The following is a 253991-nucleotide window of genomic DNA, read 5'->3' on the forward strand; positions in this document are numbered from 1 at the left end:
ACTGTTAGCGATGGGACTGTTTTGACACATCAAATTTGTTTCAGAGGGCCTGTTGCTGGCCCGAAATAATCTCTGCATTTTTCCACTCTCACTCAGATGATAACTTTATATATAGAGTGTGTGTCCGCCCAGCCAAAGCTATGGTCATATATACATATCTACACGCACACACAGATTGTGGGCATGGAAAGTATTCAGACCCACTTAATTTTTTTTACTCCTTATAATTGCAGCCATTTGTTAAAATCATTGAAGTTCATTTTGTTCCTCATTAATGAACACACAGCACCTCATATTGACAAAAAAAGGGGAGAGGTTGAAATTATTGCAGATTTATTTCAAAAGAAAAACTGAAATATCACACAAACATAAGTACAAGTATTCAGAGCCACTGTGACACTCATGTTTTGTCAGGTGCTGTCCATTTTTTTCTGATCATCCTTCAGATGTTCTACACCTCTATTGAACTCCAGCTGTTTGATTATACTGATTGGATTTAATTTGGAAAACCACATCTGTCTATATAAGACCTTACAGCTTAGAGTGCATGTCAGAGCAAATGAGCAACATGAGGTCAAAGGAACTGCCCGATGAGCTGAGGGACAGAATTGTGGCAAGGCACAGATCTTACCCCAAAAATTTGATGCACTTATGGTTTATAAGAGCACAGTGGCCTCCATAATCCTTAAATGGAAGATGTTTGGGATGACCAGAATCCTTCCAATAGCTGGCCATCCGGACCAAGTGAGCAATTGGGAGAAAAGAGCCTTTGTGAGAGAGGTCAACAAGAACGTGAAGATGGTGAGAAATAATATTCTCTAGTCTAATGAGACGAAGATAGAACTTCTTGTCTTTAATTTTAAGCGATATATGTCGAGCAAACCAGACACTGCTCATCACCAGTCCCAACAATGAAGCATTGCGGCAGCATCATGTTGTGGGGGTGTTTTTCAACTACAGGGACAGTCTGACAGATTGCAATGGGAGGAAAGATGAATGTGACCAGGTACAAGGATATCCTGGATAAAAACCTCTCCACAGTGCTCAGAACCTTAAACTGGGCCGAAGGACCAATTTCTAAAAAGACAGTGACCCAAAGCACACAGGCAAAATAACAAAGGAGTGGCTTCAGAACAACTCAGTGAAGGTTTTTGAATGGCAAATGCAATTGAGCATCTCTTGAGAGACTTGAAAATGGCTGTCCACCAACGTTCACTATCCAAGCTTGTTACATGAATCCCAAAAAGAGGCTAGCTGTATTAACTCAAAAGGTGCTTCTCCTAAATACTGAGCAAAGGCTTTGAATACTTATGGTTGTCTGATATTTTAGCAAATTGTGCAAGAATTCTACAATTCCATTTATTTCTGTAAATACGGGGTGCTGTTTATAGTTTGAAGGAAAAAATAACATGATTTCTACAAATGGCTGCAATCATCATCTATTCCTTTCAGCTTGTCCCGTTTGGGGTGGCCACAGCGTGTCATCTTTTTACATCTAAGCCCATCTCGTGCATCTTCCTCCCTAACACTCAACTGTCCTCATGTCCTCTCTCACAACATCCATCAACCTGTTCTTTGGTTTTCCTCTTGCTCTTTTTCCTGGCAGCTCCATCCTCAGCACCCTTCTACCAATATACTCACTCTCTCGCCTCTGAACATGTCCAAACCATCTAAATCTGCTCTTTCTCACCTTGTCTCCAAAACATCTAACTTCGGCTGTCCCTCTAATGAGCTAATTTCTAATCCTATGCAACCTGTTCACTCCTAGCGAGAACCTCAACATCTTAATTTCTGCCACCTCAAGTTCTGCTTCTCTTTGTTTCTTCAGTGCCACTGTCTCTACCCCGTACATCATGGTCGGCCTCATCACCGTTTTATAAACTTTGCCCTTCATCCTAGCAGAGACTCTTCTGTCACATAACACACCTGATACCTTCTGTTAGCTGTTCCAACCTGTTTGGACCCTTTTCTTCATTTCTTTACCACACTCACCTTTGCTCTGGATTGTTGGCCCCAACAATTAACACACCCCTATACCATCACAGATGCTCACTTTGTAACTTTGCACTAATAACTCACATGCTCCTTTTTCTTCTTTGGACTGGAGGACCTTACATCCATGATTTAAAAAAAAAAAAAAAAAAAAAAAAAACTGTTTGAAATGGGGACTCTTCAGACCACTGCACACATTTCCACTTTGCGCCAGTCCAGCTCTGATGAACTTGGGACCAGATAAACCGGCAGCATTTCTGGATGTTGTTGATATACGGCTTTGTGTTTGTAGGGTAGTTTTAAGTTGTATTTTTAGCAATACTGATAAACATTATTAACTGGTTAACTTATGAAATGGGTGTCTGATCTGTTCCTGATCCTATGTCGCAATATTCTTTACACAGTGATGCTGGTTTTCCATTGCAGTGACACTTGAGGGATCAAAGTTTACAACCATTCAGTGTTGGTTGTAGGTCTTGACCCTTCAAAGAGAGATTTCTCTAGATTCTCTGAATCTTTGGTTGATGTTATGGACCGTAGATAATGAAATCCCTAAATTCCTTTTCCGAAACATTCTTCTTAATTTGCTGGTCTATTTGCTCATGCAGTTGTTCACAAAGTGGTGAGTCTCATCCCACCCTTTCTTTCAGGGATTCTCCTTTTAGACAGTGTCTCAAATTCATTGGATTTGGGGTTTGCAAGACTGATTAGTAATACCTTCTAAAATTGTTATCATCATTACTACTATATTTTGCTTGTCTAAGAATAGATCACGCATGATCAAAAATCACTAAAGAGGTAGATGGGATCCATATAAGGAAAAAAAATTGCTCTGATTGTGAAGATGAAGACATCAGATGTATGCTTTACATCACAGACCTTGGGTGCTATGAAACATCTCTGAAGACAGCCTAGCCTTTATTGCAGTTTGAAATCACTTAAAATAAACCTCAGGCCTGCTGAAGTCACACAATATTTTTAACGTCTACTACACAAGTGTACTGTGTTGGGGAAAAAGAAAAAAAAAGACAGCATCTATATGTTGATGCTTAGCCTTTCTCCTGACCTTTGCATCTGTAAGAATCAAATCTGGGTTGTTTACAATTGGTGGCTGACCCGATAAATCAGGAGTGGTGTTATTCAAGCGGACAGTCTGGGATGAGCGGTGAGGAAAGAATGCGCTCCCATAGGGCTCAAAGAGCACTGGCATCTGTCGGGATGAGAAATTGAATGGGATTGTAACTGCAAGAGAGATTAGATAGGCCTCTAGTGTTGTGCAAGCACAAGGCGGGCCAACGTACTGCTTTCCCTCAGTGGGAGGAGATCAAACTTACAGAGTACAGCGGAGCAGGCACACAGTGACACGTGTGCACACAAGGCGGCCTTTGGGGCTGAAGTTAAGACTTCATGCTTTATTGTTTACTTACAGAGAACACTAAGCGATAACCTTCTCAGAAAAAAAAAAGATGGAATGTTTATTTTACAGTATTGTACAGAGGTCATCATGTCACACATGTGATCCCCATTGAGGCACAATTCATGTCCAAGAAATGGTTAATAAAAAAAGATGTTATAAGGAAGGTTTCATTCAAGGGTCTGTGAAATGACACAACATAGTCCTCTGAGAAATTTTTGCCCAATATTAATTTTTCCATACTCTAGGAATTGAGAGTTTGCTTTTGACACATGCATTCAGTGTGCTTGTGTGATATTAAAGTATTATGTGGATGTTGATGTCTTTAGTTTTGAGGATGAGGTTTGTGTTATTTGTTTGGTAGCAGGTATAGTATGTCTAAAATATTTTCTTTATTTTTGAGTTTGGTCATTTAAATTCATTCACTATTCTGATAATTTTTTTTTTGCCAACTGGAGAACTAGTTTACTGCTACAGGTGTATATATTTTTTTGTCAAGTACTTTTATTTTAATCGGTAGATATAGAAGAGGGCTTCGCCCAGCTTGTTTGTGATTTATTTTTTTATGGAATACTGTATGGATCAATAATGGTTGGGAAACCGTAGTACTGTATAGCATTGCATTTTGTTGCACTTACTGGATCTAATCTCTCCCTCCTTTATCAGCATGGTGCTTGATCCTTTTCCACCAACCTTTTTTTTCCAACCAAACTACCTCTTGGATACTGATGAATGCAAAGGGGTTGGACACACATTACTGAAATAAATGTGCACAAATTATGTTTTTATTAATAGTTAAGGATATCTCATTGAAGACAAACACTGATCAATTTAATGACATCTCACAATTGTCAGCAATGATTTTACAAGGTGGAGGCGTGAATGAGTTTAGCACATCTGCCTCACAGCTTAGTTTTTTTAATGGAGTTTACACAAAACAAAACCTCCGTGTTAAGTTCACTGAAGACTTTCTATTGCGCATAAGAGTGAATAATTGTCTGTCATGTTCCCTGTGATTGGCTGGCGGCCAGTTCGGGGTGTATGTCACCTCTCGCCCACAGTCATTTTATGACACTAATGAGAATGAGCAGTGCAGACATTGACTGGATTAATGGATTTAACAGCAGTAGGAAACGTATAAATATCCATATGGAGCACTTTATCTACATTTTCAAATGATCATTTTATAAAATTCTAGCAAGTCAAAATGTACCATGACTGGTGAGCTATTTTCAGATCACATCTGTTGTCCTTGGGGATGACCTGGTGCCCACAGACCTAATGTTGGTGACCCCTGATTTGCACAGTTTATTGCAATACAGTATTTTACTCGGGAATGATAAAATCGAACTGTGAGGACATGAAATATTGTGTACAAGTAAGTATTTTCTCGTATTGTTGTTGATCCTTTTGGAAAAAAGTTTATTGAAAAAGAACAAAAGCTAAGTAAAGAGCAAAAGGCACAATTGCCCTTAATCCTGGGGTATTATGTAATATGTGATGGTAGTTTTTATGATTTATGGGGCAATTTTGGTAAAATTCTCAATTGCACAATTTAACTTTAAAATATTTCATGGTATAGATCATTTCAAAATGGGCACTTTTTCATCGATCTGTTGTGTTGATAATGGTACCATTTGACCCCAAAGAAAGAACAAAATGATTTGTGAATGATTTGTGGACATAATGGAAAACATTTACTACTTGGGGGAGGCCTAGGAAACCCTTGTCCATCCATCATTCCTGTCACTGTCCCAACCGCTGAGCAGTGGATGTAATGAAAGTAATTTAGCATACATCTATAATTAACATGGTAGTGTATCTTTAGGCAGTGTGACTGGGCCGAGCTCGGTGATGGAGTGTGTTTATTATGTGCGTGTGTGGGGTCTGCCATGAACGGGTATCGGACCACTGACGTGGTAATGCACTGAGAATCACTCCCGCTGTGTGGAGGTCAGATTTCTGCAGCAATCTGGGGCACCACAAGGCTTGACGCTCCCACAGGTGCAGTACCATATTATTTCCCCTCTACTTCCTCTCCAAGTGTCCTGATTGTAAGATGAGACACTGGCTCAGTCTGTATGACGCCTCAGGCCCGTTCATTCCTTGCACCGAATAAGTCTACACTCCATTGTCTTTTTTTGTACGCCGTTATTTCTCTCTTTGTTTTCTGCACCTTCCAGATCACCACTAACTCTCATTGGCTTGCCTGCTCTCCTCCCAATAGAGAGCACAAATGGAATAAAATTTCAGAAAGTTAGAGAGAGATCTCATAATACACGTGCAAAAGCAAATTCTGGGAGTATAGAAATATTTCAGAGAGCATTTTTTCATTTACATTTACTGTAGTCTATTGCAGCGTGTTGTTAAAGAAATAAGTTATGTGTATTTAGTTGGTAAAGCGTTAGCCTCACAGTTCTGAGCTCCCGGGTTAGATACCGGACCCATCTGTGTGGAGTTTGCATGTTCTCCCTGTGCCTGCGTGGGTTTCCTCCGTGCCCTCCGGTTTTCCCCCACATTCCAAAAATATGCAACATTAATTGGACACTCGGAAATTGCCCCTAGGTGTGATTGTGAGTGTGGCTGTTTGTCTCGATGTGCCCTGCTCCAGCACTCTCCGTGACCCTTGTGAGGATAAGCGGCCAAGAAAATGGATGGATGGATATTTAGTGTTTTGTTTCCTTGTTGTCATTGTTAAATCTAATCCATGTAAAAATATTTGGCACAACAGTAATAAGGCCGTGAGCCTCACAGTCGCAGGGTGAAGTAGAGGAGGTTGCTTGATGCGCACTCTTTGGCGGCCACAGAAGTGCGTTGTCGTGCTGAATTTCAAAGGAGGGAAAATGCTGGCGTAGAGGTTGATTCTCTGCAGCCTGTGAGAGCAGTTGTTGGGAATTCTCCTCTCCCTCGAGCAATCGCCAATCCTCAGGCATTCATTTACATGCCTGCAGTGTCTGCAAACTGAAATAATTATTGACCATATTGAAGCCTGCTTTCACATACTTAGTGATTAAAGAAAAAATAATAATCGAAACAAACTGAAAGCAGTATATCGATAACATCCAAAAATGGTGCGGCCTTCTGTGGTCCCTACTAATTGTACAATTTATGAACAAGATTCTTTTCTGTGCTATGTCAGAAATGTGCAAGTCATTTGTTTTGGTCTTCTATGGTTCTACTTTTTTGTGTTTTTAGAACCAAACAGACCAAAATATCTTGTAGATTTGAAGATGGGTTTTTTTCCCCATCTGTTTGGTTATAGTTTAATATATTTGGAAATACAACCAAATAGAACCCCCACGCCCCAAAAATTTAAATAAAAAAACTAATTACATTAAAAAAAAAAAAAAGACATCCAGAAAAGTCTGCCCCCATGACCTGACCTGAGCTAAGATGAAGAAGAAGATGGATGGATGTCATGAAATTCTGCCCTTTGTCAGCTGACTCATCTCCAGCCAACCAGTTGTGGCAAATGGAAACCCGAGAGTGAGTTTCAGTAATATTTCCTTTGAGGGAGCTTTGTTCCCTGCATCCAACCCTACCGTGTGCCCTCAAATTGGCTTGAGCTGGTTTACCTTTATGTGTGAGAAATGTAGTACTGCACTTGCTTAAGGACTGTGTTTTGGGACCAGTCAGACTTTTGCCTGAATCTGCAAGTATTCATTCCACAGCTTCATGTTGTTTCTATGATAAACGGTATAGAAAATGGATTTAAAGAAACAAAGTTTGAGGCTGCAAGTTACCATCACAAGGCAGACATTGTTATTATTAATTTTCAGTTTTCTTTACTCGAAACAAGTTTTGGGTAACTATTGTAATCATGATTGATGTTGCATCTTGTGGCATCCAAACCAAATTTTTGATGAATTTTGAAAGTTCCACAGGGATTTCACATTTGCATCTTTAACACGATTGCCTTTTAGACATAGCTGATGTTTTTGAACTGAAAGGCTCGTCTGAAGAGAAAATAAAGCTGTCACATATCAGTCAAAGACTCAATTGGTGCAATCCAACCCAGATTAAATTCATATTCTGTCAGTGAGTATTTGTCTCATTTTCCTGTTAGTGACACGAACACTCCACAATGATAAATATCAGAAATAAAGTCAGCTTTCACCCGTAAGACGTCATTTTCCACCTTGTTGATCAAAATTGTACTCAGAATGTCTTTGTACACAAGCTAAAGCACATAATCTCCTCTTTGAAATGTCATGGGATCAATGATAATTTTAAAAAGAATAACAGCAAGTCACAGAAGATGTACTGTACTGTAAACATATTTCATTTCTAGTATTATGTCTTGTGAGTGGTACTGAATTTTATGATGGGACAAAATACATGTATTGTGGCAATTGCCAGTTCAACCATTAACCATTTGACTGGGCGAGAGGGGGTGAGGGTGGGATTGTGAACTGGTTGCCAGCCAATCACAGGCCTCATATAAACAACCATTCACACTCACTTTCGCAGTTACAAGCAATTTAGAGTATTCACTTAATTTACCGTTAATGTTTTGGGACAAAACACACACACACACACACACACACACACACACCTGAACCCCAGAACGATAGCAAAAGACCTTGAAAAGATCTTGACGGAAGCTGGTAAGAGTTTGTCATTATCCACAGTGAAACAATTACTGTGTTGACATAAGGATGACAAAGTCAATGTTCTGGAGTGGCCATCACAGTCCGTCATAGTGAATATTTACGGACAAACTACAAACTTGGCTCTATTTCACCAGTTTTGTCAGGAGAAATGGGCCAAAATTAAAACCATTATGAAAAGCTTCTGGAAGCATTTCCAAAACCATTGACCCACCTAAATGCAATGTTGTCAAATGCTTGTATGTAAATTTCTTTGAAGAAAACAATGAAACATTGTCAAAAAATCATCCTTTCATTATTTTGACATTTAGCCAACAGAAATAATTGTAGCAATGCTAATTCACCCAAAACACCAAAGATTTTAGTCTGATTTTATTGGAGATGGAGAGTAAAAAAACAACAACACGTTTTTATAAAGTGTACATAAACATCTGTTTTTGACTGTGCTGTAGGTCATACACTATAACATTTTGTATTGTGGACTTTCTGCAGTTTTGCACCACAAAACTATCATTTTTCCAGCGATTGGATCCTGGCTAATGAATGAGTGGAAAGGTTCTCGGCTCCCTACTCTTTGTCATCCTTCCCCCTTCGACTATCCCCTGATGTTCCGTTCCACACTTTGCCTCTTTAAAGTTTTGCCAACAGATGTGCCGAGAAAGGGTCACCAGGTGTGCCAGATTGATGTCCATGTGTCTCATTTTAATGGCCTGCATATAGAGGTGGAGACAGATGAGAGGAACCAGTGTTAATTCGTCTGTCCTGTTTACATAAACCTACTAAACCTTCGTTTGCAAATGTTGTACCTATCAGAAAAAAGTACAATGTAAAAAACCTTTGCAGACATTATTTTGTGAAGAACTACTTTTTTGAAAGAACTATATTTTAGACTTAAAAACACAATTTTATTTACAGAGCTTCAAATTACTGGTGTGTTCCAGAATCATGGAAAATGATTAGCAATACTGTACTGTTATTTTGGGTGCCTACTGAAAGATTTACATTTGGCGGTGGTCAAATATATAGATAGTTTTTAAGTAGGTGATCTTTTCTGTGCCACTGTTTCTTCCTTTTTTGGGGGGATTAAAGAAAGCTATAAAAAGGATGTATTAGAGGCCCCGTAGCTCAGTGGTTTGGTAAACCAGGGGTTGTGGGTTCGTATCCCACTGGGGCCTCCACTCCCTGAGAAGGGTTGCGTCAGGAAGGGCATCCGGCGTAAAAATTGTGCCAAACATATATGTGCGTTCATCTGAGATGACACGCTGTGGCGACCCCGAAAGGGACAAGCCGAAAGTAACCTCCTATAAAAAGGATGTATTGCATGATTGTTACTCAATCAATTGATTTTATGGGCTTTAAAGGATTTCATGGGTCATAACATATGACACCCATTCACAACAGCCTCAACACTTTCTGTCATAGTTGTTTTTTTTTAAATTGTAGCTTCATTTAATCTGAATATCTCTAATCAATAATTTGCTGCTTGTGACATTGAGAAATGACCCACAACATCTCCTTACTTTTTAGATCAGATGATCAAGAGCATTTTGTTTTCTGGTTGTCATGGTAGCTGTTGAAGAAAACCCATGACGTGTTCTGCATTTCAATACATTCATCATGCATGACCACAATTTCATTGGGTTTTTGAAACAATGACCTTGCAACTTCTGTCCCTTTCCATGTTCTCCCATTTCTTTAGTGACTGTGATTTTGGGCAAAAAGATGGAGGAGTTGATTCAGGGCCCTGGTGGCTGACTCTCTGGCATCAAGGTTGCATGGGAGGTGTTTAATTAGATGGGCCACAGCCGTCCCTATGGAGGGGCTTTTTATTACCTCAATATGTCATAGAGTGCATCAGCTTGCATCATGCACACACACACAGACAAATGGTTCCCAGTGAGCGAGCAGACAGGTCAAAAGATGATTGACTCGGGAAGAGCAGAAAAGGGGCAATCACACTAAAATGTGACCATTATGCCGACACCCAACATGCTCTGTTCCCACCCAGCGGAGCCTCCATTTCAGCGCCTTGCTGGCTTGCTCTGATTTTGAGGTGCTTAGACAGCTGATGGCTGGGTGACTTTGGCCAACAGGAGTGAGTGGCATCTGTTCTGTCCGGTCTGCGTACACCATTAAGCCAGCTGCGTGTATCACTGCATCATGTGTGTGGGGCGACAGAGTCATTAACACATGCCAGCCCTGTGAATGACTGCACTGCCACATCGTGCATGCCGAGCCATCATTTAGCAGCAGCGGAGGATGATTGTGAGACATGAACACACAAGCACACACATGCAATACTGTCTGATAGCTGCTTGAATTTAGCGTTATTTTTTTGAATGCAGTCAGTACAATAAAGTGTGAGTCACCAAATTAAACTCCTAATCATTTTTGCTTTTTGGCCTAACCCTTGGTGTAAAACACTTGGCAAGACAAACCTACAGTATCTACAACACTGCAAGTATAGAAATGTATTTGGGAATAGGTGAATTTTGATAAATTTGATCAGGGTACATGTGGGGAGGTGGACACACGAGCTCCTCGGAGGTGTGATGAATGGCAGATTTATTTAAACAGCAGGCATCCAACCCTCCTAATCATTGTAGAAATCAATTCATCGACCACATAATAATAATAATTCATAGTACTTGTAGTAGTAGTAATAGTACTAGTAGGATCATTATTATAATATATAATCAGGGCAGGAAACAAACATTTGCTGGAGGGGGTGGAGATACATGAGTGCTCCTGACTCATTGAATTCGCCCACAGTTTTCACCAATACATTCCACCCGTCAATCACAGGTCGCTGCGCCCTCAATTGTGTTGCATTTAAAGGGAATGAAAGAAGCTGCTTTGATGGGATCGGGTTGAACTTGGTTGTGAGGACTCCCATGCGAGCGGAGACATCACACTTTTCGATGCACTGGGGGTGTGCCCATACCAAAAGCTGACCAAAACCAGCCCTCCTCCTTACACTATTTTGCCAAGCACAGCCCTGGAGTTATGCTAGTCATAAAAATAGACCCCCCTCCATCCATTTTCTTAGTTGCTTATCCTCACAAGGGTTTCAGGAATGCTGGGGCCTATCCCAGCTGTCAACGGGCCGGAGGCGGGTTACACTCTGAACTGGTTGGTAGCCAATCGCAAGGCACTTAGGGATATACATCAGTCGCACTCACAATCACACCTCGGGGCAATTTAGAGTGTCCAATTAATGTTGCAGGTTTTTGGGATGTAGGAGGAAACAGGAGTGCCCGGAGAAAACCTATGCAGGCACAGGGAGAACAAGCAAACTCCACACAGGTGGGCCGGGATTTAACCCTGGACCAGATTATTATTGGCAGTCAATGAGTGAAGGAAGAGATTAAGAATAAAACATGCAGTAGTTCAAAATTACTCAAATCTAAATATGACTTTATAGCTATTATTATCAGTTGAAATTCATTCAACAGAATATTTAATACTACTGCTATTATACTATCGACTACTACGACTACAACTATTATAAAAAAACTAAAACAATAATACTTCTATGATTGATAATAGCTTGGAAAAACTTGGAATCAAGCAATTGAAGGTGAATTTTGTGATGAAGCTCTTCTCTTTGTTGTCTCTCCTGCCCATCCTCTAAGCAAAAATCTCAAGGTCACATGTGTTTTTCCACAAAACACGTACAGCAAAGATGAGTTAGCCTTCACTGGCAGATTGGTAGCAGCTGCAATTCCTTGACAGGGACAACCACCTGAAGGTGGTTTCTGTCTCCAGTGGCTGTCTGCAGTTGTTTAGGATCCAGCCTGATTTCTTGCAAGAAACCGTTCGGTGGTGTTGGAGAGAAACTTTGAGAGCAGATGTCTGACTGGAGTTAGACTACCCGCCATCCTTTGACGGTCTTGGCATTTGGCATTTTTGAGCTGGTAGGAGATGGTTTGTCTACCTTTCCATGGCACAGTTCATTTAGCTATGATTCTGTTTTTTAACTTCTTAAAAGAAGGCCCAAGCCCAGGTGGAATACGGTTGCCATCACCCCCTGCAGAATTATTTGCTTGTTCTCCAGGTCTGCATGAGGCTCCCAATCCCAAGTTTGGGACATGACACTCTGATTAATATTGCAGTTGCGGAATAAGATTTGAGTGGAATGATTCACCATCTTACGTGCAGTGCCAAACTGAAAAAAAGTTCACTTGGAGAATGAAAGTTGCCACGTTGCCTTTTTTTTTTTTTATAGTTTTTGTGAGTTCTGAGTTTGCACCTTAGCTCCAGCCCTCCTGTGTGACTGCGGAGTGTGTACGTTGTCATTGTGCTTGCTCCCAGTCTCCTGTATCATGCCAACATTTTTGTTGTGCTCTGTGGATTGACTGGTCACCAATCCAGGGTGTCACCTGCCTCTTGCCCAAAATTATTTTGGATAAAGGCTTGCTCACCCGTAATCCTAATGAGGACAATTGCATAGAAAATGAATGCTTGGAAGGCAGAGAAAAAAAAAAAAAACATCTGCATGCAATGTAAATTCAATTCAGAGTCAATCCAAATGTTTCCATAGAGGTGTTTAGCTCCTTTTCAAAAAGATGTAGGGTTGGCCCAACATCTCGTTTAAACATTTATTAACATCAACTTCCATTTGCCCTCATGCTGCTTATTAGTGCAGCTGTTGCGAGCCAATTTTTTTTTTTGTTTTACTATAATTTGAATACGTTACTGAATACGGTACGACTAGAAATCTGTACAGTGTTATTTGCAATGAGTTTAGACGATCTCAGGTAGTGTGACCTCCTCTTTGTATTGGTTTCCCTAATTGAGAAGCTTGTATCATCATTTTCACTTCACGACTGTAAACCTCACCAATTTGCCACGAGTAATTTCTTCGCTCCTTGTGTTTGTAGGTAAACATTCACAATCTGACGTGATTCTGCCAGCAATGCATGTATGATTTTCAATAAAACGGTCATGCATAATACTCATGTCCACACTTTTGGGCAGCGTCCGCATTTGCATTTGTTGCCCCTGCTGCCCGCCAGGAGACGTGAGTCGGCCTGCTAGGATCCCTGCGGCACTGTTCGTACTGTGAGGTGGAATCCCTAGTGCCTATCTGAAAGCTTTGCGAGGAGAATGGAGTTCCACCAAGGGGGGTCCTGAAATGAAAGACGAATGCCTTTATGGATATGGATGAGCAAAACCCTGCTGTCATCGCTCTGTCTCTGCATTTGCAAGTTGTGCTCTGAAGCTACTTCATTAAGAACAGTGTGACCTCTTCTTTGGCTGACCTCACTCTATGGCTTCAGCAGCGGGGTGTTAAACCGTAGACGGCATTGTAGGTGGCCTATGCAGGAGCAAGTGATTGATGACGTTTGTACAAGCACAATGAAGAACCAGCGGTAGTAATTGGCACGGCGCTTTGTGTTGCTTTATTTTTCTCATTATTTCTGGTCCTCAGCGTGTTTGATTTATATTGCCCCTCACACACATGGCAAATGATTTAAGAAAGCCATTTTAAAGCCACTGGCTGAGTTCAACGTCTCGCGCCGGCTGAAGAGTGACGGAGGCTCGCCACAAGAGGTCAGTGTTGCTCCGTTGATGAAGTGCCGACCCGGTTCTCTTCCTGATGATCATCTCATCCGGTTTTCTCTCGCTTCATCGTCTTTCTCACGCTTCATCCTCTCCTCTGGATCACACTTCAGGTGTTGCATCTAAGTTCTACTTCTGTCCTGTGTTAAATCACAACAAAACATTAACATTCTCTCCCTCAAAGGCAGCAGATGCGTTTACTGAGCAGCCTTGTGTGCTAATTGGATTTCCCTCCACTTAATCTAATGGTTTGGCAAACAATCGAACACAAAAGATGTGCTTTAAATAAGGAAAGTGAATGTGCATATTAGAATAAATTAATAGAGTTGCTCTGGAGGGACACTTATAAGATATTGACACAGATTTGGACACACATGAGGGGATACAGATTAAAATTCCACCATCAAAGGATCCTATATTGATTAAGGAATGTGTTGTTGATTACTGCTGACACAGAAGCCCCAAACTGAAACACAAAGGCTGGTAATAGCTGCGCTGCCTCTTGCATATCAAATACTGCACCAATCTTACCCGAGTAATTAAAGCTTCTGTATGGTTATACAATTCCTGGCAGACACAGCCAATCAGATTTGCATGGCGCTAATTAGGATGAAGCATGAGAGGACAGTCGTACGTGAGTGGTTCAAGGTAATTTTCCCCAAAAGACATATTTGGTTCCACTGGTGGTTTTCTGGAAAAATCTGTGTAAGAAAAAGCAGTCAGTGTAGCTTGTAGGCATCAGCTGTCATCGGGTGTGGCGCAAATACGTTTTTGGTTCTGGTCAGCTCCACCACATGCTGCTATTTTCAGCCATTATGGTGATTTTGTGCAAGAACTTCACAGATAATAACAAGGCACTCTCACATTCAGTATGAGTGACAAAAAGTATCCTTCTGGATGAACGGAATAAAAGCACCGCAGACAAAATGCTGACATCTTGTCAAAAATCTTTCCTGAAGAGTGAAACGTTTTATGGGTGTGAATTTTCACCTTGTTGGAGTAGAAGCCATGTAACCAAACACCTTTGCCTGCAGTATATTGCGTACGTATGTATGTACATAGAAAATCAAGATTATCTATCTATTATTTCGGCACCAAAAGAAAATGTTAGATGGTCTTGGAATTTGTCCAACTTTCTCCAGGAATTGAAAGCGATGCCTGGATATAACCAAAGTTATCAAGTGGAGATCATGGGATGTAGATCTTTTCATTTAGACTGCTATGTCTGAAGATAGCTGCGAGAGGCTCCAGCACTCCCGCAACCCTTGTGAGGATAAACTGATCAGAAAATGGATGGATGGATGTTTTTGGAACTTTTGATATGATTGGTTTAAAAAAAAAAAGAGTCCTGACGCTAGTGTTATTTAATAGAAAGTAGAAGTCGGCTAAACCCCAAATAAGGACAATTGTTATTAAAAAAAAAAAATGAAGGATACATGTTACCAGAAAAAGAAAAATAAGAGAGCTACTTTTTTTAATAGGGTCCCCAAGATTGAAAGCTTATATTTCCAACAAAGTAATGGGTACGTTTCTACAATGACATCTCACACACACAAGCACAATGAAATTATTTATAGATAATTTAGCAAACCAATTTTCAATTAAACATACCTCAAACACCGAACTAATTATTGTAGATTGCGCAGATTAAAACTGAATGTTCAACATCTGGGGACGACACTCAGTTTATAATTGAACTAACAAAGTCAGTTGCAATGTAAAGTTAAATATAAAAGTAAGTAGTTATACAATATAGAGCATCGGATCATCGTAAAAGTGGAGTTACAAGGTTGTGACTGGACATTAGACTAAATGCAGCACACCACTAAAGAGTGAAGAGCGAAGATCCTAAAAGCTCACTCAGCCCATATTATCCCAGCATAATCGCTCTGGATCCATGCAGTATTTAAAAATCAGCCACTAAATGTTCTCTTCTTGCGAGGTGTTTTGAGCCCTACGGTGCGGTGGGCCATTGCGTCTTTGTCCTTCTTTTTTTTCTCCTGCAGATGAGATGAGTGATTCTGGGCTACGGGGGGCTCTTTCCTCACTCCGTGTCATTTCCAGGCCAGCGGGCCCCCCGGGGATCCTCCGTGACCACTCCCCCCCCCGCCCCCCACCCAGCAGCCCCTAGAGCCCCCCCAGGTCCCTGCCGCACATAACGCATTGGCTCTGTCACGACACTGCTTATTTTAGAGCGGCCTCCTCGGCTGCGGCGAGAACATTCACTTTTTATGTAAATCACATTAATGAATTTGCAGGAGTTTGGGAGGGGGTGAAGATGCGGGGAAGGATTTCAGTGCACATGCCAGAAGTGCCAGAAGGCGGCTGGGACAGTGACAGGAATTTGACAGATAAAGAAAAAGTAGGAGCGGGAAGAGACAAGGTGTGATGATTTTGCTTGCTGCTTCTGGAGATGAAGGGCAAATCAAGGTCAGAAAAATGATCTCTGTAACCGGCAGTTATCAAATGTCATAGCCAAACATTTTGCAGGTGAGATTCTGAAGGTAAAGACAGGGGGGGACACGATTTCTTCTTTCCCCCTCTTTTGTATTGTTTGTACTATTATTATTTATTTAGCAAAGATGCACACATTTACACATAAATGTAAATGAGTTATGATCAAATTAAAAACCAAGCATAACTTACACTTTATACTGAAATTGCAATTTTACCACATTGTCTTTTTTTACACTAACTATATAGTTACTGTGTGAATGTAAGTAGGTAAGTTAATTTATAATAAAGTATACATACACTGTGTATACATCCATAAATATACTGTATGAATCTACATGCGTCTGTACACAACTGTATTAATGTTATATCTCTCTGTATGCTTTGAAACACATTTTTTTATTGTTCAGTGTCCTTCAGCTCCACCTCTCTATTTGAGGTTTTTGTTGATGATGCAATCATTGTCAGTGCGTGACCGCTTTCCATGCAAGCGGCTGCAATGCAATGGTAGGAATCCTCAACGCTTTCGACCCCCAAGCACGAGTTCTGTCGTGTCAAGTTTGCCTGTTCATGTGACTTTTTGCCCAGCCTTCTGCTTCCGACCGTGAGTTCTGTTCTGCACGTGTTGGGGGCACTTTATTAAAAACACAACAGAGTGTGAGTTTGCCCGTCCGACTCTCGGTGAATTGGGAATTAAGAATAACCCTTGAAAATTCCTGGCCTACAATCTGAGGATTCCCGAGCATTACATGACTTTGGCCGAAGACAAATTTACAACCTTGAAGGCAAACCTTGCTTTTCTAATAATAAAATATTTTTCTCATGTAAACTATCATATTGTGTAAAATGTAATTTAAAGGGCCCATATTTGAACAAACCTAATATTTTGGAGGTTATGTTGACTCTACTGTGCCTGAGTAAACGTAAAATTAAAATCTTCCACACGTTCCCGAGTTTGACATATTTTTCTGAGGACTCAAATCAGGTCATTTGAATTTCTCAAGCTTATCTACATCAGTAGCGAACATCTACGCCTTCCCTTTCTGCCTCCTTAGCCAGCGCTGTCAACATAAACAGATTTGCACTCACAAGTAGCGCACATTGGGTCTTCTACATGGCCAAATATGGACAACGCGAATACAAAACTGTGTCAAACAGAAGTAGCTGTCAGTGGGGCCTTTTCCGGACATTTCTATGACAATATCAATGTCTTTTTGAAAAGAAATTAAACTCCAAGTTCATAGTGTCACTCTGTGGAGGTTTAAATACCATTCATAAACATTAATTTAAAATAAATGAATTTGCTACAGGCGGCACAGTGGAGCATCAATAGAGCATTGGCCTCACAGTTCTGAGGACCGGCCCCACTTGTGTGGAGTTTGCATGTTCTCCCCGTGCCTGTGTGGGTTTTCTCCGAGAACTGCGGTTTCCTCCCACATCCCATAAACATGCCTTAATTGACCCCTAACGGGACAAGCGAAAAGAAATACATACAATCGAAGACTCTAAATTGCCCCTAGGTGTGATTGTAAGTGCAACTGTTGTCTGTCTGTATGTGCCCCGGATTGGCTGGCAACGGGTTCAGCATGTATACCGGCCACTGCCTGATGATAGCTGGGAAAGGCTCCAACACTGCAGTGACCCTTGTGAGGATAAGTTGCTCAGAAAATGGATGGATGGATATTACTCATCACGGTGTCATGAAATGGGTGATAATGAGGCAGCTGTCTTTAATCACTTGGTCACACATACTGTTTTATAGGACTTAAAGGTAAAATAATTTTCCCATTTTAAATCATAAATACTTCTCTGAGTCTAATTAATAGATTAAACATGTGACCGAAACGTTTACTGCTTGGTAAAAAAAAAAAAAATGTCCATATCTTTCTTATGAGTTAAGATGAAAATGTGACGTTTAAATGGGCCACTTTTCAACGGTGATGTCCGCTCAAACCATCTCCTTCCTTTTCTGGTGTGTCCAGGTGTCCTCTTCGATCAAGCAGAATAGCACCTCCGCATCCCCTTTATGCCGGAACAGTTTTACTGTGTCACAGTGGAGTTTTAGAGCTTTCTCTTTGATTTCTTTGTATTGTAATCGAAGTTTCATTGAGGATAATCGGAGTCGAACAGAACAGAATTTCCAGAGAGGTGAGACAAAAAAAAAAGGACAAAGACAAAGCGCTAACTGTAAACAGAATAAGAAAACCAAACCATTCCATACCTACAACAAAGAAACATTAAATATGGATGTTCCGGGAGCCTGTAAGTGCTACACCCTGTGAAGGAAATAAACAGGACAAGATGGGACAGAGGACAGAAGAAGAAGCATGCACAACAAGGATCATGAACCCGGCTGTAGAACTGGAATGTAGTGGAACTGACTTATTGAATTCTATAGGATGAGAATATAACTGGGATGATACGTAAGCTCTTCATATATGCAAGAGTTATTTGTCAGAATAAGTGAGTAGTTCCACACCCAATAAAAGAATCCCGGGGATGTGTGCCTACGGACAACAGCAAGTGAATTCACACCATTGTGGAAAGTCAAAACTGTAACAGCCTTTTAAAAAAAATACTGTACGTTTAACGCCGTTGCGGTGCAGCAACTCGGCTCTTTTTGCGTCTTGACAAACGTCCCCTGGTAGGCTATATACACGTATAATTGACGCCGGCCCACTTGTGTGCTCTGCCGTTTTTAGAGAAATATCCTCAGTGCTTGTCTAACTTCTTGTGTACTAGTTATGATTGGACCCTTTTTACTCTGCCCGGCGACATGTGGCATAGAAACGTGGGATGTCAGTTGTAAAGTTTGATCATGCAGCATGTTTGAATTCAATTATGTCAGTAATTCCCAAACAGGGTGTCACGTCCCATCGGAACGAGAGTAGGACCCAAATGCAGGAACTCGGAAGACGCAAGGTAGTTCAAGAAGAGACACGTTTATTATATGCAGAGGTAGGGGATCGAGCAGGCAGTCCGGTGCAGCAGCGGTAGTTGGGACGTCGGGCGAAGAGAGCAGGTGAGCGGGCAGGCAGGAGTCGGTACACAGGAGAACAATCAAAGCAGGCAGAAGTAACGAAGGAGTCGGGCTTACAAGGTTGGTCGGAGAACGGACGAAGGTCGGTACACACAGGTTCAATCAGGGATACCGGAGCACACGAACGGGACATGAAGATCAACGAACTGGCGCCGGCCAGTTGTCATCGCGGTCATATAAATCCACAGCATCATCAGGCTGCATGAGGCGCAGGTGTGCACCTTCCAATCAGCGCACCTGGGCGAACACCCGCACAGCTCATGCTGAAGCGGCAGGATCATGACACAGGGCAGCATGAGAGATCATCGGGGATGCCATGGGAAACTATCTGGGTTTATTTAGTTTTTCTGGAAATGATTATTTATTAATTACAAATATATTGTTGTTCATTGGTCTATGCCAGCGACCTATAGTGACACACAAAAAAATTAATCAATGAATCACTTTTTTGAAATGGCAGAAGGTACAGCATTTTTTTGTAGGGTGAGGTGCTGTGCCTTGTGTTAATACAGGTTTGGAGCCCTTATGTGATTTATATATGATTTCTATTGTGCTAAAAAAAACTTTCCACTTCACTCTCACTTGTTAAGAGAATTAATGAATTCTCTTTAAACTATACAAAGCATTTGAAGTGTCCCCCACCTACTGATGGTGCAACATCAGGAGCAACTGGAGGTTCGGTATCTTGCTCCCGGACACTTTGACGTGGTTACAAGGGCTCAGGATCAAACCCAAAACGTTTGGATTGAAGGAGGACCACTTTACCAATTCTTGGAAGGTTGAACTAAATCAATGAGTCCCTTTAAAGATTTAAACACGTTTCTGTATTTTGCTCAGTTCTATGAAATCAAGTTCCGAGTTTCTGTAGTAGCCCATTGAAGCCTTCACTGCTGGTCTATGATCTTGTCCTCTTCACTGCATTCATCTGCTTTCAACTTCTTGTCATCACAATTCCCACTTATTTTTTTCCCCTTCCTATTATCTCATTCAATTCATATATTGAACTTTTGTTTAAAATGAAATCCATACAAACAGGATCTGAAAATCATGTCAGTACGTTGATGTGTGCAGTGAAATCTGCGGCAAGTTTAGTAGATAACAGGACAGCGGTGGGTCATTGATTGAGGAGGAGGCGAGACTTCTGCAATCGATGCAGTGCGCTGATTTGAGAATTTGCATAAGTCAATCAAAGCAAGCATCTTCCTCTCTGATGTGGGGCATCAAGGACTGCTCTAGTTGCTTAAAGCTACTTAAAGCTCATCTTTGACAGCCACTCGACGGCCATTTCCTCTGCATAATGTAAGATCATTAACTGCTTGCTGCTACTTTGGACTCTTGGCCCTCTCAACGACACTTTGCGTTCAAAAGAATTTCATATGAAGCACTATGAAAATTTTAATGCACACAATATTTATATATATGAAAACAGTGCAGCAAAAGACATGGAATCTTATTATGAGCATTATGTGTTTGCTTACCCAATATTGACACAAGAGCTGTGATTCCTTGCGGCCAGAGAGAAAAAGCTCACCTCATCCCGCAGCCCACGTGTTAGATTACAAGATGCAGGACATGTACATATGTCCCATGTCTAGCAAGCCCAACAAGATACAGGTTGCTGCTTTTGCTTTGCAAATCACTCCACCAGCACGTGCCCTCTCGGGACTCAAGCCAAACTCCATATTTCAGGACACCGTTGTCAACATAACAGCATAAACAGCCTGAGCAATATGATATCACAAGAGGAGGAGGACAAACACAGCAGCCGGCTTCCTGCCTTCATCTTCCTGCTACAGTATTGATTAATTGGAAACTGGCTCAATAGTTACTTAGTACGGTCCTCCCCAACTTTTGCTGAACCAAGGCACATCTTTGATAGGTATGGTTAGACAAATCTCACAGCACACTGTGAAAGAAAAGGGCAAAGGTACATACTAAGTGGCAGATGGCATCTAACCGAGTCATCACCTAAGGTTTGGAAAACCCACAGTTTAAAGCAGTGGTCTCAAACTGGCAGCCAGCGGGCCGCAAATGGCCTCCGAGATATTTTGTGGCCCCCACCTTAATATGAAAGTTTAATGTTAGTGCGGCCCTCGAGTTTTGCATGAATGGCACTTTTACAGTGTTGTGCACAAAGCCAAACAATCATAGTGGGGTGTATGGCTCTCTAGCACATGCAAGCAAACAAATATTTTTCTGAGTGAAAATTACAGCAGCGTTGCCATGTAGCATTTTACTAGTAGTTTTCTACGCAACTTGTTGACACAGATATCTTTTTTTAAATTTCTAATTGAAATTGGCCGCAAGCACACCTGCGTTGAAACTGTGGCCCAGCTTCAGCTGGATGCTGCCTCCAGCGGCCCCTGGTTGAGACCCCTGGTTTAAAGCAAATCAAAATAAAATTCAGTGCACCTTTGAAATGCATGCAAGGGCTCCGGGACAATTAATTGAATACACCTGCTGGCTGTGGAGAGTTACTGCAAGCCACGATAGTTACCAATAATTTTCGCTGACTTTAAAAGTCTGTTATTTTTACGAACTTTGCAAAAATACTTCAGTATAAATCCAATCAAAATCAGTATATGACGTCAATGTCACTCATGATGTCAAATGTTTGTCAGATGAATCAGATGAGATGTTTTTTAGATGTGACTGAACCAAAATTATGTGTTCTTAGCCACCATAAAAAGCTTAAACACTAGTTGCATGATGAATGATTTAATGTCTTATTCCCACAGCACCTAATAGTGACAGAAAAAAGTGAATTGTTGAAATATTTGTACATTTATTAAATAAGAAAAACTGAAATATCATAATAGCTTTGAGTATTTGGACCATTTGCTCAGTATTTAGTAGAAGCAGCCATTTGAGCTAATGCAAGAAAGAGTTTTAGGGAATGATGCAACAAGTTTTTCACATCACGATTTCTGAATCATCTCCCATTCCTTCTTGGAGATCCCCTGTAGTTCTGTCAGGTTGGATGGTGAATGTTACTGGATGCCCGTTTTCAGGTCTTTCCAACAATTCTTGATTGGATTTAAGTGGAGGCAGTCACAGAGTTGTTCTGAAGCCACTCCTTTGGTATTTTAGCTCTGTGCTTAGGGTCATTGTATTGCTTCAAGGTGAAGTTTTGGCCCAATCTGAGGTTGCCTTGAGGATGCTTGTGGAAAAGTACAGAGAAGGTCAGAAGGAGCTACATTGATCTAGAAAAAGCCTATGACAGAGGACTAAGAGAGGAACTGTGGTTCTGCATGCATAAGTCTGCTGTGGCAGAGAAATATGTTAGAATAGTACAGGACATGTATGAGGGCAGCAGAACAATGATGAGGTGTGCCATGGTGGTGACAGAAGAATTTAAGGTGGGCCTGCATCAGGGATCAGCTCTGAGCCCCTTCCTGTTTGCTTTGGTAATGGGATAGGCTGACATATGATGAAAGACTGGAATCCCCGTGGACTATGATGTTCCCAGATGATATTGTGATATGCAGTGAAAGCAGGGAGCAGGTGGAGGAACAATTAGATAGATGGAGGCATGCACTGGAAAGGAGAGGAATGAAGATTAGCTGAAGTAAACTGAATACATGTGTATGAATGAGGGGAGTGGAGGGGGATGGTGAGGCGCCATGGAGAAGACTAAATCCTCTTTTAGACAATGTGAGTACAGCATGCAGTTTCTGGAGTAAAAAATTGGCACAAAATTGAGTTATAATAATGATCACAGAGATTCACAATGCTTGCATTGTCAATATACACGCTCATTGGACCATCACATTATGAGATGAGTCATTCTGAACAGTTGCTCTGTCAATGACCAAAACTGTACTGGCTACTCATGTTCTTGAGAACTATCTGCACCATTTGCACAATTGTCACTCTACCAGATTATTGCTGCTTCAGTAATTTCAGACACCTCTAAATTGCTAGAGGACTCATCTTAATTTGCACAACTGCCCCCGGCCCCCCCAAAAAAGTACATCAATATCACTACATTACAAGGAACCCTCCATTGCTCAATGTTCTCTGTATATGTCTCAAAAATATTTTCGTCAAATGGGTCTGTTGTCACACTAAAGTGGCTCCAACTCGCGGTGCGAACGACTACCAGAGACACATTCCTGATTTGATTCTGAGTCTGATCCTGTAGACTGAAATATTGGTGAGCTCGTCTAAATTTAAACAGTGTCAAATCTGGGCTTGTTCAGTTGAACAGAAAACTGACATGGAAACAGGAATTGGAGAACTTTGTCAACTTTTGGGATTGCGAGAGGAAAGCGGAGTACCCTGCAGGCACAGGGAGAGCATGAAAATCCATGCACGAGAAGTCAGATTTGAACCTGGGTCAGATTTGAATTTGGGTCCTTAAAAATGTGAGGTAAATGTGCTAACCAGTCGTCCAGCATTCCATCAGAAAGTTCAGACAGAATGGTCGTTTTGGGTTGTGTTGTGTGTGTGTGACCTGCAGAAGCACTGAATTCTTCCATCAATCTGGAGCATTTGGAAAAGAATCTGCCAACCAAGCAAGACGTGTGTCTCTTGTGTCAGTGTGTGTGTGTGTGTGTGTGTGTGTGTGCGTGTGTGTTTGTGTGTGAGACTGATGCTCCAACATGTACTGTAGTACATATACAACATATTGCTGTAAAAGTTCTCGGTCTCAGTGGGCACAAAGTGCAGGAGTAAAGTCTTCGATCATATTCATTCTGTAAGCATAAAGACAAAATGCTGCCTGAGACCAAATAGAGTCACATAAGCACATGCACACACACACACACGCACACACACACGCACACACACACACACACACACACACACACACACACACACACACTGTATAATGGAGTGCTCTATACACTAAATCCACACACGGAAATACTGGCTGACTGGGCTGCCCTTGGCCTGATCTTCGGGCCTGGCCACTATTCCCTGTAATGGCAGAAACACACCCACCACATCCTCGCCCAACCCACACACATGCTCGCTAACCTTTGCCGTCTTACTGACCCCTCAGTAGTGGGCACCCGCTGTCCTGTCAAGGGGCTCGGTGTGTCACCCTGGATTTCCAGCTGGGAAGTGTAAAACGTGTGTGCTTGTGTGCAATTGTGGGTCTTCATTGATATTAATATAATGGGCAATTAATTTTCCAGCTATTCTGCCATTTTTATTTCAAGTCTGTACCATGTACACAATATCTCCATCAATATAAGTGGCATGGCATTGTGATTTGTTTGTTTGGATTGCCTAATATTGTCATGGTTCTGCCGGTCCAGCCCGAGCTGTGCGGGTTCCCGCACGGTCGTACTGATTGGCAGGTGCACACCTGCGCCTCATGGTGGCTGATTGGCCCGGGTGTCTATAGGACAATGGGGACGACTGGTCCGGCGCCAGATCGTTGCGGTTCATGCCCCGTTCCAGCACTCCCGTATCTCTGATTGTATTCCCGTGTGTACCGACCTCCGCCTGTTCTCCGACCGACCCCGTAAGCCTGACTCCTTTGATACTCCTGCCTGCTTTGATCGACCTCCCGTGTACCGACCGACTCCTGCCTGCCCGCTGACCTGCTCTCTACGCCCGACGTCCTGACTACCGCTGCTGCACCTGACTGCCTGCCCGAACCCCGACCTTGGAACATTAAACGTTTTTCACGAATTACCTCTGCGTTTCCCGACTCCTGCATTTGGGTCTTACCTTCGTTTCGATGGGTCGTGACAAATATATTTTGTGTTGAGGGAAGTTATGTGACCGGCACTTGACACAAGTGAAGATTTCAGTGTAGCAGTGAGAAAAGCTTTTGAGCTCACCCCCCAAAGTGCATGAATTTTTCTTTATCTCATCTACTTGTCCATATCATCTGTTCCACTGTGCTTACCTGTGCTGATCATGTCATTTGACATGTGGCCATCTACAATTAGTTATTGGTCAAGACATTTCGCCAACCGCACCATATAAATACGCAACCACGATCAATAAACCACAATCACATGCTACCTTTAAGACTTAAATAAGGTTATCGCAGCATGTACGTTTAAGGAGGAATCATGCCGCCCTGTAGTACATCAATGAAATAAAAATAAAAAAAACATCCATTTAACTTTTCCGGTCAAGTTGCATCTGTGGAAATACTTTCTGTTAATATCAGGTTAAGACATTGTTATTGTGTTGAATGAACAGAAAACAAATGTGTAGAAGCTGCTAAGAAGAGCATGAATTAAAGTCAGCATTTCATTTCTTGAGTGCTGTTTCCTAATAAGAGCAGAAATATGGTTATATAACGCCACATTTCTTATAATAGCACTTTTGTTTTTATTCATCTTAATCTCGACAGTTGTGTATCTATGTTGGCATCACAGCACAGAGCAGCTGCAATGCACAGATATGAGCGGAGGCCTTGGGAAATACCTCCTGAAGGATTTTTGAGAGCTTTTTTTTTTTTTTTTCATTTTTATTTATTTATTTTTTAACACAACTCAGTCGAAGTAAGACTAAATGGACAGAAGGTACAGATTTCATTGTGCAAATGCTCGTAAAAGGTAAAAAGAGGTATTGCTATATTACTTCGTGTCCTCATTCATCTTTTAAATTTCTCACGGAGTCTCAGATCATTTTTGTTTTAGTTAATTGGGTTCACTAATAGTGTAGTGGTGCACACTGTCGTGTGGGCAGCGTGAGATCAATTCCTACTCAGTGAAGGTATCGATATCTCCCCTATGAAATACTGGTGACCAGTTCAGGGTGTAGTCTGCCCTTTGCTCAAAGTTAGCTGGGATAGGCTTCAGCGCTCCCATGACCCCTGTGAGGATAAGCAGCTTGGATAATGGATGGATTGATGTGTTAGTTAATTGATTGATGTGGCTATTTAATGGATCCCAAATCAAATCTGGATATGATCCAGATTAAAACCTGCTTTGGGCTGTTTTCTACTGTAAAAGGGTTTTTTGGAATGTTTTATTCCGTTTTTACTTTATACATTGTCAATATTTCTCACCACATTTCAATCGTGACAACCTAACAACCGGCGTTGTTACATCCCAGTTGTCATGACCTAGCAAAGTGTCATGTTCAAGTGTGGGGTTGCCCCCTCCCCCCTCCCCAAAATATACTGTATATACATCCAGCCACTTATCCTCGGTGGCGCAGCTGTTGAGTATTGACCTCCCAGTTCTGAGGATCCAGGTTCAATCCCTGCCCCCGCCTATGTGGAGTGTGCGTGTTCTCCCCCTGCCCGTGTGGGTTTTCTCTGAGCACTCCAGTTTTCCCCCACATCCCAAAAACATGCGACATTAATTGGACACTCTAAATTGCCCCTAGGTGTGATTGTGAGTGTGATTGTTGTCTGTCTCCACGTGCTCTTCGATTGGCTGGCAACCAGTTCAGGATGTACCGTGCCTCCTCCCTGATGACAGCTGGAGTAGGCTCCAGCACTCCTGCGACCCTTGTGAGGATAAGTGGCTCACAAAATAGATGGATGGACAACCTAACAGCCTTGGATGCTAATCACTAAAGTATTTCCCAAACATCCGAGGGAAGACTGCACAAACTGGTGAACAAACCCACTCATTGGTGGAAGGTAATAAAATTTGAATTTGAAAACTAAATTTAATATTTCTCTGCTGTACGTACAGGGTCTGTGGGCTCATATTGCATCACGCTTTGCGTAGAACACCAGTCAGCTTCATTGTCATGAATTTTACACGTCACAGATGTTCCATAAATTTGTATGCTGCAGTAATGTATTTCACTAGCACACACTGGAACAGAGAGCAACTTGTAGCGCCCAAGGAGCGGTTTGAAGGTTTCCATGCCCACCAGAATGCCCGTGGTGGCAGACTGGAGCCAGTCAGTGTTCACCAACCACCAAGACACGGCTTCCCGGTCAAAGAGGAGCCTGTCTGCAGCCAAGGGAGGTGCACTATGCACTCTCCTCCTGTTGCTGCTTTGATTTCCAATATGTCCTCCCACCACCACAGATGGCCGGGGAGGAAACATTTCCTCGACCGACAGCGCTGCCACGGCCCCTGGGTCCTCAGGCTGATGGGGGCAGAAATTGGAGAATGATGTACAGTAATGGAATATTTGGATTGGCTGTGATAGGAAAAACGATTTGAAAAGTGGTACAGAGGACGATTTGCATGGCTGCATTTTTTCTCTCGCTCTTTCTGCCTCAATTTGGTCGAAATGCACTTTGTGATTTTGAAAACTTTCCATCATAGGAATAAACAGAAACAATCGATCCTCACACTTCATTTGTGAAAATAGCAACTACCATTGTAGAAATGAGCAATAAAAATAAAGAGGGGAAAAAAACAAAGACAATAAGGATGCAATAATACAGTGTTGTATTGTGAAAGGATGGCACAGGGAAATGTGCTGAGCTCAAATGAACGCAGGCCACCTGGGACGGGAGATGGATGGGTCATCATCTTCTCATTATGACGTAGAACAACAGCTTTGCTGTGTAGATTCAGTTTGAAGTGTCCCCAACCTTCCTAGTATATTGGGGTACCTCAAGATTACACACAGATTGGCGCAGTCTACAAGAGACAATGTATTATTATCTAAAATTTATACCGAGATCTACTTCAAAGTGAGCACCAACACTTGGAACATTGTTCAGTGTTCAGTGTACCAAATTTGTCAACACACGAGAACACTCATATCTAAAGTCCAGCTTAAGGGTCACTTTTAGCTGCTCAACATTTTTTATTGTCTTTTGTTATAGTCTAAGAAAAAAAAAACACAGCTTGTATCAAAAACTTTGCAAGAAAAAGTTAAAATGTTGAAAAGTCTAACACATTTTTTAAAAATAAAAAAAAATTGAAAAGAAGAAGTCACTGATGGGGTACTGCTATATATGCCTGACTTGAGAGTGGGATTCCCGCTCAGTGATGGTGTCGATATCGGCCCTGCGACTGACTGGCAACCAGTTCAGGGTGTAATCCGCCTTTCTCCCGAAGCTAGCGGGGTTAGCCTCTGGCTCTCCCATGACCCTTGTGAGGATAAGCGGCCTGGATAATGGCTGGCTAGAACAGATCACACACTTTATTAATTTAAATAATGTATTTTTTTAAACATCCATCCATCCATTTTCTGAGCTGCTTATCTTCACAAGGATGGTGGTAGCGGTCGAGCCTATCCCAGCTGTCAATGGGTAGGAAGCAAGGTACACCCTGAACTGGTTGCCAGTCAATCACAGGGCACAAGGAGACAGACAACCAATTGCACTGACAATCACACCTACGGGCAAATGAGAGTCTCCAATGAATGCATGTTTTAGGAATGTGGGAGGAAACTAGAGTGTCCGGAGAAATCTCATGCAGGCATGGGGAGAACATGCCAACTCCACGGCCGGGCGCGGCCGGGATTTGAACGCTGGTCCTCAGAACAGTAAGAGCAATGCTCAACAGCTGCGCTACCGAGGACAAGCGACTCAAGCAGATGGATAGATATACAATACATGGGGGAGGGGAGTGGGGGAAACCCCACACTTGAACACGACACTTTGCAAGGTCATGACAACTGGGATGTAACATTTTGCCATCCATCGGTCCTCTGGAGTCAAATCACAGTGGCGGTCTTGCACACATGCACACATATTCTCTCTTCCCCCCAACCTTCTATTCGCCCAACAGATAGCGTGAACATATGCAGCCAATCACATGCTCCCCATCCAAGCAGGAGTTTACTCCTTCCCCCAGGTGGTCGGGTAGGTCCAGATTTGCTCACCTGACGTGGCTACCAGACGCAGATCAAGTGGGAGATGTCGGCAAAGAGTGGAAAGCAATGAGGGAGCTTTTCATAGCTCCAGATGGTCCGTAGTGGTGCTGAGAGCATAACGGCGTAAACTTGATGACTCATCGGAGAGCGACAGGGCGACAATCCTAATTTCATTGTTAATTTACCATCATGCTTTTCCCCCTGCCTGAGTTTTGGGAAGCAAGGCATCACACTGGAAACAACCCACCACTGTTCAACCGCCTCAGCAGCATGAGGCCCTAAAGGAAGGACAATGGAGGAGTTTATCTTTCACACCTAAACTGAGGAGGAAATTGAACATGGGGAATTTTAGACAAGGTGTTAATTGAGGAGTTGATGCCCCACATCCAGGTGTGTCAATGTAAGCATCCTTTTAGACAGACGAACCCACGATGGAGGTTCTTTGCTTTTCTTGCTCCACAAATGGTGAGCGAGCCCAGACTCAAAGGGGCAATTGGTCTTGGTGTTGCTTGAATAATGAAAATAGTTTTTATTTCATGTCTGTGTGGGTGTAATAAAGCATTGCCTTCCATTGAAATACTTCTTCGGTTACACTCTCATTTTCCACCATTTTGACACGCACAACCTTTTATGGCCAGTGGAAGTGGAGCCAAATTCAGACATCCACTTTACGGTGGAAGGGCTGTCATGTAAGGCCGGTCCAGGGAAATCGTACCAAAGTTCACAACTATTGCTGCAGTCATCAATCACCTGGACCGATCCTCTTCGGCGCCCAGCCCCAGGATCCGTCAGAGGGGAAGGGGGCTGACATTGAGAAAAATGAGCTCCACCCTTCCATGCATCAGGCGCCCAATGTCACCGACTCCACGAAGCTGCGTGGTCCCACTCAGACAAGACAGAAGAGATAGACAATGTGTAACTGTATTGTATCCTCGTCTATTTTTACTGCCAGTCTGACAGTCTGGACTCACAGGACTGTGTCAAGTGTGGTGCCGTCTTTGTCTCTCATTCAAGCCCACCCAAAGCCTCCCTTGTGTCTCAGTGACACATTCACACTCATCAACCTGGAAATGATTAATGTCCCTTTTTGTCCAAGCTGGCATGTGGTGCACATGCGCCCCAACGGGACTCGGACAAATATGAGCCACACGTCAGGGATTAAGCTGCCCTTCACTCCCCCTCCTAAGGCTGCAGGGAAGAGAGCCTTCTCTGCGGTCAGATGACCTTTTTTAAAAGCCCCCCCAAGCTACAGTAGTTTGAGACCACCCTGGAATCCGGCACGGTGATATTCATGATGTGAAAATGACCTGTGATTTATTCAGCCGACAGAGGTATGAGACGAATGATTGTAGTCTTAGTTTCGTTGTGCAAGCAGGTAATATAGTAATTAATAATTTCTTTGTATTATTGGAGCACAGGGAAGATGGGTTGGAGACTGGTTTAACTCAGCCAAGAGGCTTATTTAATTTCTGTGTGCTTATTGCCATCAAGCAAAACATCGGAAGAGTGGTCAGGCCATCTGTCTCACAGTTCTGAGGTTCAAGGTTCGAATCTTAACTGTGGCCACGCTTGCGTGGATTTTCTCCAGGAACCTTCTCGCACATTCCCAAAACATACTTGCTCGGTTCAGTCAAAATTCTAAACTAGCCCCAGGCAACCAGTCCTTGATGTCCACCAGCCTCTCACTCAAAATCAGCTGGTATAGGCTTTGGCTTAATACTTAAAGGGTCACTGTCATGACATGCATGATTTTTAGTACGTTATTAATGAAAAAACGGCAGCCGACATGGACCCATGCGTTTTTTCGCCACAAAACATGATTTTGACGTATACAGCTTTTTGTAACTCCCGCCATGAAAATACTCTCGAGGGATTTGTTTTCGAGAAAAAGCAGGAAGGGATGTACATGGCAGGACCGCCCTCAAGTGGACTCGTTTGTCTCTATTAGCTTTACCTCCAGGAAGGTAGCTCGTTGTTCTTTCGTGTTAGGCAGAATGCCTCCCTGTTGCATTGCTGGACATTGCTTGAACACTCGGGAAGACGGATTTCCCTTCATAAGTTTGCAAGAGACCCGGACGAGAGGTTCATGGGTTCCAAATGACAGGTAGGTGTGTATACAGCAACTAAAAAAAAATAATAGTTTGGGGCGGACCACGTAATCCGTCTCTCATAATGTAACAAAAGATCCGCGTACGTATGACACGAAGTGCGTCGATGTGCGCATCGGACGGCTTCCACGTCGGGCTCGCCCGCGAAGGCTGCCGTGACGGCTCGCTGGCGAAGGTTGCCGCGTCGGGATCGCGGACGGCGGTGGCTATGAACAACAACTGCCACCAATGGCGCACTCAGCCGCGTGCTACGACAACGCCGTAAAGCAGCCCGGCTCGGCGCCGTGATAAGCCACCTCGGCGGCAAAAATGACCCACCCCGGTCGACAAGGCGGGCGGTAGGCTCGGCCTTGTCGGCAATGTTGGCCACAGAGGCTCGCCGCGGCGCCGTGCCGCGATGGCTCATCTCCGCCGTGGAAGTGGATCAGACGGGGAGGCAGTTTGGCCGTGATCGTATCTCATCTGCATATGGCTCGAAAAAATAGAGTAATATTGCCCCGGTAATTTCACTCAATTGTGAGATGTTCTCTTCTTCGAAAAGAGCTTCCGTGTCAGAAGGGGCGTGTACGTCTCCCACAGTAGGGTCCACCACGTGTTTTCAATGGTGAATGCCCGGGGTGATGTAACGGACAGGAGATACAGCCAATATGGCGACCACTTGGATGTCGAATGACACTTCTGCAACTTTGCGCATGGATGACGCGCTCTCTGCTCATATCTATTTTTGTCATGTAGACATTGAAGTGAATAATGTTATATGTATTTTTCATTTCACTATTTTAGAATGTGTATATGGATGACACTTGACCTTTAAAGAGCACATGCTCTCTAGAAAATGTGAATTTTTTCACATGTTATGGCACACGGGTGAGAAACAGAACTTGATAAATGATTTGACAGTGTTATTACGTCTAATGACCAGAGCAAATTTTTCCTTTGGGTGTGCTGCCATCTTACAGTCACTATAAAGGAAAGAGGAAAAAAGATCAACCATACACACTCTTTTTAGGCTTTGTCTTCATGACATGCCAAGCTATGAATAGACATAAAATAAACGGAAATTTAATGCAAAAGCCAAAGTCCACAGGATACTCGGGACACCGATAACACATCGATTCTCCTCATACCGCATCACAGGATTTGTGACCACTTTAAAGGATATTTTTCCAGCCTGACATAAAACACACACACACACACACACACACACGCACACACACACACACACACACACACACACACACACACACACACACAGACAAACTGAAGCCAATAGAAGAGAATAGCTGAAGGCAGGAGTGTGTGTATGACAGTGGATCAATACTTTGTGTTTGTGGCAGCGCTCCCACAGGACTGGAGCAGTATATGAAACGCTGCAGCTGATGGCTGAAGGTCCCCTCAGAACAGAGACCGTGTGTTTAGCCCCCAGCCAAGGTTAACCCCAGCACAAAGACGCTACGAAACCTCGGCCCCGTCTCTCCGGGGCTACATCGGCTCACGCAGGCAAGGACCCAACGGGGGCTTGCTTTTTGTGTGGTGCCATTAAACACAAATATGTTGCCTTTGGGAAGCAGTTGCTGAAGCCATTTTCATATTGTAATTGTCACCATTAATATGCACCATTTTAAGAAGTAGCTGCAATCATCTTCTATAGTTTAGGCAGTGAAAACTAAGCAAAAAAATATTGTAATTATGAGCCAACACAGAGAGGACCACTGTAATTTAGCCGGAATTAATCTCCATTTTAACAATTTGTTTCTTTTGCTAACTTTAAAAGGGAAAGGGAGGCAATAACTGTGGGGGCATAACACTATTAAATCATGCATTTAAAGCAGAACAATGCATATAACAAGGAGATTTCAATAGAACTATGGTGACAGAGAAATTAGTCCAATTAAAAAAACAACAACAACAACAAAAACCCACATTGCTCCTCCCAGGTTGGATTAAAAAAAAAAAAAGGCTCCAAATGCTCATTTTCCAACCAAATGGAAATGTAAATTTGGACTGACCTGCAGTCCTTTCCGCAGTGGCGATTGCATACATTAGCCCACACTCCTATGTTGCAGTCATCTTCTACATGTACAGGCCCTAACAAGATGATATGCACGCCATCATGGTCACTACAGAATGGTGGTATGCTAATTAGCGTGCCAGTGCTTTGAATTATTCATGCCTCTTGATTAGGGAGAAGAGTTCCCATTAGGCTTTTAAATGTGTCGGAATCATTTGGCGTCTATTTTGTATCAAGCTTGGTGTGACCGTGTAAACGGGTGCGTGCATACACATAAAAACTCGCGAACAAAATATTAAGAGGCAGCAGAACTTTTAAGAGGGCCACTCTTGAGCGCTAACTGAATGTCTGTTGCAGAGCTAAAAGATGGCAGCGAGAGAAAGTCACAATGAGCAAACACCACAACTACTCTCCATTCAGTTGCTTTGTTCAGAGGAAACAAACCATGTAAATACAGAAAAAAATAGCACGAAATGCTAACGCTTAGCTTTGTCTGATGGTAAGGAAATGTTTTGTTTTTTTGAAAAACCTCTCTCAACATCTTTATCAGGTTACCATATGAAACAAACATCACGGTAATGTATATGACAAAAATTATATTTAGAAGCTACTACAATACTATTTTATAAGTAGCAATTTAAAAACAAGCAAATTAGTGACTGACTCACTGAATGACTGAATTTGTCTCCTGAGATGAATTATTCTAATAAGTAATCAATGAATTTGTGATGCCGTTCTATTGGGGCAGCACAGCTCACACAATTTACAGATGCACACATGATGTTGTATTCCTCTTCTAAAATGATGAAGTGCAGAACACGCGTTTGCATTACTGTCATGTCCATCTGCTGCAGTTCAGCGGGGAAATTAGTTACCTAATGTAGCATACGTGTTTAAGTAATTGGGAAGTAATTAATAACTCGAACGATATAACACAATATCAGCAGCTCTTCTTCCACCCTCATGTGAAGTGAAGTGTCAACGTGTGCTGTGTTAAAATACAGTATATCAAAGAAAAAACATGACAAAATGCCAAAGAAGTGTGTGAGCGTGTGGAAACCAATGTGATCTGTTGCTATATAAATATATTGTTAAATATATTTTTAAAATGCACTTGTGTAAAAACCAAATGACCATGAATTTGGAGGATGATGATGCAGGTGGGTCCTCACCTCACTTCTTGTTGTTTTTGTGCGATCTACATAATTTGATTATTTTAGTCGCAAAGGAGAAGTGACACATGAAATATGTTGTCCAATTACACCCCGAGTATAATTTACAGGGACAAAAGATCTCGCAGGCGGAAGACACTTGAGAAATGATGCCTGACAAAGTGATTTATGAAGGGTGAAAGAAACTTTGAACGTATGTCCTAATGCTTTGCTATTTGACAAGAAAAAGATTAATGACGGTGAGAGAAAGAAATTAACTTTTCAACTGCTATGTAAAGTGCTCAAACATGTTTGTATTTCAATGAAACGTTAAAAGAAGGAAAACTGTCTCGAGGTGAGTCTGGCCACTTGCTGGGAGAACATTTAAAACATAGAAAAACTGTGGAAACAGAGTTAACAGTTTGTACGTTGTTATACATGCCAGCAATCCAACCCGAACAGCCTGGTACTTAGCATCATGATGGAAGGAGAAAGGGAAGGCTGGTGAAGAAGCAGTGAGCCGAAGCTCCACGCAAACTAGAATGTGAACTCTTCTGGTTTGCATAATTTAAGGTTAATGAGGAAAAACAGCAGATAAAATCGCTCTCATTTTATGCCGTCTGGCTTTGCTCTACTGGGGCGCATTTCATTAAAAAGGCATCAGAAGCAGCACTTTAATGAGGTGCGAATTCATCCCAGGTTCACCTCGTTTTAGTTTGTGACATCAAATGTGGATACAAGAGTAAATTCCCTTTTCAAGGAGATGCACAGGCGTATTTAACTGCAGTGGTGCGAGGCTGCAACTTGTCATTCCCCACTGCCTAAAATCTATGGAGTTAATGTTATGTAAATGGAGAACAATTAATCAAAGTATATTCAAAGGACAGCCAAAGGTGTCCTCGTCAAAACGTTTAAATACAATTTACATTGTGAATTACTTCAGAAGTTATCAGTGAGCAAACACAAGAGTTAACAAATCTGACCTTTCCATCCCCGAACGTCCCAAAGAGTATTTTAGATGCAAATGCAGCCTTTTGCCCTTTTCTCTCAGTAATCCTCACCGACGTAATTGGACACAGAGCCACACGCTGTAATCCACCTCCTCTGAAACATCCGCGAGTCTCGTGCGGCCCTACACCACCTCATCCCACCTCCATTTGCATGGAGGGCCCCGAGAATCAGCCTCAATAACGCAGCGCCGCCTTGAAAGATGAGTTTTTAATCTTGGCGAGAAAATGAGTTTCTGACCTGTACCTGTTTGTTTTGGGAGCTCCTTTTCTTTCCTGTCATATAAAAAGTGACCTGTTGGAACATTTGCAGAGGCAGAAAGGCGCGCGGCCCCCTAAGTACTGTCATTGTGGATTCATTAGTATTCCCTCATCTGACATGGCAGGGAAAATGGTTCTTGGCGAAAAAAAGTGCACTTGTCGAGGTGGGTGAGACTTGCTAACAGACAATCAGATGCGCTGACAGCAAGTGTCAACTTGTGTGTGTCTGCACGTGTGTGTGTGAGTGAAGCCAAAGGAAAAGTATTTATTCTTCTCCCATTGCCCTCTATTGACCCATGTAATAGAGAATTTTGCAAGGGGAAGTGTTTGAAATATCCTTTGGGTGTGGGTAATGTGTTCATCTAAGGAGACTGTGACCTGTAAACATCATACACTGTCCCCCACTTACACACACACACACACACACCACACACACACACACACACACACACACAACACACACACACACACACACACACACACACAAAAAGAAACATCAGGCATCCAGTTTTCAACAGTGGTAACAGCCCTTAAAGTCCTAGCGATAAATATATATTGTAATAACGCGCACAACACTTACGAGACAGAACATTGATAATACATGAGCTGCATGAAATATTCTGCCAGATAAGAATGCCTAGAATGCAAAATTCCCCAATCCAGTCCACCAGGAAAACTTCTGTTCTTGATGGACTGGGAGGGTTATGGTCTGGAGGAGCATGACTCGATATCCCGCAAGCTCATCTTTGATGACACTCTCATCAGGGATTTTCATGCATCCCACCATAGGAAACGATGGTCAGACACAAGGGGGGCGTCCTTCGAGGGTGGTTGTGGTTGGGGACTGTCAGTTCTGGTGCCCTGCAGTTCCTCTGCGAGGCTTTGCATCTCTTTGTCAGCACACCTGATTCCAATAAGCACTCATCACAGCCTGCACTCAAGCCTCCTGTCTGTTCCTGTGTTCCAGCGCCAAAGCATTCTCTCTCCAATGTGGTACACCGGCTGACGCACTGGTCTTGATTGCAAGAATAAATTCTCTGATACCCATGTTTGAAGTCTTTGCTGTTCCTTCTCGACTAGTGGTCTCCAGTGTCTCCTGCCACAACACTCGTTCTAGCATTGCCAAGTTCACTCACCAGCTCGTGCTCCAGTCCCCAACACATTCCCTGCTCCTGTGGCCCACCGTGATCCCTTGGAATTCCTGACGTCACGCTTCACCCTGATAAACCCCTTCCAACTGCTTCCTCTGTCTCACTCTGCATTTGGGTCCAGTCCAATACCATCTGGTACAAACCGTGACTAAAGCTCCTGTATAAATTATTTTGTACACATTAGATGAAAGAAATGGGAACCTCCACAGTATTTTTTGAGCACAAAAGCATAATGTATTCTTAATTGATAAAAAGGTAAAATCTGTTATTTTATTCTATTTAAGAATACCAGAACACCATCATTCTGATCACAACAATAAATAACAGATGAAGAACCACACCATCATTATGCTTGATGGTGACAGCCCCATCTTGATGAGTGTGTGCCACAGGTAAAACACACTTCAGCAAGTCAAGGAGCATGCGCCAAAGTTCACACGATTATTCATCGTGTTGCACTCAGTTCATAGACATTTCCACCACGCAACGTTCATGTATTCCTGCCATGCCTTCCCAGCAACTGTACCTCACTACAGACCCAAAATTACATCTCATCACATCCTTCCGTCGTGAATTAATGCAGGCATGGACAGAGATTTGTACATGAATGTCAATGTGGATTCTGCACTGTTTTTGGTTTATGTGTGTACATCTTATATCTTTGTGGTGCGAGTGTGAAATGAACTGTATTCCGCTTGTCACTAGCAAAATCACAAAATCACTTTTCTGATCAGTTCGTGCTGCTGGCCGAGTCATTGACTGCGATTGCACCCGACACGCACGCACGAGCTGCTTTAATATATGAGAATAATATGAGATGGTAAACGGAATGTTGCCGTTACTGCTATGAAGTGTCAAAGTCACCTTCAACATGAACACACAAACATTCACACACATTTCACATACAAAATTACATTCATGTTGAAACAAACGGAAAAAAAAATAAAAAATGTTTCTCCACTCATCACGCATGTGTTTTTATTCTTCTAGTCAATTAGTCTGTGACACTAGGGTGTCCAAGGAGCTACAGAGTGTTCCATGACAACAATTTGGGAGCCTAATGACCAAGAAATTTTAAACCGTATTCGGTCTTCTGTACCAGTGTTTTAATAAGGGATGTTTGCTTTTCAGAGGTCACATTAAATGAGCTTTGTAGTACCGCAGTATCCAGCACAGACCGCTCTCCTCCCTATGCCCAGGACAGAATCACTGTCAGCCTGGGCAAGAAAAAGAAAAACAAAAGTACAAATTGGAAGTGAAGCACAAGTGTTGTACAGTTCAGGTCACCAGAGCACACATAGCAACAGTATACCTGAATCTGGTGGGTATCTAAGCAAGATGGTGACTAAAATCTCACAGTCACACAGCCATAAGTATTCAAATCCTTTGCTCAGTATTTTGTACCAGCACCCTTTTGAGCTAAAATAGCCACGGGTGTTTTGGGGAATGATCCAGTACATTTTTTCACACCTGGAATTGGGGATCCTCTGCAATTACTTCTTGTAGATCTACTCCAGTTCTGTCACGTTGGATCATGTGCCTTGGTAGACAGAAATTTTCAGGTATCTCAAGAGACACCCAATTGGGTTTAAGTCAGGGCTCTGGGTGGGCCATTCAAGCCACGCCTTCATGATTTTAGTTTTGTGCTTCGGGTCATTGTCTTGTTTAAATGTGAACCTTTGGCCCCGTCTGAGGTCCTGAGCACTCTGGAGAGGATTTTTGTCCAGGGTATCACTGTACTTGACCAAATTCATCTTTCCTTCAATTGTACTTAGTCTTCTAGTCCTTACAGATGAAAAGTACATCCACAAAATGATACTGCCACCACCATGCTTCACTGTTGGGACTGTATTGGACAGTTGATGAGCAGTGCCCAAGTTTTTCCACACATGCCACTTAGAATTAAGGCCAGAAAATTCCAACTGTGTCTAATCAGACCAAAGAATCTTATTTGTCACCATCTTGGATTCTTCAGGTTATTTTTTTATTTTTTTTTTGCAAACAATAAGTGGGTTTTCATGTGTCTTGAACTGAGGACAGGCTTCTCTTGGGCCACTCTGACATAAAGCCTCGACTGATGGAGGGCTGCAGTGATGGTTGAGTTTCTACAACTTTCTTCCATCTCCTGACTGGATCTCTGGAGCTCATTCACCTGATCTTTAGGTTTGTCTATACCTCTCTCACCAAGCTGTTGTCCTCCAATTCCCCAGTTTGTCCAGACGGCCAGCTCTAGCAAGGGTTTTGGTTGTTCCTAATATCTTCCATTTAAGGATTGAGGAGGGGACTGTGCTCTTAGGAACCCAAAGTGTAGCAGATTTTTATTTTTTTTGTAACCTTGGCCAGATCTGTGCTTTGATACAATTCCTTTCATCTCATGATTTTCATTTGCTCTGACTTGCACTGTGAGGTGTAAGGTCTTATATAGACAGGTGTGTGCTTTTCATAATCAAGTCCAATCAGTATAATCAAACAGTGATGGACTTCAGTGAAGGTGCAGAATCATATCAAGGATGATCAGATAAACATGGACAGCACCTGAGTTAAATATATGTTACAGAAAAGGGTGTGCTATAACAGTTTTTGTTCTTTCATAAATCAGGAAAAATGTCATGAATTCAATTTTTTGTCAATAAGGAGTGCTGTGTATAGATTAGTGAGGGAAAAATGAACTTCAACATCATTATCAATTCAAAAAATGAATGCGACACACTAAATCCATCCATAAATTTGTCATCATCATCAACCTTTTTTTTATAGCAAGTTTCCTCTTTAGGTCACTGCTGTCCTGGTGCCTATCCCAATTGGGTTTGAGCAAGAGACAAGATACACCTGGGACTGGTTGCCAGTCAACTAGAGGGCATGGAGGAAAAAAACCAACCATTTACAGCTATTAACAATCCATGGATCCATGAGAATAATTAACAGCTCCCTTTTGACCAATCAGCGAACGTCATTTTCTGAACTCCGCCCATGCTATCCACATCCGGGATCTTGTACCCACAAACTCAGAGAGCGTGTGCTTACTTTAAGCCTCTGAATTGCACATGTATAGTCCTGCTTATATCCGATTCGAAAATATGGTGCGTCGATGTGGCTGAGGAACTTGTAATGGAGACGAGCGCTATCCAGAGATTAAATTTTGATCAATGCAAACGTTGGTTTAAGGCTTGTGGCCGACCTCAAGACCTGCTGAACGTATCGAAGATAAATCAGCACAAAGGCGTCTGTTCCAGGGTAAGTTATATAAGTTAGTTGGTGTAACAGCTATAAAGTACAATAATGATGAACATCTCCTGGAATGTGACAAGGGGCTTGCACTACAAACTGACAAAGACCATCCCATTATTTTCACTATTATTCATTATTTATTTCATTATTTTAACCTGCAGTTCATATCCGTCTGACAAAGAGTCGGTTTTCTTTTCCTCCTTTTTGTTGGTCGAGCTACAACTACTTCACTCATCCGCACTGGTTTGATTTTGGACCCTATGGGTTTATTCCACTGCTGTGGCAGAGACGTGCAGCTTTGCTCACATGGCAAGTGAGAAAAGTTATGGAGTTTGAGCCCTTGTAGAGTTTTAATCAAACCAATAATATGGGAGCACACAACACACACCAACCGGCCAACACGTTGCAAAAACTTTGACTGGCGTTCACATTTGGAAACTTTGACATTATGAATATATCCCTGTTCAAAGTAATTCACACCTTTCTGTACACTCTTTGTCGATATTTCTGATACCATGGGCACAAAAGAAACAGAAATACTATTGGGAATTTGCTCTAATGAATCGCTCATAACATGCGTCGGCCGCAATGCGTTCGCCATTTTGATCGGTAGCTTGGGGTGCCTGACAAGAGTATCTAAGACTGCATGGTTTAGGCGCCCTGCGTGGATCCATCTATGAAGATGCATAATTTAACATTTTAAAAACACATGTTGGGAAGTGAAACTCAGGACCTCTTGACAGTGAGGCTGACCTGCTGACCTGTAGAGTATAGTGTAACGAAAATAACTTTAAAAAAAAAAAAAAAGGTTTGTGCCCTGACTCTCTATTGACCAGTCTGTTATGAGTTGGAAATGTGGCTTCCAGCATTTACTTTCAGATTTGTGTTTGACCAAAGTTAATGTTCAATATCGAAAATGAATATTGACTTTGAATATACTGCTAGACCATGACAGCAGCGGGGACACAAGGTGAAAACAAGAGATTGTCACGGTAAAAATGAAGATTGTGGAGGTGCGATTATGATTATTACATTTTTAAACCTGTCTACACCTCACTCCTATTCTCTCAGCAGTCAAAGTAATTCAAATCGATTCCAAGTCCTTCGGTTACAGACATCTGCTGACAACAGGTTTGGAAAGGAGGAAATTGATTTTTCTCTTCATTTGCGAACCAAGGCCAGTGAAGCGCACACCCATGGTGCCACAGTATCAACCTTTCCTCACTTTGGGCCTTTAACCCTCCTGCACTGTGTGACTTTCCACTCCATAAAACCTGTAAACAGTCAGCTTTTAAGGACACACACTGAATATGCCCACCGACTGGTAGACAGCAGGGAAGGAAAAGGGAAACATTGAGCAAAGCCATGTCCCTGACAGAAATAGTAAACAAGAACCAAGGGTGTTTCATAGCACTATAGCTTTTATTTATTTGAAATGAACGTCCATGTTTGAGTTCTTTAAACACAAGTTGTTGCTTACGAGTCTGTAAATATCACATTCTTTATCGGGATAAACATCCTTGACACCGATGGCAGGAGTATGCCCACCAATAATGCAAATTAGTTTTAATTTCGATTCTTAAACATTCAACCATTTTTTACAACGCAAAATCAACAACTGCAAAGACAAAGTGAGCCACCAAAGATAATCAAACTTCCTCGGCATAATAAATACCTTAATTAGATGAGTAGCCCTTGCTCCAAGGGCCATTGAAAGCAATGCCCTCTCGACAAAGGTCCTGTATTTAGTGCACTTAAAAGGCTGCTTGACAGAAGTCTTCAGGCTGACCTCCAAAGCTTCTTTACCCTCATCTATATTTATATGATGGAGCGGCACTAATTTCGCCCAGTAAATCAGTGTGCACATTTCATTGCGACCTCCAGCTTGACACTGAATTAAACAATATCAGGGCCCGAGAAGGTTGCTTTAACAAGCCTTAAATTCCTCCGTCCAATCCATCAGCGGAGAGGTTTCTGACACACGCATCCAAGAGCATGAAATAAAGCAATTATTGAACCATTCAGTCTATTTCTGTGGCCTGGCTGGCAGGCATGAAGGAAGCTCACGGGTACCCCATAGACCCCAGTGTTTGCATCTTCAGAGGACTTTTCGAAAGGTGATGGAAATTAAAACATGACAAATAAATTAGGACTGTTCTCACGGAAGTGCTTTTGCTTCCCACAGTTCACTATGCATGCGCATAATGCGTCAGTAATGTGACTTCCCAAAACAGTTTGACTTGGGTATTGTTTTTTTTTTCTGTATGTTAAATGTTGGTGCAACACACCCAAATCTATAGAAACCAAAGAGAGGCTGCAAATAACCAGTGGAGCCTTCTGGAGCCCTCTTGATTTTTTTTCAGAGAACAAAAGTTGTCAAAAGTTCAGTCTGTGACCAAAAGTTCCTCTCTGGCGACAAGTTATTTTGTGTATCTCATGTGGACGGTAGTCAAACCGGTTTTGTGTGGACTTCTTCTCAAATTGAACTGACAGATAATCCATCACACAGTCAGTGCTTCTGTCAAGAGGAAGCCTCCGTGAACTCTCTATGAAGTCTGCCCTGGGACTTGTATTAGAACATTACAAGAGGGAGTTTCCAGGAGCTTGTGTGTGTCACTCACAAGCAGAAATAGGACCAGAAACTTTTCTTGAAAATATACAAATGTCAAATTATATGCACATAGCAAAAAGGCATTTATAACATGGTGACTGCATCCAAAATACTACACATTTTTGCTAATTTCACTAGGATTATTGCTTAAATCGTGACTTGAAAAACACCAAACTGTATATAAATGTCGAATCATGAGGTTTTGTGTACAATAAGTTGTTAAAATTAAAAAGGCTAACACAACAATTACTAAAACAGCCAACCACAAACTCAAAGTTAGCATTGAAAGCACCATTGAAGCCATGGAGATTTTTATTTTGACACACAGAGACCAAAAATTGAATGAAAAATTGAACTATAATCGTACTTTATAGCGTCCAAATGGACAAAGTATCACCATTGACAACAGTAAAAATGATTTCATTGAATGATATTAGGTATTATGTTCAAATTCAACTGATACATTTCAATTTTGGGGGGGTTTAATAACCTTATAACCTTTATGCCCCCCCCCCGCGCCCAATGTAATAGTTGATATTTATAAGCAAGGTTACTCCTCCTAAAACATTCTCAATTTACATAGATGGATATTATATATATATATATATATATATATATATATATATATATACATACATATATATATATACATACACGCACACACGCACGCACACGCACACACACACACAGAAAGAGAGAGAGAGGTTCTGTGTTTGCTCATTAAGTACACTTGAGTAAAGGTGAGCTAGAGAAAATTCACAAATCACAAAGGCACAGATTTACCATCTTGAATGCACAACAGTAAGTGAAGTACAATTCAAATAATATCATGATATAGAACATTCACAGTGGTTCATAGTTTAGTATATTTCACGTGAGAGACACAAATAAAGCACTGATGGAGAAAAAAATAATCCAGAATGATTTAGCATGGGCTGCTAACACTACTGTTGTATTTAAGTCAAGCAGTATTAAATTATCACAGTGATACTAGCTGCCTCTGACCTCAATCACAGGTAAGGGGATTTATTATTTCTTCGAAAAACACTTGACAATGCATCTTCATAAAAACAGCTTATCTAATCAAATGCCTCTAAAAATGTTACAGCTTGACAAAGGAGAGAGAAACAAATGTTTTTGAAAATGGAATGCTCAAAGTCTTAGTGCGCTTGTCTTATCTGTGCTTGAGATTTTCCCTAGGTTGACTTTTAAGACGTGAAATGAAAAGCGAGAAGTTTGAAGAGTGTTGAATGACAATCAATGTAGGGAACAGAGGGAAAGATGCTAACAGGAAAAATCTGCAGAAGGGAGGAGAAATTATTGGCTTGATGGTTCAGTAGCTCATAAACCAGCTGAGGGTCTGTAGTGGTAATGGTGGGTGTTGCATTAGTAAAAAAGATGTTTTTGGAGGTCCTGGGCTTGAGGTGAGCCCTGTGAATAGAATATAACACAGACGGATAGTAAGGCCACCCAGAGGTTGCTGAGGAAATAGATTGGACTTTTCTACTTCTTGATGGCAGCCACTGCTTTCTTGGCAGCATCGTCCAGGTTGTCTGCAGCCGTGATGGGCAGACCGCTTTCTCTCAGGATCCTCTTGGCCTCATGGACGTTGGTCCCTGAGGGGCACAGGAAGGAACCATTAGACACAGGCGCAGCCTGATTTTTGTGACTGCACGGCTCGCTGCGTGCTTGTCAATTTGGCAGACCGATCTGCGCCAAGCTGAGCATTTCAGTGCAGTGAGGGTGTGCCCTTTGAGATGCGCTTGGCCGACTGACAATTTGGTGGAAGAATGTCAGTCTAAACATACACTAGCTCAGACCACGTCAAAATCTTGGCACAGCTGGTTGCATGTGAATTTGATTATAGGCCATAAGCAGACAGATTCTGATCTTTGCAGACGTGTGTGGTGGATGTCAGAAAGAAATACAATCATAAATATGTGAACAGCGGACAGCAAACCCTCCGTCGTAAAACTCATTGCATTAAATGCATAATAATTATAATTATTACTGTCATTATTACCCATCCATCCATTTTCTTAGCTGCTTATCCTCACAAGGGTTGTGGGATTACTGGAGCCTATCCCAACTGTCAATGGGAAGGAGACAGGGTATACCCAGAACTGTTTGCCAGCCAACCACAGAGCACATGGAATCAGATAACAGTCGGTCAGTCAAAATTTCAAAAGTGTGCTTTGCTAAGTTGATTTGTGTTATAATGAATTTAAATGAAGGCAGGACGGTGGAGCAACTGGGTAGAGCAACTCGGTAGAGCGTTGGCCTCACAGTTCTGAGGACCGGGGTTCATCAATTCCTGGCCCCAACCTGTGGGGAGTTTGCGTGTTCTTCCTGTGCCTGCGTATGTTTTCTACGGGCACTCCGGTTTCCTCCCACACTCCAAAAAACATACATTAATTGGACACTCTAAATTATCCCCAAGTGCGACTGTTGTCTGTCTCCATGTGCCCTGTGATTGGCTGGCAAACAGTTCAGGGGGCACCCTGCCTCCTGCCTGTTTATAGCTGGGAGAATGAGCGGCTCAGAAAATGGATGTGCGGATGAATTCAAACGAGTTTAAAGCACGCGAGAGGGGCAAAAGTAGAAAAACTTCAAAAAAACATATCTTATATATATATATATATATATAATATATATATATATATATATATATATATATATATATATATATATATATGTATACACACACACACACACACACACACACACACACACACTGTATAACCTATCGACATATTTTTATTGCGTGTGTGCCTGGACTGTATTCTCATCCACTGTACAGAAAAATGGCTTCCGAGGCCACACTTGATCAGCCTTCAGCAAATAAACACAGCAGAAGAATCCACAGAAATGACAGATGGGCAAAGTTCAGCTGCAGTGTATGTAAACACTGCCACTGTTTGTCTATGTGTGCTCCACTGGCAGCAACATGAACAGAGGGTAGCAGATGCTGCCTGACATGGTGGCCCGGGACTGTTGTAGAGAAGCAGAAAGAGAGAAAGAGAGAGAGACGCAGAGACAGAGAAACAGAGAGATAGAGAGTGAGAGATCGAGAAAGAAATAAATAAAAAAAAAGTAAGAGAGAGAGTGAGAGTGAGAGAGAGACAGAGAGAGAGAAAGACAAGCCAGCGATTCTTGACCGGCTGCCTCTGAGTGCTGCTCTCTATGAAGGCAAACAAAAAGCTGACACGGCTGTCACAACATGGGCAGGGGGTGCTTCTGTGGACGGAAGGACACGGTGAGCCAGCGAGGGAGCCTGCAGAGCATCAGTGGATGCGATCGAGGCCAAAGAGCACAAAGGTTGAATCAAGCAAATAGCAGCCATGTTACTGTTATGCCGAGGCGTTCTTGGAGCACGATGACAAACAAATGTTTACTTGCATATACTGGAGCTGATCATAACAATTAATACATCTTTAGTGGTGAAATTAGGTTGGAGTGGAGCTGTATAAAACAATTTCAAATTTCACTCAATTCATTTAGAACATGAACAAAATGACACATTGAAAAATATGATCTGAGTAGGACCAGATCTAATGAACACATGACTATTTTATTTCAAGTTGCTAGAAAACTAAAAAACCACTTAGAGCTGAAAATTTGGATTTAAATCAACACCATATTTTACATTACATTAGATCAAAACCACCTTCGGCAAACAAATCAATTTTCTTTCAATTAATTATCCAAAGGGCAACAAAGTGTGAAAGCGGTTAGCACACATGCCTCACAGTTCTGAGGTTCCGTGTGCAAATCTCTGCAGAGTATGCATATTCTCACTGGGCATGTATGCGTTTTGTCCACATAGACTAATGCAGCTTCCTCCCACATTCCACAAACATGCAAGTTCAGTGAATTGAAGACTCAACATTGTTCATAGGTGTGAATGCGAGTGTGAATGACTTGTTTGTCTACACGTGCCTTGCAATTGGCTGGCGACCAATCCCCCGACTCTCACCCAAAGTCAGTTGGGGTTGGCTTCAGGTCACCTGCAACCTGAACGAGGACAATCTGACTAGCCACATCATTTTGTGGCCACGAAAGCAGATCATGTATGTCGACTTTATGTCATTGGAAATTATCTTCAGTTATCATAATATTGATATATTCCAAGCATATTTGTAACCAAAAACCCTTCTAAAGTATAAAAATCATAGTTTAAAACAGTTATTCTAGGCTTCTGATTTCAAAGCTATTTTTTTTTTAAACCAATTTGTTGTTATATGAGGTGATAATTCATGGGTTCACAGTCTCGTGGCCCTCCGAGCTAAGTCATAACTACATTGTGGGCTGTGACAAAAAGGAGTTTACCATCTTTGGTACAGGAAAAAAACAGATGGATGGACAACTGCAAATTTACACAGCAACAGAAGACAGTTCAATAGATGTCTGTTACGACGCACACATTGATACATCATCAATTGTGCATGCATTATTAAGGTAAAGGGTGTTCTGTCTAAATAGAAACATGTGGACAACAACTAGGAACATTGTGAAATATTGCCCATGTAAATAATACAGGTGTCATGATTTTTATGCTGGTTGAACAATGGAACAGATCATTTCTATTTTCAATATTTCAAATAGGAACATTTGTCGTCAGTGAGAAACCGTGGCGCTTTGACCATTACAAAGGTTTTTAGTCAAACTCTCACTCGAAGTGTAGTGTGTAAGTATATACCCTGCAAAGATCCTGTATCCTCGCCTGTGTCGTTGTCGAGTTCAAGTTCAAGAAACTTTATCCATATTGCTTAGGAATGAATGTGGTTGGATGTTTGGTGGTGGTTGGAGGGGCCGTAGGTGCAGAAAGGGAGCCAGGCTTCCATCAGCCAAAACTAGCTTACTACCACCAGGTGTGATTGTGCTTTTAATTGTAAAACATCTTTGAGTACCTTGAAAAGCACTACATAAATTGTATGCATTATTATTAACTTTTATCCATGCATTTCCCATGGATGTGTGAAGTGCCAAAAACATCCACTTCCTCTGTTTTGATGTTTACCAAACGTGGAGGTTTCATATGATGGAACCAATGCTGCGTGCGTGTGAATGGCTGCGAGGCCTCCCCAACCTGATCAATAAGGCTTTTGTCAGGAATTGTATTACAGTGCCACTTAACGCCTAATATTTCATCTCTTTTGTGCAGCCGGATAATAAGCACTGTAATCCCAAACACCGTGCACTGCAAACAATCAATTCTGCAGTGTAATTAATTAGTGTAAGAGCAGGAAGTGGCCTTGCTCAGGAAGACTGGGTGACAATGACTATTTTTGCTTCCGCATACAGTATGAAAGCAGTGGAAGTTTTCAAATTACTGAATTCTGAACTTCAAGGGGATTGATTGGCTTTGAATTACCAGATGGAATCTATCATGTCTGTCCTCATTAAAACCAATTTGGGACTCCAAAAAACAACACGAGACAAAACAAGTCAAGTATCTATGGCCAACACAAATCCATAATTCATTCCATTGTGTGTTTTATCATTGGCAAACACTGAACAGTAGTGACATAAAGTAAATAACACACGCTGTTTCTCCATCTCATAAATATTGATGAGGTGCATCTTATGTATGGTACTGTTCAGTTCATGCTGCATTGCCGTTCTCCAAGTGTGTGGACAGAACATGCGTTTACCTTCTATTTTGTGAGTGCACTTTTGAGAGTGTGAGCTGATGGCACTTCGCCTTTGAGCAGCCAGAAGTGCTGATAGCTCGCAGCAGCAAAGGCAAGGACAGAACTGAGCTGGATACATCTCATGTGAGTGCGTGTTTTGTGTAATGTTTCTGCGTGTGTGTGTGCGTGACTAAAATAGATGGGGGTGTGTATTCCCCTGCAGCCACTAGGTGCTGCTAGAGACCTGCTCTCATCTTGCATGGGGCCACACATTCATGCACTTAAGTGGTAAAGAAAACCAATGTGAAGGACTTTTACTTGCCCTTTTCTGATTTTCAGGATATACCTTACAATCACAGCATAATATTACACAAGCAATGTAAAGTACTGCTGTGATATGATGAAGTTACACAGCAATAGCAATGCTTGCCTAGCTTGAGGGTTATTTGTGTTTGTGTACGGACAAAACACGACGCGAATCTCAACTTCATGTCTAAGTCAAACCCACAAAGACACCAAGCTTCCATGACTTTTGAACTCTTTCCATGGTACTGAATGGTGCCTCTAGTCAGCATCCTTACAATCCCGCTTTGCTTAAGGACTTTAAATGCACCATCGAGCCACTACAACACAAGACTGCGTGGTTCACCTTGTGATATATTGCCACTTCACTACATACTTTCGTTGTGTATCCACTGTATTTACCAAGCTTACTTGACTATTGTGAGAAGATCTTTTTGTGGGAGTCAATTTCAGCCCACCATATTTCAATGGGATAATAAGGTTTGGGGCTGTGCCAAACATAGTGCTGAAGAATATTCTTGACGAGGAAGCTCCTAATTGTGTGTCACATTCTGCTTTAAGGAGCTGAAATTACAAAGGCTTAGAATTGATGAAAAGGAAACGAAACGTGTCTTACTTTCATACGATGCACTGGAGGGTGAGTGGTTATAGAACCGAACAGAAATGCAAAATCCTCATGCATTTTTCAGTTGATGTACAGTCAGTGTTTGAGTGGTTAGTGCGCCCACCTTAGAGTCCTGAAGGTGAGCATTTGTATCGGGACTCTGGCCTTCCTGTGTGTCATTAGCATGTTCTCACTCTGCTTGGATGTTCATTGAACACTAAACTGTCATTTGCTGTGAGTGTGAATGGTAGTTTGTCTCTATGTGACGCGATGGGCCTGCGATCAGTACAGGGAGTCCAGTTAGACTAGGCTGCAGATCCAAAATGTGGAAAAAAGTACATTTTTAGACAGTGTAATTGGCGAGTTGAAGTGCGGATTAACTCAAAGGGAAATTGTCCTCAGGTGGGTCATATCTTTAATGCTGTCTCATCACCACCTTCCATTTGGCATACACAATAAAAAGTCAAATTGCAGGCAGTTATGACTGGCTGTGAGCCAGAAGACCAATCAAATGCTGCAGTATTATGCATCAGAATTTGCTATTTTACTAATCAATAATTTGCCGTATTCATTGTTTATTTTCAGCAAAAACAGCAATGGGTTTACTGAAACTATGTTGTTATAAAAGTGCACTTTTTTTCCCCCTCAGCAAATGTTCAACACTATGCAACTTATTGGCATGCAGCAATCACAATTAATATCAAGCTTTTGGCCAATATATTTTCAGTGTTCCTAAACACTAAAACGTTACTAAAATGCCATGACTGGGCATTACTTAAATGGGGGGAGAAATCAAGGAAAGTTACTTCATTATGATTAACAATCTTGGAGCACTCCGGTTTCCTCCCACATCCCAAAAACATGCAACATTCATTGGATACTTTAAATTGTGCGTAGGTGTGATTGTGAGTGTGATTGGTTGGTTGTCCCTCTGTTCCCTGCGATTGGCTGGCAACCAGTTGAGGGTGTACCTCGCCTCCTACACAAAGAAACCTTTGATGGGGTCCAGCACTCCCACAACCCTTGTGAGCATAAGCGGCTCATATCATGGATGGATATTTAATTTCTTTGTCACGAGTGGAACAAGCACTTGGATGTTTATGATATGACTGGGCCCCTCAAGGTTGAACACAGTCGGTTCCGTGATTCTTGTTGACCTCCAGTTGTTTAAATTGCAAAATGAATTGTTTCGTAGGAAATAATAGACAGGAAATCTGTCCAACTATTATTATCATAGAACCATTGGCAATGTTTTTATTAACATTTTAAGCTTTCTTAAAAATATTTCAACAACTTATACTCGAATGTGAAAACAACAAAAGCGCTTTTAAATGATTAAAATGTAAAAAACACAAAAGCTCACTTTCAAGAGGCATGCCCAAGGCATAATCAGAAACCATCTGATTCACACTGGAGATGCTCTGCATAACATTTTCACGTCCTTACCAGGCAGTCAATAAACAGTAAAAAGACGTTAACTATTATGAAACACAAAAACAATAAAAAAATCTGTAACATTGACAATGGAAATGGTCCCACTAGACAAAAGTATCTTTAGACTGCTGGCTGGAGTTTTGCTACTTTGTGTATTACTCTGCTCACTTCACATACCTCGCAGTTTCTGTTCTTCTAAACTTCCCATGGTGAATTTGTTCTTTCTTTTTAAGTAACATAAAATAGTCACCAAAAGAACCAGCAAAATATGCAGAATCATATTGATACTTTTGAGGTATGCTGACATCTTGCTGATCTTTTGCATGGGGGGGGGTTCATCTTTTGGAATAAGTCCTTTACTTTGAAAAAGGCAAATTCTCCCTGAAAATGATTATTGAATATTGAATTGTATAACACCAAGAGCATACGACTTTAGAAATGACACTGCATCAGCTTGTATTGACGACTGTTACTAGTATTTGGTATATTCAGACACAGAACAGACAGTATTCAGGTTCAGTAGCCCTGTCAGCATTTAACATCAAAATACAGCTGACCCAATAAAGCTATATTATTATTGTAAACTACTTCTCAAAACATTTACTTTCATCACCCGATATCATCATGCTTGTAGAAACTGAGCATTAATCCTCATAATTATCAGTAGCAAGCAGCGTGGCTTTTCTCTTTGCATCCAAAATGTTTGAAATGTGCTCCTCCCATTACTATTCGTGAGTCAAACATCAAATGTGCTCATCAGAATGCACGCTAGAAACTCGTGAGCAACACTTTCTTTTGATGTGCTGAGAGTCATTAAACATTTTCTTATGTCCTGAATATCATTTTGACTGTTGTTAAAGGCATAACAGGAATAGCCATGTTTACAATTAAAATGTTATGCAGAAGGCAATGATGCCTTGCACCAATCTAAATGTTTATTCTTGTTCTTTGTTTTTATATGTAAAACAAAATGTGATTGCACTGCATTCTACAATGATACGAGCAAACATGAAGAAATTGATTCAAACTTAAAAAAAGGACCTCTCAGTTGTTTTTTTTAAGACAAATAAAGTGAAATCACTTTTCAAAGAGAAACCTATTTTGTTGTTCGCCCAACAGTCAAAGGAAAAACGCACAATTAGAAGTCAGGACCACATCTAAACAAAACCCTTTTCCCCTGTTCCTCTGCCCTCAGGGCTATGTAAGTCATTTTTCACGCATAGTCTGGAAATAGTCCATAGGAGGGCACTGTAGTTATTAATCTGGAAAATTAATGTTGCACATATCTATAGAATATTCATTTAACTAGTTCCATTTACACTAATGTTTATATTGTTTCATAGCTCTTAGTCAGCACAATTCCAATGCATGTCCTTGATTGGCAGCCCAGTTGGAATAATGGTTCCACCGCTCCCCGTTTTTCGCTTCCTTTCTCATCCTCTGTGGCACAATTCACATAGACCTAAGTTGGAGTGCAGCTGGACGAAGCTAACTGTGTGAGAATGATAGGGGTATATTTCTTTTCTTTTTTTCTGTAGTTCTGTCACTTTCACCTCTCTATAACAGAGGCTATTTTTTTTTTTTTTTTGCTTGTGCTTCAGTGACAACTTGTGAGGACCTATACCATTTTCTGTCTTTGCAAAGATTTCTTTTTTTGGTAATAAACCCTACAAAAAAAAGATTATCTAATTTCTTACTATGTCAGAAAAATATCTGCCAAAACAGTTTGAGTCAGAAGTAGGATTCCAGAAGAGAGATTGCCGATCCAGAGAAACTCCAGACAAGTGACTGGTCATCCAGGACAAACACACCAGTCCTGCCTCTATCCAAACATTAGGATGGGGACTGCCCCGCTGCCCTCCGAGATTGGCCATCACCTCGAGATTCCAAACGGACCACATGAAAGAGCTTTGGTAAAGAATTAAATCCTTTTTTTATTTTATATGGTGGTGTATTTTGGTTTTAGCAATCTCGTCTATGTATTAAGTGGTATTGGTAATTCCTGTACCCACATTCCATTGGTAAGGTTTGAGTCCTTAATGTCTCCAGGTTTCAGATTGAGGCTCCCCAAGTTTGGGTTAATAATCAGGAGGTTCAAGTCCAACGATCAGACGTTAGTGTCCCTATAAATTTAGATCATGTTTGAATATTGAAGAAAATAAAATAAAAAGTCAGAAGAGCAAAAAAGAATTACTAGTGTGTACGTCACCTGTTATGACCCACGTAATGGAAAAATATGGGGGCTGGGGGACTTATGTAGTGTGTTGAGAAGTGGATAATTGAATATGGTTTTCGGGGAATGGGAAGTTTAGCCGTTCGGCAGTGACAGCAACTGAAGAAAAGGTTGGAGGAAGAAACAAGTTGTTTGAGGAAGAACAACAAAAATTAAAGTTAATGATTTAGAAGAATTGAGAAAAATGTCAAATGTGTAGAATAATGGTTGGTAGCGGCTAATAAGGTCTAGAGGTTTTCCAAAGGACTCAGACAATAAATAAATAAAGGAAAAGAGTGCAAAGAAACTGATAACTGCGTAAGATGTTGGGACAACTTACACTTTTTGCTCTTTTTAAAAAGAGAAGAATAAAAAGCCACTAAGGTTGTTTCCTTACTTTAGTCTGTCAGAAAAAGATTTGCCAAAACTTTATCAAGTCACTGAAGCATACGTGTGGACATTTGTTAATGCTCAGATGTCTTTTGCCGTAAGTGCTCAAAGGAGTTTTAGTAAAACGCTTTCAACTCAACAAAAACACCTCATGCAACTCTTTTGATTTCCTCCTTCAACTCTGCCTACATCAAAACGATGTCCCTTCTTCTCCTCCGCAAATGAGAATACACAACTTTTGGACCAATGCAATCACGGCAAGCCATTTAAATGAGCTTTCCCAATTAAAAGTGTGCCAGTTAATCCATTCTGATCCCATTGAAGAGCATTGAGCTGTGCCAACTGCCCTGCAGCCAGCCGAGCAAGCTGAGCGGATTGATTCCCAACCAATCTTCTTCACAAGACTGAAGGCCAAGATGTAATGACCTGCCACTAAAACCTGAATAAGGCCCAGGCCAAACAAATATGGCTAGGCCAACCACCAGCAGGGACCTTCTGGAGTTGGTTAGTCATCTCGGGCAATAAGGCTTGGGAGTTGTATACTGAAGGGTCTACTTACTGTCTTTGACATTGGACATCTTGCAAATGCGTTCAAGATTCTTTGAGATTGGAGATCCCTGACTTAAGACTCTTGCAAATGCGTTCAAGATAAAAGAAGTACATGAAAAACGTAAAAATGCATCAGGGGAAAAGACATGTCAAAACATGAAGAAAGATGTATGAAATGTTATTCCTTTACAGAAAGTGGAAAAAAAAGTAAATTGCAGTCCCTTTTTCCTTTAAAGCAGAAGTGACAGTGAATCCATATAAATGTATAATTGATGATTGCCTCATATTATTATACAGACAAAAAGTATACATGCACTTTTGAAATCAGGTTAGAAAGTTGTTTGGATTCCTAACATTAAAAAAGTTCTTCAATTTGATACGTTGATGCACATGATTTGCTTTCACGGGCTACATGAAATGATGTTACTTTGGCTGGATCTGGGCCCTGGGCTGCGACGTGTGCTACAGTGCCATGAAAAATTATTTTCCCCCCTCCTGATTTTAATTTTTTTTTCACATCTATCACACACAAATGTTTCAAATCATCAAACCAACTTCAATATCACTGGGATTGGCTGGCAACCAGTTTAGGGTGTACGCCGCCGCCTGCCCGAAGTTGGGTGGGATGGGCTTCAGCTCTCCCACCACCCTGGTGAGGATGAGCAGCTCAGAAAATGAATGGATGGATGTTAATAGCAAACATTCTTAAAGGTCTAATCCAGACTAAATGTATTTGATTTGTCTATCATACAAATGTAGCAAAAATTTCATTAAAAATATTTTTAATATTCTCAACACAACAGAAATGAAATAAAGTAGCGTCAAAGTCATTAATTTCAATGCCTCATATGATTGTTGGTGTGATATGGTTTTCAAATCTATGTTAAAATACTATACCTACAGGATGAAAGAGTAAACCAGGACAGCACTATCCGCGTATGTATTAAGTAATGTAATTTCCATGTTTCAGGGTATGTTAGAAGAGCTCTGGACCCTCTATGTGGACGTGGACCTAACGACTTCCTCAGCTGACGCCCAACCATCACCACCTCTCAGCAGCCAGTACACAAAACCAAGCAAAGACTTGGCTATTCGGGATCATTTTTCAAGATTTTCAAATCAAAGCTATTGAAATTATATGTTCCGAAAATATAGTTAAATATAGATAAAGATATAAAAAAACTGAGTTCGGTTTGTTAAACTGAAATTAAATTCTATCCTGATGGAACTTCAGCGGCAGAAGTTTTATGTACCAAACGTCTGAAGCATGCTGATTAACCAGTCATATTGCAAAAAAATTATGCATTAGCCTGGTCTGTTCAATAGTCATTTTCTCAACTTGTGTGAAACTCTGTAAATATGACCTCCATGGTGAAAGCAAGGTGAGGTGGCATACTCTGGATTTAAACTCTCCAGCTTCTAATGACATTTTCTGGAATGAAACAATATCATATTTAGCATGTGCATATACAAACGTTTATTGAATGATGGTTTCACCTTCAGTGGTTTGTAAAAAAATAACTTGGTTTAGAAACTTTTTCAGTGCTGTGATACTTACAGATATCACAAATTCTTCAACCTTTTCGCTTATTCTAATTAGAGTCAACTTGAAAGGCAAATTTTGCACCAGAACAACAAAATATATTTTAGAGTTGAAACTGTTACATAATGCCAGCAATGTCCATCAATTATTAGTCAAGGATCAACACCCACACTTTAGTTTTCATGCCAAGAAAAGGGTACTGTTCATCGGCTGGGCATAAATATTGTGAACATATTTGTGTACACAGACACACACACACACACCACACACACACACACACACACACACACACATATATATATATATATATACACACACTGTATATATATATGTTTTTGTTTTTTTTATTCAGGATACATACATTTGAAAATGACTCATGCTCTACCATGCTGGGCACTGAGATCTACCTGTCAATCATGATAAACTTGTTGGTTACACTTGCTCTAATTAATTGAGTTCCTGTAACACATCTGGCCTTGTTACAGGTGCATATTGGATGAAAACACAACACTATAATGTGCATGATTTCACAGAGGAAGGGAAACACTATTTTAATAGTGATGGTTCACACTAGTCCTATTATCATTCCTTGTTGAGTAGCCATGTAAATTCTGCACTGCAGTACCTTAATGCACAGCTGGCTGGGAAAAACAATGTACATGCCTTGAACTAAAAATGTTATTAGCTTGTAAAGGTACATGTAATGCAGCGGGCGGAAACCACACTGACGTCACTTTGGCTATCTTGTGTGCAATTTGCCTTTATATACAAGCACAACCCACATGTACTGTTGTTAAAAGTGTCCTGCAGTTCTCCTCCAAAACGGTGGCGTCAATATGGAGGCTATAGGCTGGGATGCCACATAGCGGGGTTTCCTTTGTATTTTGTGTGCATTCTGGGAGCCGTTTTAGTAAGCGCGGGAGTATAAAGAGTTCTTAAGGTACGCGGTCAACAATGCCACATTGCATCACGTGACCTACGCCTTGCCCCGCACAGCCCCTTTGTGTAGCTTGCCACGAACACGTCAAAAAAAGTTCTTGCGCAGTGAGCCGTGGAACTCATCTCTTGTGATTTGTTCATCTTAGTCATGGTGTCATGATGTACTCATTGTTCCTCCCGCCTTCACATACCACCTACGCCACCGTTTTTTTTTTTTAATCAATTTTGCAGGATAATTAAACGTAGCACCTGATCCTTTTGGTCCATTTGTTCAAGCGGACACTGTTCAATTGTCGCAATTGTTGTTGCGTTGTTCCTTGTTATGGAAAGTAAAGTAAAAACGGCTACCAGAAATGACCAAAATGTGCTGTGGATACGTCAAGCTGTGTTGTCCTCGCTGATACAAGCTGTAGCGACACCTCTAACTTGGTGAAGAACCACAGCACATGCTCAAAACTGCACACGTGGGTTGCGGTGGAGTATAAAGGCAAACTATGCGCGACATAGCCACAGTGACGTGAGTGCAGTTGCCGCACACACGAGTATACAGGTGCCTTATCTCTTTCAATCACATTACCCACACACACACACACACACACACACACACACACACACACACACACACACAAAATAGTCTATAACCACACACACACACACACACCACACACACCACACACACACACACACACACACACACACACAACACACACACACACACACACACACACACGTGTGCGCACACAACTGTCCAGGCTACATTAGCATACACAGGTTGAAAGGTGAGCTTATTAGTGCTATCTTTACTGTTGTTCTTGCCACCCTTAATGACGAGTGCTGCAGAATGTGACACACATGAGAAATGCACTGCTGTTCGTACCAGGACAGGAGGCTGCAATGAAGATGAATAAGTTCATACAGCAGCGATTGTTTCAAAGGTAAAATAAGGGTGAAAAATAGGTGCTCTTAATGTTTTAGTTTTATGCTCTTGTTGGTAGAAATTGATGTTAGACCCAAAGGTGACTATTTTTAGGACAAACTCAGAAAGGTCTATTATCCTGCATTTATATTAAGGCAACCCTGTTTCAGCCACCTTGGATAAACCGGAATGGATTTAGTCAGCCAGGTTTTTAAAGTGTCATAACCTGACCGTACTGTAATAGAGTGTAAAAAAAAAAAAAAGTTTGGAGACATTCCGTAATAAGCTTTGTAACATGTTTTTTCCTATCATGTCATCACAGAATTCACAGAGTTCAGTTCGTATCTCAATTTTGCATGGTCAAGGTTTTTTGTTTTGGTTCCCTACATGTTGACGATTAAGAAAATAAATTAATATGAAGTCCGTCAGACTTCTCAATGTGAGAAGTGTGAGGGGCTGACTCAGAATATAAGGGGGCGAGAGGGAACATATTGGCAGGCAGTCCCAGTCTGGGAGTCGAACCATAGTGTGCCCTTGAGTCTCTAAGACTCAGCACCGCATTCCCCTATGCACCATGATAGACCATGAGAAGACTGAGCAGGGCTTGAATACAGAGGAAAATGGTCAGAATCTCACGTAACACTAAGTTTCTGGAAAACGTGTCATCTGAAAACACAATGTAACAGGTAATTTGAAATGTTTCCCGTATGCAACAGGTTGTGGGGCAAGCAGCTGAAGGACATACATCACAGCAACAACAAGACAATCGATAACACAATGGAGTCGAGAAAGATCATGGAAAAATGGTGACTTCCAAGTCATCTTCATCCTACGTGGTTATGAACCCACTTGCTTGAAAGAACCATTTTCTTACCTTCAAGCCTAACCACAAGAGGCACCTTTAGTTCCAACTCTCGACAGGCCTTGGTGATACCATTGGCAATAACAGCACAGTTGACAATCCCCCCAAAGATGTTGACGAGGATGGCCTCAACCTAAGATTTAAAAGATGGACAGTATTCAGAGGGAGACACATTTTGTGCCCTGTACTTTCTAACATCTGTTAGATGAACAAAATAACAAAATATCCGATAAAAAAAGGGACATATTACTGCATGCATATTTTCCTTCCAAACATTATTTTCATGTGAACACTTCAGTTCTTTTATATTGAAATCCATCCAGCCATCTTTTTTTTTTTTTTTTTTATTACTGTATACCTAGTTCAGGATGGCTTATCATTAAAATGCCACTGTCATGAAATGCATGAATTTTAGTACGTTATTAATGAAAAAACAGCAGCCGACATGGACCCATGCATTTTTTTCCACCACAAAACATGTTTTTGACGTTTACAGCTTTTTGTAACTCCCGCCATGAAAATCCTCTCGAGGGATTTTTTTTTCCGAGAAGAAGCAGGAAGTGACGTAAAGGACAGACCAGCCCTCAAGTGGACTCATTTGTTTCCATTAGTTTTACTTCCGGGAAGGTAGCTCGTTATTCCTTCGTGTTAGCCAAAATGCCGGCTCGTTGCATTGCTGGACATTGCTTGAACACTTGGGAGGATGGATTTACCCTTCATAAGTTTGCAAGAGACCCGCTTTGTCGTGAAAAATGGATTGCACGGATGCAGAGGACGAGAGCTTCGTGGGTTCCAAATGACAGGTAGGAGTGTATACAGCTACTAAAAAAAAGAATAGTTTAGGCGGACCACATAATCCGTCTCTCTCATAACGTAACAAAAGATCCGTGTATGTGTCGATGTGCGCTTCGGAGGGCTTCGTGCTGCTGTGTCGCTTCGCCAGCGAAGCGCGCGGGCTCCCGGATGGCGGCGGCTCTGAAGAACATTGCCAAAATGCAGCACTCAGCCGCGTGTGACGACGGTGTTGTTCATCGCGTACTGCGGCGTCTCTGAACAACCCCCTAAAGCAGCACGGGTCGGCTCTGCCTCACTCAGCCACGTTTGGCGACAACGGAGTAAAGCTTCCCGGCTTGACGGTGTTGTTCATCGCATACTGCGGTGGCTATGAACAACCCTCTAAAGCAGCACGGCTCGGCTCCGTGATAAGCCACCTCCGTCGAAAATGAGCCACACTGGCCAGCTGCGATGAGCCGCGATGGCTCATCCTCGCCGAGATAGTGGATCGGACGGGAGGCGGTTTGCCCGTGATCGCATATTATCTGAATATGGCTCGAAACAATAGTGTAATATTGCTCCGGGAACTTCACTCGGTTGTGTGTTGTTCTCCTTTTCTGAAAGAGCTTCCGTGTCAGAAGGGGCGTGTTCGTCTCCCATAGTTAGGGTGCACCGCGTGTTTTCATTGGCAAATGTCCGGGTGACGTCACGGACAGAGGATGCAGCCAATATGGCGACCACTTGGATGTCGTAGAATGACATTTCTGCAACTTTGCGCATGGATGACCCGCTCTCCGGTCACATTTACTTTTTCGTATAGACATTGAAGTGAATAATATCATAAGTATTTTTCATTACAATATCTATTTTACAATGTTTATAGGGATGACACTTGGCCTTTAAATTTTTCCCTACAAAAGCAAAAATAATTGTTGCTGGTCATAAGGATGGATAAACAAGTATTCATAAGGAAGTACAAATACAAGGTGTGTAAAATATCCAGCACTACTAGTGTCACAAAACACATTTCACATTCGATCTGCAAATTACAAGTTTTCGTGCTACACGTTGTCAAAATATGGCTGGTACTTTTTCCAGACTCTGTAGATGACGACACCACGTAAATAAATAAATAAAAACAAGGTAAATAGGGACAGATACAGTCATCTTAGATAGTGATTGTAAGATATTGCAGAACTATACGGTGGAAAATTGTTTGCTTCAAGAATAATTTTTTCACAATATTACAAACAATATGGCTTTTGATAACATAAAGTGGTAAATGTACTGTATTTTACCAACACTATCACAATGTGCACAGCGCTTTAAACAGCTTCATATTCATCCATTCACACACCAATGGTCAACAGCTTCAATGCAAGACACTATCAAGCTCACTGGAAGCAAATTAGGGCTCCATGTTTTGCCCAAGTACACTTCGTCATGGAGACAATTGGTGTTGGGATTCAAACCCGCTACCCTTTGGTCACTGGGTAAACCACTCTACCTATTGATCCACAGCCACCCAATCCTGAGTCAATGTTAGATAGCCCTTGATTTAAAAAAAATATATATATTTGTCACCCATACAATATAAAGTTGACAGGAATTAATACATATCAGAATCTATACTTATTTCATGGAAGCAAATCAGTCAAATCAGGACTTGCACCATTATATATTTGAACTTCCACTGAAGTACAGCGTCTGAGTACATTTTACCACCTCTGCTGGTTAAAGACTTCAGGGAATAGATGACTTTGAAGTCTTTTGCCACCCTGATGTCCACATTTCCTCAACAGCTATAAAGAGGACAAACATGTAATTTGAAGCACACTGCCTCTCACACTCTGCCGTTGTGAAGACATTCAAAGAGAAGAGGTCATTTGATTAGAAAATGAAAAACAGCAGCAAGTGATGTATTGAACAAACAAAGAAAGGAAGCTTAGGGCACGTGTTTGTATGTCTAAATGTGTGATTACACAACCGATGTTCTACTTGATAATTAGCCTGGCTATCTGAGTGGAAAAGTAGACAGAACACACAAGATTAATCCTCCATGCTTGTTTATAATCACTGCTAATCTGCTATTGATGATTTGGATGAACAGTTTGTGAGTGTTCCTCATATATGTGAGTGTGCACGTTTGCCAGCAACGAATGTGTATCCCTTTAGTGTGTGGTAATGATATTTACTGAGAGAAAATTCAAGGACTTGGCTCGCTAACAGAGTGACAGTCAAGGTACTGTCCTTTAGATGCTGTCCAAATGGGTATCACCTTGTAAACAGCACAAATCTGGACAGAACTCGGCACAAAGTAGTAGGGATGTAGAGAAAAATACAAACCCAATCCCAATTAAGTTGGGATCTTATGTAAAATGTAATTAAAATCTTTTTGACCAATATCCAATTGAGTACACTACATAAACATTGTGTAAATGTTATTGCCACAATGGTTCAGAAATACTTCAGAAAGCCATTGTTAGTTGAATTGTTTTTGGAAGTCATGGACATTGTGACCTCTGGGCCAAAAAAGGAAAAGGACCATCCGGATGGCTTGTGTCAACCGTCAAGACCTTCAAATTCTTGGGAATTACAGTCTCAGAGGACCTCTAAGTGGGAGAAGGACATCAACTCCAACCCCATAAAAGCCCAGCAAAGGATGTACTTCTTGCAGCTTCTGAGTACTGTCTGTCACAAGACCTGCTGAGACAGTTCTACACAGCAGCCATCTAATCAGTACTGTGTACCTCCATCACAGTTTGGTTTGGGGCCACCACAAAGAAGGACAAACTCCCACTGCAACTTATTCTTCTTCTTTTCCTTTTGGCTTGTCCCATTAGGGGTGGCCACAGCGTGTCATCTTTTTCCATCTAAGCCCATCTCGTGCATCTTCGTCTCTAACCCCCACTGTCATCATGTCCTCTGATGTGTCCTCACATCAACCTTTTCTTTGGTCTTTCTCTCACTCTTTTATCTGGCAGCTCCATCATTAGCACCCTTCTACCAATATACTCTCTCTCTCTCTCTCTCTCGCCTCTGAACATGTCCTAACCATCTAAGTCTGCTCTCTCTAACCTTGTCTCTAAAACAAAAAAACTCCCACTGCACTGGACAATCAAAACCATTGAACGGAGTGTCGGCACCACTCTACCCACTATTGAGGACTGGCACGCAATGTGAACTAGGTCCAGAGCATGCAAGATTCTTTCGGATCCTCCACATCCTGGCCACCAGCTCTTCCAGCTCCTTTTGTCGGGAAAGTGCTACAGATCAATGAAAGTCAAAACTAGCAGGCATTGCAACAGTTTTTCCCTCTAGCAATTAAGTCAGGAAATTCTTGATCAGCGAACCTACTATTTTTCTGCCTTGTGCCATTGTTAAGACACTCACATCCTGCAGGTCAAATCAGTATTGCTATATATATATTTTGTAGACTATCGCACGATTAGACACTTTAAACTGCTCCCTTTGCACAATTGTCATTGCACTGGTCTATAACGGGAACCGGGAACGGGTAAAGGCACTCTGTACAAGTTTAACACAGTGTGGGAGGTTAACACACTTATCTCTTACCTGTTCTAAATTAAGAAGATTTTACATTTTGCACGACTCTAATAAGGAATAGTTCCTATAAACAAAAATGTCTTTTGTCCTTTGCTGTTCTTTGCTCTGAATGTCGTACCAGGGCAGCACCGACTGCTGGAGAAAAATTCCATGTGTTTTTACACAGTTGGCCAATAAAGCTGATTCTGATTATCAGCACAAATATCAAAAGCCAGCATCTCTGATGGTATGTGGTGTGCTTGTGCCCATCACACGGGTAACTTGCACATCTGTGAAGGCAGCATTAATGCTGAAAGTTGCATTCAAGATTTGAAGCAACATAAGCTCCCATCCATGCAACATCTCTTTCAGGGATATCCACGTTTATTTAAGCAGGACAATGCCAAGCCACATTCTGCATGTGGTCCAACAGTGGGGCTTTGTAGTAAAAGAGTACGAGTACTGGACTGGCCTGTCAGCAGTCCAGACCTGTCTCTCATTAAAAATATGTGGCGCATTATAAAGTCCAAGGTATGACTATGGGGACCCCAGACTGTTGTGCAACTTCAGTTGCACAACATACAAAAATAGGAAAGAATTCCATCTCCAAAACTTCAACAATGTCTCAAAAAACCCTGTCCCTTGTTTTTTTGGGGAACATTTTGAAGCCATCAAATTCATAAATAATGCTAATAAAATATGTGCAAAAATAGTTTTAACATTAAATATCATTTTTAAAAATAATTTTCATGCATTCAGATTCAAAATGATTTGCAATTCATTGTATTTTGTTTTTATTTACCTTTGACACAACATCCCACCTTAATTGAAATTGGGATCTGCAGACATGTTGGCTCAACATAACTCTTTGATGGTGTTTTAGCACAGTGATTTGAAACATAAAGGGTGAGATGGGTTTAGTATAAGTGTGACTCCACTTGACTTTGGCCAGGGGTATTCTTGCACATAAAATAGGAGTGTGTCACTTCCGCCTAATTCTGTGCCACATCCAGCTCAGAAATCTCTGACATAATAAAAACTTATCTGATAAACTTTTTTTAACTGCAATTACATCAGTGGGTCATGTATCAGTCACAGACGTCTTTCCCACTGCAATTGCGTCAGAGGATTTTTTTGGGAAGTAAATATTGTTTCATTTGTCACCAAGCACGTTAAGTTGTAAAAAAACAGGTAAGTATTTTTCAAGATGACGTGGCTATGAGGAGTAATAAGAGCAAGTAAAATAGCAGTGATAATTAGGAGCAGTCAAAAATTCACGATAATGAGAGGCTGTCTATTGTCAGGTCTGAAAGTAGTAAGCCTTAAGAAAAGAAGTGAGTCATTGAAGAGGAAGGTTGAACAAAGGAAAATGTAGGGTAGGGTTCAGAAGCAGTTAATGCTAAATTGATGCTAAACCAACATCAGTTTCTTTCGGCTTGTCCCGTTCGGGGTTGCCACAGCGTGTCTTCTCAGATGAACGCACATATATGCTTGGCACAATTTTTATGCCGGTCTGAAAAACTCTATCTCAAAACAGAGATTGCAGCATTCACATGGTGCTTTTTTTGTGAGATAGCCATCCACAAACTACTGGCAAAATACATAGTTTTTTTTTTTGGTCCTGTTTCACTGTAAGGTCAAACAGAATGGAATATGTGTATCATTTTTATGTCAGAAGTTTTACTGCGTCACAGTGGCATGTTTAAGGTTTTGCTGTGGTTTCTTCATGTTACAATTGATGTTTATTGAGATTCAGAATCAATCAGTTGAACACAAAGTTTTTGTAAAGGGGGAGAGAAACGAAAACAAAAGACCAAGCATTATTTGTAAACAGGATGAGAAAAGTAAATCATCAAATATCGACAAGTCCCGACCGAGTACGACAATCACTACTTTAGTGTCCTCAAACATCCTTCCTTCAGTCTTGGTGTCTCGGTGCATGTCGAAGGCTTTTAGAACTGCTAGTCCGGTTTAGCTTAGCTCATTAGCCGCGAACAAAGGGACACGTTTGTGCAGTCAGATAATCGCAAAATATCGCTCAACACAGATCAAGTGTGTCAATCCTTCACACGTAGCTATGTTATGCAAGTGAAGAACTGCTAATTCATTTATATGAGACATGTATTGAAAATCAAACATAGGGCATACCTTCGTGCAAACACAGTCCGGTTTACTGTAGCCGGCAACAAAGCGACATGTTTGTGCAGTCAGATCATCGCAAAATATCGCTCAACACAGATCAAGTGTGTCAATCATTCACACGTAGCTATATTATGCAAACGAAGAACTGCTAGTTCATTTATATGAGACATGTATTGCAAATCAAATATAGGGCTTACCTTCGTGCAAACATATCTGTTCCGGTTGATGGATTCAGTTGATCATGCGGTCTTCCACAAAGTTTGATCCATCGAAGACATTTTTCGTACTCTGTCTTCTGTTCCGGTTGATTTTAGATAGATTCAGTTGATGATGCGGTCTTCCACAAAGTTTGATCCATCAAAGACATTTTTCGTACTCCACCAACTAGCCTTTCAGGATACGTGTCGTCACTATTATAAAGTCCGTGACTACACCTCTTAACCATATCTATTGTTAAATAACCCAAATACGTGATAAAACGCTAACAGAAGCTGTACTGGACCATGCAACGTTGTCTGAGGGAACTGCGGGTCCAAAAAGGGGCATGGTTTATGCAGATCTCTGGCCTCTGATTGGTCAGCGACGCGGATGACGCAATTTCTACAGAGGGGTCAATTAGTAACCTCCTTCAGATATCATTGTCTGCACAAAATATAATCCACCTGCGTGCTTCTACCTCTGGTCTTGTAGGTCACTATGATCCTGTCTCCTCTGGAAATAAGTGGTCACTGCTAATTCCAGCCTTTTTGCGAAGTTCACCACCACCTGACCCTCAAAGTTCTTTGCTGAATGCCGTAGTTACCCATCACTTCTTCATGGCCCCTGTTTCCTTCGCCAACATGTCCATTGAAATCTGCACCAATCACAACTGTCTCTCTCTGTGGGATGCTCAGGACTACTTTGTCTAGTTCCTTCCAGAATTTCTCATTCAACTCAAGGTCACATTCTACCTGTGGGGCATAGCCGCTAATCATATTATACACAATACCCTTTCAAATTTCAGCCTCATCACTCGATCTAATACTCTTTTCACTTCCTAGACATTCTTAGCCAGCTCTTCCTTTAAAATAACGCTACTCCATTTCTCTTTCCATCTACTCCATGGTAAAATAATTTAAACTCTCCTCCTAAGCTTCGAGCCTTACTCCCTTTCCACTTGCTGTCTTGGATGCACAATACATCAACCTTTCTCCTAATCATCATGTCAACTGACTTCTGAGCTTTTCCTGTCATAGTCCCAAGATTCAAAGTCCCCACACACAGTTGTAGGCTCTGTGCAGACCTCCTCTTCTTCTGCTGACTAAGCCGCTTTCCTTCTCTTTTTTGTCTTTGACCGACATTATCTGAATTTCTACCTACGGCTTGCAGATTAACTGTGCCAGGGGCGGGTTTCGTTAGCCCGGGCCACAACCTATTCATAATAGAATTCGTTTGATGAACACTCATATATGTTTGGCACAGTTTTACGCCGGATGCCCTTCCTTCCAACACTCTGCATTTATCCGGGCTTGGGACCGCCCGAGAGGATGCACAGGAATTGTACCTCTGTTCGGGCTGCAGATAGTCAAAACAAGCAATCAAATAAACACAGTCAGCACATAAGGTACACAAATAATATACTACCTGTGTGAAAATATACAGTAAAGGATATGTCGATTTAAAGGATATGTGGAAGGAAGTGATTCAAACCACAATGGCCCTCACTCTAGTAGATGAAAGTTGAGTCCAAGTTCAATGTTTGGTCCTCGTTGTATACTCTATGTAGGTAATGTTGTTAGCGTATCATAAGATACAATATGATACGAGAAATAGAAAATGCATAGAGAACATCCATCCATACTCTAAACTACTCGTCCTGTTCAGGGTTGCTGGGTGGGGGAGCACATCACAGCTATGCACCAGAGTCAGCCAAATGAATCACTGACCTTCAGTAACTTGTATAGAGAAAAATAATATAATTTAAAAAAAAAAAAACTCTACCATTCATCAACCATTAAACCAAATGGAAAAACTGCCTTGATGGGTGTCTGCTTGCTAAACACTCAACACACCGGATTTACATTTGACACCACATTGTAAGAGGACAAAAGTAAAAATACTAATTACCAGGTGTCTGCTGTTGTTGTACACTTGAAGATTGGAAGACAGTGTGGAAACAGCACAATTAATCCAGTGATTGCATGTGACATGATGAGGGGTAGCGCATTTATAATTCAGATGCTCTGAAAGTTCATTAGGTGTGTTTTGCAGTTGACTTTGTGAACATATTTATTGGTGTGTCTGGAATACACCACCCAAAATGGTACATGGGCTCTGTGCGCTTACTAACTGCACTGAGGCAAAACCTTACCGCAGGGGTGGAAGGTAAACACCATTGTTGTCGGCATAAAATTTGACATAGCCATTTTTTTAAATACAAGCCTGGATGTAGAGTACAACTCTAATAATGAGCACCAGTAGGAAAAAAAAATACAGATTTAGTGTACAATCAAAATAAGCTCCCTGAATCCCACTAGAGGGCAGCATATATCCAGAAGGATTTTTTTTTTCCAAGTCACTGGGCAACTTTCTGCTCTCTTAGTGTTTACAACCCATTTTTCAACCCTGTCTCTTTTGGGAAGAATCATATTTCTTCCATTCATGCGTCTCCTATTGACAACCATGTATGTAAATGAAACATGAAAGATTTATGTGACTTGGCACAGAGTTAAGTGCAGTTTATAACAATGTATTTGTGCTAAATATTCTTGCTAACATTGTATTTTCTTATTGTGGTATACATACAAGTACACAGCCTGTGGGAGATTTTTTTCTTGTTGTACAACATGACAGGCAAATGAAACATTTAAAGTAAAATATTAAGAGGCTCCTAAATAGAAGGAATGAGCATAACATTGATAATGGAAGTGTGACTGTGGATATAGGATGTATGAACAGAGCAAAGTATTTAAAGGAGAATGCCGAATTCCTTAAAATATAATACATATCCGCTTTCTGAGCCACTTATCTTCACAAGGGTAGTGGGAGTGCCGGAGCCTATCCCAACTCTCATGGGACAGAAGGCGGGCTGCACCCTGAACTAGTTGCCTGCCAATCGCAGGACACATAGAGAAAGACAACAGTCGCACTCACATTCACGTGTACGAGCATTTTAGTCTCCAATTAACTTGTGTTTTTGGGGTGTGGGAGGAAACCAGAGTGCCCGGAGAAAACCCACACAGGCACGGAACATGCAAACTTCACGCAGGTGGGGCCAGGATCTGAACCCCGGTCTTAAGAACTCTGAGGCCAACGCTCCAACCAGTTGCACCACAGTGCTCCCAGACCCGCCCATGTAGAGTTTGCATGTTCTCCCTGTGCCTGCATAAGTTTTCTCCAGGCACTTCGGTTTCCTCCCACATCCCAAAAACATGCAACGTTAATTGGACACTCTAAATTGCCCCTAGGTGTGATTGTGAGTGTGGCTGTTTGTCTCTATGTGCCCTGCGATTGACTGGCAACCAGTTGAGGGTGTACCTCCCCTCCTGCCCGTTGACAGCCGGGACAGACTCCAGCACTCCCCGCGACCCTCATCTAATACACTCACCAGAAAAAAACCTATTAGTGGTCATCAGAAAGATGTATATTAGACGTGACCCAAAGATTATTTTTATAATTTATAGACCTAAAAGATATAATGGAAAATGTATGGAATATTTTTCAGAACTGCTATCAATTATTTGTATTGACCACAACTATTTTTTTCATAACAGGAGATTTTTACATTCATGTTGACAGGAAAATGGAAATAAAATCCAAAGACCCCTTTGCTGTACTAGACACAATTGACCTCTCTCAACATAGTAAGAGTCCAATTCACACTCTAGGTCACACCTTAGACCTGGTCATCTCACCAAATTTTGAGATTCTATCAACTGACATTACAGGGTTCATACTCAGTCTGACCCAAAAAAGGGCTTTTTAGGGGCATTCTTAGGGGCTGACACGAAAAATTTAGGGCCGACACGGAAAAAATTTAGGGCTGACACGAAAATTTTAGGGCCATCATGGGAAATCAAGAGTAAGGAAAAAAGACTCACCCAATGGTGCCATCAACCATTCTTGGTTCATCAAATGTTCCAGTACCTCAGTACCTGTGACAATGATCACCTGTCGCCCCTTGTGGTAGTTCTCATTGATATGACCATTGTCAATGTCTTCACATAACAGTCTACAGAAAAACAGATTCTAACTACAATTGCAACTATATACACAAATGTCTTCTACTGATGTCTGTTTCAGCACCCCTACTCTAGCTCCTTGAGCCTACCCAGTGCTTCCTCTATTTGTTGCTGCAGTGGTGCCAAAGTGGCTCTCTTGTCCTTTGCTCTGCTTCTGAGTGCATTGGCCTCGGTGATAAACCTCAGATTCCTCTTTTCTTCTGCCTCCTCACACAGCCTGTCAGCCTTCTCAATAAGCGTAGATATGTCAGTCTCTATTCTGGCTTTTTTGGGTTTGAGGCAGTAGAGATGAAAAGTGGGCAGCGATTCCAAATGTAGCCAGGTACGAAGTCTTTCTTTCCCCACAGTGGTAGTTTTTAGCAATGTCACTGTCTGGGAACATGACTGCAAACCCTTTTGAATTATTTTCACAAGATTTGTAACTGGAATGGTTGCAGATCACTTTTAAAGTCCACGCGATCTCTGCCTTTAACGAGTCCGTCTTCGTGTATTGAACTACGTTCATAAAGCCTGACTTCCGGCTGGTTGAAGTCGATCACTGGACAACTGTAGGTGCGCATGCACTGCGAGTACCACTGCCTGAAGTTGATGCTTCACTATCTTGATATTTTAGAAACAGATTCATACCAACGGAGGATGAGAGAGTCTTCGCCAAATCAGCGTGTCTCCTGTTTTTCCGGTGCGACTCCAGTGCTTTGACGCCCATCTTTTCAAGCTGGTAACTCTGCTTGCACAGATGGCAGTAAAACATGTGCCGATCTTTTGGATCTCGACGAACCCAGCTCTCGAACTCCTTATTTTCAACCCAAGCATATTGAAAAATGCACTTCCCCATGATACAAGTTGGATCGATGAAAGTCATAACGAAGACGAAGTGAAATGCCTACTCACGGAAACAAACAATGGAATATCGACAAGATGGCGACAAGTTGTCAACACGGTGACTTCCGTTGACAATTTCCGGCTGTTTTGGACACCAGACGGATCGCTATTTTTTTAAAATATAAGATATTTTTTTAGGGAGAATTTTGGCGGTAGAAGTCCTCCCTTTGATTTTTTTTTAATTTAAGGCCTTTTTAGGGGCTTGACCGGTTTTCGTGGATTTTTAAGGACTTTCAGGAGCCCCTAAATGCACCTTCGAAAATTTAGGGTTTTTTAGCGACTTTTAGGGCCGCGTGCGAACCCTGCATTAAAAATATGGTTATTTATGACCATTTTTGTGTATTTTATGAACTACAGAATGTTCCAAATGTTCAGACAACCTCTTTGTCTATTAAAAAAAAAGGTAAAGACATGAGAGTAAAAGTAAGTTTCTTTCGGCTTGTCCTGTTAGGGGGTCGCCACAGCGTGACATCTCAGATGAACGCTCATATTTGTTTGGCACAGTTTTTACACCAGATGCCCTTCCTTTCACAAACCCTTTTGGGGAGTGGAGGCCCCAGTGAGATACAAACTCACAACCCCTGGTATACCAAACCAATGCTCTAACCACTGAGCTATAGCCATTAAATTTATGGTGACTGTATCCGTATCTGTATCTCTGCCACAAACTGTGAATACTGAGAATCGATGACCTTTTGGAAAATTTCACCTAGAAAAACTCAAATGCCAGGAATGCAGCCGCTCCTGTTAAAACTAAGACCATCTTGATGCGATGTAGAACATCGTGGAGGAGCATAATGATGGTCAAGAGCTCTAAATCAAAGCGTAGGGAAGCAGAATGCAAGTGGAGAATAATGAAAGACTAAACTGACTTTGACCTCTACAGTGTCTTTGTAATTTTAACCAAGAGTTAGTCAAGGCTTGACAGCAACACTTTTCTGAAATCATCAATAAGAACTTCAATAATCTGTTTTCTGTGGTTGACAAGCTGGAGCCTATCCCAGCTATCATCGGGCAGGAGGCGGGGGGGGACCCTGAACTAGCCAATCGCAGGGCTCAAGGAGACAGACAACAGGGGCACTCACAATCACACTGAGGGGCAATTTAGAGTCTCCAATTAATGTTGCATGTTTTTTTAGGATGTGGACGGAAACCTAATCTAGTCTCTATCAGGCCATTTATATCTTGTTTTTCTTCATTGAAAATAATGCCAATACTCTTCACAATCATTTGAGTTCCCAGAAATGCATGATGTGGTCTTTGTCTTATTTTATTCGGGAGAAAAAAAATGGTTGACTTTGAAGAAAAATGTTCGGCAACAAAATGAACCAGTGTTTGACCTTTTAAAATAAAACACTTTGTGAAAGTCATCACATTACATCTAAAGACTAAAAGAGGGTAAAAGTGCGTCTGTTTCTCCTCCTCAAGATACAACCCATGGAGGGAACATAAGCATTGTGTTCCTTCTCATTCTGCCAGACTCTTTTCAAAAGTTGTGCAAGCGTTGCTGAATTATCAGCCAGATACACATTTTCATATCCATACCCCTGTTAAGCACTCTTAATCTCCCTTGCAGGAAGGGAGGAAAAGGGAGAGCATCGTGTTTCCTTTGTTACGAGAAAGCAGATAGGGTTCGAAAAAGGCCTGGGCTGGAGATGGGTATGAGTCCCTCTGTGGCCTATTAAGGGCCATTGTTCTGTCTTATCTTCAGTAGACAGCCTGTACTGTCACCACATGCTTTGGCAGGCCTTGTTTATTTTATTTTCAATCACCACTCTGTGCCCTACAGCCACAGGTTAGGTTCACATGCACTATTTCCAAATTAAGGCAGGCCTGATGTCTGTAATCATACATCTTGGAATAACGGTTCTGTTGGTGTTATTGAGGAGTGATTAGTGTTGCAGTCCATTCTACAGTAAACCACATTTCTCACATTTTTTTGTTAATTCAATGATCTTTTGTTTTAAATTTCTAACTGTCCTGTTGAACAGAAACTGCCATGCGAAAGGCATTTTAACCATAATTTGATCAAAACGCAATTTAGTTAGTGTTCGTTATGCAGATCTGGTTTACTGAAGAAAGAAGAAATGTTGACAGAAAATATTTTCCTTCCTGCCCATTTCTCATTTAGATGTGCTACCAAGAGATGAGAGTACCAGGAAAAAATTGTTAACATTATAAAAGCTATTTTTATGGATGAAGAGGCCATTATTATTATTTTTAACAATTTTTGCCTTTTAGAATATTTAGTACTGTACAAATATTCCAATGACAGAATTTTAGCAGGCCATAATTTTGGCAAAAGTGTCATCTCATTTTCACACATACTGAAAAATCATGCAAAGCAGGTGAAGTGTACATAATGAGGCAAACAATTGTGAAAGTGATTTAAGCCACACAACACTAGTTTAGCAAGCAAAGAAAAAAGAAAAGCAATACTCTAATGGAGATGTCTTAACTTTCTATATTCACAACTTATAGCATGTTGATGTTGATTTTATCTGCTGTAGCCTACTCCTGGATTTCTTGGCCCAATGTGAATCAATTTAACTGAGATGACGCGTATTAAATTGCATGAATATCATTAATATAATTAAAAACATATATGAACACACATCACAAATATTAGGACACACATAACCTGTCCTTTGTGTGAGCAACATCCTGCTTTCTTAAAGGTTTCTGACTTCAGGCACCGGTAAAATGTCTTTGGGATCACAGCAGAATGATGGGATTGCTTTAATGAAAGCTACTGTAAATATTCATGCTTTTGCATAAATCAGGGAGATTAAAACGAATAATACAGACCATGTATGAAAGATATCACATTTTTTACGGAACCTGTTAAACAATGTTACAAAGCTAAAGCTAAATATTATGCCTGTGCAAATCTCTTATAGCCTTGATAAAGCAAAAGAGAGACTAAAGAGACCAACTCTGGCAGCATGAAAACAGCATCTTGAAATCTTGGAGTGAAGCGTATTGAAACCAATGGAAGAAGATAGATAGAGAAGCAAAGAAGAAAGAAAAGGCTGATGAGAAGTGGTGCAGTCCCTGACTTCTACTGAAGAATAAGACCGGCCCTGGCAAGGAAGGATAAGCGGGAAATAATTATCCAGCTTGCTGAAGCATGACAGGCTCTTCTCGGGTCTGGAGAGACAGACTGAGCATTATGTCAAAGATTGGCCATGTCACAAGCAGAGATACCTCTTGACAGACAGTGGCAGCTGAAGTTTTACTTGACCATGGGAAAGCTAATGCAATTGGTGACTGGTACTTGTCTTGAGCGAGGCACAGCCGAGATAGCTCTTAATGGGACTCCAAGAAGATATTTAAGGGTTTTTTTCATACATTAAATATATTTAAAATGCTAAACATGTGCAAAGACTAAATACAGTGCTGAATTGTTGAACTTTTCACCGTTTGATTTTTCCTGATCTTGTGGCCGCGGCTAGAATACAGCCCTGTGATGTCACAAGAGCTCGGCCATATACCTTTCCCCCGCTATATAAGTACGAAGTGATGTCATTTCGTTTGGCTATGCTGCTCAACGGTGAGTTAGCTGTGGTTAGCTTCCATTGCAAGGCAGCTCGCAGCAAGTTAATGATGGCTACAGCTTGAAAAATGCAACTTTGCTGGATGCCTCAGTCTACAGAACAGCTCAGTGATACTTTTTAATCAACCAAAAAAATAATATAAAAAGTGAGTGATTGACTGTTTAAAAACCTGGAGATGGTTTGCTGAACATCAACACCACCAGCTAATTCTGCAACATGCAATTTTTAACCGATAGTTTCACACATTTTCACCAGAGACAATATGGATTAGTGGGTACCTTGATACTAGTGAATCAAGCAGCGACAAATGTGTTAACTACCAGGTCTTCCTCCTACTTTGCTGCTATCATCAGGAGCTGTGTTCAGCTGTAACATTATGTCATCAACAATGAGGGTAAGCACACTTGTGTACTTATTTTCATAATTATAGTCCACAATAACCACTAACATTTTAAAACTGACTCTCCTAACATGATTTTACATCGTATAAGCTATCATCCCCTCGGTATGTTGGATTCCTTTTGGTGCATCCATTCAACACGCCTGCAGCATCTAAGAGCTGAGAGGTGCCCCTCATTATTCAAGTTTTGAAAATTGATTTTATATGTGGGCGGCACGGTGGATCAGTTGGAAAGCGTTGGCCTCACAGTTCTGAGGTCCCGGATTCAATACCGGACACGCCTGTGTGGAGTTTGCATGTTCTCCCCATGCATGGTTGGGTTTTCTGCGGGCATTCCAGTTTCCTCCCACATCCAAAAAAGATGCAGCATTAACTGACACTAAATTGCCCGCTAGGTGTGATTGTGAGTGCAGCTATTTGTCTCAATGTGCCCTGCGATTGGCTGGCAACCAGTTCACGGTGTACCCCACCTCCTGCCTGTTGACTTCGGCAGGCTCGTTAACATTTTTTTTTCTGTCACATTTACATGCATGTATGGGCTTGCTTCGTGCCAATAATAATTTCTTACTGTTAACAGTGTTAGCAAGGTCAATTATACTATTGTACCCGACACACACAGACATATGACTGCTACTACACAAAACAAGTGTAAACCCCTTATGCCCTCAAAATCTTTTCACATCATCATTTTCATATCCAGGTGATTTTGTAATCATTGCATGGTAATATAGTCTCCTTCAAATTTCCACCGACATCTCTATTAATACAGTACATTTTAAAATAGATATTGTTATGAAAATTTCATGTAATATTATTCACTTCAATGTTTATTAAAAAAAAAACTGAGCGGAGAGTTGTCATTCATGTGCAAAGTTGGGTCAGTCTCACTCGACATCCCAGTGGCAGTCATATTGCCTGCAACGTCATTTACAGACGACAGCCAAGGTAATCAGAGAGACAGGCAGGAGAGTACTTGGGGTGTCTTTTGGTAGGAAAGGGGAGAAGGACCACAAAATACAGGGAGTCATACAAGGAAAGAGATTAGCGAAGAAGAAGTGGGACACTGAGAGGACTGAGGAGAGGCGAAAGGAGTACATTGAGATGCGACGTCGGGCAAAGGTAGAGGTGGCAAAGGCTAAACAAGAGGCATATGAAGACATGTACACCAGGTTGGACACGAAAGAAGGAGAAAAGGATCTCTACAGGTTGGCCAGACAGAGGGATAGAGATGGGAAGGATGTGCAGCAGGTAAGGGTGATTAAGGATAGAGATGGAAATGTGTTGACTGGTGCCAGTAGTGTGCTAAATAGATGGAAAGAATACTTTGAGAAGTTGATGAATGAAGAAAATGAGATAGAAGGAAGAGTTGAAGAGGCAAGAGTGAAGGACCAGGAAGTGGAAATGATTACTAAGGGGGAAGTCAGAAAGGCACTACAAAGGATGAAAAATGGAAAGGCAGTTGGTCCTGATGACATACCGGTAGAGGTATGGAAGCAATTTGGAGAGATGGCTGTGGAGTTTTTGACCAACTTATTCAACAGAATACTAGTGGGCGAAAAGATGCCTGAAGAATGGAGGAAAAGTGTTCTAGTTCCCATATTTAAGAACAAAGATGATGTTCAGAGCTGTGGGAATTATAGAGGAATAAAGTTGATGAGCCACACAATGAAGTTATGGGAAAGAGTAGTGGAGGCTAGACTCAGGACAGAAGTAAGTATCTGCGAGCAACAGTATGGTTTCATGCCTAGAAAGAGTACCACAGATGCATTATTTGCCTTGAGGATGCTAGTGGAAAAGTACAGATAAGGTCAGAAGGGGCTACATTGTGTCCTTGTGGATCTAGAGAAAGCCTAGGACAGAGTACCAAGAGAGGAACTGTGGCACGGCATGCGTAAGTCTGGTGTGGCAGAGAAGTATGTTAAAATAGTACAGGATATGTATGATGACGGCAGAACAATGGTGAGGTGTGCCTTAGGTGTGACAGAAGAATTTAAGGTGGAGGTGGGACTGCATCAGGGATCAGCTCTGAGCCCCTTCCTGTTTGCAGTGGTAATGGATAGGCTGACAGATGAGGTTAGACTGGAATCCCCTTGGACCATGATGTTCGCAGATGATATTGTGACATGGAGTGAAAGCAGGGAGCATGCAGAGGAACAATTAGAAAGATGGAGACATGCACTGCAAAGGAGAGGAATGTAGATTAGCCGAAGTAAAACAGAATATATGTGCGTGAATGAGAGAGGTGGAGGGGCAAGAGTGAGGCTACAGGGAGAAGAGATAGCGAGGGTGGACGACTTCAAATATTTAGGGTCAACAATCCAGAGCAAAGGTGAGTGTGTAAAGGAAGTGAAGAAACGGGTCCAAGCAGGTTGGAACAGCTGGCGGAAGGTGTCTGGTGTGTTATGTGACAGAAAAGTCTCTGCTAGGACAAAGGGCAAAGTTTACAAAACAGTGGTGAGGCCGGCCATGATGTACAGATTAGAGACAGTGGCACTGAAAAAACAACAGGAAGCAGAACTGGAGGTAGCAGAAATGAAGATGTTGAGGATCTCGTTCGGAGTGAGCAGGTTGGATAGGATTAGAAATGAGGTCATTAGAGGGACAGCCAAAGTTGGATGTTTTGGAGATAAGATTCGAGAGAGCAGACTCCGATGGTTTGGACATGTTCAGAGGCGAGAGAGTGAGTATATTGGTGGAAGGGTGCTGAGGATGGAGCTGCCAGGCACAAGAGCGAGAGGAAGACCGAAGAGGTTTATGGATGTGGTGAGGGAAGACATGAGGGGAGTTGGGGTTAGAGAGGAAGATAGGCTAAGATGGAAAAAGATGACACGCTGTGGCGACCCCTAACAGGAAAAGCCAAAAGGAAAAGAAGAAGACACTGGGACAGTCGCCACTGAGAAGACGCTGTGCCACCTGCTGTGGGAGAGGAACAACAGAGATTTTCCTGATGCCCCTTCTGACATGGAAGCTCTTTTCGAAGAAGAGAAGATCTCACAATCAAGAAAAGTGACCGGGGCCATACTACCCTATCGTTTCGAGCCATATTTAGATAATATGTGGATCACTTCTAACTAACAACAGACTCCCCGACAGACGGACATGGAACCGGATGAAATATTCAAAATGAAAGGTCAATAATTGTTTGATTTTCTCACTCTTTTTCAAGTCTTGTGTATGTAGCGCACTCAGGAGGACCCATGCTATGCTAAATGTTATAGTCTATGCTTGTCTGAACTTTCAAGAACTAATTATATAATCAAAATGTACAATTACTGCTCTTCTCTGTGATTATAAGGATATAAGACAGACAGTATATGAGTATGTATGCCTGGAGTGCTTGAAGTGGACATACATTTGCGGCCTTACAAATGAATTGTCATTGAGCACAAACCAATGAGAGGGTGGTGGCTACTTATTTTCATCAATCACCATTTGATAATGTTCCTCTTGTGAGCTAACACACTACTGAGACCAATTGCTTGGGTCACACAAATACAACTGAGTGGCAAGAACAGAAATCTCATCCAATCAGTCTTAAAATCAGTTTATGAACTAATAGCATTGACAATGGTCATATTGTAATATTTGTGTACAAACACAATGGACTTCCAACCGTTATTATCTCTTACAATGTAATTGAGAGGTGGGAAGCTTCAGTAAGGAGAGAAAAACTGGTGTAGTCAACTGAAGCATTGCCATACTCTATGTGAGTGAGGGACTTAAATGCTGCTCCTCGCCTCGAGGTATAACCATGTCCCTGGCATGAACGCACATGTACATATGGAGTATACATGTACACTACTTCACTGTGAATGGGACAGAACAATTGGAGTCAGGGTAGGACATATATACTGTATTATTCATCTCCAGAGGGTGTCATATCACTGCTGACACACAGACAAATATTCGTCAACCCCTTCACTACGGGTTAATCGTTGTCCATCAGACAGTGATGAGATGTGGTGGGCACATGGGCCTGGTGTTGACACACACTCATTGAAATAGCAAGGTCACTTAGGGAGGTTGGACCAAATGGTAGGTGGTAGGTAGGTGTGAAAATAGCTTGAGAGACAAAATTGTAAGGTCGGTTTTGTGGCAAGTTCAATGCATCATTCAGAGCATGTATTAAACTAAAGCAACGTGTAGTAGCTGTGAAATGGCACACAATTACGTCAGAGGCTGGGCACAACAAACTGGCAGCTGAATATGAAAGAGCTAACATTATCCGCTTTGTTCCTAATGTTGCATGGCTGACCCAAATTAATTTATTGTAATGTATGCATACAGAAGGTCAATTAACCAAATAATTCCAGTTCAGATTGTACCATGATCTTGGGAGCCAATGAGCCACTGAAAGGGCAGATGGATGTACTTTGCAAGGCATATTATTAGCCCCACTTTTTTCTTTGACACTCCCACAGCATTTGCATCTTGATGTGCAGGCTCAAGTTTTACTAACTGGAACTAACGAACAATTAATATATTTTTTTAATTGTCATCCGCTATACGTTGGTTGTATGACACTGATAATCACCCAAATAAAGGTTATAGTAAAGCATGGAGGTGCCGGCTTTATGCTTTCTGGCTCTTTTTCCTCATCTAGAACTGCGAAGTAGTTAATGTGGAGGGAATTATGAACAGCTCCAGATACAAATCAGTGTTAGAACAAAACTTTTCATATTCTGCTAGAAATAAAATGTCAGAAAAGCTTACTATAGCATCTGAAGTTTATTTAGAGATAATCAGATGTTCTTTGAATGGTGGCATGTGTGCAGGTGTGTGTTTAATAATTGTGTTTGGTTATTTCTGGATGAAGCCACATTGCAAGACAGTGTTCACACTTGTGCAGTCACGTAATCCCAATAGCTCTTTTTTTCCATTTAACAACTTGAATATATATATTTTTAATCCAATCGTGTTATTCATGTTATAAATCCACTGTATATGGTCCTTCATGAAAAAGTAATTGTCCGCTGAACCTAATACTGTAACTGGATGGCATCCTATGCAGCAATACCTGATAAACTGTTTCTGATAACTGGTGGTGGGGACATCACATCATGATGGAGAAATTTTGACCCTCGCTTCGCAGATATATATTGACTCAGTCGTACTGGTGGGTTACAAGCATGAACAGCCCCTTTAAGGTCATTCCAAAGAATCTCAATCGATTTAAGTCCAACTTTGCTGCTCAAAGGCTTCTTTATACGTGTGCTTGTTAATTTTGTGCTTGAGAACATTGCTTTTTAGCTTAGCTCCTTTACCACAATGGGCCGATACAAAGTCCGCACTGCAGATGCGGCACTATTCTGCCTGTTGATTTTCCATTCCTGTCCATAAAAAATTTGAGCAGACTCTGTGACCAAAGGCAGACTCTGTGGAGCTGAACCCTCACTGGAAAACAGCTATCCAGACCAAACTCTACACTCGTCGTACAGGAATCTAACAGCCCATATCTGGGTTCAGTACCCAATAAGATCCTCGCACAGGACTCCCCAAAGGACACCGCAAAACAGATGCTCCAAGACCACAAAACAAAGTACAGATAAACAAAACACATGTCGACTGGTTGGGCAAACTCCCATGCATATTCTAGGACCCACCTGACCATGCAGAGCTGGTCCAATGTTCCACAGCCAGGACCAAAACCACCCTGTTCCTCCTGAAGCCGAGATTCAAATTCCCAATGGACCCTCCCCTCCAGAATCCCTGAATAGATGTCACCACGTGGACTGTGATGTCGCTGTAATTGGAAAACACCCTCTGGTCCCCCTTCTTAAATAAGGGGATCACCATCCCAGTCTGCTAATCCAGAAGCACTGTTCCCACTCTCCACATGACTTTGCAGAGGCACGTCAGCCATGACAGCTCCACAACATCCAGAGCTTTTCAGAACTCCGGGCAAATCTCTTCCGCACCCAGGTTCTTGCCAACAAAGAGATTTTTAACTGCCACTGTGACCTAAACCCCAAAGATAGAAGAGCCTGCTTTAGCAATCCCAGACTCTGCTTCGTCATGAAAAGGGGCCTCGGTGGACTCAAGATCTCTAAAGTATTGTCCCCATTACTCAAATGTTTTGGGTTGAGGTCACCAGCTCCCAATCCCCACTATACAGTGTTGATGGTGCACTCCTTCCCCCACCTGAGACAGCAGATGGTACACCATCATTTCCTCGAACCCGTCCGGAAGTCTTTCCCCATGGCCTCACTGAACTCTTCCCATGCCTGAGTTTTTGCCTCTGCAACCCCCAAAGGTCCATACTTCTTGGCCATCTGACATCCATCAGCTGCCGCATGAATCCCACAAGTCATGAACTGATAGGAGTCGTTTTTCATCTTGAAGGGCATCCCACACTACTGGGTTCCGTACGCACGCACCCGCACGCATAAACACATATACTCATGGAACTGAGTCAGGTTTGTCGGTTGCCTTGCTTGCACATGCCTTTTCAGATCTGCCCACAAATGGGATTCAGATCAGAGCCTTGAGGTGGACACTCAAAGACATTGACTTTGTTATCCTCAAGCCATTTTTTTTAAACCATTTTGGCAGCATGCTTAGGGTCATTGTCCATTTGGAAGACCCATTTACACCCACGTTTTAACTTCCTGGCTGATGTCTTGAGATATTCCCTTAATGCAGGGGTATCAAAAATTCGTTGTCGTGGGCCACGTAGTAGTTATGGTTTCCCTCAGAGGGCCGTGAAACCATAAAAACATTTAATCGCCTCTTTATATTACACAAAAAAATTATGAGCTAGTTTTGCAATCAGAAATCGAGGGCATTGTGTTCTCAACTATTCATGTCTGGGAGCACAAAAATGCTTGAACACACCTTTTTTAAATTGAGCTCACCTTTCCTAAATTTGTGGTTAGAGTGAGTTTTTGATTCAACACATTTTTCAAAGAAGGTCAGAAAGGTTTTAATTTTTTTGTGACTTAAAAAAGAGAATTTTCATTCGCTGGTTGTGTGTGTGGGTTGGAGTGAAATTCAAATTGTTTTGATGATTTGAAACTTGTAGGTCATACGCAAAGAAAAAAAAAAGAAATCAGGACGGGGGCGAATACTTTTTCATGGCACTATACATCATTAGTGAATACCTGTCTTCCATTTACACTCCCTTGCCAGCCCTCTCAACATAAACTTATTCTCTCACAAGTGGATCTTATACAAGGAGGCAACTAATCAGAGAAAAACAGGCGGGTTTCGCCAAATATAGACGGGATACAAAACTGGGTCAAACAGAAGTGGCTGTCAGAGGGGTCTTTTATGGAAAATTTTATTTCTATTCATCCATTTTCTTAGCTGCTTCTCCTCACGGAGGTTGCGGGAGTGCCAGAGCCTATACCAGCTATCATCGGGCAGAAGGCGGGGTACACCCTGAAGTGGTCGCCAGCCAATCTCAGGACACAGAGTCAACAGTCGCACTCACAATCACATAGAGACAGTCAACAGTCGCACTCACAATCACATAGAGACAGTCAACAGTCGCACTCACAATCACACCAAGGGTCAATTTAGAGTCTCCAATTATTGCTTGTTTTTGGAATGTGGGAGGAAATCGGAGTAGAAAACCAACACAGGCGGGACCGGGATTTGAATGCCAGTCCTCAGAACTGTGAGGTCAATGCTCTACAGCTGCCCCACCATACCGCCGAAAATTGTATTTTTTAAAAGAAATAATTGAATCAAATATTATACTAAGTACATTGAAGAGAGTCACTCGAAGGGGGTCTAAATCACCAAAATAAAAGTGATAAATACCCCTGCCGCCCCAAAACATAAAAAAATTAAAAAATAAGGACGCGGACAAATAGTTTTTCAAAGAACTATAAGCATTTTTTATAAGCCCCAAATGATTATTTTTTCAATCAATGAACAAATGACAACAGCATCTTAAAAACATCTGATCGTTTGTGACATCATTCTGCGACAAATAAATGTATAGTGTGAATTCTGGGTGAGTGGCTGCAAAACTGTCAGATATAGACAAATATGTCCAAACAGGGACGACTGGTGTTCGACTTTCCAAAAACAAATATGTGTGTGTTGATATCTTTGGCCCATTTGTGTAATTACAGAACAATTTTGGGAGGAAGCAGTAAGTTTTCCTATGTCCTTATGTCTTCACACATGGAGAAATAGTTTTCCCTCATATGTAAATAAGTGGAATTTTCCAATGTCTTTTCGGGAGAAACAAAACTGACATTTTGCCCTGCAGACATTTGATGGAGCTCTAGAGAACAGAACAGCATATCAATTAGCCATTAAGGTTTTGCTCAGGTATTAGTGGGATCAACGAGACTAATAAAAAACTAAGGAAAACGAGACAAGATTTTAAGTTAATTCATACTGGCATGTTTTGGATCTTTGGAATACGGTAAGAAATAATATCCTTTACATGCCACACCACCAACTATACCGTCCATTACCTACGTTTGTAAGATATTTAAGTTTTTAATCATTCTGTGCCTGACAATGGTGCGTGGAGTACCTAAAAATGAAGTGAGGTAAATGATCTACGTCAATAGACTTCATACGGTATGCTTTTTAATATTCTTACCTGTATTACAAATGTAAAAATATGCTAACTGCAGTATAGTAAAACATTGAGTAATGCAATAATGCTCAATTTAGGATGGCACAGAAGCTAATTTTCACTGGAAGCATTACCATTTATTTTGCAACTGATTACTATGCATTGTACATTGCACACTGTTTTTATTAATTACACCACCTTAATGTCACTTTAGCCAAAGACTGTATGAAACTGTGTATGTGTGTCATTTGTACAGGTTTTTTTTTTGGGTTAAGTTTACAGTATTGCAGTTAGATGTTGTCAAAGTCGCTCCAGCCTGTCCTGGGTCGTCCCCATCTCTTTCTGGTAGGATATGCAGCAGAATGATGGAGCCCAGCAGGAGCGTCTCCAGCACCCCCTCTAAGGCCTCCAAAAATGGTGGGTACTCTGAACTGATGCTTGGTACATGGGCACAAACAACAGTTAAGACCCATCCCCTCCCTGCCAGAGAGGTGACAGTTTACATCCCTAGAGCCAGCTTCGCAACCCGGGGATCACCAAGGTCTCTAACTTTGGCCATGTGGTGAGACCATGGGATGGGGGACACGTTACCCTTTCGGGCTATGCCTGACCGGCCTCCATGGGTGCAGGCCTAGTCACCAGGTGCTCGGCTCAAAGTCCCACCTTAAGGCTAGGCTCCAGACAAGTACCCCAGTGACCCACATCCAGGGAAGGGAAAATTTAACTATTTGTCATCAATCTATAATATAATCTATATTACAGTGAGGTGGCACAGTGGATCAGATGGTAAAGCATTGGCCTCACAGTTCTGAGGTCCCAGGTTCAATCCCGGACCCACCTGTGTGGAGTTTACATGTTCTCCCCGTGCATGTGTGGGTTTTCTCCGGGCACTCCGGTTTCCTCCCACATCCCAAAAACCTGCAAAATTAATTGTACACTCTAAATTGCCCCTTGGTGTGATTGTGAGTGTGACTGTTGTCTGTCTCCTTGTGCCCTGTGATTGACTGGCAACCAGTTCTGGGTGTACCCCGCCTCCTGCCCGTTAACAGGTGGGATAGGCTCCAGCACTCCCTGCGACCCACATGAAGATAAGCGGCAAAGAAAATGGATGGATGGATATTACAGTGACGAAAATAAGTATTTCAACACCCTGCAATTTTACAAACTCTCCCACTTCCCAAGGAGTGTTTCTATAAGAAGCATATCAAGGTCCTGGAGTGGCCTAGCCAGTCTCCGGACCTAAACCCAATAGAAAATCTTTAGAATGAGCTCAAACTCTGTGTTTCTCAGTGACAGGCCAGAAACCTGGCTGATTTAAAGAAAAGCTGTGTGGAAGAATGTGCCAAAATCCCTGCTGCAGCATGTGCAAACCCAAAGAAAAACTACAGGAAATTATTGCAAAGAAACGCTACCATACCAAATACTAAAATTCATTTCCACAGGTGTTCAAATACTTATTTGCAGCCGTAACATCCAAATAAGTAAAAGAAAATCATATATGGTAATTTCCAGATCTTTTTTCAGATTCTTTTTGTTTTATTTTAGTCTCTCACAGTGGATATGCACCTATGATGAAAATTCCAGACCACTCAATGATTTCAAAGTGGGAGAACTTACAAAATTGCTGGGTGCTCAGATACTTATTTCCTACACTGTATATACCTATCATTTGAACATCTTAGTATTGATACATGACATCTCTTCTTAGTCTTACTGTACATATTTATGTATAATGACAATGAAAAGGCATTCTAACACCTGTTTAATATAAAACATATATTACACATATACATAAGTACGAGGTCCCTGCTCCAGCTTTCCATCAGTTTGGGGTCCTTTGTGAGTCAATTTTTCAAGACCCTGTTGTAAAGTAAACGATTGGGAGAGAAAAATAAAATGCTCTCTCTTCTGAGTATAAGTTTGGCACTTGGGGGGAATCAAAGGAATCATCTTGGGTGACTTGTCCAGCTGCTCTGCACACTCGCGTCCGACAACCCACTAAAGAGGACCGAGTTGGAGTGCGTTGGAAATTCCTCTTTTTTTTCGAATGCTGTAGTTAAGGAAACAATCTTATAAATGTCAAAATAATTTGACGCAAATGAAGTGAATACAGTGCTACTGAAGATAATTAATCTTACAATTAATCAATGCGAGGGCCGTGAGATGGACCTTCACTTTGCGTCCAGTGTGAACGTAGCATGAGGACTGTCACACACCGAGCTAGCCATCCAAATACGGCTGATCTTGACAAATGCAAAAAAAATACTAACATATACCTGCACACGTGGTGAGTGACCCTTGCACACATACCAACTTGCTGCAGTGGAAAAACTCCCTTCCCTGGTGGTTTTATTGGAAAATGACTTCTTTAAAAATAAAAACAACATAGCATGCTTGTCAAGTAAGAAGGCAATTGCCCTGGCAGCTGTAGCTACATAAAAAATATTATAAAGAGAGGAAACAGGGAACAAATAAATGAGCGTGTAGACAGGCTGTTGGCAATGACTGCCCAATTCATTTCTTGCACTTGTGCATTTTGGGGAATCAGAATTTATAGACTTTAATCACAGCTCCTTCATTAATAATTCATCTGCAACTCAAATTTTACATTGTAGTAAAACTACTTGCTGATGTTTGGCCATTCATGATAACTAGCTGAAGAACCTCACACAATGCACAACAGTTGAGTCGCGTACAGTTGTGTCACCCCGGTAGGGTGGGATTTACTGGTAGCCCATGGCACCATGCTGATACAATTATCTCACTTCTTTTTTAATGCATGCACACTTGGAACACTTAAAATAGTAAAAGTTCCATTCAGTTTCATAGCCAAATAAGTTCTTCCATGGTCTCCACTGCTGCTTTCAGTAAGCCAGTGAAAAAGAGCCATATTTGCCGCCCAACCAGCCACCTCTGAAAATGGTCTCCTTTAGTTCCTCGATAATAAACAGGGACACTCCCATCTTACCACTCTATCAAACCACTGCCCCATATACGAGTCAACAACAGATGGCCTGGACTTGTGTTTGTATGTGTTGTGTGCATGTGTGTCAGTGTCAGCAAATGGAAGTCTTCTCCTGGAAGATGAGCTCCAGTGATTACAGGCTGAGACAGTTTTCTAATTATTCTGTCAAACATCAATCCTGTGGGCTGATGCAGGCCATCCTGTGCCCTGATGGACAACGTAATCACTGCGAGAACTCCTGACACCACTCCCACCTTTTTGGGCTCTTCTTTCCTCCAGTTTTCATGACTCCTGAACACACTGGCTATCTTCAATCTCCGTCTTTTTATCTGTAGTAAGATCTCATTTTGCGCGGATACACTGCAAGTCCAAGTGCCTAGTTCAAAGGCAATGCCTATATTAGATTTTTCTGGGTGTCTGTTTACAAGTACAGTGATACATTATGTGTCAACACCAGACAAATAAAAACTAAATAATAATGAATAAATATATATGTCCTTATGTCTTCACAATGGAGAAATAGTTTTCCCTCCTATGTTATATATATATATATATATATATATATATATTCAACGTCAGAGATGGCACGGTGACTCAGCTGGAAAGCGTTGGCCTCACAGTTCTGTGGTCCTGGGTTCGATCCCAGACCCGCCTGTGTAGATTTTGCAAGTTCTTCCCGTGCCTGTGTGGGTTTTCTCTGGCCACTCCGGTTTCCTCCAACATCCCAAAAACATGCAACATTAATTGGACACTCTAAATTGCCCCTAGGTGTGATTGTGAGTGCGGCTGTTTGTCTTAACGTGCCCAGCTATTGGCTTGCAACCAGTTCAGGGTGTAATCCGCCTCCTGCACTCCCTGCGACCCTTGTGAGGCAAAGCGGTGAAGAAAATGGATAGACGGAAGGAGGGATATATATTTTAATATAGCGACTTTTCTTTATGTTGGGCTACTTTCACATGTTGGAATTGTGTCATTTTAGTACCCAAAAATGAAAAAAAGTAAATCAGAATTCTGCCATCTGAACCATGCAGTGGAAATCCAGTTTTTTTTTGTTTTATGTCATAGGTCCCCTTGTTATTTCTATTGTTCATATTCCAATTGATGGAGTAAATTGTTAAAAAAAAAAAAAAAAAAAACAATCAAAATCAACAAATGGCAAGTGCGAGTGAAAAGAACAGAAAATGAAAATACTCGTGCTCACACACTGAGATACCCATAGATAAAATCTTGCTGCTTAAAGCTCAAGTGTCATAAAATGGATGATTTTGGGGATATTATTAATGAAAAACCCAAAGCCAATATGGTCCCATGTGTTTTTTTCCACCACAAAACATGATTTTGACATTTACAGCTTTTTGTAACTCCCGCCATGAAAATTTTCTCACGGATTTGTTGTCAAGAAGAAGCAGGAAGTGACGTAAAGAACAGTGGCGCCCCTTTGTGGACTCATTTGTTTTAATTAGTTTTACCTCCGGGAAGGTAGCTCGTTGTTCCTTCATGTTAGCCAAAATGCCGGCTCATTGCATTGCTGGACATTGCTTGAACACTCGGGAGAATGGAATTACCCTTCATAAGTTCATAAGAGTCCTAGTTCGTTGTGAAAAATGGATTGGACGGGTGCAGAGGACGAGAGCTTTGTGGGTTCCAAAAAACAGGTAGGTGTGTATACAGCTACTAAAAAAAAATAATAGTTTGGGGTAGACCACGTAATCGGTCTCTCTCATAACATAGCAAAATATCCGTGTATGAAATGTGTTGATGTGCGAATACAGCTACTAAAAAAAAATAATAGTTTGGGGCGGACCACGTAATTGGTCTCTCTCATAATGTAACATAAGATCCGCATATGAAATGTGTCGATGTGCGCGTCGCCCAGCCAACAATGTCTCACTCAGCCTGCAACATAGCTCGGCTCCACCCCCTCCTCATATAGCACGGTGGGCCGAAACTCAGCCACACCGGCTGAGGCGCTGCGTTCGGCGGTCACATCTTCCGCGTAGGCTTCGCGTCAGGCTTTGCGACAGGGGCGGCTCTGAACAACCCAGCCGAGAATGCGTTACTCAGTTGCGTGCGAGCATTAACCACGCCGGCTCGACTGTGAACACAAAGCAGAACCGCTCGGCTCTGTCACAAGCCACACCGGCCGGCTGCGATGAGCTGCGATGGCTCATCTCCGCTGCTGAAGTGGATTGGACAGGATGCGGTTTGCCCGTGATGGCATATCATCTGAATATGGCTCAAAACAATAGTGTAATATTGCTCTGAGGGCTCGAAAAAAATAGTGTAATATTGCCCTGGTAACTTCACTCGGTTGTGTGGTGTTGTCCTTCTCGAAAAGAGCTTCCATGTCAGAAGGAGCGTTGGAAAAATCAGAATATCTCTGTTGTCCAGCTTCCATAGTAGCAGGCACTGCGCGTTTTCAACGGCGGAAGTGACGGTGATGTCAAAGACAGAGGACTCGACTAAGATGGCGACCACTTGGATGTCAAGGGACACTCAATTGCCCAACTTTGTGCATGGCTCTCCGCTCACTTTTTTTTCTCGTGTAGACATTGAAGTGAATACTGTTGTATGTATTTTTCATTACAATATCTATTTTAGAATGTTTATAGGGATGTCGCCCCCACTTTAATGGAAACTAAAGGTAGTTACTGGTATGAGCTGCTTACGCATTCTGATTCAAGTCATCTTAAAATGTTCTTAATGTCTTTCTTCCCCTAAACCGTCTTGATTGAATACAGCTGAAGAGGTTTTGACTTAAATTAATACATTTTATCTATTTAAGTTTAAAATCTAGCATTCACAGCCATTTTCGTCTACACTGAGTTAAACCATTGTACAGATTCATCCATTTTTATTTGCATATAGAACACACCAATTGAGTGATCCACTCAAGAAAGACGACATTACAAGAAAAAAGCTTGCCAAACTATGGACACAGAGCAGTAGTTCAGTAAGTTAAATTTGCAATTTCTGTTTTAAATATAGGGTGTTGGGAAAAAAAAAAAAAGAGTACTGTACATCTTTTTACTTCTGTGATAAAAATCTCTTTTCTATCTGCGGTCTCATCTGGCAGTAGCAGATACTGACTGCGATAACAACCTCACTAAGGCAGTCTACATTGTCTCTCTTGCTTAGGGAACATGGCAGATTGCTCTTGCATCAGATTGTCATGTCAGTCCAGACAGCGAGCAAGGATCACAGAGCATGATACCAATTCTTTCTTTTGCCGTCATTTATGAGAATGCAGGAACAATAATATTTGGATGAAGGAACTGTAAAACCATACAAGGCTGTACATAGATGCCACAGTAGTGTTTCCTGAATTGAAGAATGTAAAATATCGAGATTTAAAATACAGTAAATGACAAACTTTGCAGAGAGCAATATTAGCTTAAGTGTTGTGGCTGTGCAATTAATGTATCCAGACCACGAACAGAAAAACAAAAAGGCAGTTTTTTTCTCCAGAAATCAGGCAGCCCAAGATACAAGTGAGACTCATCATCTGTCCATTACGCAAGATAATATAAACAGAAGAGAATCAGAGAAGAGGGGAGTATTGAATGAAGTTGGAAAAATTCAATTATGGTGACACTAATTCCTTGGTCTACTGTAGCTGTTATGTCTAAAAAAGCAACTAACACCCAAAACATGGATCAAGAGATAGTGAGGTGAGCATAACATGGACAACGATTTTAAGTAGACTTTACACCGATTTCATCAGCCTGATCTGAATTGGCTGAGAATTGGCATTTTTTTTTGGCTCATTGGCCGATTGGTTTTAATGTCATCATTTGCCAATCCGATCAATGACGTAATTTATTGGCTCCGCAAAAGACATTTACTCCGCGTCACCATCATGCACAGTATACCTGAATCCAAAAGCTGTTTTTTTTTTTGTTATATGGTAGTATTTATTTTTTAAAAATCTGTTTTCACATAGAACTGTAAATATGTGACGGCCAGTTATTTAAAAAAAAAAAAAAGAGTACTGTACATCTTTTTACTTCTGTGATAAAAATCTCTTTTCTATCTGCGGTCTCATCTGGCAGTAGCAGATACTGACTGCGATAACAACCTCACTAAGGCAGTCTACATTGTCTCTCTTGCTTAGGGAACATGGCAGATTGCTCTTGCATCAGATTGTCATGTCAGTCCAGACAGCGAGCAAGGATCACAGAGCATGATACCAATTCTTTCTTTTGCCTGTCATTTATGAGAATGCAGGAACAATAATATTTGGATGAAGGAACTGTAAAACCATACAAGGCTGTACATAGATGCCACAGTAGTGTTTCCTGAATTGAAGAATGTAAAATATCGAGATTTAAAATACAGTAAATGACAAACTTTGCAGAGAGCAATATTAGCTTAAGTGTTGTGGCTGTGCAATTAATGTATCCAGACCACGAACAGAAAAACAAAAAGGCAGTTTTTTTCTCCAGAAATCAGGCAGCCCAAGATACAAGTGAGACTCATCATCTGTCCATTACGCAAGATAATATAAACAGAAGAGAATCAGAGAAGAGGGGAGTATTGAATGAAGTTGACACTAATTCCTTGGTCTACTGTAGCTGTTATGTCTAAAAAAGCAACTAACACCCAAAACATGGATCAAGAGATAGTGAGGTGAGCATAACATGGACAACGATTTTAAGTAGACTTTACACCGATTTCATCAGCCTGATCTGAATTGGCTGAGAATTGGCATTTTTTTTGGCTCATTGGCCGATTGGTTTTAATGTCATCATTTGCCAATCCGATCAATGACGTAATTTATTGGCTCCGCAAAAGACATTTACTCTGCGTCACCATCATGCACAGTATACCTGAATCCAAAAGCTGCTTTTTTTTTTTTTATATGGTAGTATTTATTTTTTAAAAATCTGTTTTCACATAGAACTGTAAATATGTGACGGCCAGTTATTTAAAAAAAAAAAAAGTCGGTGCCATTGAAGAGAAGACTGCTGAGACAAGACGACATGCAATGTGCAGATCAGACTACAAGACAAATTTGCTCTTTAAAGATTCCACTACCTCAAAATACTTCAGTCAAAGTTTGTATTCAGATCCCAGTGCATTTAGTTTTTTATGATCACTGAGCGTCATCTTGTCAGCTCAAATGCAACCAGATACATTTGTTACCGTGGGTATGACAGCATGAGCAGATCGTGCGGACTATAAGAAGAAAATTTTGGGGGAGGGGAATCTGTATCGGTGGTCACGGGTACTCAGAACAAGAGAGGACATTCGTGTAAGGCATGCTCGAGGTATGTTTACGTACTTTTAATACGATACGTTTTGGAAGCACGCAGCAAAACATGCCGTAGCCTAGCAAGCTAATGCTAGCACTCGTGATTGTGTGTAAACATTGTGCTGTTCTGCTGAACATGATCTGAAGAGACTACATACTGGTAGTCTCCAACATAAAAATCTGACAACACACCAACAAAAAAAACCCCAAATGCATTAATTGCTGCATGTACTTACTTACTTACTTTACTGCACGTGATGTCACAGTTTGAATGGCGCCATATTGCTCATATTGCTTATTCATATATCTCAGCAGTGTGGGAGTCGTTGAATTGGAGCAGATTTTTCCCAATGCCAAGACCTATTGTGCTGTTGGTTGTAACAATAGAGGAGACAGTTCTTCAAAGACATCATTCTATAGAAAACCAGCTGAAAACACGAGAAAAGATCAATGGATTGCCGGTCAAACAAAGCTGCTCGTCAGTACGGGAGCCGTTGAACCGGAGCAGATTTTTCCCAATGCCCAAGAGCTGTTGTGCTGTTGGTTTTCACAATAGATGAGACAGTTCTTCAAAGATATAATTCTATAGAATACCAGCTGAAAAGACAATAAAAGATCAATGGATTTCGGCAATTTAATGGGATGGATGGTGCCCAATGAAATACACACGCCTGTGTAGCGATCATTTCATTTCAGGTAGGAACTATTCTCTTCAATCTCAAATTATCAAGAACTATTTATAATGCCAAGTTGACTCATTTGAGAACAATCCGTATTTAAAAAAAAACAAAACTGTCTGTCACAGAGAGAGAGAGAGAGAGAGAGAGAGAGAGAGAGAGAGAGAGGAGAGAGAGAGAGAGAGAGAGAGAGAGAGAGAGAGGAGAGAGAGAGAGAGAGAGAGAGAGAGAGAGAGAGAGAGAGAGAGAGAGAGAGAGAGAGAGAGAGAGAGAGAGAGAGAGAGAGAGAGAGAGAGAGAGAGAGAGGTTTCCGGAGGAAAGTGTATGGCAGCAATATGGCGCTTCTGTGTGCGGAGGAGACGACTCCCTGTCTTAATTTTTTTTCCCCAATGGTAGTTAATGAATGTGAGTTTATGTAAAACCTTTTTATATTGAAAAAATCTGAGTGGGTCCATCACTATGTGGGATTTATTCTTGATTGAGAACAGATCCACCAATGAAGTATTTGTATGCGTCCAGACTTATACACTTTCAAACTCTTGTAAATCTCGATGACTTATTCACCACATACATGTGTATAGCCAGTTGTACAAGAAAAGCGGGAGCGAATTATATATATATATATATATATATATATATATATATAAAACCAGTCACATTTCTTATTGGTAAGAACATGGACTTTGGGATTAAATATGGATTCTCTATGCAAAGTGTCTCTAATTTTTCCACGTACCTTTGTTTATTATCACCTTCTAAATGTTTAACATTATCAGACAAAATTCTAGGTGTTGTGCTATAAGACATACATTTATTTCGTCTCAACGGAATTAACTTGCGACAATGCTTTGTTTAACCGGAAATATGGCGACGTGAACAAAAATCATGTGATTTTATGGCCTAGATGCATGAGCTCTATAGAAGACCGTTCATTTGTTCTGTTTGTCAATATTGCTCACTGGCAAAAATAGATGAACAAAGATACGTTATTTATTGTAAATATATATCTTTGGAGCTATTAAGTACACAAGTATATACATAAATGAACAGGCCATTAAAAAAGACATCACTCCATCTTGTGATCGGATCGGTGATTGTTTTTTTATTTGCTAATTGGCCTCAAAAATCTTGATCATGAGGAGCCTAATTTTATGCATATCCATATGCCTTATGGTGACCAGCTATCTACATTAAGTATACCTGCAAAAAGATCCTTTTTGGTTACTATGAATAGCTACAGAAGAGAATGAACATACTCCAGAGACTCATGCTCTAATCAATAAACTTTAAAACTAAAAATACAACTTCTCTAAAAACATATTTGAAAACAAGTCATATTACCTCTACAAAGCCAAGTGGACAAAGACTCCCAAAGATCTCTTGGACAAGATGTACTGTACGCAAGAGCTCAGAGTGTTTCACTTTTGAAACAGTCACCTTGACTCTCTCTTAGTTAAGTCAATTTGAATAGTCCTTAATCACAAAAGAATCTCCCAGGGCTTCACAGGCCCACAGTTGGCAAAGATTGACGACATCCCCAATTCCTAACACCCCCAATCAGGCAAGGAAAAACTTAAAACTCAGTTTGGAGAAAAAAAAAAGAAACATTGAGAAGGGACTGCAATTGATGGGGGCACCCCTTCCAGGATGACTCAGGTGTTCTGGATGTCAGGTTGGAAACATTTATCACATAGTTTGGTACTGTATAATATTCATTACGATCGCAAGATGCAGTACAAGGTACAACTACAGTGAAAAAAATAAGTATTTGAACACCCTGCTATATTGCAAGTTCTCCCACTTAGAAATCATGGAGGGGTCTGAAATTTTCATTGTAGGTGCATGTCCACTGTGAGAGAAGATAATCCAAAATGAAAAATCCTGAAATCACAACGTACAATTTTTAATGATTTATTTGTGTGATACAGCTGCAAATAAGTATTTGAACACCTGAGAAAACCAATATTTGGAACTTTTTGTTTGCAATTACAGAGGTCAATCATTTATCATTAACCCTAACCTGTAGTTGTTCATCTGGTTTGCACACACTGCAGGAGGAATTTTGGCCCACTCCACCACACAGATCTTCTCTAGATCAGACAGGTTGTTGGGCTGTCGCTGAGAAACAGGGAGTTTCAGCTCCTTCCAAAGATTTTCTATTGGGTTTAAGTCTGGAGACTGGCTAGGCCACCCCAGAACCTTGACATGCTTCTTACGGAGCCACTCCTTGGTTTACCTGGCTGTGTACTTCGGGTCATTGTCATGATGAAAGACCAAGCCACAACCCATCTTCAATGCTCTGACTGAGGGAAAGAGGTTGTACCCCAAAATCTCACAATACATGGCCGCGGTCAGTCGTCATGTCCCATGTGCAGAAAAACACCCCCAAAGCATGATGGTACCACCCCCATGCTTCATAGTAGGGATGGCGCTCTTGGGATAGAACACATCATTCGTCTTCCTTCAAACGCGGTTAGTGGAATTATGACCAAAAATTTCCATTTTGGTCTCATCTGACCACAAAACCCATGACTCCTCTGTATCATCCAAATGGTCATGAGCAAACTTAAGACAGGTCTTGACATCTGCTGGTTCAAGCAGGGGAACCTTGCATGATTTCAAACCATGATGTCTTAATGTATCACCAACAGTCACCTTGGAAATGGTGGTCCCAGCTCTTTTTAGGTTATTGACCAAGTCCTGGGGTGATTCCTCACCTTTCTAAGGATCATTGCAACCCCATATCTAAATAGATATCTTGCATGGGGCTCCACTCCGATTGAGATTGACCGTCATGTTTCGGTTCTTCCATTTTCTAATGATTTCTCTCACAGTGGATCTTTTTTCACCAAGCTGGTTGACAATTTTTCTGTGGCCCTTTCCAGCCGTGTGGAGTTGTACAATTTTGTCTCTGGTGTCTTTGTGGAGCTCTTTGGTCTTGGCCATGTTACAAGTTTACAAGTCTTAATGATTGTATGGGGTGGACAGGTGTCTTTATGCAGCTAATGACCTCACTCAGATGCATCTGATTCAGGATAATACATGGAGTGGAGATAGACTTTTAAAGGCAGACTAACAGGTCTTTGAGGGTCAGAATTCCAGCTAATAGACAGGTGTTCAAATACTTATTTGCAGCTGTATCACACAAATCGTTAAAAAATCATACATTGTCATTTCTGGATCTTTTTTTTAGATTATCTCATTAGTGGACATGCACCTACGAAGAAAGTTTCTGACCCCTCCATGATTTCTAAGTGGGAGAACTTGCAAAATAGCAGGGTGTTCAAATACTTATTTTCTTCACTGTACATAGTGTGAGGAAAAGGTATTTGAACCATTTGGAATTCCTTAAATTTCTTCAAAAACTGGTAATCAAATGTAGTTTGGTGTTCACAAAAATAAACAATGTGCTTTTAAACAATACCACACAATTATATTTTTTTATTGAAAAAAAAAGTGACAACCTTTGGATTTCATAACTGGGTGAGCGCCTTTTGGCAATAATACCCTCAAACAATAGCCTCCTGGAGTTGCAGATCAGATGTGGACATGCACAACAATTCCTGGGATGTTTGGTGTCAATAGCTCTTTTTCGGTCATGCCTGAGCACTTCAATCAGGTTGAGGTCAGGAGATTGACTGGGCCTCTCCAGATCACGCATTTTTGTTATTCTTCCATGGTTTGAATTATTGTCCTTTTGCAACACCCATTCTTTTTTGATCTTCCACTATTGGACAGATTGTCTCAAGTTCTTCTGCAACATATCTTAATAAAGTAATGAATTCAACCATAGCACAATGCTCCCCCTACCATGCTTCACAGTTTGCGTACGGTGCAATTTTTCCTACAATGGTGTTCATTGTGTGTTCTTCTGCCCATAAAAATTAACTTTTTTTTATCTGTCCACATATTTTGCCAGTGGTCCTGTAGAACTTACGTGTTCTAACAGACGCTTAAAAAAATGCAGGAATATATATTATATAATGTTCCCTCTTCTAACACAAGGGTTCCATTCCAGAAATGACCCGTTAGGTCAAATCTGTGTAGTAGAATTTTTTGTATTTTTTGTTGACAGGAGGTTGTTTTTTTTTCCCCATTTCTTACTGGATCTCAGTGTGTGCCAAAGGTCCATAAACAAAGTAAGAAGAGGCCTAATTATTCTGTATATACAGTACATAGTGATGTAAATCTGGATGACATTCATCTTTTTAATCATGAAAAAAAATGTTTCATATTGTAATTATTGGGTGCTGTGTGTGAAATATGGAGGAAAAAAAAATCTTTTGGAGCAAGGCTTTAACATACGTTACAAAGCGCAAACGTGAAGTGCTGCTGTCAGTATCCTCTGGACAGACATGGTGCTCTGGTGTATAGATCAGACTACAATGGAATTGAACCTCTTTAAATATTGAACTATCTTCTACTGTTTGGCTTGTACTGTTATGAATTGTTGCGAAAAAGTAAACTATTGAGAGTGAATGAAACCTGCCCTGTACACTGTATTTTGTGAATTCAGTAACTCATACTGTGTGAAAAGTTGCACATTGTCCAACTTAAACCAAAAATGTAGACTTTTTTTCACCCAAGATTTTAGCAAGTGAGTTTGCAGAGTGCTCATATTTTACTTGCTAGTTGATTTGCAGCAGCAGTGAATTGCTCTCATGGCAATTTACTTGTGCTTCAATGAGGAAGACTTAAGATCAATAAATGGCTTTAAAATATAGTCAGCAGTAATATCTTAGTACAAACGAGAGTATAGTGTTTACTGTATTATTAGATGTGTCTGAAAATATGATCTCATCAAGCCAGTGTTCGAGTGGCTTCACATAATCTCAGTGAATGTAAACACAGAAGTGCTAGGGGGCATGAAATAAGGGAGATCTCCCAGCCACACTACTCCTGCAAAGATTTTCAGCACTAGACAGGAAGAAGTGGTCCACGATGGAATCACACCCTTAAGTCTTTGGAATGGTTCTGAAACCTCTCAATGAATTCCACCCATCCTCAGTTCTTGATGTTTTGTCCTTCATCTGGAATATATACCCTTTATGCATCTGGAAGATGGGTTAAATCCCCATAAACTCATTCCTAAACATTCTTGATAGCCTTCTCACAAGAGTTGAAGCTTTTATAGCTCCAAACGATGGATCGCATCATATTAAACTGTATGCATTTAGAATGGGATGTCACTTAAAGCCATATGTGAATCAAAGCAGGGGAGCAGATTTAATACTTTCGGCTTTTGGTATGGAAAGGGTTACAAAGAAAGTTATCAAGCTTTATGTCTCCAGCGACCCACAGTGAAAGCCACTATCCACAGAAAACACAAAACAGTGGTAAACCATCCGAGGAGTGTCCAGTCTACAAAAATGACCCCAAAAGCACAGGAACGTCTCATCCAGGAGGTCACCAGGACAGCATCTAAAGAACTGCAGTTCTTCCTTGTTTTAGTCAAGGTACAGTGTTTAAGACTCAATAATGAGGATGAGACTGAACAAAAATTGCATCCAAGACAAAGTTAAAAGATGAAAACCACTGCTGACCAAAATAACATAAAGGCTCATCTTACTTTTGCAAATATCTGATATGCAAGACCAGAGAGAAAATTCTATGGACAAACAAGACTAAACTTTTTGTGGGTCTCATTACATCTGGCATAAATATAACACTATTTCAGAAGAACATCACACAAACAAACAAGTTGGTGGTTGTGTGATGGTCAGGGGCTGTTTTGCTCTTTCAAGACCTGGACGACTTGATGTAATTTATGTGCCCATGAATTATGCTTTATACCAGAAAATACTGAAAAATAATAATCGACCATCAGCTAATCTCCACTTGGATTCTTCAGCAGAACAACGATCCAAAACACACCGCTTAGTCAATTTCTGAATGGCTTTGGAGTGGCCTAGTCAAAGTCGAGACTTGAATTTAATGGAAATGCTGTGGTATAACCTCAAAAGGGCTGTTCATGTTCAGAAGTCCTTCACTGTTGCTGAATTGAAACAATTCTACAAGGAAAAGTAGGCAAAATTTCTCATTGCCAGTGATGGAAAATGCTTTATTTCAGTTATAGTATAACTTGAAAATGTCATTTTACGTTTAAAATAAATATACATACACAGTGAAGAAAATAAGTGTTTAAAACACCCTCCTATGTTGCAAGTTCTCCCACTTAAAAATCATGGGGGGGTCTGAAATTTTCATTGCAGGTGCATGTCCACTGTGAGAGAGATAATCCAAAATGAAAAATCCTGAAATCACAATGTACAATTTTTTAATTATTTATTTGTGTGATACAACTGCAAATAAGTATTCGAACATCTGAGAAAACCAACGTTAATATTTGGTACAGTAGCCTTTGTTTGCAATTACAGAAGTTAAACGTTTCCTGTAGTTGTTCACCAGATTTGTGGACACTGCAGATTTTGGCCCACTCCTCCACACAGATCTTCTCTAGATCAAACAGGCTGTTGCTGAGAAACATGGAGTTTCAGCCCCCTCCAAAGATTTTCTATTGGGTCTGGAGACTGGCTAGGCCACGCCAGAACTTTGATATGCTTCTTACGGAGCCACTCCTTGGTTTTCCTGGCTGTGTGCTTCATGTCATTGTCATGTTGAAAGACCCAGCCACGACCTATCATGCTCTGACTGAGGGAAAGAGGTTGTTCCCCCAAATCTCACAAGACATGGCTGAGGTCATCCTGTCCTTAATACAGTGCAGTCGTGCTGTCCCATATGCAGAAAAACCCCGCCAAAGCATGATGCTACCACCCCCATGCTTCACAGTAGGGATGGTGTTCTTGGGATGGAACTCATCATTTGTCTTCCTTTAAACAGTTCGCGGAATTATGACCAAAAACTTCAATTTTGGTCTCATCTGACCACAAAACGTTCTCCCATGACTCCTCTGTATCATCCAAATGGTCATTGGCAAACTTAAGACGGGCCTTGACATGTGCTGGTTTAAGCAGGGGAATCTTGCATGCCATGCATGATTTCAAACCATGATGTCTTAGTGTATCACCAACAGTCACCTTGGAAACGGTGGTCCCAGCTCTTTTCAGGTTATTGACCAAGTCCTGGGGTGATTCCTCACCTTTCTGAGGATCATTGCAACCCCACGAGGTGATATCTTGCATGTGGCTCCACTCTGATTGAAATTGACTGTCATGTTTAGGTTCTTCCATTTTTTAATGATTGCTCTAACAGTGGATCTTTTTTCACCAAGCTGCTTGGCAATTTTTCTGTAGCCCTTTCCAGCCGTGTGGAGTTGTACAATTTTGTCTCTGGTGTTTGGACAGCTCTGTGGTCTTGGTAATGTTACAAGTTGGAGCCTTACTGATTGTATGGGGTGGACAGGTGTCTTGATGCCGCTAATGACCTCACACAGGTGCATCTGATTCAGGATAATACATGGAGTGGAGGTGGCCTTTTAAAGGCGGACTACCAGGTCTTTGAGTGTCAGAATTCTAGCTGATAGACAGGTTTTCAAATCCTTATTTGCAGCTGTATCGCACAAATAAATCGTTAAAAAAAATCATACATTGTCATTTCTGGATTTTTTTAACTTTAGATTATCTCTTTCCACAGTGGACATACACCTACGATGAAAATTTTAGCGTTTGCATGTTTTCCCTGTGCCTGCGTCGTTTTTTTCCGGACACTCCGGCTTTCCTCCCACATCACAAAAACATGCATTAATTGGAGACTTTAAACTGCCCATAAGTATGATTATGGGTCCAACTGTTTGCTTGTTTCTATGTGGCCTGTGATTGGCTGTCAACCAGTTGAGGGTGTACCTCGCCTCTTCCCCGATGATAGCTGGGATCCCGTGACCCTTGAGGATAAGTGGCTCAGAAAATGGCTGAATGGAGATATATGCAATGCTGTGTAAAGTATTTGGTCCATCTCAAATTGTTTTATTTTTAGCAACATCTCCCCACATCAAACAAATAGTAAAAGATAACCCAAGAAAAGATAAAATGCAGTTTTTAAATGGAGATTTCTGGACAACCATCTTTCTCCCCCAGTGGCATCTCAAGGCCTAATTTGATGACAGAGTGGTGCCCCTTGTCCAAACAGTGTGAAGCAGGTGCTGCAATGGCAAAACACTCCTGGCAGCAATAAGAGAACAGAGACCACAGAGCTCAATTAGCTGGTGCTGCAATCCCAGATTCCGTATTGATTTCCCACAGATAAGGAATGCTCCACCGGGGAATGTTCAATCAGATGTTGCCGTTTGGACCTGTCAGTTGGTGTGTGAGAACCCGCAGGGAAAAAGTGGACAAGGTAACTGCATGTAGAAAATGTATTAGCAGTCAAAGGTGTAGATGGTTATTTCATACTGTGGCTTGCTGATGATGCAGACAAACTGATTATGTTGAAACATACAAGGAACAGTACTAACCTATGAGCTCTGGTGAAGGATACAAAAGGTACAAAAGTTCTCTGAAGGGCATATCAAGATGAGAATTCTCTAGTCCCCTTTGCACATTTCTAAACAATCCCTTAACTTCTTTGGATTAACCTTCAAAAGACGAATGTGGGCGTGAATGTGTGCTGATGCAATTAGCCACTTTTCCAGCCTTCCAGAAAATTAAGGGTATCTTATTAATTATCAGTATTTTTAGGACATTTAGAGAAAAATTGTTAAAAGCATATATGTTTATTCCTTTATTTAAAAAAAATAAATTAAAGATACATGCGTGCAAATGTGCACTCACATTGACAACCTCAAATTTGCCTAACTACTGAACATGTTTTTTTGGAAGAGGAAGCGCCCATGCCCAGGTCCAAGAACATGCAAAAGAGAGGTTAGGGTTAAAGAGAGACTAAAGCAAGGACAGATTAAGAACCCAAGGCAACATAACATTTACAATGCTAACATACTATTGTTTAACGAACTAAAGCTGTCTGAAGTGTGTCACTTTTGAAGAACTAATATATGTTCTAACATTGCCATGGAATTTTAATGTTACGTGCACAGAAAAAAACATTTTTGCCACTCTTTGAAACGAGACAACAGGTGCTCAACATTAGAAGTTAGACAATCTGAAGATAATTACCTATGCCATCAATAAATAAAGTGATAGATTGATGGCATATATCATGTGCCTGGAGTATTGAAAGTTGGGATATTGTACATTTCAGCCATTGTACAAGACAAAGAATGGCATGATGACAGAGTTCCATTACATTATATTAATCCACATATTTACTAGAATGCGTTCCTTGCTATCATGGCAGTGAAATAATTAACTAGGCATCTGGCAGTCAATGTCCTGAAGCACCATAGTTTCTGCCAGGTCAAACATGTTAAGCTTTCAATTAGGTTGTCGGCTGTGCAGCAGGAGCAAGATCACAGACAGTTTCTATCCTTCAAGAATGGCAGAGGGAATCCAATGACTTTTTGATATCGTGTGAGTTATTGTTGAAAAGCTCTCCAATTTGCTATAGGGCAATTGTTCCACCATTATTAAAAAAACAAAAAAACAAAACAGTGAAACCACTCATCTATTTTTGGATATTCTGGGGAAATATCCAAATTTAGTCACTGAAAAACTCACCAACTGACAGGCCAAAACACTGAACATATTACTTTCTTGTGCCATCTTGGTGGCAAGGAACTATCTTTAAGCCTCTGACGAAGTCACATGGCCCAGTATAGCATTTGTTAGCGTTTTATCACATATTTGGGTTCCTTAACAATAGATATGGTTAAGAGGTGTAGTCACGAACTTTGTAATAGTGACGAGAGGTATCCTGATAGGCTAGTTGGTGGAGTTCAATTCGTACCCTTTCCAAAACCGAAGACCCAGTATGAAAAATGTCTTCGATGGATCAAACTTTGTGGAAGACCGCATGATCAACTGAATCCATCTAAAATCAACCGGAACAGAAGACAGAGTACGAAAAATGTCTTCGATGGCTCAAACTTTGTGGAAGATCGCATGATCAACTGAATCCATCTAAAATCAACTGGAACAGATATGTTTGCACGAAGGTAAGCCCTATATTTGATTTTCAATACATGTCTCATATAAATGAATTTGCAGTTCTTCTCTTGCATAACATAGGTATGTGTGAATGATTGACACACTTGATCTCTGTTGAGCGATACTTTGCGAGGACCTGACTGAACAAACGTGTCTCTTTGTTGGCGTTGAGCTAAGCTAAACTGGACTAGCGAGTCCTAAAAGCCTTCGACGTGCACCGAGACACCAAGACTGAAGGAAGGGTGTTTGAGGACACTAAAGTAGTGATTGTCGTACTCGGTCGGGACTTACGTAGGTCCGGAACTAATTCAAGAATAATTATTGAGGTGAGCGTGCGACGTTTCACAAAGAAAACGAGAGAAACAACTCGGAAATCAAGCCTCGCCTTCTTGTTTTCCTTCATATGGCGGTTCACAAACGGCTATACAGATACACATACAGATTCTGCACACAAGTGTGATAGGTAACACAAAAATAGGAAACTGTCAATGACGAATTCGTCTTTGGGTTATAATATATTATGTGGCTTCTCGGTCTTCCTCTGACTCCGGAAAGATCTCGCGCTAATATCGATGGTTTCTCCGTCGATATGCATGGAAATACCACTGAAATACCCCTCGCTGAAATACTTGAAGCCCTGCTGTCTGCTCTTCAACGATATTTCACTATTCGGTAAGAATGCGAATGAAAAATCAATTTCGCTCTCGTCTTTTCTTCCTGCGATGTCATTTTTGCTAATTGTTTGTCTGAGGTTAGCAAGCATGGGGTGACGTAACTTCAGGAGGCGTGGTTAAGTCCCCTGTACGGAGGGGTCAATTGAGGGGCATCCTCTAAGCAAAAGTAGTGTTTTGCTGTCATCATGTGGCATTTTTTTTGCCAAGTAACTATGTTGAAGTGAGTTTTATTTGGTGCGTAAACCTTTTTAGGGCAGATCTCTATTCGCAGATTTTGCTCATTTGCAGCTTGGTTTGTATCCCTCAAGAATAGCAGAGGAACACTATAGCAGTATAATCTTGATGACAGAATAGTGCTCCAGTACCCTAGTGCAGGGGTGTCCAAACTTTTTGCAAAGAGGGCCAGATTTGGTAAGGTGAAAATGTGTGGGGGCCGACTATTTAGCCTGACATTCTTTGAACCATTAACATTAAATACAAATTAACTTTTTGGGATTTTTTTTAATTTAATTACAAATGGCATACTTTTACTTTTACATTTTTTTTACATTTACGTTTTTACCGAAATCACAAACCACAAAAAATTAAGAAAACTATAAAGGATATCTAAGTTCATGTGAAACATTACATATTATTCACTATTATATGCTCACTGTAGGAAAAGTGCTGAAAACAAAACAATGATCACTGCATATTCAAACTGTGATTTTGACCATCACAAAAAATTAATTAACTGAGATTTAAGAATTTATTCAACTCAGAGGACTTAACAAAGGTCTTGCCTGCACTAATGTGAAGGGTGATACTGGGATCTTGACTGCAGTATATAGTCCATGTCTGGCTGAAGAGCAGTGGTTTTGATGCGCAAGACGTCACGCAGGTGAGAGTCACTCAGTCTCGTCCTCATGCGGCTCTTGTTAATGTTCATAACGGAGAATGTCTTCTCGCACATGTATGTGGAGCCAAACAAGCTCAGCATTTTCTTAGCAAATGTCCGAATTGCTTGGAACCTGCCTTCATCCAGCTGGCGGTAGAAGTTGACAAGAGGGAGCTGTTGGTGCCGACTGCGATGCTCGGCGTCACACTGCAGCTCAATGAGCTCCAGTTGCAGGTGGTCTGGAGCGTCATCAGGGTCCACGGAGAAAGGAGAGGAAAAAAGCGTGATCTCCTTTTCAATAGCTGCAAAGTCCCGAAAGCGCTGCTGAAACTCCTCAACCAGAGATGAGATGTCTGCTGCATACTTTGTCATTTGCGCACTGATATTGATCTGTGGGAAACTGGTCACAATTTCCTGCAGCGACGGGAAATGTGCGGTATTGGGCTGCGCCTGTGACAGGTGTCTTTGGAAAAGTATCAGCTTGGTCCGAAAGGCTTTGATGTGTGAATACAGTTGGCTTACCACTGCATTTTGCCCTTGAAGGCTTGTGTTCAGCGCATTCAGATGTCGCGTTATGTCAACTAAAAATCCCAAATCAGCCAGCCAAACAGGATCATTTAATTGTGGCATGGGTTGTCCCTTTTTAGTCAAGAATTGTCCAATTTCCTCCCTGAGAGAGAAGAAGCGCTGCAGCGCAGACCCCCGACTGAGCCACCTTACGTCGGTGCGATACAAAACATCTCCGTATTCAGTCTGGATGTCGAGAAGAAACTGTTGAAACTGGCGGTGGCACAGCGCTTTGGAGCGAATATAATTAATAGTCTTTATCACGGGTTTCATAACATTATCATATTTCATATATTTGGCACAGAGAACTTCTTGATGAATAATACAGTGGAGTTTAATAGCGTTGCCTCCTTCTTCGCTGACTTTGTTACAGACAAGGCTTGATAATCCACTCCGCTCGCCAGCCATGGCAGGTGCGCCGTCCGTAATAATCCCGGTGGAACAAACAGAAAAATAAATCCGTTCCTCTTGTTTGGCCCTTCAGACTCTGGAGGTCTAGAAGCTCTTCACTCACGTTCATGTCATTGTCCACTCCTCTTAAAAAGATCAGTAACTGAGCGGTGTCGGACGCATCCGTGCTTTCATCGCACGCTAACGAGAAAAAGTCAAACTCAGTTCCTTTTGCATCTAACTGTCTCTTAATATCTAATGAAACGTCTTCAATTCTCCGTACCACAGTATTACGAGCCAGGCAAATATTGGCAAACTCTTGCTTCTTCGTGGGACAAATTTTCTCAACCATTTTCATTACACAGTCTTTAATAAATTCACCCTCAGTGAAAGGTTTGCAGTGCTTTGCAATCAGCGTTGCCACTTCGTAGCTTGCCTTTGTGGCATTTTCATTTGACTCACGGACTCTTGTGAAAAAGCTTTGCTGTGCCGTTAAAACTGCTTCCAGTTGCTTCACTTTTTCACCGCGTTTGTTCCCAGTTAGCTTGTCGTAGCTAGCATGTTTCGTCTGGTAGTGCCCCTTGATGTTGAATTCCTTGAAAACAGCCACAGTCTCTTGGCAAATTAGGCAGACACAGTTGTTTTGTATTTCAGTGAAAAAATACTCAAATTTCCACTTGTCCTGGAAGCGGCGGCCCTCGCGGTCAACTTTCCTTTTTTTGTTTACAGACGCCATGTTAGAAATGGGCTGGGCTGAAACGATCACGCAAGGTCAAGGGTCACGGCGGCCAGAGTGCGGCCACAGGGCTACTGCCATCTTCTGGTGAAATGAAAAATATGAAAAATAGCTTTTTGTACACATGTATTTTATACTGTGGTCAACAGTGCTGGCGGGCCGCATATTATTGATTTCATGATAGAGGCCGCGGGCCGGTAAAAATTTGTCCACGGGCCGCAATTGGCTCGGGGGCCGGACTTTGGACATGTCTGCCCTAGTGTATGAGGATTTCAAAGGAGCATATGACCTCTTTCATATCAATAATAATTAATGAAAGCATCCTAAATAGTCTGGGATTACATAACCCTTTTGGCATTATTCTGCTGCACTGTGAATTGCATTTCTTTTTATACTGTTTCCATGTGTGGTTGATGAATGTAGAATCTTACAGCAGGGATCTCCAAACCTTTTAAAACTGAAAGCTATTTCTTGGGTACTAATTTGGGGATGGGCTACAGATTTGATACACATTTCTGATAAAATTCTTTTTGATTTTTCATTCATGTTTTGAGTCATCCCCATGAACATTATGGTCTGGTAACATGCTATGATACTGACCTCTGAGCTATAGATTTAAAAAAATATATTTCTTCCAAAAGTACACAAATGCAGCCAAAATGAGTGTCTCGCTGGTAAGTGGCTCTAAAGTGGCACGTTAAAAAAAAAAAAAAAAAAGAGACGTCACTGGTGAGATATTAAAGCAAGCGAAGCAATCAAATTTAAGAAGGTATTTCTTATTTCTCCAAACATTTGTCCCTTCTGGTTCCTCTGTTATCCCCTTCATAGATGTATACATTTATGGTTCTCCTCATCAATATACAGTGGAGCAGGAACCAAGAAAATTGAAACACAAAAAAAGAAATCTCACTTCCCACCATGGCGGCACCAATTACAAATTGTCTAAGCCAATTAGGCAGTGCTGCAAAACCGTCAAATTCACTTCCAGAACTATTTACCTGAATTTCCATATTTTCAAAATTCTTAAACATTATCGCAGGAAGCACTACAGCGGAGCATCTGTAGAGCATTTGTTTCACAGTTCTGAGGACCGAGGTTCAAATCCCAGCCCCGTCTGTGCGGGGTTAGCATGTTCCTTGTAATGGCTGATGCAGTTGTCGGCTGGATGATAGTGTATGAAATTTTATTGTACCATTGTCAAAAACCTCACTGTATGGAATAATTAGCTAATAATATTTTTCCAACCATTGTAAAATCAAAAAATAAAAGTCTATTATATGAGAATAATTATCTGAAAAGTCAGAATTCAAATTCACCACTCTATTTTGCAAAGAACAGATTGATGATTTCTGCAAGGACTTGTACTTAAACAAACATTTTTTCCATGCTATTTTGTTAGTTCATTTAAGCCACTACTGCTGCTGAAACAATGCAAATTTCTCCCAAATGGGAAAAAGAAACGTTATATTTTGCTAACGATGACATACTTTTAACCTTACAGGCCCCTTATCTCAGATGACATAGACAGTGACGTACTAATTAATTTCTGGTCTCAAAGAGTGTCCTGTGTCGCTGTGCATTATTTCTCTCAAGACATTTCCCGACGATAGTATTTTGCTCTTCAAAGTGAATTATGTTGATCTGTAACACAATTCAAAACCTAAATATATTGTATCACCTAATCATTTATGTAAGCAACTCATATTACGCTGGCTTAGCAATTAGCATGGCCTCTTTGTCTCTTATCATGATAATGCTGTCAAAGGTATAGCTTATTCGCTACTATGCAGGTGATTATTCGTTACTTAAAGGTCAGGTGTCATGAAATGGATGATTTTTAGTATGCTATTAATGAAAAAACGGCAGCCGATATGGACCCATCCGTTTTTTCACGACAAAACATGATTTTGATGTATATGGCTTTTTGTAATTCCCGCCATGAAAATCCGTTCGAGGGATTTGTTTTCGAGAAGAAGCAGGAAGTGACATACAGGGCAGGAGTGCCCTCCAGCGGACTCGTTTGTTTCTATTAGTTTTACCTGCGGTAGGTAGCTCGTTGTTCCTTCTTGTTAGCCAAAACGCCGGCTTGTTGCATTGCTGGATATTACTCGAACACTCGGGAGAATGGATTTACCCTTCATAAGTTCATAAGAGTCCTAGTTCGTTGTGAAAAATGGATTTCACAGGTGCAAAAGATGAGAGCTTTGTGGGTCCCAAACGACACGTAGGTGTGTATACAGCTACTAAAAAAAAATAATAGTTTGGGGCGGACCACGTAATCCGTCTCATAATGTAACAAAAGATCCGCATACATATGACAGGGGTGCTAAATGTGTCGATGTGCACGTCGGACAGCTGCATTTGTCGGCTCGTCGGAAAAGGCTGCTGCGACAGGTTAGTGGACAGCAGCGGCTATGAACAACGTTGCCGGCAATGGCACTTTTAGCCGTGTGCGACAACAGCCCGGCTCGATGCCAAAAATGAGCCACCCCGGCAAAGGTGCCGCGTCCGCCCGTCATGGCTTTGGCGAAGGCTAGTGTATCGGGCTCGTGAACAGCGGCTATGATAATGATGAAAATTACATATTATGATTCACTTCATTGTCTATACGAAAAAAAAATGAGCAAAGAGTTTAGCATTCATGCGCAAACTTGCGTAAGTCTCACTCGACATCCCAGTGGTAGTCTTATTGCCTGCTATGTCATTTACAGCTGTCACACTGGGACAGTCGTCATTGAGAAGACGCTGTGCCACCTGCTATGGGAGACGAACAAGAGAGATTTTTGGATTTTTTCAACGCCCTTTCTGACACAGAAGCTCTTTTCGAAGAAGAGAACATCTCAATAACGAGTGAAATGACCGGGGCAATGTTACCCTATTGTTTCGAGCCATATTTAGATGATATGCGGATCACTTCTAACTAACAACAGACTCCCCAACAGTATTTATGACAGTATGTAGCGTAATCAGGAGGAACCATGCCGGGCGAAGTAATTACTTCAGGGGTACCCGGTGGCTGGTGCGGGGGGAGAGCTCCTTTCTCCTCCCACACGCGGCCAAACCACTTCCCCGCCTGATCCACCTCCTCGGCGGTGGCGGCGATGAACAACGGTGGCTCACGTACATTGACACATTTCACACCCGACTTGCATACTTGCGTTATATATTATTATGACACGTATCTTTTGTTATATTCTGAGAGAAGGATTACGTCCCCCCCCCCCCGGTCTATTTTTTTTTTTTTGTAATAGCTCTATACACACCTACCTGTCATTTAGAACCCACAAAGCTCTCGTCATTTGCACCTGTGCAATGCATTTTTCACGACGAACCGGGTCTTTTGGAAAAGTGTGAAGATTGAATCCTCCTCCCGACTGTTTGAGGAATATCCAGCAATACAACGAGATGGCATTTGGCCGAAAACATAGGAAAAAAACAACTACTTTCCTGCCAGTAAAACTGGTATTAACACAAGAACCCGCCAGTTGTTGCTGTTGTTTTACAGACTCATTTCCAATGAAGTTGAAGCAATGTGTTAAAAAAATGAAAACAGAATACAATGATTTACAAATCATGTTAAATCTATATTTAATTTTACACACTCCAGAGACATATTTATATTTAATGTTCAAACTGAATAACTTTATTGATTTTAGCAAATCATGAATCAGAGTTTTATGTCCCCAAAATATATTAAAAAAAACTGGGACAGGTTCATGTTTACCACTGTATTGAATCTCCGTTCCTTTTAACAACATTCAGTAAACATTTGTGAAATGAAGCCACTAATTGTTGCTTTGCAGGTGGATTTCTTTCCCATTGTTGCCTGATGTACAACCTGAACTGTTCAACAGTCTTGGGTTTCCATTCTCATATTTTACGCATCATAATGCGCCACACATTTTCAATGAGAGATAGGTCTGGACTGCAGGTAGGCCAGTCTAGTGTACACGCTCTTTTACAATGAAGCCACACTGTTATAACACGTGCAGAATGTGGTTTGGCAAAGTCTTGCTGAAATGAGCAGGTGACTCCATGAAAAAGATGTTGCTTGAATGGCAGAACGTTTCCCCATAACCTGTATGTACCTTTCGGCATGAATGGTGCCTTTACAGATGAGTTAGTTACCCCTGCCACTGGAACTGTCACACAGTCTCATACCATCACAGATGCTGCCTTTTGAAATTTGCATCCATAACAGTCCGGTAGGTTTGTTTCCTTTTTGGCCCAGAGGAGACAATTTCCTCAATTTCCCCCAAAAATTTGAAATGAGGACTCGTCAGATGAAAGAACACTTTTCCACTTTGCATCAGTCCATCACAGATGAGCTCAGGCCAAGAGAAGCCAGTGGCGTTTCTGGGAGTTGTTGATGAATGGCTTTTGCTTTGCATAGTAGAGTTTTAACTTGCACTTATGGATGTAGCACAGAACTGAATTTAATGACATTGGTTTTCTGAAGTGTTGCTGAACCCATATCATTACATATTGAGGTCAGTTTTTGATGCAGTGCCGCCTGAGGGATTGAAGGTCACGACAGTTTTTCAGCCTTGCTGGTTCCATACAGTGATTTCTCTAGATTCTCTGTACCTTTTGATGATATTTTGGAGCGTAGATGATGAAATCCTTACATTTCTTACAAGCGTACATTAGGAACATTGTCCTTAAACTGTTTGACAAGTTTCTCACACAATTGTTCACAAAGAGATGAACCTTGCCCCATCTTTGCTTGTGAATGACCTAGCAAGTTCCTTTTACACCCAATCATGACACCAACCTTTTACCAATTAGCCTGTTTACCTCTGAGATGTTCCAAACAGGTGTTTGATGAGGATTCCTCAACTTTCGGTCTTTTTTTCCAACAGTCCCAGCTTTTTTGGAACGCATTGCAGCCATACAACCCTAAATTTGTGATTTGCTAAAATCAATAATGTTTATCAGTTAGAACATTAAATATATTGTCTAATATGTCTAGTGTATCGTCCCAACTTAATTGGAATTAGGTTTGTAAATGGTGATTTCATTTTATCATGAAAAAACTGTAAGCGCACTTGGATTCTGTAGCAGCGTAACGATCCAAAACACATAAGCAACTCAACTTCTGAATGATTCAAAAAAACAAAAAAATGAAGGTTGTGGAGTGGCCGAGTCAGAGTCCAGACTTCAATACCATTGAATTACAGTGGCATGACCTTAAAACGGCAGTTTATGCTAAAAAATTCTTAATTTATGATGAATTCAAACAATTCTCCAAGGAACATTGGATGGAAATGTGTCTATATATATATATATATATATATATATATATATATATGCGTGTGTGTGTATGTATATATGTATGTATAAAATAGAGAGAATTTGATTTTTGCTGTGACTGTGTGAAAATTTGAGTGACTCAGTATCAGGCTCCATGTTTCACTGTAATGATTCTATTCATTTCCAAAATAACACATTTTGTTGCAGTCACCTTTTTTTAAACCGTTCCTCTGTGTCACACACGTCTTCCCTCTTTACATCTCCCTGGCTCACCCCAGCTGTGTCATTGGCTTTGATGTTTCAAGCTCATCGTACTGAGAGGAGTGGAAATGATGTGAGTGCACTGTTGGCACTGAGTAGCAGACACTGGGCCTGAGATGACAAAGGCCTCTTACTGCAGAAATTCATCTGCCTGAAAAGCATTTATTGCCATAACCAGTCTTTTTTTTTTCCTGAAATAAAATGGTGTCAGAAAAACTGAGAAAACTGCCATGCTAAATAGGAAGACAAGCTGGGAAAAATTTTTGAGGGGGGGGGTGTAATTTGTTGCTGTATCATTCTGCAACAGGTTTGTGTAATTTGGGTCAGCAATAGTCCAATCAGCTATATATTTAGGCCTCTAGCATGTTTTAAGCACATAGATTTGTCCCATGCCCATGTCTGTCTTTGCCGCTTTTCCTCACAAGGGTCGCGGGAGTGTGGGAGCCTATCCCAGCTATCAATGGGCAGGAGGCCTGGTCCACCCTGAACTGGTTGCCAACCAGGGCACATGGAGGCAGAAAACAGTCACACTCACAATCACACCAAGGGGGCAATTTAGAGTCTCCAATTAATCCAAGTTTTTTGGGATGTGGGAGGAAACCGGAGTGTCTGGAGAAAATCCCCGCAGGCACGGGGAGAACATGCAAGCTCCTCAGAACTGTGAGGCCAACGCTTTACAGCTGCTCCACCGTGCCGCCACAGAGATTTGTCTTCCAGATAATGACAAATTCCTCAACTTTCTCCATACCCATATGAACAAATGTTTGTGCACCGAATTCCTGAATGTATTGAATTTTAACTATTGTCACTTGTAGGCACAAAATGCTGATGGGCAGAAAATACCAAATAGGCCTTTTATTGCCTTGTGCCAGTGCAGTAAAGAAAGTGACAGATGGATGTTTTGTCCAACTCAAGATCCATTTTATTCTCAGGGCTTAAGGCTGTATTCTGAAATGCTATAAGGTTGAGTAAATAATGACATACTGTATATGAAAGGCTGAAACAGAAGTAAACTGTTTGGAATGGCAAACATGGTCATACACTGAGTTGCAGTTAGTAAGAAACCTAGAACTAGAGCTTCCATGTGTAACCACTGATGAGGGCCAAATTTAGTGCAGGCAATTATAGTCTCATGTTTTTTCCTCATTTCAACATTTTTCCTCAAAATACCTTCAAACATTTATAGTTAATTTTATATATACATATAGTAAAGGTTTAAAATATTTCAGTGCAGCATTTGTATTGTGTTGTATTTGCATAGTTATGTATTTTAGAACGGTCATAAAATTAATTTTAAAGGCACAGTGTTAAAATACTTGGGTGTGCCACAATATTAAATACATCTTTATAGAACAAGTAACAGTATTAATACTACTACATATCACAATTCATTAGAAAAACAAACATTAAGAGAAAAGGGCACCACTAGGACTTATTGTACATAAATATTACAAACGATAGGAAGTCATGAGCGCACATAAAATATTGGAAGAAGGGTTTTCTAGATTTTTTTATGTCAAATTTGAGGGTGTGAATTATACTCAACTAGGTATAATACATGAGAAATCTTGGTCAGTCTCAATGCGCCACTGGCAGTTTAAAAAAAAAATTGTAGTAGTCCAATCACCACAGTGTAAGTCTTTTCCACGTTTCTACTGCATGTTACCTACTCGGTTCAACACATCAGCACTTGTTAATGACATTTTCTCATGGCAAAATCTGTCACTTTCTGGTAGTGAGATGTACTTCAGCCCTGGTAATCCAGGGTTCAAAGCATGCTGTACTAATACCATATTTGATACTTAAATCAATGATGTTTTCTCATTTATCAGCGGATTCATCAGCACTGCTACATTCTAACACCATCCACCATCCATCTTTTGCATCTTGACGAACCCAGCTTCCAAACTCCTTACTTTCAACCCAAGCATCTTGAAAAATGCACTTCCCCATGATACAAGTTGGATCGATGAAAGACGCAACAAAGACGAACTGAAATGCCGACTCACGGAAACGAACAATGGAATATCGACGACAAGTTGGTGACTCGTTGTCAACACGGTGACTTCCATTGACAATTTCCGGCTGTTTTAGACGCCAGACGGATCGCTATTTTTTTTAAAATAAAAGATAATTTTTTGGGGGAGAATTTTGGCGGTAGAGGTCCTCCCTTTGATTTTTTATAATTTAAGGCATTTTTAGGGGCTTGACCGGTTTTCGCGGATTTTAAGGACTTTTAGGAGCTCCTAAATGCACCTTTGAAAATTTAGGGGTTTTTAGGGACTTTTAGGGACACGTGCGAACCCTGATTTGACATAAAAGCATCAACAGGATGCAGCTGCTCACACCCTGCTGTTTCCAACGGTTTTTCAACAGCGAACCACACGGGCTTTCAAGATGTTTGCAGCATCACTGGGTTGCTGAACAGGAAGCCCGTCACAGTTGAATCACCACACAGGATGTTTGCAAGCGATTGATTTTAACTATTTTTTCATTAAACTTTTAGCAGAAAATATGATGCTTTGAAACGGCTTTGTGAAAAGAACATAACCTGTGGATGATTGTCTCTCTCAGACAAGGCAACACATGATGAGCAAGGAACTAAAACAAGCCTGAGAATGCATGAGAGAATTGTATTCACAAGAATGTTGATACATTTATGCTATTGCTCAAAAACTAGGGTGAAACTGAACGCAGGTTTGTGGTTACATTTTTAAAGTGTGGGTGACATCCCTATAACCATTCTAAAATAGATATTGTAATGACGAATACATATAACAGTATTCACTTCAATGTCTATACGAAAAAAAAGTGAGCGGAGAGCGCGTCATCCATGCACAAAGTTGCGCAATTGAGTGTCCCTCGACATCCAAGTGGTCACCATAATAGTCGCTTCATCTGTCGTTGACGTCATCGTCACTTCCGCCGTTGAAAACGCGCAGTGCCTGCTACTATGGAAGCCGAACAACAGAGATATTCGGATTTTTCCAACACCCCTTCTGACACGGAAGCTCTTTTCGAAAAGGACAACACCACACAACCGAGTGAAGTTACCGCGGCAATATTACACTATTGTTTCGAGCCCTCAGGGCAATATTACACTATTGTTTCGAGCCGTATCCAGATGATATGCCATCACGGCCAAACCGCATCCCGTCCGATCCACTTCCGCGGTGGCTCATCTCCGCCGCGGCTCATCGCAGCTGGACGGTATGGCTTATGACGGAGCCGAGCGGTGCTGCTTTATGTTCACAGTCGAGCCAGTGCCCTTCATGCTCGCAAGCGACTGAGTAACGCATTCTCGGCTGGGTTCTTCAGAGCCACTCCCGTCACAAAGCCCGACGCGCAGCCTTCGCGGAAGATGTAACCGCCGAACGCAGCGCGTCAGCCGGTGTGGCTGAGTTTCGGCCCGCCGTGCTATGTAAGGAGGGGGTGGAGCCGAGCTATGTTGCAAGCTGAGTGACTCATTGTTGGCTGGGCGACGCGCACATCGACACATTTCCTACATGGATCTTTTTTGCGTTATGAGAGAGACCGATTACGTGGTCCACCCCAAACTATATATATATTTTTTTTAGTAGCTGTATACACACCTACCTGATATTTGAAACCCACGAAGCTCTCGTCCTTTGAACCCGTGCAATCCATTTTTCACAACGAACAGGATCTCTTTCAAACTTATGAAGGGTAATTCCATTCTCCCGAGTGTTCAAGCAATGTCCAGCAATGCAATGAGCCGGCATTTTGGCTAACACGAAGGAACAACGAGCTACCTTCACGGAGGTAAAACTAATGGAAACAAACGAGTCCACAAGGGGGCGCCACTGTCCTTTACGTCACTTCCTGCTTCTTCTCGACAACAAATTCCTGAGAGGATTTTCATGGCGGGAGTTACAAAAAGCTGTAATCATGTTTTGTGGTGAAAAAAACACATGGGACCATATTGGCTGTGGGTTTTTCATTAATAATATACAAAAAATCATCCGTTTGACGACACTTGAGCTTTAAAGATGCACTTATTGATTAAAGGGAAAACGATTTTGCGGGCGCCTGGCCCAAAATTGAGTGAAGCTAAGAGGGGCGTGACAAGTCAACCCAGGGATGGCGAAAGGCGCCCAATAGGATAACAACGTGAGCCCTTCCCACTGGGTGTAGATTCAGCCAACATTTTCCAGAATGTTCCATCAAAAAGCTATAAAAACCTTGGATACAGAAGTCCGGGGCTTTTTTGTTCGTTTCTCGCTGACAAAGAGACAAGGTCCTTCTATAGGTGTAATAGTCGTGCAGCAAGCTGGAGGGGAGAAGTCTTCGAGCAACTTGGGATGCTTATTTTTTACTCTATTTAAGATTGGGCGCAAGTAAAACAACTACTATAATAAGGTAACGGCAGGATAATACCAGCGATATTACATGGTTACCTATGAAGGACAAGTTGTATTGACAATTTATCCTTAATCCGGAAAATCCCTATTACTAAATTGGGCTTCGAGCTGTGTAGGACTTGATCACCCCGAACAGGCTCACTCAAAAATGTCTATTTTCCCGAATTTCTGATGCTTTTGAATGCTTTGAATCTTACTTAATTTATATTATTTTTTACTATTTTTATCATTTATCTCATCCTACTAACCATCGGTATTATCATTTCAATCATTTTTCCTTTTATTGATTTATGTTCAATTAATATCGAATTTTGCCTTAACATCGCAACCGTACCCCGCATCTGGCGGGAATGACTGTCGAGTAATGAATGTTATCTGAACAATTTTGATCATTTTATTAAATACTTAAAACTTCCATCTTCATCCATCTTTGTCATTCTTATATTGAGTTGTCTTCATTATTACCATTCTACCTCATTAAAGATCGAGCGTCAACGACATTCACATAATTTAGTCGTAAAATTCTATTTAAATCAGTCACTCATTGATGATCTCCGGTTTAATATAAAAAAAATCTGTACGATCCTAACAAGGATGATTAAATTTACTAGGTGAATGACAAGTGCAATCGATTCATAAGAGATGAAGCCGCTGTAAAAGCGGAGGGATCACTTTGTCACCCCGTTACTCTGTAAGGTTACTCGACAAGGGCTGCTAAGTGAGGGCAGACCGGATTGGCTCTGCAAAACTAAAGGCAGTTAGTACACCTAGGCGAATTCATCTCGACACCGACTTAAGAAGATCCCGTCCTCTTGCACGCACGGCGTTAGTCGGCTGGGGTAAAGGAGTAGCTTAACCCTTTAACTGGAGAGTCGGTCAGGTCATTTCTCCCAATTAGTCCTGCGGATAAGCGGAATCTGATAACATACAGTACATGTATTATAATTTTGTTGATTTTTTGATTACTGAGATCAACTATCTCTTCAGAATAATTATTCGCTACGATGTTCAGTCCCACTACTTGCCCATGGTAATCAAAACGCCATGCAATGCAGTACCCTTATGTCAGTTCTATTCCTTAATCATTACACTAATCGTTGTCCTCATAAGTCACTGCTGTTTCTTCAACTTGTATGTTGTTCTTATGGCTTCTCTCAGTGGTGAAGTGACTCCCTTAAACCCAAGAGCTCTTATATCCCATCTCAAACTCCACAGGGTGCATTTTATGCTTACTGTCTTTCAAACCTATTTACCCTCCAAGATGGTTTATAAGTTGTTGTTTTTTTTAATCACTTACATAATGAATCATACCTAGAGAACGAGAAAGAGAGACGTCTCACTGCATCTTTCACAAACTACTTAAGTGTAATTTCCATTTCTCTCTCTCTCTCTGCTTGCTCTTTGTTGGGCCCTTTTTGTATCATTTTTTTCTTTTCACTGTAGCCTTTCATCTTGTTAAATCATGTTACTGTCAAAGAAAGAAGTCCTCTTTACTTCCATGCCTGCTAGCTAAATCCTAGAGCCTCTCCTTTTTCCTTTCCACTTACAGCTATCTAAGACCTTGTCTAATTTATTACTATGATGAGAAAGCTATAGCTGCACCCAGAACCAGGTGAATTTTAAAGATAATTTCACTCGGTTTCAGAGGAAAGGGGCCCAGTTCATATATGGCTTCATAACATTACAAAGGAACATTTGCAATGGAAACCACATGCATGCCTCAATCACATATGTATGCGCATGAATGTTTATATTGTCTATCAAACCCTCCACATACTACGCTCTTGGAACACGACAACTTGAAATCCCAAACTGGCTTTTTTAGGAGAAATTATCCTGTGCCTAAAGCTGGGGGCCTGTGGGAGGTGGCTGGTCCCCTGTGTTGTAAACAGAAGCAATGCGAGACAACAAGAAAAGGAGAAAAGGAATAAAACGACCCACCACAATAATTGAGTTCATTCCCAGTGTGCAGAATATTATACAAGAACTAAATGTGTCTGGCCATAGAGGGACAGGTACAGTATTTAGTTTGGCCAACAATCCACTATCATGACAGTTAGTGTGTGGGTTTGTGTGCTTAAGGGAGAATGAGCTGTCTGTGTGATTTATTTTCTTATTTTTCACCTATATTGTGACTAAGCCATTTTATTTTGTGAACCATTACAAGGGAATAGTTGTACTTTATCAAATATTTTACTGCATATTTGCTTACAGTGCATTAAAATCATACTCTTGTGACAGATCAGGTTTTTTGTGTGTGTGCGTGTGTCATGGGAAACATTTAGCCAGACTAGTTTTTGATTTCACAGCGGTAAAATAAACGATATGTTGGAGGTTAAACCCAGATGGTACAGACCTTGTATCCTTGAAATTATTTGAAAGGGTTCAGAATATGTAGACACATCACCATATACTCAACACATTGTGTTATGTCTGCATTAGAAAAAAAGATAATCGTTCAAGATGTAGTTGTTCAGCCATAGCAAAACCTAATAGGTGAAATGTAGCAGGGTGTGTGGACTTCAAATGCGGCCTTCATCAAGCAATAGTGGATGATTGGACACATTCTTTAAGATTATTAGCTCAACGCCACTTACAATTATAATGATCAAAATATGCAGGACATTTATAATCCCCAAAAAATAATTTTATCATACTAATTTTAAATTAGGGCGGCACAGTGTCACCTGTGTGCCCGGCGAGTGGCTCGCAAACAGTTCAGGGTGTAGCCTGCCTCCTGCCCGATGACAGCTGGGATTGGCTCCAGCACTCCCCCGACCCTCGTGATATATGATCCACAGGTTATGTAGCACACTACTAACTAAAAAAGGAGTAAGTCATCATTCAATTGTGTGTACTAATGCATCACTGGAAGAAATGCAAACACAGAACAGTATCTTCCTGTGTTTTGCACAATAACCTGGATCTTTGTTACTATTTCACTGTTGGTTTGGCTTATTTCTGTTTGCAGCAGTGTTATACTAAGTTTTTCTAAACTTTGTGTGGCATTTTTTTGGCAGCTCACAGTCTCATTTCTGTAATCAACAGCCACATGCCTAGAAGTACAATAAATACAGGAGAGCCTTGTTCTCCGATGTTGGCATGTTCACTCATACTTTTGAGATCGAAGTAGTCTCCTGCAACTACTTGGGTGTGATTCTATAGATTTACTCCATTACGTTTATTTGCGTAGCTTTTAGGAAAAATGTACATAGAGTAATTTTAACTTGTTCTTACTCATGCTCAATATTTTTATTAAGAGCCACTTTTCCTCTGTTAGAGCAAACTACATTCCACTCGCTACTTTTGAATCATGTCATTCTTGACTCTCAAAGTTTAGGAATAGGTTCATATGTTGCTCATGGAATCGTAGCAAGCAAGCAAAGACCTTGCCCTAAGGGGTAAACCAACTGGTTTGTCACTAACAAACAGTAACACTAACTTAGGGTGAACAAAATGATCCACAGCAATAATGTAAGTAAAAGAAGCACACAACTAGTGCATCATTACATTGTGGGGCAGGACATACAACAACGAACGTTAATGATAAAACACACACCTGTCAAATGTTACAGATAATCTGTATTTTGTTACAGAAATAACTGAACGCTAACTCGTCACGCCCGTGACACTGTTTCTATGGATATTTAAAAAAATCCTGCATCCAACATTAGCGTTGCTCCGCCTGGGGCCAGTACAGTATTGCATTGTGGCACCAAGACGCTTTCGATGCTGGCCGCTGGAAATTTCTTAAATGAATTTGATGACATAAACACGACTGTATTTTTCGGAATATAAGTCGCAGTTTTTTTATAGTTTGGCCAGGGGTGCGACTTATTCTCCAGAGCGACCTACATATAAAACTATTACCACATTATTACATCCATCCATTTTTTGAGTCGCTTATTGGATATTTTCACACTGACAACCATATATCTATCTATGTATCTGTACCTGCTACTTCTGAAAATTCAGCATTTCAATATTAGCTGTAACTATAACAACTGAGAAGGACTGAACAAAAATGCCATTGAAGAGAAAATCATATTCTGCAGATTATTTTAAATACCATTGTTATGATGTTGTTAACCAATGATGACAAAAGTACTTCTGCGACTTGTGGTGCTTCGTATGTTGTTAGATTAAGCTTCATGCAAGCGTTGAGACTTCCATCCATTTATTGTGAACGTAATTCAATTTGATTTGCGATCATGATGGTGCAATGGTGAACGGTTCTTGCCGAGGCATGTCTTTTATTCACTTATCTTGTTTTTATTCAAAGTTGGCAAAATGTTGATTGGCAACATCGAGGAGGGATGCTTTGGCATATTGCCAGTCTGTGAATGTAGACACACAGCAGAACCCTCCCTCTCCACAAACGCTGTCCATTCTTATTGAAAATTTCTGTACTCCTCATATTTTTTCTTTGAGGGACCTTTGTCAAAAGCCTTTCCATATTTACATAGTTGTTCCGACACGATCGGCGTTCGACCCGAAGCCTGTGGATTACGGCAACCTTACGAGGACAAACTGTCTCTGCATCATTGCGAGACCACAGCTTCCGGGTGAATCCACCATGCAACTTTCCGGGAAGTCATTGGAAGGCTTGACAACGTATGTAACCCTAACCCTAACCCTGTGACAACCAAAACCATCCCGTTGGGATTCAGAAAGCCTGGAATAGGCCAGTAGTAACAGCAACCGACGATGAGTCTGACATACTGTAAGTGATGTAGAAGAGGAAACGGCACGTCGTCAACCTCTGGAGTTGGCAGCTTAGAAGTGACACCGAGGATGAAGATTTCATTGGATTTTAGTTACCGGATATTTGGAGTGACACAGATCGTTTTGGTGAACGTCTTAGTATCTTATTTATGCTATAGTTATTGGAATAACTGTTAATATGTTAACATACAAGGCACGTTCTCAGTTGTGTCATGTAATGTCAGCATACCGTTCTGCCTGTTGTTGCCTCTATTTCATTTTTATTTTAAATTGTTCGTTATTTAAATTTTAAATGACATGTCTGTTCTTGATGTTACATTTTATCACGCACATTTCCTCCCAAAATTAGACTTATACTCAAGTGTGACTTATATATGTTTTTATCTTCGTTTTTAATGGATTTTATGGGTGGTGTGACTTGTACTCCGGAGCGACATATAGTCCGGAAAATACGGTATATTATTTAAAAAAAAATAAAACTGTCCACATTGAACAGTTGCCCAACCTCCCTGCTTTCCACTATTTGGACATGTAGTCTCTTCGGCCCCTTTACTTTCAGTGCAGAACAGTGGATCTCTGAAAGATCCAATGTTGACTGATGATGATAAATAGAATCCACCTGCGTGCAACCAAACCTCCCTATAAATGCACCTGCTCTGTGATAGTCTCAGGAGTGTGTTTAAAGTGCAGAGAGCATCATGAAGACCAAGGAACACACCAGGCAGGTCCGAAATACTGTTGTTGAGAAGTTTAAAGCCGGATTTGGATACAAAAAGTTTTTCCAAGCATTAAACATATCAAGGAGCCCTGTTCAAGCAATCATATTGAAATGGAAGGAGTATCAGACCACTGCAAATATACCAAGACCCGCCCGTCCCTCTAAACTTTGACCTCGAACAAGGAGAAGACTGATCAGAGATGCAGCCAAGAGGCCCATGATCACTCTGGATGAACTGCAGAGATTTTCAGCTGAGGTGGGAGAGTCTGTCCGTAGGACAACAATCAGTCGTACACTACACAAATCTGGGCTTTATGGAAGAGTGGCAAGAAGAAAGCCCTTCCTCAAAGATATCCATAAAAAGTCTCATTTAAAGTTTGCACAAGCCACCTGGGAGACACACCAAACATGTGGAAGAAGGTGCTCTGGTCAGATGAAACCAGAATTTTTAGCACCCTGAACACACCATCCCCACTCTCAAACGTGATGGCGGCAGCCTCATGGCTTGGGCTTGCTTTTCTTTAGTAGGGACAGGGAAGATGGTTAAAATTGATGGGAAGATGAATGAAGCCAAATACAGGACCATTCTGGAAGAAAACTTCTTGGAGTCTGCAAAAGACCTGAGACTGGGACGGAGATTTATCTTCCAACAGGACAATGATCCAAAACATAAAGCCAAATCTACAATGGAATGGTTCACAAATAAACTATCCAGGTATTAGAATAGCCAAGTTAAAGCCCACACCTGAATCCAATCGAGAATCTGTGGGCAGATCTGAAGACTGCTGTTCACAAACGCTCGCCAACCAAACTCACTGAGCTCGAGCTGTTTTGCAAGGAAGAATGAGCAAGAATTTCAGTCTCTGGATGTGCAAAACTGATAGAGACATACGTCGAGTGACTTGCAGCTGTCATTGCAGCAGAAGGTGGCGCTACAATATATTAATGCAAGGGGGCAGAATAATATTGAACGCCCCACTTTTCAGGTTTTTATGTTAAAAAAGTTGAAAATATCCAATAAATTTTGTTCCACTTCACGATTGTGTCCCACTTGTTTGACTAAAAAATGTAATTTTATATCTTTATGTTTGAAGCCTGAAATGTGGCGAAATATTGAAAAGTTCAAGGGGGCCAAATACTTTCACAAGGCACTGTACATTGCTTTTCTGTGTGTGTATATACAGTGTGTGTGTGTGTGTGTGTGTGTGTGTGTGTGTAAACACTCCCACAGACACTGGAAAACTGCAATGTGAAAACTGATAAATTTGTTATTGCCTATTTTATTGAAATGTCAGTTGTGAAACAACCCGAGAAGGTTTTACATTGCTGCAAACCACGCCACAAAAAGCATACAGGTGTGTGTATTTTTATTTTGTTTTGTTCCTACCTTTGGGTCAGCAGTAAGAAGCTTGAAGGCCTCATACACCTGCCTCTCTTTGACTCCTCCTCCAAGATCCAGGAAGTTAGCTGGCTTTCCCCCATGCAGGTCAATAATGTCACATGTAGCCATGGCCAATCCAGCTCCATTCACTACAAGTTTAAAAAAACAAACAAACAAAAAAACATTGCTATCATTACAATACCAGTCTAAAGCTTGAATTCATTTATGGATAACAACAAGAACCAGATGAATGCTGGTTGGTCAAACTTTACTTTTTCACTTATTAGATCTTTTTCCTTAACAGCGATTCATTGGTTGAGATGTCTACATTTACAAAAAAAAGAAAAAAATAGTGTCATATCAACAAAATGAAAATATTTCCCCAATGTTATTCAAAACATATGTGAAAAAGTAAAAAAAAATCCTTAAATAAAAAAGTAATAACTAATTTAGAGGAGATATTTAAGCCCTAAAAATTAAAGAAAATCTGGATAGAAACATCCTTTTTAAGCATAACCAAAATGGTTTTCAACTATAAAGTGAGCATGCTGTACATCCTCTCATCAGAAAAAATAATTGCTAGCCATAAAACATCCCAGGATCAATAATTATGATAATAATGACCCAATGCTAAAAATTTGAAATAAACAATTGACTTATTTTTTCTTTACAAGCAGTGCCTTCATTAACAAGACTAGTCAAGTGAGTAGCTGCCGAGTTGTACTCGAGCTCAAAAGGAAACTGTCCAACCTCATTTGATTTTGTAAGAATGAAATTGTGTCTAACCATGCTTGCTGAATTGTACCTCAGAACAACTGGAAATTCATTTATCCTGATGTCACCATGGTGGTCTTATCATAACCAGGCCGTATGAACTGTTCACACATATAATATGGCATATAAATGGATAGTAAATGTAAAAAAAGCAGTGTGTTTACAAGGCAATAGAGTGAGAAGACAGTGCACCTGTTGGTGCTAACACTGTAAAAGCTTTGATTTATGACAATAATGTAGACCTTTAATGAGAATGTTAACAATTGAGCTCACTAGAGACGTTCTTGGGTGGATTATCACTAATTAGAAGACATTGGTTATGGTGGCATACCTTCTGGAGTCCTCAGAAAACTGCCTGTGATTTAGATTACAGAAACCCAGAGTGTCTTTACTTCAGCAAAGATTTAACGGTGTCCCAAGGGACTTATAGATATACAGTGGGGAAAAAAAAGTTTGCACACTCCTGCTCGAATGTAGGATTTTTGTAATGTTAACAGAAATCAACATGCATGATTTCAAAGATTTTTTCCATTTTTAATGGGAGCAAAAGCGTGTGGAACTCAATTATAAAATAAACTGAAATACTTTAAAGGGAAGAAAACACATTGAAATGGGTAAAGGCAACATGGTTTTATAAATATGCACAACTTCAAACTAATTGTTGTACTACCGTTGGCTTTTTTTATAGCATTCAGTTTTGAGTGGAACATCTCAATGTTACTATGATTGCCAATTCTTCTTTGCAAAAATGCTCCCTATTTGTCAGTTTGTGAGGGCATATCCTTTCCAAAACCATTTTCAAATCACCCTACAGTTTTTTGATTGGATTCAGGTCTAGACTGTGGGTGGACAACCATATAACATTAAACCTCTTCTAGTAAATGAAATAGTTTGTTGATTTAAATGTGTGCTTTGGGTCAATAACTTGCTGACAGATGAAGTTCCTCTTTATCCTCAGCTTTCTAACAGAATCCGGATGTTTCTGTGCTCACATTAATTAGTATTTGGAACAGATAATAATTCTCTTGTGTAGAAGGCTCAAGTTTCAGCTACACAAAAACAGCAACAAATCATTATGCTGCCGTCGCCAGACTTGACTGCAAGTCGGGTGTTCTTTTGCCGATGAGTGGTACTGTGTTTTCACCAATATACCTTTGGGAATTACACCCAAGAAGTTCTGACTAATATTTTTTCCAATATAAAAAGACGGAGTCAAACGGAGCTCATCATGCACTAAACAGCCTGTGTGTGTGTGTGTGTTTCTTTCAGCTTGTCCCTTTCGGGGTCGCCACAGCGTGTCATCTCAGATGAACGCACATATATGTTTGGCACAATTTTTACGCCGGATGCCCTTCCTGACGCAATCCTTCTCAGGGAGTGAAGGCCCCATTGGGATACGAACCCACAACCCCTAGTTTACCAAACCAGTGATCTCAAGCCTGTACTTACTAGAAATTCATGAACATCATGACTTTATTTTGGATTAATCAGAGACACTTGAAATGTTGGCAGGTTTTTCCGTACTCCATTTTAATGTAATACGAGTTTTAATGTGAACACAGCCACATCACCAGTTATGAGTGTGCACACGCTTGTGAAAAGATTTTTGTGATGAAGATTTTTTTTTTTTTTTGATTGAGATACTGTATGGAGGTTATAGGTCACATCAATCATGGACAAAGTTGTTGAATGCTTCATCTTGATCTCATTTTTTTATTTAGCAAAAACTAGCATTTTAACAGGGGGGTGTGGACTTTTTTTTACATACTGAATATGCGCTGTATTTGTGTTATGGAACAATGCAAGATACAGTAAATGGCAAATGTGGATATCTGTTTGTGCATAAACCAGCACCTTCACTGCGTGTCGTTTACATACCAAAGCAGGCAATGTTTCCATCCAGACCAATATATTTGAGATCCCACTTGGCAGCTTCCATCTCTGTGGGATCACTCTCTGTCAAGTCATCCATTGCAAAGACATCCTTTTGACGGAACTCAGCGTTGTCGTCAAAGTTGATCTTAGCATCAAAGCAGACCACTAGTCATATAAGAAGAAGGAACAAAAATAAGTGCTGCTCATGAAGACAGCTGGAGAAAAACACATAAGCATGATCCAATGAGGGCAGTGGGCAAAATGAAGAAGGTCACACACAGAGAGTGAATTATAAATTTAACAAATTAAAAGGTTTCCCCGTGGTCTGCTGGTATAACTTATTTCTGAGGTGAGCACACGATCCCCGTCCGCCTCGCCGCTGGTCGTTCACGAGAGGCTGACTGCTTGAAAAGTACAATTTGGGGAAAAAAAAAAAACCTCTGCCCACGCTTGCTGTATAATCTCTACATCGAAACCAACTCCTCAGAAAAGCATCAAATCTCCGCGGTCCATATAATAGGACTGTTATTGTTCGTGGTTAGTGCCATGCCCCCTCTACAACACTCAAATGCTGAATGTGTGTATTCTGGCTCAAGCGTGCGCTTGAACATTGTACATCATGCTATTTTTGTTTTGTTTGTTTGTAATTATTTTTCTCAAAAATCGGCCACAAAATGCCAGATAGTGGACGTTCTCTATTCGGTGAAACGTATCCGCGAGCAATGGAGGGTCAGAACAGGAACCACTGCAGGCGTGGCAAACGCTGATTGGCTGTCAGTTTTCCACCCGCTAGCTCATTGGAATGTCTGAGATAATACTTTTCCAATTTAGAGATGTTTCTTGGTGAAATCTGTGGATAACTCTGGCATTAAAAGAAACACTGAACTTTTAATAATAACTATAACTAATAACTTTTAATGTGTGCTCCCATTCCTATTAGTTTCGACAAAGACTTCCTTTAAAGGCTGGTTAAAGGTTTCTTTTTGGGGATAGGAATGATTCTCGAGGATTTCATAAAGGTGGGGATGACTGCTTGTGCCAGTGAGAGGTTGAGGATCTTTCAGAAGATGTTGTACAGCTGGTAGGGCACATGCTCTGAGCACCTTGCTTGGGACTCTGTCCGGGCCAGCAGCCTTCTTGCAGTTCATGACCAGGATCACATGCCGCACATTGTCCACCTGTGCAGTGAGTGGGGAGTTACTAAAGCCTGGTGGGGGTGGAAGCAGTTCTGAAGTTCACTGAGTTCAGTCTCTGGCTAGGTTGTTTCAGGTTTTGTGGTGGTCTGGATATGTGTCTGAGTGGGGTGTATAAAGGGATGAGCAGCAGGGAGATGTTCTCTGACTCACCAATGTGGGGGAAGAGTGTGGTTCTGTAGCCGTGCATGGTCTAAAGTGTTTACACCTCTTTTTGGACATTTAACATGGTGGTGGATCTTCGTGAGTACAGTCTTCAGAATGGCCTTGTAAAAATCCCTGGCTATAATGTGAACACCTTCATGGTGGACTGTTCATTGATGATGTTCAGCAACAGAAAGAGCGCAGATGTCACGTTAGCATCCAGTTGGATGTAAAGAGGCATTATGGTAAAAGGGCCGGCATTTAATGGACATATACTCAATGTCAGTTGAACAGTGTCTTTGAATAACACACAAACACACAGAGCCCCCCACCACTGATTTTACCGGAGTCCTCAGTCAGATCCCTGCAGTGCAGAGTGGGCCCTGCTAGCTACACTAGTCTCTGGAAGGTTCGACTGAAGCTAGGTCTCTGTTAGAATGAGGACGTAGCAGTCATGAATATAGCAATTATTTTCACGTTGTAATTCCAGATCATTTTGTTGGTGATGGATTTGTCATTGGTGATGTACAGCCATGGAAGAGGTGGCCTGTGTGGGTTGTTCTTTTGCCTTAGCAGGAAGAAGGTCCAATTGCTCTGCTTTAGCTCCCTCTCCCTCCTCCAAATGCACCACTTCGCCGGCCTGACAACAATACATGGCAAGTCCGGCAGTCTCACTAGCTCATCTGGAATGTTACGTTTGTACTGAAAGTCATTTGAAACTTAGTTTGTGTCGGTATCCGAGATCTAAAAGTTCCTGGCGGGTGTAGGTTTATAGTGCCGAAGTATGCACATTCCAAATTCCTAGTTCTGAAATCAGTCCTCAGGCACATTATTGAAGGACAACAACATATGCTATATTGTATCGCTCGACAATCTTAGAGAAAGCATGTGAACAAAAAAATTGTTACAATAACATCAAAGCAGTTATTAATTCTTATGGTTTCCTATGAATCCGTAGTCTGTGTACATCACAGCTGCAGCAATATAATACAAAGTTAAGATGTATTATCATAAATCTTGTTTAAGGTTTGAAATGGAGGAGTAAATATTAAAAATTGCGCCAAAAACATTATAATTTCACAAATTTAAGCACATTTTGAATTGAGAACCCACCAAACCCTTTGATAAATGTTTGGAAAAAGCCGTTCCTTTTAAAAATGCATTTATCCAAATAATGATAGACAGCATTTTGTGGGGCAGAGTGGAGCAAATGGTTAGAGTGTTGGCCTCACAGTTCTGAGAACCGAGTTTCAAATGCCAGACCCGCCTTTTTTCCCACACCTGCATGGGTTTTCTCCGCGCACCCCAGTTTCCTCCTATATCCCCAAAACATGCATTAATTGAAGACTCCGAATTGCCTTTAAGTGTGATTGTGACTGTTGTCTGTTTGCATGTGCCCTGCGATTGGCTGGCAACCAGTTCAGGGTGTACCTCGCCGACTGGCCAATGAGAGTTGGGATAGGCTCCAGCACTCCCATTACCCTTGTGAGGATAAGTGGGTCATGAAATCGATGGAGACAGTACCTTGTCCTTCAGGAGTCTCTCCAAGAGGGTTGACTTCAACTTGAGTGGCGTCGACTTTTAGGAAAAGATCATAGAGTCTCTTAATCTGATCTGCTGCCTGCAAAGTCCATAGAGAAAAGTAATTACCTGATGGTTTGGATCTGAGCAGCAGGCTCAACCAAGACCAATCAATCAGCCTCCCAAACATGAGAACAAAACATGGCAGATCACCTTCACTGTCATACTGTCCGAGTTTATTTTGCATGATTGCCGGGTAATTGTATTAAATTAATTCAGCCAAAATAAAACAAATAGTTGATATAACAAGAGAATTTACTTTCATCTTAATGATTATTTTGTTGATCAATACAAGGAGGTTCCACATTGACTTAATATGTGTAAAAGTATATTTTTAGGTCATCACTTTATTTCCAACAAGGTGGATCTGTAAAATTAAATTTCCAATGTATGGAATCATACAACTCAACTTATGTTACTCTCACAGCCAGACAAACATTACAAGTGTTCTTGCCAATTTCTCTCTCTCTCTCTCTCTCTCTCTCTCTATGTGTATATATATATATATATATATATATATATATATATATATATATATATATATATATATATATATATATATATATATATACACATATACATACACACACACACACACACACACACACACACAACCAACCAACGGAAATACCACTTGAACATGGCTGTACAGAACTGCCAGATATGACAGTTGACCCTCCAGCAAGAATAAGTTGTGCATTTATACTTCAAAGCACACATTTTAAAAAATTCAATATCAATTTTGATCTCTGTATAAATAGTCACGCAACTGTCTTTTGGCACACAGAATATGTACAAAATGTCTTTCCAAAATATTAGTGTGGCTGCATCACACTTATGCTCTTTGACAAAACCTTAAGGTGCGCAATACCTGTCTCTGGAGAGATCCTTTGAAACCCAAATTAGCTGCCATGCGATCTGCCTGGTCGTCCTGTACACCATCATATATATCTATGACTTCCTGTGAAAGTTGATGTGAAAGGAAAAAAAGGGCAGATAACCATAAATGAAATGGGGTAAAGGGGTAACCACCCAAATATTAAGCTAAAATTCAAACATCTAGTCGTATAAAAGTATGGGTATTATAATCAAGGTGTGGCAAGGTGACAGAGAAATGAAAAATAAGAACTGAAAATAGAATAGCTGTCTGTATACTGTTCATTCACTCATTTTCCAAGTCTCATATCCTGACAAGGGTCGCGGAAGTGCTGGAGCCTATCCCAGCTATCTTGGCGTAGGAGGCAGGGCACATCGTCAACTGGTTGCCAGCAAATCGCAGGGCACATGGAAATGAACAACATTCACACTCACAATCACACTTAAAGGAAATCTAGAGTCTCCAATTAATGGATGTTTTTGGGACGTGGGAGGAAAACGGACAACCCAGAGAAAAGGCACACAAGCAAGAAAACAACATGCAAACTCCACACAGGAGGGGCCGTGATTTTAACCCCAGTCCTCAGAACTGTGAGGCCACTGCCCTTACCGGATGCGCCACCGTGTCGCCTATCTGATGGGAATTGAACAATATAATTTGGGTGTTTACAAGGCAGGTTTACTTTACACTAGAGTATGTATAAAACATAAGGAGCACCTATAAGTAGTGCATACTGTATGAAGTCAAACTACACATCTGGACAAAATAGCTGGAAACCCTGTGTTAATGAAAGAAAAATCCACAATTGTCTCTGAAATCACTTGGAGCTCACAAGTAATCAGTAAAAATGTACCGAAAACTAAATGAAAATCAGACCTTTTTAATTGTGTTTTAACAGACACAACATACCTAATTGTCATTATACGTTTTCCAAATTGAGTGTATCTCAGTCCACATGTAAAAAGAAAAAGGTGTGAAATAAATCTGCAAATATATAACTGGAGTCAAAAATCAAATCACCGGATTCACAAATGTAGCAAATAAATGTGAAAATGTGCAACTAGAATCACAAATACATAGCCAGGTTTACAAATGTGTGAAAGAAAATCTGCAAATGCGTAACCAGAGTAACAAATGTGCAAGCTAAATCTAGAAATGCACACATTGGCCTGTATACAAAAACAAGTATAGAAATGTACAATCAATAGGTAATATGTGAGCTATAATTATCGGACCTATAGATTGGATGTGGTCTTCCATGTGACTATTGCTACACTCTTGGCGCAGATGAACCACAATTCCATCCAGTGATTTGGAAATGTTTCAGCGGCCTTGTATGTGTGTCTCTTTAGCTATACATATTATACTTGGGTGTACAACCACCAACAATATTGGCCAATGTTGAATGGGTCTTGATGACATAAAAATAATAACTGTCACAAGATGGTGGAGACTTAGACATAATGGTGCAGAGTCTGTAGATGGTTATGCCGGCAGGATTAGATCTAATTAAAAGGCCTGATATGTAGAAATCATACTTTTACAAGTCGATTACTGCGTTTGCAAATTTAGTTTATACATTACACATTTGTAAACCTGGCTACACATTTGTGACTCTGGTTCTACATTTGAAGATGTATTTCACAGATCTGCAAATCTACTTACATTTTTTTCTTACAAATTTATATGGATTGAGATACGCATTTCCAAAAACAAATTTGTTGAAATAATGGCCCCCAAAAAAAAGAAGCTAGAATGAAAAATGCTTGGAAAAAAATTAATGGTACCCTTAAACTTAATACTTTGTGGCACAACCTTTTGAGGGTATCACTGCAATCAATTGATTACTGAAAACATCAATGAGACTTATGCACGTCGTGGGAAGATTTTTGCAGTCTTCACAGGTTTGAAGATTACCTTTCTTCAGATGGCCCTTTCCAGGTGTTTTCCCAGACATTTTATCCAACCATCAGTTTTATTTCACTTATCCAAGGTCGGGTTGCAGTGATAGTAGCTTTAGCAGGGACGCCAAGAATCCCCACTCGCCAGACACTTTATCCAGGTCTTCCGGCGGAATCGTGAGGCGTTCCGAGGCCAGCTCAAAGACATAGTCTCTCCAGCATGTCTGGGTTGTCCCCAGGGCCTCCCCCTAGTGAAACGTGCCTGGAAAACCTCACTAGGGAAGTGTCCGGGAGGCATCCTAATCAAATGCTCCAGCCACCTCATACGGCTCCTCTCAATGTAGAGGAGCAACGGCTCTACTCTGAGCTCCTCCTGCATGACCAAGCTTATAACACTAACTATAAGGGACTCTGTGGAGGAAACTCATATCTGCTGCTTGTATTCAGGATCTTGTTCTTGACCCCGAGCTCATCACCATAGATGAGGGTAGGAAAATAGATTGATGGGTAAATTGAGAGCGTCACCTTTTAGCTCTTTGTTCACCACAACAGACTGATATGAAGTCTGCATCACTGCGGACCCTGCACCAATCTGCCTGTCGATCTCTTTTTCTATTCTTCCCTGACTCGCGAACATGACACAAAAGATACTTGAACTCCTCCACCTAGAGCAGGATATTACCCCCATCATGGAGAGGGCACGCTACCCTTAGAGGTGCTTATTTTTATCCCAACGAACTGCTCCAGGGAGAGTTGGAGATCATGGCCTGATGATGGCCCTAATCATCTGCAAAAAGCAGAGATGCAAATGACCAAATTGGAACCCGTTCTATAAGTCCACAAAACATCTCTACTGGTTGGGCAAATTCCTATGCACCCACAAGGATAGTGCCAAGAGTCGAGAGCTGATCCACTGTTCCATGGCCAGGACGAAAACCACACTGTTCCTCCTGAATTTGAGATTCGACTTCCTGATGGACCCACTCTCTAGTACCCCTGAATAGACCTTACCATTGAGGTTGAGGAGTGTGATTAACTCTGTAGTTTGAACACACCCGACGGTCCCCTTTGTTAAATAGGGGGTCCACCACACCAGTTTCCCAATCCAGAGGCACTGTCCTAAATATCCATGCAATGTCGCAGAGACGAGAAAACCAGGAAAGTCCCACAACATTGGGAGACTTTAGGAACTCAAGGCGAATTTCATCCACCCTTGGGCCTTGCCACCAGGGACCTTTTTAACCACCTCAGTAACCTCAACCCCAGAGATTAGAGAGCCCACTTCAGAGAACCTCGACTCCGCTAACTCATGGGAAGGCATGTCGGTGGAATTGAGGAGGTCTTCCAAGTTATCTGCCCATCGACTCACAATGTCCCGAGTCAAGTTCAGTAAGTTCTCCTCATGCCTGTTTGGGTTTTCTCCAGGCACGCCAGTTTCCTCTCACATCCCAAAAACATGCATTAACTGGGCACTCTGAATTGTCCCAAGAATTAACTGTGAGTGCAACTCTTGTCTGCCTCCATGTGCCCTGCGATTGCCTCCAGGCCGTTGGTCGCTGGGATAGGCTCCAGCACTCCCGCGACCCTTGTGAGGATAAGTGGCTAAGAAAATGGATGGATGGATGGATGGATGGATTTACTATTCTTATGTATAATAAGCAGGATTGTCTTTCCAAGACTTTCGGGGGAAAAATCGGGAACTATACATGATAAATTACAGTAGCATGTGCTGAATAATATGTGAACTGTAGCTATAGGAACATCAAGGTTTTTACCTATAACATGCTTATCCACAGTGACGAAAATAAGTATTTGAACACCTTGCTATATTACAAGTTCCCCCACTTATAAATCAGAAAATAAGTATTTGAACACCTTGCTATATTACAAGTTCCCCCACTTAGAATTCAGAAAATAAATATTTGGACACCTTGCTATATTACAAGTTCCCCCAATTAGAAATCATGGAGGGGTCTGAAATTTTCATCGCTGGTGGATGTGAGAGAGAGAATCTAAAAAGAAAAACCCAGAAATCACAAAATGTGATTTTTTTTAATGATTTATTGGTGTGATAGAGCTGCAAATATGTATTTGAACACCTGTCCATCAGCTAGGATTCTGGCCCTCAAAGACCTGGTAGTCCGCCTTTAAAAGTCCACCTCCACTCCATGTATTATCCTCAATCAGATGCACCTGTGTGAGGTTGTTAGCTGCATAAAGACACCTGTCCACCCCATACAATCAGTAAGACTCAAACTTGTAACACGGCCAAGACCAAAGAGCTGTCCAAAGACACCAGAGACAAAATTGTACAACTCCACACAGCTGGAAAGGACTACGGAGAAATTGCGAACCACCTTGGGGAAAAAAAGTCCACTGTTGGGGCAATCAACATGACGGTCAATCTCAATCGGAGTGGAGCCCCATGCAAGATATCACATCGTGAGGTCTCAATGATCCTTAGAAACGTAAGGAATCAGCCCAGGACTACACGACAAGACTTGGTCAATGACCTGAAAAGAGCCGCGACCACCATTTCCAAGGTGACTGTTGGTAATACACTAAGACGTCATGGTTTGAAATCATGCATGGTACAGAAGGTTCCCTTGCTTAAACCAGCTAGTCAAGGCCCATCTTAAGTTTGTCAATGACCATTTGGATGATACACAGGAGTCATGGGAGAAAGGTTTGTGGTCAGATGAGACCAAAATGGAGCTTTTTGGTCATAATTCCACGAACCGTGTTTGGAGGAAGACGAATGATGAGTTTTATCCAAGAACACCATCCCGACTGTGAAACACGAGGGTGGTAGCATCATGGTTTGGGGGTGATTTTCTGCACATGGGACAGGACGACTGCACTGTATGAAAGAGAGGATGACCACAGCCATGTATTGTGAAATTTTGGGGAACAACCTCTTTCCCTCAGTCAGAGCATTGAAGATGAGTCATGGCTGTGTCTTTCAACATGACAATGACCCGAAGCACACAGCCAGGAAAACCAAGGAGTGGCTCCGTAAGAAGCAGATTAAGGTTCTGGCGTGAACGAGCCAGTCTCCAGACCTAAACCCAATAGAAAATCTTTGGAGGGAGCTGAAACTCCGTGTTTCTCAGCAACAGCCCAGAAACCTGTCTGATCCGGAGAAGATTTGTATGGAGGAGTGGGCCAAAATCCCTCCTGCAGTGTGTACAAACCTGGTGAAAAACTACAGGAAAAGTGTGACGTCTGTAATTGTAAACAAAGGCTACTGTACCAAATATTAACATTAGTTTTCTCAGGTGTTCAAATACTTATTTGCAGCTGTATCACACAAATAAATCATTAAATAATCATAAATTGTGATTTATAGGTTTTTTCTTTTTAAATTATCTCTCTCACAGGGGACATGCACCTACAATGAAAATTTCAGACCCCTTCATGATTTTAAAGTGGGAGAACTTGCAATAGAGCAGGGTCTTCAAATACCTATTTTCTTCACTGTATTGTCTTTACTTGGGCCAATAATGTATTATATTATAATAATTTATTTTTTAATCTCCTGAGACAACATTCTCCTCCGCTTTATGTTGTCCATGTTCAGTGTGGTACACACCATGCCATTAAAATGCACAGTGACTACTTAGTACCCTTTAAAACTTGCAGAATGATTAAGAGTTTGACGACATCTGTGTCGGTTTTTAAAAAAATAAACCTTAGTTTACTCTGTCCCTATGGTCAACTGTTTCTGGAGGAACCATCATTTTTGTCAACGTTTGTTCCATCCATCCAGTCATCTCCTTAACCGTTTATCCTCACTCGGGTTGCGGGATTGCCTATCCTAACTATCTTTGGGCAGAAGACAGAGGCTACACCCTGGCCTGGTTGTCACCTAATCGCAGGGAACATAAACAAATAACCATTTCAACTCACATTCAAATCTACAGGAAATTAAGAGTTTTCAATTAACCTACAACGGGACGTGGGAAGAAACGAGTGCTCGGAAAAAAACCACGGAGGCACGAGGAAAATACGCAAACTCCACACAGTCGGGATTTGAACCCCGGTCCTCAGAACTACGAGGCAGATGCTCTACCATGTCAGCAACGTTTCTTTCATTGATGTATTGTTTATTATTTGTGTTGAACCAAAGCTGAACAGCATTGTTTGATTTTTGCAGGTAAATTATTTGTTTACTAATTATTACTTTTGGCACCATGGTGGTGCAATTGTAGCATGTTCGTTTTTGGTTGTCTGAATGACTGTATTACATTGTTCTCCGGTGGCCAAGGCTGCCACAAAAGGAATTCAAGCATATCATGATAAACAAATGTTTAATCATAACATTACATAAACAATATTTAGGTGGCACAACTATTTGGACGTTGGCCTCACAGTTATGAGGACCGGGGTTCAAGTCCCGGCCACTTCCGTGTAGTGTTTGCATGTTTTCCTCGTGCCTGCATGGGTTTTTCCCGGGCACTCTGGTTTCCTCCCTAATGCCAAAAACCTGCATTAATTGGAGACTCTAAATTGTCCCTAGGTATGTTTGTGAGTGTGACTGTTATCTGGACCATGTGCCCTGCAACGTGTTGGCAACCAGTTTAGGGTGTACCCTGCCTCCTTCCCAATGACAGATGGGATAGGCTCCAGCACTCCTGTGACCCCCGGCAGGAAAAGCGGCTCAGAAAATGGATGGATGTATTATTACTTTTGACAGTTTGAGTTATTTCAGTGACCTTTATGAAATGCTCCTTCTTTAACAGAAGGGTGCCAACAATTGTGACCAGTATTAAGAGGAAATTAACGTAATGATGTGTGTAAACAGGTTGATGGCAGTTGGTCTGAGGGTCGTTTTGCAGTCTACATTTCTAAGATGACATTTAAATTTTAGATACATAAAGTTCACGATCACAAACAACTCTAGAATAAGGATGTGCAGAATTCTAACAATTCTGCATCTTGTGTCATCATTTTAATATTTTAGGCTTGAAAAAAATATCTTTCTACTCGTATGCAGAGTGTGAAGCATGAATGACTTACCTTAAAGATGAGCTCTGGTGTACTGGCTGCTACTTCCTCTATGTCCATACCTCCTTGGGGACTTCCAACCATAACGGGACCATTACAGGAGCGATCCATTAAAATGGCAAAGTAGGTCTCCCTGTTTATGTCCAAGGCTTCAGCAACCATGACCTGGACAATAGTGTAGAGGTGGCTGATTAATGAATTTGGTTGGCTACAATGACATTTCATGACTGTACTGATTATCAGATGTGTTCCAAATGAAAGATAATACGTCATTTGCTAAACTCACTTTGACCATGGTTAATACAGTATTTTGATGATGTACAGCAGGAGTGCTCAATGGGTCGATCACGATCAACAGTTTGGGTCGATCGCGAGGGACTGCCCTGCTTGAAAAGTTGATCTTGGGGTAAAAAAGTCTGGGCACCCCTGATGTACAGTATATGCAATAGGACATTTGAAAAGTAAAGACATGGAAACATTGGCAGAATCATTTATGCTTGGTGGTCTGAAGAAAGAAAGATATCACAGAGAAACATGAGTCTAATTTGGAAAACCAAAAAAGGGATTGGTATACTGCCTTGCTATAGACCTCTGCCCATTTTGTTTAGTGGAGACAAAGCAATCTTGATTCTGCTTTTTTCCTTAAACAGTATAGTCTCATTTCACACATCTCTTTTATCACTGCTGCTCATCCTTCAAGCAACATTGACAGGAGATCCATTTGGATGAGGGACAAATGCTTCCCAATGTATTGTATGCCTTTCTCTGCTCTGTGGTGCAGTAAAGCCTGAGAGTGGAATCAAGCTTCATTGGAGGGTTGACACTTAACCCCATTGCTGTCATATGATTGGCAAAGCCCAGACTAAAAGGACTACATTTACTAACCTTTAACACTTGCTTGATTCCGAAAAACAGTTTTCAATTAAACTTTAAAGTGGTCCAGTTTTGGAAAAGTCTCAAAATGAGGTCCATAGCATAATGTATCGAATGCAGTCCTTTTTTTTATTTTTACCACTAACTGTCAAATGAATTAAGAATAAAAATTATATTGTACAGTAATCAAACAATAAGTACTCTATTTACTCTTATAGTCTACTTTTTCATTTTCACATTCAAAGAGGACTATTAAACAATTTCTTGAACCAAATTCTTAATTGAAATTACAGTATATCCCAAGAACATCCTGTTTAGTGATTGGGTTCAACGCCAAAATGTGAAAAGGATTTTTGTTTTTTGGGGGGGGCTTTACGTTAATTTCAATGGGGGGGGTATTTAATTTTAGTTACGACTGTGGTCTTAGAATTAATTGAACTAGTATCTCAAAGCATCACTGTACATTCAAATAAAATAGGAGGGGAAAAAAATCTCTGTACAACAACTTACTGTTTTCACTTTCACTCCATCTTTAGGTGTCTGCTTTGTCGTCAGATTGAAACCCAGCATCTTATTGGCCAGCTCACCAACAACTGCAGGGCTATGGGTGAGGTATTAACACATTGCCACTTTAACAACATAAAGGACGAGAGAACAGTGAAACTTAAATTATGAGCATCAATGCAGCGTATTACGCGTGACTGTAACTGAATCTCATTTTTATAAGTATGCAAGGATTGCGTTTAAAGAGCATGCCTGATTTATAAATGAATTATGAAGAAACAATAGGGCTGCGCTCATCAAGAAAATCTCTGCCTACCAAATTCTCTGAGTGCAGATGCACTATAAATTTACCCCTTGCAAATAAATATATATATATATATATATATATATATATATATATATATATATATACACACATATATATACACATACACACATACAAACATACAAACATTTTTTGTGCATATCCATCACACACACAAATGTTTCAAATCATCAGACCAATTTTGACATCACTCAGACAACCCAGGGAAATACAAAATGCAGTTTTCAAATAATTCAATGTATTAAGGCACAGAAAAATACAAACATTTCTGATGCTCTGTGAAAAAGTAATTGCCCCTTGAACCTAATAACGGGTTGTGTCAGCCTTGGCAGAAATACCTGAAATCAAGAGTTTACGATAATTGGTGATGATCTTTCACATCACTCAGGAGGAATTTTATCCCAGTCTTCTTTGCAGAATTGTTTCAACTCTGCCACAGTGGAGGGTTTTCTAGCATGAACTGTCCGTTTAACGTCAAACCACAGCATCTCAATTGGATTTAAATTCGGAGTTTGACTTGGCCACTCCAAAACCTGAATTTATTTATTTTTTTGAGGCATTCAGAGGTGGACTTGCTGGTATGTTCCAGATCGTTGTCCTGCTTCATGATCCAAGACCGCTTGAGTTTGAGGGCACAAACTGATGGCGGGATGTTATCCTTTAGGATTTTTTTGGTACACTGCAGAATTCTTTGTTCCATCAGTCACAACAAGTTGCCCTGTTCCTGAGGCAGCCCCAGACCATCACAGTGCCACCACCATGCTACACTGTTGGCATATTTTTCTTTGTAATCAAATCCTGTCATTTGTATTCCAGATGTAATGTGCCGCACACCTTCCAAAATGTTGCATTTTTGACTCGTCAGTCCACAGAATGTTTCTCCAAAAGTCTTGAGTATCATCAAGTTTTTTTTTGGCAAATGTAACATGAGTTTTTGTATTCTTTGCTGACAGAGGGGATTTTGCCTGGGAACTATCCCATGGATGCCAATTTTCAGCAGTGTCTTTTGTATGGTAGAGCCATGAACACTGACCTGAACTGAGGCCAGCGAGGCCTGCAGGTCTTTTGATGTCTGAGGTTCTTTTATGACCTCATGGATGAGTTGTCATTGGACTCTGCAGCTGTGAGAAGGATATATATAAAAGAAAAAAAAAAATATATATATATATATATATATGTGGAGTGGAGGAAATATTTGATTTTGTATTTTTTTTGTATCTCCACCTGCTGACAAAAACAAAAGTGGGCTACAGTTTTAATGGTAGGTTTAAGTTAAAGGTGGGAGGCAGAGTATCAAAAAGAAAATTTAGAACATCACATTAGAAAGGAAAAAATGTTTTTACACTTCATTTAGTGTCTTACAGACTCATCCTCTCACATTAAGAAGGTACACCTAATCTAAACTTGTTCATTGGATGAACGGGGCTGTCCAAAGTTTGCCAATGAACACCTGAATGAATCTGAGAATAATTGAGAGGAGATGTGGTCAGATGAGACAAAAATTGAGCTGTTCGGAATCGATTTGACTCGCCGTGTTTGGAGGAAGGGGAATTCAGACTATGAATCCAAGAACACTATTTCCATCTTCATGAATGGAGGTGGAAGCATTAAGGCCTTTTTATACTGCACTTGGCAAAGTGTCTGATGACGTCGACTTTCTCATTCATTGTGTTGTGCGCTGAGGCGACGTCAGCATGTTTTGACATGACGCACTGTGTCACGTTACTGCAGAGGGCATCTGATGTTGCATTGCATCATTGAATAGAAAAATGCCAAAAAAGGTCCTCCAATGGGAGCATGGCTGGCAGAGTGATTTCTGATTACTTTTGGCAGACATGTACTGTAAATGGCAAAGGGTAATGGAGGAAGGCCTAATAATTGCATTGTGCTGATATCCAAAACTTTTGACCAATAGAATAATGATATACCGAGAGCTTTTCCACCCCCTTTCAAAGCTCCCTGCTCAGCCTAAGATACTTCAATCATTGAAGTGCTCCTCCTGGAACTAGAAAGTACACTAGCAAACTTAATCTGTGAGGCTGCCGTGAAGTTAGCATGTGATATTCCATTTTCCTTGTTTTTCTTTTTAGCTGCTGCATCACTTAGTTCTTCTTAAAATAAACAACAATAGGACTATCTTTTCCAACAATATGTGGTCCAATCAGCGGGCAAACCCTCCCAACCTCCTTCCAGGATGTTGCGTCACCACTGCCAAATATGGTAGCGTCACACCCCCATTGCTTTTGCTGCTACACTTTGACATGGGGACTTTTCACACTGAGCAAGTACAGTGTGGAAAAACCTCTTTTATTTGAGGGTATTCTTCTCCAAAGGGGCTGGGCTTCACCGCATCAAGGGAAAATATGGACAAAACCTTGCAGTGTAAATTCCTGGATGACTAACTCCTACTCCCAGCCAGAAAATGGGTCTTGCAGGATGGTAATCCAAAGTACACAAGCAAGGAAATGAAAGAGTGTCTAAAGAAGAACCACATTATTTTGATTTGAACCCAGGCCCCCAGAATTGTGAAGCAGCAGTGCAAACCAGTTGTGCAGCCCCTTTTCTTGTGAATGTATTTATTTTAGCTTTAGTGACCAGTACGTATATTAACAGGATTATTATGACTTTATTTTATTTTTATTTTAATTATTGTGTTATTGACCACAAATACATTTCCTGGTTTGAATGCACCCTATTTTTTCCATTTATCTATCTATGACAGAGACATACAGCGACAGAACAGTTCAATGCACTTCCATTGAATGACAAAAGGTACAATTAAGATGAGTACCACCTGTTGTCATTCATATAACAGAATAAATCATGGTTCCCTGGAAAAAATATCAGCTTTGTGTTCAATAAAATCCAAACGTGTTAAACAACAGTTCTTACTCAAGACAGAGCACCTTTGGATAAATGTCACCGACTTTTCAAGTGAGCAATAGTAATGAAACACATTAACTTAAAAGAGATAACATAATATTTGGTGGCATAACCCTTATTGCAATAATAACTGGATCCAGCTTGTGACCCATAGACTTCACCAGACTCTTGCATTCTTCATTAAAAATCTTTTTCCAAGCCTTTACTTTAGCCTCTTTCTTTTGCAATTGAATTTATTATTTTGAATCCAAAGTCCAATATATCTGAAAGGGAATGTAAGAATTTTTTTATCCATATGACAAATTCAATTTAAAATAAGCAACAACAGATATCTGGAAACTGTAAGAAATAGCAATTGATCGGTGGTCCCACAACATAGTTGTACAGCTGGGTCCATGACTGTTGTCCTGCACGCTTATTCCATCCTATCTTGTCCTGTCCTTCCCTCCTGTATTGCTACAGGAGTTAAAAACAAAGTTTATCAGTTCGAACATTAAAATAACTTGTCTTTGTGTTGTATTCAATAAAACATAGGTTGAACATGATTTGCAAAGCATTGTAGTCTGTTTCTAATCTATGGTTAACACAATGTCTCAACTTCATTGGAATTGGGTTTGTAAGAATAGATTTGGACTGATATCTGGTTCAGGAGTGCAAATACACAACAAACACACTCAATGCTTGGATTCATTCAGTTTTTATCGGACAAGGATTAGCACACAAAAGTTTACAGTATTTAGTACACAGTAATGGGATTTATAGTGGGAATTATAGGTGCCATAGAATGCAATAATAGTATATAGTCAATGTTTATCAGCTATTTCTAATAACTTGAAAATTGGGCCATAGGTTTTACGTTTATCGTTTGTAATTTTTTTTTTACAGTGTACTGTTTGCATCATTTTTTTTTTTTTTTTTGTAAGCGTATGAACGCGCATTGTGTTCTGCATCTTAGCTTATCTCATGGGAAAACCCACATTGTGTGCTGCAACCCAATTAGCTAAAGGACACCCACTCCTGCATCACACCCAGAGTGCACGGACAGCGAAGGAGGAAAGCGTGACACTTTAGTGCTGTACGTTTGCAAGTTTACTCCCTGGCAATCTCAAAATATCACCGAAACAAACAACAAAGACACCTGCAGTTGGACCCAAAAAGCAGAGGAAGATGTTAATCACTGCATTTGTTCATTGCAGTTCTCAAATAAAATCAAAGCTGAAATGTCCGTTTATAAGAATATTATTGCCCAGAAGAAAAAAAGCAGCACCAACAACTACCCATAACTATGTTCTTCACTAAGGGCTTCAGAGGAAAAAGATGCTAGAGCAGAGCCAGGACGAAGAGGCACCGCCAGAGGAACTATAGAACATGTGTGAGTCGCTATTATATTAATAATTATTTCTGATATGTCTAACCTCAAAGATAGATAATTACAATTAAATTTGCTATTTCTAAAAGCCATCATATTTTTCTTTTTATAGCAAAACATGTGTACCCGGTGTGACGGTTTGAGCGCTCCCCCATGCTGAAAAGTCCCCTTGTGATTAATGCACATAAGTTACTAACAGGGGAACTCTGGGTACGTAGTAGACTGTTACTGGGAACGGCTCTCATAGTTCCCCTTCTTCTACATAGACCGAGCTAACATACGTTATATCCTAACCGTAACACTAACCTAACGTCAAAATAAAAGTATACATATATCTGTACCTTGGCTGTGTTTGTCTTTCTGAGACGTCCATAGCGAACATGAACACTCGGTGACAAGTTGTCGAATGGCACACGTTGAAGCATGGATGCGGATGTTTCAGACTGCCCAGAAGTTTACAAAATATACGCACATGCGCATTCATCACAAGAAGACTTTTCAGCACCGGAAGAGCTCAAACCATCACATCCTGGTTATAGTGGATGGAGGGACATTTAGATTTTTAGTTTTCAAATAAATGTTTTGGCTTAAAAGAGGTTTTGAGCTTTGGTTAATTCTAGACTACAGTAGTGTACTTTTTTTTTTTTTTAAATCTATGAAGGTTTGAAATTTGAGTGTTTTTTTTTAAAAGAGAGAAATGTGATAAAATGCCTGAGAAAAATTTATAAAGTGGGAGGTTAGGGATTTTACACACTTAAAACATATAAGAAAAGCATACTTTGAATGAAAATAACATTCTGTAAATGAAAGAAAAGTAACCAATATGATGTGTTAATAAAAAAACTGTAAATAAAAAAGAAATCTTGTAAACGAAATAATATGTAATGAATGAAAAAACATTTAAAAACGAAGAAAAAATAACTTCTACACGGATTTCACTTAACGCCGGTGTTTTGGAACGTAACCCCCGCATTACATGAGGGAACACTGTACAACAAATACAAAGGAACTGACCATGTAATTCTATGACAACCCCTAAAGGCCTTTGCCTTAATAAAAGACAAAACCAAAAAAGAAAAAAGGAAAAAGAAATTGTAAAAAAAGAAAAAATAAATCTGTGATCTTTTCTTTTTGGTTGTTTGTGAGAGAGAGCAAGAGCAAGAGATTTCATATTGTCAAGGAAATTGTCACAACAACAATGGTCACATAAACACGTTTGTATTAAAAAATCTATTGAGTTAAAAATACAACATTGACAAGGGATGAAAACAAACTTAAATCTAAATAGGAGAAAAATCCACAAAATGTAAACCCTTAATTTAATATTTCATTCATAGCTCAATGGTTAGAGCATTGGTTTGGTAAACCAGGGGTCATGAGTTTGTATCTCACTGGGGCCTCTACTCCCCAAAAGGGGTTGCATCAGGAAGGGCATCCGGCGTAAAGAGTGTGCCAAACAAATATGAGCGTTCATCTGAGATGTCACGCTGTGGCGACCCCTAATGGAACAAGCTGAAAGAAACTTAATTTTTATTCAATAAATTTAGCATGCAAAATTTAATCTTTGTAAATGCACAAATCCTAACAGAAAAAAATAACTAGTAAGAAAATCTGGCAAGCATCAAAATCTAAATTTATAAGTACCATATAACTTGGGGCCACTAAATAAAACAAGAACAAAAAGAATCGGATTATTTTCAATAGTAATCCTGACTACTGTGTATATTTGTGACTTGGGAGAACTCTCTTGAGAAATAATACCTTTTTTTTTTTTTTTTTTTAAATCAAAAGGCCATACTCACTCCTTTGTTAGATGCACTCCACCTTGGAGCCCACTGTCAAACACACCCTTGCCTCTCCCACCAGCCAGAATCTGAGCTTTTAGCACGATCTCTTTGGCATCTGAAAAGCAAAGCAGGTGTATATGGACACATACACAAGGACAATGTGTAAAATTAAGGGGGTTATCCCCTTTAACCTTGACCTTTTCATCAGACTGAGGTAAGAAAAAAAATGGGAAAAATATCAGGTGTCCCACTGAATGTGATATGCTCAATCTAAGGTGAAAAATATTTACCGGTACATCAGGGCCAGGGAATGACTATTGATGATTTTTTCTGAAAACAAATCTCTTCCCATAAAAAGTAGAACATGCAATGTAAAAATAATTTGACCTTCTTCTCATATAAAATCACAGCTTCTCCTTTGCTGTCACTTTTACCGGACAACAGCTGAAAATTCACTATGCCACTGAGCTGTCTCTTCAGCATTCATCTTACAATAGCCTCATTTAAATGGAGTTGGTCCTCTTGAGGAAAGACCGTTCCAGGCAAGGTTATTATTATCAAAGTGGACGAGTTTGGTCATTGACAAGAGGCTCTCGTTCGGCTGGGAAATGTTTAGGGAAAAAAAAAAGTGGACGTCAAGACGTATACCCTAACCCTGGAGGCAAGAACCTCATCCTACAGTATGTCAATAAAAGAAGGCGAACATGAAGACAACCTTGGAAGTCATGGAGGCCTAAAAAACATCTTTCCACCAGCAACAGCTAGCGACCAGTACCACTTACCAGAAGATTAAAAAAAAAAAAAAAGTCTCTGACAGGTAGGCAGGGATAAAACTAGTACTGCAATACAGTAGTGAAACCCATTTCTCAGTCTGGAGTTCAGAAAAAAAGAAGAGGAAAAGGCATACTCATGCACAAAAGTGGTTTGAGAAGAGTCATAAATGATTGAATATACTCACAAAAATTGCCAGTTTGCGAAATTAAAGAATTGTAAGTAAGATGAAACAGTGTCTTGCTGGCATGAGCAGTTAGAGAGGGATGGCAGTAGAAAGAATTTCCTGGCAATCTTTAAAGGAGTGCAAATTAAATATTGTGTCCCATTGTTTGAAATGTGGTAGAAAGATATAGCAGAATTTTTAAAGATTGGCCAGATTGACGGTTTAACCTTTGAAAGAGATATTCAATTATTATTTTAATTATAAACTGAATTTTAATACTGATATTGAAAATGAAAAATAAAGCAAGTAGTCAGAAAATTATTGTGATTTAATGATATAGAACTTTCCGGTTTCATAATAATCGATACGAATCTACCGTAATTTCCAGCCTACAAGCCACAATTTTTTTTCCACACGCTTTCAAGCCTGCCCTGCGGTTTATGCGGTGATGATAAGACAAATTTCTGCTTTTTTTTCCCAGGGCTGCAAGGGGGCACTCAAGCTGAAAAGGTAAGAATGAGACCGGTGGAATATTTGTGACGAGGAAGTGACTTTTACCAGCCCTGTTAGCGCTGCGCTAGCGTTAGCACTGTGCTAGCATGTTGCTGCTGTGTTACTGGCTTGTCTTGGTGATATTTACCAGTAAGTTTTATTTTAACTGGCCCTGTTAGCGTTAGGACTAGGGTAATCAATAGCGTTAAACTCTTTCTGTGTACCATCTTTCTTTGTAAATATCTTGTGTTTCAATATGGGTTTTAATGTGGCCACTTGCAGCATTTACACAGCTGTGGTGTATGTATGTACCGAATGATATAGTATTTCCTTTACAAATGTACTCGGTGAGGCTTGTAACCAGGTGCGCTCTGTAGGCCGAGAATTACTGTAATGATTTGGCTATCTCAATTTTAAATGACAGTATTAATTGTGAATGGCACTTCAAGCGCTCATACCATCCTACACCACTTGAAACTATAATAAAAAACACTGAAATTAATACCACTCAGACCATTTCAATAAAGACTAAAGATGACCTGATGATAATGTTGTGGATGGTTGGCCTATGTAAAAACAATACAGTGAGCAAAACAAGTATTTGAACACCCTGCTATATTGCAAGTTCTCCCACTTAGAAATCAAGGAAGGGTCTGAAATGTTCATCGTAGGTCCATGTCCACTGTGAGAGAGATAATATAAAAAGAAAAATCCAAAAATCACAATGTATGATTTTATTTCGATTTATTTGTGTGATTCTTCTTCCGGCTTGTCCTGTTAGGGGTCGCCACCTAAAATTCTGACCCCCCCAAAGACCTGTTAGTCCGCCTTTTAAAGTCCACTTCCACTCCATGTATTATCCTGAATCAGATGCATCTGTGTGAGGTCGTTCGCTGCATAAAGACACCTGTCCACCCCATACAAATCAGTAAGACTCAAACTTGTAACATGGCCAAGACCAAAGAGCTGTCCAAAGACACCAGAGACGAAATTGTACAACCCCACATGGCTGGAAAGGGCTACGGAGAAATTGCCAAGCAGCTTGGTGAAAAAAAGTCCACTGTTGGAGGAATCATTAGAAAATGGAAGAAACTAAACATGACGCTCAATCTCAATCGGAGTGGAGCCCCATGCAATACATCACCTCGTGGGGTCTCAATGATACTTACAGAGGTGAGGAATCAGCCCAGGACTACACGACAGGACTTGGTCAATGGCCTGAAAAGAGCTGGGACCCCTGTTTCCAAGGTGTCTGTTGGTAATACACTAAGATGTCATGGTTTGAAATCATGGAAGGCACGGAAAGTTCCCCTGCTTAAACCAGCACATGTCATGGCCAGTCTAAAGTTTGCCAATGATCATTTGGATGATACAGAAGAGTCATGGGAGAAGGTTTTGTGGTCAGATGAGACCAAAAATGAAGTTTTTGGTCATAATTCCACTAACCATGTTTGGAGGAAGACGAATGATGAGTTCCAACACAAGAACATCATCCCTACTGTGAAGCATGGGGATGGTAGCATCATGCTTTGGGGGTCGTTTTCTACAAATGGGACCGGACGACTGCACTGTATTAAGGAGAGGATGACCGTGGCCATGCATTGTGAGATTTTGGGGAACAACCTCTTTCCCTCAGTCAACCGTGGAGTGGCTCCGTAAGAAGCCTATCAAGGTTCTGGGGTGGCCTAGCCAGTCTCCAGACCTAAACCCAATAGAAAATCTTTGGAGGGAACTGAAACTCCATGTTTGTCAGAAACAGCCCAGAAACCCGTCTAATCTAGGGAAGATCTGTGTGGAGGAGTGGGACAAAATCCCTCCTGCAGTGTGTGCAAACCTTGTGAATAACTACAGGAAACGTTTGACCTCTGTAATTGCAAACAAAGCACTATACCAAATAAGATTGGTTTTCTCTGGTGTGCAAATACTTATTTGCAGCTGTATCAAACAAATAAATAATATTAAAAAAAAAAAAAATCACAGTGGACATGAACCTACGATGAAAATCTCAGACCCCTCCATGATTTCGAAGTGGGAGAACTTGCAATATAGCAGGGTGTTCAAATAATTATTTTCTTCACTGTACATTAACAATTATATATTATTATGCAGGCTTGAAAAAATATTAGTCACAGACTAATCACCTATGTTTACAGATGGCATAATGGTGTTCATTGTAGAGAGAAGGACAACTATTTCAAACTTGTATTAATTGAAATTATTTTTACCAGTTTTTTTATTTAGTTTGATAAGTGTGGTTTTGGATCAGAGGCTGCATTTAGCCACCATGGCCCACCCCAAAGGAGGTTTAAGAATGTTTGATTCAACTTTCAGCTGATTTCTTATTTATTCAAACTGTCATTCATTTCAGTGTTTTATCCTATTTTACTACATTTCTTGCCGTTCTTCAGTTATTATGTCCTGTTCCCTTGTCTTCTAGTCTTTTTGACTTTTGAAGTTTAACGCCAGTGTCCAGTGTGGGATACTCCACATTGGGAAGTATGTTCGGTCTACCCGGATGGATATTATCTTGCAGTTTCCCCAAATCTGGGTGCTGCGGGGCTTTGCACAATGTGGAGAACCTATCCCGGCCTACCCAGGTCATGGTGGTCTCTGCGGCAGCATCTTCTGCTCACTCCAGATCAGGCCATTTTTTTCTCAAGCATGGCTCAGTGCCAAGAAGCAGTAGAAAAACTTAAGTCTCAATATATTTTATATATAGGGCAGACAAGCGAGTGAATTAACAATGCACAACATTTCCAATGACATCACACGCAATCACAGCAATCCTGTCATCATCCTCAGGTCTTACATAATTTCCAGTGTGTGTGAGAGAGACTCAGTTTTTCCTTGCTAGGTAATTAGTCCAAAGGAATAAGAGAGGATGCCCATAACAGGAGCTGGGGGGAAAGAAAAAGGTTCATTCTATGAGTACCTCCACGATCCTTCTTTTGCGCCAATATTTAAAACTGCAACCGCTCCAACTACCCCAACACTCACTTTATCATTGTCACATATAACCTAATGAAGTTTATCTGGTGTAGACACTCAATGAAAAGTCACACCTCTTCTTCCAGCCACCGCGCCTTCACTGGCCCTACAAAAGCTACATGAACTGGACTTCTTGATTATAAAATCTAAACCTTAAAACAAAAGAAACCGCTTAAGGCATGTAAATTATAGATCTTGAGAACATTTTCCCTAAGAACAAATGAGGACTCTCTGTGTATCATTGGCATGAAGACAAGAACCTGTCTGCATATTCTAACCCAACCAAAACTTTTTAACTCATGACTACCACCTTGTGTGCTGGAATCCTTATACACGCAAAGAATCGGCTGATCAACCGTGCACTGTGCTGTAGGAAGTGGTTCTGACAGTGGTTTGCTGGAGCCCCAAAACCTTGGAAATGGCTTTGTAACCTTCTCCAGAGAGATGGATTTTTTTCCTCATTTCTTCTTGAATTTTTTTGGATTGTGGTAAAATCCATTGAGTTCTTGAGAACTTGAATCAACTTCATTTTTTCCAAGAGATTCTAAAGTGTATTATTATTGTGTTTATTAATTCAACAAGTATGGTGATGGTAATCAGGTTTGGGTGTGGGAAACTGAACTCACCTTTCCCAAATTTGTGGTTAGTCACAGTGACTTTGTGATTTGACAAGGGGGCAATTGGGTTTTCACAGAGGGTCAGAGAGTTTTGGATTATTTTTTGGGCCTTGATAAATTGAATTATCATTTGAAAACTGCATTTTGTATTTCCTTGGATTGTCTAAGAGTGAATCATAAAATTCAATGAACCAATTATTTTAAATATGTGTGTGCGATAGGGCTATGCAAAAAAAAATAACTCAAAAATTAATCATATTTTAAAGAGTGGTTTTGTATTATTTTTTATCTATAATCTTATTTTGTATTAATCTTAAATCATGTTTGTATTTATGTTTTGATGTCTTTTTAAAGTACTTTGAATCACCTTTTTATTGAATTGAAACAAATAAACTTGCCTTGCCATAGTCAACTGATCTGTTTACCTCCTTACCCTAATAGCTTGCAGTTTTCCCTAAAATTTACCAGTTTTGTGCATCTGAGGAGGAGTCCATTGTATTGAAACGAACCCCCCCCCCCACACACACACACACAGCGTTTGATTTATTACATGTAAGACAGAACATGTACTTTGTGTGCAAGGCGTTTACTAACACACATACATGCCAAGGGCACATTTCAAACCATGCATTTAGGGTTGCAGATTTATTTCATTCCATGTCTCCCTGCAAATTTTTGTGTTCCAGATACAGGACGCACATCAAACCATATTCCTATATAGAGAGACAAGCAGCAATGTTAAACATACAGAAGTATGTTTTTAGAATTAATCAGTTTAGGATCATAACTATTGTGTCCATATTTCTCTCTAATGAGGCCATCTCTGTGCAGCGCCACAAACCTATGGTAAGACCTCTGTGATACTTTTCCATTAAACACTTGAATCATAGACACATTTCCATGAGAAACCATTTTTATCTCTCTTTTTAACTTTAAATGCTCCCTGACAACATCCATTTAAAAATGGCACAGTGATGACTGTCATAATTTTCTTTTTGTGGGCTCACCAGTGATAATTGATTGTGTCTAGGGATATACAGTACTTCCAGTACCACTTCCCCATTTTAATGACTTAAGTAGAAATCAAAATCAAATCATTTGTTATGTAGCTTGCATGCATGCAAGGTGTCATGGAAACAAGCAATAGCCTCCAGTTTACTTCTGCTGGCACATTAGTATCATGCAAATTCAATAGAGGAGGATGTGTTTCTAAAATAATTCCATGTCTCACCCTCAACGTGAATAGGTTAGGGTGCGTAATGAGGAGGTGGAAACACTAAGCTGCTTACGAAAATCATCTCTGTGAGAGACAGGCGGATTTACCCTGTAAAGCCTATTTACAACTGTTAGGACAATTTACAAATTCATAGCTTTTTCAAAACCAGAGACTTAAGAGCCATCTAATTTATTCTGTACCTTTAGTTACCAAGAGAGGCCACTGAACATTTTGTACATATATGTGTTCTCTAAGCTCTTGTATTATATGCCCAGTTGCATATTTTGTTAACCCTTAAATATGTGATTGAATTGTTTTTATCTGCTCCAGACAGATTCATTGTATATTCTCAGCCTACACAACCCTCTCTCTTAATCAGGTATTTGCCACCATTGATAGAGGTGTCGCACCATGTCTTACTTTGTCACAGGTAAATATTGTTAAGGAACAAGAGCTGTTCTGTCCATCCAGGGACTCAAGGGAATATGCTAGTGAAGGAGAGCACTCTGTCACTGCTCTAAGCCATTCACCCTATGGGGTTGAACTAGGGTACTGAGGTAAAGCTGCTGTATTGCTGTTTGTTTACTATTTTAATCAACGAAAGGTGAGGCAAAGTTTAATTTTATGTACTAAAATAGAAGTAACAAAACAAGAATGGCATTGAGAAACTTAAATGCAGTCAAAGTAAAACTAAAGGGATGCATGAAAAAATAAAATGAGAGAAAAGTAGAATTTGGGTCAAATCCCTCTGCTTATTTTTATTTTTTTAACCATTCTGTTTACTGAAAATGCAGCTGGGTTTTATGGACAGACAGCATGGACGAAGGGAACAGGAGTTTAAAAATGGTGAGGCTATCTGGATATTTCAGCACAAGTAATATTCCAACAATCCACTTGTATTCTTATTTGTGGATGGGGGTGGGGGGGATACCCGGTGACGACATCCAATAACTAAATAAATAACTAGAGAAAAAGAAGAGCGAGGACAGAGAAGAGCAGGACATTTATCAGTGGTTCCAGCACAATTAATTAATTAGCCTATTGAATGTCTTATCGGGCTTATTAGTGAAAGAGCATCACCCGGAAAGCCCCATGCACAACATAACCCCACTGAGCGCTGCACCGAGGCGAACAGTCAACAACCCCAACAAAGTCAAGACAAACTCCTACCTAACCCTGCCAGCCTGGGGTGAACTTTAATAAAACCTGTTTGGTCACAATGTACTATTGACAGGAGAATTTTTTGTAGACTGTTGGCTAAAGCCTTAAAAATTATTTTGATGTCCATATTAATCGACATCAGTGAGTACCGTAATTTCTCAAAACTAGTACGCAATTTTTTTCCCAAAATATTTTCAAAAAGTCAATAGAGCGCATTATATTTAGGTATGGATGAAAAATAAAATATAAAATCACATTGTATAGTCGTATACAGGTACATATAGTGGTAAAAAAAAAAAAAAAAAGGTATACATATACATTTGTACATGATATTCGATGTCTTATGTTACAGATTTATATATATTACGGTAATGTGCGCCACCAACCTGAACTCTGACCTCCTGGGTGGGGGTGGGGGAGCTTTGCATTTTCCGATCGTTAGAAACGACTGCCCCTGACTTTGTTTTAACTTAAACGAAGACAAAAAATGTCAACCACAAGGGTTAGTTGTGCTGCTGCTTTTAAAAGAAATGTTTCAGTCTGGTTGATGACGCGGCCAAACCGGAAGCAAAACAATATGAGCTGAAACTATGTGGTATGATTGTACGATCATTAATAAAAAAACAAAAAAAAAGGATAGTGCACAAAATTGAAATGCTCACTTTTTTTAAAAGTGCCCGTTACGCTCATTTCTACATAGATTGAGCTTTCGTTTTGATCGCGACCTGACACTCTGAAGAGCTACTAAAGATGTAGCCGAACAGGGGCAAGAGACTGGGCTATTAGCACAGTGGACCTTCCTCTCAAAGCGCTGACAATAATGACAAATAAAGGGAACCAAGACTTGGGATTCAAAAAATGTTTCCTCACAAACACCATGGATGGCACAAAGGATGACATGCTGTGGGAAAAAGATGGCATCAGTGTTCGTGATGCAATGCAGGAGGCACTGGAAGTGGACCAAGTTATGAATGAGGAGTTCGACAGCAATGTACCAAAAGTAGCTACTATGGATCTTTTTCAGATTGGAGTTAGAGTCAGATGCTTTTGAAGGCTTGGCCAAGGATGTGTAATATGGTGGAAAAACTGCGCTATCCACAAACATTTGGCATATTTGATTAAAGGTCAAACAACAAGGATGTCATGGGTTCAGTTAAAATTCATGTTTGCATTCTTTATGTTACAGAATGTAATACACACACATAACTTTCAGCAAGTTTTCAAATATATATTGCATTGCCCACCCCCTACTTCAAATAATGAAAGTCAAACTTTGGTTAAGGCGTGTAATTTTTCCCAGCCGTCCATTCAGCCATGTCAATTGACCACAACTGAATAGGCCAACTCTCAAATCAGGGGGAGCTTCTCATCATTTACTTGTGAAACCTAAAATGTTAGCAAAAATAGCATACCAAGAACTGTGGATCTGTATTCTCATCATAGCGGCCTCCATTTGGCTGTAATTAAAAACAAAGGCACAATAACACACCACGCAAAAAGCTCTAAGAGATTTGTCTGATCCCTCAGCACTTATAAAAAGGTATGAGAAAAAGAGGCTGTAGTTAAAGGAAGACTCTCCTCAAAATTCAGAAGTAATATTATTATTACATATATTTTGGACGTTAATTGAAACACTTTAAAATATTTTTTTTTAAACCAAAGCAAAATCTGGATATGTGCCAGGTTTGACAGTCAGACCCAGAAGAAGCTTCTTTGACGCCGCTCCTGACATCACCAGTGCTTAGCATTATAGACCATTCGTTCTGGCTAAGCCAAGATACCAACGTGTTCTCGGGTCAACAATGGGGTCACACAACAGCAAGCACTGCAGGCGTGGCAAACGCTGATTGGCTGTCAGTTTTCCAGCCGGGCTCACTGGAATGTCTGAGTAAGACAGCAATTTCAATAATACTTTTCCAATTTAGAGATGTTTCTTGGTGAAATCTGTGGATAATTTTGGCATTACAAGAAACCCTCATCTACTAACTTTTGTGTGCTCCCATTCCAATGATTTTGGGAAGAGTCTTCCTTGAAGCCAACTAATCAGCAGTAAATATCGCTGTCAGCAATTTTCACTAGACACTACTTCATTTTTTGAAAGGAAAAGATGGAAGTAATGTGGGAAAAGGTGCTTCAAGTGTTAAGGGGCACTAGGCGACTACAGTGGGGACAGTTGGAATTGACCCCTCCGGAGAAATTGCGTAGGCCGCGTCGCTGACCAATCAGAGCCCAGAGATGTGCCTAAAAAATGAATGAATCGAAAAATGTCTTCGATGGATCAAACTTTGTGGAAGACCGCATGATCAACTGAATCCATCTAACCGGAACAGATATGTTTGCACGAAGGTAAGCCCTATTTTTGGTTTTCAATACATGTCTCATATAAATGAATTAGCAGTTATTCGCTTGCTTGTTAATTTTTTTTTGTTTCCTCACTTTGTTGACAGCATTGTTTTTCAACAAGCCTTTACATTTTCAATGTATAGTATAAATGTGTACTAATGCATTTGTAATGTTAATGATAAAAACTGAAAATTAATAAATAAATCATTAAAAAAATAATATAATACATGAAAAATTCAATGAGAGAGTTAACTAGTTCAAAATGTTACAATATTTATACTTCAGGTGCATTTTAATAATAGTTCTGGGCAATTGACTTTTGATAATGTCATGGGCATGTCCTTCCTCAACCTCGTACGCACCTGCTCCAGTGAGCTGGTGCGCCCACCTGGTTCGCGTCCATGCTAATTACTGTTGATATATATTGCCACGCATGTAGTCTAGTCCTTCGTCAGAATGTTGAACTTAAATGTCCTGTTCCTGCATTACCTTGTCTTATGTTACTGGCTACTCGGATGATTGGCCCTGCTTCATGTTTGACCTTGCCTCTTTGCCTGCCGATTCTGTTACTGTTGCTCTTCTGCGCTACCTTCCTTTGCAAAGAACCTGAACTGAATACACTCACTGCTCAAAAAGTACCTGGTCTCCGAGTCTTGCTCCTTGGGTTCAGCCTCGAGTTCTGCCCATGGCAGACAGAAGACTAAGACTGTCTCCATTCTTTGTTTCCCCATGGGGCATCATTTTACAAAAGCTTTGAGTTGCTGACAGCTCCTTGCATGTGTCAGTGCACCAGTATGGGTGCCCAAAAATTAAAACAATGAGCCATTAGTGTTTGAGTGACCCATCTGCCAAAAAATGTTAATACATACCCGCCCTCCCAATGAACCTGTTGAACTGTCATTAAAGTCAGTGGGAGTCAATGAACCATGAAGTATTTTACTTTTTGACAGCAGTAATGGAAAATAATTTGGTGAGCTTTTTCAAAGTACAGTAAAGGCATTTTAGTTTTAACATGGACACTGGGGAGAAAAAAAAGTGTGTGAACACTAGAATTTCTTCAATGTTTGCAGAAATGAGTCATAATTGTGGTCTGATTCCACAAGAATATACAGTCTGCTTAAACTAATATCAGAATGTTTTAATATTCATTCATTCATTTTCCAAGCCACTTATCCTCACAAGGGTCACGGGAGTGCTGGAGCCTGTTCCAGCTATCTTCATCCAGGAGGCAGGGTACACCCTGAACTGGTTGCCAGCCAATCGGAGGCAACAAAGAAACGAAGAATCGCACTCACAATCACACCTAAGGGCAAGTTAGAGTCTCCAATTAATGCACGTTTTTGGGATGTGGGCAGAAACTGGAGTGGCAGGAAAAAACTTGTGCAGGAGAACATGCAAACTCCACACAGGCATGGGCGGAATTTGAACCCTAGTCCTCAGAACTGTGAGGCCAACACCCTAACGAGAAGCTCCACCGTGCCACCATGTTTTAATATATTTACTAAAAATACCGTATTAACAATCACATGATAGGAAAAATAAGTAAACCCTTGGGCTATGGATTCTCAACGAGCTAATCAGGTATGAGTCAAATTGTAGATCAATAAATGAGGCAATATTGGAATTGTGGCTTAAAGCTTCTCTGGCCACAAGAAAACACACCAGTTTCTCAAAAGAGCTCACAGAGCACCTAGACTGAAGATTTGTGGACTCTTGTGTTGAATTGGGGGTGTGGATTTTACTTGAAAGCACATTATACAAGAGAAAATACAGTAGAATTTTTAGTACAATTTTCATTTGGCAAACGAGGTTGACCAAAGGTTTTTTTTTTTGTTTTTTTTTTTGTCAGAGACTGATAATAGAAATCATCAGGGCTTGACACTAATTTTTGTACGAGAGGCGCAGGTGCTATCAGCAGTACATGATTTAATTATATCTTTTTTTTTTTGAGGAGGTACAGCAAGACCATGGCATACCATAGTTTCATATGACTTTTGAAATCAACTTGAGATATAATATTTTCAAAATATTTTAGTGTGAGCAAGAAGTTCAACTGCAACAAACAGTTGCGGACAAATTAGATCAATTAATAAAAAAAACATACATATCATTATCATTTGCTTAACAAGAGCCACCAGCAGCCAGGACTTATTTTTAAGAATCTCTCGGACATTTGCCAATCCATGCTTCCTTCAATAATGTGAAGTTTACCACTATTTGATGAAAAGTAACCTTACACCATCATGTTCCCACCTCCAAACTTCACTTTAACTGGTATGATGTTTTTGTGTGACGTGCCATCTCTCCTCCAAGCAAGGTGTGAGTTATGGCATCCAAACAGTTGGATTTTGCTCTCAACAGAGCATACAGCAGTATATTCGCCCAGCATTTAGCTGGCTTGTTCCAAAGTTACTCACTAACTTTAAATGAGCTTTGACATGCTCTTTTTTTCCACCAATGGGATTTTGCGTGGTGAGTATGTGTACAGGCCATGTCGGCAGAGTGCATTACTCACTGCTTTCCTTGTGACAACAGTACCTGCTAATTACAGGTCTATTTGAAGCTCTCCATAGGTGGTCCTTGGCTCTTGGACAACTCTTCTGATTATTCTTTGCACTCCTCTCTCACAAATCTTGCAAAGAGCACCTAATCGAAATCTATGGTGTTATAATTGGCTTTCCATTTTCCACGTGCATAATAGAGCCTGGACCACACTCATTGGAACATTCAGAAGCTAAGATATTTGCATATAACCAATGCTATTGTTATGTTTTGCAACAATGAATTTGCAATGGTCTTGAGACAACTCTTCGCTCTTACCTATCATTAGATGTGTCTTGACTCACACCTTGGCAATGAGATCTATTTGGAGGCCATCAATTAGGACTGAACCATGTCATTCATTTGCACTCTCAATGGGCTTGATTACTGTTTGATTATTGATAAGTGAGGTGTTGCCTTGGGTTTTCTGGCCATTGGACCTCCCTTTCTTCACATGTTCTATATTATTTTGTTATTATAATTACAATCTTTGTCAAATTGTCAGGAAAAATTGTAATCTTATTGCTACATTGCTAGTAGTCTTTTGTTGCTCAGTGACTGTTCTCACAATATCTTTATGTCTCTGAACTCTCTGCCTGTTAAACTGGGGCGGCTCTAAGTACAGAAGACAAATTCCTTGTGTGTTGTTGACAGATTTGGCAAAATAAAGATGATTCTGGTATTCTTCCATCCATCTTCTACCGGTTATCAGGGACTGGTCAAAGGGGCAGTAGATTTAGAAGGGACCCCCAGTCTTTCCCCAGTAACTTCATGCAGATCTTCTAGGGCAGGGGTTGGGAACCTATGGCTCGCGAGCCACACCTGGCTCTTTTGGTCGTTGCGTATGGTCATAACAACATAATGTATACAGCAGGGGTGCTCAATGTGTCCGATGACTCTGCGTGGCAAAAAAAAAAAAAAAAAAAAAATCAGCCTGATGTTTTTTTTATTTATTTAAACATTTTGGCACCACACAAAATTTTCGCTAACAACGACCTCCTACACAGCCTCCAATGACGGCCACACACTCTTCTTCCTAGTTTACCTTGCACCCCCCCCCTCCTCCGCTCTTAAAGGGGTACACTCATAATTACAAATGTTACAGTCCTTACGCAGCCTGTCAATGTGGTTTAGAATGACAGAGTGCCTATGCGATGCCCACCACCGGAAATCTTTTTCCATAAAGACATGCCTCTGTCGGCAAGCATTTTTAGTGAGCGCACATAAGTGGGGACAAATGAAAAAAAATTCAACCTGCAGACCAGCTGATTGTGAAAACTTGGAACGCACTTCCCGTCACATACGCAGTGCGGTGTGCTGTAGTGACAATGTTTGGTTCTACCTATGCATATGAAAAGTCTTTCTCACATTTAAAAAAAAAAACATTAAATCCAACCTACATTCATGAATAATGGTTGGAAGTGTCAAAGGCTGCATGAAGTTTAATTTAATGACATATGAAACAAACGACTAAGCCATCACCAAAGAAGTTGCATTAAATGGTAAGAAGTACTTTTGTCAGAATTTGGATAGCAACATCATTATGATTCTTTAAATGCATTTAGACTTATTGTACTCTTAAAGTGTTCGTCTCACATAAAATGCACAAATACACTTGTATTTAGTTTTAAAAATATTGTATGGCTCTTTTGGAATTACATTTTAAAATATTTGCCATTTATGGCTCTCTTAGCCTAAAAGGTTCCTGACCCCTGTTCTAGGGGGATCTCAAGGCGTTCCCAGGGCAGCCGAGACATGGGATCTATTTCCGATGGGATGTGCTGGAAACACCTCAGCAGTGAGGCGCTCAGGAGGTCACCCCAGTCACCTCATCTGGCTCCTCTCAATGCAGAGGAGCGGGAGCTCGACTCTCATTCCCTCCAGGATCACCGATCTTCTCACCCTATCTCAAAGAAATAGCCTGAACACTCCGTGGAGGAACCTGATTTGGTTGCTTGTATCTGAGATCTTGTTCTTTTGGTCATGACCCACAGCTTGTGACCATAGATGAGAGTAGGAACGTAGTTCAACCAGTAAATTGACCGTTTGACTCCTTCTTAACCACAACCGACTGATACAAAGCCCACATCACTACAGACGCTGGACCCTGTTGAGGGTGTAGAGCTGGTCCACTGCTCCACGGCCAGGACGAAAAACACACTGCTCCTCCAGAATCTGAGATTCGACTTCCCAAAAGACCTTCTTCCCCAGCACCCCTGAATAGACCATACCAGGAAGACTCAGGATTGTGATCCCCGTGTAGTTGGAAGAAACTCTCCAGTTCCCTTCTTAAAAAGGGGAACCACTACGCCAGTCTGCCAATCCAGAGGCACTGTCCCCGATGTCCACATGATGTTGCAGAGCTGTGTTCACCAGGACAGCCCCAAAACATCCAAACCCTTTATGAACTCTGGATGAATCTCATCCAACCCCAGGGCCTTTCCACCAAGAACCCTATTAAGAACCTCGGTGAGCACTATCCCAGAGATAGGAGAGCCTGCCTCAGAGAATCCAGACTCTGCTTCCTCATGGGAAGGCTTGTAAATGGAGTTGAGGATGTCTTCAAAGTATTTTCCCCACTGATTCACAACATCCCGAGTCAAAGTCAGCAGGGCCCTATTCTCACTATACACAGTACTCCCTCTAATGACCATAAGTGTGTGTACTCTGAACAGTTGTTTGGTGCATAAGCACACACAACAGTCAGGACACCCCCACCACAAAAAAAAAAAAAGGCGGAGGGTGGCTAACCTTTCGTCCACTAGGGTGAACCCCGACATACAGTTGCCAAGAGGAGGGGCAATTTGTACGGCGCCTCTCACAGAGTGGAAGAGAGTCCATCCCCCTTTAAAAGGACTGATACCAGAGCCCACTCCATGTGTGTAACCATGTTTGACTATATCCTAGTCAGAGGTTCTTAGCCTCACACACCAGCTCAGGCTCCTTCTCTGCCAGGGAAGTGACATTCCACATTCTTTAAGCCAGCTAGCGCTCTCTCTCTCTCTCTCTCTCGCTCTCTCTCTCTCTCTCTCTCTCGCTCTCGCTCTCTCTCCTCTCTCTCTCTCTCTCTCTCTCTCTCTCACAAAAAATAATCCAGAACTCCCACAACCCTTTCGAGAATATATGAGTCTTTTGTCTCTGAAGCCCAGCAATCTTTAGAATAGCACTATACCTTCTATGAACAGCCCTGGAGGGGGAGCAGGAAAGGGCATTAAATGTAATAAAAACAATCAAAAAGTACAAATTAAAAAGGTTGGTGATGCATGTACTCTGTAATTTGGTGAGTCGGTAAGAAAAAGAACAGGGAAGATGGGAGATGCAAAATATTTGTGAGTGCATACAAATGTGTTTTGGTGCCGTGCTATTTTAGTAACATGCATTTGTCAAACTATTTTAATAAAATCCCAAAACTGTTTACTCACTTTTCAGCATGAGATGGCATGAGCGTGCAGGGATAGTGGTCCAAAGTGCCACTGAAGGGTTCAAATAAATTATAAAGACGAAAGATCCAAACAAAAGCCTTGCGATGTGTGAAAAACTGAACATGAGAGGCTGTAAAAAAAATGAATTCGGTTGAGTGCCATGCTGGAAAAAAAAAAAGCACAATCATCATGCTAAAAAAAAACAGAAAAGGTTGTGATGCATTAGCAGGAAATTTCAAAGACACGATTAATGTTGATAATACTTCATCTCTGATTAATCACAACACTTCGCATGACTTGTAGCACAACCAAAGAGCCATGCAATGTTAACAGGACTGCTATTATGTTGTAGAGCTTCACTGAGTTTAGAAGTAAAATTTTTACATTATTTCCAGTCCTGTTATTGTTTTGAACTAATTTAAGGTAGAAATGCCATGAAAAAAATATTTTGAATTTACGTGTTACTTAAATATTACTTTCAGATAAATGTTTGAAATAAATGAATGTAATGCTTTGGCATTGGTTGGCAATTATTTGTGAGAGGGCAGCACAGTGAATCAGCTGGAAAGGGTTGGCCTTACAGTTCTGAGGTCCCGGGTTCGATCCCAGACCCGCCTGTGTGGAGTTTGCATGTTCTCCCCGTGCCTGCATGGTTTTTTTCCGGGCACTCCGGTTTCCTCCCACATCCCAAAGACATGCAACATTAATTGGACACTCTAAATTGTCTACATGTGCCCTGCGATTGGCTGACAACCAGTTGAGGGTGTACCCTGCCTCCTGCCCGTTGACAGCTGGGATAGGCTCCAGCACTCCTGCGACCCTCGTGAGGATAAGCAGCTAAGAAAATGAATGGATGGATGTTTGTGAGAGAATATTTTGGGGGTGAATGAAGATATTTTTTCTTTAACTTGTTGAAAAATGCAACTCGTAGAATGGAACTTGGAATACAGTTACTGCAGTGGAGTAAATCATTATAAACTTGCTCTTGCAAAAAAAAAAAAAAATGTCTATACATTTTGAGGTAAGCTTATATATAATATACTGTGTAAAAGAATTGACTGTTAATAAAAAATGTAAATGCAACTTAATACTACTAATGTCGTGCATATAATAATAATAATAATAATAATAATAGCAAGTTCATAATCTTAGTGAAGGTATAACCGATTTCCAGTCGTATACAATAAATTTGTGTTTTACCTGTGTGTTTATACTACTCACCGAGTTTCTTTGCAGCCTCTAAGGCCTCAGAGGCCGTGTCAGCTACAAAGAAGCGTTGGACAGTCACGCCACACTCTTGCATCAACTTTTTGCTTTGGTACTCTTGAAGATTTAGCCATCTTTTAGGACTCAACCAGTTGCAGTGAAGCTGATGGAAAGCAGGAAGTCAGGATGAGAAAGCGTGATTTCATCCCAATGCAGTTATATATATTATTTTATTATATATTATTATATATTAGATATAATAGATATAGTCCCAAATATACACAATCTATAAAAGGAACATTTACCCTCTGCTGGGTCAGAAAAGGTAAATCACAATATATGTTTTAATATTCCTGAGAATTGCAGAGACTCTATCTTTCCACTCCCTGACTCTGACTTATCAGCTTCCTCCGAGCATCTCTCATTCTCCTTTCATGGTAATGAGGTGACACCTCTTGAGCTATATGCACATTCAGCAGACACAGCCCCTGTCAGCTCTACCTACTGTTGCTCTTAAAAAGACAAATTTTAAATGTGATGAATTGACACAGACATGTTGGAGTTAAGAATGCTTATCGTGCTGCTGTGCGTGAATGGAAACAAGGAATGTAGGGTAAGTTGTGGCAAATATAAGCAACTGATTTTCCTCAACTGTGTAGTCCATTATCATTTGCAATAAAACTGACATGTGCACGTATCCATTTTTAAATCAACACTAAATTGACATAATAGGAACAAGGACTTTCTGTCAGGTCTGTTGTCTATCCTCTTTGAGCCCTGTCCCTTTTTCCTCTGTGTGTGTAATATGTATGTTTATGTGTGCACGCCCAGGTTGAAGACAGAGTTGGAAGCACAGACCACAGACATTCTTAAAAGACTACCGACATGTAAAGCATGGTTTTTAGCATGTTTTTAACTTAAAAAAAGGCAGTCGGAATGGACCCATCCTTTTTTCATCACACGCCATGATGTTGTCTTGTATGAATTTTTGCATCTCCCGCCATGAAAATTCTCTCGAGGCATTTGTGTTGGAGAAGAACCAGGAAGTGACGTTTTTTGCAGTAGCGGGATCAAGTGTGAATACTGATTTTATACCTATTGCACCGGCAAAAATTTTTTTTTTCCATCGTGTTAGCCAAAATACCGGCTCTTTGTATTGCTGGATTTTGCCCACACTCGGGAGGATGGATTCACTCGTCACACTTTTCCAAAACACCCGGTTCGTCACGAAAAATGTATTGCACTGCTGAAAAGGACGAGCGCTTTGTGGGTTCTAAATGACAGGTAGGTGTGTATAGAGCTATTAAAAATAGTAATAGTTGTGGGGGACTAATTTGTCTCACAGTTTAGAGCATATGTTATGTGTGAATTTAGAATAAATCCCCTTGGTCAAACCGGCAACATGCATCAAAGCACTTGTATTGCGTTTAAGACAATTTAATCACACATACAAGACAATACAACAGAAAACAATAAAATAGAAGTACAAAGAGAGTTTAGTAGTGTGTAACATGAGCTAAATAGCTAACTAGATGGATAGTCACCAAACTCGAACAACTTCTCCGAAAGCAGCAATAATAAAAAGCTCCGTCGGGGTCCGACGACATAATCCTTCTCTCAGAACGTGACATAAGATCCGCGTCGTATCGGTAGTGTCCGTTTACTTGTTCGTTAGCAGCAGGATAAATAAAAAAATCCGTCCGCATCCGACGACATACAAAAGATACCCGTCATATCGGCGGTTGCCGCAGTTAGCCACCGTTTCACCCAACGCAGAGGTAGGTCAGGAGGCTGACTGGGTACCCCATGTTGTCACACCGCTGGCGGGGAGGAGAAAGGAGCTCTCCCCCCCACACACCAGCGTGGTGTCTGGGCACCCCTGAAGTAAGTACTTCGCCAGGCATGGGTCCTTCAGAGTACGCTACATACACAAGTCATCTTGAATATTTGATCCGGTTCCTCGTCCTCCTCGTCAGTCTGTCCGGGAGTCAGTTGTCAGTTAGAAGTGATCCGCATATCGTCTAATATGGCTCAAAACGATAAGTTAATATGGTTCCTGTCACTTCACTTGCTGCTGAGATGTTCTCTTTTTCGAAAAAGAGCTTTAGTGTCAGAAGGGGCATCGGAAAAATCCGGAAATATCTCTAGTTCATCTGCCATGGTGGGTGGCACAACGTTTTCTCAATGGCGACTGTCCCAGTGTGACATCTGCAAATGATGTTGGAGGCAATATGGCTGCCACTGGGATGTTGAGTGAGACTTCCGCAACTTTGCGCATGAATGACATGCTTTTCACTCTTTTTTTTCATATAGACATTGAAGTGAATAATATGATATATAGTTTTTATAACAATATCTATTTTAAAATGTATATTGGGATAACATAGTCCTGAACTCCATCTGATTGTCAGATCCACGTAAGTGGTTAAGTTAGTCGCATCTGGCTGAGGTTAATGCTTTTGTTGCCTACATCCCAATGTGTTTTACTTTCCACTCAAAACTCCCATGCATAAATTCTCGACTTTACACCTATTTGATTTGCCTCATTACCTGCCTCCCAGAACCCGCACCAGTGGACCTCTTGCTACCACACCTGGATTCAACCATTCTGGTTTATTACAGAGCCATCCATAAACATTCTGCACCCTAACCTCCCTTTTACTCATGTCTGCTCTTGAGACCTCATCCCACGAGTACTAACACTTACTAATTAAATGACGCCAATCTGTCAGGTTAAACAACCCCAATTTCGCAACCTTCATACTGAACACTGGTGTTCCGCAGGGCTGTGTGCTGAGCCATCTACTTTAATCTCTCAGTCTACAACTTTGCGTCAATTAATAAAATTGTCAAGATTGCAAACGACATCACAGATTAGCCTCATCAGCAACAAAGAGTAAATAAATGTCTTGACAAAAATAGATCTGAAAAATAAAATTGAGCAGTTTGCTGATCCCAGCACATTCCCTTAATTGGGACATACAAAAATAAACAAACCTATATGCATCAAGCTTGTCTTTTCCCATGAGTTCTAATTACAATTTTGGGAGCCAACCACTGTCAAAAGATCTCCAATTTGAGTTTGTCCTCAGATGTGTAATTTTAATTTAACATCAATGTCCTAAACGGCAATTCAATATTATACACCTCAGCAGGCTTGCTGTTGGATATATAGATCAATTGTTTTGGTGTGCAATTCTTACAAATATTATTTTTTTTAATGTTTTATACAGTGTACTGTATGTTTGTAAGCACTGGTGGGGTAGTAGAACATGCTGCTGCCTTTCATCAATATGGCATGGGTTTGATTCCAAGACAAAGCCTCAATACACAAAAAAAAAAAACGTGCCAACAAATCATGAGTGTGCATCATCAGTGTTACTTTTTTTTTTTGCTTATCCCATTAAGTGTCGCAACAGCACATGGTAATTTTCCATCTACGTCTATCTGTATCCTACTGTCTAAAACCAACTGCCATTGTGTTATCCCTCACTACATCTATCAACCTTTTTAAGTCTTAATCTCCTACCTGACAGCTCCATCATCATTATCCTTCTACCAATACACTGTACTCATTATCTCTCCTGGATGTGTCCATACTAAGTCGGCTCTGTCTAATGTACCTCCAATACACCTAACCTTGTCTGTCCCTCTGACGAGCTCATTTCTAATCCAATCCAACCTAGTCACTCCAAAAGAGACCCTCAACATCTTAATTTTTGTTACCTCCAGCTCTGTTTCCTGTCATGTCTTCAGTGTTACCATCTTTAAGATGAACATCATGGGTGGACTAACGACTGGCTTATAAACATTCATCAGAGCCTAGACACATAACACACCTGACACTCCACCTGCTCAAAAACCTGCTTGGATCAATTTCCCCATCTCCTGACCACATTCACCATTGCCACGGCCTGTTGAGCCTGTCTATTTAGTCCTTCACCCTCACTATTTCTTCTCCCTGTTGCCTCAATCTTCCCTCTCTACCTCTCTCATTCATGCGTTTACATTCTTACTTTTGCTAATCTTCATTCCTCTACTTTTAGGCATATGCTTCCACATTTCTAAATGTTCCTCCACCTGCTCCCTTCTTTCATTGCAGATCATATCATTTCATTTTGATTTTGTCAAGAAAATTTGTGTCTAAACTTAAACAAACACGAGCAGAAAAACTAAACTGTAGTATTATTTTCTTGAAACATTTATACATTTTCTTCAAAGTCAGATGGCTACACACATTTCATTGGTAACTGGTAGGATTCCTTCCTTCCTTCCTTCGCATAATCATTGCCAGAAATATTGGCCCATTCTTCATAACAGAACTGATGGAACTGAAGGAAGTTGCCATTCAATGGAAGAGGTTTTCATTTCTGCAGACTTGCAGGCTTTAATTTGAGGGTAATCAAATCAGGTAAAAGGTGTGTAATATTCAGTCCATGTATATCTATACCAATATAAAACCTACTTCGTTTTATCGGGGCTGACTATCTACATGCTAGCATCACGTATGTGAGGACTGTTGAAGTAGGTCGGACGCTTATCAGGCCAGTCCAAATTAGAACTCACAAACATATATTCCATTAGAGGTTTGATTCAGCACTATTGGTTTTCTAGGAAATGTGCCAAAACTTGTTTTTCATACACTACAATCCTGCCCAGGAGCCAAAAAAAAAGGCAAAAAACAAACGACTTTGGATGAACTTAATGATGTTGGGAAATGTACTTTTCTGTCACACATTGACATCACCACAAATTGACGAGATGACCCACAATTCAATAGCGGCTCAAGAACATTGTAGGATGCGAAATATCCACCCAGCATGCTCTGCTACACTCCGTACTGTCCATAAACTCTTTTCTGAGAGTAACGTTGGGGGTGTCAGATTGGATTTCTGAACACGTTATACCCACTGCCGCAACCATAGGTGCCACTATCTTGGGTTGAATTAGCGCGGTTTGCACTACATTTCAATGCTTTGCAAGATTAGACAAAAATAAAAAAAGAAAGTGTGCCCATGCCTACAAGTCAAACAGGACATATTTTGACAACGAACAAGAGGGAGTCAGAGGGGTGATTGTGGTCGGTGGTGCAGTTGGGGGGTGTGGGTTGTCCAAGTTTCCTTTTCAAATCTGAAAAAAAAGTGTTCAAGTCATGGGTTCGTCATTTGTTGTTCTCAGCTTGGGGGTACGGTCAATTGTAATTAGTGAGCAGTTATAATCCATACCAGACAGAATCGTTTCCGATAACTGTTTCTATAACTTTACTGCTGAATTTCTCTGCATTCTCTTTAGCCTGGTGAAGTTGCTTAAGTTTGGCTGTGAACGACATATTGTTGCTACTGATGGTACAAAATGTTTGTGGGTACGCATTCTTATTCAGAGAAGGGGATATAGGCTGTCACAGTGTCTGTATATTCATTTCTGATGCCAGTTAAATTTTGAAAGACACTCCAGTCTCGGGTTGTCAAGGCTTCAAAAATTAAAGTTTTTGGTTATATTAAGTGAAGTTAGCAGTGATCAGCTGAGCCCTAAACTGCATTAGAGACTTCACGAGTTGTGTAGGATAGCAGTGGTCTGAAATGTTATTTTCGCTGGTAGGACAGTTGATCTGCTGCATGTAAAGGAGTTCACGGTTGAGTTTAGCTTTGTTAAAATCCCCAAGAATAATGAGGGGTGAGTCTTTGTGCTGTTTTTCAATTTTGTTTCCTTGTTCACCAAGGAGTAGCAGTGTGGCATACGTGTTAACTTGAGAAGGGATGTCCTGAGGCAAGGATGAAAGATGCAAACTCACAGAGCAAGTAGAATGATTCAGTTTAAAAAAAAAAAAAAAAAAGCAACTCTTAAGTCCAGGCTCTAGGGTTCCATGACGTGATCTCCGTGACATTGGTACACTTTTTTTTTTGCTGATATAAAAGCATATTCTGCCACCTTTTGTTTTCCTTCATAAGACCGTAACAAGATCTGCTCCATGAAGTTGGAAGCATTATGGTGGCATCGGGGATATGCTCACAAAGCGATGTCTCCGTAAAGCACAGAGCAGGGGATTGTCCGAAGTCTTTATTGATGTTTGTCAGAAGATGAAGCTTGTCCATTTTGTTGGGTAGGTTGGTTTTTCCATCTAAGCCTATCTTGTGCATCTTCCTCTCTAACACCCACTGTCCCCATGTCTTCCATCACAACATCCATCAACCTTTTCTTTAGTCTTCCTCTCGCTCGTTTGCCTGGGAGCTCCATCCTCAGCACCCTTCTACCAATATACTCACTCTCTCGCCTCTGGACATGTCCAAAAAATCAAAGTCTGCACTCTCGAATCTTGTCTTCAAAACATCCAATTTTGGCTGTCCCTCTAATGAGCTCATTTCTAATCCTATCAACCCTGCCCACCCCAAGTGAGAACCTCAACATCTTCATTTCTGCCACCTCCAGTTCTGCTTCATGTTGTCTCTTCAGTGCCACCGTCTCGAATCCGTACATCATGGCTGGCCTCACCACTGTTTTATAAACTTTGCCCTTCATCCTAGCAGAGACTCTTCTGTCACAAAAAACACCAGACACCTTCCACCAGCTGTTCCAGCCTGCTTGGACCAGATTCTTTACTTCCTTACCACACTCACCAGTGCTCTGGATTGTTGACCCCAAGTATTTGAAGTCGTCCACCCTCGCTACCTCTTCTCCCTGGAGCTTCACTTCTCCCCCTCCCTCCCTCTCATTCACCCACATATATTCTGTTTTACTTTGGCTAATCTTCAGTCCTCTCCTTTCCACTGCATGCCTCCATCTAAGGGAACTTTCCAACCTGTCAATCACTCGTACAATAAAAGCCAATCAGATAGCCGATTTGTCTTAACCCCTGGCTTGACACCCCTCTCTCGCCGTATTGTCCCACAAGCAATGCTGGTTGTCAGTAGCGTGCACTTGGAAAAGTTAATGTCACGAAGAAAATGGTCATCAGATGCGCTTAGAGAATGTACAATTCTGATGAAAGATATCTTGCTAGGCTACAAGGGGCCCGGTTGATTCATTTTCCAAAGCTTAAAACACAGTTGACAAAGTGTCTACAATGGATTAAGGCTCGCGGAAGAGCACATTGCATTTACCATAATTGTGGACGATATCGAGATATATATATATATATATATATATATATATATATATATAAAACGATATCAACAAACACAAGGCTGTATGTTCGAAGGTAAGTGAAGAAGTATCTTCTCTAAATTTGATTTAATTATTATCAGTGCTCTATACATAGCAGGAGAAAACTTTCACTTAGTTAGTGTATCACTGACCTGCTGAATGAAGTGTGTAATGTTTTATGCCAAAGAGTCAGGTAACTGATACTAAATGTGCGGTGTCATGCAAGAGAAATGTCTATTTGCCTATCATATCGGACTTTTAAGACAGGGCACTGGGTTCGATTACGAGCCAAGTCAAATAAATACACCCAACTCACTTATAAAAACTACAATATTACTCGTGATCTATCATGTAAAAAGTACTCACCCTGCGTTAGAGGCGCAGTACGATTCCATAATTTCATCCTGTTCGATTTCAATATGAAGTAGTGAGGCATCAAACTTTTTTGCATCGATCGCCAACGTTTCGCTGTAACTCTGACATTGTGTTGTGCTTCGTCCAAAATCTTAATTCCGTGTACATATCCTTGCGTGAAATAGTTGAGACCTCTCTGTAGAACTCTCTTGGATAAGTCAGACGCATTTGGCAAAAAAACATACCTAAACATTATCTGGAATACGCGATAGAGAATCGACTTCAAACATGTTCTGTTCAATCGCTATTTTGAAAGCTTGTGGGAGATAGCTAAGTGGGTGGAGCTTAAAGTCGCCGCCGAAAAGGTCCATTGTTCCTCGACGTGCTCCCTGCTTTCACTGCCTATCACCATTTTATCTGCGAACATCATGGTCCAAGGGGATTCCAGTCTCACCCTCATCTGTCAGCATATCCATTTTCGCAGCGAACAGGCTCGGAGCTGATCCCTAATGCAATCCCACCTTCACCTTAAATTCTTCTGTTATGCCTATGACACACCTCAACACTGTTCTGCTGCCCTCATACCTGTCCTGTACTATTGTAACATATTTCTCCGCCACACCAGACTTCCGCATGCAGTGCCACAGTTCCTCTCTTGGTACTCGATCATAGGCTTTCTCTAGATCCACAAAGACACAATGTAGCTCCTTCTGACCTTCTCTGTACTTTTCAAATAGCCTCCTCAAGGCAAATAATGCATCTGTGGTACTCTTTCTAGGCATGAAACGATACTGTTGCTCGCAGATACTGACTTCTGACCTGAGTCTACCCTCCACTACTCTTTTCCATAACTACATTGTGTGGCTCATCAAATGTATTCCTCTATAGTTGCCACAGCTCTGCAAGTCCCCTTCGTTCTTAAAAATGGGAACTAGCACAGTTTTCCTCCATTCTTCAGGCATCTTCTCACCCGCTAATATTCTGTTGAATAATTTGGTCAAAACTCCCCAGCCACCTCGCCAAATTGCTTCCATACCTCCACCGGTATGTCATCAGGACCAACTGCCTTTCCATTTTTCATCCTTTGTAATGCCTTTCAAACTTCCCCCTTGCTAATCATTGCCATTTCCTGGTCCTTCACACTTGCCTCTTCTACTCTTCCTTCTCTCTCATTTTCTTCATTCATCAATTTCTCAAAGTATTCTTTCCATCTATTCATCAACTACTGACACCATCAACACATTTCCATCTCTATCCTTAATCACCCTTACCTGCTGCACATCCTTCCAATCTTTATCTCTCTGTCTGGCCAACCTGTAGAGATCTTTAATTTTTTGGCAGGCGCACCATTTAAAATCCTCCGTTAAGGATCTCCACTTGGATCCTTGCACACATTCCCATTCGTCTCCATGCACTGTACACCGGAGCACCCACCAATGAATAACAGAAAAAAAACCTGATGGATTTGCAAAAGTTCGTGAAAAGGGGTCTGAGGTAGACAAATGTCTTATCTTGTGTGAGTTGCACAATATCTCCAAAGACAAACAAAAAACAAAAATATGGACAATACTAGAGAGCACGTGACCAACGAGACAATAAACTTGGGCCCAATCTTGTTGATTTATGGCACTATATATACACATTGGGCAAAAAGGTATATCGTCAACCACCAATTGGGCAACTTGTCCCACTTAAAAAGATGAGACAAGCCTGTAATTTTCATCATAGTTATACCTCAGCTCTGAGAGACAAAATGAAGTGAAAAAAATCCCCAAAATCACTATGATTTTTAAAGAATTTATTAGCAAATTTGGTGGAATCATAGGTATTTGGTCAATAACAAAAGTTAATATCAATACTTTGTTATATAACTTTTTTTTGGCAATGATGGGGGACAAACATTTTTTCTATGCCCTCACAAGGTTTTCACACACTTTTCCTGGTAATTCGGCACATTCCTCCATTCATATCTCTTCTAGACCATTGATTTTTGGGGGCTGTCACTGGGCAATACAGACATTCAAACCCCTCCAAAGATTGTCTATGGGTTGAGATGTGAAGACTGGACTGGTCACTACCTTGAATTTTTTTTTTAAAGTGTTTGGGATCATCATCATGCTGAATGACCAAGCCACGTTTAAATTTCAACGTCCCTGTTGATGAAGGGAGTTTTCACTCAAAATCTCACAATACATGGCCTCATTCATTCTTTCCTTTCAATGGATCAGTCGTTCAGGTCCCTTTGCAGGAAAACAGCCCCAAAGCATGATGTTGCATGTTGTTGACAAACGGCCCCAAAGTCTGATTACAAGTTGTGTTTTTACCAAAATGTTCTATTTGGGTTAAATCTGACCATATGACATTCTTCCAATCCTCTTCTGGATAACCCAGATGCTCTCTAACATATTGCAAACATGCCTGGACATGCACTGGTTTAGTCAATGGGACACATCTGTCACTGGAGGATTCAAGTCCCTGATAACATAGTGTGGTATTGAGAGCAGCCTTTGTTACTCTGGTCCCAAATCCATGCAGGTCATCCACTAAGTTCCCCGGTGTAGTGCTGGGATATTGGTTGAGATTCTGTGTTGAGACCTAGATGGGGGGAGGATTTTGTATGTCTTCAATTTTCTAATAATTGGTGTCACAGTTGATTCCTTCACACCAAACTACTTACCTACTTAGGATGCAGTCTTCCCACCCAGGTACAGGTCTACAATTTATTTTCTGTTGTCCTTTGGTTTCACCCATGGTGGGGTTTGGAGTGTGACTGTTTGAGGTTGTGGACAGGTGCGTTCAAAGAGGTGTCATTAATACAGGTAACGAGTGGAGGACAGAGGAGCCTCTTAAAGAAAAAGTTACAGATCCTATTGGTAAACAAGTACTTATTTTCCACCATATGTGTGAATAGATTTAAACTGTTCCTTGAAGTAGTGTTGAAGTATGATTTCAGCACTCAAAATGATGTACTCTGTTTCCATACGAGGTCAACTGGAAAACATTTCCACTATTTGTACATAAAATCCAAGGTCCAGGAAGTATCCATCAGTGAGATGATTTTTGCTGACAAAGCAGTGAGAGTAGCTCACTCAAAATTGGAACTATAATCAATACTCAATGGCATCAGCAAAGCCTGCATCGTCCAGCAGAAGACGAAGAAAAAAGTAATGTTCCAAGGTGTTTTGAACCCACCGACGATACAAATTGAAAACCGCGTGATGTGGGTCATGATTTTACATAGCTCAGACCAAAATATCAGACGGCCTCTCATTCGAAAATGAGCTCAGCAGAAGAATTGGTCTTGCTGCTGTGACTTTTGTAAAACTATCACAATTAGAATCATCTTTATTCGCAAAGTATGTTGGAAACATACAAGGAATTTGTCTGCGGTAGGTACTTGGAGTTGCTTGATTATGACATACATGATGACAACAGACAGTCAATTGAGACCATGCAATGTAAAGACCAGATAGACATTTGCCATTCAGGACCACACATGCAACACGATTATATACAGTCAGTGCAGTTCACGCGAATACACGAGAGCATGCAAATTTGTATTTTATTTGCAACCAAAACTTATACCGTGATAACAAATCAGCATTGAGATTGGTGAGTAAAGGGTAAGCCAAAGGGACAGAACATGCTGCGAACCACTGTTGCTGGTCTAAGCACTTTGTCAGTGGTCGTGAGAATCCTACGGTGGTGGTGCTGGAAGGGGAGTGATTTAAGGAAGAGTTAAAAAAAAAAAAAAAAAGGAAAAATGAAATAAAAAGACCCAGCTGGGAGTGACTCGTCCCGCTGGCCGTGGCCTCTCACAGCACACTCTCTTTGGATGTGAGTGCACCAACAGCTCCTTGAAGAAGACTCATGTGGGAGGAGCATTAAATCTAGTGCAGGTGAAGCGAATGCAGGTTCAGTATGTATGAAATACGTTCACAATCAAACTCATCAGAGGGAAGCGAGGAAAAAGTTTGTTTCACATCTGGTGTGAATTTAACGAAAACTTTGTGGTCAGTAGGGTTGGGTTAAAATATAGATTCATGTATGCATTACAATTCTTCTCCCCGCCTCTCGATATCATTTCAGCAAATCCTCTAAATCGGTTCAACCCCTGGTAAGTGTGAGCACTCTGTCTGTAATTCATGTTGTATTAACGGAAGCCACACTTGACCAACAACAAAACTGGCAACTAACGTAAGCAGCCATGCGGCAGCAGCAGTATGAAGCAAGCAACTCCTATTTTTCAATCAGATGTTTGGGCTCATTTTGGAATCCCCTCTACATCGACAGGAAATGGATAAAAGACGTGAACAGTGATACAGAAAGAGTCCTTATGTACAAAGCCATAAATTCTAACTTCATTTCTAAGGGGTGGAAATTACTGTCTAATATTCTACAGAGGAGAGACGTGCATAGAAGCAACAGAGGAAGCAATAGAGCAAACATTTTGAATGAGGGTAGAAATTAAAAGGGATTGAGGAAGAAAGCACCACCAATTGTGTGGTAAAAAAATGCCACAAACATGCTACTTAATTAGAGATTACTTAAAACTAGAAAGTTAAATAGCAATTGCAAACTTTTCACTTTTTATTACAATTTCTATGAGGCAGTAAATATTGATTACATAGAATTTACCTTTTCAGTGTTTATACATAACTTTTTTTTGACTAAGTGCACAAAAAGGCTGCGTGCATGCTTGTATTTTCAGATTATTTTTTATCAAAAATGATATTTTTACATGGGATCAATGATAATTCAATTCTTAATTCTTCATTATTTGTGTCTATGTTTACTGAATCGATTAATCAATTAAATCAATATTGAATAAAATTGTAACAATCCATCCATCTTCTTTGCCGCTTATTCTCACGAGGGTCATGGTGTGTGCTGGAGCCTATCCCAGCTGTCAACGGGCAAGAGGCGGGGCACACCCTGAACTGGTTGCCAGCCAATTGCAGGGCACATGGAGACAGACAACAGTCGCACTCACAATCACACCTAGGGGCAATATAGAGTGTCCAATTAATGTTGCATGTTTTGGGGATGTGGGAAGAAACTGAAGTGCCTGGAGAAAACCCACAGAACATGAAAACTCCAAACAGGTGGGGCTGGGATCAAACCCAGGTTCTCAGAACTGTGAGAGCGACTCTTTACCAGGTGAGCTACTGAATTACAACCAAAAGCTCTTAACAATGCCTGGCCCTAATGGTCGGACATGTTTGAACCCATTTTACCACTGCGTTAGAAATGATTGTGTCATCAACAAGTGTTATCGTAGAGTCCAAAATCCCTACCGAAAGCCAAATTTATACAGTCAACCGCATATACCGGGTACACCTACATTCAGTTTCGTAAAGAAAAGAACAGTGAGACGTGCAAAGCAGTTTTCAATGTTAACATGAGGTTTTGAGTTTTTTTTTTCCTTTCACCCTCAAAAAGTCCAACTTAATGATATCCCCAAAGTTTCCTAACCCCAGTATGATTGGTCGGAAAACAGGCAACAAGGGTGTTGAAATAAGACTCAGTCCTGAATATTTTAAAAAGAGGGGTGGAGACCCCTCTGCATGCAACGGCTCCTACAGGAACTTCAAACAACGGCCAGTTTCTCGTTCTGTCTCAGAGAGAGAACACATTTACATTTCCTCCCCGCAAGGGACAAAGTTAGTTTTAACTAGATTTGAATACTGCTTTACCAAGGTTAATAGGGATTTCTGTAACTAGTGAGGTCCTTAGGGCTTTTCAAAAATTTACATGCCCATTAGGAAATATTGGATTGTTCTATTAGGAATGTGATGTGTGTGGAATCAATCCTAATATATGGTATGTCATTATTAAGAAATATGAGCTACACCTAAAATCAACTAATGTCATGGAATGCATTTCTATTGATGATAACGAAACCGCAATACAGTAGTAAGGATTATGCCTGGCCAATAGACAATTTTCTAGCAATCAATATAAAATCAGACATTCAAACAATTACTTTTTAAAATTGTTAATCTGCACTTTGCACTCCCTAACAGAGCTTGTCTTAGGGAACTTGCCCCCAACCACAGGTACGCGGACTAGCACTGGGCCCTGAGGCCTTTGTTACTGGGCCACAGAAAAAGAATAACCAATTAATATAAATTTTGTTGTATTCCAATTCGCGAGTCTGTGTGTCTTTAAAATTGACCAGACCTTCTCAGCCACAACAGCAGTCTCAATCGACACACCGAGACTGCACAGATGGCTTACGTTTCCAGTCTCAGCTAGCTCGAACGCTTCAGTTTCCAGTCCCAGTGGGTAGACTAATAGCGGCAGGACTCAAAGAGCAAATATATGCATACACAAACACGCACATGCATGCACACACACACACACACGCGTGCACACACACAAACACATCTCGTCAGTGAGAAAAATGCCTACCGTAATTTCTTGACTATAAGCCGCACCCGATTATAAGCCTCACCCAGGACATTTTTAAAGGAAAAAATATTTTGTGCATACATAAGCCACACCTGTCTGTAGGCCGCATGCGCCTACATTGAAACATGAGATATTTACAAAGAAAGACTGTAGAGCGAAAGAGTTTTTAAAGTTTTAATAATATACCTTTTCTTTCCAAACAGTGCCTGTGACACGGCAGTAACACAGCAGCAATACGGGAGTAACACAGCACTAACAAGGCTAGGTAAAAAAAGATCCCGGTATAAGTCAATGAGACGCGGCAGTAACACAGCAGCAACACTGTTCAGGCTACATGCTTTTATTAGCTCTGAAAGCTTTTTTCATCTATTTCATTGCTCCAGTTCTTTTCGTTGCCGTTTCCAGTGTCTCACCATTGATTAATTTATGCCAAGTTTACGTGGAGCAGCTCTGTTTCCTTCTTTATCGGCCAGCTCAATTGGTCTAACTTGAAAGCTGCGTCTATGTGTTTCTTCTTGCATTCTTCTTGCATGATGAGGGTCTGCTCATGCTAATTTTATTCATGCACAAAGTGCGAAATTACATTAAATTTACGTCTTCCTCGACACATATATTCCATCTGTCTCACTCTTACCATTTCTGCTTGAGCGCCACTGGCGCCCCTTACAAAAAATCCAAAAATTAGCCACATCATTCCATAAAACTCAGGGTTGAAAGCATGTGACAAAAGTCACATCTTATAGTCCGGAAATTACGGTACTCTAAAGCGGTCCAGAGCGCAAAGAAGGTTGGGAACACTGAATTCTAACCTGCTCATCTTCACAAGGGTCACGGGAGCGCTGGAGCCTATCCCAACTATCATTGGACAGGTGGCAGGGTACACCCTGAACTGGTAACTTGATGGTAGTGAATGAGGCAGTGCCAATTGTGTAACTAGCTGGGCTTCCCATTACTGTGCCACTGTCATCAACAATGAGGGTAAGTTGACTTGTGATCTTATTTTTATGATTATAGTTCACAATAACCATTCCGCTTTGAAGTTGAGCCTCCTAACATAATTTTACATATGAGCTAGCACCTAACTATGTTTGATTCCTTCTGAGGCATCCATTTGACACACCCACATCAGAGAGGTGGCTGAAAGGATATTCAATTTTTGAAAATTGATTTTATATAGATGATTTATTTTCATTCATTCAAATTTGACAGGCCTGTTAACATCACTCTTCTCTGTGGTGTCAAATTCACATCCCATTTTTCATGCCTGCTTATTGCCACTTTAAAGAGCTCCTGTCATGAAATGGATGATTTTTTTAGTATGTTATTAATGAAAAAACCTCAGCCAATATGGGCCCATGTGTTTTTTTCCACCACAAAACGTGACTTTGATGTATACAGCTTTTTGTAACTCCCGCCATGAAAATCCTCTCGAATGATTTGTTTTCGTGAAGAAACAAGCAGGAAGTGATGTAAACAGCGGGACAGCGGCCCCCCCAAGTGGACTCGTTTTCTTTCCATTAGTTTTACCTGCAGGAAGGTAGCTCATTGTTCCTTCGTGTTAGCCAAAATACCGGCTCATTGCATTGCTGGACATTACTTGAACACTCGGGAGAATGGATTTAGCCTTCATAAATTTGCAAGAGACCCGGTTCGTTGTGAAAAATGAATTGCACGGGTGCAGAGGACGAGAGCTTCGAATGCAGCCCTATGGGGGCACAAACCAGTGCAATCTGTAGGCCGGTCCCAAGCCCGGATAAATGCAGAGGGTTGCGTCAGGAAGGGCATCCGGCGTAAAAACTGTGCCAAACAAATATGAGCGTTCATCTAAAGAATCCCATACCGGATCGGTCGTGGCCCGGGTTAACAACGCCCGCCCCCGGCACTGCTAACCTGCAGGGCGTCGGTGGAAATTCAGCTACTGTGGGTCGAAGACAAAGAAGAGGAGGAAACCGGATCCAGCGTCAGAAGAAAAAAAGGAATGCACAGAGCCTACAACTGAGTGTAGGGACTTTGAATGTTGGGACTATGACAGGAAAAACTCAGGAGTTGGTTGACATGATGATTAGGAGAAAGGTTGATATTCTGTGCATCCAAGAGAGCAGGTGGAAAGGTAGTAAGGCTAGAAGTTTGGGAGCAGGGTTTAAATTATTCTACCACGGAGTAGATGGGAAGAGAAATGGAGTAGGGGTTATTTTAAAGGAAGAGCTGGCTAAGAATGTCTTGGAGGTAAAAAGAGTATCAGATCGAGTGATGAGACTAAAATTTGAAATTGAGGGTGTTATGTATAATGTGGTTAGCGGCTATGCACCACAGGTAGGATGTGACCAAGAGTTGAAAGAGAAATTCTGGAAGGAACTAGATGAAGTAGTTCTGAGCATCCCAGACAGCGAGAGAGTTGTGATTGGTGCAGATTGTAATGGACATATTGGTAAAGGAAACAGGGGCGATGAAGAAGTGATGGGTAAGCACGGCATCCAGGAAAGGAACTTTGAAGGGCAGATGGTGGTGGACTTTGCAAAAAGGATGGAGATGGCTGTAGTGAACACTCATTTCCAGAAGAGGGAGGAACATATAGTGACCTACAAGAGCGGAGGTAGAACCACGCAGGTAGATTATATTTTGTGCAGACGATGTAATCTGAAGGAGGTTACTGACTGTAAAGTAGTGGTAGGGGAGAGTGTAGCTCGACAGCATAGGATGGTAGTATGTAGGATGATTCTGGTGGTGGGTAGGAAGATTAAGAAGACAAAGGTAGAGCAGAGAACCATGTGGTGGAAGCTGAAAAAGGAAGAATGTTGTGCAGCCTTCCGGAAAGAGGTGAGACAGGCTCTCGATGGACAACCGAAGCTCCCGGAAGACTGGACGACGACAGCCAAGGTGATCAGAGAGACAGGCAGGAGAGTACTTGGTGTGTCATCTGGTAGAAAAGGGGAGAAGGAGACTTGGTGGTGGAACCCCAAAATACAGGGTGTCATACAAGGAAAGAGATTAGCGAAGAAGAAGTGGGATACTGAGAGGACTGAGGAGAGGCGAAAGGAGTACATTGAGATGCGACGTAGGGCAAAGGTAGAGGTGGCAAAGGCTAAACAAGAGGCATATGAAGACATGTACACCAGGTTGGACACGAAAGAAGGAGAAAAGGATCTCTACAGGTTGGCCAGACAGAGGGATAGAGATGGGAAGGATGTGCAGCAGGTCAGGGTGATTAAGGATAGAGATGGAAATGTGTTGACTGGTGCCGGTAGTGTACTAAATAGATGGAAAGAATACTTTGAGAAGTTGATGAATGAAGAATGAGAGAGAAGGAAGAGTTGAAGAGGCAAGAGTGAAGGACCAGGAAGTGGAAATGATTACTAAGGGGGAAGTCAGAAAGGCACTACAAAGGATGAAAACTGGAAAGGCAGTTGGTCCTGATAACATACCGGTAGAGGTATGGAAGCAATTTGGAGAGATGGCTGTGGAGTTTTTGACCAACTTATTCAACAGAATACTAGCGGGCGAAAAGATGCCTGAAGAATGGAGGAAAAGTGTTCTAGTTCCCATTTTTAAGAACAAAGGGGATGTTCAGAGCTGTGGGAACTATAGAGGAATAAAGTTGATGAGCCACACAATGAAGTTATGGGAAAGAGTAGTGGAGGCTAGACTCAGGACAGAAGTAAGTATCTGCGAGCAACAGTATGGTTTCATGCCAAGAAAGAGTACCACAGATGCATTATTTGCCTTGAGGATGCTCGTGGAAAAGTACAGAGAAGGTCAGAAGGAGCTACATTGCGTCTTTGTGGATCTAGAGAAAGCCTATGACAGAGTACCAAGAGAGGAACTGTGGTACTGCATGCGTAAGTCTGGTGTGGCAGAGAAGTATGTTAAAATAGTACAGGACATGTATGATGGCAGCAGAACAATGGTGAGGTGTGCTTTAGGTGTGACAGAGGAATTTAAGGTGGAGGTGGGACTGCATCAGGGATCAGCTCTGAGCCCCTTCCTGTTTGCAGTGGTAATGGATAGGCTGACAGATGAGGTTAGACTGGAATCCCCTTGGACCATGATGTTCGCAGATGATATTGTCATATGCAGTGAAAGCAGGGAGCACGCAGAGGAACAATTGGAAAGATGGAGACATGCACTGGAAAGGAGAGGAATGAAGATTAGCCGAAGTAAAACAGAATATATGTGCGTGAATGAGAAAAGTGGAGGGGGAAGAGTGAGGCTACAGGGAGAAGAGATAGCGAGGGTCGACGACTTCAAATACTTGGGGTCAACAATACAGAGCAATGGAGAGTGTGGTCAGGAAGTGAAGAAACGGGTCCAAGCAGGTTGGAACAGCTGGCGAAAGGTGTCTGGTGTGTTATGTGACAGAAGAGTGTCTGCTAGGATGAAGGGCAAAGTTCAAAACAGTGGTGAGGCCGGCCATGATGTACGGATTAGAGACAGTGGCACTGAAGAAACATAGGAAGCTGAACTGGAGGTGGCAGAAATGAAGATGTTGAGGTTCTTGCTCGGAGTGACCAGGTTGGATAGGATTAGAAATGAGCTCATTAGAGGGACAGCCAAAGCTGGATGTTTTGGAGACAAGATTCGAGAGAGCAGACTTCGATGGTTTGGACATGTTCAGAGGCGGAGAGTGAGTATATTGGTAGAAGGATGCTGAGGATGGAGCTCCCAGGCAAAAGAGCGAGAGGAAGACCAAAGAGAAGGTTTATGGATGTGGTGAGGGAAGACATGAGGGCGGTTGGGGTTAGAGAGGAAGATGCAGGAGATAGGCTAAGATGGCAAAAGATGACACGCTGTGGCGACCCCTAACGGGACAAGCCGAAAGGAAAAGAAGAAGAAGAAGAGGACGAGAGCTTCGTGGGTTCCAAATAACAGGTAGGCAGTAATGCGCTGCAGCTCGACAGTGTTCAACAAGTAATGCAGCAGCTTTGAACATCCCCCTAAAAGCAGCACGGCTCGGCTCCATTATATGCCACCACGGCGCCGATAATCAGCCATACCGGCTGAGGCGCCGCGTTTGGCGGTCACTGCTCCTGCGAAGGCTGCACGTCGGGCTTTGGGTACTGGGGCGGCTCTGAAGAACCCAGCCGAGAATGCCTCACTCAGCCGTGTGCACGCATAAAGTGCCCCGACTGTGTTGCTCAGTACCGCGGCGTCTGTGAACACCCCCTAAAGCAGGACGGTTCGGCTCTGTCATAAGCCACACTGGCCGGCTGTGATGAGCCACGGAAGTGGATCGGACGGGGATGCGGTTTGGCCGTGATCGCATATCATCTGAATATGGTTCGAAACAATACTGTAATATTGCCCCGAGGGCTCAAACCAATAGTGTAATATTGCCCCGGTAACTTAACTTGGTTGTGTGGTGTTCTCCTTTTCGAAAAGAGCTTCCGTGTCAGAAGGCGCACGTTTGTCTCCCATAGTTAGGCTGCACCGCGTGTTTTCATTGCCGAATGTCCGGGTAACGTCACGGACGGAGGATGTAGCCATTATGGCGACCACTTGGATATCGTAGAATGACACTTCTCCACTCACATTTATTTTTTCGTATAGACATTCAAGTGAATAATGTTATATGTATTTTGCATTACAATATCTATTTTACAGTGTTTATAGGGATGACACTTGGGTTTTCATTTCTATTTGAGAAATTAACATTGCCTGCATACCCTGGCCCTAAGAAAACTAGTTTGCCTGCACCCAAACAAAGAAGAATAGGTCGCTCCTATGTCTACCAACCAAGATTAAGTGCTGACAGAGAACAGATGGAATGATTTTTATACCTTGAGACAGTTTTGTACTCGAGCAGTGTCTGTCTTACTCATCTGTTATCTTTTCTCAAGTATTATACCAGAATAGCACTGCATAAATCCAAGCTTATTATCTATGCTAATTACTTATATACCTACAGAGACACAACAGTCAAGTTTTCCATTTTTAAGCCTGTCTGTTGGAGATTAGACCTATCCTGCAAGGATGGAAATCTACCTGATCTAAATCCAGGAGGCCATGCTCTACTGCTCCTGCCTCTGCTCATCTGTACTATTTACAGGTCTTTCAAAGACAGATGCCATTTTTCCCTTTCCCAAAACGGTTTCCAAGTGAGTTTCTTTTTGCAGAGGCAAGGACACGGAACAATCGGTTTGAATTTAAAACAGGAAAGGAAACCATTTTCTACTAAGAAACACTAGACTTAATGGACAAGAGGGGTTTAGGTCCCAGGAAATGCAGAATGGCCGCAAAAAGTGAAACCTCAATAAGAATAATAACGGATATCGCATAAAATGGACCATTACGACTGAACAATGTGTACAAAAAACATTTGTTCCTTAAACTCTTGACAAAGACTGCCGGTACCAGGATTGTCCACTGTTGTCTACTTGCACTGTCACGCAATAAGGGGCAGAGAAAGAGATTATTTCCAGGACCCCATGTATTCCTTATGACTAGATCCACTTCCAAAAGACATCCCACTCTTGCCTAAGTGATGGACATTGTTATAGAGGCCACGTGAGTGTATAAGAGGCCATGTGAGTGTGTGTGTGTGTGTGTGTGTGTGTGTATATATATATATATTATATATATATATATTACACTGCCACTTATCTTCACAAGGATCACGGTATTGCAGGGCAAGGGCAATTTAAAGTGTCCAATTAATGTGTGTGTCTGTCTGTCTGTGTGCATATATATATCATTTTAAAGTGTTTTTAGGTTAAATTTGGTTTGATACTAAAGTGTCATGGTTCGATGTTCTTTGATACAAAAATCTTAACTTTTCAAGTTGGCACGAAAAATGGGATGTTGAAATTGGTAACCTTCTGTGGTGCATGCATTCTTAGCAATGGAGTATACGTTATTTTACAAATATACAGTTCCTTTGAAAATAAGTTACATCATAATTAGTCCAGCAGTTCAGCAGCTTTAGCTATATTCCATGCCTGTGTGGGTTCTCTCCGGGCACTCTGGTTTCATGCATTATTTGGAGACCCTAAATTTCCCTTTGGTGTGATTACGAGTGTGACTGGTTGTTTGTTTTTATGTGCCCTGCTACTGGGTGGCAACGAGTTCAGGTCTACCCCGGTAAGATACCTGGGATAAGCTCCAGCACTTTCATGACCCTCTTTAGGATAAGCGGTTCAGAAAATAGATTAATGGATGGACATTAGGGCTGGGAGATATGGCAAAACAATATTATTGCAATTGTTTTTTTTTCATATCTATCAACCATTGCTACCATTATTATCACAATTTTTATATTGTATCTTATGTCTTTTGAATAGCGAGCTTTAAGCATCTTTAATGAAAAATAAAGAAGCTACAAGTTGAACACTGCCTTTTCTCAACATCACTCCTCAGTCAATATTTAAAACCTTTATCCTAACATGATAATGACACAATAAGCAAATGTCATGTAAAATACAATAGAAAAATGGATATTTAGAAAAATCATTCAGCAGTGTAAAAATGCAGAAAACATAATGATCCACTAGTTTGAATTCTTGAAAATATTTATACTTTGTGAGAGACAGTGTCCTCCCATGTTTAAAAAAAAAAACAAATAAACAAAAAAAAAACACATCAGGCTGTAGTTCACTGCACTGGATCTGTTTTCCTCTGCACTGAGACTCTGCAACAAGTGCACAAATGCGAAGTTACGCAGCTTAGAGGGAACATTGCCCATAACCGGTTACCTAAAACTGTGCTCAATATGGCAAACCCAAAGTAGTTAGCAGATACGTATTTGATATCGTTTAATTATGTTTGACTGTCACGCTGGACTTCCTGCACGCCATGAAACTGCAAAATGTCCTGTCCTGATGTTGCAGGATGCTGTGGTGAATACCGTAATAGATTGTTCAAATAAGTCTATTGGGAACAATGTCGGGTATACAAAAGGTGTTGTTCTTGAGTGGCTTTTATGGATCAGTACAGCCGTGACAAGGACTTGGCAGTCCAATGCAGATTCTGCCGAGGCACTGCCTGCCCTCTCTGTGACTTTGTCTGAGGACACACTTTTTAAAGACACACAGATGTTGATTCAGCATAGTTGAGGATTTTTTTTTTTTTTTACTCTATTCCTTCGAATACTTTTTAAAAGCCTTCCTGTAATTACCTAATCTATATTGTCCAAATATATAGAAACAGTGAGTACTCAATTTATGTTTTCTGTAGACTGAAAAAAATATATTTTTTGATCATTAACACATTGATATGCGCAAAGTGATCAACATTTTAGCTTTTATCTCCAGGATCCGACATTAAAGGGTGTCGGGCGACCAAGATGTTACAGACGCTAGAAACGCTACAGATGCTGAAATTTCATAATAAATACAATGAAATCATTGAGGGCTATACATTTATTTTTTTGGGGGGGTGAATGCAATTTTGCCCACCACGATTAAATGAGCCTCATTGTTTGGGATTTCTTTACAGTTAAAAGGCTGGCAATGCCTCATATGAATATTGCTGCATTTGCAGCAGTGCCCGGAACCTAGTCAGCCAGCCAACAGAGGAGTAATGTATGGTTAAGGCTATAATTTTGAATGAAGGCATCAACAAGACTCTTGGATATTTAGTCTCAAAAGTCAATTAAGACCATAGGTCATTATTTAGAAATTAACCACATACTGTATTTGTTCTTTTCCGACATAATAAGTTGACAACAAAGTTATAAATAGTTATGCAACATGTAGGAACTCATGATACCATGTTGACCTAATGAAAAATGTGTACCACATAAGTGAATGTAACATTAAAAAAAATAATAATAATAAAAAAAAATCAAAAATTATAAAGATGAAATTTTGCACAATTCAATGTTCTTTTAGATGTTCAAACGTTTTCATGAACAGAGGCACACATAAATGGTCTGCAAGTCCCCAATGAAAATAATTGTCAGTAATCCATCCAGCCATTTTCTGAGCCGCTTATCCTCACAAGGGTCACAGGAATGCTGGAGCACATCCCAGCTAAAATTGGGCAGGAAAGTGGGTATACCCTGAAGTAGTTGCCAGTCAATCCCAGGGCACATACTATATAAACAAACAATCACTTGCACACCTGCGGGATATCTAGTGTAGACTTTCCACTGAACTCACCATGCATGTTTTTAGAATGTGGGTGCAAACAGGAGCACCTGGAAAAAAACCACAGAGGCATGGGAAGAATATGCCAACTTCACATGGGGAGGACTGGGATTTAAACCCTAGACCTCAGAATTGTGAGGCAGGCATGGTAACCACTCACTCACCGTGCCGCCTAACCAATAAGTATGTAGCATAAAAAGAACCATGCCATGTTAGGGCAATGCGCAGCGAGACACATCAGCCAATGTTTGTAGCCTACTCCTCGCAGATGTGAAATTCAGCAGTGGGAGAGGATTGAAAAAGAAAATAAGTGTGCTTTCAGAAAAATGACAGGAGACATAGCTCAAGGCTCAAAAGATGACATAATTGACAAGAAAAGCCTGAAGAGTTCAGTTGGTGTGGGGTTTTGATTTTGTAAAGTCTTGGAAAAAAAAAAGTATAAGGTGCACTAAATTATGTCAAATATATGTATACACAAAACAGAGAATACCACGGATCTCTTGCTTTTAACACCTGAAGCAGTTCCATACCGTAACCTCAATGCAAAAATTAGTGCAAGGTATAATTTCACCACGCTCACTCAAAAAAAAAAAAAAAAATACAGCAGCAAAACCAATAAACAATGTACAACAATTGTATTACAAAAGACATCCTAGCTGTAAGATCAGTTGAAGATATGGAATTCAAATGGAAGATTAAATGAATTGACCCTTGTTACCAACTCCCTGGGCATGAATTGGAAAACTTGAAAGTTTTTGCATGGGCAGATTAATTATTAATTAATATATACATTTTATTTCTCCGACACAGTTTTGTAATCTTCCACGTCACATTCAACTTTAGAAGAAAATATTTAAATCAATCGTTAAGCGTAACAGGAAACACTCAAGATTGAAAAAAAATTGTGATTTGCTTTATATTTGTATTCCGATGTACATTTCGACAAATTGAAAAATATTATAGTGATGGATTTTTTTTCCCATATAATTCAGGCCTACATTTTGTTTACATAAAACCACAGGGTTGCAAAAGATTAGGGACCACATGTCCAAGAATGCTGTACCAAATCACACGGTCCTTGACTGTAAGTGAGGTCGTTGGGGGGCATTTTTGGGTGCTCTTTTGAAAACCAGACGAAAATTTGTATCTCCACAGTATGGGTAACTTTTTCAAATCCTCAGCCAACCAAATAGATGACACTACAAGGTTGCACTTCGAGGTCATATTTGGAAGAATATATCACTATTTCAGAATTATATGACCAGAGTAAACCCTGAGGAAGGGGGGAGTGATATGCAAAAAAATCCAAGGTTTTACGGTATTTTTCAAATGTAACTAAAATAATATTCATTGAATTTTGTTTTGTCCCGCCATTTATGTAATTATGTAAAGACAGCTGCAGTTCACTTTGTAGAGAAGGTCATCCAATGACCAAAGAGCCAAGGACTCGAATCCTAGCTCCAACTGTCTTCTGTAGGAGTGTCCTTGTGCAACAAATTGAACCCAACATGCAGTAGTTCTCAGTGGGCATGGCAGCACCTTGCATGGCAGCAGCTACACATTCGGATCTGAGGGCCCACGTTCGTATTTGGCCTCCTCTGTGACATGTTTGTATGTTCTCCCCAAGCCTGCGTGGGGTTTTTCTGGGCACTCAAGTTTCCTGCCAGCCCATTCCAAACATCTCATCTGCCCTCAGAAGCTCCTGATTAGTACTTGGATGGGAGACTGCCTAGGACAGTGGTTCTTAACCTTGTTGGCGGTACGAAACCCTGCAAGTTTAATCTGGATTTTAAAATGAAATGTGGTTTATCTCAAATTTAAAACAGATATGTTTTATTGTCTGTATAGATTTTTAGTCATCCCGGCCATGCACAACAATGAACCACATATTAGTTACACACAAAATCATTGTTAGAACGATAAAATTGAATTTCAGACAAAAATCTATTGAATGAAAATTTACTGCAAGTGCAGGTGAATTTTGCTGTTGCCTTTCCCCATGCTAAGTGTCACACACAGCGGGAACAAGTTTGTAAAATTCACAGTAAAATGGGTTCCTTTCCTTAATGCCATTTCTACATTTCTTAAAAAGGCTACATTGGTGAGGGTAGATTTGTGGGGCTCTTCTATTATTGGATGCACTACACTGAGACTATGGAAATGCTATCAACTCAAGTGCATCGTTGAAATGTTGAATAGATAGTTTAAAGAAGAACAAAGCATTTCAACTTAAAGGCACAGCTCCACAATGGTAAATGCTAACCTTGAGAAAGTGTTCCCTTTTGAATGGTATGAAAACAGCATTCAAAATAAAAGGATACATACTTGAAATAGGAAGTCAACTTAAAACTTCCAGGTATAAACCATTTCATGTAATAAAACAGTCACAAATAAATGTAACAATTCTGTATTTAACTTTCAGTTGAAACAATAATTAAACACACGACCATTTAATTCACATGTTTGACATTGATACTGGTTAACAATGTTCATTTGGGGGTTTCAGCACCCTATACACCTGAAGCATGCCCCACAGGACTCCCCCAAGGGACAAGGTTGAAGGCCTTCTTGAAATCAACAAAACATATGAAGACTGGTTTGGCAAACTCCCCTGGACCGTTGAGGACCCCGCCGAGGGTGTAGAGGTGGTCCAATGTTCCAAGTACAGGATGGAAACAATATGGCTCCTCCTGAATCTAGATTCGACTTACTGACGGACGCTCTTCTCCAGCACACCTGAATAGATCTTAACGGGGAGGCTAAAGAGTGTGATCCCCTGGAATTGGAACACACCCTACAACCCCCCTTTTTAAAAAGGGAGACCACCACCCCACTCTGTCAATCCAGAGGCACTGTCCTTGATGTACATGCAATGTTGCGGAGGCATGTCAATCAGGACAGCTGGAGAACATCCAGAGCCTTGAGGGAACTCCAATGCAAAGCTCATCCACTGATGAGCTTTTTAACGACTTCAGTGACCTCAACCCCAGAAAGAGGTGAGCCCACCTCAGAAAACCCGGACTCTGCTTCCTCATGGGAAGGTGTGTTGATGAAATTGAGGAGGTCTTTGACAGTGACCTCAACCATGGAGATAGGAGAGTCTGCCTCAGAGAATCGAGACTCTGCTTCTTCATGGGAAGGCGTGTTGGCATAGTTATGAAGGTCTTCGAAGTATTCTCCCAACCAACTCATAACATCCCAAGTCTAACTCAGCAGCACACTATCCCCACTATACACAGTGTTGATGCTGCACTGCTTCCCCCTCCTGCAACACCGAAAGGTGGACTAGAATTTCCTTGAAGCCATCCAGAAATTATTTTCCATGACCTCACCGAACTCCTCCCACGTCTTTTTGCCTCAGCAACCAACAAACCTAGCCAGTACCCATCAGCTACCTCTGGAGTACCACACGCAAACAAAGGCCCAATCGGACTCCTTCTCTAGATTGTCGCCACAACAGACAGACTAATCTTAAGGTCTCAGCACCAGTCGGCTGCATCCCCAATGAAGGTGCAGAACATGGCCCACTCATACTCAATGTCCCCCGACCTCCCCCAAGATGTGGGTGACGTGCTGCAGGAGGTGGGAGATGAAACTCCTTCTGATAGGGTACTCTGCAAAACATTTCAAGCAGACGCTCACAATATATTTGGGCCTGCCAGGTCGGACTGGCATCTTCCCCCACCATCAGAGCCAACTCACCTTCAGGTGGTGATCAGTTGACAATCCCATCCCTTTCTCTGAGTATCCAAGACATGTGGCCACAAGTCCAATGACATGGTCACCAAACCAATCATTGAACTGCGACCTGGGAGGGAGGTGGGGTGTCCTGATGCCAAGTGCGGGCGTGGATACCTTATGCTTAAACATGGTGTTTGTTATGGACAATCCATGGTGAGCACAGAATTCCAATAATGTTTGTGTGTGTGTGTGTGTGTGTGTGTGTGTGTGTGTGTGTGTGTGAGGGGGGGGGGGTCCTCCCAATAATACCAATCCAGGTCTCACTGTCATTGCCCACATAAGCATTGAAGTCCCTTAACGGAATGATGGAGTCCACAGCAGGAGTGCTTTTCTGCACCCCTGCCAAGGACTCCAGCTCACCTTGCCTAGACCCCTATGGCCCCTACCACAGGTGGTGAACGCATGGGAAGGGGGAGCCATGTTACCCTTTTCGGGCAATGCCCGGCAAGGCCAATGGGTGCAGTTCCAGCCACCAGGTATTCAGCTTCGAGGTACACCTAGCTCCAGAGGGGTGGCCTTGGGACCCGTGTCTGGGCAAGGGAAATCTATATCCATTTATTTTGCTCATCGTAGGGGTTTTTGGTGCCATGCTTTGTCTTGTCCCTCATCTGCAACTTGTTTGCCATGATTGACCATACCATGGTTATGAAGCCCCAAAAAACTCAGCTCCTAGGATCACTGGGACACACAATCCCCTCCAAAACAATAAAGAGACAGCTCAAGGACAGGATAACCAAAAAAGATTTTTAAAATTGGGATTCTCCAAAAGATGTTTCATTCGGATACAAAACTACAATATTCGATTTCAGAGCATTGAATCTATCACAGCTGGAATGTTCTGTTTGTCTTAGAAGATTTTTACCCTCACATCCAAGCAGGCCTCATCAGCTCGTGGAACAAGGCAATGCACTAGCCAGTGTTTGTGTGGAAACGCAACTATTTTCACTCGAATAGAGAGGCATCTCCCACGACATGTATGGAATCAATCTTTTGCAATGCCAAAGGGGGGGGAAAGAGCCATTTAGCGCCTGGTTGAGAGGCCATTGTCCTCTGTCCACAAGTGTACAGAACTCTCTCACTTCTTGGATGCTTACTGATTCATGCTGCTTCCAGATTATTTTCTTTTCAGAACAATATTTATTTGCAATGTGTTGCATCATCAGCTCTTTTTTTCAATAAAGAACAAATGAAATGTATTTAAAACCTAATTAACTAGCAACTGTCCCATGTATATGCCAACTCTCACCCCCCGCTGCAATAGGCTGTAGATTTCCAATGATCATAAAGAGAACAAACTATAGAGAACAGATGGAGGGATATAAAAAAAAATGATCGATGACAGCAAAGCCTGTATACAGAGGAATACAGTTTTTATCTTAAAAGGAAAAAGCAGTGCCAAGACCAAAGTACCTTTCCCTGCCACAGCGTATTACTGTGACATTTTGTGAGCACACTCTGAATGTCAAGACTCTTCCTGCAAGTCTGCTAAAAGCAAAATTATTTTTTAGATTAGGTGTTACTGTATTCCCATCATAATTTGAATTGTGTGAGAGAGGTTTTAGTTGGGTACTTTTACACACACACAAAAAAAAAAAACTTAGTGCCTATGAACTATGTTTGGAAGTCCTTTGTAATATTTTGTACTTTTGGTAGCTGACTACCATCTTGAATCTACTGTAATTAAACCTCCAAGGAAACAAACACGGGATAGAATATGCTGAAATCATAATGGGGGGTTTTAAAGGAGAATGGGACACACGAAGAGGCCATTACATACCCCAGAACTCGACTTGATTGAAGGTCTTTTAAGTAGGATGTGCTAGAGAAAACGATGCATCTGACTCTTGTCAAATGCAAAATTTGAGGGGGAATAATCTCCACTCGAGTCAGAAAAGCACACATTTATCAAAATCAATGTGACTATGAATGTGTGATTTTCAAAGATAAAGCCAACAAAATGACTACATTGAGTTCTCCTAAGGTATTGTATGCTAGTCGAGTTGTAAAGTTACAATGATTTTTTTTTTGTCATAATAAAACTATTAAATAGTATGGTTGTTTATTAATATAAACACTGTAACCACCCCAATTGTTTGTCATCCCTCCTTGACAAGGGTGAATTCACTGACATGCTTTTGTGTGTAAAAGGCCATACACTGTGCACTTTATTCCAGTGATTCTCCGTGTACTATAGCAGTGGTATGCAGGGCTGAATCAAAAATTAATGAATGAATACAGCAGATGAAATACTGCAAGTATTTAACGTCACCTTTTTTCCTCACCAAATATACTCCAATTGTAAAAAATGTAGAACAAGTGAGATCAGAAATTATGTTGCGTGGAAAAATGTAAAATGACAGGTAAGTGTTGAAAGGGAGGTACAAAAAAGCATGGAAAGCCAAAAAAACCTAAAATCAATACCCAAACAACAATCCAGCTCTTTGTCAGAGTAGTACTGGAGCCTATCCCAGCTATCATCGGGCAAAAGGCAGGGTACACCCTGAACTGGTTGCCAGCCAATCACAGGACACAAAGAGACAGACAACCGCCGCACTCACAAAGGACAATTTAAATTTAAAGGCATGCAAACTCCACACAAGCGGGCCTGGGATTTGAACCCAGGTTCTCAGAACTAAGAGGCCACGTTCTCAACAGTTGCCCCAGCATGCCACCCATACACAGGAAAATAAAGTTCAGTTATACAGTACTAGTTTAATGATGTTTTGGCGTGATTACACCCAATGGTTGACACCATTGGTCCTAGTAATTCATCCATGCAATGGCAGCACTACATCAACAAAAGTGACTTGGGCTTGCATGTGAAATCGTCGTGAGCAGCAAGAATTGAGAATGTTGAGAAACAACATTGAGAAAATGTGACTTCTACCATATTAAACGTGGTTTTATTTGGAGTGAGGGAGAGAAAGAGCCCAATCCTCAGTGTGTGGTTTGTGGCCCAGTGTTAAAGAATGAATTCATGAAAACATTGCATCTCAAATGTCCAAGACTTCTCAAAGCAATTGCAAATGCCGCAATAACACGAACCTAAATAGAAATGCAAACACCACAGGATAACGATATAAATCCAAGTAGCGGTAGGGGGTATGGCAAAAAAAAATATCTCGATATTCTGAGAGTATATTTGCACACAATATTTATTTTGATATTCTGATTTCTCCTTTTAATCACTATAGAAATTTTTAAATTAATCCTTCTTAAATGAATAGTGTTCCCTTGTGATTTCTGGGAGTTACGTTCTTTACCCACCCCACCCTACCAAACAAAAATCCGCAAATAATGCAAGCAGTATTAATATGTATGATATGTACGTACCATATTTTTGTAACCATAAAGAGCACTTAAAAGTCTTCAATTTTCATCCAAATGGTCAGCACACATTTAGCGCACAATGACTTCCAAAATCTGTATACCGTATTTTTCGGACTATAAGTCACAGTTTTGTTTTGTTATTTCATAGTTTGGCCAGGGGTGCGGCTTATTCTCCAGAGGGACTTATATGTGAAATTATTAACACACTATTACATCCATCCATCCATTTCCGAGTCGCTTATCGGTTATTTTCCCACTGACAACTGTAACAGGGTGTTCTAGGCCCATGTATCTGTATCTGCTACTTCTGAAAATTCAGCATTTCAACATTAGCTGTAATTTATAACAACTGAGAAGGACTGAACAAAAACGCCATTGAAGAGAAAATCATATTCTGCAGATTATTTGAAATAACATTGTTATGATGTTGCTAAACAATGATGACAAAAGTACTTCTTACCATGAATGCGACTTATGGTGCTTCATACATTGTTAGATTAAGCTTCATGCAGGCATTGAGACTTCCGTGTGTTTATCGTGAACGTAATTCAATTTGATTTGCCATCATGATGGTGCAATGGTGAACGGTTCTTGCCGACAAAGTCATGGCTTTTATTTGTTTGATTATCTTGTTTTTATGCAAAATAGGCAAAACATGTTTATTGGCAACATCGAGGACGAATACTTTGGCATACTGCCCAGATGTGAATGTAGACACACAGCAGAACCCTCCCTTTCCACAAAGGCTGCCCATTCTTGTTGAAAACTTTGGCACTCCTCATATTTTTTTCTTTGAGCAGCCTTTGTCAAAAGCGTTTCCAAAATTACGTAGTTGTTCCGACACGATTGGCATTCAACCTAAAGCCCGTGGACTACAGCCCCCCCCACTAGGACAAACTGTCTCTGCGTCATTTCCGTTGCCTGCTTCCATTAACTATGGCAACCCCACTAGGACAATCCTTCTCTCTGTCTTTTGCGTTGGCCGCAAGAGAGAAATGAGCCATTGTGCAACCATGAAACGAGCCAGGTATGGCTCGCGAGCCATAGGTTCCCAACCCCTAATGTGGGAGCAGTAGATGACGGATGGAGAGCAGAGCTTCCGGGTTAATCCACCACACAACTTTCCGGGAAGTCAATGGATGGCTCGACAAAGCATGGGCTTCCGTAACAACCAAAACTATCCTTTCGGGATTCAGAAAGGCTGGAATAGGCTTGTTGTAACTGCAACCGATGAAAAGTCTGACGTAAGAGACGTAGAGGAGGAAGCGGAGCGCCATCTACCTCTGGATTTGGCGGACTTGTTTAGAAATGACACAGAGGATGAAGATTTCATTAGATTTTAGTTACCATGTATTTGGAGTGACACGAATGGTTTTAGTAAACCTTTTTTTATGTTATTCATGCTATAGTTATCGGAATAACTCATAATATGTTATGTTAACATACCAGGCACGTTCTCAGTTGTTGTGTAACGTAAGCATATACCGTTCAGCCAGTTGTTGTTTCTATTGTATTTTTATTTTAAATTGTTCGTCATTTAAATTTTAAATGACATGTATGTTCTTGGTGTTGGATTTTATCAAATAAATTTCCCCCAAAAATGCAACTTATACTCCAGTGCGAATTATATATTTTTCTTCTTTTTATGGATTTTATGGCTGGTGCGAATTGTACTCTGGAGCGACATATAGTCCGGAAAATCCAGTATGCTGTTGTGTGAGTAGTCCAGTGAAGTACATGTGAACACACTGGTTACATTGTTAGCATGCATGCCAGCATGTGTTTTAGCGCATAAGTAAGATATCATGTGATGCCGCTCACAAGTCTTTGAGGAACAATTGCAAAGTTATATTTGTAAGCAGAAGCTTACATTTACCCGCATACGGACAATGGAGGCAGGTCCTTACTCAAGCTGTTGTTCACACTCACGGGGTCACACCAAAACTAAAATCACACCACAACAAACAGAATAACATAACTAGCAAATCATAAAACAAATAAAAAAATGGTTAAAGAAATAATTGGAATAAAACATCCACTTTAAACCTATTTACATCCTCCCGCATGCTGGGCGGATGTAAATTCAAAACATAGCGAGACAAAGGTATACTGAAAGTTGAGTGCCAGGATTCCCTCCCATTGCATAATCCTGGTTAACGGGGACTCCTATTGCTGAAGGACCAACAGGCTTCCCTTTATCTTTAATAGAGAAAAATCAAATAAAGAATATCCCAATGAAAAAAATGTTACAATGAGAACTAAATATTCTCAGCATCACTCTACCAATATTTACAGAAAGATGTGTCAAAACAATATATATCCTTCAATGAACAAAGTTGAGGAAAAAATTATATGAGACGTGACAAAATGGGACACTAGTGGAGAAATCGGCAGTTTTCTTTTATGAAAATGAGATGAACTGAAACCAAGTCCACAACTGAGTCTTGTTGTGGTAAAAGCGCAGTCAAATAAGAGGGAACTTTGTATCATGAAGGCTCCTGACAGCCAAGGTCGGTAAACCCCACACAATCAAGAAACAATTGTGATTACCTTTTCACCAATGCCTTCTCATTCCTTTTCTCACCATCTTTCTGTGGGAAAGGTTTCTTTTCATTTATGTTTCTTTTTCAGAAAGCAGTGATTAAAGACCCAGTGAAGTCATTTGTTTTTTGCTTTGAATTTAAAATTGGAAGATAAATTACATTGCAATATTTTTTTAACCTGTGAAAAATACCGGGCGCAATTGGTTTGACCATTGGCATCACAGTTCTGAGGACCGGGGTTTAAATCCTGGCCCCGCCTGTCTGGGGTTTGCATGTTCTTCCCGTGCCTGCATGGTTTTTCTCTGGGGATTCCAGTTTCTTCCCACATCCCAAAAACATGGATTAATGGAGACTCTAAATATCCCCTAGGTGTGATTGTGAGTACGACTATTGCCTGTCCCTATGTGGCCTGCGATTGGCTGGCAACCAGTTCAGGGTGTACCCTGCCTCCTACCCGATGACAGCTGGGATAGGCTCTAGCACTCCCGCGACCCTTGTGAGGATACGATGCTCAGAAAATGGTTGGATGGATGATAAATATTGTGAAGGGAAAAAATAATGCTGGGAAAGTACATTTTCTACATGAAAAACTTCAAAGTCTATCCAACTCAAAATTTTTAACCAGGTTCACAGGTCCAAAAATGAAATAGTTCACTGTTATTTTTTTTTTTTAATATTTTGTGGAAACACTATTACCCTCAAAATACTGCCATTTCATTTCCCCATTGTTGCCATCACTCCACACTAGTAGCCAGCTATCGCTTTGACCCTACAAACTCCAAAGTATGAAAACAAAAAATACCACTTAAATGATGTTTGTTAAAATGACGAATTCAGCTCTGGATGAAGCTATTAAAATAATGTATTTAATATTGCAAAAAAATATGCAACCAATTCTGTGTGTAACCCACCTTGTGCCTGGTGGCTAGGCTCCAGCAACCTCAAGACCCTTGTGAGGATTAGTGGCTCAGATAATTGATTGCTGCGTGACAAAAACCTTAACTAAAGCATTCTGATACAAAGAATAATGTTCATAGTAATGCATTTTTTTCACTTATATACTGTATTATGGGCAGCATGGTGAGCAACTGGTTAGCACAACTGCCTCACGATTCTGAGGACCTGAGTTCCCCCACACCTCTGTGGAATTTGCATGTTCTTCGCTTGCCTGTGTGGGTTTTCTCCAGGTACTTTGGTTTGCAAGGTAGATTGATTGGCGACTCTTAATTGCTCATAGACATGAATGTAACTTCAAATTCTTGTTTGTTTACGTATGCCCTGCGATTGGCTTCCCACCAGTTAAGGGTATACCCTGCCTCTTTCAGTCACCTGGGTAAGCTCCAGCAGGTCCATGACCCGAGTAAGGATAAGCGGTATGGAAAACTTTTTTTACAGTCTCAGCTGTCCGGATTTTTGGGATTTGGCTAAAACTGTCCCTGGGTGATTCAATCAGGGCACCCAGCATGAGTTGGTTCTCCTCCCCCTGTACTGTCTTAGTACTATGCGTCATCATTGCTTGCAGTGGGTATTTTACGCAATAACCATTTCCTTATGCCCAAAAAAAATTTGTGGTTTCGATTTCTTACATTTCAGAAACAGCGTCGATAGGTACGTTTTTTTTTTTGTTGGTTTTTTTTAATATTTCTACTCCGTCTCCACCATATTGTGCCGCCATTTTCTTGTCAGTTCATATCAATTCACACTCTCTCATGCATAACGAGATCCAAATTCATGATGGCGTCTTGCAATTCCTAACACCGGGATATTAGCAGGGATGATAAATAAACTTGATTTTGTCACAAACGAAGCAGAGGTTGGACCCAGATGCAGGAAGCCAAGAAGTAAGCATGAATTTCACATGGCAAAAGGCTTGGTCCAAAAAACAAGAAACAATGTCAAAAATTTGACATGAAACATGAAAATGTAAATTGACTTGATACGCCTCGGTAACGCTATGACATGCGATGAGGCAGTTACACTAGCTGACGCTTGTAAACACACATCCATATATACATGAAGATCTGGCAACAATTGGCATGAAAAAACAAGGCTTAAATACACAACAAAATCAGAGCGCAACGAGTTGCAGCAGTACGCACGAGGAAGTGGCACACGGCCACGCCATCACGGCTGCACTCAAGGACCCGACGTAACTCTGTTCTTCCGCAGCAGCGCAAATGTCCACATCGGCGTGGAAAACCACGCCCCTGACATATTTATTACATGGTGTAAAAATGGGGAGGAGACATGTACTTGATTGACAGCTGAAAGTTCTGTGGGGAAGAGTTTTCCAAGCATTCAGTGATAACCCGAGAGTGCCGAGAAACGGAAAGTATTTATAGTATTTATAATTTTGAAGCTTGATTTTGCTGCCCGCTGTTGACAGCGTGAAGTTATTGGCGTGCAATCAGCGTCCGCATAGATACCCATTTTTTTTAATATCCTATAATTGTTAAGATAGTCATATTGAATAAGTTACACTTCTGTTAAGATGTTAATAGACGGTCCAAGAAAATTAGATGTAGCAGATGTTAAATTGGAGTTGAGCAGCGGAGTGTCAATTCAGCCATCTAGATATATCAGTGAAAGCACGTATGCAATCTTTCATGTTTCATGCATATGTGCATGAGGAGGTATTGGGGTTGTCTGATGGGCTGCATTCCTGTGTGATATTAAGTGGGGTTGTCCCCAGAGTGCCGTTGACGATAATTACTGTAGAGTGCATGTCTCGGGAGACAGGAAGCCAGCTGCCTGCCTGGCTACATCCCTACCATATGCCACTTTCCTATTGAGGGTATACATGTAGCACTTTGGCTGTTCATCTCCTGTCAAAAACTCATAGGTATCAAAATGTAACTGTCCGAGATCACGAAAAATTATAACAAGTCAGGGATAGAACTCTGACATCCTCATATAATGGCATCAATAAAACAGGACTGTACAAGTAAACAAAAGGATATGAGCATCTATACTTCAACACATCTATAACCCGTGGTAAGACCCGAAACAGCAACACACACACACAAAAGCACTTCAATACTAATAGTACATGATACAAATTCCATCCAAAAAAAAACAACTGCTGTGAACTGCCTTAATGAATGCTGCCATGGCTCTTTGTAATTTCCATTTTTTTTCAAATCCCACTTTGGCAATATGGTGAATTAAGTTCGATTGTAAGTTACCAAGCATAGTTGTTTGTGATTCTCATCAGAATATGACATGATACAATAAAGGCTCACTATTAAGTAATAAAAGATGAAATAATGAAGAAAATAGGTAATGTAACTGGTTAGAGCGTTGGCCTCACAGTTCTGAAGACTGGGGTTCAAATCCCAGCCCTGTCTGTGTGGAGTTTGCATGTTCTCCCCATGCCTGCATGGGTTTTCTCAGATCACTCCATTTTCCTCCCACATCTCCAAAACATCCATTAATTGGAGACTCTAAATTGGCCCTAGGTTTGATTGTGAGTGTGACTATTGCCTGTTTCTATGTGCCCTGCAAATGGCTAGCAACCAGTTCAGGGCATACCCCCCTTCCTGCCCGATGATAGCTGGGATAGGCTCCAGTGCTCCTGTGACCCTTGTGAGAAACAAAATGAACATTTTAAAGGTCAGCATTATGGTTTATGTTGTAATCTTGGCTGCGACCTTTCTGTGTGGAGTTGTTCTGCTCGGTATTATATTTTAATCTCACAATCCAAAAACATGCATGTTAGATTAACTGAATACTTACTCCAAATTACCCATAGGTGTGTGACTGGCTATTTGCCTCTTTGTGCCCAATGATTGAGGGCCGACCAATCCATTTTGTACTATGCACCTCTGATCCCACATCAGTTAAATAGGCTCCACCTCACCCATGACCCTGAACAGGATATTTGGTAGAAAATAGATGGATGGATCAATTTACATATGGGTTAATCAGAGTGGCTTTGTGATTTTTTTTTTTTTTGTATATGCACGAGAAAATGAATGAGTTATTCACTGTAAAAATGGGTGAATCTCTACAGAAAGTCACTGTAACAGTAACTATGTTAATATTAGGATCAGCTCTAATCAGAGCAAACGTGTTGTTCAAAGTACCAAGAGTCAACAACTGGTCAAAGTACAATGTATGACCTTTACACTTGAGTCATATCTGAAACTGTAGTGTTATGGGGACTGGGACTGTTCTATGCTTAAAGCTTACAGAAAACGATCTCGCTCCATGACTAAGACATGACAAGGTCACTGAAAGTGACAAACGATGCGTACGCAGACGATTCTAAGTGGTGTCATATGTCAATCTCTACGATGTCATTGTGGGTTTTTTTTTTTTTTGAATCTGCTGTAACACTTTTTCCTCACGTGTGCTCTTGTAATTGTAGCCACGTAAGACAGTTACAATGATTACGTGACATCACAAACATCATGTTATGCCATGTCAATAACTGGCAGCCCTACTGTCAACTTTGCCTAGTTTACTTCACGCCTCTCGTAATTTGAAGCGCTAACTTGCTAACGGGGTAAACTCCAGACCAAAGCAGCGGGTGAGGGGAGGGGGGGGGCATTCATCGAACCCGACAGGAGAGCGTAGACCAATATTTGATGAGCAAGGAAAAGACACTACCTTCAATTTCTTCACAAGTAGGTACTTAGACGCGACAGCCCTCAGCCCTCTCGTAGTCGCCTGGGATGCCATGCACGCCGCCATGTTGACACGGAAATAGGAGGTAGGGTCTCGAACGTGACGTCACGTGACGACAACGTACATTTTCCAGGGGTGGTGCTTGGAGAAAAGTACATCCAGCAAAGTGAATTTTTCAAATTGTATATAATTTTTTTAAATACTGGAATATGTTCAGATAACTGTTAAGGAAGGGAGCACATATATCGTGAGCTAAATTCATTATTTCTTTATTTAATCAGGAAAACAGAAATAAACCATAATATAATTGGATTCGTTGAGCTCAAATGTCACTTTTTATGAAACATTTCCTATTTCATATCATGTTATCCTGTTTGGTGCAACCCTCCAACAAATACTCTGGCACCTATATAAAAAAAAAAATTGACATGGATAAATCCTCTAAAATCAAAGTTTTTTTTATTCAATATAATTTCGTTTTAGTATTACTCTAGTTGCAGGAACAAGAGAAAAATGACGGTTGCAAGTCGAAAATGTATTGTGCCCTGCGACTAACTGGTAACCACTCCAGGTTGTCGTCCGCCTTTTGTCAGATTGTAGTCTGCCTTAAGCCCGAAATTAGCTACCCTTGTGAGGATAACTGGCTTGGAAAATGGATGGTTATATCAATATGTCGTTTTATGATACAAGAAACAGGGTTGTGTTGGTTTTCTTTCGAGCTATGAACAGTGGAACATTATAAAATAGAGGGGCAGGACGGTGGATCACCTGATAAAGCGTTGGCCTTGTAGCGCCGGTGAAAAGGAGTTGGAGGCGGAGTGTCGGACACAGGAACAAAACTTGTTTTATTGGCAGACATCAAAACACTACTCGCATAACAGCGGGAACTCTGTGAAGTGCCCACTCCGGAAGAGCAACAACAAAAACAGTCTGTGCGGAACCCCGCACCCCAACTCGAGGTCCCACGGGTGAATTATGAAAACACCACACAAGCCCCCCCAGAATTCACCCATAGTCAAAATCCTCGTGCCGTGGAGGGATGACGACCCGACCCGGCGGGCCGAGGGCGGCGGGGCCGCACTGTCCATTGAGTCACGGGACAAGGGCCCAGGCGGGGTCAAGGGAACCCCGGCAGGCGCAGGGGCACAGGGCAAAGGGGGACGACTCCGGCGCGGGGGAAGGCCAACCCCAAAGGCTGGGCAATGTCCAGGTGCGCAGGTTTGACCCTGTCCACGGGTCTCGGGTCTGCCGCCAATGTCCATGAGCAGGCTCTTATCCCCGTGCTCCAGGACCCTGAACGGCCCGTCGTATGGGGGGCGCAGAGGTCCACGCTGGGTGTCATGACGAACAAACACAAAATCCACAGTGCGCAGGTGACGGGGCAGCCGGGCAGCTGGGTTTCCATGTTGCGACGTGGGAACCGGCGCAATCCCTTTTGCGGCCTCCAGCAGGGAGGACCGTTGCCTGGCTGCAGACCAGGGCGCTGTGGCGTCCGGGATGAATTCGCCGGGGACCCGCAGTGGCTGGCCGTAGACGAGCTCGGCGGATGAGAACAACAGGTCCTCCTTGGGGGCGCACCTGAGGCCGAGCATGACCCAAGGGAGCTTATCCAACCAGTTGCCGTCCATCAAGCCGGCATGCAGGGCTGCTTTCATGGAGCGGTGGACCGTTCGCCTGGGGGTGATAAGCGGTAGTGCGGTTCAGCTTGACCTCCAAACTCTCAACGACTGTGTTCCAGAGTTCAGAGGTAAACTGATGGCCACAGTCGGTGGAAAGGTCGCACGGGGTCCCGGAGTGCGCAACCCACGTGCCGAGGAACGCCCGGGCCACGTCTGACGACGTTGTCGAGGAAAGGGGAACGGCTTCAGGCCAGCGGGTCGTCCTGTCCACTATGGTGAGCAAGTAGGTGAAACCGTGTGAGGGAGGAAGCGGACCCACCAAGTTGACCTTGACGTAGTCGAACCTCCTCTCGGGGACAGCGAAGGGCTGGCGATGCACCTTAGCCCGCTGACAGGCCACGCACGAGTCGACCCAGGCCTGCACATCTTTCTTAAGACCGTGCCACACGAACCTCTGGGCCACCAGCCTCACAGACGGTTTCCTTCCGGAGTGGGAGAGGTTGTGGACCGCCTCAAAAATAGCCCGCCGACAGTTTGCAGGGACCAGCGGCTGAGGCTGGTCAGCCGAGAGGTCGCACAGCAACCTGACGCCCGAGTCAGCAACCGCGACTTCCTCCAGGCGCAAACCCGTATCAGAAGTCTTGAGGGCCTGCACCCCGTGGTCCGAGTCCTGGTCTGCGCTCATGCGGTAGTAGTCGAGACCCAAATGCACAGTGCCGACGATCGCCCTGGAGAGGCAGTTCGCGACCACATTGGATTTGCCGGCGATGTGTTGGATGTCCGTAGTGTACTCCGAGATGAACGACAGTTGGCGTTGCTGGCGGGCAGACCACGGCTCGGCCACCTTGGACATGGTGAAAGTGAGGGGTTTATGGTCCACATATGCCGTGAACTTACGGCCTTCCAATAAGGAGCGGAAATGGCGGATCACCAGCCAGAGGCCGAGGAGCTCCCTATCGAACGTGCTGTATTTGCGCTCCCTGGGGACCAGATGACGGCTGAAAAAGGAAAGCGGTTGCCAGGTGCTGCCGACCCACTGTTCGTGTACGGCTCCAACAGCGTAGTCCGATGCGTTGGTAGTGAGAGCGACAGGGGCACCGTGGGTCGGGTGGGCCAGCATAGCGGCACGACTCAGCGTGGCCTTCGTAGCCTCGAAGGCTTCCATCCTCTCAGCCGTCCATTCAACGTCCCGTCGTTGGGGGCCTTGTCTTTAAGAGCCTCATAGAGCGGGCGCATGATGTGGGCCGCCCGGCGGATGAACCGGTAGTAGAAAGTCACCATCCCCAGGAACTCCCGGAGCCCCCGAGCCGAGCGAGGTCGGGGAAAAGCGGAGACGGCCTCCACCTTTGCCAGAAGGGGGGCGGCGCCGTTCTTGTCGATGAGGTGCCCGAAGAACTGGATAGAGGGCACCCCGAAAACACACTTCGCCGGGTTGATGATCAGGCCATGCTGCTCGAGTCTTGCGAAGAGGTCGCGGAGGTGCATCAGATGTTCATCCTCCGAGGAGCTGGTGACGAGGATGTCATCCAAATAGACGAACACAAATGGCAAGTCCCTGAGCACAGAATCCATTAAACGTTGGAAAGATTGTGCCGCGTTTTTAAGACCAAACGGCATCCTCAGAAACTCGAACAGTCCAAACGGTGTGATTACAGCCGTCTTGGGAACGTCTGCGGGGTGCACGGGAACCTGGTGATACCCGCGCACCAAGTCGACCTTGGAGAACAGGATTTTGCCTGTCAGATGGGCCGAGAAGTCCTGAATGTGTGGAACAGGGTAGCGGTCGAGTGTAGTGGCGTCGTTAGGTCGGCGGTAGTCACCACACGGTCGCCACCCGCCACTCAGTTTAGGGACGATGTGTAGCGGCGAGGCCCACGGGCTCTCCGAGCGGCGGAGGATGCCCAGGCACTCCATGTTGGCAAACTCGGACTTAGCGACTGCTAGCTTCTCGGGGTCAAGCCGTCGGGCCCTTGCGTGAATCGGGGGGCCCTTGGTCTCAATGTGGTGTTCGACCCCATGTTTAGTCGTGGCAGAGGAGAAAGTGGGCCGTGTCAAGCCAGGGAACTCACCAAGGAGGAGCTGGTACTCGGTGCCTTCTGAGAGCGAACTGGAGAGACCGCCATAAGTCACCTCATTGCAGACGCAGGCAACCGTGGAGAAAGTCAGTGCACCCACTAGACGTCCCCTCTTAACATCCACCAGCAGCACGTGGGCACAAAAAAAATCAGTGCAGAGGAGAGGGAACGAGACATCGGCAGTGACAAAGTCCCTTGTGAAGCGCTGACTCCCAAAACACAAGTCCACAGTCCTTATGCCATAAGAGCGCATAGGGGAGCCATTAGCAGACAGTAGGGGTGGCCCATGAGTCACGCCAGCGACGTCCTCCACAGTGGCCGTCAGGACGCTCCTCTGGGCGCCGGTGTCGCAAAGGAATTTGCGCCCGGAAAGGGTGTCCTTGACGAACAGCAGCCGGCTCTTCACACCCACGCTCACGGCCGCCGCGGAGCGCGGGCTTTGGCGTTTCCCGACGCATTGTAGTTGCAAGGGGCGCGGCACCTCTTCACTTTTGCACTGAAACGGGCGTCGAAGTAGCACAAGTCTGTGCTAGCACGGCCGTCGGTGGCGATGGGGCCCCTGCTGGATGCCACCCCCGCGCAAGAATTATGTAAACACCACAGCCTCACAGTTCTGAGGTCCCGGGTTCAATCCCGGACCCGCCTGTGTGGAGATGGCATGTTCTCCCCGTGTCTGCGTGGGTTTCCTCTGGGACTCTAGTTTCCTCCCACATTCCAAAAACATGCAATATTAATTGGACACTAAATTGCCCCTAGGTGTGATTGTGAGTGCAGCTATTTGTTTCAATGTGTCCTGCGATTGGCTGGCAGCCAGTTCAGGGTGTGCCCCCCCCTCCTGGCTGTTGACAGCTGGGATAGGCTCCAGCACTCCCCGCGAGCCAAGTAAAGATAAGCGGTGAAGAAAATGGATGGATGGATAAAAGAGAGGATTTACTTTGTTTACTTAGGGTCAAAGCAATTAGCTTGATCAAATAATTTAATTTGAGTCAAGAAGCTCACCTATTTTCTCCTTCTCAAATTGGTGGTTCTCAAAAGTTATTACACTAAGTACCACCTTAAAAAATACGTAACTCTCCAAGTAATAATGACCACCCCTAAATAAAGTAGCATAGTAGCCCTAAGGGTTCATCAAGCATTTACAATGATTTTTTTAATGTATTTAATGACGTACAACTGAACTGTTACTTGGGCAGCGATTCTTTCACTTACCACCACATTAAGCCCATGTAAAACTATGGTACTCATACCATACTATCGTTAAATCTCTAATATATAACCATCATCTACATCAAAGCTCTTAAAGCAACCCTATGGGGGCACAAGCCAGTGCAATCTGCAGGCTGGTCCCACACCCGGATAAATGCAGAGTGTTGCATCCAACGTAAGACTGTGCCAAACAAATATGAGCGTTCATCGAAAGAAACCGAAACAGCAACAACACAGTGTTCTGCGACCTGTGGTGCCACCATCCAAATCCCATGCTCCAGGCGCCGGCGATGACTCCGTGGCCACCTCCTGTTCCTGTCCTGGCAGCGCTGAAGGCTCGTCGACCGCCTCACGTTCCTGTCCCGGCGGTGGCGAAACCTTGTTGGCCGCCTCACGTTCCTGTCGTAGCGGCGGCAAAGGCTCGTTGGCCGCCTCACCTTCCTGTCCCGGCAGCGTCTAAGGCTTGTCGGCCGCCTCACGTTCCTGTTCTGGCGGTGGTGAATGCTCGTCGGCTGTCTCCCGTTCCCGTTTTGGTGGCGACGACCTCACAGCTGCCTCACATTCTCGTCTTGGCGGCGATGACCTCACGGCCGCCTCACATTCCCGTCTCGGTGGCGACGACCTCACAGCTGCCTCACGTTCCTGTCCCAGCAGCGGCGAAGGCTCGTCGGCCGTCTCAGCAGGACGACCTCACGGCTGCCTCACACTCCTGTCCTGGCGGCGGCGAAGGCTTGTCGACCGCCTCATGTTCCTGTCTCGGCGGTGACCGGTTCACGGCCGCCTCACGTTCCTGTCTCAGCAGTGACCGGTTCACGGGGCCTCACGTCCCGGTTCCAGCGGCGACGACTCCTCAGCCCGACAAGCATGTCCATGCCTCAACAGTGCTTGATCCTTGGTTGCCCGATAATCACGCCCATGCTTCGACAGTGACCGACACGCAGCCACCTCACGCTCCTGTTTCGACAGCAATCGCCTCTCGCTCCTGTCTCAGCAGCGACAGGTATTCTTCCATCTCACGTTCCTGTCTCAACAGCGACAGGTATACGGCCGCCTCACACCCCTGTCTCGACAGCTGCCACCTCCCTCTCCTGCTTCAATGGCGACCGGTCTGTGGCAGTCTGATGACCATTCTTCAAGGGCGACCGATTCCCAGCCGTTTGAGGACCACGCCACGGCGGTGACCAATCCACGGCCGCCACACGCGCCTTCAGTGGGGGGGGTGTTCTGCCAAGAGGGGCGTGGCCACGCCACTGCTCTGGGCGGTGACACCTGTCACTGCTCACAGCTGTAGGACTGGGACTTGGGACTATAATTAGACTGGCATTTAAGTTGGAGTGTTTGTCACTAGAATTTGCCAGTTCGTTGAGTATGCTTTTCCGCATTCAGGGTTACTCCGCCACTGCGCCATTACAGTCCAGTCACGCTTTGGTTATGCTCTATTGTTCTTGTTTTTTGGATCCTGCCTTGGACTGTTTTGTCGTGCACATCTTTAGTTTATAATGAAACCCACTGAAAATCATGCTCGCGTCCCGTAGTCCTGCATTGGGGTCAACCCCTGCACAGATGGTTCATGACAAAACATCCTACAATGACCTCCTTTTTTCCCCCCGACACGTTTGCTCCATCCATTTTGTGACCTTGTGTGCAGGACAATCACTCTGCCCATCTTGGAGTTACTGGCACAGAATCTAAGTAGAAACTGCAGGATGTGTGGGATGATCTTTTCTGAATAACTAAATAGCCCACTCAGACAGTACTCCAGAGCCCTCATTACATGGCACATCTTGAAAGGGCATGGAGGGCAAAGTGATCATAAAGAGCAGTGATTATGGCACAGGGCAAGAGATGAGATGAAACTCAGTTCCAGCTTGCTAGGGAAGATAAGACAAGGGAGAGATGAGGGGAAAACAGTTCGTAGGCATTACAGGGAAAACAATAGTAAATGCATGCAATTTGAAAAAAAGGAAACTGGTCCGGGAGAACAGTGATCATCTGGTTAGAATGTCACAGTTTTGAGGACCATGGTTCAAATCCTGGCCCCGCCAGTGTGTTGTTTGCATGGTCTCCCTGTTCCTGCTTGTGTTTTCTCTATCATCGCCACTTTTTACAAGCTTACAAATGCTTTCATAAAAAAATGCTGATGCACCCGGCTACAATCATCAACTTGACAAACAACAATTAAAAGTACATAGACATGGTACATAGTTTGCAATATTTTTAAGTATAAATAAAAACAAAATTAAATTATTTCTATTTCCTTTTCAACCTATATTAGATTGAAGCCACTACAAAGACAATACAGATTTATAATGATGATAAACTGTTGTATTGACTCATTTTGAATTTGATGCATGCAACATAAAAAAAAGTGGGACAGGAGCATGTTTACCACTGAGTTAAAGCAACTTTGTTTTTAATAGCACTCAATAAACGTTTGGGAACTGAGGGCACTAATTGCTGAAGGGTTTTAAGTAGAATCGTTTTCCATTGTGTGCTCGGTGTACAACTTCAGTTGCTCAGCAGTCCGGGTTCGTATTTTTGTCTTCATAACGTGCCACACTTTTTCACGGCCAGTCGAGGACTCACATTTTTTTTTACTACAAAGCCATGCTGTTGTAACACATGCACATCTTTCTAAAATAAGCGGGGATGTCCCTGAAAAAGAAAATTTTGTGGATAACAGTATCTGTTGCTCCAAAACCTGTATCCAGCTTTTTGGATTAGGAGCTTCACCGATGGCAGAACTTTTACAGGAATTTACTTAGCTGTCCTGATAGTTGGGATTGGCCCAAGCAATCTCGTGGCCCTTGTGAGGATAAACGGCTCAGAAAATGAATGGATGAATGGATCACACAGACATACTGTAAATATTCAGACCATTTGTTGTGCGACTCATACAGTAAAGAAAATAAGTATTTGAACACCCCTGCAATATTACATGTTCTCCCACTGAGAAATCATTTAAATGCATGTCCACTGTGAGAGAGATAATCTAAAAAGAAAACTCCATAAATCACAATATATGATTTTTTTTAACAATTTATTTTTGTGATACAGCTGGAAATAAGTATTTGAACACCTGAGAAAACCAATGTAAATATTTGGTGCAGTAGCCTTTGTTTGCAATTACAGCGGTCAAACGTTTCCTGTAGTTGTTCACCAGGTGTGCACACAGTGCAGGAGGGATTTTGGACAACTCCTCCACACAGATCTCTACCTCAGACACCTCCCTCCAAAGATTTTCAATTGGGTTTAGGTCTGGAAACTGGCTAAGGCATGCCAGAACCTTGATATGCTTCTTACGGAGCCACTCCTTGGTTTTCCTGGCTGTGTGCTTCGGGTCATTGTCATGTTGAAAAACCCAACCACGACCTATCTTCAATGGTCTGACTGAGGAAGAGAGGTTGTTCCCCAAAATCTCACAATACATGGCCACTGTCATCCTCTCCTTAATACAGTGCAGTATCCTGTCTCATGTGCAGAAAAACACTCCCAAAGCATGATGCTACCACCCCCATGCTTTAGAGTAGGGATGGTGTTCTTTGGATGGAACTCATGATTCGTCTTTCTCCAAACACGGTTAGTGGACCAAAAAGTTCCATTTTGGTCTCATCTGACCGCTAAACTTTCTCACATGACTCCTCTATATCATCCAAATGGTCATTGGCAAACTTAAGATGGGCCTTGACATGTGCTGGTTTAAGCTGGGGAACCTTCCGTGCCATGCATGATTTCAAAACATGACGTCTTAGTGTATTACCAACAGTCACCTTGGAAACGGTGGTCCCAGCTCTTTTCAGGTCATTGATCAAGTCCTGTCGTGTAGTCCTGGGCTGATTACTCACCTTTTTAAGGATCATTGAGACCCCACGAGGTGATATTTTGCATGAGGCTCCACTCCGATTGAGATTGACCGTCATGTTTAGCTTCCATTTTCTAATGATTGCTCTAACAGTGGACCTTTTTTTCACCAAGCTGCTCAGCAATTTCTCCGTAGCCCTTTCCAGCCATGTGGAGTTTTACAATGTTGTCTCTGGTGTCTTAGGACAGCTCTTTGGTCTTGGCCATGTTACAAGTTTGAGTCTTACTGATTGTATGGGGTGGACAGCTGTCTTTATGCAGCTGACGACCTTAAACAGGGGGATCTTATTCAGGATAATACTTGGAGTGGAGGTGGACTTTTAAAGGTGGACTACCAGGTCTTTGAGTGTCAGAATTGTAGCTGATAGACAGTGTTGGATATTTTATTTCTAAATCATCATAAACTTAAGTTAGTAATCTGACTCCAATTTGTGACCTTACCCAACTGCCACTCATCCAACAATATGCACGCTCGTTCTGCAATAGAAAGGTATCAGGAAGCCGGCATTTTCACACATGCGTGGATTTATTCCTTCAACACACACCTGGGTCTCAGGTCCCTCTCATTACAACTCTGTACGTCTCTGTTCCCTCAGCCGACGTACTCTACATCCGAGTTTCCCAGAACAATTTTAAAGTACAATCTACTGATTCACTATTGGTTCTGTGTCTTCTTCAGGTATCCTTGGCCCTCTCTCATTGGTCTCCTTTGGTCCGCCGGATGTTGGCCCGACTCCTCCCCTGCAGAATCGCGTGCTGGCTCCTCCTGGTGATGGTTTCCTGACAGTAGTTTTTCCACCAACTGCCTCCGAGTCCTCCCGTTTCCCCATCCTCCTTGCAGTTAGCACCGTCTGTTCTAAAACATTCCATTCTTGCACCACATACCCTGTTTCGTTCCACCAGTCACACGCTCAGCACTTTACAGTCTCACACTTTCATACACAGGATGCAGCAACATCTAATGAACTACTTTAAGCTCAAATTCTTATATTCCTTTAACAGGTATTCAAATACTTATTTGCAGCTGTATCACACAAATAAATCATTTAAAAAAATCATACGTTGTGATTTTTGGATTTTTCTTTTTTGATTCTCTCACAGTGGACATGGACCTACAATGAAAATTTCAGACCCCTCCATGATTTCTAAGTGGGAGAACTTCCAATATAGCAGGGTGTTCAAATACTTATTTTTTTCCTTGTATTTAACTCGGTGCTCTGCATTTCTTCTGATCACTCTTGAGGTGATTCTCCACCTTCACTCGAGTCCACTTGGACTTGATTATGAAAACTACACACCGGTCTATATAAGACCTTACAGCTCACAGTACGTGCAGAGGGTGCCCGGTTTGGTGGCCTCAGCATTGTATCTCTCCTCTTTGTCATGATCCTGCCGCTCCAGCCCGGGCTGTGTGGGTGCCCGCACGGTTGCGCTGATTGGGAGGCGCACACCTGGGCCTCATGCGGGCTGATTATCCTGTGCATTTATATGACCCCGATGACGACTGGTCCGGGCCAGTTCGTCGAGCTTCATGTCCCGTTCGAGTACTCCCGAATCCCTGATCGTCAACCCGTGTGTACCGACCTTCGACAGTTCTCCGACCAACCCCGTAAGCCTGACTCCTTTGATACTTCTGCCTGCTTTGATCGTTCTCCTATGTACCAACTCCTGCCTGCCCGCTCACCTGCTCTCTTCGCCCGACGTCCCAACTACCGCTGCTGCACCTGACTGGCTGCCCGATCCCCGACCACGAAATAATAAACGTTTCTCCCCGAACTACCTTGCATCGTCCGAGTCCTGGATTTGGGTCCTACTCCCGTTCCGATGGGTCGTGACACTCTTTGCAGATGATGTGGTTCTGGTGTCTTCATCAAGCCATTATCTCCATTCTTCACTGGAGCAGTTCGCAGCCGAGTGTGAGACAGCTGGGATGAGAATAAGCACCTCCACGGATGAGACCATGGTCCTCGGTCGGAAAAGGGTCGTGTGGCCTCTCCGTGTCAGTGATTAGATTCTGGCCTAAGTGGAGGAGTTAAAGTATCTTGGGGTCTTGTTCACAAGTGAGAGAAGAATGGAGTGGCAGATTGACAGGCTGATCGGCACAGCGTCTGCAGTGATGCAAACTTTGTCTTGGTCCGTTGTGGTAACGGTCATGTTCGACTTAAACTCTGTGCGTATGCCATGTCATGTCATTTGACTCGAAATTTAAATTTCCCTTATTTCAGGGTGTACCCTGCCTCCTGCCCGATGATAGCTGGGATAGGCTCCAGCACACTTGCGTCTCTCGTGAGGATAAGCAGCTCAGAAAATGGATGGATGGATCACTAATCAGATGCCCCAAGCCAGTCACATGATTTCTCACAATGCTTTTGTGGTTCAATCAAAGTGACTCATTTCGGGAGAAAAAAAAAAACTATCCTAGTGAGTATTTACTTAATAAACTGAAAAACAATAACTTTATGATATAGTGTAGTCTCGTATCTCCCCAAAGGTGGATATTTCAGCCCACTTATAATGTGAGAAATCACCTTGTGGTAAGTTGTAGGTGTTTCTATTATTGTTTTGCCAATGCATCTGGCACACTAGCCTTCTTTATGGTCATAAATCACTATTAAAAAATGCTTTTTAGGAATACATGTAATGTTTCCATCCCCTATCCCCCACCCTCTCTCTCTCTCTCTCTCTCTCGCACACACGCACACTATCAATAAGTCTGTTCAGCAAACATTCTTCAATTCGTCTTTAAAGTGCATTAGGCAAACAATGTTTTTGTAGTGCTCTATTGTTTGTGTTGTTGGTTTCTGGGCAGTTTCAAATTAACATGGTGGCAGGTGTGCGTAGACTCCCATATATAATTAAGCTGTATTTGACAGTCAAGCTGTGATTTATTTTAGTCATAAGTTACTCACCAGCTTCTGTTAACGTAAATATTTTTTTTTCATTCAGTACTTTCTTACTCTTACTCAAGTAAGTATTTGGAGGACTGCTTTTTATTTTTCTTGCATCGTATTACTGCCTTCTAATCTACCAATATTCCTAATTGAGTACAATGTCGGACTATTCCACCCACCTCTGGTGCAATCCAACATGTTTTCAGTGGTTGGAAAAATGAAACAAAAAATTATTCCATCAGAATAATTTAAACCATTTCATCATCCATCCATCCATCCATCCAGTTTCGATACCACTTATCATCATGGATCAAAAGTGAGCTGTAAACGTTCCCAGCTAACCTTGGGCAAGAGGCAGAATACACCCTTTATCCCTTGATTGGCCGCGAGCCAATCACATCTACTTTATCTAATTGAAAATTAGATAACTGAATTTATTTACTGGTTGCTTCATAATTTAAGGGGCTTTAAGGGCTCCAATTGATATCTTGATGTTTTATTGTTTTCTGTCCCATCTTTTCTTCTTCACTCCCATGAAGAAACTAAGGAATGTGGAGGTGGTGTGACTAATTTGTGGTTTCCCCCAACAATCTATCATCAGTTTACACTCAGCAAGGAGTCATTACATCAAGAGTCAGAGGACTGCAGCTCCCAACAGGCTGTGCAGTCAGAAATAACCCCTCAATCACACTTAAATGGCAGCAGGGGTACTCAGAAAACAACAGACAAGGCTCACAGCAAGGAGCTGCCAACCCTGCCCAGTGTGTGCAACAGACTGTCAATCTTGGGCCCCTTTTGCAGTCCAATATCAAGCGTCCTTCACTTCCACAGTTCTCTGAATTCCATGTCCCTTTTTTACTTTCAAAATTTGTGTCTGTTTTGATAATACCTCTAAACTGACTTTTAACCACATTTCAAAAGATTTGTGGTTTAAATCTATTGCGATACATTGACAGAGATAACCGGAGAAAAATAGACAGCCAGCTTCACACAATTCTTTTGAGTCACTTATATGACCCTCTGAATGAATGCAGTTATATCAACTACACATACAGTACCAACATTTGATTCACAAGGCACTCTAACAATCAACTTCTCAGTTTTAGGAAAGGCACGACCAAGCTTAAATTTACCAAATTTGACGTGTTCATATAAATTTATAACATTTAAAATTCATGCAGAAGTAAATGGATTTCATTTAGATTTGAGACATTTTCAACTTTGTAGCCATTTATGCATCATACTGCGTGTTTCCAAATAGATTTGTGTGGCTTTAACTAGCCAGAGATCACTTTTGTTGTTTGTTAACAGAATTCCAAATGAGTGAACGGGATTGGGAATTAATGCACTAAACTGCTGAGTCAACTGCAAGGACTCAAACAGCTTAGTCAGACGGCAACAGGCTCCTTGACAGAATAAGAATTAGAAATGGGCAAGAGACAGGAGAGAAAATGAAGTAGATTGACAGTGTGCTAGATGGTCACTGCCATCATGTATTCACCACATCTTTCCCAATAACAGATGGCAATCATGTTCAGTCATCATTTTTTCTGTATGTGTGCAAACCTTCAGTTCACAATGTCACTATTATCTGCATATGGATGATCAAGGCTTTCCTTTCATCCTCCCATCCTACTCCACAAGAGTTTGGCAAAATATGACATAGTAAACATTTTTCTATTAAGAATAAATGACATTGCATTTCCGCAACCTTCACATGACTACTCAAGAACATACTACCTGCAAGTTTGTCTACAAGGATAATTGGCCTTTGCTAATCATGAGTAAGAGGGAGAGGGAGAGACATAGAGAGTGTGTGTGTGAGAGAGCGTGTGTGAGAGAGTCTTGTGATACCCAACGAGAGTGGTATTAAAATTAATGTTCAGAAAATTATTAATTTAACATGTTTATCATTTACAGCGCTGCTGCTCTATACAGGGAGCTTTTATTTCTGACATTTTGCTCCTCAAACAAACTTCTAAACACACTTTTCAGTGTGATGCTGCATGGTATGACAGCTCTTATTGTATTGTGGATGTATACCTAATGCCGTGGTGGCATATACAGTGTAACAAAAAAATAATTTGGTGTCCTCATGTGAAATATACATAAAGTATGTCTGGGGTTCCCTGGATGGATATTACCTTAGGTAAGAAAGTGGGGATTTATTTGACTGTCACATTCAAAGTTTTATTATTGAGCTGCTGTAGTCAGGTTTATAGGTATGAGCTTGACTCACACAATGTTCGTCAGGTTTCTTTTGTCATCACAGTACATATTTTCCAAATGTCAGCATTTTTTTGAGTCTCCTTTTTTATGCAAATCGGAATTTTAAAAGCTACAACATTGAACTCAACATTTACAATAAGACATATTATCCATCCATCCATTTTCTTCACCGCTTATCCTCACAAGGGTTGTGGGGAGTGCTGGAGCCTATCCCAGCTGTCACGGGGAAGGAGGCGGAGTACACCTTCAACTGGGTGCCAGCCAATCGGAGGGCACATAGAGACAAACAGCTGCACTCACAATCACACCTACGGGCAATTTAAAGTTTCCAATTCTTGTTGCATGTTTTTGGGATGTTGGAGGAAACCGGAGTGCCCAGGGGAAACTACACAAGCACGGGAAGAACATGCAAATTCCACACAGGCGGTTCTGGGATTGAACCCGGGACCTCAGAACTGTGAGGCCAACGTTTTACCAGCTGCGTCACTGTGCCGCCAGACATAGTCCAGTTCATAAAATAATGGCGGCATCAATAGATGATCCTTCATTGCTTTGGTATCACTGTCAGGATCAAGCATGCACGCAAGCATACACAATGTATAAACAGAATGAGGCCGACAGAGACCATAAAAGTGCTTAGCTCTGTATATCAAAGAATAAATAAAGCAAGATTCCTTTACAAGCTTGAGCGTTCATGCTTGCCCACCCCTCAAACTAGATCATAGTTTCAAACTTTTAGCTGCTCCTCTGCTCCCTGGCTTTCCCCCACCCTTTTAACACATCTCTTGGGTCCATAGTCTCCCATTGACAGAAAAAAAAAAAATTCCAGACAATGCAATTCCTTGGGATGTTAAAAAAAGGGAAAATTATGATATACATATATGATATAACGTATGACAGTGGGACACTTCAAAACACAAATAAAATTAAAGTATAACTTGAAAAGACTGATTGTTGCACAGGCACTTCTGAGTGAAAGGTGGTCTTTTTGAACATACAAATAAGGTTAATGTATGTCTTGCTGAGATTCGAATTAAACACAATTGTTGCACATACACAAAGATGGAGTCTTTATTTATCAAAATTTAATATGATTGTTGCATATACACTACTGAGTCAAAGATGGAGTCTTTTTTAAGTGTTCTTATGACTATTCTCTGTGGAGTCCCAGGGAAAGCATGAAAAATGCATGCAGGTGGGGAGGTGGGAAATGTCAATAGAGGAATCAAAGCAATCAGGAAAGTGCTGAAGGGGATATTGGTGTGATAAATCATGTTGTTCCTGACGGAGGTCACAGAGGTGGGAGGGGGAAGAGAGGGGCGAGAAGAATAGCTTTGCGCATGTTGATCTACAGCTTGCTTAATCATCCTCAAGGAATATCTTAAAGACAGACTTTGTTAGTGGTTTAAATCATAGTGCATCTCCTGATGTTGGTGTGTGTCTTTTGTCAATATTAATGCTACTTTGTCAAGAAATGTTGATAAATATATTCACCACTACAACAAGGGCCTAGAAAGACACAAATAAAAAAAAGCTGACACACAGCAAGAGCACTAATGGATCCATCCATCCATCTTCTGAGCCGCTTATCCTTACCAGGGTCGCAGCAGTGCTGAAACCTATCCCAGCTGACTTCGGGCAGGAGGCGTCATACACCCTGAAATGTTTGCAATCCAATCGCAGGGCACTAAAAGACAAACAAGCATTCGCAATCACAATCACACCTGGGGGTAATTTAGAGTCTCAAATGAATGCATGTCTTTGGGATGTAGGAAGAAGCCAGAGGCCCGGAGAAAACTCACGCAGCCATGGTGAGAATGTGCGAACTCCACACAGGTGCAGTCAGGTTTTGAACCCATGGCCTCAGTACTATGAGGCTAACATTCTAACGAGTCACTCCACCGTGCCCCACACTAATTGGATAATAATGTACACCGATTGTACAAGGACCAAGTAGCCCATATCAGGGGGTTCAGTACCCCATACTCCCGAAGCTCGGCCCACAGGACTCCCCGAGGGACAAGATCGAAAGCCTTCCCTAAGTCCACAAATCACATGTAGACTGGTTTGGCAAAATCCAATGCACTTTTGAGGACCGTGCTGAGGGTGTAGAGTTGGTCTACGGTACCACGGCGGGGACAAAAATCATACCGCTCCACCTGAATCTGGGATTCGACTTCCTGACAGACCCTCCTCTTCAGGACTCCTGAAAAGACCTGCGGCTGAGGAGTGTGATCCCCCGGTAGTTGGAATAGGCACTCCTATCCCCCTTCTTAAAAAGGGGAACCATCACCCAGTCTACCATTCCAGAGGCACTGTCCCTAATGTCCATACGATGTTGGAGAGGCGTGTCAACCAGGACAGCACCACAACATCTAGAGCCTTTAGGAACTCATCAAATCCTAGGGACTTGCCACCAAGGAGCTTTTTAACGACTTCACTGATCTCAACCACAGAAAGCGGAGAGCCCACCTCAGAAAACGCAAACTCTGCTTCCTCATGGGAAGGTGTGTTGATGGAATTGAGGAGGCATTTGAAGTATTCTCCACTGACTCACAACATCCTGAGTCGCAGTCAGCGGCGACCCATCCTCACTATACACAGTGTTGATGGTGCACTGCTTCCCCCCCCTGAGACGCGGGATGGTGGACCAGAATTTCCTCAAAGCCGTCCAGAAGTCTTTTTCCATGGCCTCTCCAAACTCCTCCCATGTGTCACGAACCAACGGTGCGGGGGCGGACCCAAAAGCAGGACTCCAAGACGAGGACATGATGTTCAATGGGTTTTATTATAAACTAAAGTTGTGCATGACAACACAGTTCAAGAAGGCAGGATCCTAAAAACAAGAAACAATGTCCGATAAATATGAATCACCTAAAGAGCATAAAAAAAGTGTGACCGGACTATAATGGCACAGTGGCGGAGTAAGCCTGGATTTGGGAAAGCATACTCAATGAACTGGCAAATGCCAGTGCCAAAACTTCAACTTAAATACATGGTCTAATCACAGTGCCTCATGAGAAACAGATGTGACTGGCGACAGCTGTAATAGATGAAACCGTTCAGAGCGGTGGCCAGGCCACGCCCTTCTTCGCCGTGGTCCAGACTTGCACATGACACCATGCCCAAGTGTTTGCTTCAGCGACCACCAAAGCTGAAATTCACTTGGCAAACCAGCACCCATCAGCTGCCCTAGGAGTCCCAAAGTCCAAAAAGGCTCGATAGGACTCCTTGAGCTTTACAGCACATCTCACCATTGGTGTCCACCAACGTGTTCAGGGACTGCTGTCATAACAGGCCAACCACCTTACGACCACAGCTCCAGTGGACTATCTCAGCAATGGAGGTGCGGAACATTGTCCACTCAGGCTTGATGTCCCCTTAGAACATGAGCAAAGTTCTGTCAGAGGTGGGAGTTGAAACTCCTTCTGACATAGCATTCTGACAGCCATTCACAGTACACCTCACAATGTGTTTGGGTCTGCCACATCGGACCATCATCCTCCCCCACCATCGGACCCAACTCACCACCAGATGGTGATCAGTTGACATCTTTGCCCAACTCTACACCCGAATGTCCAAGACATCATCCCACAATTAAAATGACACAACCACAAATTTGATCATTGAACTGTGACCTAGGGTGGTCTGGTGCCAAGTGCATGTGTGGCCATTAGGTGCTCACCATCACGCCCCACCTCCAGGCCTGGCTCCAGAGCGGCACTCCAGTGTCCCCCGTCCAGGCAAGGGAAACTTCAGTCCATTTATATTAGTGATCACAGGAGTCATTTTGCTGTGCTTTGTCTGGTCCCTTACCTAGGACCTTTTAATCATGGGTGACCCTAGCAGGTGTGTGAAGCCCCCGACTAGTTAGCTCCTAGTATCATTGGGACCCACAAACCACTCTAGCATGATAAGGTGATGGCTTCCAGGAGGGCATGTTTACAAAATTCTAATTTAGGGGAGTAAAGTAATATCCCCTTTCAGTAGAACAAAAATCCTTTTTTGCAAATTGACAAATGATTATTGAGCCCTGGGCTTCCAGCTGAAAATAGTATTGGTCTTTTTGCATTCCTGCCATTTAGGATGGCAAAAATAAACTGCTGAGATAAAATAATGTGAAAATATGTCACCATCATAAGTAACACCAATACTTCATGGTCTCAAGGTAGTCAGGCCCACCAGGATATCGGCCAAGAAATAACCAACGCACAGTCAGATGTGGATAAGACATCGATGAGGCAGTTGTCTGAGGCTCCATTAACCTTGTTTGTGGAAGACGCACCACTATCCCAAACATATCCCACAGTGCATAAGGAACCTCAGGAGACCCTCCACTAATTAACCTTGCAGAGACACCCTCAGCAAAGGAGGCTGGCCAGAATAATGAGTCCTTTGCTTGCCCATTAAAAGGGAGATAAACACATCCGACTCTCAAGTACCTTTTTGACATAAAACCAATATTGGTCTATATTGGAATGGTGTGAGGACTGCAGAGACTTAACTCCAAGAAGGACATGTTTTATCCCTACATTAACTTTAGTCACCAAATACAGTAGTTTATTTAGTAAGATGACATTATGTGTTAAACTCAGTGGCTTGCATTCATAATTTTTTTTCCATCCATTCATGTTCCATACTACTTACTATTTACATACAGTATACTACATTCACAAAGCACCTACATGAAGTGAAATCTGTGAAGTAGAACTGAAGTGTTTCAATTTTTAAATGTTTTTTTTGTTCATTGTATATTTTTTGCATTAACAAGATATGTTTTTTCATTTACAGGATCTTTTCAAGTAGTTATTTTTTTGTTTGCGGGTTGTTTGTTTCATTTACAAAAGTTTTTTTTTGTTTAAAGTATGTTTTTTTATTTCTATTATGTTTTTTCCCCCATTTCTTATAGAATTCAAGGCTGTTAAACCCCTAATTATACACAAAAATTTTCTCAGACAGGCATTGACATTTTCTCACATTTGTCTCATTTGAACACTCAAAGTTCAAACCTTTGTAGACCAAAAAGGTATTGTGATTTTCTCGTGTATAATGTGTCCTCAAGTTTAATGGACATTCCCAAAACTGCCGTAAGAAAATCACTGCACCACCAATTTGCTGCAATCCATATGATCAAAATTTTAAGAACGACCTTTATTTCTATTTTACTAGGTTTGTACATTCATTGGTTATGGTTAGTACTTGTATTGTTTTAAAAAAAAATGTCGGTACAACAATCATTAATAATCTTTGTGCATGTGCTGATGTAGCGGTAGTCTATATCTCAGGACACGCCACAGCAGACGCTTGTCCTGGTCCCTGTAATTGTCAGAAGAGAATCCCTCAACCAACTAAAATAAATGCTCAATGATGGCATAACATTTTTTTAATACTGTTGATAACACATATTACAGTCATAAATAATTTAACACTGTTTAACTTAAATTGTGTGCAAAATTTTTATTTTCCCTTTCCCAAGCCACTTCTTCCAGCTCTTCCAGAGAGATCCCGAGGCATTGTCAGGCCAGCCAAGCAATGTAGTCTTTCCAACATGTCCTGGGGAATCCCCGTGGTCTCCTCTTGGTGGGATTTACCTGGAATACCTCACCAGGGAGGTGTCAGGGAGGCAGCCGAATGAGATGCCCCAGCCACCTCATTTGGCTCCCCTCAATGCGGGGGATTTTGTTTTTTCCGGCATGACCCACAGCTCGTGATGATAGGTGAGGGTATGAACTTACATCAACTGGTAAATCGAGAGTTCAAGGTGTCGTCCACATTTGCCCAATGTTAGCTGGACTTCTGCAACCCTTGTTAGGCTAAATGGCTTGGAAAATGCATGAGTGGATGGATCAGCTGAAGGCAGCATCTGCCCTGCAATCGCTGTGGAAAGCACACTGGTCACATCAGGCTCATGCAATATGAAGCTTTGGATATACAACTCTGCAGTACTCTCCATCCTCTTCTATGTGTCTGAGACCTGGCGCCCAAACAAGACCCTGGCTGCAAGAATAGATGGCTTTAAAAGCTGAGCTCTCAGAACCATCGAGAACATCAGGTGTCCCCAGCAGGTCTCCAACAAAGTGGTGAGAGTCCTTCTACATATCAGCCTGGAGCATCTTGGCTTGGTGCACAGCGCTACACCGGCATTTTTGTTCATATCCTCCATCTATGATCAGATCTTCCAAAAAAATCTGTCATGCAGTTTGACCTTGAGGCGTCAAGATGGAAGCGGCCCTGAGGCAAACCACGCACCTAGTGGCTTGACATCATTGCATCTCACCTCAGAAAACACAGAGTTGCCTTGAGGACGCAGATCTGCTGGCACAAGACCGCAAGCATTGGAAAAAACTAGTTCACCTGTTTGGCTCAATGCAGCAGGACAGTATATTGCCCTCCTCTCAGAAGATGAATACTGTATCTCATTAACATAATCAGTTTCTTCACCTAGATGACTTATTAGTTAACAATAATAACATTACCAAAGGTGATTTGAGCTAATTTATTTCCGATGTGTGTCCAGAACTTGTAGCCAATCCACATTAATCAGTATCCTTGATGTAGATCTCAGTTCCAAAAAAGGCTGGTGACACCAGCAAATTGAGCAAACAAACATTAACCTGTTTCAGAAAGATGAAGTGACAAAAGTATACAAGTATAATTTATGATGCTCTCTGATGTATCATGATGTTGTGACTGGTGACGGAAGAATTTGGAAGTCTATAGATCTATATGCCTTGGATAGGTATGCTATGAGGGCCTTCAGAGCCTTCTCTGCTGGCATTGCCTCAAAGCATTGATCTACAATTACAATTAATTCAATTATTATTTATAATGTTCATTAAAATACATTGAATAAAAATATATGTATGCAATAATAGAGAACAAAGGTTTTCAGTAGTTACCTTCAGACCCTTCTTTGCTGTCCTAGCCCAATATAATATATTATTATGCAATATAAAGCACTGACCAATCATATTTTAGATTCACCACTCTGCATCTTTATATCCTCTGATTACCTTTTCCCCCCCAACTTGACTATTTAATATGGGTTTTCTCCGGCCACTCCGGTTTCCTCCCACATCCCAAAAACATGCAACATTAATTGGACACTCTAAATTGCCCCAAGGTGTGATTGTGAGTGTGGCTGTTTGTCTCTACGTGCCCTGCGATTGGCTGGCAAAAACCTTCAGGGTGTACCCTGCCTCTTGCAGCCTGGATAGGCTCCAGCACTACCGTGACCCTTTTGAAGATAGGCAGCTAAGAAACTTGATGGATGGATGGAATTTGGGGCATGATTAAAAATGAATTCTCAAGGCCACTTTAGAAAAAAATAAAAGACTTGTGGGGTTAGGTCAGCCAACATATTACTGTCGTGTTTGTTTTTAACCTGGAAAAGAATATTGAGGCACTTTCAGAGAAGCATGTACAAGTTAGCTTACACAAACAGCCAGAGGAAAAGACGTCTGTTGTATCTCCGTCAGCATCTCCGGTGAGTAGGATGTATTTAAAGGTTTGACATTTTCTTTGTTATATTAGATAAATATTGATTGTGAACCATTACATTATAGTTTATGCACTACAATGACAATAGAGGTTTGGAGTTGTCCATCCATCCATTCATTTTCTTAGCCGCTTATCCTCACAAGGGTCGTGGGGAGTGCTGGAGCCTATCCCAGCTGTCAACGGGCAGGAGGCAGGGTACACCCTGAATTGGTTGCCAGCCAATCGCAGGGCACAACTTTGTAGTTGTTTGGAGGAAAAAAAATTCTATATGTAAGTCCATCAGAGTATATGTTCATCGTTGTCTGACCAACATTTGGATTTATCTAGTGATGATGTGATACCTCACTTCTTACAGTGAAAGACAGAAGGACGAGTATGGTTGCACGAAATCAAAAGAATTGTATTCTTCAATAGAATATAATTACTGATTACTTGTCTTTCTAAGATTTGCTCTGTGGAAAAATGAAACATAAAAGATGACGGTCCCCCTCCTTGTTGCAATGTGCCACAACATGGCATTTTGTTGCATTTGATCAGACTTTGGCTTTCTCTTTTCTTTCTCTTTATTCCTTCTCTCGAAAGTGTTTTTTACTTTATCTGCAAAATACCTGCATGATGTTTTTGTAGTCGACACATCCCTACCTTGCTTAACTTCGCTGAATAATCCAGCAAAGTGGATGGATGTTTTGAAAGTCTACCCCAGAGTAAATCCATAGAAACCAGAAAGCACTTTGAGTTTTTGCATGGAAAGGACACGATGCACATCAATATGTTTTCTATCTCCCTCTGTGACACTTTACATTAATTCTCAGGGAAACAAATGTCAGATCTGAATGGTAGTTGGCAGCCACTCACATTTCAGAGGAAGGACTGAGGAAGTGGTCAAGGATGAAATCTGTAAGTATTAGCACCCCTGAACCCTCATTGATCCCGGTGTATTTTATTGCGTAGTGCAACATTACATATTCGCAGGTATCTGATGTCGGGTCGACTTTTTCAGAGGGAGGCGACAGCATGGCCCGTGCTCAGACACCTTCTGGGCTTCATACATAATGCTCTTTGTGTTTCTTGGAAAGGACGGACGAGTGACAAGGAGGACTGAGTTCCCCCCAGAATCTTAAATGGTTTACGCTCACTTTCTTCCTTCTTGGTATGCTCTATCTCCCGCTCATTGGTAACGGTGAACATCATTGATGTGGCTCCTTGATTTGCATGGCATAAGAACAAAGGGATCATATTTCCCAAGTATGAGAGGGGTATTTGCTTCTCTCAATTGTCTATGTATCTTCCTCTTCCTGCAATCTGTTCCTCTACTGTTCTTTTTTATCTCATCTTTCTATTTATCTTGCAAAAATGTCTGACCTGCCCCATGGGTAACATTAGAAAAAAGATCCAATTCAATTTTAGACACAAATAATGTGATAAAAAAGTACAAGTATATTTTAACGGTACGTGTGCCCAATTTGTTGATATTTGTTGTTTATTAACTCATATTCATCCATCCACCCATCCATCCATCCATCCATCCATCCATCCATCCATTTTCTTCACTGCTTATTCTCACGAGGGTCGCAGGGAGTGCTGGAGCCTATCTCAGCTGTCACGGGCAGGAGGCGGGATACACCCTGAACTGGCTGCCAGCCAATCACAGGGCACATCGAGACAAACTGCCCCACTCACAGTCACACTTAGGGGCAGTTTAAAGTGTCCAATTAATGTTCCATGTTTTCGGAATGTGGGAGGAAACTGGAGTGCCCGGAGGAAACCCACGCAGGCACGGGGAGAAAATGCAATCTCCACAAAGGCGGGTCCGGAATTGAACCGGGGACCTCAGAACTGTGAGGACCACGCTTTACCAGCCACCGTGCCACCTTAACTCATATTGACGTATCACAAATATTTATGAACATTAATTAACAGTAAGTACTTTATAGAAGCCCCATAGCTTAGTGGTTCGAGCATTGTTTTGGTAAACCAGGGGTCGTGAGTTTGTATCTCACTGGGGCCTCTACTACCCAAGAGGGGATGTGTCAGGAAGGGCATCCGCCGTAAAAACTCCCAAACCAATATGACCGTTTATTTGAGATGCTACGGTGTGGCGACCCCTAAAGGGACAAGTCGAAAGAAACTTACTATTAACATTAAGTACTTTAGATTACTTGTCTTAACAATTGCAGATACATGCATTATTAAATAATTTCCCTCGTAGCGAGTATTGGCAACTGCAGCCCCAATTGCATTCAGGAATACAACAAAACAGAATTGATCTGAGACTTTGTCATTCTTCAGTAAGTTTTCATACACAACTGTCATTCAAAAGTTGTCCAGTGGAGGGAATTTTGAATACGTCACAATCATATGTTGTGTAATATTGTACAATTGGGTTACATGGATAACTGTAGCACCAAATGTGGGGCTGGAGGTGGTCCTCGGGGCAGATAATGTAATAGCAGTGGACATAAATCCACTTGTGTGCTCCTTGCACACAATTTATCAAACCCGGAGACTCCCTGTAGTGCTTCATAAAGCTCTCAGATATCCAGGTCTGCCACTACCTCCAGTATATTCATGCTCTATACAAGTGCAGGAAGAGAGATTAGTGAAACATAAATCAGAGTAGCTAGAGAGGAATGGGCCCCTGGCGTAATACAGTAGTGGTTATGAACTCAAATGTACACACTTTTCAATAGAAATGTGAAATATGATCTCGCTTCGAGAGAACTGGCAGACATTCATAAGAACATTATGAAGAAGGGACGCTCTCAAAAGTTCGGACATGGAGACCTAACTAGTTTACACTTGACCATCAACCAATTGTTAAGCTCAAACTGAATGCATTTTATGCAGACACCTTCAGGAGATGCAGGAGTTCTCTTTTAATGAAAAAAAAAAAAAAAAAAAAGATAGTTTCTCATCATTTGAACTCAGTGCACATTATAATCAGTTCCATATCAATTTGGGCAATTCCTTGCCTTTAAATCTGTGGCAAGGTCCATTAGGGTACTGCTGGATATATTTGGTGTGGAAGAAACACCTTGGCATTCACTGAACCCAGAGTTCAACTTCATCAAACACCTTTAGGAAGAACTACAACAAAGACTGTGAGCCACGTCTTGTCATCCAACAACAGAGATCTCTAAATTTACCCACTTGTCCAGCAACTGGATGAATGGACATTTTTTTCCAACAGTCACATTCCAAAATTCTGTTCATCTTTATAGAAAACTGGGAGATGATATAAAAAGACTAACTCCAGCACCACTTACTCCATTTTTACTTATACTACTTGACCAAAGGTCTCTACAATTTTGTCATTTTTACCCATAACGCACAAATCTATGCAAGTAAAATTAAGGGAAGATAAATCATTAGTCATTTAGAGATGAACGAGACATTTTATTACCCAAAACGTCTGCGGCAAAAAAAACAAACAAACAAAAAAACACTCAACAATGGGTATTTATCAACCCTCTAAGGTAGACACAATTTCAAAATACCATAATTTAGTCCCTTAGACTGCGTATTGATCAGAAAACTTGGTGCAAAAGGGAAAACGAAAAAAAAATGTTTTTCAGGGTGTGGAACTTCAAGATATGATCAGTTGGCATTATTTTTGAAGTGTAGTTCATGTGATAGGAACCCAGAGTTTATGCCCCGTGATGATTGTGGAATTCTATGACAAACAGAGTGAAGTTGGCCCTTTGCGGGACTGCCTCAGGGATTATATATGAATGGTTAAAAGATCATGCAGGTAGGCTCTCACATGGTCCGTTACACATCAGTAGGAGACATTAGACAGGAAATCACGTGAGTTCGTCATGCTACTGTTATCTTTGGTATTGGTGATGCCAAATCTGTCTTGTACAAACATGGTTTCACATGAATAATATGTGAGTATAAAATTGCTTTTTATGAACGCTTTGTTGAAAGACTGCTGAAAAAAGTTTTGAACTCTAAAAGGTACAATTTCCGTTGATCTTTTCTCTGTCTGTAGTTAATCAGAGCTGTGATCTAGTGGATATAAATTGACCTTTTGTGATAAAATACTTTCTGATTTGTCACAATTCAGAGATTTTTTAAGTGAACCACACAATTTCTATTTCTTCTCTGACACGGGTGAGATGGATGCTGATGTGCGCTCCAATAATCTCATCAGACGCTGTTCCACCTCAGCTCCTGCTTTTCACTCCCCTTTAGCATTACTATGATTAGGCCTCGGAATTGGATTTTGTGCAGCTCTATCATTTTTATGTTGTCTTGTGTTTGTATACCTAACTTATTTGCTTCTCTCCCAACTCATTTCTCTGCACATTTCATATGAAATATTTCTGCTGTCACTTTAAAGAAGGTTTCTATCAATTCTACTACTGTGAACTTATGCATCTCCAATGTTGGTGGTTTGGGAAAATACAAACTATATATATTTTTGATTAGAGGGTTTACATCTTTGTAGTAAATTGCTGTAGAACAAGTGAGTGTCCATGGTTATAATTCCTCAAAGTATAATCATGGATATGTAATTGTGTAATACCGTGCATTATTAACACACACACACACACACACACACACACACGCACACACATATATATATGGGGAGAACATACAAACCAAACACAGGTGGGGACGGGATTTGTATGAATGAATGAATGAATACCATTTTTTTCATGACACCACTACGAGATAGGAGGAACTGTCATGATCTGTGCATACATATAAAAAAGGTAAAAAAAAATAGAAAGTAAAAATAAATCAAAATAGATGTGTGGAACGTAATGCATAAATGTATTGCACAAGATAGTGAAATCAACGTGCCTTTACATTAATAGCATGGATAGAGGAAAAATGGGAATTCAGGGTAGTGATCGCACTCGGAAAAAAAAAAAAATCCTCAGTCTTTTGGTCCTTGCTTTTGTGCATCTGTACTGCCTTCCAGATCGCAAGAGCTCAGGAAGTTGAAGATTGGGGTGTCTAGTGTCCTTAATAAATTTCCAAGCTCTGTTGAGGCACTGAGAGGAGTGAATGCCTGCCACAGACGGGTGAGGCCATCCAAGAATTTTCTGTGTTGATTTGATTGTCCTCTGAAGCCTTGCTCTGTCTGACTCAGTGCAGCTCACATACCAAATGGAGACACAGTACATAAGCAGGGTCTTGATGGATGAGCAGTTGAAGTCCAGCTGCAACTGTGTGTCCTGGTTGATTTTCCTGAGGACTCTCAGCTCGAGAAGATGCTGTTGAACGTTCTTGATGACCGCTGAGATGTCTGCCCAGGAGAGGCCCTCAGAGATCAGGACTCCCAAAAACTTGAATGTGCAGACTCTCTCCACACCCACACCATTATTGAAGAGTGGAGCAAGTTCAGTTTTGTTCCTCCTAAAGTACACAATGATCTTTTTTTTTTTAAAGTGCAAAATTATTGTCTGTGCACCAGGTTGTGAGCTTCTGGACCTTCTCTATGTAGGCTGCCTCTTCTACCTTCAAGATAAGCCCGACCACTCTTGTGTCGTCAGCGAACTTGACAATGATGTTAAATGTTGTAGACAGCTGCAGTCAAAGGTGTAGAGACAGTCCAAGGGGGTGCTCAGCATGCAAGCCCTGTGGTGAGCCGATGCTCAGTGTGCAGTTGGAGGAAAAGTGGGCAAATAGTCTTTGATTCAGGAGCATGTGAGAGGAGGGAGGCCCAGGATGTCTAATCTTTTCACTGGAATGTCCGTTATGGCTATGTTCAAGGTTGAGCTGTAATGCACAAATAACATCCTAATGTAGCTCTGCGGTTGTTCCAAGTGGCTTAAAGTGTATGTCAGCACCCAATGCACCTTTTTGCCCGTTTTATGCAGTTTTTTTATTCAGAATTTCAATCTGAAATCCGTTATGAAGGAAACTATTTTATTTTTCCTTTTATCGGTAACAAATGATTGCACATTGCTTGATCCGCCGGAAAAACACGACAACACAGCGGAATTAGACGATGAGACGTGACACGTCACTAAGGTTGACGACATGGCGACAATTGGAGAGCATTGTGAGAACGATGATGAATTTTCCGATATTTCGAGCGATGCACACTATTCTGAAGGCTCCCATGAAGATGGTGAACAGTACGAGCTTCATAAAGGCGTTAAAGGTTATCAATTTTTAGCCAGTTAGACAGCACACACCTTCGAATGGAGATGAAATGGCTGGCAATGAAGTAGCAGTCAGATGCGGGGAGCACCATATAAGCATTTGTGAAGTTCTGGTTTGGTTTAGTCAGTCATAAACTGAAAAATAGTAAAGGCTTTGATATCCTGAATGTATATAAAAGTTTTCGTTCTTGTTTTAAAAATATGCAAACGCCGTATATTTAGCAAAGTGACATGACTGTCCACCGCGGTGGATCTGTATCAGCAGTACGATGTGCATCACTATTTTCTATGTACAATTGTCGTCTATTATTGCACCAAAACAAGCAAAAGATGATAACATAGTCCACAGTCTAAGTTTGTATATTTTGACAAATAAGGATTTCAATGAATGAAATCTGTTTAAAATTGTGTCAAATTAATTTGAGAGCAATACCTGGTCTTAACTTGCTTCACCATCAATGTAATTTCGCATGCTAAATTGATGCCTTCACCAGACAGTACCCAGACCTGTCCAAACGCCATCTTCGTCACACTTTTTCCAAGATGTCATGAGCAAAACCGCAAAACATTTGAATGAAAATAGTAAAGTGGTGTCTTGTGGTTTTATTTGGGCACTAAATGCTTAAAATATAAAGGCAAATGGGGTGGATGGTTCTGTTTACTGGACTTTTCAACATACTTTCGCAACTTGTCTTTTCACAAAAGCTCTTTGCAGTTTTGGTCCTTTGTGGGGAGACTAAGCATGTCGAAGCGTATCCAGGTGCAGGTGAAATGTTAAACTGCATGTGACAATGTTGACCAAGTTTGGAAAAATTAGCCCTCTTCGTTTGCACAAAGCTTACCTGTCTTCTGTCTTCTGGGGCTTGGGTGTTTGGGAAAATAATGCATTATTCAAATTACGACAAAACAACTACACACGTGTTCACCATTGTCATGGATCGGTTTTAGCTTACAATCTCTGAGGAAAAAAAAACAGCGAGTCTGTGCTTAAGTAAGTCGCACCACCGGTAAACCTTGAGTGACGTCAGAGGCTGAGCCCCCGAAATGAGTCGTTTTTCAGGTGATGGAAACTAGGTCAAAGTTCACTGACTCATAAATACTCTCTGGGAGTCTGTCGCGACAGTATGTATGAGGCCAGCCTGGCCAAATCCGTGCTCGTTCGCGACGCACGACGCGGCAGCCTTCGTCGACTTTGGCGCCACGTACGCCGGTCACGGCTTCGGCTGGGGTGGCTCATCTTTGTCGCCGAGGTGGCTTATCACGGTGCCAAGCAGTGTTGTCATTGCATGTGGCTGAGTGTGCCATTGTAGGCAGGGTTGTTTATAGCTGCCGCCGTTGTCCGCAAACAACACCCCCAATGGCGGCAGCGATAAACAATTGTTTATGGCGCACTCAGCCGTGAGCGACGACAACGCTGGAAAGCAGCCCGGCTCAACGCCGCGATGAACCAGCTCGGCGCGGGATGAGCCACCTTGGTGCCATCCCGGCCGCAGCCAGGATCGGCTCGTTGCACCTCGGCTGTGGCGTTGTGATCGCTCGCGGCTGAGTACACTACATACTGCCATACTGTCGGGGAGTCTGTTGTTAGTTAGAAGTGATCCGTATAAAATCTAAATATGGCTCGAAACGATAGAATAATATTGCCTTAGACAGTTGGCTGATTGTGAGACGTTCTTCTTCGAAAAGAGCTTCCGTGTCTGAAGGGGCATGTCCCACAGTAGGGGCCACAGCATGTTTTCATTGGCGTATATCTGGGGTGACGTTACGAACAGTAAATACAGCCAATATGGCGACCATTTGGATGTCAAATGAAACTTCCGGAACTGTGCGCATGGATGACGTGCTCTCCGCTCATAATTATTTTTTCGTGGAGAAATTGAAGTGAATAATGTTATATGTATTTTTCATTTCACTATTTTAGAATGTTTATAGGGATAAAACTTGACCTTTAATGTTGGTGTACACATAGTCTAAAGTGTTTTCACCTGTTGTTGGACATTTAACATTCTGGTATATTTCGGGAGTATAATCTTCAGATTGGTTATTGGTTATCAATATTGGTTATATTGGTTGTTAAAGTCCTTAGCTGTAATATAAATGCCTTCGAGGTGGCCCCAGTGCTGTTCATTGATAATGTTCAGTTTTAGCGTTAACATCCGGTGGAATGTAAAAAGTTATGATAATGGCTACAATTAGCTCCCTTTGGCTGGGCTTGGGTTGAACAGTGTCTCTCAATAACCACGCTGTCCAGTTGTCATGGATGTACACACAGAGCGCCACCCCCCCTTCCCCCCCCCACACACACACCTCTGCCTTTTTTCACGTCCTCTGCTCTAGTAACTGCACGCTAGCATCGGGAATGTTTGGGTGAAGCCAGGTCTCCGTTAACATGAGGACATACCAATCACAAACACAGCGGTTATCTGGTTGTTAATTCCAAGTTGTCCATTTTGTTGGCAATGGATTTGGCATTGGTGAGGTACAGTCTTGGAAGAGGTGGTTTGTGTGAGTTGTTCTTTAGCCTGAACAGGCCACCAGAGCAATGGCCCCGCTTCTGCTTACTCTCCCTTCGGCTGTGCTGATTCGCTTGCCCGACAACAAGTCTGGTGGACTCACTAGCTTGTCTGGAATGTTGTTTTTGGGGTGGAAGTTGCTCGAGACTGATGTTTTGTATTGGTCCAAAAGTCCCTGATGGATGTAGTAGTATAGTGCCGAAGTGTATGTGAGCCAAGTGCCCCCAAAACGACAAATTTTGAAAAGAAGCACTGATAAGGAGTGCCACAAGCCTCTGCATCCATACATGTCACCATCATCATCATCATCAAAGGAATCCCTGTCCTTAGAACTGGGAGACAGATGTGCTAACCACTTGCCCACTCTGTTGCCATTATTTATAGATTATACTGTATATTTTTTTTCCTGCTCCAAATGTGTCTTATATATCTCCTCACAGATCCTGTGTCAGGCATTGTTCAGTGGTTGGAGAAAGTCTCTTCCTCCTCACATTTCCTGCCCATGACAGCTCCTCTCAGGGGAGATACACTCATTCCAGCTTGTTGGAGACAGAGCAGAGGCCAGAATGTACTTCTCACACAGACTGAAGCAGACTATACACAAGGACCACAGAGACTAGCAGCTGACCTTTATTCGACCTTGTTTGGACTAAGTTGCTCTCAGCAGGCGGCGGCTGGGTGCCGATGTTCGAGACAGAAATACTCCATGAGCTGTTCGACACCCTGATGACAGCCCCATAGCATCTGACAGTTAACTCTGGGCAGCTCTGTGATGCCGACAATGACAGACATCCCTTCAGGCAGGTTGAATGATATTATATCGCAGGTTCACACATAGGTGGCACTTGGTTGCACATACATGAAGCACTAAAACATAGTTGCATAAGAACCAAGATGTGAAATATGTGATGCATTGGAATTATAGCAATTTAGAAGTCACTAACATGGCCATGAATTCAAAGTTTTTGCAAGAAAACATTTTTTCATTGTAAATAAATACCTGCATAATATACTGACAATTTTACCCTTACAGATGTTAAAGCTAAATGTCAGTGGAAAATAAAATTCATGCCTATGTAAGATAATGTTGGCATGTAATGCAATAATGGATTTTTAAAATACATCTTCATTGATTTAGATGACAAGTTTGATCATAGTTTGGAGTATATTCAGGTTTTACACTATTAATATAGGCACTTGTAAACATTTACAAGACATTTAAACAACATACACCATTTGTGAACTTTTGTTAATTTGTTACTGCTATATTCTAGAGATTCACAGTATTTCTGCCAAAGATTTGTCTCCCTGCATGTGGAGATGTTATCCGAGTTACATGTATACATGACCATTTGATACGTAAAATATACCCGATGTACTGTATGTGATGAACGGATATAGCATAGTGAGTAAATAAACAAATTCATCACAACAACCAATAGAACTCTATGTTTCTGTTTATCAATGCTGCTGCTTCCAGTTTCCGAGGAAAGTGGTGGGTGGAGTCTCCTGCATGTGTACAGATAACATTCCGAGGTGTGAGGGTTAATCCTACAGATGTTACAGATCTTCTGCTGAGTCATGACCACGTTACACAATGTTGCTTTTTTTTTTTTTTTTGTCTGCTTAGGAATTGCCGAAATGGGAAAAAGTAAAATGCAATTACTGTAAATGAATGATGGCTACATGCAGTACATGCAAACATCACACAAGAACTGGTTTTTAACTAATAATCTTTTTGATCCACTCATTTTTTTTCCTCTGATGTTCAGTGATTCAGAGGGGCACATTTTCAAATGTATTGTCAGGAAACTTCCTCACCATCATTAATCTATGAAATGATTGTGCAACTGTACAAATGTTGAGTTTTTATACACTGCCTTTGCCTTTATTTCAATACATTTCCAAGTCAACAACAATGACAGGACTGCTTCCACCCCCAAAAAAAGAAAAAGAAAAAGAAAAAAAAAGGCTGGGCATTGCTAAGAACCTTGTGATTGAGATATACATTCTTTAGGTTGTGATTCAATTTGATTTTGATTAGGGATTGGTTAGAGATATAGCAGCACGGTGAATAACTGGTCAGAGCATCTGCTTCACAGTTCTGAGGACCAGGATTCAAATCCCGGCTCCACCTGTGTGGAGTCTGCATGTTTTCCCCATGCCTTTGTGGGCTTTCTCCGGCCACTGCCATTTTCTCCCACATCTCAAAAACATGCATTAATTGACTACTTTAAATTGACCGCGGTCGTGATTGTAAGTGTGAATGGTTGTTTGTTTCTATGTGTCGTGTGATTGGGTGGCCACCAGTTCAGGGTTTACCCTAAATCCTGTCCGAAGACAGCCGGGATTGGCTACAGCACTCCTGCGAAACTTGTGAGAGTAAGCGACTCAGATAATGGATAATGGTTGTGAGAAGATTTGATAGCGCTTTAATTGCTTTAATGTGGATTCCATAAGGATATGTAAATATGTACCTAGTGACAGTTTTTAAAGATTTATTTTCATACGCAAAACTGCGCCACCATGCCACCCCATAAGGTATGTTGTTGCTTATACAGTACCGGCACGAGAGGCTATAGCTAAGCGGCTATTAACCAGTAATGGTTAGATGCGTGCAAATTTTCCTGGATGATGAACGAGCCTCAAATGTGACAGCAAAGCTTTATCCTGTCAGGTTGACCTCACGGGAGGTTATAGAAGGACAAATTTGGGTACGTTTTCTCAGTTTTGTTAAAGTTTGGTGCACAACACATCGGCATCTTGGCTTAGCGAGAACGAATTGTCTAATGCTAAGCACCGGTAGCGTTAGAGGTGGGGTCAAGGACATTTCTTCTGGGTCTGGCTGTGAAAGCTGTCACATATCCAGATTTTGCTTGGATTTAAAAAATTTTTCTTTATTAAATTTTTTTTTCCAATTCACGCCCAAAATATATGTAATAATAATATTACTTCACATTGGAGGGTTTCTTGTACATATTCATTTTGGGGAGAGTCTTCCTTTAAGATCCTTTGAATATCTTTTTTTTTTTCAATTAAAGGTGACCCAAAGGTTATTGTAGTAATTTATTTTATAGACCTCCAAGATATAAAAGAAAATGTATGGAAGATTTTTCAGAATTATTTATCATTTATTTGTACTTACTGCAACTATTTTGTCATAACAGAAGATTTTAACATTCATGTTGACAACAGGTGGCATGGTGGCTCAGTTGGAAAAGCGTTGGCCTCACAGTTCTGAGGTCCCAGGTTAAATCCCGGACCCGCCTGTGTGGAGTTTGCATGTTCTGGCTGTGCCTGCGTGGGTTTCCTCTGGGCATTCTGGTTTCGTCCCACATTCCAAAAACATGCAACATTAATTGGAAACTCTAAATTGCCCCGTTGGTGTGACTGTGATTGCGTCTGTTTGCCCCAATGTGCTCTGCGGTTGGCTGGCAACCAGTTCAGGGTGTACCCTGCCTCCTGCCCGTTGACAGCTGGGATAGGCTCCAGCACTCCCTGCGACCCTTGTGAGGATAAGCAGCGAAGAAAATGGATTGATGGATGTTGACAACAATAAAAAGTAAGTTTCTTTCGGCTTGTCCCGTTAGGGGTCGCCACAGTATAACATCTCAGACGACACTCAAATTTAATAATAATAATAATAATAATAAAGGCTTAATGATGGCATAACATTTTTTCAAGACTGTTGATCTCCAATCTGAAAAATATCCATTGTAGCTACCTTTGTTGCATCACTGTCCAACTCATCATTGATGACTTGGTCCAGTTCCACTGCCTCCTGCATTGCATCATGAACATCCCATCTTGCTCCCACAGCATGTCGTCCTCTGTGGCATCCATCGCATTTGTGAGGAACATTTTTTTGAATTCCAAGAGTTTTCATTCTGCACCGCACCCTCTCGCCCTCCATTCCGCTCCAATCTGTAGCAGCTTTCACTCTGGCGTCTAGTGGCTATAAAAACAACGTGAGGCCAAACTATGTAGGAACTAGCGTAATGGACACATTAAAAAACAAAGTGAGCATTTCAATTGTGTGGGCTCTCCCGTTTTTTTTTTTTTTAATGTGCCCATTACGCTCCGACTACATAGTTTGAGCTCACGTTGTTTTGATACCCACCTGAAGCCATTGAGGCGAGCTGTCATTGTTTTGGACTGCCGTGCTACTTCCGGGTTAGCGGCGTCATCGGCACGAGTGATGACACATTTCTTTTAAAAGCAGCTGCACAGCTAGCTGTTGCAGTCGACATTTTTTTGTCTAACTTAAAGTTAAAGCAAACTCACGGGCAGTCGTTTCTGATCTTTGATGCAGTAGCAACCAACATGCCATGCTAACGATCGTAAAAGGCAAGCTCCTCGAGGAGGTCATAGAGCTAAAATTCGGGTCGCACATTACTGTAATAAATATAAATGTGTAAGACAAGTCATCGAATATCATGTCGAAATATATGTATGTCCTTTTTTTTTATTTTTGCCACTTTTTGTACCTGCATATGACTATACAATATGATTGTATTTTTTATTTTTCATCCATACCTAAATATAATGCGATCTATTAAATTTTTGAAAATATTTTGGGAAAAATTTGCGCATTACTTTCAAGAAATTACGTAGTCCAACTCACACTCAAGGTCGCATCTTAACACCTGGTCATCTCTTAGGATTTTGATCTTCTATTAACTGATATGAAGTATATGGCTTTCTGACCATTTTTGTGTATTTTTGTAACTACGGATTCTTCCTAAAGTTCAGACAACTTTAATTTTTACTAAGAAAAGGGACATAAATGAAATTACTGCCACTAAATTTATGGAGTCTCTAGCTGGGTACTCCGGTTTGCTCCCACATCCCAAAATATGCATTAATTGGAGACTCAAAATTTCCCCAAGGTGTGATTGTGAGTGCGATTGTTATCTGTCTCCATGTGCCCTGCGATTGGCTGGTAACCACTTCAGGGTGCACGCTGTCTCCTGCCCAATGACAGCTGGGATAGGCTTCAGCACTCCTGTGACCCCTGTAAGTTCAGTGTCCAAATCAAACATGGTGAAGCAGCATTCAGTTAATATGGTGCAAAAAATCTAATAAGTTGCCAACAGAGGTGAGATCAGCCCCAAGTATGAGTGTTTTCACATCCAGATTAAAAACTCTTGTTTTTTCTCATCCGTTTTAGAGTACTTCCACTTTTCAGTGATATTTCATGCATTAAAACTGTTTTAATTGTACTTTTTTTCAAACGTTATTTATGTGTTTGAATGCTTTTAACCATGTGAAGCGCGTGTATGAAATGCGCTATACAAATAAATTTGTTTTGCTTTATAATAAAAATGCCAAAAGGTTTTTGAATTGTTCTCAATTACCATAATTCCTGGCCTACAGAGTGCACCTGGTTACGAGCCTCGAGTTCATTTGTAAAGGAAATACCATTTGGTACATACGTCGCAGCCAAAGCCGCAAGTGCCCACATTGAAAACCACATTGAAACACGAGATGTTTACAAAGAAAGACCGTACACAGAAAGAGTTTAATGCTAGCGCCATGCTAAAGCTAGCATTGCACTAAAGCTAGCGCTATCACTAGTGCCGTGCTAGTGCTAATGCTAACAAGGCTGGTTAAAATAGAACTTACCGGTATATATCACTGGGACACGCCTGTAACACAGCAGAAACACGCTAGCAAAAGTGCTAACGCTAGTGCAGCGCTAACAGGGCCGGTAAAAGTCACTTCCTCTGTAGATATATTCCACCGGTCTCATTCTTACCTTTTCCGCTCGAGTGCCCCTTTGCGACCATTTGAAAAAATGCACAAATTAGCCCCATCACCACATAAATCGCAGGGTTGAAAGCGTGTGAAAAAAGTTGCGGCTTGTTGGCCGGAAATTACAGTAATTTGATTTGATTGATGTAATGATGACATGCACATGTACATATAGCAAGTAGGCTACTTAAATATACAGATAGGTAGGCACATACAGATATGGATGTATCTGTACATACGTATGTACATATGTATGTGTGTATGAACATACATACATCTATACAGTATGTAGATACTGATATGTAAATCACAGCAAATGGTATGACATTATGATCTTCCAGATTTCTACTTCCACAAATTTTCTCCATTTGGACCTCTTTAAATTTTTGTTGAATAAACCTGGTATGTGGCATCTATACAGTGCTTGAAATGTCTTAGATTAACTGTCTACACGCTTTGGTGTGAATGTCAAAAAGAACAAACAAAAAAAACAACAACAAAAGATAATCTCACTGTCCAAAAACCTATCCTTTTCTTTAAAACACATGAATCCAGCTAAAATCATTTAACTGGATTTCTGTTATAGAGCTATTTCTTTCTGAATTCATCTCTAACATTTTTTCAAGGTTCTACATGGTTCACTAACTCAGTATAATTCTGCCCAGTTCACTGACTAAACCATTCCAACAAGCCCTCAGGTGTACAGACAAGAGGCTTTTTGCGCTTGTGCCCAGAATAGAAAAATGCACCAATGGAGGTGCATTTAGTTCCTTCTCTGTGTAATGTTTTAACTGAATGACTAATTTATACTGTACCATATAAACACTTGGTGTACACAGTGGATTTTTTGTAACCAGTATCTTCTTCTTTTCCTTTCGGCTTGGCCCATTAGGGGTCGCCACATCATGGCATCTTTTTCCATCTTAGCCTATCTCCTGCCTCTTCGTCTCTAACATCAACTGCCCTCATGTCTTCCCTCACAACCTCCATCAATCTTCTCTTTGGTCTTCCTCTCGCTCTTTTGCCTGGCAGCTCCATCCTCAGCATCCTTCTTCCAACATACTCACTATCTCGCCTCTGAACATGTCCAAACCATTGAAGTCTGCTCTCTCAAATCTTGTCTCCAGAACATCAAACTTTGGGTGTCCCTTTAATGAGCTCATTTCTAATCCTGTCCATCCTGCTCACTCCTAGAGAGAACCTCAGCATCTTCATTTCTGCCACCTCCAGTTCTGCTTCCTATTGTCTCTCTGGTGCCACTGTCTCTAATCCATACATCATGGCCAGCCTCACCACTATTTTATAAACTTTCCCCTTCATCCTAGCAGAGACTCTTCTGTCACATAACACACCAGACACCTTCCACCAGCTATTCCAATCTGCTTGGACACCTTTCTTCACCTCCTTAACACACTCACTATTTTTCTGGATTGTTGACCCCAAGTATTTGAAGTCGTCCACCCTTGCAATCTCTTCTCCCTGGAGCCTCACTCTTCCCCCTGCACCCTTTTCATTCACGCACATATATTCTGTTTTACTTTGGCTAATCTTCATTCCTTTCCTTTCTAGTGCATGCCTCCATCTTTCTAATTGTTCCTCGACCTGCTCCCTGGTTTCACTGCTCATCACAATATCATCTGCGAACATCATGGTCGAAGGGGATTCCAGTCTAACCTCATCTGTCAGCCTATCCATTACCACAGCAAACAGGCAGGGGCTCAGAGCTGATCCATGATGCAGCCCCACCTCCACCATAAATTCTTTTGTCACACCTACAGCACACCTCACCACTGTTCTGCTGCCCTCATACATGTCCTGTACTATTCTGACATACTTCTCCGCCACACAAGACTTACTCATGCAGTACCTCTCTTGGTACTCTGCCATGGGCTTTCTCTAGCTCTATAAAGACACAATGTAGCTCCTGCTGACCTTCTCTGTACTTTTCCACGAGTATCTTCAAGGCAAATAATACATCTGTGGTACTCTTTCTAGGCATGAAACCATACTGTTGCTCACAGATACTTACTTCTGTTCTGAATCTAGCCTCCACTACTCTTTCCCATAACTTCGTTGTGTGGCTCATCAACTTTATTCCTCTATAGTTTCTACATCACCTTTGTTCTTAAAAATCGGAACTAGCTCACTTTTCAACCATTCTTTAGGCATCTTCTCGCCCCCTAGTATTCTGTTGAATAAAAACCCCACAGCCACCTCTCCAAATTGTTTCCATACCTCCACTGGTATGTCATCAGGACCAACTCCCTTTCCATTTTACATCCTGTTCAGTGCCTTTCTACCGTCCCCCTTACTAATCATTGCCACTTCCTGGTCCTTCACACTTGCCTCTTCTACTCTTCCTCCTTACTCATTTTCTTCATTCATCAACTTCTCAAAGTATTCTTTCCATCTATTTAGCACACTACTGGGATCAGTCAACACATTTCCATCTCTATCCTTAATCACCCTTACCTGCTGCACATCCTTCCCATCTCTATCCCTCTGTCTGGCCAACCTGTAGAGATGCTTTTCTCCTTCTCTCGTGTCCAACCTGGTGTACATGTCGTCATATGTCTCTTGTTTAGCCTTTGCCACCTCTACCTTTGCCCTACGTCGCATCTCAATGTATTCCTTTCAGCTCTCCTCAGTCCTCTCAGTGTCCCACTTATTCGTTGCTAATCTCTCCTTGTATGATTTCCTGGATTTTGGGGTTCCATCACCAAGTCTTTTCTACCATAAGACCCACCAAGTACTCTCCTACCTGTCTCTCTGATCACCTTTGCTGTCGTTGTCCAGTCTTCCGGGAACACCTCCTGTCCACCGAGAACCTGCCTCAACTCTTTGTGAAAGGCTGCATAACATTCTTCCGTTCTCAGCTTCCACCACATTGTTCTCTGCTCTACCTTTGCCTTCTTAATCTTCCTACCCACAACCATAGTCCTCCTACACACCACCATCCCATGTTTTTGAGCTAGACTCTCTCCTATCACTACCTTACAGTCAGTAACCTACTTCATCTTACAGTGAAGAAAATAAGTATTTGAACACATGAGAAAACCAATGTTAATATTTGGTAGAGTAGCCTTTGTTTGGAATTACAGAGGTCAAACATTTCCTGTAGTTGTTCACCAAGTTTAAACACAGTGCAGGAGGGATTTTGGCCCACTCCTCCATACAGATCTTCTCTAGATCAGATAGGTTTCTGGGCTGTCGCTGAGAAACACCAAGTTAAGCTCCCTCCAAAGATTTTCCATTAGAGACTGGCTAGGCCACGCGAAAATCTTGATATGCTTCTTACGGAGCCACTCCTTGGTTTTCATGGCTGTATGCTTCAAGTCCTTGTCATGTTGAAAGACCCAGCCATGACCCATCTTCAATGCTCTGACTGAGGGAAAGAAGTTGTTCCCCAAAATCTCACAATACATGGCCGCGGTCATCCTCTCATTAATACAGTGCAGTCGTCGCGTCCCATGTGCAGAAAAACACCCCCAAAGCATGATGCTACCACCCCCATGCTTAACAGTTGGGATGGTGTTCTTAGGATGGAACTCATCATTCGGCTTCTTCCAAACACAGTTAGTGGAATTATGACCAATAAGTTCTATTTTGCTCTCATTTGACCACAAAACTTTCTCCCATGACTCCTCTGTTTCATCCAAATGGTCATTGGCAAACTTAAGACTGGCCTTGACATGTGCTAGTTTAAGCAGGGAAACCTTCCGTGTCATCCATGATTTCAAACCATGACGTCTTAGTATATTACCAACAGTCACCTTGGAAACAATGGTCCCACCTCTTTTCAGGCCATTGACCGTGTCCTGTCATGTAGTCCTTGGCTCATTCATCATCTTCCTAAGGATCATTGAGACCCTATGAAGTGATATCTTGGATGGGGCTTCACGCCGATTGAGATTGACCATCATGTTTAGCTTCTTTTTTCTAATGACTGCTCCTACAGGGGACCTTTTTTCCCCAAGATGCTGGACAATTTCTCTGTAGCCCTTTCCAGCTGTGTGGAGTTTTTTTCAATTTTGTCTCTGGTGTCTTTGGACAGCTCTTTTGTCTTGGCCATGTTACAAGTTTGAGTCTTACTGATTATATGGGGTGGACATGTGTTTTTATGCAGCTAACGACCTCACATAGGTTCATCTGATTCAGGATAATACATGGAGTGGAGGTGGACTTTTCAAGGCGAACTAACAGGTCTTTGAGGGTCAGAATTCTAGCTGATAGGTGTTCAAATACTTATTTGCAGCTGTATCATACAAATAAATTGTTTAAAAAATCATACATTTTGATTACTGGATTTTTCTTGTTAGATTTTTGGATCTCTCACAGTGGACACGCACCTACGATAAAAATTTCAGACCCCTCCATGATTTCTAAGTGGAAGAACTTGCAGTATAGCAGGGTGTTCAAATCCTTATTTTCTTCACTGTACCTCGTCTGCACAAAATATAATCCACCTGCGTGTTTCTACCTCCGCTTTTTTCGGTCACTCTACAGTATGTTCCTACCTCTTCCGGAACAAAAGTGTTCACTACAGCCATTTCCATCCTTTTTTCAAAGTCCATCAATATCATCTGTCCCTCAAAGTTCCTTTTCTGGATGCCATACTTCCTTATCATTTCTTCATCACCCTGTTTCCTTCACCAACATGTCCATTACAATCTGCACCAATCACAACTCTCTATCTACCCTTACAGAATATCTCTTTCATGTCTAGGTCACATCCTACCTGTGGAGCATCGGCACAAATCACATTATACATATGCTCAATTTCAAATTTCAGCCTCATCACTCTATCTGATACTCTTTTCACCTCAAAGACATTCTTAACCAGCTCTTCCTTTAATATAACCCCTCCTCAATTTCTCTTCCTATCTACTCCATGGTAAAATAATTTAAACCCTGCTCCTAAACTTCTCGCCTTACCACCTTTGCACCTGCTGTCTTGGGTGCACGATATATCAACCTTTCTCCTAATCATCATGTCAACCCACTCCTGAGCTTTTCCTATCAAAGTCCCAACATTTAAAGTCCCTATACACAGTTGTAGGTTCTGTGCATTCCTCTTCTTCTTTTGCTGACAAATCTGGTTTCCTCCTTTTCTTTGTCTTTGACCCACAGTAGCTGAATTTCCATCACTGCCCTGTAGGTTCGCGCTGGTATTTGTTTGGCACAGTTTTACGCCGGATGACCTTCCTGATGCAACCCTCTGCATTTATCCAGGCTTGGGACCAGCCTACAGATTGTACTGGCTTGTGTCCCCATAGGGCTGCATATTTTTTATGTTACCAGTATATTCGTATAATATGTGGTGGCAGGGTGGAGCAACTGGTTAGAGGGTTGGGCATACTGTTGTGAGGACAGGGCTTCAAATCCCAGCTGTTGAGTTTGCATGTTCTCCCCGAGCCTGTGTGGATTTTCTCCGGGGACTCCTGTTTTCTCCCGCATCTCAAAAACACAAAATAGTTGGAGACTCAAAATTTCCCTTAGGTATCATTGTGGTTGTGACTGTTGTCTGTCTCCATGTGCCCTGCGATTGGCTGGCAACCAATTCAGGGTGTACATTGCCTCCAACCCGATGACAGCTTGGAGAGGCTCCAGCCCTCTGCGACCCTTATGAGGATAAGTGGCTCAGAAAATGGAGGGATGGAACGTGGATTTGTATGTATGAATAGAACTAAACTTCAGGTACTGATACGAGTCTGTATTTAACGTATGTAAAGACGCGTAGTGCATTATTACATTACAAAAAAAAAAAGAAAAAAAATAAGCTTAGTGCTGCATTGCCATCCTTCACTGGCAGAGGCATTCTATACAAAAAGTGATTTGGAATGGTGCTATGGTATATGGGATCCAGATGACTCCAATGGGGACTCAGCAGCCTGCAGAATAATTTTGTCGAGATTAGGTGCTAAAATTTGATTTACAATGTACTCAGGTGAAAGGTGTATTTATAATACATTAGAATGATCTTTCAAGCTTTGTTTGTTTGATTTGTATCAATATTGTTGTTTGAGACAGAGGGCATACACTTTTATTCAAAACAATGCTTTGTAAGTCCATGGAAAGTACAAACTCAGGGACAGTAGGACTCACAGGAATTATTACTATATTTGTCCCATGTTGTTTTGAGGATATGTTTTCTCTCCATTCTTTGTTTAGTTTCCACCCACAGTAATATAATCTTGACATTAATTGTAAACACTTTCTCCGATGATAATTATTTTCTGACTGTGGGTGGTGAGGTGACGGTGGGAAACCTCACCTAAACAGTTTGACTAATTTATCTGTTGGCTTGTCACAAACAGACGTATCACTGACCAGGCAACACCGGAAAACTAACTGGATATGAAAATTTTAGGATAGGATTCTCTATCTCGGATTCATCTCCTGAGAAATGTATCCAGGAGGATGATGGAGTTGTACACTGGACCATTGTGACTTTTGGAAAAGTGGTTTGCATTGTGATTCACCTCACTATCTTCACTCCAGCCTTCCGTACTGTTACATCCAACCTCTACAGTCACAGTCAGATCCAGTCAAACTTAGCTCACTTTCTTGTCAGAGAGCCTCTAGTAAATCTGGTCTTGAGGGTTAGAATTTTATGAAGTGGGTGAGAAGATGTGACTCCATTGAACTAACCTCTATTTGCCTGTGTGAGTGCACACTGTAATCTGAAATAACACCTGGGCTACTAGGTGATGCAAAATTGAAGGCATGCCGATGTACTTGGCAAACCCTCAAAATGAATTAAGGTGGACAATTCCGTTCTGTCATGACCTTGGGGAGAGGCGCAAGCTGCTTACTCTTCCCTGGGTAACCAAGTGAATAGAGATATATATTTTTTTTATTACAGCCTCACTATGAAATGTTTTGTATATGTTAGTCCTTTTGGGACTGGGAAGAGGAGAGCCAGTTTCCAAAGGAGCCAAACAATGGTGTTTGGGGGAGAAAGGGAGCATGAAAGACACACAAAAGTGCACAAAATTGGTTCTGCTTGGACAGAGGAGAGCAGTCAAAGGAGAAAGAGACATTGGGAGAAAGACAGAAAGGTGACAGGCGTGTGCAGAAACAGGCAGACGAGGAGAGCCAACAGAGGAAAGAGAGAGATGGAAACAGTACACCTAGATGGAAAGACAAGGGAACATTCAAGTTGCAACTGAAAACCTTCAGAAATTGTGACACATAGAGCACGATGACTATTTTTTTCATCAACACAGGACTGGTTCCAGGTATGTTACAGACATGCAGATTAAAACTTTTTTTTTTTATGGCAATAGGCTATTGTATGTATCAAATTACAGCACGACTACATCATTCATCTAATAAAATCATTTCATTACAACAAAGTCACATCCAGATGTCATAGCCAGCAGATGGCTGGAGATTGCTCATCAGGGATATGATGACAATGGTATTGTAGTTGATAGGTACAAATATGTTCAATGTTCAAATATTGCTGTTAACTATCAGTGTTATGAATGTAATACAATGTCGACTCAGTCCTTTATTGTGTAATAAATATAAGCAGTAGGACATTTTGTAGACTGATTTTCATCGAGTCTGGTGTATGCATGAAAATATCTGGACTACATGTCTTCATTCCATGAACAAATAAGTGAACAATGCATTCCAGGAACATAGATTTGAATTCTATCCATCTTTTATTCCACTTATGTCGGAACTGGAAATTTTATATATATATATATTTATAATTACTAAGGTTAAACTGTGAGGATGCATGGAAATATACTAATTTGGTGATTGTGCTCACATCTGGGCAAGGCATGGGAAAATATCGGCTATGTTCTCTTTGCAAATGCACAATTCATGTTCTATGTTTAAATCTAAAGTTTTTAGGAAGTTGGTCACATTACAGAAACTAATGTAACTTCTAATGTGCACAAAATGAATCTGTAAAGTTTGTAACAGTCACACAGGCCAATCACGCTAATCGTTTTTGTCGAACACTTGCAATATTTTTTTTGCCTTTTGATAATATGTTAAACGAGCTCGACCAGAGTGTTCAGACTGCATTTGGATCAACCATGTATTCGATTTATACACATACGTATGAATGAGGCCTAAGTAGGACTTGAAAAATTTTGAATTGTAGGTTATTGCTCCCGTTGACATGAAAAAAAAAAAATCTAAATTGAGCTGCAGCGTGAATGATGGCAAAAACAAGGGTTAGGGTTAGCAGCCCCCAAAATCCACCGAATATAGGCATCCTGTGTCTTGGTTTGAAAGTGTCACGTCCCATCGGAACGAGAGTAGGACCCAAATGCTGGAACTCGGAAGACGCAAGGTAGTTCAAGAAGAGACACGTTTATTATATGCAGAGGTAGGGGATCGAGCAGGCAGTCCGGTGCAGCAGCGGTAGTTGGGACGTTGGGCGAAGAGAGCAGGTGAGCGGGCAGGCAGGAGTCGCTACACAGGGGAACAATCAACGCAAGCAGAAGTATCAAAGGAGTCAGGCTTACGGGGTTGGTCAGAGAACATGCGAAGGTCGGTACACACAGGTTCAATCACGGATACCGGAGCACACGAACGGGACATGAAGATCATACGAACTGGAACCGGCCAGTTGTCATCGCGGTCATATAAATCCACAGCATAATCAGGCTGCATGAGGCGCAGGTGTGCACCTTCCAATCAGCGCGCCTGCGCGGACACCCGCACAGCTCGTGCTGGAGCGGCAGGATCATGACAGTACCCCCCCCCCTCAAAGGCACGGCTCCCAGACGTGCCTAAACGAAAAAACAGACAATAATTAACACAGACAGGTGTGGGCGGAAGGGGTGTCCGTAGGAGGGCACGCCCCCCCCCCCCGAACCCCTGTCTGGTGGCCATCCAGGCCACCAAACAAGGCGTCCGGGTGGAGAGGTCAGGAGGGCGACCCGGACGCCAAGCACCAGGGTCCCCACAGGGCGATTCGGGCGGACGACCTCTGTGAGGAACCAAACGAAGAAGCAGGCACCAGAACGAGGCCGGCCACTGCTCCGGACGAGAACCTCCCACGCCATAGTTGCCCGACAACCAGGGATTGGTTGCCACCAAGGCTTGGTCAGTAGGCAGCCGTGGATTGGTCACCAATGAGGCCAAGTCATGAAGCGGCTGGGAGCCATCTGGAGTGAATAGGATGATGGGGAGAAGGACTAGAGCCATGACCGCCACCATCCCGAAGTCTCCCCAGCTCCAGGGTGGCTCCAAAGAACTCCCCAGCTCCTCCTGGACAGCAACGTGAGAAGGCGGCGACACCATCGCCCCCTCCTGGACAGCAACGCGAGAAGGCGGCGACACCATCGCCCCCTCCTGGACAGCAACGCGAGAAGGCGGCGACACCATCGCCCCCTCCTGGACAGCAACGCGAGAAGGCGGCGACACCATCGCCCCCTCCTGGGCAGCAACGCGAGAAGGCGGCGACACCATCGCCCTTTCCTGGGCAGCAACGCGAGAAGGCGGCGACACCATCGCCCCCTCCTGGGCAGCAACGCGAGAAGGCGGCGACACCATCGCCCCCTCCTGGACAGCAACGCGAGAAGGCGGCGACACCATCGCCCCCTCCTGGACAGCAACGTGAGAAGGCGGCGACACCATCACCCCCTCCTGGGCAGCAACGCGAGAAGGGCGGCGACACCATCGCCCCCTCCTGGGCAGCAACGTGAGAAGGCGGCGACACCATCGCCCCCTCCTGGACAGGAACGTGAGAAGGCAGCGTCAGTGTCACCGTCGCCACCTCCTGGACGGGAACGTATGGGCGTGCCCGTCGCTGACAGAGCAGGAGTGTGGAGCGTCCGCGGGACGGTTGCCGACGAAGCAGGAGTGTGGAGCGTCCGCGGGCCGGTCGCCACTGGTACTCCAGAGCACGGACGAGAAGCGGCTGTGGAGACGTCGCCACCTCCTGGACAGCACCGTGAGGCGGCATCGGGTCGGTCCCCACTCCCACGTGAGCTTGCAGTGCATCCGTTGAAACAGCAACATGGGCGTGGCGTAGTGGCGAATCCGTTCCCAGGGCAACGTGAACGAGAGTCGGCAGAGAGTCAGTCAAAACTGACACGTGAGTGTGTTCCGGGAGCGGGTCAGTTCTGACTGCCGCGTGAACTCTGCTCGGAACAGCCAAAACCTCCACGTGGGAATGGCGAGGAGGCGGGTCAGTTTCCACAGCTACGTGCACTTGGCGAGGGGACGAGTCCGTTCCCACTGCAGCGTGCACTTGGCGAGGGGGCGGGTCGGTTTCCATGGCAACGTGAACAAGAGTAGGCAGAGAGTCAATCGAAACTGACATGTGGGCATGTCTCGGGAGTGGGTCAGTTCCAACTGCCACGTGAACCTGCGTCAGCAGCGAGTCCGTCACCGTTGCGACGTCAGCGTAGCTCGGCTGGTTCACCAATCCTTGCCGGACCTGGGCCGTGAGAACCGCCAATTCCGCAGATTGTCCTTGGGCAGAACCTCACAGTTCAATTCGATTTCAATTATTTAGAATTCAATTCCATTAAATTTTGATTATTTGGATTTGCTGCATTCAATCTTGAATTGATATGGGGAATATTACAATGTGTTAATTGATACTTTCAGGCACCCCTGACCAAGATATGGCATATAAGACATTGACCTTACAAAGAACTCCAATGGTGTTGATAAGACAATTTTTATTCCAACAGCCGGCACATCTCAGACATCCTATTAAGTAAAAATGGTTACCAAATAATTGAAGAAAGTGGGATGCAGTATACTACAATTTTTCCCTCCATCAGAAAAATCATCTTTTAAATTAATAATTAACATTTTCAAGAGTATTGCTAAAACCTAATTCTGGAGTTGTTATGAATGACAATAGGTTGTGGTAAGTGGTAAGAACATCTGCGTCACAGTTTTTAGGTTTAAGATTGAAATCTCGACTTTGACCTTACTGTGTGGAGTTTGCATGTTCCCCTTTACTCGTAATTACTGTAGTGCAACTTCCTCCCACGTTCCAAAAACATGAATGTAAGGTTAATTGAAGACTTGCAATTGTCCATAGGTTTTAATGCGAGTGTGAATATTTGTTTGTTGGTCTGTGCCCTGTGATTAGCTGGCAACCAGTCCACGGTGTACCCTGCCTTTTCACCTGAAGTCAGTTGGGATGGGCTCCAGCTCACTTGTGATCTAAATGAGGGTCAAGCAATATGAAAAATGGAATGTTGAATGACAATAACTGATTGTCAAAACAGAATAGTCGTCCAAGCAAATTAAGCCTAGATGAAGAATGACACTAAAAACCATTCACCAAGATTTTTTAATGTGCACCCAAAGCACTTTCACGTTGACTACATTGACTACTGTATATTCCAAGAGTGACATGAGCAAGTATTATAGACGGAGCTGAGTGAGGCCCCACATAAAAGGATGAATTCAAAGTCTCCGCTCATATCAGTCACCTCACACTGTCGCCATCTATTGAGTGGGTAGCGTGAGAGGTGCCCGGGCTGCACCGGCAGCTGTGGGACCAGCTGCTTTTCATCTCAGCGCACGGGCCATACGATTTTGGTCTGCTATCCTCCTGCCTCATCCCTACCTAAACTGATCAGCATGCACATTGATGCATGCTGTCCGCCTGCCAGGAAGAGAGTAGAAAAGTCTATAATCTATGACTGCCATGAGGACTTTAAGGAGCCCAGTTGTTACCTCCCATTTCATATAAATGCGCTCCCCTCAGTCGCTTCCCTACAGTCGTAACGCTGGAGCTGTCAGTGGGCAGAGTTACGACCTTAGCACGGAGAGGGCATTTTGTCATACAGATGAAAAGTGGATAAAAAGAATGTGGGCAGTGGAGGACTATAAACTTGCTTTATTGCGTTGCAGTGAGGTGCTTTCACAGAGCACATGGTTTTTTAATTAATGATACAATACCAGACCCAGCGCTACTGTGTGGCGTACATGAGATGGAGCACTCATTATCTAGATTCTCGATAGATAGATAGATAGATAGATAGATAGATAGATAGATAGATAGATAGATAGATAGATAGATAGATAGATAGATAGATAGATAGATAGATAGATAGATAGATAGATAGATAGATAGATAGATAGATAGATAGATAGATAGATAGATAGATAGATAGATAGATAGATAGATAGATAGATAGCCTTTTTGTCAACATGCTGGAGTGGTGAAATTTTTTAATGAAAATGTTGTTCAAATTTTAAATCATAGGCATCGTACAAATTTGACTTTACGTTCCATGATACAACCACGATAAACTCAAAACCTTATCAATCCCGGGCCAGTGTTCACTTTTGCTTTCTATTTTTTCAGAATATTAATCCAGCCTTTCAAACTATGAGATCATCCACATTGCACAGCAACTCTTCACCCACTCATCTGTGGACAATTGTTCATACGTACATTCGTTTAGCCATGCTGCTTGCTTAACTAGTTACCCATGTCCTTATTTTGTCTGTGACTAATGTTGATCTCCTGAATATTCTTTCCTCCATCCTTCCTCCCATATGTCTCATCACCCACTCATGCACCTTCTGCTCTGCACCCATGAACCTGCCTGCATTGTGCCTCTGCTTTGCAGGCCTTCCCACTCGCTCATCTGGCTGTCTGCCTTCCATCTCCTTCAGCCTTCCTTACATTTTACCATTTATGCGAACAATGAAACTTCTTTTTTCCTGACGCTCCAATGTGGGGATTGGATTTCATTCCACAAATGAATACCTCAAAAAGAAAATGCTTTATAAAGTGAAAATAAAAGGTGCTGATGTTTGTTTTTGACAATAAAATAAGGAAGGCATTGTGGACTCATTGTTGCTTTTCAAAGTGCTTAGAGATGAAAAAGCCAATATGAAGGCCTTTTTTCCAAACAGCACCCGCGAAGATTTGTAAGGCATACAAACACATTGTATGTGATGGAAATGTATAGAGGATGCCCCTACACCCCAAAAAATGACAATATTGTAAGGCACATTCTACTTGGAATATATCTTCTAAAAAATAGATGACTGGTTTTGCAAACTGGATTGACTGTCACTTTCAACTGTTAGTCCTTGATGGTGGTTAATGTTTTATACATGTGACAGTACAATGGGAAGAGGACTCCCCTGCCCATCAATGTTTTATTTATTTCTCAATTTTGGATTTCTTTTCGACCTGGGATCAATTTGTGTCATGCTGTTTTTGAGCCGTAGACTTAAAATAACAAAGATAAATGAGCTTCAATTCAATGTCAGAAGCACATGTTCGTAGATAACACGACAGCAGTTCAGCAAAAACCTTTTCAACAATTACAGTGAGCCATTGATTTGATGCATATGAGTCTCTGTTGGCATAGACAGAGGCTTTAATATTGCCAGGGGTTCCTTTTCAGACAGTCGGGTGCCTAGGGGGTAAAATCTTTGAAATTAATCCTAAATCTAGGTATAGTTTTTTTCTTTCACTGTCTGTCTGTCTCCCTTCCTATTTCTTTTTCTCCTCTCACTGCCTCTTTTTCACATTCTTTTTCTCTTTCTTTCTTTCACTTTCTCTTTCTCTCTTTCCCTCTTTCTCTCTTTCTCTTTTTCTCTCTTTCTCTCTTCTCTCTTTCTCTCTCTGTTGCTCTCTCTCTCTCTCTCTCTCTTTCTCTCTCTGTTGCTCTCTCTCTCTCTTTCTATCTCTCCCTCTCTCTCTCTCACACACACACACGCTTACACACACTCGGAGAAGCAAAGACAAAAATTAGATGCAGTCGATGCCACGGTAAATTAAGGTTCTAGAAAATAGATGCAGCTCTTGAAGGCAGACGTTTCTGCAAGATTTTCATGATTTCCATCCACTGCAAATAGTGGGGAAGTTGACATTTGTGGGTCTGATGTTGCCTCATCTTTTGGATGGATGATTTGCGACCGCCCTCATGTCCTGAGGCCAAGACATGTTGATCATGGTCATCACATTGTGAAAAACAAAAAGTCATGCCAACCATTGTTTTTTTTTTTTTTTTTTTTTACTTTGCTCCATTTTGTTTCTTTTTAGTGAAACTTTTACCAAATGTATTTATTCATGGGTTTATGAGTTAAAGTTGAACCAAACTCAAAATTGTTTTCAAGTGCTGAAACATCCAAAGACTGAGAACAATTTAGTCCTAAATTGTTGAGATATAGCTTAAAATGCTTCATTTTTTAAAAATAAACACACATATATATATATATATATATATATATTATATATATATATATATATATATATATATATATATTAGAGCGGGGATAAAAATTTCGCCCTGTGAGGACAGAGGGGTGGGGCATATATTTTCTACCACAAGGAGTATCTATAGTGGCCATTCAGTAAAATGACTTCTTACTCTTATTTATAATGAACTGACCCATTACAACCCAGTACAGCGTGCGATTTTCCATCAAACTTGAATCTGTACTACAATCAGTGCTATCACTTCCCTGTAGTGTGTTTTGTGTTATTTGGGCTCTCTGGCGTCTGGCTAAATACACGTTCTGTTACAAGACGGTGTCAAAATGGATGGAATCCACCTAAGAGTGGTTAGAGTAGGCAAAACAGCGAAAGGACTGTCAGCCTAGCAATTGCCAGCCCCAAGTTGTGGTCTGAGGAGGAGAAGGGAAGAAAAAAATCCTCCAAGTATACATTGCAGAACATGCTACTGTTATCGTATATGATCCACCCTCTGACGTCCACAGAAGGGCACTGTCCCTCTGGCAAGAGAGAAAATTGTCCTGGTGGCATGGCTGATTTCATTATGCTGGCTCAGAGACTGATTCTCTGTCATCCATAAGAGCGTGCTGGATGTTCATCACTGGGAATTCTGCTCTCCCCGTTTAGGAAAGAACACACACATTTTATCGACAGCTGAAGGTTCAAGGGAGGTGGGATTTTCAGAGCATTCAGGGACATGACCAACGCATCTGGAAGCTGAAAGAATCACTCAATTCTTGACCATTTTTTTTTAGCTTGTTTTATTTTATTATTTTTTATTTATTCATTCATTATCCGGCTTGTTAACAAGACTCCTCTGTGATGTGTGAAATTTAAGACTTTTTTTTTGGTTTGGTTGATTCAATTTTGATGGATTAACTTAATTTTCATCTTTCAATAAATTTTTTAAAGCATTTTGTTTAATAGCAAATACATCCATCCATTTTCTGAGTCACTTATCCTCACGAGGGTCCCAGGAGTGCTGGAGCCAATCCCTGCTGTCATCAGGCAGGAGGCAGGGTACACCCCGAACTGGTTGCCAGCAAATTGCAGGGCACAGACAACAGCTGCACTCACAATCACACCTAGGGGCAACCACATTAGTACCATAACCTGACCTGCACAAATATTTTATTGTTGTTATTTTGTAAACTGGTTGTCAAGAAAAAAATACAATCAAAATATTTAGGGTGTAGTAACAATGTATGTCCACTGTATTATCACGCAGGTGGGCTGCTGGTACTCAAACAGTTGTAGTAATGCTCCATTTAAAATTATTAGAATGTAGATATTGTACATGGCATCATGGTGGAGTCACAACTCCATTAAAGTTTCGACGACACGGGTTCAAATCTGGATTTCCGGTGTGGAATTTGGATGTTCTCCCAATCCCCTTGTAGGATTTCTCTGGGTACTCCGATTTCCTCCCTTATCACCAAAATATACATTGTAGGTAATTGAAAAAAATCTTTCTATGTGGCCTGCCATTGGCTGACGATCAGTTCAGGCTGTACCCCACCTGTCACCTAGAAATAGCTAAGGTGGGCGCACGCCCGCATCCCCTGTGAGGATAAGCTGGCAGCTATTGTAACATTGACGTTTTGGGTTGAAGATCAGATCAAATGGGTGGGTCTTCTACCCCACCAGTGCCCATCAGAGTTCCATCATGACAGAATCAGCTTCACAAGTTATTAGTGAAGTAAACACACATAGAGAAGATTTACACTTTCCCTTTTGGCATTAGCAGAATTAAAAAATATATACATTACACTGATTAATGTGCATGATAAATTCCACATGGAATCACATAGCTTCAAATAAATGTGCATGTACTTATAGCCAGTGCTGATCTCTCAGGTACGGATAATTTTCCATCACAGTGTGTGCATATAAACTGCCTTCAGGGTGAAATTAGTCCTGTTAATAAAATTTTTCTTATTCCATCAGATGGCAATGGGAGTGGGACAGTTTCTCAAACCAAGTTAGAACCACAGACCATCCATTTTTCATAAGCCCATGCCCAGATCAGACATGTAGAATGGCTCAACATCACAGTGTACGCGAACTTCTCCAAGATCCGCAGATGAAATAAACAAATATATATATTTAGTCTGAAGTAAGCATTTTTCATGATGATGTTTTTTTTCTTTTGATTCATTTAAAACCTAATCAGTTTTCCTTGCATGAATCATGAAATGCTCGAGTTACTTTCCTATCATCACCTACTTAGAGTGGAAAACCAAAATAATATTATTTCTCATTTACTGTACATGGGTCATTAAAATCTACTATTTAAGATATTTAAGATAAAAAGAAAAAAAAAACAACATTCACGCCCTTCAAGCAGGTAAATATGTAATCTTGCCTGCAACACTATCAGCTTTTAGGGTTTTGTCTGCGTGAGTGCACGTGTACCCTTTCAAACAAAGGCTCACTTGCTTTGCCCCTGGCTACACCTGCCAGTATACTTTTTTGTCAAGGCAGCATAGAAATGTACATAAGAGAGGATTGACGATAGATGAAACAAAGCAATGTGACATGTTAAACCTAAAGGCATGATGGGGAAACTCCTGTCTGGAGCACGTCTGCTCATGAAACTTGGCCAAAATCTGTTGTTTGTTATTTATTACAGGTAAAATATTTGTACAGGGCAACATGGTGGGAAAAGTGGTTAGCACATCTGGCTTACAATTCTGAATTTGGGAGCTCGAATCCAGGCTCCAGCTTGGTGTTCTCCTCGTGCTTGTTTGGGTTTTCTTTGGAGACTTCAGTCCCCCCCCCCGGCGAATCGATGTAGCTTGCCTCTTGCCCAAAGTCAGCTAGGATAGAGTGGAGCACAACCACAACTTTAGTGAGAAAAATCGGCATAGAAGATTGATGGCTATATTATACAGGTTATATATTAAGGTTATTTCTATTGCTTGCATTAATAAAGGAATAGAGGAATACATTTTCATACAAATTATGCCTTGATAAAGATCTGTGCTCTCATGGCTCTCATCTTGTTTTCATCCATCCATTCATTTTCTGAGCCGGTTATCCTCACAGGGGTCGCGGGAGTGCTTGAGCCTATCCAGCTATAAGTGGGCAGGAGGCGCGGTACACCCTGGACTGGTTGCCAGCCAATCACAGGGGACATAGAGACACACAACAGTTGCACTCACAATCACACCTGATGGCAATCTTCAATGAATACATGTTTTTGGGATTTGAGAGAAAACCGGAGTCCCCGGAGAAAACCCACGCAGGCACAGGGAGAACAGACAGGCAGGCTGGCATTGAACCCAGGTCCACAGAACAGTGAGGCCAACGCTTTATAATAATAAAGTATTGTAGCATCAACCTATAGACAGCAGTAAACCATTCTTTGGCATCAGTAGCTGTGTGTCATAATGTATTAAACCACATCTTATATATAGCTGTCTACATGTCTCTGCAAACAAGAGTAAACCACACCGAGTCAGGATTAACTAATTACTAATATTAGAAAATGTAGTGGTACGTTGAGACAAAACTTGAAAGACTTTTCAAGATTACGCTGAGGATGCGTTGCAATGCCAGACGATTTTTCGTAAATCATTCCTGGCACCTTTCAGTTAACTACCAGATAGCACAAAATTGACATTTAGCAGAAGTGCTTAATAGCTAACCGTAACTGTAAACGGCACAACAAAGTCAATGTTCTTTTCTTCTGAAATCTTTGTGACTAACAACAGATCCATCTTGTAAATGTATTCATATACATTAGTTACAGGAAAACATGCCTGGCGGCCATCGATCCTGTGCCTCTGGGCCTCGGGGCAGAAATGCCTTTATTGTATTTCACCTAAACGATCCTTTCATCTCCCAAATCCTATTGACAGCAAGAAGCAAAGAGATTGGCAGTGGAGAGATAAAGACAAACACTTACTCACAGCTAATTATTATCCTGACCAGACTAATGTGGATACTGTCGCTAAGCTTCATGGTTACAGACACCACCGAGTCCACCCGTAAACCGTTCAGAAGGGTGAAATACCACAGCCTCCCACCCCCCGGCACACAAAAAACGTTTTGAGTTCACATTTTATTAAGCTGTTGTGTTGTTTCAAATGTATTTATGCTGAAAATAGTCTTTGAGGAACTTATGAAAATGAAGGAGCTCTTTGGTCATAAGATTACATTGATAATTCTTAAAAGAGCTCTATAGGGTGACATCGACTTGGCGCGCCATTTGAGTGTATCTGCTATAGAGAGAGAAAACAAAACATTTATGCTCATTGGTACTTAGGTTCACATCGAGACAAGAGTAAAGTATTGTTTTTGTACTGTGTGACAACGTATAAGAAAGTTCCCACAAAAACAAACACACAAAATGCATACAAACACGGTGGGTAACATTAAAACACCAAATAGAGCTGAGATTTAAAGTCAGGATTCTTAGATGAGCACCTGAACTGTGAGGTAGACAAGCTAACCACTAATCCATCATGCTACACATGCGTGATATAGTTGTAGGATCTCTCCTGAGCGTAAAAGGCGGTCCATTCCAGTACTATCAGGCTTACTGGATAGCACTGTTAAACAGATCTGTATCTTTAAAGAGCCAATGTGCTTCTGCAACAGGAGTAGGACAATATAACCTGGAATGTACACTTTAAAGTTCATTTGCACAGGAGTCTAACGACAGAAGATGTGAAAGTATTTTATAGAAACACAGAGACAAGGCATCCAGATATATCTACGCAATGTGTTACAAAATATGCCGAACCTATTTATGTCAGTGAGCATCACTACATTCCACTTAAGAACTAAAAGTGCTGCTTAGACTTCTCCGCACAGGCGGGTGGGCACACTACACACTTCACATGCATAAAGACGGACTTAGTGGTCCCGCATTACCCATATTATAGTGTATGGCTACATTGCTCTCTAAATAGGACGGCGACTTCCAAGGGCAAATAATCTCATTTGTATTGACCAATTTCAATGATCCAAAACTGAGCTACAAAGAAACACGGCACAGAGATCCACTGAGTGGAGTTTGTGTTGCTCATTTGGGTTCTCCTTAGTACAGATAGCAGCAGAGGCAGGTGTCAGGCTGTGTTTCCCAACGCTAACTGCTTCTGGCATCTCTGGGACTTGGCTTGAGTTCTCCCATCCTGGCACCTTCAAAGAGGATGCAGGTGATCAAAATGGAAATTCAGGATGTCCTACTTCTGAAGCAAACTAGGGCTGTGAGTTTTCTGGTCAGAATGCAACGATTCATGGGTGCCAGTTACCTATCGTTCTGACCTATAATTTTTTAGAGGACATGGTATGTTCAATGCCCAAATTGGACTTTTTCTTCCAACTCTTTTTCTTCCATGTCTTTTTATGGTGGTGAAAGAGTGAAACCAATGACAGCAGTTAGTGATTAAATGATAGCATTATAATAAAGCCATCCAAGGATAACTCTGAATGTAAATACGATCCATTCTGGGACATGGGAAATACTGCAAATCAGAAATAAGAAGTACTGCAAATTGAAATATTGTGTAATTCCGTTCAATATTCTGCAGAACTGCTTTGCTGCCACTGCATGCTAGCAACATCCATTTGCACTTCTACACTCATCACATACGCACACACATTAAAAAAATAAATAACCCCCTAAAACATAAGTTGGAGGGATGAGTGGAATCCTTTCAATGTTGACTGAGGTCTAACGTCACTTGCTAAAGAGACTCCAGCCTTTCTTGCTTGACATCGGTCAACTTGACAAATTTTGTGCAGGAGTATTTCTCTTCAAGTTCTCAGCAGCTGCAGACTGGAGGATTGTACACATTCAGACACATTCGAATTAGGACGTTTCACTCTATGGCTATTAACCGCTTTTCCACCTCAAGTGATGGACGCAGGCACAGTTGCCCAATTTGCACAAGACAATAAAGACAGAGAGACACCCACTCAATCTAATGAGATCCAACAATAAAAGAACCGTTTCACTGATTCAGCCTATTCCAATGATAACGCAGTGGTGTAGAACTGTACCGCCTAATATGGAGACTTATGCAGTTTTGAGGCAACTGTTTGATCTCATGAGGTTGTCCAATATTTATTCAGACAACCACCTGCCTACCAGCTGTTTCCCAATTCATGCTTGTTATTTTGAGTGCTAAAGGGCGGAAATCAAAATCTTTACCCCTTTGATTTATGCAGCCTGACCACTTTAAAGAACAAAGCGCCCATAGACGGCTTACTGCCTCAGTACAATGAATTCACCTCCTGTTTGAAAAGGTCATTAATGACGGGCTTGGACCCCTCTGGTTGAAACGCCGATATCTCTTCATAGGGCAAACGGGCCTAAAATGCTTCCTGCAGTGCCTTTCTGTCAAACCCTGGAGTACATCACTTTCTGAACAATAGCAAACAAAGCGAATCACGTCACCACTCATTTATTTTGATATTAAAGACCTGATGCCCACGAGCACTAGAGAGCAGGAGAAAAGGGTAAATTATATGCAACGTGAGTGGGAAAGGACCATGCTTGGTTTTAGTAATCTGTAACTGTTTCGAATGTGAACATATTATATATATATATATATATATATATATATATATATATATATATATATATATATATAAAATATCATTCTCCCAGTTACATTAGTTTCATGGAAAAAAAAGAACAGTGGGAGCAAGGGACCCGGGAAAGGAAAAAAATAAATGTTTCATTCTACAACAGAGACAGAATTCATACAAACAACAAGTTCTGATTGATAATATTCTTACTGTTTAAAAAACCCAGCGTAACCAAGGATAAGTGGGAACTCAGCCAAGTGAAAAAAAAAAACCACAATGAAATTACTGCAGAGTTATAAGAATAGCAGGTGAGAGAACATTTTTTTTCAGCCATGTATGAGTGTAATGATTGTTTGTGACTTCCTGAACTGCTCTCAGTAATCTCTCCCGAAGCACAACCTTATAACATAAAATCTTGGTTTATCGAACCCTCAAGATTGTATATATGTTCATATGTATTGGCACCACCTTTCTCATAAATCCTCCAACTACTGGTATAAGTTGTGTATCCTCGCAATGGTGATGCTGATTAGAGATTCGCCAAACGAAATAATCAGATCATGAACATAAAATCAGTTATCAAAAAGGAGGGTAGGGTGATTTATTGTATGCTGGAGCAGTTTCAAGAGGTGCAGGACCAGGAAAAGACTCAGTATATCAAATCTGAAGAAGAATGAAACAAGACAGCTGTAGAGGGTAAGAAAAAGGATGGGAGAAATCAGCATTTCAATTACATGAAAGCAATTGTTTTTATCTCGAGTGCAGGTTAATGAACCTAATTAGTCTTTGCAGCATGAACCCTCTGGCATGTCAGCTAATCGCAAGAGGCTTTAGATAGTGCCAGTCAATTTTAGTTTACTAGAGTGGAGGAGAAAACAAACACGGTCTTATCGGTCCAGCAAGCATCACATTTGAGGTTGATATCAACCGTATGACCTCTTTTGACCTACCAAGCACGGCACATTTACATGCGGTAGGCACATCCAACAACAAGTCTCTTCATCCTTTGGAACATCCATCCTTTCACCCACCCATCCATTTTTTAAACTCGGGTCGCAGGTGTGCTGGCACGCATCGCAGCTGACTCTGGATGAGAGGCACGTTACAACCTGAACTGGTCGCCAGACAATTCCAGTCCTTTGGGACCACCAACGCAAACTTTTTTAAAGTGATCATCTCATGATATCCTCGACACATTTTTCGCATCATACCTAAAAAAACAGAAACTAACATTTACAAACAATTAACACAATAACATTGGAGAGCATTGAGTCCCCCAGCAGCCACTGCCTTAAAAAAACAAGACAAAACAAAACAAAGGAAAACACACACATTATACAGTCAATGTTTTTTTTCACCCCGTAGGTCTCTATCCCAACAATCAAATATTTTCCTCACACTGGTTCAGTGTGTTAATGTTGACAACTTTCTGTATATGCAGTCGTTTACTGGACTACAATTTTGTATCCCCTCTTTCTTTATTGTTATCCTATTAGTATTGGACAGATTTATTACTAAAAATGTGAATCTATCTGTGAAGTCATAATTTTGCTCTAAAGTCACATTTTAAAATTTCAAAGCAAAACAGGTATCATTCATGTTAAAAATAGCCACCCA

The 253991-nt window shown here is 41.5% G+C and overlaps 1 protein-coding gene and 1 long non-coding RNA gene across 2 annotated transcripts; both read right to left on the reverse strand.

The window, feature by feature from the left end:
- Nucleotides 1-41132: 41132 nt before the first annotated feature.
- suclg2 (succinate-CoA ligase GDP-forming subunit beta) lies at nucleotides 41133-195995 on the reverse strand. The gene is made up of 11 exons (XM_061833498.1): nucleotides 195844-195995; nucleotides 158646-158793; nucleotides 141723-141822; nucleotides 135350-135440; nucleotides 133979-134131; nucleotides 127053-127142; nucleotides 126125-126221; nucleotides 123267-123428; nucleotides 120621-120763; nucleotides 57709-57829; nucleotides 41133-43927 (listed from the first exon to the last, which is right to left on the reverse strand). Exons 1-11 carry the CDS (start codon nucleotides 195925-195927, stop codon nucleotides 43815-43817), a joined length of 1302 nt encoding a protein of 433 aa, XP_061689482.1. The 5' UTR covers nucleotides 195928-195995; the 3' UTR covers nucleotides 41133-43814.
- Nucleotides 195996-210953: 14958 nt separating this feature from the next.
- Nucleotides 210954-211827, reverse strand: LOC133507918 (uncharacterized). Its single transcript, XR_009796938.1, has 3 exons — nucleotides 211545-211827; nucleotides 211339-211429; nucleotides 210954-211251 (listed from the first exon to the last, which is right to left on the reverse strand). It is a non-coding gene; the product is annotated as an uncharacterized LOC133507918 (long non-coding RNA).
- Between the last annotated feature and the right edge of the window lie 42164 nt (nucleotides 211828-253991).

This window comes from Syngnathoides biaculeatus, chromosome 10 (genome assembly GCF_019802595.1).
Source record: "Syngnathoides biaculeatus isolate LvHL_M chromosome 10, ASM1980259v1, whole genome shotgun sequence".
NCBI classification, from domain to species: domain Eukaryota; kingdom Metazoa; phylum Chordata; class Actinopteri; order Syngnathiformes; family Syngnathidae; genus Syngnathoides; species Syngnathoides biaculeatus.

Coding starts and splice junctions, on each gene's coding strand:
- suclg2 (XM_061833498.1), bottom strand. CDS start 195,927: ATGGCGGCGTGCATGGCATCCCAGGCGACTACGAGAGGGCTGAGGGCT. Junction 134,132..135,349: donor ATGGAGTGAAAGTGAAAACA/GTAAGTTGTTGT, acceptor ACTATTGTCCAG/GTCATGGTTGCTGAAGCCTT. Junction 43,928..57,708: donor TCTTGTGGTTAGGCTTGAAG/GTAAGAAAATGG, acceptor TGTGCCCCTCAG/GGACCAACGTCCATGAGGCC.